This window comes from Eptatretus burgeri, chromosome 16 (genome assembly GCF_056783735.1).
Source record: "Eptatretus burgeri isolate ZD-2024b chromosome 16, Ebu_testis_v1, whole genome shotgun sequence".
Taxonomy (NCBI): Eukaryota; Metazoa; Chordata; class Myxini; order Myxiniformes; family Myxinidae; genus Eptatretus; species Eptatretus burgeri.
In genome coordinates this window covers 58,994,742-59,237,241 of record NC_140976.1, presented here as the reverse complement: position 1 = coordinate 59,237,241, position 242,500 = coordinate 58,994,742, and the positions used below count along the sequence as shown (strand labels likewise).

Sequence of the window (242,500 nt, the reverse complement as noted above, 5' to 3'; positions counted from 1 at the left end):
GGGGCTCCGAGAGGCCGGGGCAGGTTACCTGGCCGCTCCTGGCGGCTCGATGGGCTCTTGCTCGGCGACCCTCGGTGTCTTTGCCCGGACCCCCGAGCTCCGACTGGCTCCCTTGGTCGTCCGGCCTCCACTGCGGCCTGGTCTAGCCGATGACGCGCTGGAGGAGTGAACGGGTCTCGACTCTGGCTTCCTGGTTGCGCCGGCGAACCTTCCAGCGAACCAACTGCCCGAACTCCGAACTCTCCAGCTCTCAATGGGGCGTCTCTCCACTCCCAACTCCCACAGACTCCGAGCTCCCCACACCAACTCAACTCCGGCGCTCTCCACACGATTCAACTCTCTGACTCTGGACTCCAGGCTCCAGACTCTCTTCAATGGCCCAGCTCAACTCAACTGCCTTTTCGGCCAGCGAATGCGGCTTTTTAATCGCCGTCGGGGCGTTCGCCCCTCCCTTCCCGGCGCGCGCGCGCGGGGGGGGGGGGGGGGGGGGGGAATCCCAGGAGTGATCGGCTTGGCTCTTTAGTTGTAATAACCGTCATCCGTGTTTACGCCGTTCTGAGGGACCCGCCCCAACCATCATTTCTGTTTCCTTCTTCGGGTGTCTTTCTAGGAGTGGTGTTTTGTTTGTAGAGGAGGGTCGCTGTGTTTTAGAGATTGACGAGGTTGTTGAGTTGTTCTTTATTTGAAATCAAAGATAGAACAGAATAACGGGTAACTCAGAGATGCACAGCCCGGCACACGAATAATTCCCGTGATACATTGGTGGGGAAATCTAACCTGGAACACACACTTACCGAAATAACTGACCTCTGGGGAACCTGAATGGTGTTCTGTAAATTTCCTCAACCGTAACAATATCATGCTATACAGGATATTGTATTTGGCCCCATCTCTCAATGGTGAAGAATCACATTAAAAAAAAAAAAAAATTAAATTCTCGTATCCAGATATACTAGACGTATAGATGCTTATTATCATACTGGATGGGACTATCCTCACAATGCACATGAACATGTTGTGAGTGAGCGAGTGATGTACAAGTTTCATTGAAAATGATTGAACATACAATTGCTGGGGCAACAGTATTGTACGTACGTGCATAAATATACGTTGATGCCGAAAACAAATAGGAAAAACAAACAATGTTCAGTTATGAAATTTTTTACAAACTTCTGAAACTTTTTGAAGATGATACGTACAATCAATATGAAAATATCAAAATCAGTAAGTGAGGCTGTGGGGAACATTCAGATCACTAGTTTAGGGGTTGGGGCAAAGAATCAGGTACCCCAAGGGGTAGAGAGGTGCAGAAGCATTCACTGCAGCTAGTCTACATATAATATGGCCAACTTTGGAAAGGGGAGGAATGGGTTCAGGACTTTCGGTGGGAGGGGGACATGGGAAATTTGAAGGCTTGAGTGCAGGGAGGGGATCGATGCATTAGGGTTGGGAAGGGAAGGTGAGAACTTGGGGCTGATGGAGTGAGGGGGGAGAAGAGATGGGACAGAGTTTGGAGGGGAAGAGAGCGTGTGTGTGTGTGTGTGTGTGTGTGTGTGTGTGTGTGTGTGTGTGTGTGTGTGTGTGTGTGTGTGTGTGTGTGTGTGTGTGTGTGTGTGTGTGTGATTGTCATGGTGGGGGAAGGAGGGTAATGTGCAAATAAATCATGTGACAAAACTCAAAAGTAGAAGTAAGACAACAATTATGGTAGTTTCTAACTTGTAGACCCTTTCGACGTCGTATGTGTATCGTCATGCACCACGTGGTCTTTCTCTAGCCCTGAATGCCTGCATGCCCAGCCCGACAGAACATGAGTCCGCAAATAACAGGCATAAAAATGTAAAAGTTGTTTGTTGCATCAATGTATGCACCATTGTCACAGATATGAAATATAATTTCATAGTTTTCTCCAATTCTGTAGATTTAATTATCTATCTGCTTGGCACATGTATATTATTAGCCACATGTATATTGTTATTAGCTATGCTTATAGCTGTACGTATGTCTGATATGGCTGTACCTGTTAAAGTAGCGGCAATCATGGCTGATGCTAAATAGAAATGTGAAAAAACAAAAACGCCACTGACCCACAGTGTCTGGTGCTTTTCCGCAGCTGTTCTGTCATCTTTCTTCTTCTCTGGAGATTAGAATTATCTCGAATCTTCATGGGGATCGCGTCGGCTTTTAATTGCTTCAATTTACTCATCCCAAATTGGGAATACAGGCTGGTGTCGTACGAATCATCTTCAAAATGGGTGCTGCAAATTATGCTTGAAGCAGTTGAGCCATGCCTTCGAGTTCAGAGTGTATACAGGCCACGTGTAAACATAATTCCTGAAGCAAAACTATCCTCGAGATGACGTGCCAGGTCAGGTGATACATGACATAATCAAATCGCTGTTTTTGGGGGTCAGTGCCAATCGAGCAGAAAAGGACCCCCCCCCCCAAAAAAAAATAAAACATTCAAATCTTCCTTCCAAGATATTTATTGAAAAAACAAAGAACGATTATAGTGTTAAGTGAAGCCATATCTATTGATTAAACCAAACATGATTTTCTGATTCTGTGGACCTTTAAGCCTTTTAGCAAAATACGCAATCCATAATTTTCATTGGGATAAAATCACTAAAATACAAGGAACCAGTAAAGATCGAAAACAAATTGCAAACTACAACATTGAAGTCATTATCCCAGTTCTTCAGCAAATTCTCACCAGAGGTTCGGCCATGATGACTCCAATCTTTCTTTCCGCGTGTGCTGTGAATTCTGCGAAGAGGCTGCGCACCACAAATTCGCCCGGCTTTCCCTCGGTAGGCACGCGTAACGTTCTGGGCCCAGCCATCTTGCTCTCTGTACCAGAACTGTCCTCATGTGCTGGTGATGCACCTGCAAGGCAAGTGACGATGGAAATGCAGCAAGGAAATTGATGTGTGTATCCACAGAACAAAGTTGAGAGAACTACGTGCCAAAGGAGGAACGTGTCCATTCACCTTCCCTTTCATAATTTTCACTTATCTTTATCTTTTCCTACCCAGGTAATCCGCCTCTTTCCTGGCACAAAGCCAAAAAGCAAGCACCAAAAACCCATATCACAGACGCACCAAACTTGGATCTGCTATTTTCAGTTCCGAAGCAGCAGACTCATGCGGGCTGTCATCTCAGACCAAAGATTTTTAGACATGGTGAGAAGGTGCAAACCAAAATGAAATTCGCAAATTAAGTTTTTACGATTAAGTCGTGAAGACAGACATTTAAAGATATGTGACAAGTATAAACTTTAGTACTCACAACCTCTCACAAGAAGGGAGAAGTAGGGTTCAAGGGGATAAATGACATTATGCTAGATAGAAATAGGGGACGTGGTAGAGAAAAACCGTGCTGGCATAACATAACAGATTGGGGAATAACATAACCCGGTTTCATTCAACAACTTTAAAAATTTGACCTTTGCATCACCTTTAAAGGTCACAACACAATGTTGTGGACATTAAAATAAGGAAACAGGATACGCACTATAGCTTAATGGAGTTACTTCATCGAAGAAGGTCGAAAACCCGGTTCGATTCCCACAACTTTGAAAATTTGACCTTTGTGAACTTTAAAGGTCAAAGGTCAAGGATTATGATCTTTGGTGCAAAACTTCCTCTGAAACATTCCAGGAACAATATGACATCATATAGGCTATATGGTATTTCACACTCCTCGGATTATCCATACTTTTATGAAATCAGCGTAAAAAAAAAAAAAAACTTGAAGGGGGTGCCACGGGTGTTCAAGATAGAGCAAAATGGTTTCAAGACTTTATGTGGGGAATGACCTCAAGATTATGCATAAAAAATATTGTCAGCCGAGCTCTCAAAGTTTGGGCGGTCGTATGATTTTTATGTCAAAATTCGATTTTTTCTAAGTTTGTGACCTTGACCTTGGGACGAAAATGAAAAGTCGAGCTCTGTGGGGCTATGCACGTGCCATTGGGCAAACCAATACCGAAACCCCTGCCAGATTCGACAAACCCCCTAGAAGATGCAAATTGAAATTGGCTAACCCCTAAAAACACAATTCGCAATTTTCTAAGTTCGTGACCTTGTGGCCTTGACCTTGGGACGAAAATGAAAAATCGAGCTCCGTGGGGCTATGCAGGTGCCAGTGGGCTAACCAAATACCGAAACCCCTGCCAGATTCGACAAACCCCCTAGAAGATGCAAATTGAAATCGGCTACCCCCTAAAAACACAATTCGCAATTTTCTAAGTTCGTGACCTTGTGGCCTTGACCTTGGGACAAAAATGAAAAATCGAGCTCTGTGGGGCTATGCAGGTGCCATTGGGCTAACATAATACTGAAGCCCCTGCCAGATTTGACAAACCCCTCGGAGAAAATTTTTTTTAATGTCAAAATTCGCAATTTTCTAAGTTCGTGACCTTGTGACGAAAATGAAAAATCGAGCTCCGTGGGGCTATGCAGGTGCCATTGGGCTAACCAAATACCGAAACCACTGTCAGATTTGACAAACCCCCAAGGAGAAGATGCAAATTGAAATTGGCTACCCCCTAAAAACACCCACCAAAATATAAACCTCCCACCAAAATGATATAAACTTCCCACCAAAATTTTATCAGGATCGGATCAAAACCCACGGAGCTTTCCTCGGGACAGACAGACAGACAGACAGACAAGTCGGTAGGCGGACATGGGTAGTCGGCCGTTGCTAGGCAACGGAGGGGTCCATTGCAACGGTTCTTTCTCACACATAACTAGGACATACCATGAACCTACCATACCAGTTTCATGTATATCTGACTCATAGTCTCCGAGATATAACGAACTTCGTTTTTTTAATTGTTTTCGACCAGGGTTCATTCAAAGTCTATATTCTCCGACAGTTTTCATAGGATCCGGCTGGAAATTTTTAACAATATGGCTGAATGTACTGTCCACAGTCGGTCGTGGCCCGATTTTTGAAAAAATTAATTTTTTATGATTTTTCAAAAATTTCAAAGTCCCGTTGCTCGGCAACCAAAGGGGCGTGAGAAACCAGTCCCTACGTGGCATAATGAGGTCATAAACTGGTCCTACCACCCAAATTTCATCAAAACCGAACAACTGCAAGGGGGTCAAAAACCCCCGACAAACACAAACACGGACAGACCAACACCACGACCAACAAATAAGGGTAGAGAAGATAGATAGATCATAGATCATAGATGAAAATAGATCAAATAATTTTTTTTTAATCGAAAAAAGAATTTCTGAAGTTTTTTTTCAACTCGATCGACTACCCAACAGACAGACAGACAGACACCAATAACAAATATAGTGGTCACTTATTTTTTTCATGAACCAAAAAAAATGGATGTCATATAGCGGATAGAGAATTACCTTAAGATTATGCAAACCAAATCTCAATGAGTTCCATATACTGATAACTACTCGGTATCAATTTGAATGAAAAGTACCGAAAATGCGGTTTGATATCGGAAATCCCCAAAGTTCGAGGGGGTGCTGTGGGTGAACAAAGATATAAATCGAAAATCCGGCTCGATTGTTTGTGCACAATGTATTCCAGATGATTAGTGTGAATTTTCATGACAATCTGACCATAACCCTAGGAGGAGTAGCATTTGGCGCGAAGGCACCTCCAGCTCTCGCATATTATCGATTTTTGCCCTTTGACCCATGACCTAAGCAATATCGGTCAATATGTCCTGAGGCAAAGTTGTAGTTCTCATTGCGTGCTATGAACCTGCAAAGTTTCATTCGGATCGATGCACTCACTTGGTCGCTCGGGGCCTTCAATTGTCGCCAATTTTCAGGCATACCGAAATGCGGTATGCAACAAACAAACATCCAAACAAACAGACAGAATTACTGACAAGCTGGTAGGCCGACATGGGTAGTCGACTACCCAATAGAACCTGACGCGATGGGCCCATTCGATGGGGAATGACCTGAGGATTAAGCACAAGAAAATTCATGATTCTAGCTTCAAGGGTTAATCCTGCAGATTGTTTTTTCCTGAAAATACCCCCACATTTAGAGGTTTTTCGGCCGTTGCTAGGCAGCGAAGGAGTCCATAGCAACAGTTCTTTCTCACACATAACGAGGACATACCATGAACCTACCATACCAGTTTCATGTATATCTGACTCAGTCTAATATAACGAACTTCGTTTTTTTATTGTTTTCGACCAGGGTTCATTCAAAGTCTATCTTCTCCGACGGTTTTCATAGGATCCGGCTGGAAATTTTTGACAATATGGCTGAACGTACTGCCCACATTCGTTCATGGCCGGATTTTTGATTTTCGAAAAAATTAATTTTTAATGATTTTTCAAAAATTTCAAAGTCCCGTTGCGAGGCAACGGTGGTGTCCATAGCAACGGTTCTCATTTGCACACAACTAGGTCATGGTATGAACCTACCAACCAAGTTTCATCGAAATCGCCATTGTATTAACGGAGCACTGGACCAAACAGAGGGACAGACAGACAGAGACAGACAAACATATCGACGGAAAAACTGATAATAAGGGTAGATCAAATTTCAAAAAAAAAATTGAAATTTTTTATTTTTTTCGACTGGATCGACTACTACCCGACAGACAGACAGACAGACAGACAGCAATAACGAATATTGTGGTCACTTACTTTTTTCGTGAACCAATACTGTTGTTGTTGTTCGTCTTTCGGCTGCTCCCGTAAGGGGTCGCCACAGCGGATCATTCCTTATGATCCGCATACCGATTTGGCATCGGTTTTACGCCGGATGCCCTTCCTGACGCAACACTGGTCGCCTCTTACGACACAGGGATAAGGATTGGGTTTCGCCATGATTCCGGGCTGCCCTATACCCTCTCATAGCACGGCCCAACACAGAGCTCCTGTCCTCAAGCGATCCTCCAACCGAAGCCTCCGAGTAGCCGGATTACAGGCGCACGCCACTACGCCCGGTCCGTGAACCAATACTGATTTCAATTAAAAACAATATTAAAACTAGAGGAGGAGCACTCGGTAGAGTGCAAAACCTCTGCCGCCAATACTGCTGGGTCACTCAAGTGAACCTGATATCCTATTCATTCAATTTGACGTCAACAGTGCTCACAGAGTTATAGTTTGCAACTTTCCCTTTTACTTTTAACTTTTAGATACTCAATTAATTCGTCATAACTCGATTCCTTGAGACAGAAATTGATTTTATGTGGGTATATCCACCTGAAGTTCCAAAATCAGCCGCAATTATAATTTTGGCATGTTTTTTTTGTTGGAAATCACTTATAACATGTAGAAATGCAAAAAAAAGAATCAAAATTTTTTTGAAAAAAAAAGTTGCAAAATTGTTTTTTTTTCCTCCAACAATTTTTTTTTGGGGGGGGGGTTGGAAATCACTTAAAACATGTAGAAATGCAAAAACAAAAATTCAAATATTTTTTCAAAATGGCCGCCATAGCGGCCATATTGGACTTTGGACAAAGTCCAAAATCCAATGGCATGATCCTTGGACCATACCGAATCCCCCCACCAAGTTTCGTCGAAATCCGTCGAGGAGTTTTCCCGTAATACTGTTCACAAATAAACAAACAAGCAAACAAACAAAGACGGGTGAAAACTGCAACCTCCGTCCATCTTCGATGGCGGAGGTTAATTAAATCATTCATTATAAAAACAAAATTCATTGCAAACTCTTGAAAGGATGTCACATGGTCAATGGTTTTTCCCTAATTAGTTTTCAATATCAATTAAATTACCATTTTTTGTAAATAAACATAAACAAATGTTTTGAGGGGGTAACCTGAAATCGTAGGGGGTATGATGAAATCGATTTCAAGCTACCCCCGGGGGTAACTTGAAATCGATTTCAGATTACCGGGAGGTAACTTGAAAGGGGGGGCGGGGGGGGAGCTTGAAATCTTTTCACCAGCACTCCGGGTACAATAGACCCATGATCGAAGTTAGTCCTCCCGCGCCGGCACTCTCGGCTAAACGTCGTTCGTGACCGTCTCAGACGAGCCATTTGTTGACACTTTCTCTCCATTTATCCCATCTTACAAACGTAAAACATTTGACTTCTTCATTCGCTACATTGTCCTGGTGAATAATACAGGGGGGATCATCCTCACTGGCCATATTCATCAAAAATCGCCGATCAGCTGCCGGTGATTTCCTCCCTGCAGGAAGCTGCCATCTTGGACAACTTAGCTGGTCACATGACAGTCTGACGTAATTTGCATACGATGTCAGCCGATCTATTGGCTGTCGAGGCATCACATGGCCCACACGTGATCCGAGTGGAGAAAATTCAAATGAGAGAGCGTGGGGAATGGATCTATTTTCAAGATGAAAATACACAATAGTTGCAGCTATTTGAGTGGAGAAATTTTGGATTCATATGTATTTGGATATAAACTATCATATTATCAAGGTTTTGTTTACCCCCCCCCCCCGCCCCCGAATGAGTAGAACGAAACTGCACGATACAGCTTACGGCTGATGGCCTATAAGTCTTGCCTTTGTCTTTTTATTGTCAATAAAACTTGTTAAAAATGTCCCCAGTTCGTTTCCGTCCTGTCTTGCATTGGTCCAGCATGGTTAGGATCTGAGTTTAGCCAGGTTTTTATACCCGATAATTAATCCATTCATTCCTGCCGGCACGGCTTTGGCAGTTTCTGCTCGGCTGCACCCGAACCGGAGTTGGTATTCGGTAGTTGGAACTCTACCGCAGTCAGTAGAGTGACCCGGTTCGAGCAAGATGGGCCAAGGGCGTGGTATCCCCGGAAGTCGAAATCACGTAGTTAATTAGGTAAATTGGTTATAGACAAATAGACCCTACGCTACGCGGTTGAAATATTGGTGACCACGGTCGGTTCAGCGACCCGCCGCGTCACTAAATTATCCGGAGCGACGGCCTACAATTCCAGGGAGTCAAGTGTAGACGACGTAGCTTTCCCCACCTCGTGGTCGTTCTCGCCACTGGCCTGCAACAATATATATATATATATATATATATATATATATATATATACACATATACATATACATATACATATACATATACATACATACATACATACATACATACATACATATATATATATATATATATAGTTACAGACTGGGGGTCGGCCACCAACCAACCGCTCTGAACGGAGCCGCAAGTCGAGTCGGCCCGACCGATCGCCCGGAATATAGATCACTGCCCGGATAACTCCGAGCGACGGGTCCTTGTACAAGAATCGAAATACGCCAATCTGCAGATCACGTGGGGTAGGGTCGATTGCCAATCTTCAATGTACCGAAATACCCACGTGATTCAACTACCGGGATATTCCACCCTCGACGGAACTCGTACTGAACAAACCGCCGAGGCGAGCTTGTCCGTGCGCGATTCCGAGCGGCGTAATCGCCGAGAACCGTCGGTCCAAATGTCCCCCTATTACAGCAAACCAACGGCTTTCTAACTCCCAACACACGAAATGTTCAGTCAATGAGGGAATGGACGCAACGAGCAGGTTTACATTCACACAAGGACATTTATTATAATGAAACACGTATGCAATTTAATAAGGCAAAACACGTATGCAATTATTCAAGCAACAAAAGCACGACAAAAGAACGACAACCGTCTACTTATTATATACAGTCATTTACACTTATCAGCAGTTCCTACTTATTAGACGGGCCCACGGACACACGTACGCACACACACACAAGAAACGGTGGCTGAGGCCCTTAATCACAAGCTCCAGCTCGGAGGACAGGTGAGCTGAAACTCAGAGCTTGACTCGAACCTTTCCACCTTGTGTGGTCTTCAACTTGTCCGGACCCAGGCTCCAGCGAGAGTGAGCTGGATCCAAATCGCCGTGTCCTTCCCGAGCTCCCGCGAATCCTCCCGCGCTTCTCAACACGTACCGGTGAGATGAGGCGCCGATCCTTCCTGTCGATCGTCGCTTCCCCGAGGAACCAACTCCAAGAAGAGGCCGACGCGTCACACCAAGCCGGGAAACAAAATGGAGAACGACAAGCTCCACGAACCAAGAGGAAGAGGAAGAAGAGGAAGAAGCCTCCACTCGCAGCTCGAGCCGAACATCCAGCTCAAGTTCCTTCCAAAACAAAGCAGCAGCCGAAGCTCACTGAGCCAGCCGAAGCAAAAAGCTTCCGAAGGCCTCAAGCCAAGCAAGCCAAGCAGGACCCGATGGCCTGATGAACGACTGCTCTCTCCGAAGCAAAAAAGCTTACTCCTCCCACAGGACTCAGCACACGAACTCTGCCCACGGGACTCAGAACGGGACTCCCACAAACTCAGCCCTACCACGGGACTCCCACGAACTCAGCCCTACCACAGGACTCTCTCAAACTCAGCCCTACCATGGGACTCTCTCAAACTCAGCCCTACCATGGGACTCTCTCAAACTCAGCCCTACCATGGGACTCTCTCAAACTCAGCCCTACCATGGGACTCTCTCAAACTCAGCCCTACCATGGGACTCTCTCAAACTCAGCCCTACCATGGGACTCTCTCAAACTCAGCCCTACCATGGGACTCTCTCAAACTCAGCCCTACCATGGGACTCTCTCAAACTCAGCCCTACCATGGGACTCTCTCAAACTCAGCCCTACCATGGGACTCTCTCAAACTCAGCCCTACCATGGGACTCTCTCAAACTCAGCCCTACCATGGGACTCTCTCAAACTCAGCCCTACCATGGGACTCTCTCAAACTCAGCCCTACCATGGGACTCTCTCAAACTCAGCCCTACCATGGGACTCTCTCAAACTCAGCCCTACCACAGGACTCCCCCGAACTCAGCCCACGAACTCAGCCCTACCACGGGACTCCCACACGAACAAAGAAAGGATCTCCCCTTTATCCTTCCCATCCCCTCCCCCGCACCCGGCGTGACTCATGCCCTCGTGATCTACCCCCCGCTCAACCACAGGTGGAAGGGAGTTGTTGACGTCACGGGATGGCAGGGTTCTTCTTCCTCTTCGCAGAAGAGGGGGAGGGACGTCTCCATTGTTCGCTCCCTAACCATTAAATCGATCCGCAGCGCATCTTATTGATTTCAAAACATTTAAACAATGGAAGGTGAGCTATCTAGGGAACATGCACTTATCGACATAGCTGACTAAGGGAACCTCTATGTTGTGTGCAATTGAATTCCAAATTCGTAACAAAATATGAATATATTGTGACGTCCACGGGACTTGAACAGTCCCGCCAACGTAGAATGAGCCGAAACGATGGAGGCGGTTTATTTGTTTATAACCCAAACATGGCGGTTCTAATCGCTCTATCGCAAACAGGACGAGGAAGGTGGCACGAGTCGCTTTTCACTGAGTTGATGATGTTTATTTGTTTTTATTATAAACCAGAAATAACAAGACTCGGCAAGAAGAGGGATCCGGGGCGATTTGACGGGATGGTGTGGGATCGGGCGTGGGGAAAAACACAGACAATTCTAATGAATATACAGTTCCCAATCCCTCTAAGGCGCCAAACACACACACACACACACACACACACACACACACACACACACACACACACACACACACACACACACACACACACACACACACACACACACACACACACACACACACACACACACACACACACACACACACACACACACACACACACACACACACACACACAAACACCGTAGCTATCTCTGGTGGTCAGGCTGAACCGTGGTGTGGACGCAACTGTCCCTGGATCGGTGCCGGACGAGCCGGCCTTGCTCTCGCCAGGGGGGGGGGCAGGAGAAACCGCGGTGCTGTCGACCTCCTGGTACTGGCCCAAGTCCGCCCACAGCCGCCAGGGAACCAGCTCCGGCGCCAAGCCGCGAGCAGGAGAGGGAGGCAGGTCCGCCCGCCGCCCGACCCCACACTCCGAGTCAGCAGAACCCCAGAGCCAACCAAAGCGAGGCACGAGGCTCGGCAAGGCTCCCAGACACGATCAAGAACACGATCGATTCAGCACAACAACCAGGACGCTCTCTGCCGCCACAGCTTCCACACCAAAAAAACCACGATCTTTTGGTTGTAATCTTCTTCCTCTTCCTTTTCGACCCCGAACAGAACCTTTTTATCCTTCTGTCCTCGTCACTTCAATCGAGCTGTTTATTGGCCCACCGCCATCGCCTTCCACCAATCGTGATCACGGGGCGGAGCCATCCGCTGCACTGTCCTGTGACGTCACGGCCAGTCTCCAGAGAATACCAAAAAGGGGTTTACGCAGACACACTTACCCTATCCCGTGTCCCTATCTAATTACGTGACAATTATCATCTCCCCCCTTGAAGAAATGAACATTTACTAGACAACTTATCACCACTGAATTGCTACTTATTACATCGAGATCCTGGTAAACTCGAACAGCATGGCATACCTAATTAAACATCCTAATTACCCTTTGAATGCATACCCCCCCTCAAACGTAACAATATATATATATATATATATATATATATATATATATATATATATATATATATATATATATTTACACTACATGGCCAAAGGTATGTGGACATCTGCTCGTCCAACATCTCATTCCAAAATCATGGGCATTAATATTGAATTGGTCCCCCCTTTGCTGCTATAACAGCCTCCACTCTTCTGGGAAGGCTTTCCACTTGATGTGGGAACATTGCTGCCGGGATTTGCTTCCATTAGCCACAGGAGCATTAGTGAGGTCGGGCACTGATGTTCGTCAATTAGGTCTGCCTCGCAGTCGGCGTCCCTATTCAGACTGAAGGTGTTCAATGGGGTTGAGGTCAAGGCTCTGTGGAGGAGAGTCAAGTTCTTCCACACCGATCTTGACAAACCATTTCTGTTTGGACCTCGCTTTGTTCACGGGGCATTGTTATGCTGAAACAGGAAAGGGCTCTCCACCAAACTGTTGCCACAAAGTTGGAAACAGAATCGTCTCGAATGTCATTGTATGCTGTACCGTGAAGATTTCCCTTCATTGGAACTAAGGGGCCTCGCCTGAACCATGAAAAACAGCCCCAGACCATTATTCCTCCTCCACCAAACTTTACAGTTGGCACTATGCCTTCAAGCAGGTTATGTTCTCCTGGCATCCGCCAAACCAAGATTCGTCTGTCAGACTGCCAGATGGTGAAGTGCGATTCATCACTCCAGATAATGCGTTTCCATTGCTGCGTAGTCCAATGTCGGTGAGCTTTACACCACTCCAGCCGATGCTTGGCATTGCACATGGTGATCTTTGGCTTGTGTGCAGCTGCTCGGCCATGGAAACCCATTACATGAAGTTCTCGACGAACAGTGCTTGTGCTGACGTTGCTTCCAGAGTCAGTTTGGAACTCGGTGAGTGTTGCAACCGATGACGGATGATTTTTCCACACTACACCCTTCAACACTCGGCAGTCCCGTTCTGTGAGCTTGTGCGGCCTTCCACTTTGCGGATGAGCTGTTGTTGCTCCGAGACATTTCCACTTCACAATAACAGCACTTACAGTTGACCGGGACAGCTCTATCAGGGCAGAAATTTGCTGAACTGACTTGTTGGAAAAGTGGCATCCCATGACAATGCCACGTTGAAAGTCACTGAGCTCTTCAGTACGGCCTATTCTCCTGCCATTGTTTGTCTCTGGAGATTGCATGGTTGTGTGCTTGATTTTATACACCTGCCAGCAATGGGTGTGGCTGAAATAGCCAAATCCACTCATTAGAAGGGGTATCCACATACCTTTGACCATTTAGTGTATACATACACACTGCCTGGTGTTTGGGTTAACGGTTAAGGTGGCTGGCTTAGGATCTTCGGGTCTTGAGTTTGAGCCCCTGTCGCACCGGTCAAATAACAGCAGGTGGGTTGACTCAGCCTGTCATCCTTCCAAGGTTGGCAAAATGAGTACCAGCTTACTGGTGTAATAATCCATTTGAGTATCCTTCGTTGGAGTGGCGACCCATCCTGGATTGTACTCTTTAACCAAATACAACTACCTTGGCAGCCCTATGCGCCTCACTGCATGAAAGTAATGGTTATTACCTCCACCACCGAAGGTGAAGGAGGTTATGTCCTCACCCCTTTCTGTCTGTTTGCCTGTCTGTTACTTGCAAAATCGAAGATTTTTCAAGTTCATTGGTTTGTCGATTTTGTTATTCGGTCTGTCTGTCTGTCTGTTTGACAGTTTGTCACCAACAGGTCACAATTTTAAACCGATCTTCATAAAACTACACCACTTGGTAGAGTTTGTCATAAGGAAGAAGCCAATTGTTTTTGAGGTCAAAAGGTCAACATAGGCCAAAGGTCAACAACTAAGGTGGTATTTCTAAAATCCTCAATTTTCATCCGACTGACTTGAAATTTGAAGAGGATTTATATTTCAGATCACCAAATTCAACCACCAACTATTTTGGAGGATCATATCGGCCAAAAGGTAAACATAGGCCGAATTTCTAAAATTGTCAATTTTCATCTGATTCAATAGAAATTTGAAGAGGCATTGCATATTTGGTCGTTGAATTCAACCACCAATTATTTTTGAGGTCAAATTTGTTTTATGGATTTTGCAAGTATCGTGCTCTTCATGAAGTCTTCTTCTTCTTGTTTGCTTGTGTGCAGGATATCTCAAAAAGTTGTGGACGGATCCAGATGAAATTTTGTGGACAGGTTGGGAGTGTCACAAGGATGAAATGATTAGATTTTGTTGAAGATCTGGATCCGGCGACGAGAATTTTTTAAGTGATTCTTCACCATTGAGAGATATGGCCAAAAACGAAAAATAGCACGATATCTCAAAATATGGCAGACGGATTTGAACGAAACTTAGTGGACATGTTGGGTGTGTGACAAGGAAAAATTGATTCAATTTTGTTGAAGATCCGAATCCCGATCTGGATACGATAATCATTTAATTTTCAAAGTGATTCTTCACCATTGAGAGATAGGGCCAAAAAACGATATAGTACTGTTTTGCATGATATTTCAAAAATGTATTGGACCCGATATGTTTTCGTGGATGAGGCATTACGTGGTAGAGGTATGCGCTCGACCAAGTGCCCTTTAATTTATTTATATATACACACGAGTAAAAGTACCCTTTGCTTTCCTGACCGAGTTAATCAAAAGATAACATGTTGTACTTGACAAACATTCTGCTCCATTAACCCTATAATTTACCCGAGGTCATATTCCATCTGCTTGGAAGTCAGCGAACACCACATTCAAAATCACTTCCACTTCACTGCAAAGCTCAGTGTTGGATGCTTTGGTTTGAACCTCCACTTAAAATGAGTGAATCGACACATTTTCAAAATTTAAAAATTCTCATTCAGATTTCAACATCACTGTCATGTATATTATCAAGCTGTGAAGACCTTTATAAAAGATTATTTGTAATTACGGCTCTCACCAGGTGGCAAGATTTGATACGCATTTACATGCAGAGAATATTGCGGTCTTCCTCCCACCCTGAACCCCTCACCCAGATATTCGCCCATGACAGAAACCATACTTGGGATACCCTTTAGCAACATACAAAATTTGGTGGGATTTGGTTCAGTCGTTTTAATTTTTCAAACAGAGATAAACAAATATACAAATTCACTTTCAGAGTAGCAAATACCAGCCGTCGCTTCAGTGACGGGAATACTAAAACAGGGAAGAAAAAGAGGGGGAAGAGAGGGGGGGAGAGATTGGGGAGGTGGAGGGGGAAAGAGAGAGAAAGGAGGGAGCGGAAGGCAGCATGAGGTGAGAGGAAGGGAAAGCAGACGTGTGGAGGAAGGGAAGGCAGACGTGTGGTGGAGCGTTAATTACGATTCATACTGTCTCGTAAAAATGATTCTGCATGTAATAACAGTGAAGATGGAAAACAAAAAAATGTCTGAAATCCATTTTCGACTGTCATACCATAAATACCGACCAGAGACAAACACCACCCGGACAAGCCCAGAGCCAAGCACCACCTATAGATAAACGAGAGAGAGAGAGAGAGAGAGAGAGAGAGAGAGAGAGAGAGAGAGAGAGAGAGAGAGAGAGAGAGAGAGAGAGAGAGAGAGAGAGAGAGAGAGAGAGAGAGAGAGAGAGAGAGAGAGAGAGAGAGAGAGAGAGAGAGAGAGAGAGAGAGAGAGAGAGAGAGAGAGAGAGAGAGAGAGAGAGAGAGAGAGAGAGAGAGAGAGAGAGAGAGAGAGAGAGAGAGAGAGAGAGAGAGAGAGAGAGAGAGAGAGAGAGAGAGAGAGAGAGAGAGAGAGAGAGAGAGAGAGAGGGGGAGAGAGAGTGAGAAAGACAGAGACAGAGAGAGAGATACAGAGAGAGAGAAACAGAGAGAGAGAGAGAGAGAGAGAGAGAGAGAGAGAGAGAGAGAGAGAGAGAGAGAGAGATAGATAGATATATATATATAGATATATATATATATAGATATATATATATATATATATATATACATATATATATACATACATATATATATATATACATATATATATACATACATATATATATATATACATATATATATACATACATATATACATACATATATATATATATATACATATATATATATATATATATATATGTATATATGTATATATATATATATATATATATATATATAGAGATATATATATATATATATATATATATATATATATATATATATAGATATATATATATATATATATATATATATATATATATATATATATATATATATATATATATATATACATATATATATATATATATATATATATATATATATATATATATATATATACATATATATATATATATATATATATATATATATATATATATATATATATATATATATATATATATATATATATATATATATATATATATATATATATATATATATATATATATATATATATATATATATATATATATATATATGGCAGGGGAGTTGGAGAGAAAATGTTATACTTTATGAACAACAAAACAAACAGTCATAGACTGGTACTTACAAAATCGTCAACTTGACCTCTGAGCTTGTCCAATAAAAGCTGTCTCTCGAGAAGGTAGCGACGCAAACCAGAAGTTTCTACGATGATTCTGTACCAAACCATCAAAAATCGTATTTGACCTCACCATGACCTTGACCTTTGACCGATTTTGACCAAAATCTAACCAGCACCAGCCATCACCCTCCTAAATCACGTGGTGTAATTTGACATTGGTAGCTTCTTCCCTTCTCGAGTTATCGTGCCTACAAACAAACAAACAAACAAACAGAAACGGAAGGCATCAACATACTTACGAAATCTTTACATTTCGTAAGTAACAAGCAGTCATAGACTGGGACTTACGAAATCGTCAACTTGACCTCAGACTTGTCTAATAAAAGCTGTCTCTCGAGAAGGTAGCGACGCAAACCAGAAGTTTCTACGATGATTCTGCACCAAACCATCAAAAATCGTAACATCGACCGAAGCAAAAATCTCCATTTCTCCACGCAATTATTTAATATTATTTTATCAAAGTCACAAAACCGTAATATTCGGCCATCCACCAACAATCTTTACATAATCCGACAGCTTAGCGAGTCAGGCATGCGACAATAACCTTTATTGGGATAAAAAATGACTTTTAAACACCATTTTATCGAAAACACCGTCAGCGCGCACACGCAAAACCTTTACGTGACTCAACGACGCGTCTGCTCGAGCGCGCTGCACCACGTGATGAGCCGTGACGCGGCGAGTGAAATATTTTTTATACAATCTTAAAACGTCTCCAAAACATCCGATTTTTTACCAGAATTTCGACAACCGAGTGTTAAGCGTATAAGCGATCGCAAAAACCGAAAACAAAATTAAAATCGAAGTTAAAACGAACTCGTAACGTCGACCGAAGCAAAAATACTCCATTTCTCCACATGAATTTACGGCATTATATTTGACGTCACTGTGACCTTGACCTTTGACCGATTTTGACCAAAATCTAATCAGCACTAGCCATCACCCTCCTGAATCACGTGGTGTAATTTAGCATTGGTAGCTTCTTCCGTTCTCGAGTTATCGCGCTTACAAACAAACACACACACAAACAAACACAAACAGAGGATGGAAGTCATCAATATACTTATGAAATCTAGTTACATACACACACACAAACACACTATGGTGAATTATAGGGAGTATTACTTGGAGTCCTTATATATTGTTAATCACTTAACTTTCATATTTTCTTTCCACGGCAATGGTTTCTGGCTTTGTATCATTTTACGTACCCAATGACAATGCGACTTGCGAGGAGACAGCCCAAGAAGAAGGCGTTAATTGTTCAAATTAATGCGCAGTGTCTAACTTTGCCAAGAGAATTGAAAGATCAGGTTTTATTCCGTCATACTGAGTGTTGGGAAATTGGAATATGGCCACTGTGTCGGCAACAATTCCCAACTCTTTGTGAGAAAACACCGAGGAATCTTTCACTTCCAGCAACAACTAATGCTGGCAGAATGGTCCCCAGCTTAACATCCCATCTGACTGACGTCTGATGTCACACGCATTGATAGAACGCTCTGCCTGCGAAACACCAGGGTGGCAGTTTGTAATCTGGTTGGGGAATATAACCCAGACTCCATAGATAGCTCATTGGCGAGTGCGCTACCTCTGATATGTCTTTCCAAAGCATTTATTGTGTCAAAATGTGGCTCGTCATGAAACAATCATTAAAAAAAATTGTTAAAACAAACAAACAAAAAAACAAGCAGTCATAGACTGGTACTTACGAAATCGACAACTTGACCTCTGACCTTGTCTAATAAAAGCTGTCTCTAGAGAAGGTAGCGATGCAAACGAGAAGTTTCTATGATGATTCTGGACCAAACCATCAAAAATCGCATGTTTTGGATGTTTGACCTCACTGTGACCTTGACCTTTGAGCGATTTTGACCAAAATCTAATCAGCGCTAGCCACCACCGTCCTAAATCACCTGGTGTAATTTGACATTGGTAGCTTCTTCCGTTCTCGAGTTATCGTTCCTACAAACAAACAAACAAACAAACACACAAACAAACAAACAAACACACAAACAAACAAACAAACACACAAACAAACAAACAAACAGAAACGGAAGTCATCAATATACTTACGAAATCTTTAGATTTCGTAAGTAACAAACAGAAACGGAAGTCATCAATACACTGACGAAATCTTTATATTTCGTAAGTAACAAGCAGTCATAGACTGGTACTTGCGAAATAGTCAACTTGACCTCTGACCTTGTCTAATAAAAGCTGTCTCTCGAGAAGGTAGCGACGCAAACCATACCAGAAGTTTATACGATGATTCTGTACCAAACAATCAAAAATTGAATGTTTTGGATGTTTGACCTCACTGTGACCTTGACCTTTGACCAAAATCTAATCAGCGCTAGCCACCACCCTCCTGAATCGCATGGTGTAATTTGACATTGGTAGCTTCTTCCGTTCTCGAGTTATCATTTTTTGCATGTTTGACCTTACTGTGACCTCAACCTTTGACCGATTTTGACCAAAATCTAATCAGCACTAGCCATCACCCTCCTGAATCACGTGGTGTAATTTGACATCGGTAGCTTCAGTTCTCGAGTTATCATTTTTTGGATGTTTGACCTCACTGTGACCGATTTTGACCAAAATCTAATCAGTACCAGCCATCACCCTCCTGAATCACGTGGTGTAATTTGACATTAGTAGCTTCTTCCGTTCGAGTTATCTGTACCAAACCATCAAAAATCGAATATTTGACCTCACTGTGACCTTGACCTTTGACCGATTTTGACCAAAATCTAATCAGTACCAGCCATCAGCCTCCTGAATCACATGGTGTAATTTTGCATTGGTAGCTTCTTCCGTTCTCGAGTTATCGTGCCTACAAACAAACAAACATACAAACAAACAAGCAGTCATAGACTGGTACTTACGAAATCGTCAACTTGACCTCTGACCTTGTCTAATAAAAGCTGTCTCTAGAGAAGGTAGCGAAGCAAACCAGAAGTTTCTACGTTGTTTCTGTACCAAACCATCAAAAATCGAATGTTTTGGATGTTTGACCTCACTGTGACCTTGACCTTTGACCGATTTTGACCAAAATATAATCAGCACTAGCCATCACCCTCCTGAATCACGTGGTGTAATTTGACATTGGTAGCTTCTTCCGTTCTCGAGTTATCTGTACCAAACCATCAAAAATCGAATATTTGACCTCACTGTGACCTTGACCTTTGACCGATTTCGACCAAAATCTAATCAGCACTTGCCATCACCCTCCTGAATCACGTGGTGTAATTTGACATTGGTGGCTTCTTCCGTTCTCGAGTTATCGTGCCTACAAACAAACAAACAAACAAAAACGGAAACGGAAGTCATCAATATACTGACGAAATCTTTAGATTTCGTAAGTAACAAGCAGTCATAGACTGGTACTTGCGAAAGAGTCAACTTGACCTCTGACCTTGTCTAATAAAAGCTGTCTCTCGAGAAGGTAGCGACGCAAACCATACCAGAAGTTTATACGATGATTCTGTACCAAACAATCAAAAATTGAATGTTTTGGATGTTTGACCTCACTGTGACCTTGACCTTTGACCAAAATCTAATCAGCGCTGGCCACCACCCTCCTGAATCACGTGGTGTAATTTGACATTGGTAGCTTCTTCCGTTCTCGAGTTATCATTTTTTGCATGTTTAACCTGACTGTGAGCTCGACCTTTGACCGATTTTGACCAAAATCTAATCAGCGTTAGCCACCACCCTCCTGAATCACGTGGTGTAATATGACATTGGTAGCTTCTTCCGTTCTCGAGTTATCATTTTTTACATGTTTGACCTTACTGTGACCTTAACCTTTGACCGATTTTGACCAAAATCTAATCAGCGCTAGCCATCACCCTCCTGAATCACGTGGTGTAATTTGACATTGGTAGCTTCAGTTCTCGAGTTATCATTTTTTGGATGTTTGACCTCACTGTGACCGATTTTGACCAAAATCTAATCAGTACCAGCCATCACCCTCCTGAATCACGTGGTGTAATTTGACATTAGTAGCTTCTTCCGTTCGAGTTATCTGTACCAAACCATCAAAAATCGAATATTTGACCTCACTGTGACCTTGACCTTTGACCGATTTTGACCAAAATCTAATCAGTACTAGCCATGACCCTCCTGAATCACGTGGTGTAATTTGACATTGGAAGCTCCTTCCATTCGAGTTATCGTGCCTACAAACAAACAAACAAGCAGTCATAGACTGGTACTTACGAAATCGTCAACTTGACCTCTGACCTTGTCTAATAAAAGCTGTCTCGAGAGAAGGTAGCGACGCAAACCAGAAGTTTCTACGATGATTCCGTACCAAACCATGAAAAAAAAAATCGAATGTTTTGGATGTTTGACTTCACTGTGACCTTAACCTTTGACCTATTTTGACCAAAATCTAATCAGTGCTAGCCATCACCCTCCTGAATCACGTGGTGTAATTTGACATTGGTAGCTTCTTCCGTTCTCGAGTTATCTGTACCAAACCATCAAAAATCGAATATTTGACCTCACTGTGACCTTGACCTTTGACCGATTTTGACCAAAATCTAATCAGCACTAGCCATCGCCCTCCTGAATCACGTGGTGTAATTTGACATTGGTAGCTTCTTCCGTTCTCGAGTTATCGTGCCTATAAACAAACAAACAAACAAAAAAACAGAAACGGAAGTCATCAATATACTTACGAAATCTTTAGATTTCGTAAGTAACAATGGCAGCATGAAAGACACCAGTTTTTAGAACCACTGTGACCACAAAAAGAGAGGGAGGTAAAATATGAGCGTACGAGAAAGCCACGCGGTAGAGCACGTAATGCCTGATCCACGAGAACGTATCAGGCCCAATTCATTATTGAAATATCATGCTATACAGGACTATATCATTCTTAGCCCTATCTCTCAATGGTGAAGAATCACTTTAAAAATTATCAGATCCAGATCTTCACCAAAATTGAACCAATTCGTCCTGGTCACACACCCAACATATCCACCAAGTTTCATCCGAATCCGTGCACAGCTTTTTGAGCTATCATGCTATATATCGTTTTTATATACGCATGGAAAGCAGACGCTTGAACTTTCCAAGAACACCCACACAGATGGATTGCCACCTTCTCCATACCCATGGCTCAATCATCCTCAGTTTCTGTTGTGCCACAGAAACGACTGGGGAAGAAAGATGCTGATTTGGAGGAAAACTTAAAAAAAAAAAATTAGAGGTCGTTCAAAGTAAAACCCATATATATATATTGCTCATTATCCGTGGCATTCAGGTAAGCCGGCGGCGTTTGCACGAATGTGGACGAGCCGAACTCCATTTTAAAATATTGTTGCAAACATACCACATGCACTCAGGAATGTTCTCAAAATCATGGGGCCTTCTACTATACACAACAAAGCTCATTGCTCTCGCAGGAAAGAACAAAGCCATGCAGAAGCTTGCTGCCCAACTTTCAAACAGGACGGATTGGTTCGACGTCGGAAGAAAAACGAAACACGAAATAAATAAAAACCTTAAGGATTACATTCTATGGTTTCCTAGCACCAACATTCGGTCGATTTTGTTTCACCAAAGGCCTTTTCATTACTATTTTGAGAACTCTTGAAAAACTTCAATAATGTATTGCCATGACCTCAAGGTGTCTGGGTCTTTTCTTTTTCAGCTCGAATTATACTACATGTTGTTTTTGGCATTCGTGTTTAATGTGAAGTCATTTTTGGCACATAAAGCTGACATTGGTGTGCATTAGTAAAAGCAACGGTTGACTCGAATTCGGCAGAGGCTTTGTTGAGCAACACGTGTGCCATTTTCATGATGTTTATCTGTGTCTTTGTCGGACTGATCTTTTTCCCACATTTTGTTCACAATGGTATCATGTGAGAGCCATTTTAAAACATTCCATTGATTGTAAACATCAATTGTTCAGAAGAGCAGCAAAATGAGACTGCCACTTCCATATACATATATACATACATACATATATATATATATATATATATATATATATATATATATATATATATATATATATATACATATACATATACATACATATATATATATACATACATATATACATATATACATATACATACATACATATACATACATACATATATATACATACATATATACATATATATACATATATATATATACATACATATATATACATATATATACATATGACACATACACACAAATGAAAGGGTGTCTGTGTGCGTGTGTGCGTGTGTGCGTGTGCGTCAGTGTGTCTCCTCCGTAACTCCAAAATCAGAAAACCTAGCAGCCTGAAACATGCATACCAAGAAAACTCCAAGGAAGTGCAAGAGTGAAAAGTGTTTGGGTTAATTAAAATACCCCTTAAAATAATTAACGGCCTTACTTAATTATATCCTTCATCAGGCGATACTCAGCCACCTCGCTGTCTGGGGTCTTAAGGCATTCCTTGGGTAACCTTGCTGGGGTCTGAAGCCATGTTTTTTGGCCTGCTCAACCCAACCTTGATTTGCAACAAGCTATAACTTGGAACAAGCTGTTCATCATAGCTCCAAATCGCTGGGTACATGCAATGCTTATAAATGCCTAGAGACGTCAGCATTTATTGCTTTATTTCATTTCCACACATGCGATCGCCATGAGTATCTCTTAAACGAAGAAGAATTGCAAAATTTAAGCTCCAGAATCAAACTTACAAGCAGTTCCGACTCCTAAAAAAAAAAAGTGTTAATCTGTCCAATTCGGAGATATGTGACATTTTGGGCGTCTCCGGGAGGTGTATGTTTAATATGACGGTTCAGTGATTGCCAATTACGTGCCAAGGGAGCCATTTCATAATCGACCGTTTCGTTGGAGTGTTTGCTTGAATGGTTAAGCCACTTGGCGAGCAGTATCCAAGTTGCTTGGTTGTTCGTTTCAGGAAAAAGTACACGTGCTTTCAATCTCACATCGATTAGACGTATGTTTCCGCCTTTGTTGGGTCCCACGGTGCCATGCGATGGGTGCCTCGGGAGGTGTCTCATCCACTGAAAATGTGCAATTTTATTTTTACAGGACTTTGCTTTGTGCGATCTCCAATTATAATCCAACTCTCACTTCGACATCGATACGTATTTTTTTTTTTAAAAACAATAAGGTCCATCCGACCAGGTGTTCGCCATGTTTGTTCTGGCTGTGAAGGCATAGAGTATAGATCGATATATTGTGTTCTCTGCCTTGATGCATTTTTTTATTGAATTTTGCTAATTACCCACTTTAAATCCTCTTTCAAAGAAGGCGGTTTCAAGGTAAATCTTTTGTGTTTACCATTTTTTTTTTTTTACTTTATGCGTGTGTACATTTGCACGTGTGTGTGTGTGTGTGTGTGTGTGTGTGTGTGTGTGTGTGTGTCTGTGTGTGTGTGTGTGTGTGTGTGTGTGTGTGTGTGTGTGTGTGTGTGTGTGTGTGTGTGTATGAACTGCATTACCACAATGGCATTTGGCGTCGGTGTGTGTTATTGGTTATTGGTCGTTAGTTGATATCTCCACGTAGGGGGCTCAGACAGTGGAACGGAGCCCTCCCAGGTCTGTATCCGTGTGTGTGTCACACTACTACTCATACAGTTCTGGGAAGATTACATCCAGACTTGCTTCATAGGATCAGCATGACCACAATTAATGTATCGGGCTGATTTTATCTTTGCCGTAGGTCGTGGGGGGGGGGGGCGGGGGGCAAGCGAGTGGGCGGAGGAGTAGGAAAGGAGGGGACGCAAATTCTCTATGAAAATGTTTTGTGTCGTGCTGCCTCCAGGTGGGGAATGGTATTCCTGTCCCCAGGCTTTCCAGTACAGTGAGGTGTTTTGAATTATAAGCAGAATATATGTTATTGCTTCATGCACGTAACCCGGGTTTTTTCTTTTTCTTTTTTGCCCATACAGAGCTGTGAGTTGCGTACACCGCCAAAATAAAGGTATGATGCATCAGAAGAACGTGTTGCATGCTTGGAACAAGATCACCCGTAGGGTGGGTACTCTGCTCGCAATAACAAGTATCATAATAATAATACGAACAATATTAACTTGTTGAGGCCCGGGACATTGCAAATTTGGCATCGAGGTCGGATATCACTCACAAATAATCCAAACCAATGAGTGAGCCCATCAGTCTTGCAAGCCCCAAAAGTCCATGTAGAGGAAATGTATTATTATTTTTATTGCCTTCTTCCCATCAGAACCACAAAAACCGACCAATCTCAATAACAACTTAGCATCTTTCTCTACTCCAATTAATATCCGTAAAGCAAACCGACTCGCTTTAGCCAGCATCCAACATCACGGATGTAGGACACGTGTGTGGGTGCCTTGGCAGTGGGAATGGTGGCTGTGAAAAATGCGGAGGAGTTGGAAAATAAAAACAAAGAGAGATAATCCAAACGTGTCCCATTTTGCTTTTTTGTGAAAAAATTTACGAAATGGTCCCTTTCTTCGCTTCCCACATGCACATATCGAGTATTAAACGCATTGTGTTCCAAAGGTGACTTCAAAAATCACAAAGAAGCACGTTCTTATGTGGACTTTGCATCTGGCCATTGTTGCGATTAGCCAAACCAAACACAGTTATTGGGATTCAAAAACAGACAAAAGTGAACACTCAACATGCGAGCATTTTGACATCTATGACATCCTTTTGTCTGCTCAGATTCTATCCATCTGTATGTCTGCCACCTAACACGTGTCATACGATGGTGTCGCCAACTCAAACTCAACAATTCCTTCTATTCATCCAAGAATGCACAAAACAATAGAAACCCAAATGAAGAAACTGCAGAACCCCAGAAACTCTTGAAGTCGACGTTGCAAAGGCAAATTGCAAAGTAAAGGTGACAGATCAAACATGCATATTTCACACCAAGCTATTGGAAGGAAAACGGCACTATCGTACAGGGCTCTGCTTTCTCCAGCACAGTGTGGGATATTTGGAAACTAAGATCAAAATTTCTCAACCCAGCATGCATTCCAGAGATAACCCCCGCACACAACAACGCCATTGTCCTGGCTTTCACAAAGGATGCCGGGCCGAACGTTCGGCTGATGAGGCTGCAACGTGAGCTAGGTGTACACTGGATGGTTATTGAGCTACATGGGGAAGGAAAGTCATTACAATAATATTCTCCAAGGTTTTGAACACTTGCTGTAATTTGAACGGATTGCAAACCACAATGCTTTGCCTCGAGCGAATCCATAAGCAGCAGCATATATAGAAACAGCGAGGCAAGTTTTTTGTTGTTGCTTAAACTCACCCTAAACCTATAGTAGCTTTGATTGTGGATGTTTAATAATAATAATAATAATAATAATAATAATAACAACAATAGAAATAATAAAAGGTCTTAACCAGGAAAGGGAAGTTTGGATTAGACTTGCTCTTGGCTCAAAGTAAAGGAACATCGCATTTGTTTTGCCCTATTGACATATAGTTAAGACATGTGTATATGTGTGTGTATGTACAAGTGCATGTATGTATGCATGAATGTGTGTGCGTGTGCTTTCTTTCACAACAAACCGACCTCATGAACATCAATTTAAAAGAGACGTGAGAAACCATCAACTTCACAAACGTTTTCAAATATCCAATGGTTCTGCATGACAGTCATCATTTCCACTGCAGAGGATTATCTGTCGCCATGAAAAACTCTTCTTGACATTGAACGGGTAACCCTAGAGAACGCGTGACAAATAGCTTTCAATTCCTCGTTGCCTTAGTGCTGGCGCTTGCAAGATGTGGGGATCAACCTGCGCAGTCGGGTCCAAGGTGTCCCCAGCAATTACATACACTGTACCGAGAGAATCACTCCCAAGATCCAGAACACATTACTTGTTGCCAATGAGACTCAAAGATAATGGGAAGTTGTTGATGAGATTTTAACGCATGAAAGAGCAAGACGCCATTATGATAGGCAAATCGGAAGAAGAAAAATTTGAAGGTACGTGTAATGTATAGTTTTCGCGCTCCCACTCACCCTTCTGTCACCTTGAATTGAACTTTTGAAAGTCTTATTTATTTATTTATTTGATTATTTTTAACCAGGCCTGATTTTTAATTTTTTTTGTCAGCATGAATGACTGAGCAAACTTCATGCTTCAGAGGCATAAACAAACAATGAGACATTATTGTCACACAAACTTCAATGAAGTCACATTTCCTCCATGCGGGTTCGCCAATCTACTTGCCAGAGGTTATACATTCTGCGTTTGACATTTGGTATTGGTGGTAGTGGTGGTGGTGCTCCCAGAACCTTATTAATGTCGTTGAAGCACCACAGCACGTCTACAGGCAAATAACCCAAGTGGCGTCCATCTTCTGTCTGGGGCAGTTTTCCAAGTGGCCATGGGATTTGAACCCACATAATTTAGGGCAGTGTTTTTTTTTTTTACTATCTGAGGCTCGTCAACACGCATGCACAGTTTGGGGAAAGTACCGTAGCACTTCCTGGGGCACTCTGGGTACCACCGACATCACAATAATGGCACCGCCTTTCTCACCGCACTCAGCGGGGCACTTCCTGAGGAATTTCCTCCTCCCAATGGATGCCAACCTACAGGGATTGTTCTTGCCCTTATCCTTTTAAAAGCTGAACAGCAAAAAGCAAGGAAGCAGCAACGTACCATTTTAAAAGTCTTTGGTACGACCCGGCCAGGGTTCGAACCACCGACCTCCTAGACTCTGAGCAGACGCTCTAACCATTACACCACTGAGTCTGGGTTAGGGTTCGGGCTTTACCCACACCACCAAGCTCCGCTTTGCAGCATAAGCCAACACGATTGCTTCATTTTGTTTACAGTTTGATAAACAACAGAAATATTTGTGCAAAGTCGATTGCATGTTTGCACATGTTAAAAAGCAGCACAAGTTAAGGTTTTCAGGATCCAAGATATTTTTGAAACTGTTGGTGCAGATATAAAATAATAAAATAAATGAAGCTCGTTTATTTATAAAATACTGCATCTCGAAACAAAATAACTCACAAAAACGCTTCTCCCCTCCCACTTCCGATAATAGAAATGATTTGATCATCAATTATTTTAAAAGTGAGACCTTTTCAAAGAACAGCAGATCAAGGAATGTGCTCATTAAATAGCATCTCATTTGCTTGTACACCTCTTGCGTAGAATGATGGGAGAGTTTGAAGTGACCAACAGATTTAGTGTTTTTGAACATCATGTTCGTTAACAACAGATCGGATAAAGTCTATTATTTGTAGACCAGCCCCCCACCCCCCAACCCCAACCATGCACTGCCCACCCTCCCCCATAACAACCACTACCTCCTTGTAAGTTCTCACAATTTCTCCTCTCCTGTTCTTCCCAATGTCTTCAGTTTTGCCTTTTCCTGATTAATCCATGCTATCTTATCCTCCTTTTATTTATCCTGTTCAGTTCCTGACGCCTTTCGCATGACTCTGACCTGGCAACACGGTCCGATTTGGAGCATTGCGGGTTGTCAAGCTAAACATACGGGGCCAATTCCCTCGATTCGGGTTTTCCCCCTATCTTAGCCTTCAGGGTCAGCAATATTGTTGTTCATTTCCTTACCTATGTTTTCTTTCCTTCTTCTATTTCAATTTCTTACACTTGCTTTACAAAATTTGCTTTATTATTTTCTTCAACTTAAAAAAAATAAAGAAAAAACAAAAGCACAGCAGATTTTCAAGAATAAGCATTCTTACATTTTTACAACATTGGACATGTGATGAGAAGAAAAGAAGAGGAATCGATCAAGGAAGTATGGAATGAGCCAAATGGAGAGAAAAGATCAAGAGGAAGATCGAAATTAGAGTGGAGGGATGTCGTGGAAAAAAATTTCAAGAAAAAGGGATTGAGAGAGAAGATAGGGATGACAGGAGATTGGAGAAGGTGGATACGAGGAGCTGACCCATAACTGTTGGGATTAAGGCTTAAGGAAGAAGAAAGAATAAAAAAAAGAAAAAGAAAAAGAAGAAGAAGAAGTGGAAGACCATGTTATGCCAGTTATTTTGAATCCTTTGTGGCTTGCAGTTCATTCAATTCACCAGTTTTATGAATCACTCGATTGTTTCACCAATTGCATTTCATCAATCTTTCATCATTTGCAAAAGCTGCCGGCTCTTCTTCTTCATAAATGACCTGCAGCTTCACGATGCATCACTTTGTGTCAAACAATTCCCAAGCAAACTGCGACGCTTTGCAAACCCACTCAGCCCATGTAAAACAACGCCATTTATTGGCGCCTTATTTTAGCAACATAACTCATGTCAGTGCGAGGGCCCCGAGCCGAGATACTCATTTGCTCGTCCTTTGCTCTGATGCATAAGCGATGAAATGGGACAAAATTTTATTCGGCGTTAACCTTTTCGCTGGTAAATTTGTCAAGTCACCAAGGATAGAGTCTGAGCAAGGATGTCGAGAATTCAAGTCGACTCACTCGCTCAAAGTCGAAACGCAGCGCGCAGCGGCCTTTTGTATCCTTTGTACCTGCACCCTGCAATTAGGGTTAATGCATTTGTAAAGTAGAAGCCCGGGAAAGCAGAGGACAAAAATAAATAAATAAATAAATAAAAGGACCGTTTTCTTTATGACTTTGCAGACAAACAAAATAAATGCCAAAACTGAAGACACACGGTTTCCATAAATGAAAATAAAAATGGTGATAAGACCGTTCGTCAGGAGAGAATGTGCTTTCTGACAGCTGTTTCCATGACATGAAGCAACACACACACACACACACACACACACACACACACACACACACACACACACACACACACACACACACACACACACACACACACACACACACACACACACACACACACACACACACACACACACTTTCATACCCAGGAAACGTAGTTGCCTTGTTAGGTGATGACTCCCCACAGAACTGCGGGTACAGTGAGCTGGCCGAGAGACCGTGGGAGCAGTCGGACAGCTTTCCCTCCTTTGCTCAGCATGATGAGCTTTAGGGATTTCATCGTCGGTGGATGACCCCTTTGAGAAAAACATCTTCCGAACTGATGCCATAGTCACCGGTCGTCGGAAATCTCTCTCAAAATAGACGGACTGTGTAAAGTTGTCGCACACGAACAGAAACCACGGAGCACAAACAGGGCTTGTGACAGCATTGGAAGACGGCAGCAGGATTATGGGAGGGCCGACATTAAATTACTTTCCAGGCAGTGAAGAATGACCAGGTGGTTCAACAGGTGAGGCAACAAGAGGTCCACGGTGGAATAGTCGTGTAGCGGGAACGCAAATGAAGCATTGTGGGTTTGGCTGGGGGGGGGGGGGAGGAGAGGGGGGCGGAGATGTCAAACAGTACGATGGAGTGGGCGGAGGGAGGTACAAAACATGAGAAGTGTCGATTGGGGATATTTTTTGGGCCCCGACAGAGAAAGACGAGAAGGGTGGGACAGGAAAAGTGCGCAGAGCGTTCCAAGCAAGTTTCGTTATGGGGGTCGTGAGCGTGTGAAACACAGAAATAGAGACTGCGGCAATAAGGAGGTGAACACCCGGCCTCTAGGACTTCAAATGCCTGGAATTTCACTGGAAATTGCTGCAACAATGAAACGCCAAACATTCGCAGGTATTGTGACACATTTAGGGCTGGAGAGAAAAAAAAAAGTTGTTGTTGAGAATGGCAATGGATGGTCCAAGTTTCCAAGATGAAGGTTTATGTCACAATCCATTTCACGGCCAAACTTTACATCGTTTTGGTTGTGTTTTATTCAGGTGATAATACAAGTTCAAATCGACCCTCGTTGTTGGCGAATGCATGTTGGACTGGGAATCCGTTCCGAATCCACCCCCCAGGTTGCATTGTCGTGCCTCTGTGCATTGGGACAGGAATTTGTATTTTTTTCAGGGTGCTGGAGATAACTCGCCTCCTCTTCATGAAGGACACCGTGTGGGATCTTTAACATCCACAGACTAATGCTGGCAGATGGAAGTGAGCTCTTGTTTGGAAAAACAGTCTGAGACCAATTTTGACAAAATAATAGCAAAATGAATCAATCAAAATTATTCTCAAAGACTATGTTTTTTTTTTTTACTATTTGGTTTTGAACATTTTTGAAAACAAATTTACTTTAAAATAAACATTTGAGCATTTTATAGGGAGAAGACACACGACAACTTTAAAAAAAATGTTAATTTTGTACAAATGTATGAGTCTCACATGCTTCCCAAGGAATGGGAGAGGGGGAACGAGAGGAGTCCTCAATTCAGATATGGAGAAATTTCCTTGCAGGTTGTGTGACGTTCATGTGTTTTAAGGATTGACTGAACGGCAGACGATTCCCAGTTTGCGGCTGGTTTTGGAAGCCAGAGTTGCAACGTGGTCAATCCAGGACGAGTCATGGCTGATGGTGTGGCCTGGAAGTATAAGAGACTAAATCTCTTCCAACGGTTGACCATGGAAATAATTAGGAGAGCTTGTTCGACGATGTTTTTGAAATGACTTTCCAGGATTAAAGGACATGTTCCATTTAACAGAGTCGAAATAATTTAGAGAGTGAGGAGTGAGGAGTGAGAGTGAGATGCAGCTGTTGTCTGCCTGGCAGAAGGATGGGCTACAGTATGACACTTATAAAAAAAGAGAAGAGAAGCAGCGGAAAGATAATTTACATAAATGAGGAACAAGACTGGGCCGAAGACTGCCTCGGGTCATAAAATCCTTGGGAGAGAGGAGAGGGTTCCACTAATAGTAATGTGTTCACTGTGCAGGTGAAGGAAGGCAGAAAGCCAGGTATGGAAGTGGCCTGATATGCCAGTCAACAAGCTTAGCAAACAGAGCAGAATGCCAGATTGGCAAATGCCCGATTATGTCCAGAGATGGTCCTCCTGACCTCTCGTTTTGAGATTTCGGAACTCCAACCATGAATAACAAATAAGCATGTTAATAGTTGAGTGACGGGCAGAATCCAAACTGATGGTGTGAAATTATATTTTTTGGATCTTCAATTTCACCTTTTGCTGCCACGGGTTCATTAGTTACCAAAAACGTTGTTGCACATGGAAAATTAACAGCTGCGGTTTTGGCTTTTGTCCTGATTTAGTTATTTAGGGGGGAAGGGTTCCTTAATTACCAATCTCTCCATGAGAACAACATTCTGTAAAAAGATAGATAACTGGAAAGACTTTCATAAGAGAGAAGGGGGGAAAAAAAACCCCCACAAAAAACAAAAACAACTTGAGGTCGCAAGGTTATATATAGACTGGAAGCAAGCAGCGTGCATGCACGCACGCACGCACGCCTGAATGAATGATAAAATTAATGTACATGTCAAATTATTGTTCTGCGCACAAATCTAAACTAAAGCAATGTCATTCAAAGGAATAATAGGGTTAGACCGATGGATATGGATGACATTATTATCTAGACTCCAGAATCACCCCATGGGTAATGTTCTAGTATTTACAAAAGTACCAAAGACAAGGCAATGAAAGTGTCTCTCTGTCTCTGTCTCTGTCTCTGTCTCTCTCTCTGTCACAGCTAAAACATAAAGCTGAAAAGTGCTGGAGAAAGTACCACCACCATCAACTGTATAACATAAAAGTTGCATCATTCATAGATATTTATGGGAAGCAAAAGTTAACTTTAACATATTCTTTGAAAGTTATTCTGAAAAAGGGAACATTTGAAACAAAACTGAGCATTTAACAATGCAGACCCTCACCAGGGCGTGTCGATCATAGGATATCGAAGAATGAACGATAAATATGCATATCTATATATATATATATATATATATATATATATATATATATATATATATATATATATATATATATATATATATATATATATATATATATATAGAAAATGGTGTTGCGGTTCTGGGAGCAGCATCCCTCCAAAGCAATAGCAACCATCATACAGTGGTCCCGAGACAGTTATTCCATTAATAGACGTTCAGACAGACCCTTCCCTTTGGTCTAGCAGGACAACGGGACAGTGCGTTGTATAAACTTCATAGCAAGGTCTGAGTAAATCTCTGCACTCATTCCTATTCTTTTTCTACTCTTATTCCTGAGGTAAATCCCAACCACGTGCGCCCTTCGCACTGAGATGGATCCTGAGCGAAGGCCAAGCAGGCATTACACTGGACACTCCTCTGCAGAAATAACAGCCTGCCAAACACACGTGCAGCGGTAATTTCCGCCCACTGGACAGAAAGCGCACCCAACACGACACCAACACTGCACGAAACACGTACCGAGGAGATGGAAGAAACGTCACCCTAAATGTTTATAACTTGCAAAGCGCACGTGGCCGTACCCTTTCCAACCCATTTCCAAATCCCCATATAATAATTATATCTATCTCCTTCCAATGTGAATCCCCATTTAATACTTGTGTCTATCCTCTCTTCCAATCTTTTCCCTGAATTCATGACACGGATCAGGGCGGTGGACACACGCACGCCCTGGGGTGGTTTATCATCGCACTGTATGGGGCATGCTTGATGGCGGGCGGACCCATACGCTCACCATGTGTATAATGGCGGAGTCGCGCGCAGCCTATGATACTTTATCATTGTCCAGAATGGGGCACAAATAACCCACATCTTTGGTTGGGTCTGCGCATGGGTTACAATAACATCTTACCATCGGTCTTCACTCACCACGATGGCAACAAATGTCTCCCGCAGAGGGCAGACATCCTCCCGCACCTCCGCCATGATGCAGCTGCTACCAGGCAGAGGCATGTTGTGCGGCCAGATCACTCAGGCCGCGTGGTGCACCATGGAGCAGGCAGATTGAGCAGCGCCAACCGCAGGTCGCCAGGGCACAGCACAGGGTTTGGAGCGAGACGATTCCGCAGCTTGGAACCATCTGGCCAGAAGTGAAGTGGAGTCACTTCAGGTCATGGTGGCTGGCTCGTGTGCTGGCCGGGGCCCAACCAGAGCGCCTGATTCGGGTGACGACCGCTTCGGGTCGTCGCCCCCGCCCCGCACCACTGGATCTATAAAAGGACGGGTCGCGGGGCAGTGGGAGAGTAGTCGTCATGTTTCCAGAGTAGTCATCGTTGTCGTTCGAGTCGTCTGTGTGTCATCATTCCTGCTCACTCAGTTCTGTCGATTAATCTTGCTCGTCTTGGCCTGGAATTCATCTTCAACCATTCGCCTGCTGGCTCCGCCTTCTTCACCAACTCGTTGCTGGCTCAGCCTTCTTCATCACTTCTCCGCCTACTTGCTTTGGACTCTGCCTCTCTCTCCACACATTGGCTTTTGACTCCACCCAAGTCCCTCCCTGCATGCCCAGCGGTCGCATCTCATGCTCTGGACCGACGCTTGCTGCATGAAGCAAGACATGATGCGCCAGCTGTCAGGGAGGTATCGCCCAGAGGAGCACTCCCCCCTCCCACCACCCCCCCCCATCCCCAAAACGTATTGATGGCACGATCGGGCAAGGTATTGAGAGACCGTTAGCCTCATCTCCTCTCCTTTTTCTCTTCATCGAGATGTGTGTGTGTGTGTGTGTGTGTGTGTGTGTGTGTGTGTGTGTGTGTGTGTGTGTGTGTGTGTGTGTGTGTGTGTGTGTGTGTGTGTGTGTGTGTGTGTGTGTGTGTGTGTGTGTGTGTGTGTCTTGGTGCCTGTCCTCGGTAAGTTAAGAGTGTACAATAATTATATCGGGATAACTCTGCTCTGCGTCTGCTTTTATAAGTTGCTTGTATATTGCCACACCTTTCACTTTTCTTGCTATTCCTGCTACAGACAACAACATTAACTGTGCCACATACCTTTCCTCACCTGCCTGTAATAAACCTTTGTGGAAATGTTCCCAGCTCCTTTTTGTCTATTCTTTCATCGATTCAGCATGGTCCTTATCCTAACTTAGCCGGGACTTTATTCCCAACAATTCGTTCCTTTGAGCCCGTACGTCCTTTGCAGTGTCGCTCGGCTGCATCTGATCCGGTAAAGTGATCCGGTTCGGACAAGGTGAACCGAGGGCGTGTTCCCTGGTAATTAGACCACATGGATATTTTTAGGTAACCGAATCAACAAGACGGAGGACTCCAAGTCACTTGGTTAAGTTATTGGCGTTCACGGTCGGTTAGCGACCCACCGCGTCATCCGTGTGTGACGGCCTGCAATTCTGGGAAGTCTGGTGGGAACCCGAGATAGCCCCCCCCCCAACTCAATATGTGTAGATAGATATATATATATATATTTTTTTTTTTGTTATGGTTCTTGGAACCGTATGCATACAAACATACAGTTGTCCCAAAGTCAGTTATTCCGTTAAGTATATGTGCAGATAGAACCTCTCCTTGTGTGTAGTGGGAAGACACTGGAGTGCGTTGCGATGTTTTTTTAGTTAGATTAATAAATCATTATATCCCATCCACGACGACCCACGGTACCCTCTGCCCGCTCGCATCTTCATCTCGCTTGAAACTCTCGCATGGGCTGAACAAGCGCGCGTTTGTCTATTCACCTAACCGGCGACTCGCTTCCGAGGCAGAATCTTTGTGTTGTACCTTTTTGGCGAGTCCGAACACACGCGGAGTGGGCGGGCTTCCCGGTATGGCCGAAACACCGCCCAGAAAGGGCAGCCCCATGGAAGCCCCGTCCAATCAGGGCAAACAGTGACGTCGGCTTCACCAAGGCCCCTCCTGCTGAGGGAGATCCACGAATTACGACACCACTTGTTCAAAGGAGTCGGGTGAGCTGGAAAGTGAGTCGTCTTGAGAGAGAAAGTGAGTCGGCTGCATCCGATCCGGAAAGGTGGTTGGTAGTGCGATCCGGATCGGGCAAGGAGTACCGAGGGCATGATTCCCGGTATATGACACCGCGTGGTTAATTAGGTAAATTGGTTCCAGACAAAAAGACCCTACGCTACGCGGTTGAGGTATTGGCGTCCACAGTCGGTTAAGCGACCCGCCGCCTCACGGAATTATCCATGAGCGACGGCCTACAATTCCAGGAGTCTGGTGGGAGACGACGTAACTTCCCCCACCTAGCGGTCACTCTCGCCACCGGTCCCCTGTCCACAATATATTTTGTTGATCTCGAGTCCTCCCGTCTATGGGTTAACCGGATTACCTAATTAAATCAGGTGATTTAATTACCGGGGAACATGCCCTCGGTACGCCTTGGCCGAACCGGATCACTTTACTAGATTGAATGCAGCCGAGTAACACTGCCAAGGACGTAACGGCAAAAAGGAACGGATCATTGGGAATAAAGTCCCAGCTAATTAGGATACAGACCATGCTGGATCAATGAAAGAAAAGATGAAAATGAGCAGGGAACATTTCCACAAAGGGATTTATTAACAGGTAGGCAAGGAAAGATATGTGGCACTGTGAATATAGCTTTTATTGTTGTCTGTAGCAGGAATAGGAAGAAATGAGAGGTGCAGCAATATACAAGCAACTTACAGAAGAAAACACAGTTATCCCAATATAATTGTTGTACAATCTTAACATAAAGGAGGACAGGCGCCAGGGCACGCACGCACACACGCACACACGCACGCACAAACACACACACCTTGATGAAGAGAAAAAGGAGAGGAGATGAGGCTATCTTTCAATACCTTGCACGATTGCCTGAGGGGGCCACAAATACGTTTTTTGGGGGATGCTCTGCTGGGCGATACCTCCCTGACAGCTTGCACGTCGTCTCTTGCTTTGTGGCACTTCGTGCAGCTAGCATCGGTCCAGAGAATGAGACGCTATCGTCAGGCATGAAGGGAAGGACTTGGGTGTTTCCAAAAGTCAATGGGTGGAGAGAGAGGCGGAGGCAGCAGGTAAATTGGTAAAGAAGGGCGGAGCCAGCAGGAGAATGGGTCCGTTGTCGATCCCAAGCCAGACAGAACGAGCCGTCAGGAATGAAGAAAGGAACGATGGGCAGGAACGATACACCAAGAACGACGAGTAGAAACAACACACCAGGAACGACGACGACTACTCCCCCCGCTGCCCCGCGACCCGTCCTTTTATACATGCGGTGGTGCGGGGCGGGGACGATGACCCGAAGCGATGTGTCATCACCCGAATCGCGAGCTCTGGTTGGGCCCTGGTCAGCACACAGGCCGGCCGCCATGACCGGAAGTGGCTCCACTTCACTTCCATCCAGATGTTTCCAAGCTGCGGAATCATCTCGCCCCGAGCACCGCGACATGAATCGCTTTGCACCGAAACCCGTGCCGTGTCCCGGCGACCCGCGGTTGGCACTGGTCAATGTGCCTGCTCCATGGTGCACCACGTGGCCTGAACGATCCGGCCGCACAGCATGCCTCTGCCTGGTAGCAGCTGCATCGAGGCAGAGGTGCGGGAGGATGTCTGCCGTCCGCGGGAGACATTTGTTGCCGTTGTGGTTAGCAAAGACCGATGGCAAGAAGTTATTGTAACCCTATGCGCAGACCTGACCAAAGATGTGTGTTACTCATGCCCCGTTCTGTACGACGATAAAGTATCACAGGATGCGCACGACTCCGCCATTGTACGCGTGGTCAGCACGCAGGTGCACCCGCCATCGAGCATTGCTCGTAGAGTGCACGCGGATCCGCCATTAAGCACGTGGCCAGCGCGCAGGTCCGCCCGCCATCGAGTATAGTGTTCATAGTTCTCAAAGGCGGTGGGATGCACGATGCCAACCCTGATGTGTGTCAGGGAATTGAGGGAAAAGTTTGGATATAATTATGTATGTAGAGTTGAGATGAAGAAGAAGATAGATATAATTATTAAATGCAGAAATGGGTTGAAAAGAACACACCTCGTGCGCCCTGTACAGTGGGGGGAGGTTGTTTATTGTTTGCTTCTATGGTTGGCCTTTGCGAAGACGCATACGTTGAGTGTGTGGCTGCAGTTTTTGCAGGCGGCTGTCTGAGTGCAGTGCCTGTTTTGATTTATTTCAGGAAGAAGAGGAAAAGAGTAGGAATGAAGATGGAGATATAAAATCAGACCTAACTACAAGATCCACACAACGCACTGTCCCGTTGTCCCGCTAGACAAAAGGGAAGGGACTATCTGAACGTATATGAATGGAATAACTGTCTATGGATCGCTGAATGATGGTTGCTATTGCTTTGGAGGGATGGGGTTCCCAGAAGCGCGCGCGCACACACACACACGCACACACGCGCGCACACACACGCACACACGCACACACGCACGCACGCACGCACGCACGCACGCACGCACGCACACACACACACACACACACACACACACACACACACACACACACACACACACACACACACACACACACACACACACACACACACACACACACACACACACCAAAAAACCCAGCAGCTGGATTCACGCAAGTACAAGTCTTTCTGGTAGAGCAGAGTCAGGCCATACGTTAGAATCTTTCTTTTGTCTGCCAAAGTTCCACTGAGCTCCTGTGATGCTTCTCAAAGCAGCAACAGATTGAACATTTCTGTACAAATCAAGAGCCATAAGCATGAAACGTTTTCATATTAATCTATTTTTGTAACTAAACGTTAAACACTCATACAGCATTGGTGGGGACATTTGACCGACAGCCCAGAGGTTGTTGTTTAAAATCCAGCTGAAGGAAGCAGCATCATGGATTTGGATGCTAATCTTCAGGGAGTCGAGTTAGTTTCACAACTATAGATGGAATAAACACAACGTTGATACAGGTATTCTAACCACCGTGTGAAACAAGCTTTGATTCAGGCATTCTCCTTAAATGGAAGTAAAAGCAGGCTGTTGAGGGTGTTGCTCTTTTGCTCAGACAAAGGGTTAATGCCAGAAACATCAGCTTCTCCTTGATTCCCACGGTGGTCAGCATACCTCAATAAACGTTGTCGATTCCATCCATTGTGCTTCCTGTTTGCTGCTGAACAACCAATGCTGGACTTCATGATCAAGACTAGTTCTCCATTCTAGTTTCAGCACTACTGTGCCAGTACTATATTTTCAGGAAAAACTCAGCTGGCTCACTAATGACTTTCAGTGGGATAATCTGCCTGCCCCACCTGGAGTCATCTATATCTGATGCTAGCCCACTCACTGTGGTCAATTCGTATTCTCTTCCCTTGTTACAGAAGGTAATTCTGAATGACTCAAGGTTCAACCTCTCTCCTGGACTTGCAACTTAAACTGAATGAAGAAAGGGCAGCAGGAAGGAAAACCTACTCGGGGATACCTCACCCCCTGCTGGAAGGACACCAACATTACAGTTTCGAATTACAGTGACAGTGTGGATTGAAAAATTCAACTCGCAACAAGACAGCTCGGTGGTGACTCGACCAACAACAAGGTTATATTGCAAGTCTTCAGTTTGATTACGAGATCTTCATGAAAGACTGCTTCGTTTAAGTACGCTCTATGAATGGCAGCTGTTGTCACTCTTGCTTTTTATTTGAACCACACTTAAGAGTTTAATGTGGGTGTTGAACAGCATTTTGAGTTGATGAAACATCAGCACAATCCTCCTCATATTGGACCTATTAGTAATATATATGCAGCAGTTAAAGCTGTTCAGGAACAAAGTTTAAAAACCTCAACTGTGTGAACTCCAGGAAATACAACACAGCAATCCAAAGAACATAAAATGAGGTATGAGACGAAGAATGTTCAAAGTTGAATAATCGTATATATAATATATATGAATGTATATCCACGAGCAGGGGTACCCGGCATTGCCCGGTGCTGTTCCAATCCTGTTGGCATTTTGAAGAAATCAAATTTTGTTTTAAAAATTTTTTTGGTGGGGGCAGAAAACACTTCCTTACACCCACTAAAGAATGGGGTCTTGGAGATCATTTAATATTACCTTTTACAAAGATACAAAAGCTTCGGCACAAAAGAGATTTTTTTTTAATCCCAAAAGTTTTTTTTTAATTTTCAAAAGTTCCCCCCACCCCCTAAAACAATCCCTGGCACTCACTGATGAACCCTTGAGAGCGACGAAGATCCATTTGGCCATCTGAGAGAACAATGGCGAGAAAGACAGAGATAGGCAGACAAACAGACAAACACCGCTCTTATCGTATCGATGATAATAATAATAGTTCATTAATTCAATTATAATTAATTAATCAATTGAAAGGAAATACCCATGAAGAAGGGAATGATGAGACTGTCGTTTCTACACAGTTTGCTGTGTTCGGTGAAAAAAACAACCAAACAAAAAATACATTTTCATTTTGATAATTATTTATGATGCATACTCATATCCATATGCTTACAATGTTTGTTAGGAAGTTAACAACAGTGCTATCAAATATATAATTCCCAGTGGTGGCCATGTCCGTGTTGTTCAATGCCAATACAAACCAGTGGCGTTGGAAAGGCATCACGCTGTCGAGTAAAATAACCGTTTTGTTGTTCAAAAGTGCTTTTGCATCTTTTCCCCTCAACCAGAGCCAACTGCAAATCATTATTATTATTTATTTGTATATTTATTTTTAACACCAGATAATACTTCTATTTTTTTAGGTAAACACTAGCAAAGTACCCGCCCATGGGCGGGTACAGTTATCTGTTGAATGGCGTTGGTCCCGTCTCGATCGGAAGAAATTGACGTTATCCGGTGACCTTGATCCCGTGACCTTTGACCTTGACCTTGACCCCCTTATGTCCGTTCCCAAGGATCACATATGCCAAGTTTCATCTCATTCCATCCAACGGTTTGGCCATCTATAAAGGACAAACAAACATGAAAAATTGACGTTTTAGTCAATTTATGACGTCATAACTCGAAAACCGGAAGTCGGAAGTGAATGTCGTCAATCAACTGTGTCATTTAATTTTGATTATCTGTCGAATGGCGTTGGTCCCGTCTCGATAGGATGAAATTGAGAAATTGAAGTTACCCGGTGACCTTGACCCCGTGACCTTTGACCTTGAACTTGACCGCCCCCCCCCCCCTCCATGTCCGTTCTCATGTCCCAAGGATCACTCATGCCAAGTTTCATCTCGTTCCATCCAACGGTTCGGCCGCCTATAAAGGATGAACAAACACACAAACAAACACACATACAAACAAACATATTCTATTTTTTTAGTATAGCAGATGAAACATGAAAACGCTCACCTGTTTTGAGGTATCTTAACGGATAACATGGTAAATCGGATTACCGCATGAGCTTGTTTACTGGACATGATTATGGTGGACATCAAAACAATCATATTACAACATGCTAAGGGGTTGACTTTGTATGACTCTCTACTTTGGCGCAGTGCTGTCTTATGTGGTCTCATCAGTTTACTGGCAACTTTTGTCTTTTGCAATCAATGGTTTTGAATTTCCTCAACTCGATTTAGGTGAGTTTTTAAGGGGGGGACCTTTCACTTTCACCTTGAAAACACCGCCGTAAGCTATAGTTTGTTGTTCATTCCATATCGTTGTCCTGACATAAAAATCAGGCTTTCCAAATGTACATCAAACACACACACACACACACACACACACACACACACACACACACACACACACACACACACACACACACACACACACACACACACACACACACACACACACACAATAACTGTGCAATGTACAGGAATGATCCATACCTCATCTTGGATAAGGAAGTGACATGGGCATATTTCCAAACTTTTTCTGCTTTTTAAAAAATATATATATATTACCTTTAAACAAAACCAATTTTTTTTTTCTTTTTAACAGATCCAACAAATATGGACCAAAAAAATTCTTACAAATCGGATTTCTCTCCAAAAAAAAAACCAAAAGAAGTTGCACAAAAACAAATTGCTGGTGGACCCAACAGATCTCTTTTTTTAAAATGCAGTTGCAGCTAAACATCTTAATTGCTTCTACAAAGTATCTTCCAGGACAACAAACAAGATAGGCCATGGTGTTGGCGTAAGATCTTAGGATCTTGGGTTCAAGCCCCTGTTTTTTTCATTGAATAAACACCAGATGGGTTAACTCAGTCAGTCATCCTTCGGAGGTTGACAAAATGAGTACAAGCTTATTGGCAACAGGGGGCATTGCATCAGTAGCATTGTCACACCCGCAGAGAAAAATGATGCAGCCGAAGGCTGCATACGAATAAATAAAAATATAACAAAGAAGCTGGTGAAGAAACAAATAAATAAATAAACTATCCAGCAGTCCAAAAAGGAAAGCTAAAAATTTATGTGAAAGATGATCACACGTTTCCCATGGGCAAAAAGAGCAAAAGGGCATGAGAATGTAATTAATGGGAGGATGATTAATAAGAGAACTTTGCATGCTTAGTCACCAAGGAAGCAGAAAAATTTACTCAGTGCTTGAAAAAAAAACCTCAAATGGGTCACAGTTCAGCACCAAAAATGAAAACCACAATCAACTTACTGAGTGGAAAGGTCACAACACCGACTGTGAATGCTCAAGCAGGATTGTGAGCAACGAATAAAACTTTCCTAAAAGTTGTCCACAAAACACTGACAAATAGAAACACCAATTCAAATTTAGATTGGCCATATTCCACAAGAGAAACACTAATCCCAGCCGGAGGCAAATTCCATTTTTATCCCACTTAAAAATAATAACAATTATGAAAAAAACCACAACCACAACCATATCATGTGCACTTTTCAGTGGGTTATTCAGTGGGTGTTTCAGACAATAGAATTGTTCAAACAGAATGCACACAATTTCCGACATGAAAACCAGTCACAGCTTCCATTTATAATTACAGAATTAATCTTTGCAAATGCCTCGAAATTCTGATTTAGTTATTATAAATACAAATAGCCTTATTGAAGAGCAGACAGAGTGGTACATGGATGTTAGCAGGACTGGAAGCTTGGGTATGGAAGGATGATTTGTATGCGTGTTGTAATTGTGATGTCTACGAGAGGGTATAGTCCTCATCCTTAGAAGTAATAAAAAAAATAAAAACATCGTGGTGATGTCCCTATATACGAAAGCATGGTGAAAAGTAATGTCTCCTTCTTTTTCTCCAAACTAGGTAAAGATATTCGAATGAAACAAAGCGGAGTGCTGCAAATTAGTTCTTCCCACCACTGGGTGCGAAGTTTCACGATTCTGATACTAGATGTCTCAGTTCTACGTTGGTCAAGATGGCAGAGGACAGCACGACAATTTCAGTGCAGTGAAGATTGAAGCGCTGGAGATGAGTCAGGATGACTGGCTGGAAATGATTGGAGATGAGAATTGGGTACACCATTACAATCCAGAGTAAGAGACGGTCAATGGAGTACCGACACAAAGGATCACCAGCCCTGAAGTGGCTCAATCAGATTTCCATCTCTTCCCCAAACTTAACACCTTCGTTGAGAACATTTTTTCTTCCGATGATGATGTCAAGGCCACTGTGATGTGCTGGTTATGGCCTAAGTCACATTTGGCACGGCAGCCGTAGGGTCTACAAAATCTACAGCCACTAGCAAATATAAGGCGGCCACAGTATTTCCATGGTCACACAATGTAGCAGTCACATAAGTTTTTTTATTTTTCGGGGAGCCACACGGGGTATTTCGAAATTGTGGAGACCGAAAACTTGGGGGTGCCGTACGGTCTTTGATTTGATGTCGCACGGTGACCTTTGGGCGTTTCTGCGACGGCCATATAATTTTCAAGGCAGACGCAAGGTGCCCGCAAGGCGACCGCAGGGGGGCCCTAAGGCGAAAGTGCGGCTAGACCGACAGTAACGAGTGGGTTATCTATTTATTTATTTTTTTACCAGTTCTTTTGTTTCGGCTTGTCGAATTGCGACGGCGAACGTAGAAATGAAAAAAGTTATAACTCCGTGCTACAATTCCACGGCCACCCGACGGCCTGTAAAATATAGCCATACGGCGTAGGGCCACCGAGGCCACCTCAGAAACTCTGCGGCCGCCGCACGTTTGTCAATTCAGAGGGCGTACAGCCGCCGTATCCTCGCCGTAGAGCAAATGTGACTTTGGCCTAAGTTAGCAGGACACATTTCTATCAGGAATGGCATCACAAACCCACTCAAATGTTGGTGGAAATGTTTGGACCACCAGTGGTGATTATGTTGAGAAATAAATATGCACCACATTAGAATAAAGATTGATGTTGATATGTGTCTGTTTCATGCAAATATCTTTACCTGTTTTGCAGGAAAAAGAAGAGGTATTACTCATCAACACACACTCATGTATATATATATATATATATATATATATATATATATATATATATATATATATATATATATATATATATATATATATATATATATATATATATATATATATATATATATATATATATATATATATATATATATCTTTCTTCTTCTTCTTCTTCTTCTTCTTTAGGCTGCTCCCGTTAGGGGTTGCCACAGCGGATCATCCGTATGATCCGCATAGTGATTTGGCACATGTTTTACGCCGGATGCCCTTCCTGACGCAACCCTGGTCGGCTCTTACGACACAGGGATATGGTACACCTATTTTAACCGGGGTATATACCGGCCCAGTATACTGGTACTCATTTCGCCGACCTCGGAAGGATGACAGGCTGAGTCAACCCCCTGGTGTATTAATTCAGTGGCCCAACGGGGCTTGAACTCAGGACCTTTTGGATCCCAAGCCGCTGCCCTAACCACTGTGCCAACACCAGGCTCATATATATATATATATATATATATATATATATATATATATATATATATATATATATATATATATATATATATATATATATATATATATATATATATATATATATATATATATATATATATATATATATATATATATATGAAACCCTCCAATATCGCAGGGGTTAGGTTCTTGGAAAATTCCACAATAGTTAAAACAGCGATCCTGGAAACCAAAGCCAAATAGGAAAAGGGGGGGATCGGTTCCTGGACTTCAAGAAAATATCGAGGAAGGTCAATGGAAGCCAGAAATAAACACAAAAATACAATAAATACGGTGTAAATTAAACAAAAACACAAGAGTTTTACCTTTTTAATCTATTCCAAAACAGCGAGGTGGGTGAGTGTAAACATATTACGTACTCTGTCGTACTGTACTGAGCCTTAATCGAAAACACAAGACTAAGCTTGTAGATAATGATGCTGCAAGAGCGAGGATGGTGTAGGTTAGAAAGATGTGGACGTACAACTTGCGATGGTCGTTGGATCATTGGGCGCATGACGATGTCAACTGCTGCATTGCCGCATCGAAGAAGGGTAAAATGATCCTTAGCCACCTTGATAAACAGCAGATCTTCCCTGCTTGGAGAGGAAGGTACAACATGGCATCCTCTTCCAAAATAATCCTGTCTCTTCAGCATTAAAAACCTGCTCCGGCATAAATCCCTTCACCTCGATCAGTTCCATGAGCAATGGTTGAACTGGAGTCTTCGGCCCCGGGTGCCTTGTGAAAATGTTGGTAAATCTGCATTTGTATTTGTATTTGGACACCATTAACTTGGTTTCTACTCGATAGGGTCCGGCGATATACGACATACCGGTATAATTTTCACATCGATGTACCGGCATTGGAATTCTGAATATACTGATAGACTGAAGGAAAAAAAAAAAGAAGAAACAAACAAGCAAAAAAACGGAACATCACCAGCAAATCGAAGAAAGATGTTCACAATCTTTAAATATCGTACGTGGACGACATGATTTTAAAAGCTTTGATGGACTTGGCTACATCTGGAACATTGAAAGATATGACGTCAAGACATACCAAGAAGCAAGTACAGTAGGCTTTAACTTTTAATCCTCAGCATCAGAGCTCTGTACAAGCAATTGTGTTTTTCTTTGCCCTCGTGGCGGTTTTTAGATCCTCGTGGAGGATCTCCAAGTCTTATCCACATTGTTGTTCTTCATCTTCTTCTTGTGGACATTTTTGTTTCACAGCCTACAGTTTTCATCGAAACTTCCTGAAACTTGGCATATATATGTAAAAATACCCTGCGCAGACAGTAACCATCTCCGATTTTGAAAATTCCTCCGAGAAAAAAGTTATGAGGTCAAAATATCTCCGCTAATGGAAATCGCCTAAAAAATTATCTCCGAAACTAGGCAAGTTTTTAAAATTCTGTTTGCGGGAATCGAACAGGGCATTAGCAGAGATGAATTGCCGCACATATGATACATCACTATGACGTCGTATCAATTTTTATGACGTCATTCCTATTTTTTGACATTTTTTGTTTCACAACCAAGAATTTATCGGATCTTCGTGAATCTTGCCATGTATATGCAGAAAGCCCATGCGCAGGCAGTAACCATCTCCGATTTTGGAAATTCTTCCGAGAAAAAAAGTTGACATCATAATATCACCGCTAATGGAAATCACCTATACCATTATCTCTGAAACTAGGCAAGCTGTTTGAATTTTGTTTGCGGGAATCAAGCCGGGCATTAGCACAGATAATTTATCGCAAACCTGATACATCACAATGACGTCATATTCGTTTTTATGACATCATCATTCAGAGGACGAGGATCTTAGCTCATTTGAGCCTGTTAAAGCAATTGCCAATTGGTTATATTTATATGAATTGGAAGCGCTTTAGAAAGCCTGAGCAGATTACTGACATGGCAATCTGCATCAGTCATACCGGTGGGATGTGATTACCAGTATAGTGATCCTTTATAGTCGTACCGACATGGCGATCCACGATAGTGATGGATACCGGCCTGTGTAGATTACCAATACTGATCTCGCTTTTAAACAAAATGATTTTAAATACAATTTGAAGTTGGAAGTAAAATAACCTTTGTGATGATGAAGGAAAAAAAAAACCCATGTAGAAATACTTCGCAAAATTGGTTATCTATATGGCTCCTCTCTCATTCCTAAAAGGTTTGTGATATCCTCGACTCTCGATAGGCTTTGCACACCAACTTGGAAGTAAAATAACCGTTCTGATGATGAAAGAAAAAAGCCCCATGTGGAAATACTTTGAAAAACTACGTGTGTCAATGATGTGTATGTCGTATTTGAATATGTAATAGACCATTGAACCATGACGTAGTTTTGGAACCACATATAAAAAACACAAATGTTTATTTTAATACCAGTTTATACCAGTATGAGCCCCCCGGTATATTGATACAAGAAAAAAAAATATTGATACCAACGGAGCCTACCACTAGATCTTCTAGATCGAGTACTACACAATCTCCATGTCAATTCCTCTTCGATGAGGAATCATTATTAAATTCAGTTTCGGTCCCACATGCTGGTCTGATTACTGCAATTAACAGTGCGCAAAAAAAAACAACAAAAGGTTCGTAATGAGAGGTAATTGTACAGGCGGACGCAAACAATGACTCATCTCAGCTCAAAAACCGTGATTGACCAAAATTAAATATCGCGGCACAAATCGTACAAAATGTCAGTTCTCAATGAAAACCAGGAAACGTCACCCCGAGGATCTTCCAACTCTTCACATCAATGCTTTTTCTTGTAATGGAATGTAGCTCCTGCTCCGAACCCCATCCATTTGAACTCCTGGAATGTGGAACAGGCAAACCCCAGGGCAACGGTGGCAGGCACAGGACCTGCTCCTCTCTCATTCCTAAAAGGTTTGTGATATCCTCAACTCGAGATAGACTTTGCACCTCAAGCTCTCTTTCCATAGGCCCATCCTAATGATCCAGGCCCATCGGTTCACATGTATTCCATGAAAGAAGCGCTTTTATGTCTGTTCAGACCAAACTCAAAGTACAACTACACCATTTCCATTTATATTTCTCTCATCTCTGCAATCCCCATCTATTTTGTCCCTCGACCCTGCTGTTTGTGTTTCCCCCTCTCTTTCTGCTGTTCATTTTGTTATGTTACGGTCTGATCCATTCTATGTTCTCGCTAATCCACACACCTTGACACTGTGTACAACATGAAATATAATAAAAATTCCTCATGTCAGCTAAATACATCTTTTTTGTCATATCCATCTCATCAGTGTTCTTTTTTCCCCCCACTTCCTTCCTTCCCTTCTGCCCTCCCCCTCCTCTCTGTCCTCCCCCCTTTCTTTCCTTCCTTCCCTTCTGCCCTCCCCCTCCTCTCTCTCCTCCCACCCCCCCTCCTCAACTCCCCTACCACCTCCTCTCCTTCCTTCTTACTGTTCTTTTTTCACATTTTCCCGTTTCTTGCCACTCCACTGCAAGTACGCAAACAAATCTTACACCTTACATGTTTACTTTTCTGGATAATAACATTGAGACTCATGGGAGAGCAGGATTGACTTAACAGAAGTGTTTCTCAAAATGCCTCAACACCTGTATCTGGAACAGAACATGGAACAATAAAAAAGGGCCAGTTTACACAGGACGAATAGATTAGACAGAAAATGCTGTCAGACACCAAACGTGCTCGCTTTGCCCTCGCTCGAGCAAGTTGTGGCTTGAATGGCATGCAGCAGCAAAGTGAACCCCGTGGAATCTCAACAACTCAAAACCTCCCAGTCTGCTCATTAGAAATATCACTCGGCACGTTTTAATTCCATTATTGAAAAAAATTAAATTGAATTAAAACATCAAACAGGGTGCACAGGAAAATTAAAGCATTCCAATAATTAAATCAATGAGAAAAGAAATAAATAAATGAGCACAACAAGGATTTTTTTTTTTTTACTTTTACAGAACAGTGATGGTGTGAGATGCCAGACAAGACAACACAAACAGAGATAGTTTAAACATCAGGAATAAGTGGGCATCGCGTCAACATTCCAGCACACTGGCACAATATTCTCCGCACTGCATCAGATCCCAGCATCTACTCAAGGTTGAACGGATTCAAAGAATGGGCAACAATCAAAACGGAGGGCTTTCTTATCACAAGTAACATATTGCACACTTTCTTCTGTGATGCAATCTATAAATAAACCAATGCTTGTCAGAGAAGGAAGGAATAGTAATAACAGTAAAAGGACAGTGATGGAGGTGTTGGCACCACACGGCAGTGCAGGAGAGGGTTATCGCAAAATGAAAAGATGGAAGGATGAGTTTTTTTTTTATAAAACCTAACAAATTACTATCATCTCTTGAACCTGGAATTTTTATATCTGGGTGGACAGCCATGATAATATCCGCCAACAAAGACGGCGGATAATGAGGAGTCTGAACCGCTGGGATTACGGATTTCCTGGGTCAAAACGAAAATCGAGGCTTTCAATGACATCTTGGATGCGCTGTCCTGTCTGTGCCTGTTTGTAGTGAGCATGTTGAGGTCATGGAGAGATTCACTTACCTTGGCAGTGATATTCATGTCTCTGCTGGCTGTGAGTCAAAGGTCAATAGACGTCTGGGTCGGGCCTGAGGAATAATGGGTTCATTGGATAATGGGGTGTGACGCTGCCGGTACCTGCGCGGGAGGACGAAAGTCTAAGTCTTCAGGTCCTTGGTGCTTCCAGTCTTGCTCTATGGATGTGAGACTTGGCCTCTGACCAAGGATCTGAGATGGAGACTTAATTCCTTTGGTACCAGGTCTCTTCGGAGAATCCTTGACTATCGCTGGTCGGACTTTGTGTCCAACGAGCGATTGCTGAGAGAGACTCAAATGAGATTTGTTACCTGCATAGTCCGTGAGCGTCAGCTGCGGCTGTATGGACATGTGGCTTGTTTTCCTGATGCTGATCCTGCTCACCAGATTCTCTCAGCGAGGGAGTCTCCTGAGTGGAGGAGGCCAATGGGCCGACCACGTGCCTCGTGGTTGCAGCAGGTTGATAGTCATCTCAGGGAGATGGGGATGGGCCAGGCATCTGCCTGGGGGATGGTCAGACGGAGGCACCTGGAGTCCCGGCGGAAAGTGGACGCAGCGACGCGCTGCTCTGGCGCATGCTCCCATACCTGACCTGACCTGACCTGAACAAAGACTGCTAGGGATTTCATTTCAGTGTTCCACATCCTCACCATCTGTTGAGCAAGACTGAGGCATGGGACTGTCCTGGTTTTGTTTGGTTGTACATCAGAATTTTATTCTCCTCGATCGGCCAAACATCTTAGTAGCAGGCTCACAACACAGTTGAGTGCACAGTATTGGTCAGTGGATACAGGGAACAATCTTTTTGTTTCACTTCATGAAAAGTGCTCCCCCTATAAACCCTTGAAAAATGTATATACATACAAATGCCATTCATCACTTCCTCCTTCAGGTCGTCCCCCATCCAAACGCATATCTTCTACTCCAAATGACCCTATTCCCAAGAACTCCCTTTTCCAGGTTCTTGTGATTTTCCCCCTCTCCCTCAGCTCTTTCTTTTCATTTGTTAGTTTTTGAGTGTTTTGTTCCTTTCTTGTTTCATCCCCACTTTCCCCTTCTTATTATTTCTGTTTCATTCAACTTGTGTGCAGCTTGTTGACCCCCACATGTTCCCCCCATCCCCTTCATCTCACCCTCATTCTGCTGTTGGTGTTTCTCCATTTTCATTTTGCTCTACCTCTTCCACGAGCATCAATCACGTATACAAATAAATAAATAAATATGGTGATATATTTCATGAGTCCCCCAATGTTGATTGCATATACGAGAGCAAAGTCGATGACACACCATCGCAAGTTCTGACACTTGCCACCTAAAGCAAAGTTGAAAAAAAAGTTCCTGTTTTGAACCCTGTGAGCCTAAATCCTCATCCCCTGGGGCATGAACCCAAGGGTCAAATCCAAAAAAATTTACATATTTAATGTGTCCCCGAATATTGATTGCATTTCCAAAGTTTCATTTAAAAATGTTTTAAAATGTGCTCGAACTTGCATTTTTCAGAATTTGAACTTTTGATCTCGCCCCAGGGGGCACGGCCAATATGATGTATACTGCTCTTGTACCTCTTGCATTTTTCGGTATTTGAACTTTTGACCCCACAGCAAGGGGCGGGGGAAAAATGATACTGCTCTTGCACCTTCTTGCCATGTGTTGATCATAACTACCAAGTTTGGTGAATTTCTGCTAAAACGTTTAGGAGGAGATAGCGTGACAGACAGACCCGATTACAGTATCTCCCGTTAATAATTTTATTCAAAAAGCGTGGGGATAAATATATGTATTATTATAGTAAGACCCACCCACGTCTCTCACCTGTGAATGGAGGGAATAACCAATCAGCTCTCACCTAATCAATTAAACCCAGGTGGCTCGGATTTTATATTTTAAAAAAAATATATTCACACACACACAAATACAGAAAAAATATATATGTATGTATATATATATATATATATATACATATACATATACATATATATATACATATACATATACATATACATATACATATATATATATATATATACATATATATATATATATATATATATATATATATATATATATACATATATACATATATACACACACAAAAATACATACACATACAGAAAACACACACACACACACACACACACACACACACACACACACACACACACACACACACACACACACACACACACACACACACGTTTTAGAACACCCCAATTTTTCCAGTTTTTACTGAAATTTAAGCAGTGTAATGTTTCAATGTACTCTGAAATTAAAGCATAGAACAAATAAACAATTGCTGATAAAAAAAGAAATGGAATCATTTTGTTGAACTAAATTTAATCTAAATGTTTGACTCATCAAAGTAGCCACCTTTTGCAGATACAACAGCTGAACATACTAGTGGCATTCTTTCTACAATGGAAATCAAATATTGTTTGGAAAGTTTTTCCCAACACTGTTGCAGAAGTTCCCACAAATGTGTTGCATTTGCAGGTTGCTTTGCTTTCATCCTTCTGTCCAGTTCATCCCAAAACAGCTCGATGGGGTTTAAGTCTGGAGACTGTGCTGGCCATTCCATTATTTGAAGCCTACAGTCTTGTTCTTTTCCTCTCAGGTAGTTCTGACATAGACTGGAGGTATGTTTTGGGTCATTATTTTGCTTTAGGATGAACCCCTGACCAACTCGGCATAGACCAGAGGTTATTGCATGGCGCTGCAAAATGCTGTGGTTGCCCTTTTGGTTCAGGGTGATGGTCACTCTGTGCAGGTCACCGACTATGGATCCAGCAAAAGAGCCCCAGATCATCAGGCTTCGTCCTCCATGTTTGACAGTTGGTGTCACACAATGATGAACCATCCTTTCGCCTACTCGACGGCGTAGAAAAACCCTGCGTGATGAACCGAAGATTTAAAATTTTGATTCATCGGTTCATAAGACCTGCTTCCAGTTTTCAGTAGTCCACTGGCGGTGCTTCATGGCCCAGGCAAGCCCCTTTTTCATATTTTGCTATCTTCGAAATGGCTTTCTTACTGCCACTCGACCTGTCAAACCTGCAGCTCGAAGTCTTCTCTTCACAGTTGAAACTGAGACTTCCTTACTTTGACCAGTGTTAAGCTGTGCTTGAGGTTGCTGTCCTGCGAGTCACTTATCACATAAGCTGTTCACTCTCAGAAACTTGTCTTCTGATTGTGTTGTGGCTTTGGGTCTGCCAGACCTGTGAACCCCATTTTTATCACCAATTCCCCTAAACACTGCCAATACGCCATTATACGGTAGCTGTAAGTTAAAAACACGTTCAGTAAGTTCTGTGGTCATCCGGAAGACATCAAATACGTCTACATACGTCAATATGCGTTGCAGATACATTACTCATAGGTTCAAAGCACGTTACTCATAGGTTAGAAATAAGTTTCGGGTACACTAAACATTACCTTGACGCGTTTCGACTGATGAGTAACTTACAAGTAACGTGTGTCGACGTGCGACAACGATCGCATAACGTGCCAACAACTTATGGCCAGCGTATGTGGAACGTGTGAATCATACGCTGGCATACGTCGAAAAATTTTGAGCATGCTTAAAATTTATCGACGAGCTTGGCGTACTACTACGTATGCCAGCGTGCCACAGTGTGCTTCAACGTGCTCTTAATGTATACAAAACTTACCCATAACGTATTCAACATGTGCCAGCGTTTTAGACAATTTTTTCATACGTCGGCATATGCTGGCTAAAACGTCAAGGTGTGACAGGGCTTTTAAATATTGAGCGGCAGCCTATTAATAGGCTACGCCACTGATCGTCGGCGATGTGCTGCCGCGCTATGCACAAGTTAGACTATCGTTGGGCATAGGTTGTGAACGCCGACAACACGCGAAGCATTCGTTGGTACAAGTTATCTATAAGTTATCGAAACGTTCTGTGTACATTACTAATACGTTATGCATACGTCCAACTCGTTATGAATACGCCCAAAACTGAAAAAAAACATCAATAGTTTAGCGTACGCCAGCGTTTTACATACATTTTGATACGTTGCCATACGCTGGCTAAAACGTCAAGGTGTGACAGGGCCCTAGAAGGCTGCTGCTCGACGATTCAAATCATAACAGCACTAGGCATCGAAGTGTCAACATCACCGTCATGCCGAAGAAAACTTCGAAGAATGCTGCCAAGAAGTCCCCTGGCTGTGGCCGTGGCCGTGGACGCGGACGCGGACGCAATGAGGATCCATCATCACCCACACCCTCCCCATCAAGCTCACCACTGACGGAGAGGTCACCCAGTTCCTTCTCCTCCGTTCACCTCTATTGGCATGCAACTGGTACAGTGTCAAATCGATGAGGTCAAGTTAATGTTGGAGGACAGTTAGTAGGTATTCTCATCTTAGCCTTGCCGGATCCTCCATCTCTCGGATAACATGGACATCTGCTCACCATGGAGTCTGGAACACTGACGCGTTCCTCCTGTGAACCCCATTTTTATCTACCAATTCCCCTAAACACTGCCAATACACCATTATACGGTAGCTGTAAGTTAGAAACACATTCAGCAAGTTCTTTGGTCGTCCGGAAGACGTCAAATATGTCTACATACGTCGATATGCGTTGGAGATACATTACACATAGGTTCAAAGCACGTTACTCATAGGTTAGAAATAAGTTTTGGGTACGCTAGACATTACCTCGACTTATGAGTAACTTACAAGTAACGTGTGTCGACGTGTGTCAACGATCGCATAACGTGCCTACAACTTATGGCCAGCGTATGCGGAACGTGAGAGTCATACGCTGGCATACGTCGAAAAATTTTGAGCATGCTTAAAATTTGTCGACGAGCTCGGCGTACTACGATGTATGCCAGCGTGCTTCAGCATGCTCTTAACGTATACAAAACTTACCCATAACGTATTCGACGTGTTCCAGCGTATTCGCCAAATTTTTCATACGTCGGCATACGTTGGCTAAAACGTCAAGGTGTGACGGCGCCTTTATCAACAAAAGTTGCGACACCTGTCGGAATTGTTTGCATCAACTTTCAAGGCTTAATTTATTTCCATTGTTGCAGCACAGCGGCAGTTGCTAACTTGTTCCCTGAAAAGGGCATTTATTAACAACTCTGAAATTTACATTATTTTTCAGTTTTTGGTAACCTAAACTTTTTTTTTTAACCTCTGGCAGTTTACCCCTTCGCTTTGTACCATTTCAGGTTATTCACTCGACTTGAACTGCTTAAATTTGAGTAAAAAACTGGAAAATAGGTGTGTTTGAAAACTTTTGACCAGTAATGTATACAGTATGTATCGAAACATGAGGAGTGTGACGAGCACTCCGTTGATCTCCATTGGATACAGTCCACAACAAAGCGTTGCCTCCAACACAGAGGCCTTGGCCTGGTGACTCTGTCAAACAGACAAAGATTACATTGTCAACATGAGTTAAACATCAAACGGGGCCACTGATCTGGATTTTAGGCTTATTTGCCCTCATCAGGATGGCACCAATAAATATCTAACCAATGATGACCACATTCATCAGACGCACCTCCTGACTGTTATGGTGAGCATCGCCACGGACTACGTCTCACGGTAAAACCGTATAATCCGCACATCATTGGTGAGATATTTATCAGTATGCCACATATTTTATATATATATATATATATATATATATATATATATATATATATATATATATATATATATATATATATATATATATATCTTCTTCCTCTTCTTCTTTCGGCTGCTCCCGTTAGGGGTCGCCACAGCGGATCATCCATATGATCTGCAGAGTGATTTGGCACATGTTTTACGCCGGATGCCCTTCCTGACGCAACCCTGGTCGCCTCTTGCGACACAGGGATATGGTACACCTATTTTTAACCGGGGTATACACCGGCCCAGTACGCTGGTACTCATTTCGCCGACCTCGGAAGGATGACAGGCTGACTCAACCCCCTGGTGTATTAATTCAGTGGCTCAACTGGGCTTGAACTCAGGACCTTTTGGATGCTAAGCCGCTGCCCTCACCACTGCGCCAACACCAGGATATATATATATATATATATATATATATATATATATATATATATATATATATATATATATATATATATATATATATATATATATATATATATATATATATATATAGGAAAGTTACATGCCCAGACCAGGAATCAAACCCAAGTCATCTGGTGTTTTCCCTGTTTATTTATATTTATTGTTCGCCTGTTCATTTTCATTGTATTACTATGCACCCTGTGGTGAATAATAGCCGCCATGGAATTGTTCCCCCAAGGGGGAAGACCCTCTCGTGGACAAGTTGTGGCTGCTCCTGTGGTTGGCAGTGTGTGTCCCGGAAGCAGCAGGGGGGGGGGGGAGATTGGCATCTCTCTACATGGGGGGAATTGTGCGCTTCGCCTGGAGGTCACCCAGATTGCTCAGGTGGCAGAGCACATGTTCGGTTCACCAGTGGACCTGGGTTCGTAATGTTTCTACATACATAATTTTACAACACACACACACACACACACACACACACACACACACACACACACACACACACACACACACACACACACACACACACACACACACACACACACACACACACACACACACACACACACACACACACACACACACACACACACAGTATTTGCAAGACTGGTAGAGAGCTTAGCTTAGGTTTGGATTGGATGGGATGGGTGACGACTGTCTGTCTATATACATGTTGAGACTGTGATATCTGTCCAACCATTTCCATGATACAGAATATCAATAAATAAATAAAATTAACACACATGCACACGTGCTTCCTTCCTCAAAGGCGAACACATTCATCACGAGTGCATGACTCGAGCCAACAATTTATGTGGGGTGTCTGCAATGGAGTTGGTCGAGGTCTGGGTTCAATAGCTAACAGTACCGGACTAACCTAAAGACAAATGACATTTTGCTTCAGTGGCAGCAATGAGCGATGTATTTCCTGGAGCGTGGTCTTTAAGATGGGGGAGGCAAAGCCAACTGTCATACATGCAATTAGGTTGTGGATATTAAAGCAGTTGTCAAATTTATCAAAATGAATAGGCCATTGGGTACCAGTACTATGGCGAGGGTCTCTGTTTGTGGTTGCTGTTGTACAATTTGTATTAGTTGCAGGACCGAGGAATGCTGGGATAGTGACATAGTACAAGCATCAATGAGCTCCTGTGTCCAGGTTTCTTTACTCCCTTGTACTAAAGCATCAACCATGGAAACTATGGCTTCAAGCAACCAACTTACCAAGTAATAACGAAAATATTATTCTTCTATTTTTTTTCTTCTCTTTTTTTCTTCTTCATCAAAAGCCAAGAAGGTTTGTACCAAGCAAAAGAAGATTCATCACGTATGTTTTCACAACTCAAACTGGTCATTTTTTCACTCAATGTATTTATCGTCCCTACGCTTCAAAAATAAATGGAGGGATTTTAGAATCGGCTCTGTCCAGCCAAGCTGTCCGTCACGCTATATCCTCCGAAACAGTTGGGCAGAAATTCACCACACATAGTAGTTATGATTACCACATAGCACAAAGGTGCAAGAACAGTGTCATTTTGGCCTCTGCCCCCTGAGAAGGGGTCAAAAGGTCAAATATGAAAAAAAATTAATTGCGGGCACATTTTAAACGAAATTTTGTATGTGCAACCAACATTGGGAGGACACATGAAATATGAAACAATTTTTTGGGGATTTGACCCCCAGTTCATGTCCCAGTTGGACTTGGGAGTCACAGGGGTCAAAATAGAAGATGATTTTTTTTTTTAACTCAAAATTTGATATTGGGTCATTCCTGGTGGAAATTTTGGGAACTTTCAACTTTGCTTTAGATGGGAAGCATGGGGATTTGCGATGGCGAACAGTCAACTTCAATCTAGTTTTGCAGTTATAAATACGTCAAACTAGTCGAATATCTAAACTCTAAAGTGTAAGGAAACGGGACGACATTTTCTGACGAGACAACTTCTACATCAAGTGGTAAAGTCAACCACCATAATTACCGCATTTGGTTCCCAAACTACGATGATTGAATCTTTCACACATCATCGTGCACCAGTATGACGAGGCTCCCCGCCACTATGCTTTGAATGCGTGACGGTTCTTGAATGAGGTCTTCCGAGACAAGTGGATCAATTGACGTGGACCAATTGCTCAGCCCCCTCATTCACCCCATTGGACTACACTCTATGTGGTTATGTAAAACGGTTGATGACTCATCAAAACCACATTATTGGGATGAACCTAGGGCTATGATCACAAACACAATTCATGAAATTACTCAGCAGTAACTGGAGAATGTTTTCAACAGGTTGGAATATCAGATTCAGAGATATATTACGAATGATGGCGGTTATGTTAAAGCCTAAAATTTTGAACTGTATCGAATAAAATAAAAATAAGCCGGGAGGCGACGATGGTTCGTGGGCATTATTGAGGAAGCCCTATCGTAAAAACCTATCTCTTCCGTCAAAATTGACCAAATCAAATCGGATTTTTTTAATATATTGTACTTATGGACATTCGCACAGCTTCTAGGAAATGAAATTGCGAGAAAAAAACTCAAGAAAAAAAAAGAAAAAAATAACAAGAAGCGAATACTTCGATATCACACCGCTGGGGGCAGTAAAAGTCTAGGTTAAGAATGATGAAACAATTTTGCAGTTATAAAATTTAAATGTAGACACGGTGAATTAGCATGCATGATGGGAAGAGTTGTGACGTTGGACAAATTTCTATTTATAGCCCTCAGATCAAAGGGACGTACTCAGCCATAAGTGACAGAAGACACAGGACAGAATAGCCAATTATATAACAGCGCGATGTCGCCGCGCTATAATAAATAAAAAGTTCAAGTGGGCGTGGGACGCCCCTCATACAAAAAGATACAACTAGACCATGATATCTAGCTTGTGTCCAAGTTTCATCAAGATCGCATCAAACGTCACGGAGCTATGCTCTGGAGAGAGTCACAAATAGACAGACAGACACAACGAAAATAGTGGTCACTGCTGGCACCCGCAAACCAAAAATTAAAAAAAAAAAAAAAAAAAAATTTATGAATTACACTTTCAAGCACCATTTATATCAGTTGCACAAGGACTTTATGAACAGTGTGTGTGTGTGTGTGTGTGTGTGTGTGTGTGTGTGTGTGTGTGTGTGTGTGTGTGTGTGTGTGTGTGTGTGTGTGTGTGTGTGTGTGTGTGTGTGTGTGTGTGTGTGTGTGTGTGAGTGTGTGTGAGTGTGTGTGAGTGTGTGTGAGTGTGTGTGAGTGTGTGTGTGTGTGTGTGTGTGTGTGTGTGTGTAATGTAAATAAATATATAATTTAATTCAACAAATAATATAAAGCCATAACGATTAATCAAAACAGAAAAAGCGAACAAATAAATAAATAACAAGTGGTGTTTGGGCACAACAATTCCCACCCATTTAAGGCATAAAGTTATTTTGGGGATAGAATTTAAATTTGATACATCCTTAACCTGAATGTTGATTATAAGGAATAGAATAAGGAATATTTTAGTCTTAGTTTGAAGTCAATCAAACCATTTTTGACGAAGTTATGACCGTAAAATGATTTTGACCTTTCAAGGCAACATAAGGTCAAAGGTCATGGTGTCAAATGAAAGCCAATAAAGGACTTTATATATATCTTCCACAGTGAACACGCATATTCCTAACATTTTTTGATTTATAATGGATGCCCATGACCCCCAAAACTTCGGACCCTGTCACCGATCTTCACTATAGGAATGGGTAGGATTATAAGTGACAAATAGAATAATGTTCACTATAAGTTTAGTTTGAAGTAAATCATATCATTTTTGACAAAGTTATGAACGAAAAACTATTTTGATCTTTTCGTGACCTTGACCTTGACCGAATTGAACCCAAAAGTTAATGGGGTCGTCCAAGGTTCATTGCCCACCTGTGGATTAAATTTGATAGTGTTTGCGAAAGCCGTTTTGCCGTAAAGTTGCTCACAGACAGACAGACAGACAGACAAATAAATAAAAACAATGTCACCCGCTGGGTGACCCGTATCTTGCCAAAAGGTGACCACGTGTGACTTCTTTAAGGTCACACTGAGGTGAACAGAGCTGTTATTCACCAGGAGCGACTCCTTGAGGAATATCTGCCTATGAGAGATTCTGATGAGAATCGTTCTACAGAGTAACCATGAAAAATATGCGTTTGCCTCATAACGTCACCAAATGACATCATAATGTCTCAAGCTTGACATATCTAGAAAGCACTCATCGAGATGTTCAATTTGAGGTACTACATGATATGGTTCCTAAAACTTGAAAATTTGACCTTGGGGTCAAATATGTTTGACCTCAGGCGCTAACCATGAGGGTCAAGGCCAATCGCCACCAAAACTTAATCAGCTGAGCGCCAGACCATGAACTATATTCTCATGAAGTTTGAAGACGATCCGATCAAAATTACTCAAAAAATAAGGGTTTCGTCGATTCCCCTGATTTGCGACAGTGACCTTGACCTTTGACCTTGACCTTCAAAATTGTGCACTGAAAGGGACCTCTATAGGCCTCTGATATGCGAAGTTACAAAAATTTCCAATGATAACTGTGCTCTGCAGAATTTTTCATACGTGATTACAGACAAACAAACAAACAAACAAACAATTGGTAAGATAACAAGCAGACAAACAAACCGGACGATTACAATATCCCACTCCCTCCCTCCGGGGGGGGGGGGGTAATAATAAACAAACACAAATAATAATCAAACTATGACGTAAGCAAACACTAAACGGCCCATGCCACGCGATGCGAGCCAACTGGGCACTTGTCGTTTCGTCCAATCATCAGCCTGGAAGTGGGTGGGGCTCGGCTCGACTATGTCGACCGTTGATTGGACGAAACTGCACAGCACACTGTGTGTGAGCGTTATCAGTGGAAATGTGCAGGTTATAACCAGAGAAACATACTTTGCAGATTCGGTCGATGAGGGAATGTCGTGTTGGTGGTGAAAAGGGAGGAAGGAGGGAGGAGGATAGAGAGAAATTATCAGGAAGATCCCCAGATAATCAAGGTGTATAAATATAGGATCATTACCGGTCAACCTTCATAATCAAGATGCAAATCGTCCCATGAACATCGCAAAGGCCGGAGGTCGGCTCTGCCTGCCCGGAACACCACAGGGAAAAAAAGCTCAAATGGATCCGACTGTGAAAGAAACGCGAGAACAGTCAGTAAATGGAGGAAATCAGGGGGTTCGAGAGCAGGCAACGCGCCATTGAGTGAAGATTATCATGTGTGGAGCTCACCTCGCTTTTCGAGAACAGGAGGTACCACACGATCGCCCTGATTTCTTTACACACTTCCTTTCTGCTGCCTGGCCACACACGGGAATCGCCCGCACTGCGCATGCGCCAAATGCACTCTCCGCTAAACAATCTTACTGCGCGTCGAGCGCTCCTCAGCCGGACGGGAAACGTCTGCTGCAGCGTCGGATTAATTTTAACAACTTTTACACTCTTGGCCATGAAACGAGTCAAAACGTCCAATTTAAAGAGCGGCCTCAGGTAACTTTAACAAAAATAATATTAAACGCCTTGTCGGGGTTGCGGCCGCTACACCGCTTGATCCCCTCACATCGTGCGGAAACAAGAAAGAACAACCGCATTCAATGTCTTTAGCATTTCCTGCAGAATGTGAAATGTACGCATTGATTTACGTGAAAAATAATAAAATAAAATAAAAATAATTAATTAAATGAAAATGAGATATTACAATTATTTGTTGTAATTGTATATTAATTTTTTTTGTAATTATTTGTTGTAATTATTTGTAGGAGGGAGATCGGTTGGTTTGGTCTACCGAGGGTATGTGCCATAATACGAATCAGCTTATTGTGGTATTAAAATTTGTCAAATAAACTGGGCAAACTATTTAAGGTAGGCCTGAACTTGATGGCTCCCTTTCACTGACGACTGTATGGGTTAGTGGCATATATAGAGCCGCGCGGCTCTCAAAACGCCAGTCAAACACAATAGATGAAGAAGAAGAAGAAGAAGAAGAAGAAGAAGAAGAAGAAGAAGAAGAAGAAGAAGAAGAAGAAGTAGAAGAAGAAGAGGCAGTAGAGGAGGAAGAAGAGGAATAAGGTTAAGGATTCCTCAATCATGGTCATTCCATCGCACAATCGAAGAAGAAGAAGAAGAACGTTAAGGATTAATCAATCACGGTCATCCCGTCGTGCTGCCTCATCCCGCATTTTCTTAAAGGTTGCGAAGACCATCGACGTATTCCACATTTAATGAGGAATAACAAAGAAATGACAAATACAGTGGGAAATCGACACAAAACAGTGAATTCGTTTATTCGTTTAAAAATATCTGTTTGTTTATTTGTTTATACAAAATATTTGTTTATCTTCAAAAAAAATGAAGAACGACTGAATCAAATACAACAAAACTTTGCATGTTGCTTCAGGGTACCGCAAGTATGGTTTGTGTGTGGGTCACGTATCTGGGGGGAGACCAATTCTCTCTGTGGAAATGTTTATGGTATAGCGCCACCTGGTGGTGGCCAGTCCGGTATTAAAGCGCCACCTGGTGGTAGCTAGTCCGGTATTACAGCTCCACCTGGTGGTAGCCATTCCGGTATTAAAGCGCCACCTGGTGGTAGCCAATCCGGTATTAAAGCGCCACCTGGTGGTAGCCAGTCCGGTATTACAGCTCCACCTGGTGGTAGCCAATCCGGTATTAAAGCGCCACCTGGTGGTAGCCAGTCCGGTATTACAGCTCCACCTGGTGGTAGCCAGTCCGGTATTACAGCTCCACCTGGTGGTAGCCAGTCCGGTATTAAAGCGCCACCTGGTGGTAGCCAGTCCGGTATTACAGCGCCAGCTGGTGGTAGCCAGTCCGGTATTACAGCTCCACCTAGTGGCAGCCAGTCCGGTATTACAGCGCCACCTGGTGGTAGCCAGTCCGGTATTACAGCGCCACCTGGTGGTAGCCAGTCCGGTATTACAGCTCCACCTGGTGGCAGCCAGTCCGGTATTACAGCGCCAGCTGGTGGTAGCCAGTCCGGTATTACAGCTCCACCCGGTGGTAGCCAGTCCGGTATTACAGCTCCACCTGGTGGTAGCCAGTCCGGTATTACAGCTCCACCCGGTGGTAGCCAGTCCGGTATTACAGCTCCACCTGGTGGTAGCCAGTCCGGTATTAAAGCGCCACCCGGTGGTAGCCAGTCCAGTATTACAGCTCCACCCGGTGGTAGCGAGTCCGGTATTACAGCGCCAGCTGGTGGTAGCCAGTCCGGTATTACAGCTCCACCCGGTGGTAGCCAGTCCGGTATTACAGCTCCACCTGGTGGTAGCCAGTCCGGTATTACAGCTCCACCCGGTGGTAGCCAGTCCGGTATTACAGCTCCACCTGGTGGTAGCCAGTCCGGTATTAAAGCGCCACCTGGTGGTAGCCAGTCCAGTATTACAGCTCCACCCGGTGGTAGCTCGTCCGGTATTACAGCCCCACCTGGTGGTAGCCAGTCCGGTATTACAGCTCCACCCGGTGGTAGGTAGTCCGGTATTACAGCCCCACCTGGTGGTAGCCAGTCCGGTATTACAGCTCCACCCGGTGGTAGCCAGTCCGGTATTACAGCTCCACCTGGTGGTAGCCAGTCCGGTATTAAAGCGCTACCTGGTGGTAGCCAGTCCGGTATTACAGCGCCACCTGGTGGTAGCTAGTCCGGTTTACAGCGCCACCTGGTGGTAGCCAGTCTGGTATTAAAGCGCCACCTGGTGGTAGCCAGTCTGGTATTAAAGCGCCACCTGGTGGTAGCCAGTCCGGTATTACAGCGCCAGCTGGTGGTAGCCAGTCCGGTATTACAAATCATATTCTATAACAACAAGCTCAAATGAGCGAAGATCCTCGTCCTCTTAATGATGACGTCATATAAACGAATATGACGTCATTGTGATGTATCAGGTTTGCGGTAAATTATCTGTGCTAATGCCCGGCTTGATTCCCGCAAACAAAATTCAAACAGCTTGCCTAGTTTCGGACATAATGGTATAGGCGATTTCCATTAGTGGCGATATTATGACGTCAACTTTTTTTCTAGGAAGAATTTCCAAAATCGGAGATGGTTACTGTCTGCTCGTGGGCTTTCTGCATATACATGGCAAGTTTCACGAAGATCCGATGAAAACTCTGGGTTGTGAAACAAAAAAATGTCAAAAAATAGGAATGACGTCATAAAAATTGATATGACGTCATAGTGATGTATCATATGTGCGGTAATTCATCTCTGCGAATGCCCTGTTCGATTCCCGCAAACAGAATTCAAAAAGCTTTCCTCGTTTCGGAGATAATTTTTTTAGGCGATTTCCATTAGCGGATATATTTTGACGTCATAACTTTTTTTGTCGGAGGAATTTTCAAAATCGGAGATCGTTACTGTCTGCGCAGGGAATTTGTACATATATATGCCAAGTTTCAGGAAGTTCGATGAAAACTGTAGGATGTGAAATAAAAAAGTCCACAAGAAGATGAAGAACAACAACATGAGTCAGAGTGAGAGATCCTCCTCGAGGATCTAAAAATGAGGATGAATGATTGAACAGAGGAGACAGTGATGGGACCAGGGGCCACAGGTTGAGGGTGACGAGGAGGAGAGTTCAGACTGGAGTAAGTAAGGCAGGGGACTTTCACTCAGAGAGTCGTTAATGGATGGAATGGTCTCCCTGGAAAGGTAGTGGCAGCAGAAAAAGTAGATAAGTTTAAATTAGAATGAGTTAAGTACCTGGAAGTATTGGGGATAGAGGGGTAGAGGGATGTTGGCAGGACCTTGAGGTAGTTTGAGTATTGATGGATAATTGTGTGGTGCATCTGTGTTGAGTGTGATATTTGTGAGAGGGTCTCCTCAAGGGGTGGTGTGTGGTCGTTGTTGCCCATTCCTCACCTGAAAACTACCTTCACCCCTCCCCCCCCTACTACCCCAAAAAGAGATATAAAGAACAATTTCTTCCCCATATTTAATTTTTAACACCCTCTCCCTGTAAACCTGTTACACTGTTTTCATCCCCACTCCCCCAACCCCCCCCCCCCCCATGACATGAAGTCATTTTGACGGATTTATTTAATTTGGTGTTCATGGTGTGTCATCCAATGTCCTCTCCCTCTGTCAGATTTCCTTGATCAAAAGTTTTTGGCCCAATTCTTTCATTAACCCACCGGCCCGTCGTTCGACTAAATCAGTTAAAGCATGAAATTAGCAATTTGTTGAGGATGCCGGCAATAGCTCGCCTGCTCTTCACAAAAGACACCGTGGCACCTTTAATGTCCACCAATGAAAAAGTGTGGCAGGCTCAGGGAAATCAAAAAATTGGTGAAAACATCAATGGGGGGGGGGGGGATTTTTTTTTGTTATAATTATTTTTAGGGACAAATTTAAAATCCCTCCCACTCCCCAAGTTCGACGTCAAGATTGAAAAAGAAACACAAGGCTTCGAGTACACCCATTTAAGACGGCCTGCTTAATAAGAAACCAACTCACCTGCCGTTGCACCGTGCCATGTCAGACCCACGGGTACCCTCGGCAGGTTTTACACCAACGGTTCTCGGGTGTCAGACAATGGAAATGCAGATCGTCCTGATTTCCCAGTCCAGCCCCGACCAGGCAGCTGTATCCAGGACCCGGAGCCAAAGATGGATGACCTTAAAGCAAACACGTCCCGCCTCGAAGGGGGCCACAGGGTCGCCATCCAGTGACGACACAGTTCCTTCCTCCAAGTTCTCCACCCTGACTGTTCACGTGCTTTTCCTGCTCACGACCCCCTTAAACCCCCTCTCCTTCTCCTCCTCCTCCTCCTCCCCCCCTCCCCACCGAGTCATAGTTCCCCCTTCCAGGATTAAAACCAACAAAACGTCCTGGGGGTTGGACTCGTCTGGAGGAACCCCGAACACACCGCGCAGTTGTTCAAGTCTGAACTCGAACCCTCCTGCTCACGAGGTAAGATGCTGCTCTTTTCTCAAGGAACTGATGAGTTGAAATGACAAAACAAATAATCCAAATCGGAATAATTTATTTATTCGGTTACCGCAGCGCTGTCGTGAAAGCGAAGAGAATGTTAGAACACGCAAGTTGGTTCCATCTTGAAACTTTGTGGCCCAGTGGGTCCGATGCCAGTATGATGTCAATTGATTATTTTCTGATAATTATCTGAAACTAGTGCGTGCCCATACGTGCGTGGCCGTACGTGCAAAAAAAAAGAAAGAAAAAAAGAGGCATTGTGACGTCAATTGTGATGTCATAGCACCGTGTCCTTCCATCGGTTTGGTAAATAAATGGCCATAACTTGGGAACCACTTGTCCGATTGATATCAAACCTTGAAAAGGCACTTCCTCAGGTCCCCAGCAATATATCTGGCAAGTTTCAATTAGATCGGACCAGTGGTTGTCAAGAAACAGTGGTCACAGACAGACAGACAGACAGAGATTGCTGGAATTATAGATAGATAACATCTCCTGATAATGGCTTGCAATGGGCTCCTCATCTATCGGCTGCAGACTTGTCCTGGGAAGGGATGAATTGTGAGAATTTAAAATTCCTCCAAAGTGAACACGTAAGGAGGGTTGATGGAAGGTCAAGAAGTGTGGCAAAGTGCGTCAGAATGAAAGAAGAGAAAGGTTTCGAAGAGTAAGGAGCTCGGCCGAAGCGTTTAATATCGTGCACGTCATACATAGATGGCCCCGAATTAAAGAAATGTGAAAGCTGTTCCACAGTTCCACGAATATTTGGGGAGAAAGTAGTCGTCGAACAGCTTGCGCATCTCGTTCCATCAACTGATGCACATTTGTCCGTCTCTTTTTGTATTTCGTCCTCAGAGCGAACGCCTCGAGCCATGTGGCAAGCATGGCTGATGGTGGCATCCTTGGTCAGCTCCTCCAGCCTCGCCGCTGCACCTACTTCCCTGTCGGTGGTCGAGGAGTCTCCTGCAGGCACGGTCATTGGGAGTCTGTCCAAAGCACTGGGCCTCTCCGTTCGCGAAATGCACCGCAGGCACTTCCAGCTCCTACCGGGACCTCACACCGACCTTGTCAAGGTGGACCTCGCGAAAGGAGTTCTGAAGGTACTCAAGCACCTGACCCTCATAATGTAGGTGGAACAACCAAGTTTAGAACCATCGATTTGAACAAAACGGCTTTTCCCTTTCCGATATTTTGATTTCTGCTTGGCCCTCCGATTGCAAACGGATTCAACTTGAAGAATATTTTCAAATTTGTGAATAACTCGTCGCTACAATTACAGAATCGCAGTCGCTCCCCCATTCTCTCCACGTTAATCTCATCTCGGACAATCTCAGTCGACCGACCATCTTTTAATCGACTGGGTCTCGTATTCCAGGCCGGAGCTGTTGAGTGACATCGCACGCTGCCCCAAGCACACACATGATAACGGCACACCGACAACAGTCGAAGCAATAATTGTCCACCATCGGTCAATGTTTCTGTTTTCGGAGACCTTGCAGACAGCCCATCGTATCATGAGAAATTAAATATTTAAACTTGCCGACACGATGGAACCAAATGGAGTGGTGACATAACTTGCCCTCGCATCAACTCGGTTGGTAGGAGTTGGCTGACGACGTGTGCGACACGGGTGGTTTCCTCACCAAACCCTGCTGGTACAGACGGTGGCAACCAGAACGCGCGATATGGAGAAAACGTTTCGTGACGGTAGCATCCCAACGATGTGCCCTTCTTCAGCTGAGGTTGTTGGTCCCCTACCGGTTTCACCGGAGGGGACTGCAGGTTTGCTCTCCGTCTGTCCATCAGTCAAACCTGTGGTTTTTCAGACTTTTTCCCCCAAACCCCTGAACATATTCGACTGAAACTTGGTAAATGGCTTTATTATGATAGTGACGGATCAAGTTCGAGTTTCAGGACGTTGTGTCAATTTTTCACCATTACGCCCTTTTTGGACTTAGAAAATATCACTTCGGAAGGGGACGTGCATTACCAAGCAATTCTCACTGTTGTTCTTTATTGAAACTTGCTGGCTTCGTAACTGAGCAAAACCATAACAATCCGGTAACTGGAAATTCAAATCCTCAACCTGCTGCGAGAGCAATGGCAAAGCACCCTGTGCATGCTCTATATATATACATATATATTACTAGAGACCAGTGTGACCACTCCTTGGCTTTTTCACAAGATCTTGGCTATTCGTTGTTCACCTTGGCGTCTTGGTTTTCTTTAGGTTTTCTTGGCGTATGGGTTTTCTTTTATCATCGCTTTTCCGAAACCTTGTGAATTCTTGGCTTTTTTCATTGGCTCACCTTGGCATTCATGAAAATGACGAGTGGTCACACTGCCGGTGAGGTCTGCTTACACATTGTAGGCAATAACGAACTGTGCTTCGTACGTAGCTCCGTAATAAATAGCAGCAGTTGCAGCATGACCTCCCTTTGTACGGTGTCTTGGGTCGCTTACCCGCAATGAGCGCAGCAAGGCTGCACTTCTTTTCGGATATTTTCATTTCCGGACGCTTTCCCACGGTTCTGTGATTTTCCCCCGTCGTATGGGCTGCGATGTCCGCCGCCACGCCAAATTTCAGCTTTCCACGTCACCCTGAAGGTACCGAACATCAATATCGATAATAAGTGAGTCAGTGTGTGTTGTTCGAATGAGATAGAAATATAATTTACAGGCTAAAGTACTTGCAAGTGAGTTATGATGATCTGTAAGCTTCTTTTCAACACCGATTGTCAAAAAGAGTTCCAAGAGATAGCCGTGTGGCACGAGCTTACCATCTGCGGACGAGACGTGTATGAAATCGAGGAGGAATTCAGGTCCACTGCAACCTTTCCAAATTGCCTTGATTGAATGTTCACACGAGGAACTTCAATGCAGAAGTTCAGTAGGCCCATCAAACCTGTGTAGCGGTGCAAACACTAATATAACCCCTCTAACCCAAATGCGCCGAGATACATATTCAGGCTTGCAACTCTTTACGGCGCGTCTGACCCACAGGTTAATTCCAGGATCGACCGAGAGCTGCTGTGTTCGTCACGCACCTCGTCGCCATGTGTGCTTCCACTGGAAGCTGTACTCGCTCAGCCTGTACGCTCCCCAGCGCGCCTTTCCCTCTACATCGTGGACATCAACGACCACAGCCCAACGTTCCGATCACCTCATGTCACCCTGAGTATCAGCGAAGGAGCATCGGAAAGCTCTCGATTCCCTCTGCAGGTAGTTAAACGCCAGTTTAAGTATTCGATGTTAACTAATCATGGAAACTGGGTGGCCAGGACATCTCATCTCCCACGGCTAACAATGTCAAGCAATAATAGATGATGAGTATTTCATGGCCGCAATTATTCACACCTCGTGGGAATGGCCGGGGAAAGTTTTTGGCCCAATTCTTTCATGAACCAGGCTGCCCCGGACCTGTCGTTCGACTAAGTCGGTTAGAGCATGAAATTCGTAATTTGTTTCAGGTGCCGGCGATATCTCGTCTGTTCTTCACAAAGGACACCGTGGGATCTTTAATGTCCACCAACCTATGCCGGCAGATGGGCCACCCAGTTTAAAGTCCATCCGAGGGACGGCACACACATTATTGATGGCTTGCCCTGCCTGTGAAACACCAGGACGATAGTTAATAGCTAGGCTGAGATTTGAACACAGGCAAGATGGCTCAGAACAGTGCACACACCTCTATGCCACTCCCCCAAGCCAAGCAGTAATACATTGGCACATAAAATCATTGGCAAACAATAGCTATGTGAGGGGGTGTCCCCCTATACCCCATGCCCCAATGCACCCTCGGTGCCCCAAATGCTGTCTCGGCAAGTCTTTGAGCACACAAAATTTCACATAACATTACACTTTCATTTGCTGACTGCCATTCGGTAAGCAGGAGACCATTTGTTCAAAACCACTCTGGTCATTCATCTGAATTATCCTACTGTTGATTGCAATTGGTCACTGGTTCCTACGCCAAGACAATTATTTTATTATGGACCCGAGGCATCAAAAAGCTACACGTATCGAATAAACGGTTTCAAATGGAGCACCCCGGCACCATAGAGCATTTAAATTGCATCAGACGTGGCAATGAATGTGAATTGGTGCTCCCAGCTTGCCGGCTCAATGATAGAAGATGCCACGTCATCCCTACCCCGGTTAGAATCTCATGCGGGTGTGGGCAACTTGCTAGTTTTAGAAATGTACAATTTTATCATGAAAACTTAAAGATGTCTGTACCTAACGTGCTCCACACTTCTCGTTACCAAGGGTGCAGTGGACCTTGACGCCGGTCGCAATGGGCAGCTCAGCTACACACTCACAGGAGCTCCAGCATTCAAGTTGGACGTCCGTCATGATGGTGGCTCCAGAGATGGTGCCTTTGGTGGGGGATCTTTAGAACTCGTGCTCCAGCAACCGCTTGATCGTGAAAGAGAACCTCAGGTTCTTTTAACGCTGACTGCTTATGACCATGGGGACCGTCCACGATCATCCAGTTGCAAAATAGTAATTTCCGTCGCTGACATCAATGACAACGTGCCTACCTTCGAGCAGACTGTCTATAAAGCCAACAGCTCCGAAGGAACGAAACCGGGCTCCACGTTGATACGTGTTACTGCCACAGACGAGGACGATGGAGTCAACGGAATTGTTAAGTACACCTTCGCTTCGCTAACTGAATTGCATGAGCGTCGCATGTTTGCCATACATCCACAGACAGGTGAATTGACCTTGCGCACACCACTGGACTATGAGAAAAAGACCTCGCATGAGCTCTATATTGAAGCCAGCGATGGTGGACTTGGTGGAGTACCTGCCTACTGCAAAGTAACCATCACTGTCGAGGATGAAAATGACAACACCCCACAAATTACATTTCCATCTGAAGACAACAACAAGCCTGGCTCGATGTCCATAAGTGAAGCTGAGCCAGCCGGTTCTTTTGTGACGTTCGTACGGGTCGAAGATCAAGATTCTGGAAACAATGGACGTACCTCACTCCGCTTTGAAAGCCACGTTCCCTTTCGGCTCCGGCAGCTCCGGCGGGGCGATTTTATTATTGTGACAGAAGGACAACTGGATCGAGAAAAGACAAGGATGTACAATTTGACACTGGTAGCTGAGGACGAGGGAACTCCTCCACTGCAAACACGAACCAGCTTACAATTGCACATCACAGATGGAAATGACAACGCACCACGATTCGACGAACCCTTCTACGAGGTTTCCGTTGAAGAGAACAACGTACCCAATGCTCTCTTGCTGATAGTCGCTGCTCGAGATCACGATGAAGGGGACAACGGACGGATTTCCTACGAGATTGTCGAGTTTGGTGACCAAAGTCCACCTGCGTCCGAGTTAGTGGCTGTGGATGGAGAAAGTGGTGCTGTGCGTGCGATTCGCTCGTTTGATCGTGAGAGCATCCGTGCCATTTACTTTATGATAAAGGCGGAGGACCGAGGCGAGCCTCATCGCAGTGCCTCTGTTCAGGTCACCGTTGTGATCAATGACGTCAACGACAATGCTCCGAAGGTGAAATCTCCCCAACTTCGAGCTGGAAATGCTACAGTTTATGCCCTCAAAGGATTGCCAGCAGGACAAGCAGTCACAGTTGTGTCTGCAACGGACCCAGACTTTGGTGACAATAGCCGCCTGGTTTTTCGACTTTTGCGTGGAAAAGGCAACCTCTTCCAACTCGACAGAGACTCTGGTCAAATTACAAACGAGGAGGACTTAAGTGGACCCGAGGGGGAGAAATACGAGCTTCTGATAGAAATCTCTGACAAGGGTGTTCCCCCTCGCTCCACTCTTGCCTCTCTTTGCATTGTACTTGTAAACTCACTGCCACAACCTCAAGTTCATGACAATGAAGATGATGCAACCACACATTTACTGGGCTTGCCACTGATTCTGATCGTTTCACTGGGCTCCGTTTGCATGCTGCTGCTTATAATCATGGTCACGGTAGCCTTGGTGTGTCGCCGAGAGAACAAAGAGATGCGGACGTACAACTGCCGCACAGCCGAGACATTTTACAGCAAACCACCTTCGGAACTGGCAACCAATGAGGCTAACGTGAAAAACGGTGCCGTTGGCAACATTTCCGACACAGCAGTTGACAACGAGCCGCACGGTGACAAACTCTGCTCCTGCGTACACACTTCAGTGGAACAATCCAACTTGCTCCCGACCCGAAATTGGATCAACGAATGCCTACAATCCTACGGGGCCAATTCACCCCAGAGGTGCTCCCCATACCAGCTATACCCCAACAGCTTACACCATTCCAGGAACAACTGCTGTGACAGCAAAGTCAATGATGTAAGTGACTGATAGTTCGCCAGTTAGGAGAATATTGGGCCATGCTCGAATATACGACGTCACCTGTAGATCAACATACGTCATTCCATCCCACTCACCACCTTTTCACCCAACTCCACAAACAAAATCTTCATGCATCTCATAAGGTTTTCATAAAATGATGAGAAATTTTCTTCTTTTTTGGCAAAGGCCTTGTTGAAGCTAATGCCATATTATGTTCACAGGTGAAACGTGATGGGCACTTCCAGAGACCATATGAAGGCACCAGGTGAGTAGATTGAAAACAGCAACAAAAAAAGTATATAAACGTCTCTTTATACCAATGAGGAATACCTTCTGAACTTTTTCACAACTGTTAATATCCTCAACAAGACACCCACCCGATGAGAACCCACGGAAAGCCAACATTTGGGAGACACAACGAGAAAGGCCCACCTCGTGAGATAATTATTGGCACCAGAAAAGCGAACGTGCAACAAGGCAATCGTGATGCTATTATTTAATAAATAAGCAAGCATCATTAATGTCCGCCTAACTGCTGCTGGCAGACAGAAATCCCGTTTAACGTCCATCCAAGGGCGACACACATTGATGAATCGCCGTGTCCGCGAAACACTAGGGTGAGAGTTTATAGCTCGGCCGGGATTCGAACCCAGGTAAGCCAACTCAGAGGAGAGTGTGCATACCTCCAAACCATCCTGCCAGCCCTCTCAAAAGACCTAATGTGCGTGCATTTAGACTCTCGGGTTATTCTTACCACTCACAAAAACACAGTGCAATGTCACTGCAGATAGTCCACCACAAAGGGCTGTGGCAAACCTCTCTTGCGCGGTCTCTCTGCGGCAAACCACAATTGGCGATGACAGGTATAACAGCTTGTGGACCTGCGGTGATATTAATTGGAAATTTGTTATATTTTAAAGTATGGCAAATCTATATCATAAGAACATCGTTTCAATGATAGAAGCCGAATGAGTTGCTCCTTAAATTCTCAATATCTGGAAAGAAACTTACAAATCTTGAATCAGATGTTCAAAACACCCAATTTCTGGAACTGAAACACCAATTTCACCTCCATAGGGCTGCAATGCAATTTGTTTTGGACTTCGTTCTTGGTAACCCACTTTCTTTTATATTTAACAGGCGTTTGAAAGGGAGAGAGATAGATGGTTTGAGCACCAAAGACAGTGGGAGAGGAGAAAGCGACCCACGGGACAGTGAAGGAGGAGAGAGTGACCAGGATCAAAATACCTCGCTGTGTGTGGGATACCACTGCCAGGCACACAACGGTCCTTCAAGACTCTACGGTATGGTTTGCTTGATTTCAACAATTCTGCATCCTCTGGACACTTCATGGTAGATTTGCGTCGAGTAATCACGTTGTGTTTCTCTGCAGTTCCCAAAAGTCTGACGCCAACCTGGGAGCTGCTGGGTCATGCGGCTGAAGCCCGCCGAATAGCCACGCCGTCGCCAGCTACCTTGAGTTCCCCTGCTTCACCAACAGCAGTACGCAGACCAAAACACAGGCTCCATCTGTTACCTCTTACTGTGCCACCTGCAACATTGTGCAGTCTCTCTGCAACGTCTCAACCACAGCAACCACGTCCAGCACCCCTTGGGACTTTCATTGACGAGTGCATGGCTGCGTACGGTGCCAACGACTCGTCGTCCATCATCGACAGGAAATGTGGAAACTCGGCAAGGCTCAAAACGATGAATAAGTTTGAGGACCTTTCTTCCTCAGACGATGGGGACTCTGAAAAGTCCGTGATGGGTCGGACAAGAGGCCGGGGCTCACGACCTCGTCCTCAAAAGCCTGCTCGCACGTCAAGAACGAACAGCAATGGCGAGGCAAAATACAGGATGTCCGAGGTGAATGGTATTCTTCGTCATCTCGGAGACAGGGGATGTAGCAGTCATGCAAGCATGCCATGTCCTCCTCATGGCAATGCGGATGTCGAACAATATCCCTAACATACCTCTCTCCACAAAGCTCGTAACAGCCACAGTATGGTTTTCCCCCCAAGGAAGATGGACACAATCTTGGAAAGGCCTTTCCCTTGTTCATTTGTTCGTACGTATGCAGAACAAGGCTGAGGGTTTGGCTGTGCCGCTGATGCAATGCCCTCTGCTGGTTAGGGCAGGAATTCGGAATTTGTTCATGGTGCTAGCGATAGCTCACCTACTCTTCGCGAAGGACGCCGTGGGATATTCAATGCCCACCAATGAATGCTGGTAGATGGGGAGCCTGTTTCACGTCTATCCGAGGGATGACGCACATTGATGAAACACCAGCATAACAGATGTATAGCTGGGTCAGAATTCAAACCCATGCTCGACACCTTAGAGGCGAGTGTGTGTACCTCTAGGCCATCCTGTCAGCCCCTTCCCTTGTACATATTGTATTTAAAGTTTGTTGTACAACTCAATAGCTCGAGTACCAGCGATGGACAGATACTTTGAGCTTTCATTGAAGGTTCTGATGATAGTTACTCTTAAAGGTTCCTTTTATGCTCCTTACGCGGAGAATAGCTGCTATGATCGGAGAAGAGGCTTCAAGGGCAAATCTGGGCCGATACCTGAAAAACCACAAAGTAATAATCGAGATTTGCCCTTCAAAGCTCGACCGAGAGCTCGTTCACAAAACCATCTTGAGTTTGGAATTGATGACTCGTGTATGTACAATTCATTCCTGCAGGTGTACAAAGATAAAGCAACATTAATTATTGTTGGATTGTGGGGATATTTATTGATGATTGATATGGTTCTGTGTATTGATGGTTCAATTTGGCGAAACGGTTTATTTAAAGTTCATGATATTCTGCTTGAAGTACAACAGAATATTTTCAGGACACGCAATAGTACAATAAAAGAACTCTTTTGTGTTTGCAAATATTGTGACAATACTGTGCAACAGTTTTTTTAAAACTTGTGTGTGTATATATATATATATATATATATATATATATATATATATATATATATATATATATATATATATATATATATATATATATATATGTACACAAATCTTAAAAGGGTAGCAGGGCAGGATTCTTGGAACAAAAAGATACGCACAGAACAATCTATACATTCCATAGCAAAACCAGCGGGAAAATTGTCTCGATTTTGACTTCTTTGCGAATGTATATACTCTCACGCTTCCGAAGGAGCATGGAATGATCTCATGATAAAAGGAAAGCAAAACGTTCAAGATTTGCACACCTTGGTGCCTGCGAGGTTCCGCCGTGAAACGGGACGAGCGGGGTTTTCAAAACGCTGAAAGAAATATAAATATACAAAGACTTGTAATTGGGCAACTAAGCAGTTAGCCTTTGACCAACCAGTGTTACCAACCTGAAGTTAAGGTCAAATGGTCGACGCATCGTAAGTAAACATAAATCTTAGTTCTTAGTCGTTTAAGTACCATAAATCCATAAAGTTTCTAAGTATCCATAATTTAATCCTGAGACGTTGGCACAATTACATTCCTTTATGGCCAATTTCAAAAAATTGATATTAAGAAATTATTAAGACTCCGACACCTTGAGAAAAAAAAAAAAGCTCGCAAAAACAAAGGCGACTTGGCTACGATTCCAGTTTTTTTCCCTTTGTGATGTGCTTGGTCAAAGTCTATTATAGTGGAGGAGGAGGGAGAGGAGAATGCACCGGCAAGTTGGTGAAACTTTAGGAAGTGCACAAGGACAGAGACTGGCAGCAGGAAGAGTACTTTACATACCGAGATAAGGATAATGTTTACGAGAGCTCTGATCAGTCTTTAACAACCACGACGACACCTTATACTGGACACAGCGAGAGAAGACACGATCGTAGTCCTCCCGTAGTATCGGACGGAAACTATGTATACAAGTCGATCTGTCCTGGAATGTTGCACAGACGCTGGGTGCCATTTTAATCTTGGGCAGTCTCTCCTTGTACCCCCGTTTGTCGTACTTTAGGATTCACATTCATGTGCAATCACATGGACAAGTAAACAAAAGATAAAATGTAAACAGCAGGGAGGAATGAATACAATGTAGAACATGAAAGTACTTCGGCCACATCAGCTCCACAAGCTTAGATAAGGAACAAGGCACTCTTTTTACGATATGGACATCTTTTTGAACATTAGTCCTAATGTTTAAATTCATCTTCATCAAAAGTAAACTGATACACGATGACATTACAATCTGTCAATTTTTTTTTTTTTTTTTTTTTTAACAGTCATCAGTGGTGATCAAAACATCACCAAGGCTAGTTCCTTATCCCTACTACTCACCTCCCCAACTACAACGCATTGTTCTTGCCTCGATGGTCAACAAGGGATCATCAACATCCCACAGGCAGGGGATTCCGGGATAAGAAAAACAAAAACACAACATCCATCATTTTGCAGATGTAAGATGGAGTTGACCCATATAATTAACTGCAACACTGTCCCAAACGAATACCAGCACCACCACCACCATGTCATAACCTTCGCAACCGTGCAAGCAATGACTCCGTTTCCGTCGAGCCTTCTGCATTCTGACCCTTGGTCCGAGTCTTCCCCTGTTTCTTTGCTTTCTTGCCAGGGTTCTGATGTTCTGAGGACTTGGTGGCAGAAGGCACGGGTTCAAAGGTTCGGGAGCGAGAGCGTTCCAACATCACTCCGGCCTTTCGATCTGCTGCTGTGAGCAAAGAGAAGGGACAAAAGAGAAAGGAGTCTTCAACTTGAAATGAAAAATCAAGCACCAAGAATGATTGTATAACACAAAGAACAGGAGAGGACGAAAGAGGTAATTGCAACAATCACAGTGACAGAAACAGGTTGCTCGCTCACGTGCACACGTACACATATGGAAGGTTTTGGCAATAGGGAGCAGAAAGACAATGGAGACAGAGACAACAGACGCAGTAAGTGACAGAGACTTCGGCTGTAAGGAAGATAGAGACGATGACATTGAAGACCAAGACAAATGCAAGACTGGAGCAAAGGATGAATGACAGCATGCAGTCAAATCAAACCTCAGAACGATTTTAAAATACTTGGTAGTTCCAAAGCATCGGCCATACACGCACGTAGGAATATGATGAAAGCTTTAGCTAAAATAAATAAATAAATAAATAAAGTTTGTACTTCTGCATTCTTGGCCAAGTTTCTATAAAATGGAATACCTGAACTCCAAAAAACAGAAGAAAGCATTCGTCACCCGATGACTGGCAGGGACAATTTGTCAGCTCCTTTGATGCGTGAGAAAAAGATTGATCATCCAAATATGAGGTGAGCAGATCGAAATTTGCGGGGAATCAAATAAATCATGTGTGGGGTAATAATGCAGCTCGAGTGGAATGAAATTCGACGAGTCCTTTGCGTGAAGAATACATAGGTCTGCATCAGCGGATGGATAGAACAATGGATGAAATCAACAGGACGTTGATCGAGGTAAGCAGACGTTTCAGGCATTAACCCTTCGTCGGAGCAAAAGTACCCTTTTGCTCCGACGAAGGGTTAACGCTTGAAACGTCGGCTTCTCCTTAGCATGCCTCGATCAACATTCTGCTGATTTCATCTGTTAGACTTAGGTGGCCTATCTTAAGTACAACTACCGCCGACTCGCATTTAATAACTTGAAATTAATATCTTTGGGGAGGTGTCAGTGCAACCTGCCATATAGTGGTCTAATCCCCTCCATACTACCGCTCCCCTCACCCCCTCTTTCAATTACAAAGTTGCCCCTGAATTGGTGACATCTTTGGAGTAATAGACACAAGCAAAGTAAGAAGCAGTGTATATTTCGCCGGCATTTGACCAGTTTTGATGAATGGTAGTAATACATGAGGCATGAGGGTAGAAGATAGGAGAAGAATGGAGAGGACGGAGCTAAGGATTAGGAGATGGATGTGTGGGGTAACATGAAAGGATAAGCAGAGTAATGTGGACATAAGAAAGAGATTCAAAGCTCATACATAGTACTGAGGAAGAGTTGAGAAAGAAAGACTAAGGTGGTTTGTGTACATGGTGAGAATGAGAGATGAGTCTGTCAATAAAGTTATTAGTTTAGTAGTAGCCTGGTGTTGGCTCAGGGGTTAGGGTGGTGGCTTGGGATCCTAGGGTCCTGAGTTCAAGTCCCGTTGGCCACTGAATTAATACACCAGGGGGTTGACTCAGCCTGTCATCCTTCTGAGGTTGGCGAAATGAGTACCAGTGTGTACTGGTAGAGGGGAACTGCATCAACGACACAGCCGCGCTTGCAAGAAATGATAGCTACCCCGGCAGCTAAGCTGCCATATGCAAGAAGAAGAAGAAGTTTCGTAGTTTTGGGGAAAAGACTAAGAGGTTGACCAAGATAAAAAAAAAAACAGCAGGAAGGATGCGGTCAGTAAAGACATGCAGTTGTTGGAGTTAATGCAGGAGGATGCTTTTGACAGGATTAACTGGAGAGGGGCCATCAGCCGACTCACCTCTTAATACGGGAAACTGGTCATTAAACGAGTGGTAGTGGTGGTAGTAGTAGACTGGTAGTGGTGGCCTCTGCTCTAGAGAGTGTTTCATGTCGGTGCATCTGAACAATCCCACACATTTGAATTTCAGCAAATCATGGCTTCGGAGTTTGTGAGCACTTTAACCACCCCTTTCCGAATAAAGGATGAAATATCTTCACATTGGACTATTTCATGCCAAAGTAGCTGAAAACTACTTTATTACTCCGATCCTCATTGGCCTCCGTTTGCAACTACACTCCATAATTTTAATGCTACTTCGTGATCAATATCATTTCACTTTGTGGTCATATCAGCAGTGGAAGTGAAAACCCATTATCTGCATGCCACCCCTCATAGGTTCATCTATATTTGCTTGTTTCTACTCTTACTGTGAATCACCTTGATATTTGTATTATAAAAACAAACTATAACTAGAACTAGGTAGTGCATATATCTCCGTCAGGCTGAACAGCTGACGTTTTAAGTCTCACTGATAGGACGACTCTGCATTGGGGCCTTAAGCAAAATCGAATCGGCTTGTTTTTATCACCTGCCCGACTCATCCACCAAGTTTTGTAATAATCCATCAACGACTTTTTAAGACATTGTGCAATCTATTGTTTTTGGCCCAATCTCTCAATGGTGAAGAATCACTCAAAAAATGCTGGTATCAGGATCCTTATCTTCACCGAAATCCAACCAATTTGTCCTTATCACACACCCAACTTGTCTCCCAAATTTTGTCTCAATCCGTCCATAACTTTGCGAGATATTCTGGTCACAGACAAACAGACAGACAGGGGGTGAAAACATAACCACCGTCCACCATCAGTGGCGGAGGTAAAAAGCATCTTGTCGAGTGCAAGTACAATGCCGGTTAAAGGAACACAATGGATGGCTTTGGAGGAAGCATTACACTAAGGAGTAAGACATTATAAGAATGTTGCACAGTTTTCCATTTTCAATCAAGTCTCATGGAAGGGTCATCAGCATTGAGAAGTTAATTTGCCTTCTTCGTTTGAAAATGTTCGTTTGCGGCGTTCTCGGAATGCTTCTCCGGTCTGTAGGGCTTCCATCAGGTTGTCCATGACGCCCGTGGTGTCATGCTCTGCAAAGTTGAGAAAGAGAGAGAGAGAGAGAGAGAGAAAAGAGGATGCTGAATATTCTGGAACATGACTCAAGCAAAAGCAAGTTGGACAAGTTTTGTAAACATCACCTCCCAACTTTGTGTAGTTCAGAGGTGATGTTCAGGCAGACAGCTGGGCTGTCAAAAAGTCAGATGACGTCATTATTATTTGTGTTATCACATAATAATTGTGACATTAGAAAACCCCCGCTTCACCTCACATAAAACTAACTTGGTAACATCGGCATCCTTAAACCTTTAAACCATCATTGTACATAAACTACCCACAAATTACTGGAGCAAGTTTCACTAACGAGGTTCAATTACTCTAGCAAGTTTACACAAGGAAATACAAGGACATCTAACACAGGTGGAGGCCATTCAGCCCATCATGCCTGTGTGAACACCACACCGACCCATCTACACAAGATACAAGGACGAAAATGCAAATTAAAAATTTTTTTTTTTTAAGTTTTTGTATTTCTTTTTCTTTTTCTTCTTCCCCTCAGGGAAGGGGGCATGGGCATAGTTAAAAACATGCAACATCAACCACACAACCCCCCCATGACAAGACCCCACCAACAGCACTCCGTACACAATCACCGATCAATGCTCAAACTACCGAAAAGTCTTATCAACATCTCCATAACTTCCAGGTACCTATCAAATTCTAATTTAAACTGATCTACTTTTTCTGCTCCCACTACCTTTCCAGGAAGACCATTCCATGCATTAACTACTCTCTGAGTGAAAGTTCCCTACCTTACTACGGTCTTAACTCTCCTCTTCTTTACTCTCAGGTTATAGCCCCTGGTCCAATCACTGTCTACTCTGTTGAATAATTCATTTTCACTTATTTTATCTCTACCTTTCATTATCTTAAACATCTCCATCATATCTCCTCGTAACCGCCTCCATTCTAGTGTATAAAGCCCTATCTCCTTTAGCCGCTCCTCATAGCTGAGTCTACCTCGGCCTGGAATCAATCTAGTAGCCCTACGCTGAATCCTCTCTATGGCATCTATGTCCTTCCTGAATTGTGGTGGCCAAAACTGTACACAATATTCTAGATGTGACCCTCACTAAATTCCTGTACAATGTTAACACCACCTCTTTTGATTTATAATTAATCCCCCTCCGAATACAACCTAAAACCCTCTTTGCTTTACCTATAACTGCCTGGCACTGTGCTGCCTGCTTACCTCCCGTGTCTATTACCACCCCCAGATCCTTCTCCTGTGTGACACGCTCCAAAATTACCCCTTACATCTTGTAATCTCTATTTACATTGTTCTTTCCTATCCCCAACACCTTACACCTGCTCAGGTTAAATTACATCTGCCAATATTTTGCCCAATCGATACAAGTATCAACACTTTCCTGAATCTGTTCACCACCTCCTCTAGTACCCACCTCGCCTCCAAGCTTTGTGTCATTGCAAATTTGGAAAGCTTCCTCTTCACCCCATTATCCAAATCGTTGATGTAAATAATGAATAGTAATGATCTGAGTACTGATCCCTGAGGGACCCCGCAACTTTCATCCTCCCAGCAAGACATCTTCCTACTCACAGCCACTCTTTGCTTCCTACCACTAAACCAGTTTCCAATCCAATTAGCTACATGACCACCACTCCACAAGCCCTCACTTTGGCTAACAAACTCCGATGTGATACCTTATCAAATGCCTTCTTAAAGTCTCGATATACCATGTCCACTGCCTTTCCCTCGTCCACCCAATCAGACACTGCTTCATAGAACTCTAAAAGATTTGTTAAACAGGAACTAACTTTGGTAAACCCATGCTGACAAGCTTGAATTAGTTTGTATGTATTTAAATGGTTCCTCATATCATCCTTAATTAATGTCTCCAACACCTTCCCCACAACTGAAGTCAAACTAACTGGTCGAGAGTTTCCCAATTCTTCTCTGGATCCTTTCTTAAATAATGGTGTTACATTTGCTATTCTCCAATCCTCTGATACCTGTCCTGACTCCAGGGAACTATTGAAAATATCCGTTAACATCTCGCTTACCTGCTCAGCCACTTCCCTCAATACTCTCGGGTGCATATTATCTGGACCCGGAGCCTTATCTACTCTTAGACTACCGAACTGTTCCTTTCCTTCCTCCACTCCAACCAGGATTTTCTGTAAAAGCCCTTCCTCACCTCCTTGATAGACACTCTCAGCTATTGGCGATTCTCCTGACTGTTCTTGTGTAAAAGTTTAAGCAAAATACCTGTTTAATAAGCCTGCCATCTCACTTTCATCACTAACCAGTCTTCCGGTGCTATTCCTCAATGGGCACACACTGGTCCGAACCTGTTCTTTTCCCCTGATATACTTAATGAAAGCCTTGCTATGTTTAATATTCTTAGCCACGTCCTTCTCCTACTCTCTTTTGGCTTGCCGAGTTATTTTCTTAACTTGCCTCTTTTTACTTCGATAGCGATATAAATCTAACTCCAGTCCTGTTATTTTAAACCTAATAAATGCCTTTTGTTCTCCTTAAAAACGTTCCTTATCTCACCACTCAACCACCCTGGTCTCTTTCTGTTTCTAGTTTTCCACCTCATTGGAATGTACTGACTCTGCACTCCACACATTTGGCCCTTGAAAGTTTCACATTTTTCTGATGCTGATTGTCCTGGTGTTAGAGTCTCCCAATTTACATCACCGAATTCTCTCCTCATTCCCCAAAATTTTGCCTTCCTGAAATCTAATAGCCTTACCCTATCCTGAACTCTAACCCTTAACAGAATCTTTGTACACACAATGTTATGGTCACTTACTCCTAAATGCTCCCCTACCTCCACCTCCTCCACCATATTGGGATCGTTAAATAAAAGGAGGTCTAACAGTGCACTCCCCCCCCCCCCCCCCGTGGGCTTATTTACAATCTGTGTTCAAAATAAATCCTGGACTAAAACGAGGAAATCCTTGTCTGTTCTGCCCTTTCCCTGATCCTGGACCCAATCTATCCCTGGCAAGTTAAAATCCCCTATAATCAATACTCTTGCCTTAATACATGCCCTTTTGAACTCTTCTCTAACAAGGATGAATTACTCCAGCAAGTTTCACTAAAGAGATTTAATTACTCAAGCAGGTTTCACTAACAAGGTTTAATTAATCTAGCAAGTTTCATTCACAAGATTTATTTAATCGCGCAAGTTTCACTTACAAGGTTTATTTAATCTAGCAAGTTTCATTCACAAGGTTGATTTAATCCAGCAAGTTTCACATACAAGGTTTAATTAATCGAGCAAGTTTCATTCACAAGGTTGATTTAATCCAGCAAGTTTCACATACAAGGTTTATTTAATCTAGCAAGTTTCATTCACAAGGTTTATTTAATCTAGCAAGTTTCACTCACAAGGTTTAATTAATCGAGAAAGTTTCACTTACAAGGTTTATTTAATCTAGCAAGTTTCATTCACAAGGTTTATTTAATCTAGCAAGTTTCACTCACAAGGTTTAATTAATCGAGAAAGTTTCACTTACAAGGTTTATTTAATCAAGCAAGTTCCATTCACAAGGTTTAATTAATCTCGCAAGTTTCACTTACAAGGTTTATTTAATCAAGCAAGTTCCATTCACAAGGTTTAATTAATCTCGCAAGTTTCGTTTAATCTCGCAAGTTTCATTGACAAGGTTTATTTAATCTCGCAAGTTTCACTCACAAGGTTAATTTGGTCTAGCAAGTTTCATTCACAAGGTTTATTTAATCGAGCAAGTTTCATTCACAAGGTTTATTTAATCGAGCAAATTTCACTCACAAGGTTTAAGCAATCTCGCCAGTTTCATTCACAAGGTTTATTTGATCTAGCAAGTGTCACTCACAAGGTTTATTTAATCGAGCAAGTTTCACTCACAAGGTTTATTTAATCGAGCAAGTTTCACTCACAAGGTTTAAGCAATCTCGCCAGTTTCATTCACAAGGTTTATTTGATCTAGCAAGTGTCACTCACAAGGTTTATTTGATCTAGCAAGTGTCACTCACAAGGTTTATTTAGTCTCGCAAGTTTCATTCACAAGGTTTATTTGATCTAGCAAGTGTCACTCACAAGGTTTATTTAATCTCGCCAGTTTCATTCACAAGGTTTATTTGAACTAGCAAGTGTCACTCACAAGGTTTATTTAATCTCGCCAGTTTCATTCACAAGGTTTATTTGAACTAGCAAGTGTCACTCACAAGATTTATTTAGTCTCGCAAGTTTCACTCACAAGGTTTATCTAATCTTGCATGTTTCACTCACAAGGTTTAGCTAATCTGGCAAGTTTCACTCACAAGGTTTATTTAATCTAGCAAGTTTCACTTTCAAGGTTTATTTAATCTAGCAAGTTTCATTCACAAGGTTTATCTAATCTTGCATGTTTCACTCACAAGGTTTATTTAATCTAGCAAGTTTCACTTTCAAGGTTTATTTAATCTAGCAAGTTTCATTCACAAGGTTTATCTAATCTTGCATGTTTCACTCACAAGGTTTATTTAATCTAGCAAGTTTCACTTTCAAGGTTTATTTAATCTAGCAAGTTTCATTCACAAGGTTTATCTAATCTTGCATGTTTCACTCACAAGGTTTATTTAATCTAGCACGTTTCATTCACAAGGTTTATTTAATCTAGCAAGTTTCACTCACAAGGTTTAATTAATCGAGAAAGTTTCACTTACAAGGTTTATTTAATCAAGCAAGTTCCATTCACAAGGTTTAATTAATCTCGCAAGTTTCACTTACAAGGTTTATTTAATCAAGCAAGTTCCATTCACAAGGTTTAATTAATCTCGCAAGTTTCGTTTAATCTCGCAAGTTTCATTGACAAGGTTTATTTAATCGAGCAAGTTTCACTCACAAGGTTAATTTGGTCTAGCAAGTTTCATTCACAAGGTTTATTTAATCGAGCAAGTTTCATTCACAAGGTTTATTTAATCGAGCAAGTTTCACTCACAAGGTTTAAGCAATCTCGCCAGTTTCATTCACAAGGTTTATTTGATCTAGCAAGTGTCACTCACAAGGTTTATTTAATCGAGCAAGTTTCACTCACAAGGTTTATTTAATCGAGCAAGTTTCACTCACAAGGTTTAAGCAATCTCGCCAGTTTCATTCACAAGGTTTATTTGATCTAGCAAGTGTCACTCACAAGGTTTATTTGATCTAGCAAGTGTCACTCACAAGGTTTATTTAGTCTCGCAAGTTTCATTCACAAGGTTTATTTGATCTAGCAAGTGTCACTCACAAGGTTTATTTAATCTCGCCAGTTTCATTCACAAGGTTTATTTGAACTAACAAGTGTCACTCACAAGATTTATTTAGTCTCGCAAGTTTCATTCACAATGTTTATCTAATCTTGCATGTTTCACTCACAAGGTTTAGCTAATCTGGCAAGTTTCACTCACAAGGTTTATTTAATCTAGCAAGTTTCACTTTCAAGGTTTATTTAATCTAGCAAGTTTCATTCACAAGGTTTATCTAATCTTGCATGTTTCACTCACAAGGTTTATTTAATCTAGCACGTTTCATTGACAAGGTTTATTTAATCTCGCAAGTTTCACTCACAAGGTTTATCTAATCTTGCATGTTTCACTCACAAGGTTTAGCTAATCTAGCATGTTTCACTCACAAGGTTTAGCTAATCTAGCATGTTTCACTCACAAGGTTTAGCTAATCTAGCAAGTTTCATTCACAAGGTTTATCTAATCTTGCATGTTTCACTCACAAGGTTTATTTAATCTAGCACGTTTCATTGACAAGGTTTATTTAATCTCGCAAGTTTCACTCACAAGGTTTATCTAATCTTGCATGTTTCACTCACAAGGTTTAGCTAATCTAGCATGTTTCACTCACAAGGTTTAGCTAATCTAGCAAGTTTCACTCACAAGGTTTATTTAATCTAGCAAGTTTCACTCACAAGGTTTATTTAATCTAGCAAGTTTCACTTACAAGGTTTATTTAATCTAGCAAGTTTCACTTTCAAGGTTTATTTAATCTAGCAAGTTTCACTTACAAGGTTTATTTAATCTAGCATGTTTCACTCACAAGGTTTAGCTAATCTAGCAAGTTTCACTCACAAGGTTTAGCTAATCTAGCAAGTTTCACTCACAAGGTTTATTTAATCTAGCAAGTTTCACTTACAAGGTTTATTTAATCTAGCAAGTTTCACTTTCAAGGTTTATTTAATCTAGCAAGTTTCACTTACAAGGTTTATTTAATCTAGCAAGTTTCACTTACAAGGTTTATTTAATCTAGCAAGTTTCACTCACAAGGTTTATTTAATCTAGCAAGTTTCACTTTCAAGGTTTATTTAATCGAGCAAGTTTCATTGACAAGGTTTATTTAATCTAGCAAGTTTCTTCCACTAAGGAAAACATTTCACATCAGCTAATTAAGTCATCATAGCCATATCGTACTGGGTACTGAGTGGACAGAACATAAACACTCAGGACTCCATAAAAAATGATTTAATTAGCAAAATTGGGAGAAGTCCTTGACCCTTGGACCCCATTATCATGGGTACTCACCTGCCTGGTCGATCCCCTGCAGGTTTTTACGCCTGTGTTGTTTTTCTCGACGTTCCTTCTCAACACGTTCACGAACCTGCTGTGCCCGTTTTATCTTCTCCTCAGTCTCACGTCGTTTTGCGTTCTCGTCGATGGCTTGCTGGAAGCCCAGGGTCACCAAAGGCAAGGTTACGATTCATCCCAAAATCCATGCTCCCCACTCAATTCTACCTTTCCCTCACCTCCTCTTTGTTACTCTTCTCACCTGGAAAGAAGAACGAAACTCGCTCAAGCTTCCAAAGAACTCTTCCATTTCCACTTTTGAGGGATCGACTGTGAAATAAGTCGTAAGTTCTTTGTATTTATGTACAAGGTTCTTCTGCAAGATGTCAAGGCGAGAATATGTATCACATGCGGTCTTCAGGAAATCGTGACAATGTGGCTTCTCGCTCCACAACCCTTCAGTGCCGCCAGCCTCCTTATAGGAGGAAGGCAGCATGAGGACCGATGAGAAGCCAGGGTCAAGGAAATATCAGAAATAGCATCTTGAGTTCGTCATGTTAATCAAGCCAAAAGGTCTAAAGTCTTAATCACATTTTATAATTGGAATGATACTCGGTAGAGCGCGTATCTCCACTCGGCGAAACAGTTTTGGTTTTTCAGCCCATTGATAGGCCGGATCCGGATTCAGACCTGAACCAAAATCTAATCGCCTTGTTCTTGTTCATCCACCAACCTACCCAACTCATCTACCAAGTTTTGTCATAACCCATCCACAACGTTTTGAAATGTCATGCTAGATATCATTTTCAGCCCTTTCTATAAATGGTGAAGAATCACTTTAAACATTTTTAAATTCTCGTATCTGGATCCAGATCTTCAATAAAATCTGATCAATTTATCCTTGTCACACACCCAAACTCCCCACCAAACTTCGTCCAAATCCGTCCATAACTTTATGAGATATGCTCACAGACAAACAGTTAAACAGGGGTGAAAACATATCCTCCATCCACCTTTGGTGCGGAAGTAATTTTGCTTGTGCAGGCTTCTGGATAATCATAGTTACAACGATGTGTGTGTGTACATATATATATATATATATATATATATATATATATATATATATATATATATATATATATATATATATATATATATATAAAAAAAGATTGGGGCGGTTGGGGTTGCACATTTTTAAAGAAGAAGGCGCTTCCAACCAAAAGTAAAAAACTAGATCGACTGCCAATTTGAGCAAAAAAGGGAGAGCAGACCCAGTCTCAGGCAATGTTTCACCAGCTTTGCAGCCGGCTTAATCAGGCACAATAGACTATATCTATTGTTTTCCCAAACATATATCTTCAAATACAAAAAAATATATATCTTCTCATGTCTTCCCACTTATGACCTTCCCCTTTTCAAAAATCTGATTTTTTACTTTCTCAAAAACTCTTAGACTATTCTCTCTTTCCTTACTTATCAATCAATGCAGTTCTTCTATTTAAGGCTTGGCCTCGATGAGGACTATTTTGTCCATGACTGAATATATACATTTATATTTATATACATACACACAAACACACACACACAAAGCAAATGGCTTACCTTGGGTAGCTTTTCATGGTTGCTTTATGCAGCTTCTTCGGCTGGAAGAGCATGGGAGGAGTGGATTTATTTATATAATCCTAGCCACCTGGGTATAATTGATTAGGTGATTGCTGATATGTTATTCCCTCCATTCACAGGTGAGATATGTTCCTCTGTTTTTCGCAGAGGATACATTCCTAGAAAATGCTGCGAATGTCGAATTTGTGAATGGCGGGTAACTGTTTGGATGGAAAAAGGGGGGATAGGTTCCTGGTGGCTCATGATTCATGAGGGGGAAAAAAATAAAAACAAAAATTCCGTGAAAAATCCCGAATAACGCGAAAAAAAAACCCCGTGAATACGCCCGAGAAAAACCAAGCAAATGCCAAAAAAGCCTGCAAAAAAACCACGAATATGCGAACAAAAAAAACAGTGAAAAATGTTCTCTCTCCAGAGGCACTGCAGTAGTCATTATCATGTAGTACTGTATTGCCTTATTGTATCGTATTATTGCCTGTTTTTCCTGTTATTTTGAATTGAGCATTGTATACATTGTATTAATCATTAAGACCTATGTTGTTATTATTATTGTATGCTAAATTATACGTGATTAATTAATTGGAATTATACATCGTACTTGGCTCCCTTTTTGTAAACTGTAAATTTCTTCCGCATAAGGTGCAGGCTGTTTTATTTTCTTCTTGCATTGAAAAAAATATCTTCTGGCTAAACATTTGCACAGATTCCGCGCCTATTTGGCATGAGCTTAGCAGAGTCATGCCTTCTCCCAGCAGATATTACATATATATATATATATATATATATATATATATATATATATATATATATATATATATATATATATTATATACACCACACACACACATACATACATACACACAGACATACACACACACACAGACACACACACACACACACACACACACACACACACACACACACACACACACACACACACACACACACACACACACACACACACACACACACACACACACAATTGATTTTTACATTGTATACCAATTCCCTTGTAATTCATGTAAAGGTACAATGATGTCTCCAAATGTCTTCCCACGTATGCGATTTATGTACAAGCAAGCTCCTACACGAGTATTAAAAAGATGTTAACAAACAATATAAGTTTCTAAAAATTAAAAAGGGCCAACCACCTTAGTTCATGGTCGACTTCAAGAACATTTCTCCAAACATCGAGGAAATGTCCACGTCTACGTCTTTGTGGTGTCATGCTAAACATCATTGATCGAATTCCAGTTCCACATTGCCATCGTTTTAACTGATAACTAAGAAATAAACTGTGATGTAATCACTATATTATACCCATCAACCAAAACCTGAAATTTCAGATGACAACTACCAACCAAATGAACCACGTGATAGTTCTGCTCTTCTACACACCTATCAGGAGCAAAATATTTGAAGGAATTTATTGGTCACATGCCATATCCCAAGAATGCTCAAACATCATACTCGGTGAGCTACAAGATTACATTTTCGACTTTTCATTGTGGATGAAGGTGACAATGTGGCCGAAACTTTGGCCTTATGTTTGTCATTGATGAGGGACGGGGTGAATGAAGAGAGGCGGTACGAGTGGGGGTGGGGGTTCGGATTTGGTTGATTTTGTTTTGAGCTTCCAATTCAATTACTAAATACCATTTAAGTATCTTTCTATGAAAGGTGGAATTGATTACCATTGGAACATGGATCCATTAAATGTTAGGCCCCAATGCTGTTCAAAATCATGCAGATTATTCAACTAGAAAGCGAAGAAGGTGAATTGGCCCTGACTATTGCCTGCTCAGGAATACGCGGAGATATCTAACAAAAGCAACGTGGTTTCCGGGTTGCCATCGCAGCAGTGAAAGCACATCTCAGCACCAATGGTAGGGAGTGGCCATTAAGAGCTAAGTATACACGCCGTGAATGAGCGCATTTCCTTGACTTAGGCGTAGCCAGCACAACGCGGTGCATTTCATCTGAGCTAGCAGGGAAAGGTGAGCCCTTCCCTGGCTACTCAGACAGGCGGGAACACATTGGATCAGTGAAAATAGATTAGTATTTCTTCGGCTTTATATTTTCCTTTCTGGGTCACCAACCAAAATTGGTGCCTTCATTAGCAATTTACCATTTGGAAGCTTTCAATGTATTTTCTCAACATATTGTGTGCTTTCCTCGAAGCCATCCTCTAACTCATCCAATGACAGAAAAAGCAACTCAGAATGAAAAGTTTAAATAGGAACCAGGCATAGGTTAACTTTTCATCCGTTTCAAAGGTCATAAAGGATGCCACAATGGTATTGGCATCAGTGATGATGCAAGAATAGCTCTAAAGTATTCCCCTTCCTCCTCTCCCCCAGCATAGAAAACAAAGCAATGACTTTCCCCCAAAAAAGGATATTGTCATCTTTCCCACAAACTTGTCATCGCTGTCATCGGGTGCTGGCGAGACTTTAATTTCATTCTCCACTTGCTGGATTTGACGCTGCATGACGGCCAAACTTTTCTTGAGGTTTTCCGCTGAAACTGCGTGCCCGCACACAGAAAGGAACAACGGGGAAATTGGAGGAAGACATTGTGACATCACAGTACTCCGTTAACGCAAGTTTTTCAAACAAGAATAAGACTGCAATTGTGACAGATATGTTTAGCTCTTGACGGGTCGAGTTTAACCTCCGACGACTTCGTTGCACAAAAGCAAAATGTTGCATGAAAGGTTTTGGAAAAGAAAGATACTCTTAAATTCCAATGCATGCAGCAATCCAATGAAGCTATCTTGAAACCAAAAGATAAAATAAATATAAAGGACAATGAGCCATGTACCTCAATTTCACATGGCCAACTGACAATGCCTATTGCGTTTCAATCCATACACCACTACAATGTTTAATCATAATAGGTCAAACGTTGAGTGAAATACCTACAGGAAAGATATAATTCTGCTTGTTAAAAAAAAAATAAATCTTATTCTCATTTCCCAACTCTCAGCTCCTTTCCTCCTTGCCTTCTACCTCCAGGACTCTCCTCCTCCCACAAACTTCCCCGTCCTTCGAACAATCGACAGGATACCAAGGCATCCGGAAAAACGAATTCTCCCTTCACACGGCAACTCGCACATTTCTGAAACCGAACAAAGCCCATCTCTCTCAGCTCCTTTACAAGCTTCCTCCTCACTCTCACCTCACCACCCACAAAATCTCGCCCTCCAAGTTATGACAAGTCCCCAAATACCCACCTCCTTCAATCCTCCATCACTCACCTTACAAGGCTGGACTGAACAATGAGTTGCGGAGAAATTTCCCACGATAAGATCAAGTGTAGGAGAAAAAAAAAACAAAGAAGAAGAAAGACAGAGGACGAGGACGAAGATGAAGAGCTGTAAGGCCATTAGTGTGTAAGAGCAGGGCACTCTGTTTGTCCAGGGCAATCTGTGACCAAATAATGACGTCATGGCAGTTACATGAAAATATCGAGTTGCATTTGCTGTCACAGCAGTTTCGCCTAACCATCTGGAGCAAGGAACTGTGAAATCTTCTGTCCTTTAGCTGTCCTACTGTCACTTATAACCTCTGAACAAACTGTTAATCCAACCTGTTACATTCTGATCCGTACAAAAGCAGCTTCGTCGGTGAAATATTTACATTTGTGAGAAAGCACAACAAATTGAGAAACGAAATACAATTTTCAAACTATGTATACGTGTTCGCATTATTAGTCCCACCCAGGAGGAGTTGTGAGACTATAGTAATGCCCCTGTCCGTCTGTCTGCGTGTCTGTGTCCATGTCTGTATATTTTCACTTTCAATTGCTTTTTTTACTCTGCAACCACTTGTTTGATCGATGCAAAACTTTAAAACATAGAAGAGATAGGTCACATGGTATGGCAGCCATATTGGATTAAAGGGAAAAAAAAAATTGGACATAGTCTTCTCTGAAACCGCTCCAAGAAAAAAAAAATGAAACTTGGCATGCGTCAAAAACTACCCATGGGGTATAAAATATTGACTGATAATGATGACGTAATGAGAGAAGTGGTACTCTAGCCATATTTGGTCGACACAAAATCCTCATCTGTAAAATTTGAAACTTCAAATATCTGATCTACGGCCCGATGTAAGTGGACAATTAAATTTATGGCGTCGTCGGTCACATGTTCTGGCGGCCACATTGGATTGAAAATAAAAACATAAAAAATATTTTCAGCTGGAACCGCTTAACAGATCGATGCGAAACTTCATTCACATAATCCACTCGCCATGGGGAATATCGTTTGAAATTTTTAGCCGCGTCTCGTGTAGCGAACGTGGCTCGAAGAGAGCTCCGCGTTGTTCTTCTTCTTCTTGTTCTTGTTCTTCTGGTGAAGACAAAACCTTGAGGACTCAGCTCTTTTTCTATACAGGATCCGGATCTCCTTAAATACTAAACACCTGCACACATCCTCGCATTGAGGATGCCATTTGAGAGCGTCTATCATCAACTTTTAAACACATCCGGAGATTTGCTTTAAAGTTTCGAAAAGTTCATGTTACTATTTAAAGATCATTCCATTTAATGTGTTGTAATTTCGTAAATACACGATTTTCTCGTCATGAACAAGAGCCTCCATGACGGGTCTCGATATTGGCTCCATCAAGTCACGTGATGAAACATCGGAAGTTGTTGTTATTGCCTTTAGGACGCGGCTCTTGGACACATTTTTCCTTGTTTTTTTATACCCCTCTTCATTGATGAAATTAATCCTTAATGTGCACAAAAGTGATTGTTAAATACCCTAATAATCAATAAAGCTCCAGATAATGACAAGGTATGTGACATAATAGGGTGCGTGGATGTTATGGGCATGTGGGCCATAACAGCAGTATTTTAATGGCACGACAGGGGCTCAAACTCTGGCCCCTAAGATCTTAAGCAGCTCCCGAACCATGAAGCCAACACCGGGATTGCTCTCAGAAAGACCCGACTATCAAATGATGTCCTCATCCATTCCTTTCGCATTTCCAACGACAACCTTCACTCACGATTCCACATAAAGGAGACTGTGTCTATTCCAATACCAACACTCCTGTTGTATGCCTTGTGAACCTTGAACCTCCAAAATTTGATGTCTTTTGGGTTATGATTTTTCTCAAAAATCACTATTTATGTTTTCTCTCTGTTGTTCTTCACTTCTGATCTGTTGCATTGCTGTTACCCAATTTCACCCCAGATTGGTTTCGATGTCCACACCCTTGGAGTTACTACTCCTCTTCCTCCTCCAACTGCTCTCTCTCTAAACCCCAGTATTGGTACTTTAATAGTGCTCACTCGACTGGATTACAGAAATTCTATTTTGACTTTCCTTCGGAAGATTACTGCCTCTCCTCGGGTCATGTCTCCGTCTCCGCAGAGTGTGTAGCTGAAGTTATTGTTTCAGGAATCGAGGCTTATAACCCCCTCTCTTTCAAGACTATCCTTTCTTCGAATTCCTGGTTCAACCGTTCCTGCTCTGCGGCCAATCGTGCAAGGGACGCGGCATATCGGACCTGGAAAAACTCTTCTTCCGATGATTCACATTCAGCCTTCATCTCCACTCGACATCATTGCAAACATGTTATTCGTGAGGTGAAGCATTCCTTTATTCAAAAGAAATGTGACAACCTCTCATCTTCTTCCACCAATAGATCTTTCTGGTCCTGAGCTAAAAGTATCTCCAACAACGTCTGTCACTCTACCTTTCCTTCACTTTTCCGTTCCGATGACACTATCTCTGTCTCTCTGACCGATAAAGCAACTCTTTTTGGTTCTCTTTTCTCCTCTAACTCTGCACTGGATGACTCCATCATTCCATCACCCCCAATAATCTCTTTTCATGCAGTCAAAAAAAAATACTCCTCTCTCTCTCTAGACATACGCAAGGCCTACGGGCAAGATGGCATTCCTCCCCATGTGTTGAAGGAATGTGCTTCAGAACTTGCACCTGTACTTGCTCGTTTGTTTCATTTTTGTTTGAAAACCCAAACTTTTCCTCCTTCCTGGAAACATGCCTTAATACAGCCTATTTTTAAGAAGGGTGATCGTTCAAACCCTTCTAACTACCGTCCTATTGATCTGACCTCTACTGTTTCCAAAGTCTTTGAATGAATTCTCAATTCCCATTTGCGGAAGCATCTTGAATCTCACCGTCTTCTCTCAGACCATCAGTATGGCTTTCAGAACGTGAGATCCATCAGTGATATAGTTTCTTATATCACGAATGTCTGGTCCCCTTCTCTGAGAGACTTTGGGGAATCCTTTGTTGAAGGCCTTGATATCTCAATCGCTTGTGACAGAGTTTGGCATCGGGGTCTCGTCGACGCTCCCCCACCTTCGGCTTTCCTCTGCTCTCTCAAATACAGATTTCTCCCCGACCGTTCTACCTCCATAAATGTTGATGGTTCAACCTCTCCCTCCATCCCTATCAACAGCGGTGTCCCTCAGGGGTTCTGTCCTGTCTCCGACACTCTTCCTTATTTCGACCAATGACCTTTCTTCGACAAATAACCAAATGCATTTGTATGCTGATGACTCAACATTACATCCCTCTACGTTGTCCACATCCACTCCATCTTCTCTTGCTCGATCTACATCTCGTTTTGTCATGACTGCCTCGATAAATTCGGATTTGGACAGGATTTCTCAGTGGAGCAAATGTAATCAAGTGAAGTTTAATGTTTCCAAAACTCAATTTCTTCTGACTTCTCTGTCTTGTAACTCTTCTCAACTCTCCCATTTCCTTTGAAGGCTCAACAATGTTAACACTCAACACAGTAAACATACTTGGCATAACTGTAACATCAAATATATCATGGAAACCACAGATTGCACAAATAGCTAAGTGTGCCTCGAAGAAACTAGAAGTCCTGTTCAGATGTCGAAGATTCTTCATCTCTGAACATTTGCTCAGATTATATGAAGGATTGATTCATCCTTGTATGGAGTACTGCTCTCACATCTGGGGAGGTGGTAACTCAAGGGTGGACCGTTATGATGTTAGCTTCTTTCCCTTCAACGCAAAGCTCAGGAACTTTTTGCCTTCTCATGTCTTTCCTAACAGCTATAACCTTCCCCTTTTCAAAAGGCAGGTTTTTCCACTTCCTGAAAAACTCGGACATTATTCTTTCCTTTCTTCACTTCTCCATCTCTTCGGTCCTTTTTTTTTGCTTCATTTGAGGCCTGGCTATAACCAGGCCTATACAGTCCATGAATGGAGCCTTTAAATATATATATATATATATATATATATATATATATATATATATATATATATATATATATATATACATATATACATATATATATATATATATATATATATATATATATTGTTATGGTTGTGGAAATTCACAGATCACCATTCAGGTTCCCCAGAGGTCAGTTATGTCGATAAGTGTGTGTCCAGATTAGATTTCCCCACCAATGTATAACGGGATTTGTTCATGTGCCAGGCTGTGCACCTTTGAGGTAGCGTTATTCTTTTCTATCTTTATTTTAAAACAAAAACATCGTCACAACAACGACAACCCACGGCCGCGTTTGACGGTGATCTCCGACACGGCCGCGTTCAACGGTGATCTCCAACACGGCTGCGGCCGCGTTTGACGGCAAGATCGGATCAAAACGGCGTCACCCTCAGAAAGAGCTGGCCAATCGGAAGTGAGAGGGGCGGATCCAGCTTGGGTGAAGGTTCAAAGGAGAAAAGGGGGAGGGTGCTGATTTCGGGTGGTGAAGCTCAGAGCAACCCCTCCCCTTGGGGCTATAAAAAGCCGCATTCACTGGCAGACAAGCAGTTGCAGTTGAGCTGGCGGTGGGAGTGGAGAGACGTCTGGTTGGGGAGAGCGCTTGGAGAGAGCGCTTGAGAAGCGCAGTTGGGGAGAGCGCTTGGAGAGAGCGCTTGAGAAGCGCAGTTGGGGAGAGCGCTTGGAGAGAGCGCTTGAGTTGAGTGGAGTTGGGAGCTCGGAGGCAGTGGAGAGCTGGTTACTTCGAGTTCGTGCTGCGCTGGAGTTCGTGACTTGCGGTTGGCAGTGGGAGTGGAGAGACGCCCCGTTGAGAGCTGGAGAGTTCAGAGTTTGGACAGTTGGTTCGCTGGGGGTTCGCCGGCACGACCAGGAGGCCTGAGTCGAGACCCATTCACTCCTCCAGCGCGTCGTCGGCTAAGCCAGGCCGCAGTGGAGGCCGGTCGACCAAGGGAGCCAGTCGGGGTTGGGGGTCCGGGCAAAGACACCGAGGGTCACCGAACCAGGACCCAGCGAGTCACCATGAGGGTGGCCAGGTAGCCCACTCGGTCTCTCGGAGCCCCTTCGGTCATCCCGGCTCTGAGCAATTATAAAGGCTCACGAGCCCGGTTCTTTCTTTCTGGGGTATTGGATGAAAGTCTGTGGTGCCTTGTCTACCTAAGTAGAACTGATTAAGTGCATGCTTGTGTACATGACAATAGACATCGGCAGTAGGTTTTTGCTCGTGTCTTGTTCCCACCCCCTCCCCCCCCCCCATTCATTGCATATGTGCATTTAAAATAAATACCCCGATTGTTTGAATGTTAACCTGCTCGTTGTGTCACTTTCTGCCATTGACTGCCATGATGCATTCGGAATATTAGCTGGCTGATTATAAGCCGATAAAACGTACATCTGGTCCGACGGGACTTGGCGATATAAAATCACTCGGCAAACGCATATGGAACGAGCTGCTTAAGCGGCTCATTTTCGTGCAGGCTCCGTCGAGGTATAAACTCCCGGCATTTCTGTCCACGCGAACAGTTAAGTATATCGACAATCCGGAGATTGACCCTGTAGCGCGTGGACAGAACAGTTGGCTAGTTTATGGTGTGTTAAAAACACCTGTAGCTGGGTTTCAGCGTTGATCCGGAGGCTGCGACTAGATTGCCACGTTCGGTGGGCGCGCGCGGCCACAATTGGGCTAAAGGCGGTCGTCTGCACGCCGGACGGGCAGAAATCTACAACAATATATATTTTAAACCATACTGAACAAGGGCCAGCCATTTTGACATGCGTGCGGGAGAATTGTTTAATGCAAATCTTAGATGTCTATTTCTCAATGTTGGGCATTATTGGTCAAGCTCAATGAGCAAGTAAGTAAGTAAATAAATAGAAGTCCATTTAACTCACTTGTCCGTAATCATAAATCCCCCATTCACACACACACACACACACACACACACACACACACACACACACACACACACACACACACACACACACACACACACACACACACACACACACACACACACACACACACACACACACACACATACACACACACACACACACACACACACACACACTCTCTATTCAAGCTCATGGGGGTACTTGCATTAACACAACCTTTTACTTGGATTAATTAAAACACGACAACAGGCGACGATGTACAGATTAGCACAGCAAGAAGGAATGAACCTGGAATGCCAGCATCATGAGCTGTGAAGTTTCACGACATCTCAAAATACAATTACTTCTTTGGCTACATCATTATTTCTTCCACAGACTATTAAAAGAAACCTCATCTGTTCACGTCCGACATATTAACCATTTCGCCAGAAACAGCAAATTGAGCTCAATAACAATCCATCATCTCCTCTTCAAACCAACCACCCCTCCAGGATTCAGCTTGGAGCAAAACAAAAGAAAAGTCCAAAACGTCACTCCGTTCTTTGTCGTGAAGGCCACGCTCGCCGTATTACCGGCAGTCCCCACAGCTCCCCTTGCACGGAGTTTTTATTGACCAGTTTGCCGTGCCAGGTGCAAGGCCAGATGGCTTTTACAGCACAATGGGCTACTCGCTTCCAAAACAACATCAGCACGGCCAAAAAGCTCCACTCCGACGTCAAGGGGTCACCTGGGGTCCGGCGTAGCACCCGCACGCACGTAAGATTGTATCCAGTGCATGACTAGGCATATTGACAATCCCATCTAATAACTGTTTTCCAAACAATCCAAAAAAAATACAACAGCACGTGGCTCAACAGGTATGTCGGCAGTGAACAGAAGAGGGGAGATAAAATTGCAGAATAAAAAGGATCTCAGCAAAACAAAATTGGCAAGACAAAGGTCAGACCGCACGAGGAAGAGATGACGTAGATGGGAAGAAAAAAACAGAAAAGGAAATGGAAAAACGAGATAACCTGAAAGCCCGATGCAAGAAAACTGACCTTTTGCGGCACTCTCAACATGAGCGATCTCCTCGGGCATCCGGAGGCAATCCGTGTAGTGCTTCTCGCACATGCTCACCAACATGTGCAGCAGCGTGAAGCTTTGGTCGATGGACTTTGTTTCCCGGAGCTGTACGGACATATTCTCCATCACTTATGGATGTGACGGCACATGGTGTCAAGCTGTTTCTATTCACATTGGCAAGAAGTAGAGCAAAGTTTGCTTATCGGCTTCTGGTGTTAATGTAATTCAATGGCTCAACCAACAATGTGAAGGGGCTGACAAATTGTGTGGAATGTGGATCATTATAATGAAGTGAATGAGGCATCAGTGATGCTCAGCGTTAGCAAGCACATTTCTAACCTGTCCCATCGAGTTATATGTTTACTATAGTGGTGACAGCAGGGGTAGCTGCATCGCAGAGCATGCCAGCTATTCTGTTTGGCATTAACTGGACATGAAGGATCTCACAGGATCTTCACAATACCCTACAGTGTTGCAAACCTGTTAGGGATAGGGTTTGTTGCATTATGCCACCGAGTCTGGTATGTGGTTTGCCATTGCCTACCCAGATATATATATATATATATATATATATATATATATATATATATATATATATATATATATATATACATATCTGGGAAGGCAATGGCAAACCTCCAGGATAACCCCTACCAAGAAACTGCTTCAGCAGCACCGACGCTTTGTACCCGAGTATGGTACATCTGAATCAGAAGAATGTGAAGATGGCCCCCTTAAACATCTTTTTCCTGAAACATCAAACATCCTTCCCCCCCCCCCCCCAAAGCTGTTTAAATGTTTGGTTTTTTTTTTTTTAACTTTTTTCCATAAAAAGCCATCCTTCATGAGGATGGGGTCCAACTTCTATTGAGGAGTGGTCCAACCATATCACCATGCATTCTGACCGTTCGGGCTTAGGATGTGTGTTTGATTGACCATGTACTTCAGCCTTCGGGCTGAGGAGCATGTGTATGTAGGTGCACGTCCCAAGTTTAACCTGGTCTATGATGTGGAGCCTATACAACTCTTTTGCCAGAAGAGCCAATATATATATATATATATATATATATATATATATATATATATATATATATATATATATATATATATATATATATATATATATATATATATATATATATATATATATATATATATATATTGTTGTGGTTACCAAATTCGCAAACCACCATTCAGGTCCCTTAGGTGAGATATCTCGGTAAGTATATGTGTAGTTAGGCCCAAACCCGTTGTCTAGTGGGAATACATGTCATTTATGCGTGCTGCGACTCTTCAGGATAGCCGTTTTTCTTTTACTATCTTTATTTTGGACCAACCGCCATGATTACCACCGCCAACCGCGTCTCAACAGTCGTCACAACATCAACCACCCACAACGCCGCTTCACCACAACAGCCACGACCTTTCCCGTCACACCTCGCAACCGTCGCATCGCCACCGTTCTTGCGCCGCTTGTGGGTACCGGTATTGGACTCGTGCAGGGCGCGCGCCGAACAGCGTGTACAAAACCACGGATTTTCCGCTCCAAAAACGGATCAAAAACGACACACGCCCACTTTTGTTCCGTCCAATCGGTGAGCGAGGGGCGATTTGGCCCCGCCTCCAGGGCGTTGGAGGGCGGTCGCTATATGCAAATTCATGGATCAAAATGCATTCACGCCCACTTTTTCTCGGGCCAATGGGGAGCAAGGTGAAAGGTCGAAGGCAGGGGGTCAAAGGCGAAGCCACGGGGCTTATATAAGCGGCTGCGTTCGTCAGAAAAGAGGTTGGTTGGTCGTCGTAGTCGTCGTGTGCGTTGGAGTCGGAGCGAAGAGGACGGAGCTGTGGAGAGGCGGCGAAGGCAGACGAGGGGGTGCTCGCGTCGTGCCGGGAGCTGCACACCAGGGAGGCCGACGGCGCGACCTGGTCGAGGTGGAGACGCTCGTCGCGGGACTCGAGACAGAGTAAAAATCCTCCTTTCCCCGAGCATCAGCAACCCCCTCCTGTTTCCCCCCCCGCGCTGAGATAGTGCGACCACGGGGGCCCCTTTTCCCACCCCCTACCAGACACTGTCCGCGAGGCCCGCGGAGTTGAGGCACCATCGCCGCTCCGCGTCTCATCACCAGACGGGTAGGCCCGACCCGGTCTCGGCCTCCGGCCCGCCTCATCCTTGAGGGTGTTCTTTTTCTTTGCTTTGGGTATGTGTTGTCGGCGCCGTCTGTGAAGTAGAATTGTATAAGTGTTGCCGTGTGCTCGGTAGTCGGTATTAGCTCTGCATTGTGTCTTCGCTTTTACATTTGCTTTTTGTGTAAAATTGCATTGTGTTTCTCTTCTTTTCTATGTGCTTTTGGTGGAATTGTATATGTGTGCTTTCCCTTCATCGCGAAAAAATGTGCTTTATGTTGAACTGCTTTCCCGCTTCGCTTCGTCATTTCTCTCATTGAATCCTCATCTTGCTTCACGTAAAGGGTTGGTAGTGGGCTGAATACGCCCGATAATTAATCGAACCGTCGAGGCCGACGATAACACCGCTCGGTTATCCCGATAATACGGAACGGGTCGCTTAAGTGGCCCGTGTCCGAAGTCGACCTGCGGCGAGGTGCGATCGCCCGGTCTACCCTCCGTGTGGGTACTTAGGTAGGTCGAATTTGGCGAGCAACCCTATCCCACGCGGGGGGCCGATTGGCTCGATCGCGGTGAGACCGAAAGGTCCACCCGTGACTGGTTCCCGGCGTTAGTCCGAGAGGGTCACGACTGGATTGTCCATCCGGTGGGCGACGTGCCGCGATTCGAGTTACGTGGCCGTCGGCACGCTGGCGGGCGCGAATCCGTAACACTGGTGTCAGGTCGTGCGATACAAATCCATCGCCCTCCTCGCGGCACTGGTATCGGAGAACAGGAAAACGGGCTCTCCTGTCTCCAGCTAAATTCACGGGAATCGGTCCAGGGGTGAGAAAAGCGACCCCCGATCCCCTCCAAATTACGAGCGAGCTAAATTAACCCTTTACGAGAAGCAAGATGGCGTCTCAAGGCGAGCGGGAGCCGGGGGTATTAGAAATGGATGTAGAATGTGTAGGATCCATGGTCCAGGATGGAATCCCCGTGCAGGAAATGTTGGTTGTACAGGAAAACGAACTCGCCCAACTGAACCCAGAGCCCGAAATGGGTGCGGCAGCGGCCGCGGTGTATGACACCCTCCCCTCCCCCTCTCCACCAAAACCCCCCGACCCTTGCCGAAACGGCTCACCCAAGCGCACCCGACATGGCCCAGCGATGCGCCATGCTGGCGGCAATGACAAATGAAATGAAAAACGAAATGAAAGGCATGAACGAAAAGATAAATGCGAACATGAACGAAAAGATGGATGCGAATACACAACAAATAAACGAAAAGATGGATACAAACACAAACAAAATGAACAAGCAAATGAGGGAAGAAATGAAAAAGCTGCGGGGTGAGACGCAGAACATGGGCCGATGCCTGCAGGCGGGCATGAAGGCCGTGACAAAGGAAATAATAATAGTTGAGACAAGGGAAGTAAAGGGTGAAGAGGTGACCGAGTTGGCAGAGACACGGGAGACAGAAAAAATAGAGGAGAGACTGCACGATGAAGACGGGGTAAGTGACGCACACACACACACACGGAGGTAGTGGAGGATAATGGGGGTGAGCTCGCGGAGCGTGGAGGGACCCAGTGCGAGCACCTGGATGGCCTCCTCCAGGAACGAGGGGAGGAAGTATGCCCCCTTGAGGCGAGTCACGACCAGGTGAGTTCGGTCGTGCTTTGCGAGGTTGAGAGGACGGGTGCTGTGGACAGGTGCACGCCGAGCTTGGGGGGGTATAGAGGCCCCGGAGACCCTTGTGGGGACACAAATCCCCAGTGTGGTTGTCCCTGTGTGTGTGGTGCAAGGTGTGAGTGCGTCCCCGTGTGTGGAAGCGACCCCGTGTGTGAGTGGTGTGGTGGCGATGGTGCCAGAGTACGTGCTTCCCAGCACGCCGTGTGTGGATGAAACGGCCAGTGTGGATGAGGCACCGCGGTTGAGTGCCCCCGCGTGTGTGAGTGAGGCACGAGTGAATGGAGCACCACGTGTGAGTGGTATGGGTTATGCAAGGGAGACCGTGTGTGTGAGAGAGCGGTATGTGAGGGAGATGTCGGTTGGCATGCGGGAGCACGCAGCCGCGTCTCCCGGTGTGAATGTAATGGAATGGAGTGTGAGTGTCGTAACACGCAGGTGTGCGTGGGTCGAATGGCGACGACGGCGACATGTGAGGAAAGAAAGCCGAGTAGCGGCTGTAGCTACTTCGGGGACCGTGCCGGGTTCACCCAGCAGTGAGCACGAGGTTCGTGCTGTGCAACGCACGAGACCGCCACGTGCTCGCTTGCGAGAGTGAAGTCCCGGTCCGGAAACGCACGCGGTGGATTTGCCGATCCCGCGGACGGACAAAGTTTCGGCAGGTAAACGGATTTGGACCGGACGGGTTCTCCACGCGATCGTGTGTGTTAAGCTCCAACGGGCAAAGCACATGTGTTCGCGTGGGGAACCCCTCGAGACGTGGGGCTTGTGTTTTTTTTATGCGCACGGTGACGCCATGGCTGCACGTGGGGTTGGAATCCGGCAGGAGGGGTATCCCTGCCGGATGGCACCGTCCAAGGAGGGACGAGGAACACGTGCAGCTGCATGACGTCACAGGCAGGTGTAAAGTGCGCGAGCTCTGAGTTGCCGCACTGGTGTTGGGCATGAAAAAAAAAAAAAACAAGCCTCACTTTCGGGTGCACAGGATTCCTGGGCAAGGGGTGGAAGACCCCCTTGACCTGGGCACAGGATGGAAACTAGTTAGGGGGAAGGGTTAGCTTAGTTAGACCGACTTCATGGGGCAGGGGTAAGTCCTCATGGAGTCCGTGGAATGGATTAGGTAGAGGGATTTAGTGAGCTTTAGGTTGGGAAATAAAATGGGAAATGATTTTTGAGTTAGGAGACAGTGACAGACTTGTGAATGTGTAGCGGGGACGTAGCTTAGCTACGTAGTGTTAAAAGGAACGTGCTGTAGTTTAAGGGACGACGTGGGAGCACGAGTTAGTTAGGGGAGGTAGTTCGAAGGATGGCAGAGTTCAGCGGTGTGTGTGTTAAAGGGTTGGTGAGGTGAGTACCTGTTGGGTGAGTGAGGCCAGCGGGTCTGTGTGAGTGGAGCGAATGGGGAATGCATGGTGCGATGAGTGATTGGGGGGAGGAGTGACTCCCGCCCAAGGGACCCCGGGGTCAGTATAAAGTGAGTAGGGGGTTAGTCAAATTTGAAAAATGGAGGTCGTTTTGTTGTTGGTGGGTGTGTAGGCTCGAAACCCGTTTGGAGGGGTGCAGGAGCCCTGTTGACGGGCTTGGGAGCGTGGCTGCGAAAGGTGAGTATCGCTGAGTGGGTACCCCAGGCACCAGGCTAGTCGGCCGCGGTAGGCCATGGGCCCATGGGGGGCCGGGATAGCGTAGTGGGCACGGGTGCGCCTGCTTGGTGCGGGGGCCCGGGGCGCCATTAGCCGCGTGGGCAGTGTTGTGGGCAAGGGTGACCCTCGGAAAGGGGCCCGGGAAGCCAGCCTGCCACGTGTGCGTTTCAGGGGAGGTGCCATGGGGGGCACTCCCCGGTGTTAGGGAGCTGGTAGGCTCGGAGGCAGTGTAGTGCCCGGGGGTGCCATAGCGGGAGATTCGGCAGAGGGTCGTGCCTGCCAAAGGGAGCCACGTGTCCCAGCCATGAGACCGTGTGAGGGCACGGAGAGAAAATTGGGGGGCGAGGCCCGAAATTGTGAGGACACCAACACAGGCGACGGGAATCTGGGTTGTTAGAACCAATAGTTTAAGCGAGAGGCGCTTGTTGAAAGCCCCGGGGTAGTTTAACAGTTAAATGGTTAGGGTAGATTAGGAAGTGTACCCCTCCGCACCATCCATCCCCTCGCTGTCGTTGTGGGCCGCTGGACCCACTTGGTGTTAAGATCGCCGAACTCTGGGGAGGCCATTCTGAGGCTTCGTTGGGCCTCGGCACAGGACGTTAGCTCTCCCTTATTCCCCTCCGGGAAGGGAACGTAGGGGTTGGGAGTAGGCTAGGTGACAGAATAGGTTAGCCGAACAAAGACGATAAAGGGGGTTAGGGGACGATTTATAGTGGGGGAGTAAAAATAAAAACAACAAAAAAATAAGTTGGGGCTAAATTGGGGTTTGACAAATTAAGGGAGTGGGTATGTACAGTGACAGGCAAAGGCGATAGGTTGGGAGGGAGACAGGTAGGTAGGTCCGAGCCCGCCTTCCAAGTGGCCAGCACCACCGCACTCCCTCCACCAACCTCCACGGAACGGCAAAGGCTGGCCAACTTCATCGGCAGCTGTTGTTTTGCTGCAAGGCCTGTGCCGGCTGGATCGTCTGCAGCTGCTGTGCTGCAAGGCCTGTGCCGGCCGGATCATCTGCAGCTGTGGTACTTCAAGGCCTGTGCCGGCCAGTTCATCTGCCGGCTGTGTTTGCCTGCAGCGGCCTTCTTCTGCGGGCTGTGTTTGCCTGCTGCCTCTGCCTTTGCCATGTCCACTGCCCACGTTCACCAGCCCCGTTCAATTTTTGCTTTGCCCCCCCCCCCCCTGTTCATTGCCATGTGCGCCAGGATCCGCAAGGCAACAGTTTGCAAGCTGCGAGAACTGCCCTGTTGGCAGCGACAACACGGGCCTGCAGTGGCGGCCCGTGCACCGTGTTTGTGTCCATCCATCCATTCGTTGTGCTCATTGCGTGTGCCACTTGAGCTGGCACGGAGACTGCGTTTGTGCAGCCCATGCACCGTTGTGGTTCATGCATGTACACAGCATGTACAAAACCACGGATTTTCCGCTCCAAAAACGGATCAAAAACGACACACGCCCACTTTTGTTCCGTCCAATCGGTGAGCGAGGGGCGATTTGGCCCCGCCTCCAGGGCGTTGGAGGGCGGTCGCTATATGCAAATTCATGGATCAAAATGCATTCACGCCCACTTTTTCTCGGGCCAATGGGGAGCGAGGTGAAAGGTCAAAGGCAGGGGGTCAAAGGCGAAGCCACGGGGCTTATATAAGCGGCTGCGTTCGTCAGAAAAGAGGTTGGTTGGTCGTCGTCGTCGTCGTGTGCGTTGGAGTCGGAGCGAAGAGGACGGAGCTGTGGAGAGGTGGCGAAGGCAGACGAGGGGGTGCTCGCGTCGTGCCGGGAGCTGCACACCAGGGAGGCCGACGGCGCGACCTGGTCGAGGTGGAGACGCTCGTCGCGGGACTTGAGACAGAGTAAAAATCCTCCTTTCCCCGAGCATCAGCAACCCCCTCCTGTTTCCCCCCCCCGCGCTGAGATAGTGCGACCACGGGGGCCCCTTTTCCCACCCCCTACCAGACACTGTCCGCGAGGCCCGCGGAGTTGAGGCACCATCGCCGCTCCGCGTCTCATCACCAGACGGGTAGGCCTGACCCGGTCTCGGCCTCCGGCCCGCCTCGTCCTTGAGGGTGTTCTTTTTCTTTGCTTTGGGTATGTGTTGTCGGCGCCGTCTGTGAAGTAGAATTCTATAAGTGTTGCCGTGTGCTCGGTAGTCGGATAGCTCTGCATTGTGTCTTCGCTTTTACATTTGCTTTTTGTGTAAAATTGCATTGTGTTTATCTTCTTTTCTATGTGCTTTTGGTGGAATTGTATATGTGTGCTTTCCGTTCATCGCGAATAAATGTGCTTTATGTTGAACTGCTTTCCCGTTTCGCTTCGTCATTTCTCTCATTGAATCCTCATCTTGCTTCACGTAAAGGGTTGGTAGTGGGCTGAATACGCCCGATAATTAATCGAACCGTCGAGGCCGACGATAACACCGCTCGGTTATCCCGATAGTACGGAACGGGTCGCTTAAGTGGCCCGTGTCCGAAGTCGACCTGCGGCGAGGTGCGATCGCCCGGTCTACCCTCCGTGTGGGTACTTAGGTAGGTCGAATTTGGCGAGCAACCCTATCCCACGCGGGGGCCGATTGGCTCGATCGCGGTGAGACCGAAAGGTCCACCCGTGACTGGTTCCCGGCGTTAGTCCGAGAGGGTCACGACTGGATTGTCCGTCCGGTGGGCGACGTGCCGCGATTCGAGTTACGTGGCCGTCGGCACGCCGGCGGGCGCGAATCCGTAACAATATATATATATATATATATATATATATATATATACCTTCCTTACATTTGATTTTGAATTGCTAGATAGCTTGAGACCATTTGTAAAAACAACTGCATGCCTTTAACATTACAGCTACTTACAAACCATTTTGGGGTTCGAGGGAACAAATTTAAAGTTGCATCGCACTTCATCCGAGCTTATTACTTCGCAGCCATTCCCAAGTTGCAAAACCTGACTCGCCTGATATTCAAGTATTCATTTCAGGAAAAGAGCAGAAAATTTTCCAACTGAACGGTGGGGACAAAATACTAAGTCAAGTGGAGGTATCAGCCAAACACTGGCATATTATATCACAACTGCCATGTTTTTTTTTCGCTACATTTTTTGCAGGTACGCCATATTAACGGCTGACATGACAGCCCCGAAGCAGCAGCAACAGCAACCTAATCTGGGGGCAATTCTTGCCTGGCCTGACTATAAGCTGCAATCCTGGTGCTATGCAAGGACGCCGTTGCATAAATGACGATGCCATCCTTCCGAAAGGGTCTGTCCTACCTACCGGCATTCATTGGTGGATGTTAAAGATCCCACAGTGTATTTCAGAGAGAGTAGGCCATTGTGTGGCAGTACTTTGGCCAAATTCCTCTCCTACCCCTAACAAGAGCACCTTATGACAAAATGATGACCTAAGTGAAGTCAGCCACAGAAGAGTCGACTTGTCATGGTTGCCTCGCTGCTCCGTCATGCGTTTGGGGGAAATAGGTGATGGAGATGACACAACTTTTATCTGAGGAACTTGGGCACAACTTGCTCAAAGTCAAACTTCCACTGCGGTTTCCCACAGTTTCCCACTGCACAAAATTCACTGCAGCCTCCAAACTTAAAATAGATTTGATTATATTCAAGATTCACTTGAAATTCATGTCAACATTTGTTTTGTTTTGCGCTGGAATATCAAGGAGAATTCTGTACAAATGTTTGACTGGTGAATGAAAATTGCTTCCAATTCATCAAATCGACTCGTGGCAAAGTGGTGCCTGCTACATCATAGGGATTGGTGCTTTAAAGGTCATGTGTGTTCAAAAGAAAGTGTTTCTGAGCACTTTTTACCTTGCTCAGGAATCCAAGCTGGAAACCGAATGCTTGTCCGTGGCGCGAACCGGAGTTCATGAAATTTCCAATGAGCAGCGCGAGCATGAGGACCTGGTGGAGAGACTTGCTTCGCCGCACCTCATCGCAAGCAGTCGTTGCCGTGGCAATGGCCGGCCGCAACGCCCCGGCCTGCTCCTGAAACTGCAACTTGAACAGGATGCACGAGAGCCGAGGCCGTAGCCGACGTATGGAGCTCAGCTGCGGGAGAACGAGAAGAAAGATGTTGAATTAAGAGCTGAACGAGTATGGGGATCACGAGTAAGAGCAGGATCAGTCGCAAATCAATACTGACCACGACACCAAACTGCTCTGGCTCCGAAAGGTTATTGTAGTCCGAACGGAGTTGTGCCAAACTATCCATCTGCTCTTGCTCGGGCAATTGCTGCAACAGGCTCTGGAACGAGATCAAAAGCATTACAATACACCCACTGTCTTCGGTTGTCTTCGTAACCAAGTGGGAAATTAACTTTTCAAAAACTTTATCTCATAAACTTACCAAAAAAAAATCAAACAATATCTACTTTTAATCACACAGCTGTTAAAACCACTAATTCTGCACAAAACCACAACAGCCACACATCTATGACATTCATGACTTGTGCGTTGGCACAAAAATGTGTCCATTGGCAAAAGGTACTCAATAAATAAAAACTTATTATTATTAGCGTTTTAAAAAATATTTACAAAAACAATTCAGAGTTATTCATATTCCTTGTAAACATGCAAATCCAACAATGCCGGAATTTGGAGGATATGCACGAGGAAGTGGCTCAAAAACACAGCGACACACCGAACGCTCCGCAACACGTGTGGAAGGATGCATTGTTCTGCAGCATGGGAACTCAGCGGCAAAACTTCCTGTGTTTTTCCCCTCTCGATAGCATCTTTTCGTTGAGAAAAGCAATTTGGCAAAAATATTATATGTATGTCAAAGAAACACCATCTGCATCTCACAAAGCCAATTACATAAACAGGATTGTCGATGCCTCGGGTCCTGAACCGTGAACCTCATAAGGGACATGCGTGCGTTTCAGATTCTCAGCAGCTTATTCCTGCGTACCTGGTCCTATTTTTCCACGTACCCTTCAAACCACACAGTGATGGCCTTTTCTAATGCATGTTCTGAACTCCGGAGATCGTGGCAAAAGAACAACAGAGGCAATTCTCATTCCAAGCTGATGATCTCTTTCCTTTGGAAGGGTGCCTCGACATTCCAGATTAATAAGCAAATTCTACTGTGGAATTGTAGCATATTCTGACAACTTTCAAGAAAATATAACCAAAATTACTGCAATCCCACACCGTTATTCGAGTTCAGAAGATACGGCACTCATGAAGGGTAAACATCCTGAATTATGAAATTCAATCATGATAGGTGATCAAACAAATGATACCATCCATCCATCCATTGGGACCATACTCTGTGCAGAGCGTTGGTGCTGCCTAAGCAGTCTCCTTGCCTATTGGGCACAATCTTGGACGGGTCGCCACTCCGACACAGGATAATAGCAAGCTGGCACTCATTTTCGCAACCTCGAAAGGATGACAGGCACAGTCAACCCCACCTGGTATTAATTCAACAGCTGAGTGGGATTTAAACTCAGGATCTTAGAATCCCAAGCCCACCACCCTAACCATTAAGCCAACACCAGACATAAATGATACCAAGACAAGAAAAACAATCGGTTATCAAGAAAAAGAGCAATCAGGTATTGCAGACTCTGACCAGGCCTTGTTTTGTGTGGTGTTTGTGTGGTGCGTAGTGCAGACGTAAGGTTATATTCAAACAGACTTTTTTGGTTTTATTGTTTCATTTCATGTTCCAATCGTATCTATTTTATAGATGTGGTCACGTTCATTACTTTATAGATGTATTCACATTCTAACAGTACTTACTTTAGAGACGTGCTCGCTTTGTAATAGTACATACTTTATAGACAATCGGATCAAAAAAAAAAAAAAAAGATAACGTGTATTGCTGGCTACCACCAGGTGGCATTGTGGCCTACGTTAGCACATTATGTGTGGACAAACAGACAGACAGACAAAAACAAACAAACAAACAAACAAACACTGAACTGATGGCTCAAAGCAGTTCCAGCCGAAAAGGGCTCCTGATGACTACACAAGGTGTTCAAGCGTACCAGCTGAAGGATGTCGAACATCCCCAGATGAGTACAACTAGATGAGACATCCTGCTTAATTCCCCATCTGAAGAATTAATCTTCATCGTGCAACACCCTGCTCAGAGGGCCAGCGCAACCACGAGGCAAACTAAGTGGTTGCCTAGAGTGAGAAAAAAAAAATAATGAATGAACTAATCAACAAACTAACAAACAACCCAAATGTAATACCCTCTGGTGAAGGTAATAAAACAAATGCGATTCAAATTATTTACAAACAGAAAAACCAAAACAAACTAAAAATGACACTCGGTGGAGAGCATCCCTCCGCCAGGCTGAACAGTTTACGTGTTGCATCCCACCGAGAGGTTGGATCTGAATCCGGACCTAAACCACAATCGAATCGGCTTGTTCTCGTCACATATCCAACTCATCCACATCGTTTCGTTTGAATCCGTCCACAACGTTTTCAGATATCGTGCTACATATCGTTTTTGGCCCCATCTCTGAATGGTGAAGAATCATTTACAGAAATTATCGGATCTGAATCAAGATCTTCACGAGAATCGAATCAATCTGTCCTCGTCACACACCCAACCTGCCCACCGAGTTTCATCCAAATACGTCCACAACTTTTTGACACGTCCTGCTCACAGAAAAACAAACAAGCAAGAAAGATTTCATGCATAGCACGACACTTGCGAAATCCATAAAACAAATTTGACCAGAAAAATAATTGGTGCTTCAATTCAATGACCAAACACGCAAATCCTGTTCAAATTTCTCGTCAATCGGAGGAAAATTAACGATTTTAGAAATGAGGCCTGTGTTGACTTTTTGACCTTTCGATCTCAAAAATAAATTAGACAATTCGTCATATAAACAGACATAATAACACACGCGACCAACCAATATACTTAAAAAAATCTTCGATTGTCGCAAGTAACAAACAGACGAACAGGGGTGACGACATAACATATGCCTGGTGTTGGCTTAATGGTTCGGGTGGTGGACTTGGGATCCGAGGATCCCGAGTTCAAATCCCCCTCTGCTGTTGAATTAATACCAGATGGGGTTGACTCTGCCCGTCATCCTTCAGAGGTCGGCAAAATGAGTGCCAGCTTGCTGGTATCCTGCGTCGGAGTGGCGACCCATCCAGGATTGTACCCAATCACCAAGGAGACTGCTTAGGCAGCACCAACGCTCTGCACAGAGTATGGTCCCAAGGATGGATGGATGGATGGACATTACATCGGTCCACCTTCGGTGGCAGAGATAACAAGCTTTTTGCTTTCATTGATGCAAATAAAGTCCGAGTCTTACCTGCACCATAGCCTCGGAAATCCTCTCCTCATCCAAGGACACAATGATTTCTTTAATCTCATCGTAACTAATCCGGAATGATCCCAGAAAGATAGCTGCGTGCAAAATTGAACGTTGTTACGTTAAATCCAAAGCAATTTGGACATCCATCACGAAGCAGCTCAAATGCTAAGTGACATTTAAGCTACTTACAAAGGTTTTGTGCAGTCTTCCCATCCAGAATTTTTAATTCCTTCACTTTCCTCTTCTGCACAGCAGCCTTCTTCCCATCAACTTCATCGTCTCTCTTGCCTTGGAAACAAAGACAAACATTCCACTGATGCGCAATCATTCACTTCAATGCTCCTTGCTCTACCCTCCTTCAACATACAAAACTCACCACCTTTGATCGACGACGATATTTCGTAAAAGTTTATTTTTATTTTTTATTTCTTAGTCGGATATGCACAAACACACACGTAGAAAATGAGTTTTCGCAGACTTGTTCTCGATTCTCATTTCGATTGTTATTGAAAGCTCGAGTTCATGGAACACCTGACCCTGTGCAGTCGAGAAAAAAAAAAAAGGACATGGGCAGGGTCAGAGAGCGGCAAATTTGATCGGTCGTGATGATGTAAAATGCCGTAATGTTTTATCCAAGCATTGCAAAAGGGAAGGGTTTTGAAAAGTGCTAAAAGACAATTTGTGTTCTATCGTATTCAAGTATATAAATAAATTGAAATAAAGCTATGGTTTTAAAGGCTATAGAATATTTTTTCAGAAGTTTACCGTTGTTTATGCAGTGTCTTTTACACCACCGTATTTCACAAGTTACATGAGTTATTCATGATTGTTGTTTGTGTCCTTTATGACGTCACTACATACAGTAAGTTTCCTGTTTGGAATGATTTTCAATTTTGATTGAGTGCCAGACAGGCAGGCAAAGTTAAAAGAAATTAATAAATACAACAAGCCGGTAGGCGGCGATGGGTCGCCGAGCATGGAAACTATAAGATATAGAGCAAAATGGATGTCATACAGCGGATGGGGAATCACCTTAAGATTATGCATATCAAATCTCATCCAGTTCCATCTACTGATAACTACTCGGTCTCCATTTGAATGAAAAGTACCGAAAATGCGGTTTGAAATCGGAAATCCCCAAAGTTTGAGGGGGTGCTGTGGGTGAACAAAGATCAAAATCGAAGATCCGGCTTGATCGTTTGTGCACAATGTATTCCAGACGATTAGTGTGAATTTTCATGACCATCCGACCATAACCCGAGGAGGAGTAGCATTTGGCGCGAAGGCACCTCTAGCTCTCGCATATTATCGATTTTTGCACTAATTGACCTTTGACCCCTGACCGAAGCGAAATCGGTCAATATCTCCTGAGGCAAAGTTGTAGTACTCATTGAGTACCATGAACCTGCAAAGTTTCATTCGTATCGATGCACTCACCTGGTCGCTAGGGGACCTTCAATTTTCGCGCATACCCTAATTGTAGGGGGCGCTGCAGGTAAAGTATTCCATTTATAACAAAAACCGGAATATATTTGATAGAGCATCACATATAGATCATTCGTGCCAAATTTTGTAACCCTATGTGGGATAATGGCTTTCGGAATTGATTTCTCGTGAACGGTACCGATTTTGAAGGTTTTTTGGTTGTTGCGAGGGAACCAAAGCATTCCGAGCAACCATCACAATTTCCGAAGCACTAGGTCATAAGATATACCTACCACCCGAGTTTGGTCAAAATCCGTACACGTTTACTACCAATTATGCTGCTGACAAACGAACAAACATCCAAACAAACAGACAGAATTACTGACAATAAGGGTCACCTATTTCGGCGACCCCAAAAAACTCACTCCTCTGCACATGCACAATCAGGATGAGATTCCGTACAATTTTCCAAATTCAGAACTTCTCAACTGCAGGTAGGTGTTCCGATTCGTGTTCAAAATACAACATTGAATTGAAATCAAGTTGTTCCTTCAATCATAAACTGACATCTGTAGACAGACAGACAGACAGACAGACACGAACCAATTGCTTAACCCCACTTTTCACTTCGCATACACGGGGTAATGATGCTGAGAAACTTGTATGCTATATTTCCTTACCCTCTTTAGATTAAGAAATAATTGAAACTTTAAAAATATAATCCAACACATGCCCCCTCCTCCCTACCTCCCGAACCCAACCTCACTCCACAACCACCATTAGCTTTTGTATTTGCTTTTCATCTTAATAGCAACAACCACATGCAAAGGAAGGATATCCGCATGGACAACCAGGATGCAAAAAAGTCATTTCCACAGGATGGAGAGAGTTAATGTGGGAGAGGTTGGAGGGGCGGGGGGGGGGTGTAGGGGAGAGAAGCACAAAAGAGGAGGGGAGTACGGAGGGGAGCACAAGTGCAATGTGGGTTTGGGGAAACAGGTGCTGAAAGGACGCACACTTCAGCAGTAATGACGTCTGCACCATTTGAAGTGTACATTTCAAAGGCATCCTTTGGCAACATCAAGGATATTACATCATTTTAAGGATTGCGATTTTTCCAATCAAATTTTTTCATTCAATCCAAATTCTCGAATGATTCTTGAGATTTGAAGAACCTTTGGTTCGGATGGCCTTAATGACGTTTGTTTTAGATCAAAGCAACCTTCAAGAAAAACTTATCGTGAGATCTGATGAAAGGCATCCTCAGATTTCATGTTAAAAAAATAAAATGATCCAACACGATTGGCAATACAGGTCATAAAGGAAGGTGAGTTAAGGAGGTGGGAAAATGAGGTGAGTCCAGAAAGGGAATTACCACCGCTGATTTTGCTCTTCCATGAGCCTGGGTCACGTCAGACATCTGATGTTCACCTGATTAGCGATCGTTTTTAGTGTCTGCATGTAACCTCTCACCAAATCTAATCTTTCACACGACATGCTGCCATTTTTTGGAGGAAAGAACAGGATCCTTCTGTTTGCATAGGACATCAGCAGGTATCATACATGATGAAGCTAGGTTCTAAACAAGCATATGACCTCTGATGAAACCGTTCTTTCTCCTCACTTACTCATTTTATTTTCACTGACAAAACAGTGGCGACTACTTGCCATACATACAGTGTGTACTCAGCCATATGTGCAGCGAGTACTCTCCCAGATGTGTAGTGTGCGCTTGTCAATATGTGTAGCAAGTAGTCTTCCATACGTGCAGCGAGTGGACTCCCATACATGCAGTGAGCAGTCTTCCATACGTGCAGTGTGCAATGCCCATACGTATAGCGAGTAGTCTTCCATACGTGTGTTGAGTAATGCCCATACATGCAGCGAGTAGTCTTCCATACGTGCAGCGAGTGGACTCCCATACATGCAGTGAGCAGTCTTCCATACGTGCAGCAAGTAGTCTTCCATACGTGCAGCGAGTGGACTCTCATACATGCAGCGAGCAGTCTTCCATACGTGCAGCAAGTAGTCTCCCATACGTGCAGTGTGCAATGCCCATACGTATAGCGAGTAGTCTTCCATACGTGTGTCGAGTAATGCCCATACATGCAGCGAATAGTGCCCACATGTGCGATGAGTAGTCTTCCATATGTGCAGCGAGCAGTCTTCCATACGTGCAGCGAGTAGTCTCCCATACATGCAGTGTGCAATGCCCATATGTATAGCGAGTAGTCTTCCATACGTGTGTCGAGGAATGCCCATACATGCAGCGAGTAGTCTTCCATACATGCAGCGAGTGGACTCTCATACATGCAGCGAGCAGTCTTCCATACGTGCAGCAAGTAGTCTCCCATACGTGCAGTGTGCAATGCCCATACGTATAGCGAGTAGTTTCCCATACGTGCGTTGAGTAATGCCCATACATACAGCGAATAGTGCCCACATGTGCGATGAGTAGTCTTCCATATGTGCAGCGAGCAGTCTTCCATACATGCAGCAAGTAGTCTCCCATACGTGCGTTGAGTAATGCCCATATGGGTAGCGAGTAGTCTCCCATACGTGCATTGAGTAATGCCCATACATACAGCGAATAGTGCCCACATGTGCGATGAGTAGTCTTCCATATGTGCAGCGAGCAGTCTTCCATACATGCAGCAAGTAGTCTCCCATACGTGCAGTGTGCAATGCCCATTTGTGTAGTGAGTAGTCTTCCATACGTGCGTTGAGTAATGCCCATACATACAGCGAGTAGTGTCCACATGTGCGATGAGTAGTCTCCCATACGTGCAGTGAGTAGTTGCCCATCTGTGAGGTGAGTGGTCTTCCATACATGTGATGAGAAATGCCCATATGTGAGGCGAGTATTGTCCCATACATATGATGAGTAATGTCCATTGGTATAGCGAGTATTGTCCCATATGTACGGCGAGTAATACCAATACGTGAGGTGAGTACTTGCCCATGCATGGGGAGAGTATTGTCCCATACGTGCGGCGAATAATGCCCATATATGCGGCGGGTAGTCTCCAATACGTGCAGGGTTGTACTTTCCCATTTGTGGTGAGTACTCCCTCATACCTGTGGTGAATATTTTCCCATACATGTGGCGAGTACTCTCTCATATGTGCAAGTACTTGTCGATATGTGTGGTGGGTAGTGCCCACACGTGAGGTGGGTAGTGCCCACAAGTAAGGTGAGTTCTCTCCCATACCCGCAGTGAGTACTTGCCCATACATGTGGTGAGTACTCTCACATATGTGCAAGTACTTGTCCATTTGCGTGGTGGGTAGTGCCCACACGTGAGGTGGGTAGTGCCCACAAGTAAGGTGAGTTCTCTCCAATACCCGCAGTGAGTACTTGCCCATACATGTGGTGAGTACTCTCCCATACATGCGACGACCTGCCCGTACATGTGGTGAGTACTCTCCCATATGTGCAAGTACTTGTCGATATGTGTGGTGGGTAGTGCCCACACGTGAGGTGGGTAGTGCCCACAAGTAAGGCGAGTTCTCTCCCATACCCGCAGTGAGTACTTGCCCATACATGTGGTGAGTACTCTCCCATATGTGCAAGTACTTGTCGATATGTGTGGTAGGTAGTGCCCACACGTGAGGTGGGTAGTGCCTACAAGTAAGGCGAGTTCTCTCCCATACCCGCAGTGAGTACTTGCCCATACATGTGGCGAGTTCTCTCCCATACATGCGACGACCTGCCCGTACATGTGGTGAGTACTTCCCTAAGGGTAAAGGCTTTTTATTCAACATATAGTGAACAAACAAAGGTTGCTTGTGATGAGATTGTTGACACTTTTTGAATCTCAGCTCCCTCCTCCCCTCCCCCCTCCCTTTTAATGGAGTTTATGCCAAAATTAAAGAGAGCAAGCATGCTGTTTATGCGCACGGAGGAAGTCACTCAATAATATTTGGAGGAAGACCTGGATGTGACTGGCTGAGAGCTTGGTAAACATGTCTGCATGCCACTTAAAACCAAGAGGAGAAAAAAAAATCATAAAACCCACTCCAACCTTCTTTATAAAGTTCTCCACAATGACCATTTAGCTTCTTCTTGAGGTTCATGACATCACTCCATAGGAAGGTCAGCAGCGGGAAGTGGATCCAAAATGGAACGGTTGGGAAGAAACCAGTGATGGTCAGCGATTAGCTGAGAATAATCATGTTTGCAGAGACTCATATTTATACATGTGGGTTTTTTTTGCCATTGTTACCTCCGCCAACCGAAGGTGGACGGAAGTTTTGTTTTCACCCCTGTTTGTCTGTTGTTTGTTTGTCTTCGAGCAGGATATCTCAAAATGTTTTGGATGGATTCGGACAAAACTTGATGGACAGGTTGGGTGTGTGACAAGGACAAGCCGAGTAGATTTCGGTTCGGCTCCGTATGCAATCCGGCCGATCAGAGGGATGCAAAACGTAAATTATTCAGCCTGGCGGAGGTGTTCGCTCGACTGAGTGCCGAGTGCTGTTCTAGTTCACTGATGTTTTGTGGATCGTATGATATTGATTGCTTTTTATTGGGATAGCATGATGTCAACCATTTTCTCCAGGTTCATGTGATAACGGCATTTTGCAGTCCGGTGTGATGTCAACCACGACGTCAACCAAGCGTTGTGAGGATTGAATGGATTTTTTCTTCTCGTTTCAAAGGAAATTCTATTGAGGATTAAAATAAATAAATAAAAACAGCAACATGAAGGCACATCAAAACATGAAAGACCTTCTGGTTCGTGATGAAGGGAACAAGAAAATGATTGCCTTCCTCCTCCAAAATGGCTCATAATTTTGCACAAACAAAATACATTGCAATAAATTTACAGAAACTAATAACTTTACCACCAAGCAGGTATTAACTTTTCTCATGAAGGTGAGTCAGACTTAAAGATTGCCAAGTGAAGTTATAAAATTTTGTGGTGGTGGGCTGGGAATCCTGGTGCTGGCTTTGTGGTTCGGGTGGCCGGCTTGGGATCCTCGGGTCCTGAATTTGAGTCCGATTGGCTGATGAATTAACACCAGGTGGGGTTGACTCAGCCTGTCATCCTCCTGACGTTGGTGAAATGAGTACCAGCGTACTGTTCGAGGGGCACAGCATCAGTGGCACAGCTGTGCTCCAAGAAATGTTCGGAGTGGCGACCCGTCCAAGATTGCGCCAAATAGCCAAGGAAAAACAGATTTGGCAGTTCCAATGCTCTGATCAAGAGTATGGGTCCAAGAAGAAGAATAGGAAGGTGGGGTGGGACTTTGGTTTTAGATGAGGAACTATTTTTTTATCCATCACCCAACACACTGTTGACACAACTGTGAAAGTCACATGTTCAATAACCTAGGTTCAACTGGCTCGTGAGCACGATTTCAAGCTCGCGAGGAGAAAACTGGTTACCGAGGAAGGCGGCTGCAGTTACACGATCACTTTACGTGGCAGGAAGTCCCCAATTGGTCTTTCCGCCGATTCTTCGTGCCGAACGGAAGTCGCTTCCTTCCACACGTCCTTTCCAAAGCAAAGATCAATGGCTCCTCAATCCCAGAGACTCCTCGTCCCGACTGCTTCCCCACCTCGCTTTTCTTGTCCATTCCGGCTCTAAGGTTCCTGCCTCTCCGTCTTCCTTTCCAATTCAACAGACACAGCCGCACTGGTCACAGGATCAACGTGACGAAAGTTGCACACGGAATCTTATCGTGCCGTGCTTGGAAATTGAAGATCACGTGACCGCAATGCTTTCCCCCATCCTTCTTTTTTCCTTCCTTACTCACTCTGATGGTTACAACACCGGATGCTTTCCGGTTTCCACGACAAACGTGATTCTGAAAGCCAAGAGAGGAATCATTAAATCAACAGACAATTCACTATTTAAAGCCAAATCTTACCCTTAGCCTGTGCAAAGTTGAGGGTGAGAGTTGCGAACAGCTCAGGCTTTTCCAGCTGCTCTTCTTTGACTCCAACCCAGAAACAATTGGCAGCCATGTTGTTTGGAGGGATCTGTTGATGAAACAAAAGCAAGGAAAGAATTTTTTATTATTTATATTTTATTTTATTCCAAATTCGCCAAATCAGTTCACTCGTAGCAATCAGACTTGGATTTAGAGCAATACTCAATCGATGTTCATCAAGTTTTAAAATAAAGGATGTGGTGCAAGTCGAGCTCGAGAGGGGTTGAACATTGACATTTTAGCCTTTTACACCTTTAAAGTGAAAATTACAACACATGGTCAAACTGTACCCAGGTTTTACAAAGGCCTCTCGCGTACAGGGCGATGGCTTTACCAATGAGCCATCAAGGCATCGGGATGGAGGTCAGGAGGCTCGACACACCTGGTGAGACTGTTTACATTGATGTACTTCCCCAGAATCCATTTAATGCAGGATGTTTAAACATCGATCATGGTACACTCAGATCGGATTTACTCCTTCAGTTCCTCGACGGTTCTAGGATGGTCGACACGGACAATACTTCAGATATCCACACAGAGGGTATTCAAGAGGTGTGGGGTCCGGTGACCGAATGGTCTTCGCCATAATTACCACTATGTCCAACTTTTGCCACACCCTGTATAAGGAATCCAAGCAGCTCTCCACTCACCCCAAAAGATAATTATATTGTGGCAAATTTCCAAAAAGAATCTCGATCAAAGACGTTTTGTATAAATCTATGTACATACGACAACAGGGTTCTGGAGGAGTTGTAAGGTAGTATCATACATGGACAGCATGTACGTGGACGGTCAGCTATGCTTGGTACGATTACATCACCATGACCGGGTCACTAGACGAGTAAAATAGCGTTAAAAAGGTACAGGCTGCTAACAATGACAGACAGCAAGTGGAATTTGCTAGGAAATGTTTCATATTAAGATTTCTCAATGTTCAATGAAACAGCAACACAAGTCAATCAACAAGAACCGTACTGCATATCCTGATGGCTAAATAGTGTCGGTGTCTTCTGTTTATCGCCGTTCTGAAGCAGAGCGAACCGGGACGACGCACAAGTTTTCATCAACAAGCAAAGTGTTAGTCCTTAAGTATAGCGAAACAACCTCAATTGAGAACGATATTTATCAAAGACTTTAAAATGTAATTTGAACCATGACAAAGCAGCCTGTGGTGGGGTGGATGGGGTGAGACAAATAGATTTTGTGCCGTGGCTTATAATCCCCCATGTTTGTAGCAGGGCTCAGCAAACCATGTGAACTGTGGGATGTTGTAAGGATGAAAATCGTAAGGAGGGATAACATTCACATACAGTACCTTGTTAACATCAACATATATGGTTGGAATTTGACATGGTTTAAAATCATACACCTGGAGAATTGGAAGGATTTCTAACTGTCTGGAGACCACAAAAAATAACCAACTTCTTACATATTAGTATTCTTGGTCCAATTTGTTTCTTACCTGGTGTACTTTTTGTGACACCTCTCAATCATCCCTACTCAGGGTGGCAACACGCGTCAGAGTTCGTCACATAATGGCGTATCACGAGAGGCACTGCACATGTGAAAGCTGCACCAAGAGGAGGTGCTTGCTGTATGAGGTCCAATGAAAGGGTGATTAAGCCGGCTTCCCCATTTTCTTGCACAAGCATTGAGATTATTTGTTTTTGAGAAAAAAATTGAGAAAAAAATCGTTGAGATGTACAGACCCCACGGTTTTTATTTTTATTTTGGCACGCATTGTTGTTGACCACTTCTTTGAGGAGGAGGAGGAGGAGGAGGAGGAGAAGGAGAAGAAGAATACGATCGATGTGGATGTGACTCATTACTGTTGTTCCAAACCGGATAAAACCTGCTTATATTGGCCTAATAAAAGACAATAAGGAAAGTTCAATGCCGAATCAGATTTAACAATGTTGCCTAGGATAAAAGAAAGACGAGGAGTAAATATCATTGTGGTAAAGTCAACCTTTTGGTGAGCGAAGCTTGCTATTGATAAAACCAAATACAGTTTGGGTATGTTACCCATAAAATTGTCTACCCAACACAACAAGTTGCACCGTTCACAGCAGACGTCAGCAGTTTCCTACACAGACATATTAAATGGAGAGCGAGGAAAGAGCAGCCCATGCCTTGTACAAATTTTGGTGGGGACCTTGGTTGGTTATTGGTGAAACTAACAAACAAGTGAAGCTTCCTAAATCACCATGTTCTATAAGAAACGAAAATAACAATTAATGAACAAAATTATTATCAACATCGATCAACACTTGCCTTAATCCAGTTGATACGTTTCATCGGTAAATCCAATTTGTATTCTTTCTTGGGCTTGAGTCCATGTGGAAGGGTTTCTTTAACTGCAACTTTGGCAAGACCACCAAACAAAGGTGGTGGAGGAGGAGGAGGACAACCACTAGGTGGGAGCGGAGGAGGCGGAGGAATCCCAGAAGCTGGTGGCAATGGTGGTGGTGGTGGTGGTGGTGGTGGAGGTGAAATAATGGCGAGGCTTGGGTCAAGAGGAGGTTGTGCTGGTGGACCATTGGTGGTGCTTACAATACCTGCAGCCTGCAAGAAGTTGAAGAGGTATATCGGTCATGCACGTTAACCCATACAGTAATGTTTCCACTGACAACAAAGGAATGATGAGAGTTTCCTAAAGTTGACCAATTAGCATCTTCAGGAGGGACCCACAGTTCTCATCACAGAAATGTCAAAACACCTTTAACAGTGTTCCATTGTTTTGCACCAACGTCATGAAGTTATCATCACCACCATATTTAAGACATCCGACCACATCGACTGCTTTTCAAAATGGCATTTGGTCAAAATAAAATAAACCCCATGTTTCCACTACTTTGTGTTGTAAAATTTACACAGATCACATGACTGGCCACCTGATGCCTGTTTTGCATGATAATTAGGTGAAGATCACTGCTAATGTGTATCAAGTGCAGTTGTGCCTGGGCTTTTCAAAAAATACATAAAGCTACTTTCCTTTCCATTATTTTGAGTAGGATAGAAATCGATAGACATTAGCAGAAAATAATTGATATCTACAATTATAAAGCGATGGCCAAGGGTAAGCCTCCCCCGGTGCCTGCGGTCCAATGATGGCCATATTTTTTTGAACCGCCGCATGAACTTCACCTTAAACATTTTTGGGATAGAGTACAAATTTTAAAAATGTGTCCCCATTTATAATCTATCCATAAAAAAAACACACTGTGTATTTGTATATTTTTCTGTCTCCCTTCTTAAGAATGATTTGAGAAGGGTTTTAAAGGCCAATCTTTTAACACGATTGTGTATTCACTGTGGTCAATTTTTCAGGGTTAAAAGAAAAAAACTAAAAAAAAAATTTTCCATCAAAGAGTAATTACATCTTTTCTTGGAATTGTCGACAGTGGCATGCAAACCGAGCCTCAAAGGCGATGTACAAAAACATTAAAAAACAAAAAAAACATCTTGCCAAAAGGTGACCACGTGTGGCTTCTTTAAGGTCACACTGAGGTGAACAGAGCTGCTATCCACCAGGAGCGACTCCTTGAGGAATATCTGCCCACGAGAGATTCCGATGAGAATCGTTCTACAGAGTAACCATGAAAAATATGAGTTTTCCTCATAACGTCACCAAATGACGTCATAATGTCTCAAGCTTGATATATCTAGAACGCACTCATCGAGGTGTTCAATTTGAGGTACTACACGATATGGTTCCTAAAACTTGAAAATTTGACCTTGGGGTCAAATATGTTTGACCTCAGGTGCTAACCATGAAGGTCAAGGTCAATCCCCACCAAAAACTAATCAGCTGAGCGCCAGACCATGAACTATATTCCCATTAGGTTTGGAGATGATTCGATTAAAATTACTCTAAAAAATAAGGGTTTCGGCGACCTCCATGATTTACCGCAAAGTGACCTTGACCTTTGACCTTGACCTTTATGTGTGCTGAAGGGTATTGTAATAATACTACGATATGTGTATCCACAAGAGTTTTCGATGAGAATTGTGCTCTACAGAGTGATATAAAGGTGAATAAAGGTGAAAAATCCAATGATTACAGACAAACAAACAAAAAAATAAAATAAAACTTACCAAGTAACAGATCTTGCAAAAACGAAGTTTTGGCAAGATAATAACAATAAATACGAGGCGCAGGGAGGTGAAATTCGCTGCACATCATGTGTAATGTGTGTTCATTTACGTCAGTAGGATGTCTTATAAATAAAGAAGATTGAAGCCTCGGCCTCGTGTCAGGTTTGCTTCTGACTTTGGGATGCTCACAAGACTGTGGCGTGGAAATGAAATGTCCCAGAGGATGAAGAAAATAGGGTCACATTTGTACATGTAATGTTTTAAAATAACGCTTCTTGCTATGAAACATCATATCTTCCAGTCTCTGAATATTTCGAATAAAATAACGGGCTTTTATAGTAGTCAATCCATAAAACTCAACATCATGAAAAATAGGAGAAAAATGATTCAAGTTATGATCAAAATGAAACGGAACACCGAGAAGGAACCTGAAGAAGTAAAGAGCAAAGATGGAGTCATCAGGAGGAACATGAATCAGATTCGGTGTTTTTTGTTAAGTAGGTCACAATCCAAAAAAAGATCCGTCAAAGATATGAATCAAATATCAGGTGCAAAACTTTAGTGCAGGTACACTATGATGCAAGAACATTTTGAAAGGCCAAGCGGTCTTTAAGATTCCGCTTTGGCAAAATGGAGCACTGACAAAAATAAGTTAATAAATTAATGGGTTTTTTTTCAGAGCACCATTTGACCTTGATCTTGACCTTTAACCTGAAGGGTTATGATGTAAATTAATCATAAATGCACTTTGCTCCAGGCCATCTATGGAGGGAAATTTTGTTCTGATCAGAAAAATCTTAGTCGAGTTGTGGTGAAAAATGGAAAAATGTCTATAATTGGGCCATGGTCATGAAAATTAGGACAAGGTCAAAATTATGTCAAGCCAGCATATTTTGTATTCCCATTATTGATGTAAAATTTCATTCTGAAAGTTTCAGCTGGCTCCGAGCTACAGCTCGGAAATTGGGAGTTCAGAAATAAATAAATAAATAAATAACCCCCCCCCTAAATGGTGGTTTAGTACTCCTTGGGGTCTAAGAAACTCTGGGGACACTGACTATAGAAACAAGCCCTACAACAGCAATATGCCTCTACTTATCCTATTGGAGTAGAGGGTTGTAGGAGGAGGCTAAAATTTATATCCGAGCTTGCTTGCTTTCTTCATGCAGCTCCGGCCCTCTCCTCAGCACGAAGGCATGGAAAGCTCCAGCCCTCTCCTCAGCAAGAGGGTGTGGGGCATGAGGAAATTTCAGGCAACTGAGCATGCACAGCCCAAGCTCCACCCTCTCCTCAGCAAGACGCGAGTCCGTCTATAACGTAGTTTATTAAAAGTATCATCCACATATTCTTTCAGCAAAGAAGAAAGAAGTTGAACTCCATTTCAAATTCACATTCTATACTCACCCTCCGGGTGGGTAAACAGCGAGTAAAATCATAATAAAAACTATCACCTTTGGAGGAATAGTGTCTATCGTTTTCACTTCAATATAAACAGCAATATTGAGCTTAATGGCTAAAAAAAACAAGAAAGTCCTTCAAAATCCTAAAACAAATAAATAAATAAAAATCATTGGGAGTAAAAGCCCAATGGGAATCTGAACACTTGAGCAGGGCCCCATCTGGTGGTGGTCGGCTTGCAGTCATTGTGCAAACAGGAATGTACTGTACACTTCAATCACATTAAAATGTAGTACCCTACTACTACCCCTACACCCAAAAAAATGAGTATAGAATTGTACTGTTGAAATTGTCATAATTTTTTTTCTTTTTAAACAGTACTAATTTTACTTTTTCACAGATCGACAACGATCAATGAACCACACAATTTTACTCATTTGTTGCCTATTTTGTACAAAATGTGCAAACAATATTTAAATGCTCTCGGCACTCATGCACTGATGCAGAGACCTCTTAAGTTCAAAAGTGAAATGGGATCTTTCGCACCCCCAAGGGAATGTAGAGGAGATAGCTGACATTTTAATCCCCCACCCACCAAAAGTATTGCTATGTTTTGACTTAAACCATGGATGGTGAGACGTATGCCTGGTATTCTAGGGTGGTCGTCATAAAGCGGTAGAAAGGTGTCACCTCATTACATTTAGAAAAAATAGATGCAAAACCTGCCGGAGTGATGGAAAATGAAAGGGAGTCAATGAACTGCATTGTGTACAGACAACAGATGAGATGATACCAGTCAAGCCCTGCAAAAGCACCTTGGCCAGCGGGTACCACCCACTTTCATCACCAATGAGAAGCAGCAAATTTAGTTAGGAAATCGACCAAGAAGCTAACTTGGGACAACATTTTAGCAACCAAGACGTTGTTCTTGGGACAACAAGAGCAACCAAGACTATAAGAAACATATAAGCAACGTTGTTCTTGGGACAACGACCAAGAAGCCAACTTGGGACAACATATAAGACAACTTGTGCAAGCCATAACTACAAAGGGTTAAGTTTGATGTGTTGGGACTTATGAGCAAGTGGCAATGAGGATGAAAGGAAGCGTGGGGTTGCCCTGTGGAGGGTGGGAGGGGGAACTAATTATGGGAAAGAAAACGATTGCATCACCTTTTGGTTCAGCAATGCCTCCAACTCTCGTTCCTTCGTCTCCTTCCGAGCTAGTTCTGCTTGTAGCTCCAGCCGAGATGCCACCTCTGCATCCAGCTGGACAAATGAAAGCAAACCAGATTCAACGTGGACAGAAAATAGAAGTACACCTTATTAAAAAGCCATGTATTATTTTTAAAATCTCAACATTTTTTATTTTTCTGAAAATTATGTGGTTGCCATGCATGCTTCGCAAGACACAGGGCCTCATGAAGGCCACGTAGAATGGTCACATTCAATCCTCGGAAAAAATTCACAATGAACCTCAGGGAACCAATAAAGTATTTATTTTTATACCAGCAAAGGTATCTGGCATTGCCTGGCAACGCTGAGTCCCTCCTCCCATCTCTTCCCCTCCCTCATTCCACCCCCCCCTGGCTCCTTCCACCCCGCACCCTCCCTCCGGACTCCCACCGTACCCTTTTTCCTCCCTATAGGATTAATGATTGGGCTTTCATCTTGGTGGTTTCATGGTTGCAAAAAATTTTTTTGCCAATGGTCAATATTTTCCACAGACAAGCATGTCAGTGATTGAACAAAGTCATTGCTGCTGCATATTTCTATCTTGAACTGCAAAGTCATACAGTACCTTTTGTGAAAGTTCTTCAGCTCGTTTTTCACTCTCTTCCAATTTCGCCCGATCCACCATGCATTCTGACAACGGTAAATACAGCAAGTAAATAACTAAGTCTGTAAGTAAGCAAGTAAGCCAATGAGTGATTACTCAAAATAAAGACCAATTACTGCACAGCAGTCCCAATGAGGAAGCCAGACATGAAAACACACACACACACACACACACACACACACACACACACACACACACACACACACACACACACACACACACACACACACACACAGTACCGGTAAGTATTTACAAAGGCTATTTTATTTGAAGTTATAACCTTAACTTATAAGAAATTGAATGATTTCCCAACTGCCTGGATCATCAGCTGGGAACCATTTTTCATCAAGGTTTCGATCCTTTCAGCCCATAACCTCTCCAAACGGTGGATCCACAACACTTGTCGCAGGACCATGTATTGTGTGTATATATATATATATATATATATATATATATATATATATATATATATATATATATATATATATATATATATATATATATATATATATATATTTGCGAATTCGTGCCCGCCGGCGTGCGATCGGCCACGCGACTCGAATCGCGGCACGTCGCCCACCGGACGGACAATTCTGTCGTGACCCTCCGAGATCTATCGCCCGGAGCCAGTCACGGGTGGGCCTTTCGACCTCACCACAATCGTGCCAATCGGCCACCCGCGTAGGATAGGGTTGTTCGCCAAACTCGACCTACCTAAGTACCCACGCAGATGGTAAACCGGGCGATCGTACCTCGCCGCAGGTCGACTCCGGACACGAGCCGATTGGGCGGCCCGTTCCGTACTATCGGGATAACCGAGCGGTGTTATCGTTGGCCTCGACGGTTCCGATTAATTACCGGGCGTATTAAGCCCACTACGAACCCTTTACGTGGAGCAAGATAGAGATTCAAACGAAGGAAAGGACGCAGCGAAACGGGGAACAATTCAACATAATGCACATTTATTACCCAGCCCACGAAAAGCACACATATACAGTCAAACAGTCAGAATGCACGTATATCAATTTAAAACAAAAACAACAATGAAGAGCTACAACCGAATACGCGAACACACGGCATCACTTATACAGTTTTACTTCACAGACGGTGCCGACACACATTTACTCAAAAGCAAAGGAAAGAAGCCACCCTCATAGGCAAGGGGGCAGACGGGCCTGTAGGCCAATATTTGCGCGGGACCTGCAGGAGCGGCCAGGTCTGCGAGACCGGGGGGGTCCTACCCGCGTCCTCGTGATGAGCCGCAAATGTGGCTGCCCGGCGGTGCCCCGACTTCGTGCTCCTTCGCGGGTTTCGTTGGCACCGCTTGGAGTGGGGTGGGGACGGGGCCCCCTTTTTGCACCATCTCAGCGCGGGGGAAAGGAGGAAATTGTTGATGCCCTGGGGGAGGAGAATGGCTGGCTGGCTTGGGTCCCGCCACGAGTGATCCCACCGCGACCTCGTCGCCGACCGCGGTCTTCCCTGCCTCGGACCCGAGCTCCTTGGCCTCCTCCCACAATTCTCCTCAGCCGACTGCAGAAACAACCTCGACGCCTTCACCTCCCAACTTCACTCCGCTCTCCAACCCGACTTGACTGCCAAAACTCTTTGCTCTTCCAAACTGACTCTGCTCCAAAACTCTCCACTACGATTCAACTTGCACTCGGCGCTTTATAGGCCGGCAGGAGAACCCATATGCAAATTTCCGGATCAGGATGAGCTCGGGGCGGAGCTACGCTCACCCATTGGACAGAGGAAAAGTGGGCGTGAACCTCCCCTGACCCTAGAATTTGCATATTTCAATTTCACACGGAAGTGCCTGGAGGCGAGGCCAAGCCGCTCCATGCTTGCTGATTGGACGGATCAGAAGTGGGCGTGTAGCATTCCTGATCCGAATTTTCCCTCAGAAAGGCCGCTACTTGCACTCGCGGCTCGGTGCGCATCGCTTGAACGAGCCCAAGACAGCCCGACGCTCAGTGTTCACATGTGATGCGGCAATGGCCGTAGAAGGAGAGAGGTGAGGGTGGTCGAGGGTCATTGGTGGTGGTTTGATGGTTATGGCGGTTGATTCAAAATAAAGATAGAACAGAAAAACGCCTAACTCAAAGCATCGCAGCCCGAATGAATCACATAAATTCCCTCTAAACAACGGGTTTGGGGCTAACTACACATGTACTTACAGTTATCTCACCTACGGGACCTGAATGGTGGTTTGCAAATTTCCACAGCCATAACAATATATATATATATATATATATATATATATATATATATATATATATATATATATATATATATATATATATATATATATATATACATATATTATATATATACACATCAGTAGATTACTCAACATCAATGGACCCACAACCTCAAAGTTGTGTCCAGACAATCAGTCAACACAGCAATACCTTATTCGAACTTATTTAATTATTACTTTTATTTATAGTATCACTACATATGAATAACTTGAATCATACATCACTTCATATGATAATATATTAAGTGATAAACACTTTACTTTGTCGAGATGTCCATTACACAGCACCTTCATCTAACCATAGACTCAAACTGTCATTCAAACTGTCATTAACAATCCATTTTTACATGCTGCACTGCATATCCCAGAAACCAACAAATTATATTAATGCTTACTTATAATGTATTTGTTTAATTAATTTTTTTATTATTTATATTATTATTATATGATTATTACCATCTAAATATCTCCTGTATTTAATGTATATGTAATATGTGTGTGTGTATATATATATATATATATATATATATATATATATATATATATATATATATATATATATATATATATATATATATATATATATATATATATATATATATATATATATATATATATATAGTTACGGTTGTGGAAATTCGCATAACATAAAGAGTCCTCAGGTGAGATATATCGGTAAGTTCATGTGTAGTTAGCCCAAACCCGTTGTATAGAGGGAATATGTGTGATTCATCCGGGCTGCGACGCTTTGAGTTAGCCATTTTTCTTTCTCTATTGTTATTTTCGACCATTAAGCCGCCAACAACGCAAACAGCCACTACCTTTACAACTCCATCCCGCAAACAACGCTTCACCGCCATTCCCAAAAGACACCCGCCAACCACCAAACCACCACAGCAAACCCCCCCACCACCTTCGCCTTTCTCCTTCCACAACCATCGACCCCACACCACCAGTCAACACCAAATGTCGTGCTGTCCAGGGCCCGTTCAGTTATTGATGCCGAACGCGTCGAGCCGCGGGTATGAATGCGTTCCTCTCAGGGAGAAATTCGGATCAAAAAGGCTTCATGCCCCCTTTTTCTCCGTCCAATGGGCGAGCGTTGGGCGGTATGGCCCCGCCTCCAAGCGCGATGAACGTGGATTCTTTACGAGAGGAATTCGGATCAAAAGAGGTTCACGCCCCCTTTTTGCCGCACCAATGGCTGAACAGAGGGTGGCATGGCCCCGCCTCCAATCGCGTTTACACCAAACTTTTGCCAACCAAACTGCTTGCGCAGAGCACGCCGGAGAGGGCTCGCCGACCACGCCAGGGGCACGGAGTCGGGGCACAGCGGCGCGGACATTGCGGCTTGCCCGCCATCGCGTCACGAGGACGCGGGTAAGACCTTCTCGGTCTCGTGGACCTGGCCGCTCCTCCAGGTTCCACGCACATTTGGTCCATGGACCTGTCTGCCTCCTTGCCTGTGAGGGTGGCTTTCTTTTCTTTGCTTTTAGAATGAGTGATGTGGCGCCAAGTCCCGACAAGTAGAACTGTATAAGTGTTGTAAATAATTGCCCTTTTAGTCGGTCGTATTGCTTTCATCTTGACTGTTATTTGTTGCATTTTGTCTTGACTGTAATATACGTGCCTTCCGTGTTTCCGTAATAAATGTGCATTGCTTGTTGAACTGTTTCCCGCTTTGCTTCGTCTCCTTCCTTTTATTGAATCTCCATCTTGCATCACGTAAGGGATTGATAGTGGGTTTAAAATGCCCGGTAAATATATAATCTGAACCGTCGAGGTCGACGATAACTCCGCTCGGTTATCTCTGCAGCACGGAACGAGCCGCTTAAGCGGTTCGTGTCCGGAGTCGACCTGTGGCGTGGTACAACTCCTCGGTACGCTACTCGCGCGAGTACTTAGGTAAATCGACCATTCGGCGATTGGACCCTATTTCGCGCGGGTAGAATGCGGACTGAGTTGTGGTGAGGTTAAACCCCCACCCATGACTGGCTCCGGGCGGTAGTTCCCGGAGGGTCACGACTGAATTGTCCGTTCCAGTGGGCGAGGCGGCCACTTTTGGCTACACACGGTCGTTCGCATGCTGGTGGGCGCGAATTCGCAACAATGTTTAATCAATAATATTATTTGAAGAATTTACCTCACCAAAATAATTAATTATTATTCTATCAAATGCAATGCAATAGGAACTTGTTCACATGAAAACCAACCAAACTTAAATAAAAGGTGACAATGGAGTCAAATATCCTCTGTTTAACTTCATGGGAAAAAAACCTTCTCGGCACGTTCCACAAAATCATCCTTTACTGAACAAATTCTTTCAAATCTAAGTATCTGAGATGAAAAGACATTGTAACCCATTTTAATTGGTACATTGCACCATGGAAAGGTGAACAAGACTACAGGGAAACTGTAATCATCAACTTTATGATATACACTTGTACTAAAACCATTCTGTCCAATTCTAACCAACAGGTCAGGTCAGATCTGTGACCTGCTACAGAATCAGAATAGCACTAAGTTCCTTGACTTTGCAAGAAGTCATGGACTTAGAGTGGCTGGTTCATGGTTTCAGCACCCACAAGCTCATCGCTGGACTTGGTATTCCAACGCTGGCGGTGTGGCAAAGGAGATTGATCATGTCCTCGTTGACGGTCGCTGGAGGATTATCCAGAACTGCAGGGTCTACCAGAGTGCTCAGTTCCTCAATACTGACCACCGGCTTGTTGTAGCAACTCTAAAGCTGCACCTGAAATCCTGGAGAATGGTACCATCCAGCCTAGGCTGGATGTTGGCAAGCTCAAGGATGAGAGAGTAGCTGAGGAGTTTGCGAACAGGCTGAGTGGACATTTGGGGTGTCTGGGTGCTTTGGGGGGTCCTGAAGAGTTATGGATTACCTTCAAGACCACCGTCCTTGATGTTGCCGGTGGATGTCTTGGAACTCACCGCAGGGCAAAGAAGAATTTTGTCTCTCAAAGGACACTGGATACCATTGACCAGAGTCGCAGGGCCAGGCTGAATGGCAGAGCTGAGCTGTTCAGGGAGCTGAGGCGTAAAACTGTACGTGCACTGAGGGTGGACAAGGAGGCCTATGTGCGAGGAATCTGTGAGGGGGTAGAGCATCACCTTTGGAGAGATGATTCTCGTCCCGCTTACAGGGGAATTCGCGCATTACGTTTTTTTTTTTTTTTTTTTTTTTTTAAAGAAAAGAATGCTCTATCAAATCTGACACATAAAAACTTATTAAAAGAGTTTAAAACCTTGTCAATTACTTTACATAGTGAATCCCTTACTTGTACTAAATCCACATTTGTATATAAAGTTGTAAAATCAAAACTTCATAAAACTTGATATTGAGGCATCTAATTCTATCTAAGAACTCGAAAGAAGAATGAATGTTCCAGAAAGTGTTAATACCAGAATTCTTCTCAATTGCTAAACAATATTTCCTGAACTGATCCTGGAGAATTTGTAATCCTGAGTTCACAATAACCGATACCTGTTTGGTGGAACATTGCCTGGCACCCACTATAAACCTATACTTGTACGGGTTCTTATGAATAGAAGCTGAGGGATCCAGAAAAGCTGAGGAATACAAAGATTTACCTCTTTACATTTAATACCGAAATTATAACTAAAACCTCCTGATGCTCAGAGATAATATGTTGGACTGACTTATGACAAGGAACATACTTCATGTGCTATTTCCTATACTCGTGAATGTAACCGTGTGAATGCCTAACTCTCTTAATAAAACCTCTACGTAAAACTTTTTACAAACCACAACACTAATTTCCCTAAAAATAGAATGAAGCCGAAGCCGATCTACATGCTTGCTAGAATAATCACAAATTAAGAACTTGCTGATCCCATCAACTTTGGGAGTAGATTTCTTCACCAGAACCCTACTATAAAAAGCTTTGATCAAAAACGAACACGTCATATGAACCTGCTCAACTCCGGACATGTTCGTCTTCCCCCAAACAAGCTAATACTTGTTTGGAACATGACCTCAGAAGAACATAGAAATCATAAAAAAAAAACTTTCCTTCATAAAAACCTTTAAGTTTATCAATTATCTCTGAAATTTCCATTTTTGGAGTCGTACGACACCAACTATGATGCCCATGACCTCTGGGTCTCCTTCTGATTGGATTAGCAAAATACTCGTGACCAAAAACATTACCTTGAGAAACTGACCCAGTACTTTGTACCCTGTCATTCAGGCCCAAAGGAGAGAGCACACATAGTGCCCCGATCCAAAAATCCTCTTTGCGTCCTAACTCAACATTGCACTCCTCTATATTATCAAAATCATTAACATTAACCGAGTCCATAATTTGAATCGAACAATGACTAAAAACATGCTCAACTTCCTTGAAATGATTATATAAATATGTCTCAATACCAGACGATACAGCAGACCGACATACGTCCATTAAAACGTTGATGTAAACATTGAGAAGTTTTACTAACATAAGTGAGTGAATACGTCAATGAGTGGGTGAATAAGTAAGCCAGCGAGTGAGTGAATGTGCAAGCCAGCGAGTGAGTGAATGTGCAAGCCAATGAGTGAGTGAAAGTGCAAGCCAACGGGTGAGTGAAAGTGCAAGCCAACGGGTGAGTGAATGTGCAAGCCAACGGGTGAGTGAATGTGCAAGCCAACGGGTGAGTGAAAGTGCAAGCCAACGAGTGAGTGAAAGTGCAAGCCAACGGGTGAGTGAAAGTGCAAGCCAACGAGTGAGTGAAAGTGCAAGCCAACGGGTGAGTGAAAGTGCAAGCCAACGGGTGAGTGAATGTGCAAGCCAACGGGTGAGTGAATGTGCAAGCCAACAGGTGAGTGAAAGTGCAAGCCAACGGGTGAGTGAAAGTGCAAGCCAACAGGTGAGTGAAAGTGCAAGCCAACGGGTCAGTGAAAGTGCAAGCCAACGAGTGAGTGAAAGTGCAAGCCAATGGGTGAGTGAAAGTGCAAGCCAACGGGTCAGTGAAAGTGCAAGCCAACGAGTGAGTGAAAGTGCAAGCCAACGGGTGAGTGAAAGTGCAAGCCAACGAGTGAGTGAAAGTGCAAGCCAACGAGTGAGTGAAAGTGCAAGCCAACAGGTGAGTGAAAGTGCAAGCCAACGGGTCAGTGAAAGTGCAAGCCAACGAGTGAGTGAAAGTGCAAGCCAACGGGTGAGTGAAAGTGCAAGCCAATGGGTGAGTGAAAGTGCAAGCCAACGGGTCAGTGAAAGTGCAAGCCAACGAGTGAGTGAAAGTGCAAGCCAACGGGTGAGTGAAAGTGCAAGCCAACGAGTGAGTGAAAGTGCAAGCCAACGGGTGAGTGAAAGTGCAAGCCAACGAGTGAGTGAAAGTGCAAGCCAACGGGTGAGTGAAAGTGCAAGCCAACGAGTGAGTGAAAGTGCAAGCCAACGGGTGAGTGAAAGTGCAAGCCAATGAGTGAGTGAAAGTGCAAGCCAACGGGTGAGTGAATGTGCAAGCCAACGAGTGAGTGAAAGTGCAAGCCAACGAGTGAGTGAAAGTGCAAGCCAATGAGTGAGTGAATGTGCAAGCCAATGAGTGAGTGAATGTGCAAGCCAATGAGTGAGTGAAAGTTCAAGCCAGTGAATGACTGAATAAGTAAGCCAGCAAGCAAATGTATCTGTATGCCAGCAAATGGGTAAAGAAGCCAGTGGTAAGTGAATGTGTGAGCCAGCAAGTGGATGAATGAGTAAGCCAGTGAATTGATGCATGTATAAGCCAGCGAGTGAGTGGATAAGTAAGCCAGTAAGTTCATAAATGAGTGAGTGAATGAGTGAGTGAACTAATCAGCGAGTGGGTGAACAAGTAAATACTATAAGTGAATGAGTAAGTGATAAAGTGAGTGAATAAATAGGTACATAAACAAATAAATAAAACTGAATGAACAAACACATAAACAAGTGAAATTAAATATAAACCAAAACTAAAAACAGACTAAATAGAATGCAATTCTATGCAGGGGGGGGTGGGTGGGGGAAGGAGGTTGGAGGAGGAGGGGGTGGGGGGATGGGGTTGAAAAGGTGAAAAGATATTCTTATTAAAGCGCCAAAAGCATTAAAAGTCCCCAAAAAGGAAAGGGAAACATCAAGTTTACAAAGTGACTTCATTTTTGAAATGGGATAAATGCCAGCCGACCAATGAGTTCCAAATCACCAATGAGATGGTCAACATCGAGATGGAAGTGTTTCCCGTGTCGGAAATCCGGATCTGAACCTCCGCGGTGCAGCACGATTTGCGAGATGCATTCATCCACGAGCCGGTAGTACTGAGTCCTGGAACAGGCCACGTGACGGCATGCGTACAATTCAAATTGGGTCATGACCCAGCAGCCAGTTGTTGATTACAAAGTTAAACTAGAGGGCACTCGGTGAAGTGCATACCCCTGTCATGCAAAAGAACATATCTGTCCCAATACATTTTTGAAATATTATGCTAAATATAGTTATTGGTCCTATCTCTCAATGGTGAAGAAGTACTTAAAAAATTAAATAATTCCCGCATCCAGATCCAGATGCGGATCTTCACCAAAATTGAAACAATTTGTCCATGTCACACATCTTTAGAACTTGCCCACAAAATTTCATTCGGATCCGTCCACAACCTGAGATATCCTGCACACAAACAGACAGACAAAGCAAACAGACAGACAGACAGGGGTGAAAACATAACGTCCATCCACCTTCTATGGTGGAGGTAATAATGAGACCTTTTTTTTCTTTTCCTCACATGCCTTCCTTGTCTCCACTGCACAGGCTGACCAGGCTCAGTGGATGCTGAAAAATTTGCATCAAATAATACGATGACAACATCCAAATGTTCAATGGAGGAAAACACTTAGTATTTCGAGTCAACTCAATCAACCTCATCAACCCTGTCAGCTCGGAAGTGGGAATGCATCACAAGGAAGGTACGCTCATTTTCAAACGGTCCAAAGTGTTCTTCGTGACGAGACAGTGTTACATTTTGAACATTACACCAACTGGATGCTTCACCAAGTTTGATCAATAGTTCATAAATATAATTCAAGGAGACATTTCAAGAAAAGACACCTCAAACTCCTGAGCAAAGGAAGTTTCATAGTTAGGGAATTTTAGCAAATTGTATTGACCATCTGTGAAAAAATTGCTTACCAAAAATTTTCTTCACCAATGTATTCATCTCGGTGTCTACTAACACCTATCAATTAGTGCAAACCCAAATCCTTGCGGAAAATTCTGGGGAGCCAATCAAAGTTCGGGTGCTCAGAGGGCCTGCGCGAAAAAAAAAAAAAAAATCAGAAAATTAACTTTTGCCAATATTGCCTTGTGGGATGTCTAACTAGGGGTTTATTGGGGTGCTGCATGATTCCAACCGTTATTTTTGAGAAAAAAACACTCCTTGATCATATAAAATGTATTTTATTGACATTTTTAACAGAACTGTGCTCAATGGAAATGTTGCTTCGTCAACTTTTACAACCTTATTCATCAAACTCCCCAGTATCTTCCTCACTCCTCTTGTCATCCAGCTGGTTTATGTTCAGGCAAGAGTTACCATGACAGATGCCGCAAGCAGAAATACACTTGACTCCTTGCTTTTTACAGCAGCACCTGAGTGAGCTGCAGTCCCCCGCACAGTTGCAGCTGGCAAACGTCAGGAAGTAGTCTGGTGCAATGGGGTCTGTAGAAGGGTCTGGTGCATATCCTTGCTCAGTGAGTTGCCATCCATAGTCCCGGGCATCCAACGATGGACTTTGCAGCATCAGCCAGTCTCTAGTCTGGAGGTAAGCTCGGAGAGAGTGCTGTGCTGCAGCTCCTGTTGTCGGGGGGAGTTTCTCAGGTTTTATGCTCCCAGTAGCAGCTCGCTTGCTGAAGATGTCGAATCTCAAGTCTTCCAAGTCTTTGGAGGATTTCCCATGGAACATGAGCATGAAAAGATCACAGCCTGCTTTAATGATATCACCTTTCTCAGCTCGGATGTCCATAAACACGTCCATTGCCCTCTCTGCTTCATCAGTCTTGCAGAGCTTGCTTAGCAAAGTTGGTTTGCTAAACCCAAAAATTGCAGACACTGTATCGCAGCCAGAGAAGCTGTGTAAGTAGATGAGATACCTCGGGTATATCTCTGGGGGGGCCTCACGGATCTTTCCGACATCGTAAGATGTTTCTTTGGCTGTCGTGAGGAAGATTGGATGGTCTGCAACAAGATGAATCAGCATAATCAGGACGTCTGTGTCCTCAGCCCTCACCTCTACAGGGGACTCTCTTGCCTCATCTAGAGCTGCGCGGACGATGGAGGTGTCGGCATCATCGGAGCATTGCTGTACACTAATTCCATTCCTACTAAATGTCTCAGCAAGGAGCAGAACGAGCTGGGCTTTGTTGTTCTTGTTATCGAGGAACTTTTCTCTTGCAATGATGATTTTGAGATCCAGACGAATCTGAATGTCACAGCATGCATTCTTTGTTCGTCTCAAGTGGTCATGGTCCTTGGTGGAGCTGCCATATCCGTCAAAGACCACCGTTATCCGGAGGCGATGGCTCCCCATGGACTTCACAAACTGGAGGTAGCTCTCGGCAACATCCTTCCAAGTAAGGTTAGCCTCCCATTTGACATTGTGCAGGAGCCACCCACCATCAACCACAAGGCTTGTGCAGGGGGGTTGTTCGACAGGTGCCACACATACCTTCAGGGACCTTGCTAGGGCAGCCTTGTCTGGCTTTCGCAACCTTTGATTTTTGTCAAACACAGACATCGGTTTTGGCGTCAACTCAAAGCGCGGAGCTTCTTTGGTCTTGACGTCACGCTCACTGATGACAATGAGGCGGTTGAATAGCTTCAGCGAGTCAATGACCAGCTTCTCGCCATTGACTTTGGGTCCAGATCTGAGGCTTGCAAGTGATTTGACCTTGTTTTTGGTTACCATTGCATCCACAACAGTTTTCCCATCCATCTTGGACTGCATGGCTCTGCCAACTTTTTCTGCTTGATCAGTGTTGACTTGGTCTTCGGGTGTGCTGCTGAACCCAGTTGAGAAGGACACCAGAGTCTTCTTGTCCCGTGTGGCATCGAAAGGGTTAACTTCCTCCAACCACCCAACTATGGTGTTGACAGCATCGTTATCTCTCTTCATTTGGGCTCTTTTAACGTCGGTGTGGACAGGTACCCTGCATTTGACCATGCTTCTTTCTAGCTCTTGGTGAATGAACGAGAAGTGGTTCAGACTCTGAACCCAAGACTTATGAGAAGACTCATTCCGAAAGCGGCCTCTGTTTAGACCACTGGAGGATTTTGCCTCACGCATGAGTGTGGTTTCTATCGTGACGTCGATCCATGTGCCGGACCATTCATGGTCTGAGAACCTGACTACATGGTTGCCGTACAAAGTGAACTTGGATAGAGTTTCCTGGAACATGGGACTCTCCTGTCGCTGATGCATCAGCTGTACATACAGCCTTGCTCCCTTTGCGTACTGATGGTGGCCCGCTGCTGCGAAGGTATTGAGCAGCATTCCAATGATGCAGCTTAGATGACCTGTGTGGTCTGGGCATGCTCACTCCTGATGAATACCTTGATGAGGTCGATTCTGCCATAGTACCAGACCCAGAGTGCTGGTGTCCTTCCTCCTTCAGCTAAGATTTTCAATCTCTCTGCCATCCTCTCCTTGAAGACAGTGACTATCCTTGGTGCATATGTTAGATTAGAGGAATTTTGATGAACTGTTGCCTCATCATTTGAATATATTCAACTTCTATTGAGTCCGGTACACAATTATTTTATAGCTAAAAGCTCTTAGCTAATGTCAGCTAACACAGAGAATTCTACTGAGCATGAGCACAAGTATAACCAACAATATAGCAGTGGTTTCAAAAATGTTGTATGCTGGTTTCAGCACAATTTTAATAATCTGAATCAATTGAGCCAAGTTAACGCAAAAACAGTCTGAGATATCTAAAAATGTATCATATCAATATTTTACGGCCAGGGATTCATTTTTCCTCAAATCTAATGGTTGGAATCAATTCAGCACCGCAAAAAACCCCTAGTTAGACATCCCACAAGTCAATATTGGCAAAAGTTAATTTTCCCGATTTTTTCGCGCAGGCCCTCTGAGCACCCGGACTTTGATTGGCTCCCCAGAATTTTCCACAAGGATTTGGGTTTGCACTAATTGATAGGTGCTAGTAGACACCTAGATGAATACGTAAGTGAAGAATTTTTTTGGTAAGCATTTTTTTCACAGATGGTCAATACAATTTGCTAAAATTCCCTAACTATCAGAAAGGGCACACACGTTATCCATTTGCGTCCCCGACGGCTCGATTTCTGTCTGTTGGCAGCCTGCCCTCTGTTGGACGAATGGAAGAATGGACGGGTTCAATCCATACCTGGCAAAGAAATCACTGCGAATGAGCAGGAGGTGTTGCAGTAACGAAAGCAGGTATCCCGCAGCAGGCGAACCCTTCACCAGGTTCGTGATCACGGTGAAAACCTCCTGCACGTCAGTGTCTCTTCCGTTAAGGAAATAACCATCATCTTTCATATTTATTTTGAAAAACGAATTTCAATACACTGTACTTTTTTGTTAATTCCTTACGCTTCCGTGGCGACACAAAATTCCCTTACAATTTTATGCACCTTGTGAAGATAACCAGGCAACTGCACAACCGCCGACGCAGAACGCTCACTCAGGATTAAAATACACAATTGTGTCGAAGCACGATTCTGAATTGCATTCCAACACATGCCATCCTACAAGTACATTGCAAGGTATGCACGGTGCGATTTGATAAAACGTATTATACATCAGAGCGATGGTCACTCCCAAGATGGCTGGACCAATAGCATATATCATATATATTCTCTCACACACACACACACACACACACACACACACACACACACACACACACACACACACACACACACACACACACACACACACACACACACACACACACACACGCCCATAATCCAAATTGTGTATGTTTGTTTATTTGTCTGTTTGTTTGCCTTGCATGCAATTCTAAACCGCTGGACAGAAGAGATCAAATTTGGAGGATGTACTTGAGTTGTGCCGAGGAAGGTTTTAGGCATTAAAACAAATCATAGTCACGGCGATTCGGGAGGGGGACGATGACGCCAGTTGTCTATGTTAATGTGCACCATATAGCGCCAACCAGTGGTGGTGGGAGAGGTCATTACAAGTCAGCTGTGGAGATGACTTGTAATTTTGTCTGATACACGTGTATGGCATCGTGCAAGTGCTTTACCTGCCAGTGCCAGAGGGAGGGGGTATTATGCTCTGTCAAGAAGCAAGTGCTTCTAGCAAAACAAAGATCTGCCGAACAGAAACTTTCCTCCCCCAAGACATCTCTGACTCCCAAGTATCTCTCCCTGATTACTCCCTCCTCCGGTATGACAGACCTGAGCCTTATCCTGTGGGAGGAGTTGCTCTCTTCATTAAAGACTCTTTTTCCCTACTCTCCATGCACTGTCCTCACTCCTCCACACCCCCAAGAATACCTCTGGCTACGGCTTCCCCTCCACTCCCACCTCATGTTTATATGTGTACTGTACCGTTCACCAAACAGTGATGACTCCATTTACACTTCACTATCCGAAAACATGGACCAACTTCTCTCCTCTCATCCAAACTCTCTCTTCCTCATATGTGGTGACTTCAATTGTCATCATGCCAGTTGGCTAGGTGTAGGTACCTCTCTCACCTGTCATGACACTTCAGCAAAAGACTTCTGCGACTCATTGAGACTGAAACAATCTGTCAATGTCCCGATCCGGATCTCAACCAAAGGTACTCCATCTCTTCTGGATCTGATTTTGACAAATTTCCGTGAAAATATCTGCTGTTCTTCCTCCGCTCCAATCGGTTCTTCTCACCACGTCCTTGTCAAAGTGGACATTTCTCTGGCTATTATCAGAGAACCACCTCACTGCCGTCGAGTAGGCATTTCACTCAAGCCAACTGGCAGGGTCTCCAAGCAGCCATCAAACTTCTAGACTGGTCTCGCATCGCAACTTTCTCCAACATCAACTCATCCTGGGAATTCTTTCAAAGAAATTTGCTCTCTCTCATGCACAGATTTATCCCCTGTCATCTTCAGTTGTCCTACACTTCCTCCCGCCCTTGGTTCATGGAAGCTTGTGGCGAGGCAGTTGTCCTGAAACAACTTTCCTTTGCCTCATGGAAAGTAAACCCAACTGAGGATAATCTCAGTTCCTTCAATAAAGCTCAGAACAAGTGTGTATCTACCCTCAGGAGAGCCAGAAAAGAACATCTTTCTAAGCTTAAGTCTGAACTCTCAAACCTCTCTCCCTTCTCCAAATCCTGGTTGCGTCAAATCAAATCTGTTTCTCATGTATGTTCCCCCTCCATCCCCTCCCTTACCTCAAATGGCCGCACTGCTGATACCACAGGTGAAAAGGCTGAATGCCTAAACTCGGTGTTTGCAGCTAAATCTTGAGTCCGAAACCCATGGCTTTCTATACCCACCTTACCCAGTCACACCCAAATGTCCCTGGACTCTGTGTCCTTTTCTCCTGACAAGGTGGAGAGCTTGCTGTCAAACCTTGACTCAGATTCTGCAACCGGTCCAGACGGCATCAGCCCACGTGTCCTAAAAACCTGCTCCTCTGCACTTGTTCACCCTCTTTCTGTTCTATTCACCCTCTCATTTGCTCAAGGTCATCTGCCATCTGCTTAAAAATCAGCAAACATTACTCTCCTGCATAAAAAAAGGTGCAAAAACAGATCCCTGCAACTACAGACCAATCAGCCTTCTCCCAATCATCAGCAAGGCTATGGAATCCATCATTGCTTCAGACATTAAATCCTTCATCTTCTCGAATGACTTGGTTTCCAATCATCAATTTGGTTTCAGACCAGGTCACTCTACCCTGGATATGTTGCTTCTGCTCTCCCAACAATGGATGGAGGTCCTCAATGCCAGACGTGAAATCCGAGCCGTATCCCTGGACATATCGCGTGCTTTTGACACAGTCTGGCACCCTGCCATACTCACCAAACTCACTTCCTATGATATCCAAGGCCGTCTTCACTCATGGCTCGCAGACTTCCTCTCTTGTCGCAGTCACCGTGTCACCCTAAATGGAGTTCTTTCATCCCCCCTTCCTGTCCAGGCTGGAGTTCCTCAAGGTAGCGTTCTGGGCCCCGTTCTTTTTCTGATTTTCATCAATGATCTCTCCGACTCTCTGGAAAATCCTCTTCATCTCTTTGCTGATGACTCCGCTCTCTGCCGTACCATCTGTCATCCCTCAGACCGGTAAGCAGCAGCTTCTACGCTCTCTGTAGATCTGGATAAAATCACAAACTGGTCCAACACGTGGAACATGTCTTTCAATCCTGACAAATGTCACACTCTCACTTTGTCTCTCTGAAAGGACCGTCTGGAACCCCCCCCCCTGCCAATCTACTTTTTCAACAACCCTTTAGGTCCTTTCTTTCAAACTTCTGCGTCTCACTATCTGCCATGATATTTCCTGGGAAAGCCACATTTCCAACCTCGCCTCCAAAGCCAGGCGCCGACTGGGAATCCTCCGGCGTGCAAAATCCTTCCTCGGCCCACTTGAGATCCTGACCACACACAAAGCTTTCGTCCACAGCCTTATGGAGTACTGCTCTCCCCTGTGGGGAGGTGCTCCTGCCTCTCACCTTTTTCGGCTTCACGCTGTGGAAACCAAGGCATTTCGGATCATTGGTATCTCACGCGATGAGGCCGAGTCTTTGGGCCTCTCACTCTTTCATCGCAGGCAGGTCGGTGGTCTTTCTGTCTTCTGCAGTCTCCTCTCCGGTCTCACCCCCCCCGCCTCTGCTCTGCCCCCCCCACCCCAGCCCCAGCCCATATTCCCGCAGGGCGCTCAAGGTCCGCCAACAACCCCCTTCTAGTGAAACTACCATAAATCACGAATCACTGCTCACCTTCACTCTTTCATTCCTCTTTTTTCCCGCCTTTGGAAGAAACTCCTTCACTCTGTTCAATCCGATGCGTCCCTCCAGGCCTTAAAAACAGCTGTTCACCACCACGTCTTATCTTCCATCCAAAACCTCAATCTTTTATACCCCCGTTAATCCACCCTCAATCCACCTCCTTCAAATTCCCTGCTTTCCTTCCTGAAAGTCCTTGTAGTGTCCATCATGTATTCCCCAAGTTCCCCGCCACATCTCTATCCCTTCCACAGATCTCCTAATGTCTCTGTTCCACACTGTTTTGTCCTTCTCTCTCCCGCCCCTCTTGTATCACGCCCCCTTGCTATGTGTTGTGTGTTCGCTCTCATACGAGCCTCGACAAGGTATACAAAAAAAAAATCCCATACTGTGTGAAATTAAATTGAGATGTCAGGTCTCACGGTTTTTCCCTTCAAAATGTTTCAGATGACTTATTTTCCAATGGCATCAAGCAACTCACCCACTGCTGGGGGGAAATACAACACCGGCTAGAAACTACAAAGAAAAGAACAAACACCTGTGCAGAGCTTTGCTGCTACAGGAACATTCTTTCAAGGCTGAGAGAAAACTTTTTGACCTGCCTCCCCTCGTATTTAACCCTCAATATAATAAACATGTCTCATGTGTCTCGTTTAACTATAAAAGCGTCACGGATGAATTGCCTTCAATACCATGAACATCATCCATGTCAAGAGGAAAATCGTTCTCAGATTTTAAAGCGTGAAGGATATTACAACTCAATTCTGACGTCTTGAAAATGATGCGACAACTCAAGCCGGTCGTCCTCACCAGCGTCCTCAAAAACCCTGAGCTGCACCTCCAGTTCCTCATTGGCGGCCTCCTGCAGGGACTACACGTGCATGGCAAACCAAAAAAAAAAAAAATGAAAAACCCTGTATGATGAAGTATACACAGGAAATAATGGTGAAGTCCTTCTCTGATACTCTTATGGACCAAAGAAGCAGCGAATGAATGTACCGGGAGCAGGTCTCGAAGGCCACATCGTAGAAATTCGCTTCGTAGATGTACCCGGAACTCCAACTCATCCGGGGACGTCACGAGGGCATTGATAAACTGCATGCAAGCTACCTGTGGTGGTCACAGAGAAACATTTGTGATAAGCACCCCATGGCAAAGTTTGAGGTGAACATGTATTACTCTGTGCGGTAAAGTAAAAAAAAGTAAGTGAAATTGTGTCTGCAACGTGAAAAAGAAAGGTAGGGAAGGGTTAGTGTTATCACCTTTAGAGACAAGCTTTGGGGTTCTGCAAGACCCTCAATAATTCTACCAAAGCGCTCCCGCTGCTCTTGCTCAGAGCAATCCGTCAATGCAGCCAGGACACGTTGATATCTGTGTAGAGCACAACAGCAACAGAAGATACAACTAAATCAAATGTCACAACCCGAACTCAGGATGGAACACGTTTCTGGATTCTCAACTCTGAGGTTTACGTGTAGGACATCGAGACCTCATTTTGTAAACCGTCCCTCCATTTAATTTACTAATAGTTAATCAAAAGGACAAACCAGGAAAAACAAAGATGAAGACCTATACTCCAACTTTTATAGTTTTTGAGTCAACATCAAAGATTTCTGTGCAAAGAGAAAAAAAACAATTATATCTTGTAATATTTCAGTGGTAACAGGATGGCCTAGATGTATGCACACTCATCTTTAAGCTGTCTAGCCTGGGTTCAATTCCTGAACCAACCATAAACTGTCATCCTGGTGTTTCATCAACGGGTGTGCCTTCCCTCGGACGGACGCTAAACGGGAATCCCTTCTGCCAGCATAAGTTGGTAGATGTTAAAGATCCCACGGTGTCTTTCAGGAGGAATAGGTGGGATATTGCCTGAACCACAAACAAATTACAAACTCCCGCCATAGCGTCCTACGTTGGAGCGGAAACCCATCCAGGATTGCAACCTGAGCCAAGAGACTGCTTCGGCAGAATCGACACTCTGTCCGGAACATGGTATATGGATGATTGTAATATTTAATTTTGAAAATTATTTCAACCAGACTCGGCGGCATCATGGTTAGAGCGGAGCGTACGCTCTGAGTCTGGAAGGTCACCGGTTCGAACCTTGGCCGAGTCAAACCAAAGACATTTAAAATGGTACGTACTACTTCCTTGCTTGATGCTAGGTATTTAAAAGGGATAGAGAACAGTCGAATAACCATAGGTTGGCAATCATAGCACATAGCTTTGATTAGTATAATGGCCTCCTTCAACATTGAAGGTCCTTGTAAGGGAACTATTTTGATTATTACAAGCAGAAAAGCCTGCCAAAAATGACGGGTGACCCATTTGTATTTTCACGCCATTCAGCCTTTAAAACTCGTGCTAAAACCGATATTACAAACAAAAACCTTCAGTTATCACACAAATTGCTCATCCCCTTTATTTGGGCAATGTATAGACAATCCACCGCTGAAACCCAGATTACATACGTGAAGCAAAAACATGCATAATACTTATGATGGGCGACCCTTCTGTATTTTCACACTAATATGCCTTGAAAACGTGGGCTAAAACTGAAATTATGTACAAACACCTTAATTTATGACAAAATTACTCATACCTTTATTTGGACGGTGTATAGGGCACACGCAGCTGCTGCAATCGCTCCCGAAAATAATTTTAAAAAAATAACCCGGGTTACATACATGAACCAAAAACATGCGTACTGCTTATGTGCATGTAGAATACATTGTGGTTATATAGCTCGGATAATTCCAATTGCACTGGGCCATGGGCTGACACCAAAGGCTTGAGGTCTAAGGCTTGTGAGACCGGTGTGTCTTCACAAAATGGCAGATGTATGTTTTGTTATTTTCAGGCCACAATTGTGGGTGTAGTGAAGCCAGGTCTCAGTGGTTAGGGTGGTGGCTTGATATCCTAGGGTCCTGAGTTCAAACCTCGTTTCCCGCTGAATTAATTCACCAGGGGGTTGACTCAGCCTGCCATCCTTCCGAGGTCGGCAAAATGAGTACCAGCTTGCTGGGATGACTGAGTCATTCGAGTATCCTGCGTCGGAGTGGCGAACCGTCCAGGATTGTACCCAATAGCCAAGGAGACTGCTTCGGCAGCACCGACGCTCTGTACAGAGTATGGTCCCAATGGGATGGGGGGGGGGAAGCCGGGTGTCCAACCAATGGGTTCAGAGCAAACATACATACCCACATATGCCATAGCTACATTATAGTATGATGATTGCAGTAATTTGCCAGCAATTGCCAGGGTAGGCCCTTCTTGAAGAACATTAGTGTGACAAGAATATTACTGCCACCCTGAAGAGCATTCATAGCCAGCTGGGTATTGAGTCGACAACCAGAGAGGAAGTCGCTCGGTTTCGAGAAGCGATTACTCCAATACTGCTTAATACTGCTGCCTTCTACAGCTTTTGAACGTACAGTACCAACCCTGGTGCCAGTTCAGTGTCCTGACCACCTCGTTCGCAAGGAACACGTCACAGCTGAAATAAGCCAATTCCATTTTGGAGTCAAATACATCACAAAGATTAGAAATATAAAACATTTGAAAAGTTATCTCAAAGACGGTGCAAGCTTGTGGGTAAAAACCGAGTAGTCCGAAATAGATGACTCGGTCTAACCAGCTGTATAGAAATACCAAAGATGGAATACCAAAGTCTAACCAGCATGGAACAATATTGTTACGGCTGTGGAAATTCGCAGAACACCATAAAGGTCCGTAGTTCAGTTTGATCGATAAGTCTGTGTTCAGTTAGATTTCCCCACCGTTGTTTAATGGGCTTTATTCGTGTCACGGGGCTGTGATCCTTTGAGTTAGTGTTTTTCTTTTCCTATCGTTATTTTGGACCAACATCCACGATCGCCTCAAACCACAACAACCACGATCAACACCAACCACGATCGCCTCAAACCACAACAACCACGATCAACACCAACCACAACAATCACATTTCAACCACAAACCACAACAACCACGATCACCTAACCACCTTCCACGCTTCACCAACTGCTGATCCCCTTCTCCACACACCACATCACAACTCTCTCCGCTCATGTAAAACATCTCTACGAAGCGAAGGAAAAACAAAGAAACATCGATGGTGCGCGGATTTTCCCGCCTGATTCTCCCGCCTGTTTTCCCTGCAACGGTCTTGTGGGGCCCGTTCGGTCATCCAGGCTCCACACCATAAAGGTCTACGGACCCTGTCTGGCACCCTTGTCTTTGGGGTAGCCTTTTCTTTTCTTTTGAATGAATGTTGGTGGCGCCGTGTCCTGTAAGTAAAAACTGTGTAAGTTCTGTACATAAATTGCTTGTAGTCGGTTGTAGTGCTTTTACCTTGCTCGTGTCTTGTCCCCTTCCCCCATTGATTGCATGGCTGTACATACGTGCATGTGAGTAAAATAAATGTGCTTGTGTGAATGTAAACCCGTTCGTTGTGTCCTCCTTTCTCCCCATTGGAACGCCATATTGCATCTAGGAATATTAGTTGGGTTTTAAATACCCGTTAAATAGAATCGGATCAGGCGAGGTCGGGCGATAACACCCGCTCGGTTATCACTGCAGAACGGAACGGACCGCTTGAGCGGTTCGAGTCCAAGCCGACCTGCGCCGAGGTACGGTCTCCCGGTAGGCTATCCGCGCAGGTACTTAGGTACATCGATATTCGGCGATTGACCCTATTTTGCACGGGTAGAAAATTGGCTAGGCCGTGGTGGGGTTGAAGACCCACCCGTGACAGGGTTCCGGCGTTGTTCCGGAAGGTCACGACTGAATTGTCCGTCCGGTGGGCGAGCGGCTACTATTAGTGGAAAGCAGCCGTTCGCACACCGGTGAGCACGAATTCGTAACAATATAAACCAGAGAGTTGGTGTCAAAGCCATCCAATGCTCGCCTGTTTATACATTTATCGTTTTTAAAAGACTAGTCTAATAATATTTTTTTATAAAGCATTGTAATGAAGTCTGATCCAAATAATTTTAAAGCAATATATGTATTTGTATATTGTAATCAGTAAAAAATAGTGTGGTAGATAAAAACATTAGAAAGGAAATATTAACTTGCACCAAAAACTATAACAAAGTCAAGCTCACGCTCACGCTGACCCTCATGCTCACGCCGGGGGGTATCGCTATAGCTCTCTGTTCTTCGAGCAGGTGAGCTATAAAGGATAATGCACTCACGTCTTCTCATACTCAATAATGCAGAGCGCAGACAGCAGCTTCACGGCATCCACCATCATCGGAGTGTACGATGGGTTCACGGCCCTCGTCAACGTTCGGATACCTTCCTCCGATTCCAGCATGCACATGATGCCAAACTATGGACGCATGTAAACCAAGGATTAAGAGACAGAATCCCCTCCAGAAAGAATGAGTGAGAAATTGGAGCAATGTTGAACAATAATTCAAAATCTCTTGACAGTCCCAACAATTCGATCATGTTAGGCTTTTGAGAAAATGCTAGGCCACGTATAATGCACGCGTTCTAAGAGCCTGGCCTACCTACAGGCCTACAATTTCTACAACTCGCCTTGTTGTTCATGAAGGCTTTCAGACAACGGATTATTTCATGCTGGCTTTTCCAGATCACCAAATCTGGCCTGCGCAAAGCGTGCACATCAAATGAGAGTCAACAGGTTTGGGGTTAACAATAAAGGAAAGATGATCCATGTTCAGATATCTTTTAAAGCCCAATAGCAATCTTACCTTTTCGAATGTTGTAGATCGTTTAGTTTCTTGAGGAGGAGCTGAAAACCTTCTTTTCCAAAGTTTTCCACCCAACTACACAAAGGACACACAAACCAACACTGTTAAAATATTTGTGTTCATTTTTCATTTTGATTAATCGCCAGAGTGGGTACGAAGACATTGCACCTGTTTTGAACAAGACGGTGTAAACGTTGATGCGTGCAGATCAAAATACCTAACGGGGTTGCTGTTGAGAGATACACGGAGTGAGCCGAGGCAAGATAAAAGTCTGTCGTTGGTGTGAACAGAACGCAAGTCATGCAGGTAGCCTTGGGAAGAGAGAGCTCCCTCGTGCCCATCACCCTTGGGGGGGGGGGGGGTCACACAACACAATGAAAGGGCAAAGTTAAAAAGACGGAATTATTTTGAGCTGAAGACATCGGTGAAAAACGAAGAAAGGATTTCCTGATATCAGGTAATGCGAGGAATATTTATCCAAAAGTAGCACAGAGTTGAATCAACAAGAGGTTTAGGGAATAGGGATTTAGAAGAAACCTATTTTTCTCGAGGAATTCGATTTGGAAAGCTCATTGAGCAAAGACCAGCCTGAAGAAACAAGGTAAAATTGCCCAGGAAAGTGACAAATTTTTTTTTTTTTAAAACACAACATTATAACAAAAACCAACATCCAAAAGTAAACAAAAAATCAAATGCACTTCCCAGGTGTACGTACAGTAAACCTTAAAATACAAATCATTGGAAGAAAACTAAAGATGACCAATCGAGCTTTTAACAGCACACAGCAGACAGAGCACGTGCATTCTGTAAACATTCCAAAAAAACAACTCACCAAAAACTGCCAAGGAGAGGGAAAGAATGCAAAAGGGTAAGATGGATGAGCAGCACGTCAATATTTCTGCAAGTTTTAACAAACTGGACAATGTGAAAGACCCACATGCAACAGTACGAGAAATGAGATCGCATGGCCCGCAACAAAGAACGTACCGAGTTCGACGAGGTGCTGATGTAGCGGACAACGATCTCGCGTTTGATGGCGAGCTCCTTCTCCCGTAATGGTCCTTTCTTCTCCTCCGTTAAGTTGAGGTCTTCCTGTTCGACCGAAAGCACTTGCAGTCATGCTAGAGCAGTGCAGTTTCTCAAAATGATGTGCATAATGGTAAAGCCGGTGTGGGATGGGAGCAATTCGTTCCGACGACAAAGGTACGTCTTCCTGCGGAATCTAGAAGGGCGACCCCCATCTCCAAGTGATATCGTCCTAACTTTCTTTTGACTAAACCGTCTGAGCGTGATAAAGACAAATAGTATACTAACACAATCGGCAAAGCTGGTCAGCAAATATGGAATAGACACTATTTGCTCGTGCTGACATATTTATCATAGGATACACAAGTTGAGCTTGTCCAACAAAGAACTGTTTCTTGGCTTGTGTTGATGAAAAATATCCTTAATGGAGGCATCTTCCTATTCTTCCAATTCTGATGTACCATACTCTGTTGCAGAGCGTTGGTGTTTGCCATTGCCTTTCCAGCAGCAATTCGGGCAAGAATTTGTAATTTAGTTCATGGTTCCGGCGATAGCTCGTCTCCTCTTCACCGAGTACACTGTGGGATTGTAAATGTCAACTAAATAATGCTGGCAGAAGGGACGCCCATTTTAACGTCCGTCCTAGGGATGGCACACACATTGATGAATCACCCTACCTGTGAAATACCGAGGTGATACTTCATAGCTGGGTTGGGATTCAAATGCGAGACGGCTTTGAGGACAGTGTCTGTACCTCTAGGCCACCCGGCCAGTCCTCCAGATTCATATTGGTGAAACAAAAAGATGGAATAGTTCACCCTTCTCGCTATGCCTCTTCCATTCATCCTTCCTTCCTTCCTTCCTCACATTCTTCCTATATCCTCCAACATTCCCTACCCAATTCCCTCCACTGTATTAACTACCTTTTCAAAATTGGTGTTTCCTAAGCAGTTTCCTTGGCTATTGGACACAATCCTGGATGGGTCGCCACTCTGACGCAGGATACCAGCGTGCTGGTACTCATTTTTCTGACCTCAGAAGGAGGACAGGCAGAGTCAACCCCACCTGGTATTAATTCAACAGTGGAGTGGGATTTGAACTCAGGATCCCAGGATCCCAAGCCCACCACCTTCACCATTAAGCCAACACCAAGCATAAATGGCCTCCTCCTACACTAAAGTTCCTTATCTTTACAACTCCTGTCGACCAATTCTAATGTCAATGGAAACATATGTGTATCAGATCACCTTGTGACTACTGATCCCATCGGCAGAGCATTTAAAATCGTATCAACCAGTCCAAGTAGTCGTTCTGAGTGTCAACAAAGCTCTACTGAAAGTTCACGATCATTCTTGTTTAAAATTTGTCGGCCGAGAATATCAAACAGCATCAGCCCTCTTACCATCATCTTCTCAAACAGTGATAGGACCTCCTTCTCAGAGAGCTCTTTGCCAGTGAGAAATGGCGAGGACGAAGCCGGCACTGGCTCCGAAGGCTCCCTGAGACCTGGACGTTCTTTCCGGCTGCCCTGACGCACACTTAGTTTCTCCATCTATGAACAGTTTGGGGAATAGAATTATCATTAACCAACAACAAACGACAAATGTCCCATTAGCAGGTGTAAATCAAATCAGTTAAAGTGTAAAACAAGAGTTAGGGGTCTTTGAAGTTGTCGGATTCAAATGTTTCATCATTTCTTACAAGTGAATATCATTTGATGAGACACATGATCCACTCCCTCCTCAATAATGATGATTGGGACATTATCAATGCCTCACCCACAAAATTGTTGCAATTCGCATGGTGACTACCTTCACCAGAAAAAAAAAAACCCCGAAACATGACCACCTTCACTATCTTCTCCCTCTTTCGTATGCAGTACAAGTCTGCGGGGTAGCATCATTAACTGAGGGTGTGGCTTTGCTGCTGATGTAGTGCTCTATGTAAGTTAGAACAGGAATTTGCAATTTGTTCAGGGTGCTGGCGATCGCTCGCCTACTCATCGCGAAGAACACCGTGGGATCTTAAACGTACACCAACAAATGCTGGCAGATGGGACGTCCAGTTTAACGTCCACCCGAGGGATGGCACGCATGTTGATGAATTACCCTGCCTGTGAAACACCGAGATTTACAAGGATTTACAAGGAATTAAGGTGCAGGAGGAGGCCATTCGGCCCATCATGCCTGCACCACACCAATACCAGATTTAATCAATCCGTTGATACCCCTTCCCATCATGTGCAGCCTTTTTGGCTGCTACACTGGTACTCATTTCGCCAAGGGATGACAGGCTGAGTCAACCGACTGGTGTTCATTCAGCAAAAAACTGGGTTTGAACTCAGGACCCTAGGATCCCAAGAGAGAGAAGAGATCGGGACCATACTCTGTGCAGAGTGTTGGTGCTGCTTAAGCAGTCTCCTTGGCTATTGGGCACAATCCTGGATGGGTCGCCACTCCGACACAGGATACCAGCATGCTGGCACTCATTTTGCCGACCTCGGAAGGATGACAGGTAGAGTCAACCCCACCTGGTATTAATTCAACAGCTGAGCGAGATTTGAACTCAGGACCCTAGGATCCCAAGCCACCACCCTAACCGCTAAGCCAACACCAGGATGACAAGATAATGAGATGAGATAATAGTTTATAGCTGAGTTGAGATTCGAACCCAGGCTAGACAGCTCAGAGGAGAGCACCTGTACCTCAAGGCCACCATGCCAGCCCACAATACACCGAAACGGGAAGTATAAAAAGAAGAAAAAAAATTGCTGTACAGTACTTTGTGATTTTGAAAGGAAAACAAGTCTGAAGATGACGATGGTTCACGAACGGTATTTGACGATGTAGATCGTTTCAGAAGTTAAGGATGAGACAATGTGATAATGTTTGACCAAGTTATAAAAATGATCAACATGATGTGGTACGAGTGACAGGTTATTAGCTGCAAAATGTCGAAAACCCGGTTTCGTTCAACAACTTTAAAAATTTGACCTTTGCATAACCTTTAAAGGTCACAAAACAATGTTGTGGATATTAAAATAAGGAAACAGGATATGTGCTATAGCTTAATGGAGTTAGTTCATCGAAGAAGGTTGAAAACCCGGTTCGATTCCCACAACTTTGAAAATTTGACCTTTGTGAACTTTAAAGGTCACAAAACAATGTTGTGGACATTAAAATAAGGAAACAGGATACGTGCTACAGCTTAATGTAGTTAGTTCGTCGAAGGTCGAAAACCCGGTTTGATTCCCACAACTTTGAAAATTTGACCTTTGTGGCCTTTAAAGGTCAAAGGTCAAGGATTATGACCTCTGGTGCAAAACTTCCTCTGGAACATTCCAGGAACAATACAACGTCATATAGGTTATATGGCATTTCGCACTCCTCGGATTATCCATACTTTGATGAAATTGGCGTAAAAACAAACTTGAAGGGGGCACCACGGGCAAGGTGTTCGAGGTAGAGCAAAATGGTTTCAAGACTTTATGTGGGAATGACCTCAAGATTATGCATAAAAAATATTGTCATCCTCGCTCTCAAAGTTTGGGCGGTCATATGATTTTTATGTCAAAATTTGCAATTTTCTAAGTTTTTGACCTTGTGACCCTGACCTTGGGATGAAAATGAAATATACCATCAGAGATGGGGAATCCCCCACCATTGAATGAAAAAGGTCATACATATTCCAGATAATGAGGGAGGTGAATTGGAAACAAGACATCATTTGGTCATCATCTCGAAAAAGTTCCCCAGGGGTGAGGAACGTAGTCACCAAAAATAATTGAAATCAGATAAGCGGTTTTCCATTTTTACAAAAAACATTTTTTTCAAGATGGCCGCCCCAGTCGGCCATCTTGGATCCGGCCACGTCCAATATCAATGGGGTTCTTCTTTTTCAGGTGGTAAATGTGTGACCCAAATTTCAAATCGATATGGCGAACAGTTTACGAGTTATCACACTCACAGCAATAAATGTTGACGCCCGGACGGACGGACGGACGGACAGCCAGACGGACGACCTGGGTGACAACAATATCCCCCTTCCGCCACGCGGCGGGGGATAAAAATCGGACAATGACAAGTTTTTGATAATTCATTTTGCTATTCAAATACCGAAGAACTCATTGCATTCAGTCAATTCCCGAGGAGAAGATAGATTTTTAATCCGACTACCCCCTAAAAATGGCTATTTTTGGGGCGTGGCTAGGCCCACAATGGGCGTAGCACGCCCTCAACCAGGAAAACACAACTAGACATTGATATCGAACACATAACCAAGTTTCATCAAGACCAGATCAAAGTTCACAGAGTTTTGCTCTGGACAGACAGACACACAGACACACAGACATAACGAATATAGTGGTCACTCTGGCTGGCGCTCGTGAACCAAAAAGCCGATATCAATTACAATGAACACTAATTTATCAATGTTTACTCAAGTGCCCACGTACAGCATGTTACATGGCCACTTTATCCCTTCACACCACTATCTGCGTGTCCGTCCTTCACCCTGCTCTTTTATCTCAATAGAAATTGCTCCAAACAACATCCCAAAACGAGACTGCGCGCAGGCGACGGGTATGCCTCCGCTCTCCCGCACAAACACTTGAGTATTGACATATTTGACCCTTGACCTTTATCACATCTAACCCAAAATCGAATCAGTTAATTGCCCTGTCCAACTTTACCTTTGTACCAAGTTTGATGAAATTCTACAATTTGCTTCTTGAGTAATCGCTTAAACGAAAATCCGGACGGACGGACGGACGGACAGACGGACAACCCGGAAACATAAACAGTTCTGTAGAATTTGTACTATTGTGTTTTGTAGAATAGAATTTCTCCAGAACATCTTTTACAGGGAAAGCCATCGAGGGAAGTCGCGACAAGAATTTGACAAAGTTAAAGCAAAATATATATATATATATATATATATATATATATATATATATATATATATATATATATATATTTTTTAAATATCGGGTTCATTGAACACCTTACCCCGCGCTGTCTTGAGAAAAAATAAAAAATAAAAAACAGGAAGGATCTGGGCGGGGTCTATGAGCAGCAAATTTGATTTGTTGCGACGACATAAAACTCTGGAATATTTTGTCCAAGTACTGCTGAACGGAAGTTTTTTGAAAGTGCCAAGACGGCGTTTTGTGTTCTTCAGTGAGTGTTCAAGTAAATGATTAAATTGAAATAAAACAAAGATTTTAAAGATTGTAGAAAAAAAACAAAAATTCTGGAAGTTTACCGCCGATGATGCAGCGTCTTTTACACTGCCCAAGTTAACACGTTGCATTAGTGACTTGTGCCTGTTGTTTGCATCCTTTATGACTTCCCGATAAACATGATTTTCAATATTTTTTCACTGCCAGATAGGCAGACAGACTAAATTACTAAAACAATTACCTTACTCCTCCGTGCGCACGCGCGATCGGGATGGTTTCCGTACATGTTGCCAAATTCAGAGCCAAAGTACTGCGAAACTGCAGCCTTGTTTTCTGATTCGTCCACTAAAACACACAACATGGTGTTTGTCTGTCTGACTGCCATACATTTGGTTGTTTGCCACAGAGATTTACCTCCACTCCAGGGGGGTTTTCTGCCTTGGGCGAAATCCATGTGTAAGTCTTTCAATAGCTTATCGTGGCTTTTCATGGGGCACACATTCAGGAAGTTAAAATTATTGAAAGATTTGGAGGAAACCTGGTGTCCTTGAAGCATTCTCTGCTTATCGCACCCCCCGCAGACTAACGTAGAAACACCCCCCCCTCTCTTTCACCCCCTCACCAGCAGCCGCTGTGGGGAGAGGATGGTTCTGGTATTCTAAATATAGCATTGAATTCAAATTAAGTAGTTCCTCAAACATAAAATGACGTTTGTAGACAGACAGACAGACAAAGTGAACAAAATCACTTAACCCTGGTTTTTGCTTTGCACGCGCTAGGTCAAAAAAAATAAAGAGGAAGAGAAGAAGAAAACAGCCAAGACAGACACAAAAGTCATAAAATGCATTCATGAGAGAGGTGGTGGCATTGCAAGGTCTCACCAAGGTGAGCAACCACCTCAAATACAAGACAAACTTGAAGTGCACTCGGCAGAGCACATTTATTTAATTCACAATACCCGATCCAGTCGAACATATCGGGGAAATTCATGTTTTTTTTAAATGTCAAGCTATATATCGTTTATGGCCACATCTCTCAATGGTGAAGAATCACTGGATCTGGATTCGGATCTTCACCAAAATCCAATCAATTTGTCCTTGTCCCACACCCAACTGTCCACAACTTTTTGAGATATCCTGCACACAAACAGACAAATGGGGGTGAAAAACGTAACTTCGACCTTTGGTGGTGGAGGTTAAGAAAAAAAAAAGACAGTGCAACTCCAAAATTCTGGTGAAATAGGATGACTCCATTTAATCTTTGCTTGTGTTTTTTTTTTTAATTTTAAAAAGGATAAAAAAAAGGTGTTAACATATGTTTCCCACCAAAAAGATCCAAGTCGAGGAAACTTAAAACTGCAGGGCAGTGTTTATATCCCTCAAAATAACAGAAACTCATAATGCAATTGTGGAGTGATGATGTTGTGAAGTAATGTACCTCCATTTCCTCTTGGCACCACTCCCAGATGAACAACGAAACCAAATGGTGGTGTAAATCGCTAATTACATTGAAACACGTCCAAATATGGCTTGAGCTGTGAAGGCTTTTTACAAACCGCACTTTGATTGCAATAACGGTATTCCCTTCCTTCAGTCATTCCAAGTCCGCTTACTCAACAGTAAATGGGTCAAGTAGAACTGATGACAAAACTTGCATCACTTGGTCGATGATTCTGCCTGGCAAAAGTGATTGCGTGACACAGGTAGATAAATGATCAAGAATACATTTATTGTTGTTATTGCAGACTCACGGAGGCTCGTTACGTCTGGGCACTTATTATTTAATGCATCTTCGAAATTCAAATGGTGGGGCAGCACAGTCGCAGCCAGTGTGACCACTCCTCATTTTCATAAATGCCAAGGTGAGCCAATGAAAAAAGCCAAGAATTCAAAAGGTTTCGGAAAAGCGATGATAATAGAAAACCCATACGCCAAGAAAACCTACAGAAAACCAAGACGCCAAGGTGAACAACGAATAGCCAAGATCTTGTGAAAAAAGCCAAGGACTGGTCACACTGGTCGCAGCAAGGAGAGTCCGATTCCGAAAGAGTCGAATCCTGAGTCCAAAGTCTGGAAGACGAGTTCTTTTATTTCCTGACAATTACACAAATCAATTCAACTTGCAGTTGCTCATTTCAAAGTTGGATAGACGACTGAAGCTAAATGCGCAACAATACCGCAAAGCTTTCAGTGGGGGGCGGGGGGGGGATTCAGGGATCCCGACTTCTCGATATTCAGTGAAAATACCACAGGTGGGATCACATTGCTTGCGAATTGGGCAGGTGTGTGCACAATGCACACATTCTGTGCACAGAATTAAAGAATTTTTAAACACCATGATTATGAAAAAAAGAAAAAAAAAGTTATTTAAGGAGTAAGAAACATTCAGCAAAGAAGAAGCAACACATTCCTTTTTCAAGAATGAGTGTGGGGAAGAATGAACAGCATTGGAACACAAGGCCTGAAGTACCGGACAGTTAAAGAACAAACTCGAATGAGCTAAGATCCTCGTCCTCTTAATGATGACGTCATAAAAACGAATATGACGTCATTGTGATGTATCCAGTTTGCAATAAATTATATGTGCTAATGCCCGGCTTGATTCCTGTAAACAAAATTCAAACAGCTTGCCCAGTTTCGGAGATAATGGTATAGGCGATTTCCATTAGCGGCGATATTATGACGTCAACTTTTTTTCGAGGAAGAATTTCCAAAATCGGAGATGGTTGCTGCCTGCGCGTGGGCTTTCTGCATATACATGGCAAGTTTCACGAAGATCCGATGAAAACTCTGGGTTGTGAAACAAAAAATGTCAAAAAATAGGAATGACGTCATAAAAATTGATATGACGTCATAGTGATGTATCATATGTGCGGTAAGTCATCTCTGCTAATGCCCCGTTCGATTCCCGCAAACGGAATTCAAAAATCTTGCCTCGTTTCGGAGATAATTTTTTAGGCAATTTCTATTAGCGGAGATATTTTGACGTCATAACTTTTTTTTCCTCGGAGGAATTTTCTAAATCGGAGATGGTTACTGTCTGCGCAGGGAATTTTTACACATATATGCCAAGTTTCAGGAAGTTTCGATGAAAACTATAGGATGTGAAACAAAACTGTCCACAAGAACAACAACATGAGTAAGACTTAGAGATCCTCCATGAGGATCTAAAAACAAATTGAGAAATGAAAATTTGTTTGTGTGGACTTCAAGGATCGCACCCACATGGCACACTCAAACAAAACAGCTCTCATCTCTGACATGAACAAAATTAGACCACAGAATGGATCAGGCTGCAAGAAAACGAAAATAACAACAAAAATTGAGGGGAGGAGCAGAGGAGAACACACCAACAGTGGGGGTGAAGGAGCAAGAGAAATAAGGGACATGGGGAGCAATGCGGGCTCGGGGAGGACACGGGGTGAACAAGATGGATCCATCCAAAAATGCTAAAGCCACAGAAGAAGAAGGAAAAACTGAAAACACTGAAAGAGATGGGCTTGGGGAGAGTTAACGGGAGCAGAAAAGATCACGGTTGTGGATTGGGGGATGATCTGAAATGGTGGTGAACAGCTGTCTTGAAGAACTGGAGGGAAGAATGAGATTGGCGATGCTGAGGATATTAGTTTCAAGGAGGGGGAGTAATAAATAAATAAAAGACAGTTCAATGACAAAAGTCTGGGGGGATTTGAATCCCACTGATAGGCCAGATCTGCAACCAGACCATTCGTTCTTGTCACACACCAAAATCTAATTGGCTTGTTCTTGTTACCGAAGCAACTCATCCATAACCTTTTGACATACCTTGCTATATATCGTTTTTTTGCACAATCTCTCAATGGTAAAGAAATATGGAATCTGGATGTACGCCAAAATCGGATCAATTCGTCTTCGTCACATGCACAAACTGTACTTAACCACATTCTTAACAGTGCGACGGGGCGTTCACAACAAGTCGAGTAACTTTTCAACGGATTTAACTGTTGCGTCCTGATCGGTTGTGTGTTCTAGCTCTTCCACGAGACTTGACCTCATATGCACAAAAACCCCAATAAACATACGGTGTAATCCCTCGTCTTGAGCAAATCGTTGATGTTACAATTTTACCGATTTATCACATGGCTTGCAAATTGATCAGATAAATCCTGGACTTTACGCTTGACTCAAATCGCAAACCGTAAAATGCATAGAGAAGGATACTGTACCGATGAGGATAAAAAGAATAAGGAGCCGATACTCCAGGTCCCGCACCTTTTGGGTGGTATGAGGAAGAGATAGATCTGCGTCATACGAAAGCCAAATGTTGAACGGTTTTTGAAATATCCCATACACAAGCCAAGTTACCGAGATGGTTGCCATGGCCACATAATTCTGCCAATCACAACCATAATCTAACGAGGTCGAAATACTGTCATGAGGATTATATATCTGCAACATGAAAGCGAAATGTTCAACGGGTTTTTTTTTTAAATATCATGGACACAAAAATACATGCACGGAAAATTGGTCAGTTGCTCATTTTAGTGTCCTTTGTCTCCGACCTGGTCAGAGGGGCGGAGAACCACTGGAACGGCACATACCTCTGCCAGGTTTAACAGTTTATGTTTTGTATCTCATGGATAGGCCAGATCTAGATCTGGACCTGAATGAAACTCAAATCGGCTTGTTCTTGTCACCGAATCAACTCATCCACCAAGTTTTGTCCATCCATCAACGGTGAATAATCACTTTTTAAATCTTGGATTCGGATCCGTGTCCGGATTTTCACCAAAATTAAATAAATTCGTCCTTGTTACACACCCAACATGTCCACCAAATTTCGTCCAAATCCGTCTTTAACATTTTGAGATATCCCGCTGCTCACAGATAAACAGACAGACACGGACAGAGGTGGAAACATAACGGCCGTCCACCTTTGGTGGCGGAAGTAACGAGGATTAATCACGACATTGTGGTGCACACATGTTGAGAAACCGATAATTCAGCGTGCAAAGGAAATTTTATCCAAATCGTCCATCAGTTAAGTTACTGCAGTATTTGCAGCCAAACTTTCTTCTTCTTCATTCGAAGCTCACGCCATTACTCAATCGGCATTTCACTTCAACCTTCTCCAGACTCGAACCACAATGCTACAACATTCCTCTGACCATGCACTTTAGACAGCCTTAGTTTTGCTCCCCTTCTCCCCCTCCTAAGCGACTGGGAAGCACGGACCCGTCCGCCACACCAGGTATAAAAGAGGTCGCAAACACCTCAAACTTTCTCTCTCTCTTTCTTGCTCTCTAACCTTCCTCGAGAATGATTCTGACGGCGCCTGTCACGTTAGTACAAGACTAGCAAAGTACCCACCCATGGGCGGGTACAGTTATCTGTTGAATGGCGTTGGTCCCGTCTTGATCAGATGAAATTGAGAAATTGGCATTATCCGGTGACCTTGACCCCATGAACTTTGACCTTGATCCCCTTATGTCCGTTCCCAAGGATCACACATGCCAAGTTTCATCTCATTATATCCAATGGTTTGGCCGTCTATAAAGGACAAACATGAAAAATTGACGTTTTAGTCAATTTATGACGTCACAACTCGAAAACCGGAAGTCGGAAGTGAATGTCGTCAATCAACTATGTCATTTAATTTTGATAATATCTGTCGAATGGCGTTGGTCAAATCTCAATCGGATGAAATTGAGAAATTGAAGTTACCCGGTGACCTTGACCCCGTGACCTTTGACCTTGAACTTGACCCCCCCCTCCCCAATGTCCGTTCTCATGTCCCAAGGATCACACATGCCATCTCATTCCATCCAACGGTTCGGTCACCTATAAAGGACGAACAAACAAACAAACAAACACACACACATACAAACATATTCTATTTTTTTAGTATAGTAGAAGATAAGATCGTAGAAGTTTTAGGATCGGGTTAGGTCTGCACTGTATCCTCTTTTGTATGTACATGTATTTTTTTTTTTGCCGCACCTCACCAATCCTTGCTTTTACCTGCCCTATATATTACTTTTGTTATAATAACATTTGATTGTTGTTCCACATGCTTTTCCTCAGCCCTGCTGGAAATAAATTGCTATTATTGTGAATGTACCCAGTTCGTCGTGTCTTTTCCTCCATTGGTCCAACATAGTCTGCACGTAGTGTGTCCTGGGAAGTTTAATCCCACCAATTTCTTATTATTAGCTGGCGCATACTCGGCAGCTCCGCTCGGCTGCACCTGATCTTGAAAGCAAATACAAACATGTATCGAGGGCACGAGACCCCACATTGGTGAGGCCACGTGAAATGGTTAAACCCTGCCTGGATTGGCGGTACCAATCGGCACTCGTGGTCGATTCGCAACCCGCCGGCGCGCGGAGTCATCCGTGCCCAGTGGCCTCAGGACCGGGAGTTCGGGAGGAACTCGAGTGCTTCCCCTCTTGGTGAGCCTCGAACCCCGGATCCACAACAATATCAAACCTGAATATTTCCATTTATGCGGTGTTTTTTGAATGAATTTTGTTTTTAACCTCCGCCATCTTCGAAGATGGATGGAGGTTACTGTTTTCACCCCTTTCTGTGTTTGTTTGTTTGTGAACAGTATTACAGAAAAACTCCGACAGATTTCGACGAAACTTGGTGGGGGGGTTAGGTATGGTCCAAGGATTATGCCATTAAATTTTGGACCCCCCCCAAAAAAAATTAGAGAAATTTTTTTTTTTTTTTTTGCATTTCTACGTTTTAAGTGATTTCCAACCCCCCAAAAAAATTGTTACCCCCCAACAAAAATGTTTTTTTTGCATTTCTACATATTTTAAGTGATTTCCAACCCCCCCCCCAAAAAAAATAGTTTGAGAAAAAATTTTTTTTTTGCATTTTTTCATGTTTTAAGTGATTTCCACCCCCCCCCCCAAAAAAATTGTTACCCCCTCACAAATTTTTTTTTTTGCATTTCTACATGTTTTAAGTGATTTCCAACCCCCCCAAAAAAAATTGTTAGAGAAAAAAAATTTTTGCAACTTTTTTTTTTTCAACAAAAGTTCGATTTTTTCTTTTGCATTTTTACATGTTTTAAGTGATTTCCAACCCCCCCCAAAAAAAAAATTGTTAGAGAAAACAAATTTTTGCAACTTTTTTTTTTCAACAAAATTTCGATTTCTTTTTTTTGCATTTCTACATGTTTTAAGTGATTTCTAACCCCCCCTTCCCCCCCAAAAAAAATGGAGAAAAGAACTATAACTCTGTCATCACTGTTGACATCATATTTAATGAATAAGATATAAGGTTCACTTGAGTGACCCAGCAGTATTGGCAGCGGAGGTTTTGCACTCTCCCGAGTGGTCCCCCTCTAGTTAGGGTACCCTGTGAGTACAGGGTACCCTATTGTTTTTCTTCTGTTTATTATTACGCATTATTAGGGTACCCTGTGAGTACAGGGTACCCTATTGTTTTTCTTCTGTTTATTAGGGTACCCTGTCAGTACAGGGTACCCTATTGTTTTTCTTCTGTTTATTATTAGGGTACCCTGTCAGTACAGAATTGTACCCTATTGTTTTCTTCTGTTTATTATTATTATTATTTTTCTTTTTCCGCCGGCATTTTGCACCCTTTTTCGCTTTAAAAACCATTTTCTCTGGGATACTAAGTCCGATCGACACAAAATTTTCACCACAGTATGTATCTTTTTGATAGCACAATCACGTTATAATTATGACGTCATTGGTCACGTGGTACGGTCACATCTTGAAAAAAGCGATAAACTTTGGACATCTGTATCTGAAACCGTGCAATGGAAAATTTTTTTCGCTTGATACATTTTACTAAGCTCCCTATGGGGAACACGTGTGATTTTTCGTGACGTCATAGGTGAAGCGATATTCCAGTGAAAATTCGTCAGAGTAGAACGCCATATAGGAAAAATCTGAAAAATTCTGAGCATCATCTACGCCTAAAATTGCTGCGGAAAATGTTTTCTTGACGTCATCGATGACGTAATTCGGCCGCCATCTTGTTTTTAGTGTTTTTAAAAAATCTTCTTCTCCAGAAGGGCTGGACAGATTAGGCGAAACTTTACAAGTACATTCCCCTGATGTCCTCTTTCAAGTTTGTTAATTTGTTGTTGATACGTCACATGGTTTGGCGGCCATCTTGAAAAAACCCTAAAACCTTCAAACATCTTCTTCTCCAGAAGCGCTGGTCCCATGAAGGCGAGATTTCACAACTATATTCGGGACATGTATGCGATGCAAGTTTGTTAATTTCAAAGTGATAGGTCACATGGTTTGGCCGCCATGTTGGATTTAAGAAAAATATTAAATAATGTTTTCTCTGGTATTTCATAAGCCATCAAAGCGAAAATTTGCAAGTGCCTTCCTCCCTCAAGTCTGCATACATGGTAAAAAATTTTACCTCAGAAGTCACATGGTTTGGCGGCCATCTTGGATAGAAAAATAGACTTTATCCGATTTACACGAAACTTCACACACTTGTTCGGGTCGACGATGGAAAGCAGAATTTAAATTTATGATATCATAGGTCACAAGGTTCGGCAGCCATCTTGGATTGAAAATGAATAAATTTTAAAATCTTCTTCTCCAGAAGGGCAAGACAGATGAAGGCAAACTTCACACATATATTCCCCATGAGGTCCTTTCTCAAGTTTGTTAATTTGTTCTTGATCGGTCACATGGTTCGGCGGCCATCTTGAAAAACCCTAAAACCTTCAAACATCTTCTTCTCCAGAAGCGCTGGTCGGATGAAGGGAGATTTCAGAACTATATTCGGGACACGTGAGCGATATAAGTTTGTTAATTTCGAATTGATACGTTAGACGGTTTGGCCGCCATCTTGGATTTAAGAAAAATATTAAATAATGTTTTCTCTGAACCGCTGAACCAAACGAATCGAAAATTTGTAATTATCATCTACCATCGTGTATGCACGCATGGTAAAAATTATGACATCACACGTCACATGGTTTGGCGGCCATCTTGGATAGAAAAACGCACCTTTACCGATTAACACGAAACTTTACAAAACGTGTTCCAATACCCAGTTGGAAGCAGAATATAAATTTCTGATGTCATAGGTCACATGGTTCGTCAGCCATCTTGGATTGAAAATGAATAAATTTTAAAAATCTTCTTCTCCAGAAAGGCAAGACAGATTAAGCCGAAACTTCACATATATTCCCCATGAGGTCCTTTCTCAAGTTTGTTAATTTGTTCTTGATTGGTCACATGGTTTGGCGGCCATCTTGAATTTACCTTAAAACCTTCAAACATCTTCTTCTCCAGAACACCTGATCTGATCAAGGGAAACTTCACACCCCTATTGCACATGAGTAGGGAATACAAGCTTGTTAATTTCTAATTGATAGGTCACATGGTTTGGCAGCCATGTTGCATTTAAGAAAAATATTAAATAATGTTTTCTCTGGAACTGCTTAACCTATCGAAGCGAAAATTTGCGTCTGTCATCCTCCATGATATCTGCATACATGGTAAAAATTATGAGGTCACAAGTCACATGGTTTGGCCGCCATCTTAGATTGAAGGATAAATATTAATTCATGTTTACTCTGGAACCACTACTTCTATATATGCGAAACTTCATATTTATAATTTAGGCTACATGTGAAACAAAAGTTTAAAATTTCAACCTGATCGGTCATGTGGTTTGGCAGCCAGAATTATTTAATTATTTGAATCTGGTCGCCAGTAATAACGAAATTGAACGCTTTGTGCTTCCCGGTTCGTAACTCGTCTGTTCCGCGCCGTCTCGAAGCAGGCCTGTGTTTGTATCACCATTAAATAATGTTTTCTCTGGCAACGCTTATCCTATCAATGCAAAACTTTGCGACTGTCATCTGCAGAAAGTCCCATGTTGTATCAAAGGCGGACGGACTGGGTACCCGGTCATCACTGCCAGCAGTTATAAAGTGGCAGTTCTAGTTATTATTATTATTCTTCCGCCGGCATTTTGCACCCTTTTTCGCTTTAAAAATCATTTTCTCTGGAACACTAAGTCCGATCGACAGGAAATTTTCACCATAGTATGTATCTTTTTTGATAGCACAATGACGTTATAATTATGACGTCATTGGTCACGTGGTACCGTCGCCATCTTGAAAAAAGCGATAAACTTTGGACATCTGTATCTCGGAAACCGTGCAATGGAAAATTTTTTCGTTTGATACATTTTACTAAGCTCCCTATGGGGAACACGTGTGATTTTTCGTGACGTCATAGGTGAAGCGATATACCGGTGAAAATTCGTCAAGTAGAACGCCATATAGGAAAAATCTGAAAAATTCTGAGCGTAATCTACACCAAAATTCATCGTCAAAAATGTTTTTTTTGACGTCATCGATGACGTAATTCGGCCGCCATCTTGTTTTTTAGTGTTTTTTAAAAAAAAATCTTCTTCTCCAGAAGGGCTAGGCAGATTAAGGCGAAACTTTACAGGTACATTCCCCCTGAGGTCCTCTTTCAAGTTTGTTAATTTGTTGTTGATACGTCACATGATTTGGCGGCCATCTTGAAAAAACCCTAAAACCTTCAAACATCTTCTTCTCCAGAAGCGCTGGTCCAATGAAGTCGAGATTTCAGAACTATATTCGTGACATGTATGCGATGCAAGTTTGTTCATTTTGAAGTGATAGGTCACATGGTTTGGCCGCCATGTTGGATTTAAGAAAAATATTAAATAATGTTTTCTTTGGAATTTCATAAGCCATCGAAGCAAAAATTTGCAAGTGCCTTCCTCCCTCAAGTCTGCATACATGGTAAAAAAATTTTACCTCAGAAGTCACATGGTTTGGCGGCCATCTTGGATAGAAAAATAGACCTTATCCGATTTACACAGAAACTTCACAAACTTGTTGGTCGATGATGGAAAGCAGAATTTAAATTTATGATATCCTCGGTCACAAGGTTCGGCAGCCATCTTGGATTGAAAATGAATAAATTTTAAAAATCTTCTTCTCCAGAAGGGCAAGACAGATTAAGACGAAACTTCACAAATATATTCCCCATGAAGTCCTTTCTCAAGTTTGTTAATTTCTTCTTGATCGGTCACATGGTTTAGTGACCATCTTGAAAAAACCCTAAAACCTTCAAACATCTTCTTCTCCAGAAGCGCTGATCCAATGAAGTCGAGATTTCAGAACTATATTCGTGACATGTATGCGATGCAAGTTTGTTAATTTCGAAGTGATAGGTCACATGGTTTGGCCGCCATATTGGATTTAAGAAAAATATTAAATAATGTTTTCTCTGGTATTTCATAAGCCATCGAAGCGAAAATTTGCAAGTGCCTTCCTCGCTCAAGTCTGCATTCATGGTAAAAAATTTTTACATCAGAAGTCACATGGTTTGGCGGCCATCTTGGATAGAAAAATAGACTTGATCCGATTTACACGAAACTTCACACACTTGTTCGTGTCGACGATGGAAAGCAGAATTTAAATTTATGATATCATAGGTCACAAGGTTCGGCAGCCATCTTGGATTGAAAATGAATAAATTTTAAAAATCTTCTTCTCCAGAAGGGCAAGACAGATCAAGACGAAACTTAACACATATATTCCCCATGAGGTCCTTTCTCAAGTTTGTTAATTTCTTCTTGATCGGTCACATGGTTTTGGCGGCCATCTTGAAAAAACCCTAAAACCTTCAAACATCTTCTTCTCCAGAAGCGCTGGTCGGATGAAGGGCAGATTTCAGAAGTATATTCGGGACACGTAGGCGATATAAGTTTGTTAATTTCGAATTGATAAGTCACACGGTTTGGCCGCCATCTTGGATTTAAGAAAAATATTAAATAATGTTTTCTCTGGAACCGCTTAACCAAACGAATCAGTTTGCAATTATCATCTACCATCGTGTGTGCACACGTGGTAAAAATTATGATGTCACACGTCACATGGTTTGGCGGCCATCTTGGATAGAAAAACGCACCTTTACCGATTAACACGAAACTTCACATACGTATTCTAATACCCAGTTGGAAGCAGAATTTAAACTTGTGATGTCATAGGTCACATGGTTCGTCAGCCATCTTGGATTGAAAAATAATATCTTAAAACGTCTTTTTCTCTGAAACGACTGAACAGATCCAGGCAAAACTCCACCACTATGACCGCCTCTCCATGACGAATAAAAAGTTCTCATCCCCTTTTGAGGTACGAGCGCAACGTTTGGCAGCCATATTGGATTGAAGGAAAAATATTAATTAATGTTTACTCTGGAACTACTGCATCAATAAATGTGAAACATCAAGTTTACGGTGGAACGCTCATGCGGAATGAGGCTTTGAAATTTCAACGGGATCGGGCCCAGGGTTTGGCAGCCATGTTGGTTTTAAGAAAAATATTAAATAATGTTTTCTCTGGAACTGCTCAACCTGGAGAAAGCATTTGCAGTTATCATCCACCATCGTGTTTGCACACGTGGTGCAAATTATGACATCACAAGTCACATGGTTTGGCCGCCATCTTGGATTGAAGGATAAATATTAATTAATGTTTACTCTGGAACCGCTGCCTCTATATATGCGAAACTTCACATTTATAATTCAGGTGACGTGCGAAACAAAAGTTTAAAATTTCAATCTGATCGGTCATGCGGTTTGGGAGCCAGAATTATTTAATTATTTGAATCTGGAAGCCAGTAATAACGAAATTGAATGCTTTGTGCTGCCCGGTTCGTAACTCGTCTGTTCCGCGCCCTCTCGAAGCAGGCCTGTGTTTGTATCACTATTAAATAATGTTTTCTCTGGCACCGCTTATCCTTTCAATGCGGAACTTTGCGACTGTCATCTGCAGAAAGTCCCATGTTGTATCAAAGGCGGACGGACTGGGTACCCGGTCATCACTGCCAGCAGTTATAAAGTGGCAGTTCTAGTTGTATATTGTAATCAGTAAAAAATAGTGTGGTGAATAAAAACATTAGAAAGGAAAAAACTTTAATGTTGATGTGCTTCAAAAAAGTTAAGTTCAAAACAGGTCAAGAATTAAAAAAAAAAAATTGAAATTACTTTTTTAATTTCAAATTCACTACACCAATAATATACCCCAAAGGAACCTCCATGCCAAATATCAGCATCCTAGTACACATATTAAATGAATGGCAAGCTTCTAAATAACTTACACCAAAAACTTTAACATTTTCACACTGACGCTGACGCTGACACTCACGCTCACGCCGGGGGAATCGCTATAGCTCTCTGTTCTTCGAACAGACGAGCTAAAAATCAAAAGGAATAGTGATGAGGTGGAGAATGAGCCTCTCTATCTTGATAAAAAGCCCCATATAGTCGACCACAATACGAATTGCCTCTCCTATTTAAACCCCCTACTGTCTTGCCTTTTGTGATTATTCTGATATAAACTGAAGACAGAGGTGTGAATAGTGAATTGCCAGCACCTTAAAACTAGATTACTCACCCGCTGTACAGTGCAGGATTTTTTTTTTAACTGAAGGCTAACGGAACGTTCCCTGAAAAAAAAAACCCGTTAATGTCAAGAAGGGCATCCGGCCGTCGAAACCTCAACTCCAAAACTCGTTGTGGTATTTCAAAAGCGTGGGCATGGAACAGCCCTCAGTGCAATGTGGGAAAGTTCACCTGCTTACGACAAGAAAGAGGGACGGTGGACACTCAGGAGGAAATGAACTAGCAATGCAGCCAAAATGACTGTGTCCATGACTTAATGGCTACACCAAAGAAAGACATAAATTCTTCTGGTGTCGATAACAAAACAGCATAAAGGTGGTGTTGTTCTTGTCGTAGAAAGGTTGGTTTATCGAAAAAGTGGTCACCGTCAAGAGATTCCGTCCAGGAAATATGATAACGAAAATTATTATAAGAAAATAAATTTTTGAATATTGTAAGCGTGTATGTGTCTCCCAAGCAAGTCTCGGTGAAGAAGAACGAACACCTCGTTTTGACGAAGAAGGCAATAAAGTGCAAATGAGTGATCTTGGGTGGAAATCTGAACGGAAATATCGGTGAGAAACAAAATGGATCAAACGTGGTTCTTGGTGAATTCAGACATGATGAGAGGAATGAGGCAGGAGATGTGATAGTAGAAATGGTGGAAACCTTCAATAACTACTTCAAGAAAAGAAAAGAAAACAACAAGTCGTCACTTATTCAAGCGGAATTTCAAAGAGCCAGATTGATTGATTATATCAATTAGTGTGAAGGAGTTTGAAAAAGAAGGGTGAGCAATGTGAAAGTTATAACTGGGGAAGAATGTTTGACTCAGCATCGATTGGTAGGAGGAGATTTTATAAATCACAAATTGCAATGAAAGTAACGGTCTCAAGCAAATTGCATGCATGAAAGTTTGGAAGGTAAAAGAAGTGAAAACAAGAGAATAATTTGAAGATGTGACAAATGAGATGACGTTTGCAACTTCTAAAGATGTAGATGGAGAGGAGAGGAGATTGGGACCATACTCTGTGCAGAGCGTTGGTGCTGCCTAAGCAGTCTCCTTGGCTAATGGACACAATCCTGGACGGGTCGCCACTCCGCCACTGGATCCCATCAAGCTGGCACTCATTTTGCCGACCTGAGAAGGATGGCAAGCCAAGTTAACCACACCTGGTATTAATTCAACAGCTGAGCGGGATTTTAACTCAGGACACTTGGATCCAAAGCCTGCCACCCTAACCATGAAGCCAATACCAGGCATGATGTCGATGGGATATGCTAAGAACAAGCTTAGAACAAGCAGCAAAAGTATAAAGATCAAGATAAAGGTTATAAACGTTTGAGGAAGGAAATATAGAAGGAAATAGTGATAGCAAAGAATAAAGTGTATGAAGAATGTGGAAAAGGCTCAACTACACCAGATGGGAAGAATAACATTTTCAAAATATCCAGGCAGATGGTAACGGATAGAAGAGATGCAGATGGAGTTAATCTGAAAAACGAAAACGAACATCTCCTTGTTAAAAAAAAAGATGATATTGTATTGACAGGGAATGAAAAATCACGATTTGAAAAACTCTTGATTGAAGAAAATGAATTGGATAATGACCTGGACTGTAATAAAGTTGAAGGCCCAGAAGAAGAGTTGTGAACAAGAATTTGAATCATCTATTGAAAGTTTAAACAAAGGAGAGGTGGCGGCCGGTGGGTCCAACTGGATTGTTCATCGAAATGGTCGAGGTCGCTTGAGTGATAAGAATCAAGTCGATGATCAAGTTGCGTAAAAAGTAATAAGTTTTGAATCTGTACATGGAGAGCTTAAATAGTTCCAAGATTATTTTTTTATTACTTCGTTTTTTTTTGTGTGCTAAATATATTAATTATATATTTAGGTTATTTCTCTGAAATAAGCCTAGAGATTGGGTCCCGGTGTCCGGCCGTATGCAGGTCCGTTAACATTTGACTAAAACATCTTCTCCTCGCAAACTCCTCGACCGAAACGGACCAAATTTGATATGATGCATCAGAATAGCAAGATCTCATGGGGTTGTGCTCCCCATCCAGATGCGCCCCTACGAAGGAGGTCAAAGGGGGGTTTTGCACCAAATATTGGTATTTTATTCAAAAATCTTCTCAGAACCACCAAACAGGTCCAGACCAAACTCGCGACAAGGCATCAGCACCATGCCCTTACCTTGAGTTGTGCTCCTCACGGCTGTATCTCCCCCGGAAAGGAGGCCATGAAAGGAGGCCCCCTTTCCAAATCGCTCATTTTCACGAAAACATCTTCTCAACAATTACCTGAGCGATATGGACAACATTTGGTATGATACATCAGAACAGTAAGAGCTCATGTGGTTGTGTTCCCCATCGACCACCCGCTATAAGGAGGTTAAAAAGGTAGGTTTCAAATTAAATTCAGGTAATTTGGGTACCCTGTCATTCTGACAGGGAACCCTATTGTTTTTCTTCTCTTTATTTCCTTATTAGGGTACCCTGTCATCCTGACAGGGAACCCTATTGTTTTACTTCTGTTTATTTCATTATTATTTCTTATTATTTATTATTCTTTTTCCGCCGGCAATTTTGCGGGTTTTCGCTTTAAAAAATCATTTTCTCAAGAACGGTAAGTCCGATCAACACAAAATTTTCACCATAGTATGTATCTTTTTTGATAGCAAACTTACTTGCTAATTGTGACGTCATAGGTCACGTGGTACGGGTGCCATCTTGAAAAAAAACGAAAAACTTTGGACCTCTATCTCTGAAACGGTGCATTGGAAAAATTTTTCGCTTCATACATTTGAATAAGCTCCTCAAGGGGAACAGGGGTGATTTTCCGTGAGGTCATCGGTCTAGAGGTGTGCCGGTCAAAATTTGTTAGGTACAACGCTGCATCGGAAAAATCTGAAATTTCTTGAGCCTCATCCGCACAACAATTCACCGCAGAAAAAAAATATTATGACGTCATAGGTCACTCGGTTCGGCAGCCATCTTGTTTTGGAATTTTTTTTTTTTTAATCTTCTTCTCCAGAACGGCCAAACAGATCGAGGCGAAACTTTACACACACACATTCCTCATGAGGTCCTTTATCAAGTTTGTTAATTTCTTGTCGATCGGTCATACGGTTTGGCGGCCATCTTCAATTTACCCTAAACCTTCAAACATCTTCTTCTCCAGAACGGCTCATCAGATCAAGGGGAAACTTCACATACGTATTGCACATGAGTAGGGAATATAAGTTTGTTAATTTCTAATCGATAGGTCACATGGTTTGGCAGCCATGTTTGATTCAAGAACAATATTAAATATCGTTTTCTCTGGAACCACTTATCCTATCGACGCAAAACTTTGCGACCATCATTTAAGTCTCACGTCGTATCAAAAGCGGAGGTCTGGGTACCCGGTCATCACTGCCAGCAGTTGTAAAGTGGCAGTTCTAGTTTGTATTAAAATCTTTTCAGAAACCGATGGCCAGATGCAAACCAAAACTCTTCATCAAACATAAGGACCATGCCGTTAATTTAAGTTGTGTGCCCCATGACTGGACCACTTGAGGAAGGGGGGCCATGGCCCTTTTCCCATAGTCCCTCATTTTAACCCTGTCTATTTGGGAATTAACCGTCAGTCCCCCACGGGGCTGCATTTCAATTGTAATGTAACTTTTCAGCTTTATGTCGTTATTGTTACGTACAGCTTTGTATATTGTAAAAAAAATCACAACAACAAAAAAAACTCAAGATGTCTGTCAAATTTATCCCCCCCCCCCAACTGGAAATTTTACAAATAACACCGTGCTGGTATTGATGTATGGAAGCGAAGTGTCAGCAATGCGGATCAAAGTAGTAAAAAAAAAATGAAAAGAACAAAGGTGAGAATGATGCGATAAATGAATGGAGTATCTCTAAAAAGAAAGAATTCTGAGCTCAGAAATCAAGAAGATAATAAAAATCTATTCTAGTGAAGAATAACCGAGGAAGAGAAAACTTGGTTGATACGGTCATGTTGGAAGGATTCATACGATGTGAAGGCTGATAAATGGTGGGATTCAAACAGGACGTAGCTGCATTTATCAGTCTTGGGATAAAATTAATATTTAATTTATTGAGATAAAAAAAAACAATGTGATGACGAGCTGAAAAGAGAGGGCAATTTGCAGACGCAACCATTTCCCAAGATGGCAGACATTTTCACTTCTCATCACGTCAACGTATATACATATTTTCAAGTGTTTGTTTGTTTGTTTGTGTGTTTATACGTTATTCTTTCATGGCCAAACCATAGCACCGAGAGGCCCCAAGTTTGGATGGAGGTACTTCAGAATCTGGGCAAGGTTTTAAGTGACAGCACATTGGCCTTGAAGGCCGTTTTGAGGCCACCAAAGGCCGCCGCAAAGTGTATGTTGTAATGTGGGGTCAGGCAGTGCTGCTGCCAGCCCGCAGGCAAAAGGTAACCACAATGAAGCCAACAACTCCAAAGCTTTTCAATGTCCAACATGTCCCCAAACCACCGCTGAGAAAGCTCACCCGGCCGGGCAGTGCCCGGTAGCCCTTGTGAGCCGTCAATAAAGTGGGCCAATTGGAATTCATTCCTCTAGATAACTCGAAAACTACATGTCGTCTTGATTCAATGTCAGACTTGCTGTTATGTAGTGCAGCATGTGGCAGAGGATTTCTACGTGCAGTAGATCATCATTCTGTTGCGTCAACTGGGCTCAGGCTTTCACAGTTACGTGCTGCCGTACAAGGATGGTCGGCTTCAAGGCACATGCATTGAGAACCACAGGAGTCTGGTGGGCAAAGTTGTCTCCAATCCTAAACCATCATCTTTTCTACCCTTGTTCACCATCCCTCCCTCACCCCATCCCAAGCCTTCCTCCTTCCAAATTTCCAGGTTTCCCTTCTGAAAGTTTCCTGCTGTATCCATCTTGTCCACCCCATGCATCCTCCATGCACACATTCTTTATCCAATCCTCCCTCTATCTTGGCCTTCAACTTTTCTATTGGTGTTTCTTCCCTCTTTCTGCTGTTCCTTTAGTCCCGATCCATTCAGTGTACTAGTACTAGCTCTTCCATGAGCCTAGACTATGCATACAAAAAATTTCACACTAGGTCCTTTAATAGCTCTGGGCGGCAGTAAGCTGGTTCATCAACTTTGGCAATGTAGATGTCTCATCCACCGTCTTTTCGTGGCCAAGCTCGGTAGGGTCCAATGACTGTTGCATGTCAATGATAGCCTCTCACCACATTCTTACCTGGTAGATCCACCTTTGAAAGTGCAGGTATAAGCTGTCATCTGTCAGAGGTAGCGGCTTTGTAATCATGATTTTTTAAACTTGCTTCGTCACACCTGAGGGACTTCAAAGACTCACAATCTGCTTTGCCATAAAGAGCCCCAACAAATATTATGGCTGCTGCCTTTTTGCCTTTTGCAGTGTCAAACCTTTCCCTAAACTGGACAGAGCCTGGAATTTCTCAGGTTTCTCAATTTCCATGCAGCTCTCCTTTGTGATCTGCACAGTCTTGTTCCCCTGTCCACTGTCCACCACTGATGTATAGTGTCTGTCACTCAATAAAGCGACTGCATTTTTGATCATGCACCCTGTGTAAAACTGAGGAAGGTTGGCCTTGTTTTCCCCTCTGGAAAGGAACTGTTTCCAGTTTGCAGGTGTGGAAATTTCTGGCTGGATGCGGCAAACAAATTAACCCCATCACCCCCTCCACGTTTTGCTCTGGTTCGGTTGTTTAAACAGTAGCTGTCAGAAATGATGTGAATCTGAATAAGATCTGTGGACATCTGTGGTAGTGTCCGTATTGTGAGCGGAAAAACCAGACAGCCATTTCTCGGAATGTAACCTTGCAGGACTTAGCTGGAGGTGGTGGCATTTGAACGACTCAGGTCATCAAAAATGATGGCATCAGATGCATCTATCCATGTAACATCTCACCCGGGACCAGCTCTTCAAGCTTGTGCATGAAATCTGACTTGACGCAGGACACCACGAGTCCACCTTCTGTGAACAGACCGAGTGGTACTGCAGAATTTTCATAGAAGAGGACATGCAAGAGGGGACCTTTTTCGTACTGTTCACTGCCAGCAGTTTTCACTATTGATTTTGGAAATGTGTCGTAGAATCTAATTTTCTGTCTTCATTTTTTAGGTCGATCTTCCACAAACTTATGAGCTAAGTTAGAACCATTGTCCAAAGCATTTAATGAGCTGTTTTGTACGGTAAAAGTTGCAGCTGCTCCAGGATCAAAATTTACAAGCTGAGAAGATGGATCTGATGTGTCTAACAGACCAATGTACAACCCTTTGTTCATCAGCTTTCTGACATTAGTCATACAAGATTTTGCTGCAGCTACACCAAGGTAGTTGGATCATTCTTTGTCTACACTCTCAGCAACATTTTTCTGAATTTGTTGTGAGTATTGTGCTGTGAATTGTCATCATGCCAGTAGGCTAGGTGTGGGTACCTCTCTCACCTGTCATGGCACTTCAGCAAAAGCTTTCTGCGACTCATTGGGACTGACTCAATCAGTCAACTTCGCGACCCGGATCTCAACCAATGGTACTCTTTCTCTTCTGGATCTGATTTTGACAAATTTCCCTGACAATATCTGCTGCTCTTCCTCCATTCCAATCAGTTCTTCTGACCATGTCCTTGTCAAAGTGGACATCTCTCTGGCTGTTATCAGAGAACCACCTCACCGCCGTCGAGTCTGGCATTTCACTCAAGCCGACTGGCAGGGTCTCCAAGCAGCCATAAAACTTCTAGACTGGTCTCCTATCGCTACTTTCTCCAACATCAACTCATCCTGGGAATTCTTTCAAAGAAACTTGCTCTCTCTCATTCACAGATTTATCCCCTCTCATCTTCAGTTGTCTTACCCATCCTCCTGCCGATGGTACACTGAAGCTTGTGACGAGGCAGTTGTCCTGAAACAACTTGCCTTTGCCTCATGGAAAGCAAATCCAACTGAGAGAAATCTCAGTTCCTTCTATAAAGCTCAGAACAAGCATGTGTCTACCCTCAGGAGAGCCAGAAAACAACATCTTTCGAAGCTCAAGTCTGAACTTTCAAACCTCCCTTCCTCCTCAAAATCCTGGTGGCATCTAATCAAATCTGTTTCTGGTGTATGTTCCCCCTCCATCCTCTCCCTTACCTCAAATGTCCGCACTGCTGATACCGCACGTGAAAAGGCTGAATGCCTAAACTCGGTGTTTGCAGCTAAATATTGTGTCCAAAATCCGCCGCTTTCTCTACCCACCTTACCCAGTCACACCCAACTGTCCCTGAGTCTCTGTCCTTTTCTCCTGACAAGGTGGAGAGCTTGCTGTCAAACCTCGACTCAGATTCTGTAACCAGTCCAGATGTTATCAGCCCACGTGTCCTCAAAGCCTGCTCTTCTGCTCTTGCTCACCCTCTCTCTGTTCTATTCTCCCTCTCATTTGCTCAAGGTCATTTGCCATCTGCTTAGAAATCTGCTAACATCACTGCCCTGCACAAAAAATGTGCAAAAACAGATCCCTGCAACGACAGACCAATCAGCCTTCTCCCAATCATCAGCAAGGTTATGGAATCCATCATCGCTTCAGACATTAAATCCTTCCTCTTCTCCAATGGCTTGATTTCCAATCATCAATTTGGTTTCAGACCAGGTCACTCTACCCTGGATATGCTGCTTCTGCTCTCCCAACAATGGATGGAGGTCCTCAATGCCAGACAGGAAATCCGAGCCGTATCCCTGGACATATCATGTGCTTTTGACACAGTCTGGCACCCTGCCCTACTCACCAAACTCTCTTCCCATGGTATTCAAGGCCATCTCCACTCATGGCTCGCAGACTTCCTCTCCTGTCACAGTCAACGTGTGGCCCTAAATGGAGTTCTTTCATCCCCTCTTCCTGTCCAGGCTGGAGTTCCTCAAGGTAGCGTTCTGGGCCCTGTTCTTTTTCTGGTTTTCATCAATGATCTCTCCGACTCTCTGGAAAATCCTCTATATCTCTTTGCTGATGACTCCACCCACTGCCGTATCATATGTCATCCCTCAGACCGGCAAGCAGCAGCTTCTTCGCTCTCTGCAGATCTGGCTAAAATCACAAACTGGTCCAACACGTGGAACATGTCTCAATCTGGACAAATCTCACACTCACTGTGTCTCTCCGAAAGGAAAGTTTAGAAAAACCCCCCATCCACTTTCTCAACAACCCTCTGGAAGAAGTCCTTTCTTTCAAGCTTCTGGGTCTCACTATCTGCCATGATCTTTCCTGACACGTCACTCACCCAAGCGATGCCGTGACAATCTGTGAAGTCAAGGAATTCCAGGGAGTGCACCGTCCGTTTCCAGGAGTTGGCCAGAAATGCAAACCGAGGGATATGAAAGCCAATCTTTTCAAAAGGAGAGTGAGAGCCTGAGATTTTCCTGCATTCAGACATGTTCCAGGTTGCCGACCAATGATCTCCTTTTCATTCACATCTGCAGGGATGGATGCTGCAGAGCTGCCTGCCTCTCAGAAGTGTGATGACCTCTTCTACACAAGGTGGAGTCATCAGCAATATAAGACGGAGGATTTTCCAAAGAAGAGAGGTCAGAGATATCAATGAAGAATGAGGTCAGTCCTAAAATATTACCTTGTGCAACACCAGCCTCAAGAGGGAGAACACAAAAGACACAATTTGCCTCAAGGATAACCCATCAGCAGATAGCTTAAAAAGTAAGGCTGAGTGCCGGATGGTATCAAAATCTTGAGAGATTGCCCTGATCTCTTGTGTATTTTCATGTACAATTCAGAATTGCTGGGTGAGAAGAAGCAACACATCCATGGTGGAATAGTTGGGGTGGAAGCTGAACTGGTAATCACAGATTAGTTGGAGAAGAGATTATGCCTGAGCTTTGCAGGAATGATAGATTCGAATAGCTTGCTTATGATGGTGAGAAGGCCGATCAGTCTGAAGTTAAGTGGATGAGACTCGGAATCATTTTTCTGAATGCGAGTGACGTTTGCAACTTTCCATGATAAGGAAGAAAACCATACGAGTAAGACCTTGAGAAGAGTGCGGGAAGAGTGAGAGATAGGACCAAAACACAGCTCTTGAGGATTACAGTGTCAAAGCCGTTGGGTCCAGTCGCAAAGGTGTCACGATTGATGAGAAACTTATCACCCTTAGAGATGTCTATGTGCTGCACAGAGTAGGGGAAGGGAGGAAGCGGGAACCTTGGCCTTTTTCAGTAAATATAGTGCAGGAGTCCTCGCTATATGTTGTTTCACATATACGTCCAAAACGACCAACAATTCCCCGTACTAACGTCCATGGGACGGAAGACCAGCTACCAGGCATCCCACCCCACAATGCACTGCATCCTGTCATTCTCAGACTCTATCTCACACTGTGCATGGTCACACTTAATGCCGCCACGTATTTTTATGTTTGTGTAATCGGTAATTGTTGAACAATGAGTGGTAAATGAAGTGGTAATGAAAATGGTGAACCTGCACGTCAGCGGCAATGCAGTAGTGTGACTCCGGACGTGAAATTGGACATCGTGAAATGAAATACGAATGGTGAACGACCAACTGATATCGCTCGCTATCTTGGTTTGCTGCCGCCGACTGTTCAAACTATTTTAAAGAACACCAACGAAAGCCGTGCAGACGGCATGGCGTGCCGTTCGGGTAACGCGGCCCACGATGCAGGCACAGCCAAAGTTGGCGTGGTGACCACGGGAGTTCTTCATGAGGTCCCGTGTGGACACTGCAATGGGTCACAACACGAGTATCGGGTTCCACGGCACAAGTGTGTGTGCTAGAACAAAGGCTTCTGGAGTCTGGCTCAGTGGGGGGAAACCACATGGCCCAGTGGGGAGGATAATTTCAAGGCCATTATTTTGGAGTGAAAGTAAACAAGGGGAATGTGTACCAAAGACAGACTTGACCAGCTTTCACCAGGCCTCAGAGGATGGTGAAAGACTTAAGGTAAGCTCGATGTTCATTGTGCTTTGGCTCGTTGAAGAATAGATACACCTATGTTTCAGGCTATGTGGACTACAGGCTGCAATCAGTTGGAGTTTGCCTTCCACATGGTCAATGCAAGCTGCTTTTTCATGATTTGCCTTGCCACATGACTCAGCGTACCAGGGTTGGAATATTGAATAGGAAAGTTTGAGGCGTGAAGGGATGAACTTGTGTACATAGGAGATAAAGCAGTCTGGTGATGAAGAAGTTCAAGGAACTACCGACGTCAGGAGCCGACGACACAACGGATCGGAGAGAAAGAGAGAAAGAGAGAAAGAGAGAAAGAGAGAAAGAGAGAAAGAGAGAAAGAGAGAAAGAGAGAAAGAGAGAAAGAGAGAAAGAGAGAAAGAGAGAAAGAGAGAAAGAGAGAAAGAGAGAAAGAGAGAAAGAGAGAAAGAGAGAAAGAAAGAGAGAAAGAGAGAAAGAGAGAAAGAGAGAAAGAGAGAAAGAGAGAAAGAGAGAAAGAGAGAAAGAGAGAAAGAGAGAAAGAGAGAGATAGTGGGTTTCAGATCAGATCAATTTGCCTTGCAGGAATTCACGTGGGCACCTTGGTGGCTCTGTGAATAACTGGCAAGGAGACACAAACCTTCACAACTAAACGATCAGACGAGCCAAGAGGAGCATAGGAGGACGGGTTTGATGGGAAGGTTGAGATAACGAAATGTAACTGAAACGGCAATCGGTCGAGTGCACACCTCCGTCAGGCTGAACAGTTTACATTTTAGATCCCACTGATAGGCCAGATCTGCATCCGAACCTCAACCAAAACCTAAATGGCTTGTTCTCGTCACCGACACAACTCATCCACCAAGTGTTGTTATAATACATCCACAACTCTTTGAGATATCATGCTCACAGACAAACAGACAAACAGGGGTGAAAACATAACCACCGTCCACCTTCGGTAGCGGAGGTAACGAAGAAAGATCAATTGACATTTGGGGAGATGTGACGAGGAAATAAAGAGAAACGGACAGACTGAGTAAGAACAACTATTTTGGTGCAGCAACACAGACTGTAGTTTGAGGCCTAACTCCCAGGCAAAGTTTTCCAAACTTTCACTTGCATATAAAAGTTTGGAAACAGTGAGCCACAGTTTTCATAGTTTGTACATGTTACATTCCAGACAGACTACATTTTTGGAATTCCCACCATTTTTGTAATAAGAACATAGTGCCTTCAATCAAAAGGAGTAACCTTTAAATTGAAGTGCACGAGATCAGAGAAATCAAAATATGACTTAGATAAAATAGGATTTGACAAGTGCACACATAAAACAGGAAGGTAGCATTTTTAGTAGTTTAAGAGCTGAAGTGAAGTCAATGTTTTGGGCACGAGTGGAGAGAAAGTGGTTTTAAAAGTCATCCGTGACATGGTTGGCGTGATGTTGCTGAGGAATGTGACATATATATTAAAAAAAACAAATATATATATAAATAACCAACAAAAATGGTTCGCTTAATTATAAAAACATCAAAGCACAATGTCACCACAACAAGAAAAATTGCTGATAATAGACAATGACGTACTCATGATCCAAGCCTGGAGGCATGTTCAGAATATGGACCCAGGTACAGTACCTCAAGCAAGTATTCACACCCCTTCACTTTTGTCACATTTTGTTGTGTTACAGCCCGAATTTAAAATGGGTTGAATTATAAATTTTTTTGTCACCGACCTACACAAAATACCCCATGATGGCAAAGTGAAAACATGTTTTATGAAATTCTTGTAAACTAATTAAAAGTGAAAATCTGAAATGTCATGCGTTAATAAGTATTCAACCCCTCTGTTATGACACTTCAAATTGAGCTCAGGTGCATCCAGTTTCCTTCGATCATCCTTGAAATGTCTGTCCACCTTGATTGGAGTCCACCTGTGGCCAATTCAATTGATTGGACATGATTTAGAAAGAAACACACCTTTCTATATGAGGTCCCGCAGTCGACCGTGCATGTCAGAGCAGAAATTCTCCCATGAAGTCCAAGGAACTGTCCGTAGAACTCCGAGATATAATTGAGATGAGGCATAGATCTGGGTCAGGGTATAAAATAATTTCTAGAGTGTTGAAAGTTCCCAAGAGCACAGTGAGCTCCATCATTAGGAAATGGAAAGAATATGGAACTACCCAGACTCTTCCTCGAGCTGGCCGTCTGACGAACTGAGCAACCAGGCAAGGAGGACCTTGGTCAGGGAAGTGACCAAGAATGCAATGACCACTCTTACAGAAGTAGAGTTCCTTGGCTGAGATGGGAGAACCTGCCGGAAGGATAACAATCTCTGCAGCACTTCACAAAACTAGGCTTTATGGGAGAGTGGCCAGACAGAAGCCACTCCTGAGAAAAAAAAAAGCACATGACAGCACACCTGGAGTTTGCAAAAAGGCACGAGAAAGACTCAGGGGATAAAGAAAAAGGATTCTGTGGTCTGATGAGATGAAAATGGAACTTTTTGGCCTGAATGTAAAGTGCTACATCTGGCAGAAACCGAGCACAGCTCATCACCCATCTAACACCATCCCTACCATGAAGCATGGTGGTGGTACCATCATGCTATGGGGATTCTTCTCAGCGGCAGGGACTGGGAGGGAGACTTGCAAGGATAGAAGGAACAATGAATGGAGCCAAATACAGGAAAATCATTGAGGAGAACCTGCTTCAGAGTGTAAAAGACGTTGGACTGGGGTGAAGATGTACGTTCCAACAGGACAAATGACCCTCAGCAGACAGCCAAAGCAACGCCGGAATGGCTTCAGAATAAGAACGTGAAAGTCCTTGAGTGGCCCAGCCAAAGCCCAGACTTGAATCCCATTGAGAGTCTGTGGAAAGACTTGAAGATTGCTGTTCACCGACACTCCCCATCCACCTTGACCGAGCTTGAACAAATCTGCAAGGAAGAATGGGAGAAAATCCCTAAATCCAGATGTGTAAAGCTGATACAGACGTACCCAAGAAGACTCAAATCTGTAATCGCTGCCAAAGGCGCTTCTACAAAATAGTCTCAGAGGGTGAATACTTATTCATGCAACACATTTCAGCTTTTCATGATTAATAAATTTGTAGAAATTTCTAAAAACATGTTTTCACATTGTCATTATGGAGTAGTTTGTGAAGATCGGTGGCAAAAAAATTTAAATTGAATCCATTTTAAATTAAGGCTGAAACACAAAATGCAACAAAAGTTGAGAGGTGCGAAAACTTGCTGAAGGGACTGTACAATCATCATCATCCCGGTGCTTCGTAGGCCGAGTGATTCATCGATGTGTGTGCCGTTCCATCGATCGGATGGACGTTAAACGGGGCATCCCATCTGCCAGCATTAGTTGCTATCTCTGTTGTAAGTTGACGAAAGAAGATAAAGCTTTGGGGTTGAATAAACATCCAAGAGTATTGAAGGAGATGCAGAGCAAATAGGCAAGATGTTGACATATATAACGTCATGGTTATCTCTTCTGCCAACGAGTCTGCGTCATTGATGTGCTATTGGCCTACCATTGCTCATACAACGTGATAGTCATTCTTCACAAAAACAGCCACATCACTGATCCTCGCAGACTTCAACTCGCTGTTGGCATCCAAAGTTTTGTATTCCTGAACATCTTCCATGGTGTAAATAGTTTTTGTAAACATAAGATAATTCACTAAATCTGGTTATAAAATGGTTGAAAGTATGTCTAACTTCTGGCCCTTGCTCTATTTGACAATTCATACGGGTCTGCGTGTTGTTACCTTTAACCTGTATTGTTATAATATCACTCCCAAGATAACGTGTCCAATGTTTACTCTAACGCAAGAAAGATGTCTGTCTGTCTGTCTGTCTGTCTCTCTCTCATATAATGCAGAAACGAATATACAACTCTACAAAACAAATGCCATCGATTTTCCATGACCGCATCATTTACGGAAGAAACAGTTTTAAAATCAAATCTACAAAATCCTATCAAACTCCCAAATTCCATCATGCTGGAAAGGGAATTGGAAAGTCAAAACATCGGAACCAAAAACGAAAAGGTCTCATGTGGTGAGATCAAGCAAGCGTGCAAGCTGGGTAACAAACTGGCAGAGATGGAAATATGGGGGCAGGATGCCAAGAGGCCACAACAGCCTGTTGCTCTGTGATTAACGCTATCACCAGAACTCGACTGCCGTGCTTCCAGGGACGGGGAAAAGGGAAGTTGGTGGCAAGCGTTTCGGCCAACGACTCAACTCGAGAAAATGTCCAACACTTGCTACACAAACTGCCCTCACCCCATTTGAAGATTCCTGATAATTTCACTCAATTATTCTAAAACCAAAAAAAATGTAATAAAAACATTTAGTTTTTTAAAACTGGGGTTTTCAAAAACTAGATATGGCCCAAAAGGAAAAAACAAGCAAACAAACAAACAAACAAAAAAACAATCAACGACTGCATATTGTGCAAAAGGAAACAGCTTGGGTTATTTTCCAGATGACCATCAAACCACAGTCCAGTAGATTCCCTTAAAGGAAGTGGCTGGAACTGTATGGTATTCATATCCATGGCATTTCCTCATCACTCATCGGAGATCATTTCGCCGTTATGCATTCATCCTTCCAACTGCCGAATACATTTCACCTCCTCCGCCATGCACGGACTGGTCTTGGTTGCCTGCGATTCAAATGCCTTTTCACTTGTGCAGTCACGGTCGACTTTAGTACAGCGTTGGGTTTTCTTTTTTTTCGTTCTTTCTTTCTTTTAAGGCATTGCCAATGGAAACACAAAGGAATAAAACGTGGGAAGATTTAATTATCAGCTGTGTATGTAAACGCAAAGGGAAGCGGAACAAGCCGATCAGTTCCAAGAATACATGTGAAAGCTGGACGAGCGCCGGAAGGCAGACACGGACCGACGGACAGCAGCATTGAAAGTGGGAGAAATATGGCCACGCCAGGCCAAACACTTAAGTCAAGTACGTTTATGCTCCTACAAATTGATAAAACGTTCAGGAGAAACAGGCAGAGAGCACTTTTGGCCTGAGTAGTCATGTTGGTATCACAAAAAAAGGATGCTCAAGAAGAAAGTCAAATTCAGGCCAAGTTTGCAGTTTGAGATCCACAAGTTTTATGCAGTGCACAGAGACGCACAGGTGGGGCTAGGAGTTCGCCTGTTTAGCATTCCCATCCGAGCCCATGTATCCTGAATGCTGTGATCGCAGGTTCAAATCCTTTGTACCATTTTGGTTCGTCCATTGTATACCTTACAATTCATGCAAAAGTACAATGCTGCGTCACAGAATCTTTGCCCTGCATGTGATCATATATATGCATATATATATATATATATATATATATATATATATATATATATATATATATATATATATATATATATATATATATATATATATATATATATATATATATATATATATATATATATGTTTTCTTTTCAAGTTCCTCCACAAGCTTCAAATAACTGTTTCATAATCTATAAACGAGAGCGAAGTCGATGGCATGCCATTGCAAATCCCCACACTTCCCAACCCAAAGCAAAGTTCGATCCCATCATCGGTCGATCCCACCAGGAATGAACCAATAACAAATTATGAGTCAAAAGCAATTTTCCGTTATGACCCTGTGACACTAAGTCCCCACCCTCTGAGGCATGAACCGGGGGTCAAATTAAAGAAATGGTTACATATTTCATGCGCTCCCCCATGTCGATTACATATACAAGGTTTCATTTTATTTAAAAAGAAGTTTTAAATGTGCCTGTAATTACATTTTTTGGTATTTGACTTTTTGGCCTCGCTGCAGGGGGTGGGGCCAAAAATGATACCACTCTCACACCATCGTGCGTGTTGTGATCGTAACTACCAAGTTTGGTGAATTTCTGTAAAAGCGTTTACGAGGAGATAGCGTGACGGACAGAGCTGATTACAATATCCCCCCAGAATTATTTTTCTTCATAAAGCATGGGGATCATAATGGAACAAATGTATGTCCGACTGTCCGTATGTATGTATGTATGTATGTATGTATGTATGTATGTATGTATGCTCCATACCCATTGGTTAGACAGCTGGCCCATTCCCAACTGTAACCTGAAAAAAACTACTTCATACATCCACCACTTTAATAAGCCTAAGACATCTTCAGAAGTGTGATATTCACAGTCGACATGCCCTACCTATAAGTTTTCCTTTCAGTGTAAAAACAACCGAAGTGACTGTTAAAAGGATCATCAAACATCGAAAGATTGGAGCCGATAGGCGTAACGGGCCTTGTGAAGGCGACAATATGTATCGGCACCAGGCTTCAGGTCTCTGGTGTTACCCTATGAGGCATTACAATTGGAATTATGTGAGCTATACAGTATAACCACCATGTATTTAATATACTAGCAGAGTACCCGCCCTGCAGGCGATCTTGTTCCAAACATGCAACACATTATTTGAACGCATACCATTATTTGGATGGTGTATAGGCAACTGACAGCTCTGCATACGCAAAAAAAACATAACCTGGGTGATGTGCATGAAGGGAAAACATACCTACTGCTTATAATTCAAAACACCTCGCGGCACTGGAAAACGTGGGGACTTGTAATACCTTCCCCCACCTGGAGGCAGCGCAACATGATGCACATTTATATGGAGAATCTGTGTCCCTCCCTCCTCATCTCCTCTTCCTCTCTCCCCCCGCCCCTCCCCCTCCCCCCAAGCCAATGAGTAAAGATAAAAACACCCTCCACATTAATTGGGGTCATGCTGATCCTCTGTAGCGAGTCTGGATGTAATTGGCCCGGAACTGTAGGAGCACGACAAACAAACAGACAAACCAACAAATGAAATTGCTCGTCGAGCAAGGAATTTCCGGAAAAAAACTTTGTCATATCTCCATGATGTCTGAAAAAACAAAAACCTGGAAATCAATTTGGTTCTTACAAGTCGATAGTGCTTCTGTTTAATGAGTTATAGCACTTAGTTTGGTCATGAACATAACTTGGAAGTTAATCAGACTTGAAATGGCGCAATTTGGTTTTTATCGCAATTTGAGAGTTTTGACCCGACCCCCCCACTCTTTTGACCCCCGACCGCCAAGGAGGGTGTTGGTGTGACACCCCCAATGAGACGTATGGTTGGATGCACATTTTAGATTTGGTTTGAAGTCGATACGACCATTTTAGCGGGCCTTATTGCAAAAATAAGAATTTTGGTTCTTCCGTGTCCTTGACCTTGACCTTTGACCTAGATTCACCAAAAAACGACAAGTGTCTAAGTTGGACCATGGCCGACGTCTGTACCCAGTTTGGTCATGATCGCTGAAATGGTGTGGCTGCTACAGGGTAAAAAAACACACAAACAAACACAGACAGACAGACAGACACACCCGACCAACATAATTGTCAAAATCCGAAGGATTCAGACAATTAACAAACAAACACAGAAACAAGGGTCCATGAATTATAGAAAGGATCCACATAAGCTGTAGCAATGCTTTTGCTTCATAACTCGGGTTATTCTTTATTTTTGGGAATGATTGAGACAGCGGACTGTTGTCTATACACTGCCTAAATAAAGGGATGCGTCAGAAGAACATGTTTGTTGCACGCTTGGAACAAGATCACCCAAATGGTGGGTACGCTATTAGTACAAATATACAGGGGCGCCGAGAGGTGGGGGTCGATGCCTCAGGACCCAGGGTCCGTTGAAGGGCCCGAGCTTCTCCTCAAACTGTAACTTTTCATACAAATGCAAGAGAGAAAGGGTGGGGGTGGGGGTGGCGGCCCCGAGGTCCGTGCATATATATATATATATATATATATATATATATATATATATATATATATATATATATATATATACATATATACATATATACATATATACATATATACATATATACATATATACATATATATATATATATATATATACATATATACATATATACATATATACATATATACATATATACATATATACATATATATATATATATATATATATATACATATATACATATATACATATATACATATATATATATATATATATACAGACATCACACAGATAACAAACAGGAAACATGCAAACTTTCACATGATAACATGAGATGTGATCACTCAAGTCACAAACATCAACAGGTAGGCAAGCAGGCAGAACTCAGCGTGTGGAGAATCAGTCAGTCAAACAGAAAGATATCAGCATATTGAAGGTAAGTAAACATACAGGCAGACAGCATGTCAGCAGGTAAGCATACAGGCAGACAGCATGTCAGCAGGTAAGGATACAGGCAGACAGCATGTCGGCAGGTAAGCATGCAGGCAGACAGCATGTCGGCAGGTAAGCATGCAGGCAGACAGCATGTCGGCAGGTAAGCATGCAGGCAGACAGCATGTCGGCAGGTAAGCATGCAGGCAGACAGTATGTCGGCAGGTAAGCATGCAGGCAGACAGCATGTCAGCAGGTAAGCATGCAGGCAGGTAAGCAAGCAGGCAGACAGCATGTCAGCAGGTAAGCATACAGGCAGACAGCATGTCAGCATGCAGGCAGACAGCATGTCAGCAGGTAAGCAAGCAGGCAGACAGCATGTCAGCAGGTAAGCATACAGGCAGACCGCATGTTGGCAGGTAAGCATGTAGGCAGACAGCATGTCGGCAGGTAAGCAAGCAGGCAGACAGCATGTCAGCAGGTAAGCATACAGGCAGACTGCATGTTGGCAGGTAAGCATGCAGGCAGACAGTATGTCGGCAGGTAAGCATGCAGGCAGACAGCATGTCAGCAGGTAAGCATGCAGGCAGACAGCATGTCGGCAGGTAAGCAAGCAGGCAGACAGCATGTCAGCAGGTAAGCATACAGGCAGACAGCATGTCAGCATGCAGGCAGACAGCATGTCAGCAGGTAAGCAAGCAGGCAGACAGCATGTCAGCAGGTAAGCATGTAGGCAGACAGCATGTCGGCAGGTAAGCAAGCAGGCAGACAGCATGTCAGCAGGTAAGCATACAGGCAGACTGCATGTTGGCAGGTAAGCAAGCAGGCAGACAGCATGTCGGCAGACAGAATATCGGTAGGTAAGCATGCAGGCAGATAGAATATCGTTAGGTAAGCAGGCAGGCAGACAGAATATCGGTGGGTAAGCAGGCAGGCAGACAGACAGAATATCGGCAGGTAAGCATGCAGACAGACAGAATATCTGTAGATAAGCATGCAGGAAGACAGAATATCGGCAGTTAAGCATGCAGACAGACAGAATATCGGCAGTTAAGCATGCAGACAGACAGAATATCGGCAGTTAAGCATGCAGACAGACAGAATATCGGCAGTTAAGCATGCAGACAGACAGAATATCGGCAGTTAAGCATGCAGACAGACAGAATATCGGTAGGTAAGCACGCAGGCAGACAGAATGTCGGCAGGTAAGCATGCAGGCAGACAGAATATCGGTAGGTAAGCAGGCAGGCAGACAGAATGTCGGCAGGTAAGCAGGCAGGCAGACAGAATGTCGGCAGGTAAGCAGGCAGGCAGACAGAATGTCGGCAGGTAAGCATGGAGGCAGACAGAATATCGGTAGCTAAGCATGCAGACAGAATATTGGTAGGTAAGCAGGCAGGCATACAGAATGTCGGCAGGTAAGCATGCAGACAGACAGAATATCAGTAGGTAAGCAGGCAGACAGAATATTGGTAGGTAAGCAGGCAGGCAGACAGAATGTCGGCAGGTAAGCATGTAGGCAGACAGAATATCGGTAGGTAAGCAGGCAGGCAGACAGAATGTCGGCAGGTAAGCATGCAGGCAGACAGAATATCGGTAGGTAAGCAGGCAGACAGAATATTGGTAGGTAAGCAGGCAGGCAGACAGAATGTCAGCAGGTAAGCATGCAGGCAGACAGAATATCGGTAGCTAAGCAGGCAGACAGAATATTGTTAGGTAAGCAGGCAGGCAGACAGAATGTCGGTAGGTAAGCAGGCAGACAGAATATTGGTAGGTAAGCAGGCAGGCAGACAGAATGTCGGCAGGTAAGCATGCAGGCAGACAGAATATCGGTAGGTAAGCAGGCAGGCAGACAGAATGTCGGCAGGTAAGCAGGCAGACAGACAGAATATCGGCAGGTAAGCATGCAGGCAGACAGAATATCGGTAGCTAAGCAGGCAGACAGAATATTGGTAGGTAAGCAGGCAGACAGAATATTGGTAGGTAAGCAGGCAGACAGACAGAATATTGGTAGGTAAGCAGGCAGGCAGACAGAATATTGGTAGGTAAGCAGGCAGGCAGACAGAATGTCGGCAGGTAAGCATGCAGGCAGAATATCGGTAGGTAAGCTGGCAGACAGAATATCGGTAGGTAAGCATGCAGGCAGACAGAATATCGGTAGGTAAGCATGCAGGCAGACAGAATATCGGTAGGTAAGCAAGCAGGCAGACAGAATATCGGTAGGTAAGCAAGCAGGCAGAGAGAATATCGGTAGGTAAGCAAGCAGGCAGACAGACAGAATGTCGGCAGGTAAGCAAGCAGACAGAATATCGGTAGGTAAGCAAGCAGGCAGAGAGAATATCGGTAGGTAAGCAAGCAGGCAGACAGACAGAATGTCGGCAGGTAAGCAAGCAGACAGAATATCGGTAGGTAAGCATGCAGACAGACAGAATATCGGTAGGTTGAACTCTGAATGTTGGGACGATGACTGGCAAAGGGCGAGAGTTGGCTGGTATGATGGAGAGAAGAAAGGTGGACATACTGTGTGTACAAGAGACCAAGTGGATGGGGAGTAAGGCGAGGAGCATTGGAGGTGGTTTCAAACTGTTCTACCATGCTGTGGATGGGAGGAGAAATGGTGTCGGGGTAATCCTAAAGGAAGATTATGTCAAGAGGGTATTGGAGGTGAGGAGAGTGTCTGACCGAGTGATGAGTGTGAAGTTGGAAATTGAAGGGGTGATGATGAATGTCATCAGTGCATATGCCCCACATATGGGGTGTGAGATGGAATATAAAGAAGATTTCTGGAGTGAGTTAGATGAAGTGGTGGAGAGTGTATCCAAGGATGAAAGAGTGGTGATTGGAGCAGATTTCAATGGACATGTTGGGGAAGGGAATAAAGAGGATGAGGAGGTGATGGGGAGGTACGGTCTCAACAAGAGAAATGTGGAAGGGCAAATGGTGGTAGAGTTTGCAAAAAGAATGGAAATGGCAGTGGTAAACACGTATTTCAAGAAGAAGGAGGAACACAGGGTGACATACATGAGTGGAGGAAAGTGCACACAGGTGGATTACATCTTAAGTAGGAGATGCAACCTGAAAGAGATTAGTGACTGTAAGGTTGTGGCAGGGGAGAGTGTAGCTCGACAGCATCGATTGGTGGTCTGTAGGATGACTTTAGAGGTGAGGTTGAGGAAGAGAGTGAGGGCTGAACCAAGGACCAGATGGTGGAAGCTGAAGGAGGAAGACTGTTGCGTGAAATTTAGGGAGGAGGTGAGACAGGCGTTGGATGGTGGTAAAGATGGATGGGATGATTGGGCAACGACAACAGAAGTTGTGAGGGAGATAGCTCGGAAGGTACTTGGTGTGACATCTGGACAGAGGAAGGAAGATAAGGAGACTTGGTGGTGGAATGAGGAAGTACAGGAAAGTATAAGGAAGAAGGGGTTGGCGAAAAAGAAGTGGGATAGTCAGAGAGATGAAGAAAGTAGGCAGGAGTACAAGGAGTGGCGTCGAAAAGCAAAAAGAGAGGTGGCAAAGGCCAAGGAAAAGGCATACGACGAGCTGTATGAGAAGTTGGATACAAAAGAAGGGGAAAAGGATTTACACCGATTGGCAAGACAGAGGGACCGAGCTGGGAAGGATGTGCTACAGGTTCGGGTGATAAAGGACGCAAATGGGAATGTGCTGACGAGCGAGGAGAGTGTGTTGAGAAGGTGGATGGAGTACTTCGAGGAGCTGATGAATGAAGAAAATGAGAGAGAGAGAAGGTTGGAAGAGGTGGAGATAGTGAATCTGGAAGTGGGGTGGATCAGTAAGGATGAAGTGAGGACTGCTATGAAGAAGATGAAAAGTGGAAAGGCGGTTGGCCCAGATGGTATACCAGTGGAGGCATGGAAGTGCTTAGGAGAGATGGCAGTGGGGTTGTTAACCAGATTGTTTAATAAAGTCTTGGAAAGTGAGAGGATGCCGGAGGAGTGGAGATTAAGTGTACTGATTCCGATTTTCAAGAATAAGGGTGATGTGCAGAGCTGTGGAAATTACAGAGGGATAAAGTTGTTAAGCCACACCATGAAGTTGTGGGAAAGAGTAGTGGAAGCTCGGTTGAGAGGAGAGGTGACGATCTGTGAGCAGCAATATGGGTTTATGCCAGGAAAGAGCACCACTGATGCGATGTTTTCTTTGAGAATGTTGATGGAGAAGTATAGGGAAGGCCAGAACGAGTTACATTGTGTGTTTGTGGATTTAGAGAAAGCTTATGATAGGGTGCCAAGAGAGGAGTTGTGGTATTGTATGAGGAAGTCGGGAGTGGTGGAGAAGTATGTGAGGATCGTGCAGGATATGTATGAGGACAGTGTGACAGCGGTGAGGTGTGCGGTAGGAATGACGGACCGGTTTAAGGTTAAAGTGGGATTGCACCAAGGATCCACTCTGAGCCCTTTCCTGTTTGCAATGGTGATGGACAGGTTGACGGACGAGATCAGACTGGAGTCTCCATGGACTATGATGTTCGCGGATGACATCATGATCTGTAGGGAGAGTAGGGAGCAGGCTGAATCGAGCCTTGAGAGGTGGAGGTACGCACTGGAGAGAAGGGGAATGTTAGTCAGTAGGAGTAAGACTGAGTACATGTGCGTAAATGAGAGGGAGGGTGGTGGTATGGTGCAGTTGCAAGGAGTTGAGGTGGGGAAGGTGGATTGGTTTAAATACTTGGGATCAACTGTCCAAAGTAACGGAGAGTGTGGGAGAGAAGTGAAAAAGAGAGTGCAGGCAGGATGGAGTGGGTGGAGAAGAGTTGCAGGAGTGATTTGTGACAGAAGGGTAGCTGCAAGAGTGAAGGGGAAAGTATACAAGACGGTAGTGAGACCAGCTATGTTGTATGGTTTGGAGGCGGTGGCGCTAACAAAAAGACAGGAAGCAGAGCTGGAGGTGGCAGAGTTAAAGATGCTGCGATTCTCGTTGGGAGTGACGAGGATGGACAGGACAAGGAATGAGTATATTAGAGGGACAGCGCAGGTAGGACAGTTTGGAGACAAAGTGAGAGAGGCGAGATTGAGATGGTTTGGACATGTGCACAGGAGGGAAATGGAGTATATCGGGAGAAGGATGTTGAAGATGGAGCCGCAAGGCAGGAGGAGAAGAGGAAGGCCAAAGAAGAGGTTCATGGATGCGGTGAGGGCGGACATGCGGGTGGTTGGAGTGTCAATGGAAGATGTGGAGGATAGAGCGAAATGGAGACAGTTGGTCCGCTGTGGCGACCCCTAACGGGAGCAAGCCGAAAGAGGAAGAAGAAGAAGAAGAGCAAGCAGGCAGACAGCATGTCGGTAGGTAAGCAGGTAGACAGCATGTCGGCAGGTAAGCAGGTAGACAGCATGTCGGTAGGTAAGCAGGTAGACAGCATGTCGGTAGGTAAGCAGGTAGACAGCATGTCGGTAGGTATTTATGCAAACAACCAACATGTCAGAAGACAAGCAGGCAGGTAAGTGCACAACATATCGGCAGACAAACAGGAAGACAGGCTCGCAGACAGCATGTCAGCAGGGAAAGTCGGTGGGCAAACAACATGTCGGAAGAGAAGCACGCAGGTAGACAGATCACAGCATGTCGGCAGGTAAACAAGAACACAAGTAACATGTGGACAGGCAGCCAGAAGGCAGACAGCACGTAGACAGGCAGCCAGAAGGCAGACAGCACGTAGAAAAACAAACAGCAGACATGAGCATTTCGACAGAAGTGGATAGACTAGCGATAAACATCGACACGAGTGGAAATGCCAGATTTAAAACTAAAATCTCTTACGAATTTCGATTTCCTATAATCTCCGGTGTCGACGTTGCCCTTTCGGAGCGAAGGTTTGTCCCTGCGCCGCTGCACGGGGGTGATCGACTCGCCCTGCATGGTGGACAGTCGTGTAATTGACCGACTGCCCCAAAAAACCCATCAACACTGTACTGAATGTGCCAAGATGAGGCGGGCCGGGGCGGGGCGGACTGAAGAGAGGAGGGGCGGGGCGATGCGGGGCGGGGCGATACAGGGCGGGGCGGAGCGGAGCGATGCGGAGCGGGGCGATACAGGGCGGGGCGAGGCGATGCGGAGCGGGGCGGGGCGATGCGGGGCGGGGCGGGGCGATACAGGGCGGGGCGGAGCGGAGCGATGCGGAGCGGGGCGATACAGGGCGGGGCGAGGCGATGCGGAGCGGGGCGGGGCGATGCGGGGCGGGGCGGGGCGATGCGGGGCGGGGCGATGCGGGGCGGGGCGGGGCGATGCGGGGCGGGGCGGAATGAAGAGAGGAGGGGCGATGCGGAGCGGGGCGACACAGGGCGGGGCGATACAGGGCGGGGCGATGCGGGGCGGGGCGATACGGGGCGGGGCAATACGGGGCGGGGCGATGCGGGGCGGGGCGATACAGGGCGCTGCGGGGCGATACAGGGTGGGGCGGGGCGATGCGGAGCGGGGCGGGGCGATGCGGAGCGGGGCGGGGCGATACAGGGCGGGGCGATGCGGAGCGGGGTTGCCTGAAGCGAGGGGCGTGGCGGTGTTACCTGAGCCGCACCTGACGAAATTGAAGTGTCGGAAGTGATTTCCAGATTTTAAATATTGTATTATAACATGGTAAGACTGGATCAGTGACTGCACTAAAATAACCATCCATGACAGAACCCTCATGTTTGTGTTCACCAGCCCCGGTGTAAAGACTTCAAGCTACCCCCCCCCCCTTCAAGTTACCTCCCGGTAATCTGAAATCGATTTCAAGTTACCCCCGCACTTTGACATTACCCCCCTCCCTGATTTATCTGAAATGATAAATTCTTATGCCCACAACTCATGATACGTTTATGGAATAGAACACGTAAAACATACAAGATTGAAAGCTCGTCTCAAAGTCTGGAAACATAAAAAATGTAACAAAAATGTTCATTGTCGTGGTGGTGGTGGTGGTGGTGGTGGTCGTATGGCAGCTCAGCTATCATTTCTTGAAGCGCGACTGTGTCGCTGATGCAGTGCCCCTCTACCAGTACACACACTGGAACTGGTACTCATTTTGCCGACCTCGGAACAATGACAGGCTGAGTCAAACCCCTGGTGTATTAATTCAGCGGGTACGGAGCTTGAACTCAGGACCCTGGGATCCCAAGCCGCCACCCTAACCACCACTCAGGACCCTGGGATCCCAAGCCGCCACCCTAACCACTACTCAGGACCCTGGGATCCCAAGCCGCCACCCTAACCACCACTCAGGACCCTGGGATCCCAAGCCGCCACCCTAACCACTACTCAGGACCCTGGGATCCCAAGCCGCCACCCTAACCACTACTCAGGACCCTGGGATCCCAAGCCGCCACCCTAACCACTACTCAGGACCCTGGGATCCCAAGCCGCCACCCTAACCACCACTCAGGATCATGGGATCCCAAGCCGCCACCCTAACCACCACTCAGGACCCTGGGATCCCAAGCCGCCACCCTAACCACTACTCAGGACCCTGGGATCCCAAGCCGCCACCCTAACCACTACTCAGGACCCTGGGATCCCAAGCCGCCACCCTAACCACCACTCAGGACCCTGGGATCCCAAGCCGCCACCCTAACCACTACTCAGGACCCTGGGATCCCAAGCCGCCACCCTAACCACTACTCAGGACCCTGGGATCCCAAGCCGCCACCCTAACCACCACTCAGGACCCTGGGATCCCAAGCCGCCACCCTAACCACTACTCAGGACCCTGGGATCCCAAGCCGCCACCCTAACCACCACTCAGGACCCTGGGATCCCAAGCCGCCACCCTAACCACTACTCAGGACCCTGGGATCCCAAGCCGCCACCCTAACCACTACTCAGGACCCTGGGATCCCAAGCCGCCACCCTAACCACTACTCAGGACCCTGGGATCCCAAGCCGCCACCCTAACCACCACTCAGGATCATGGGATCCCAAGCCGCCACCCTAACCACCACTCAGGACCCTGGGATCCCAAGCCGCCACCCTAACCACTACTCAGGACCCTGGGATCCCAAGCCGCCACCCTAACCACTACTCAGGACCCTGGGATCCCAAGCCGCCACCCTAACCACCACTCAGGACCCTGGGATCCCAAGCCGCCACCCTAACCACTACTCAGGACCCTGGGATCCCAAGCCGCCACCCTAACCACTACTCAGGACCCTGGGATCCCAAGCCGCCACCCTAACCACCACTCAGGACCCTGGGATCCCAAGCCGCCACCCTAACCACTACTCAGGACCCTGGGATCCCAAGCCGCCACCCTAACCACCACTCAGGATCCTGGGATCCTAAGCCGCCACCCAAACCACTGACCCAACACCAGGGGGTTGACTCAGCCTGTCATCCTTCCGCGGTCGGCCAAACGAGTACCAGTTCCAGTGTGTGTACTGGTAGAGGGGCACTGCATCAGCGACACAGTCGCGCTTCAAGAAATGAGAGCGACCCCGGCAGCTAAGCTGCCATACGACCACCACCACCACCACAACGAAATTGTGAATTAAAAATAAGTTGTTTTCATTGCCTTTCTTACACATTGATTTTATTACGTTGTTTCCATAATTGTAAATATAGTCCGAGTTGGTTAAAAAGATAAACCAGTTTGTCTATTTGTATCAACCATATCGAAGAAGGATTTCATAAAAATATGGCAAAAAATATAACTGGATGAGAAATACTGATTTCAATTAATAACAATATTAAAATAAAATAATTCATTATAAGATCAAAATTCATTGCAAACTCTTTGAAGGATGTCACGTGGTCAATGGTTTTCCCCTAATTCGTTTTCAATATCAATTAAATTATATTTTTTTGGAAATAAACAAACATAAATAAATGGTTTGAGGTGGGTCATCTGAAATCGTAGGATGTCGGATGAAATCGATTTCAGATTACCGTGAGGTAACTTGAAAGGGGGGGGGGGGTGGGGGGTAGCCTGAAGTCTTTACACCGGGGTGTTTTATTTTATATGGGGAGGTGGTAGGGCACACAATGAAATATCAAATCCTTGAAACCTCACCGAGTCACCTGGACGTGTTGAAATTATGAATGAGTCCTTGCGTAGATCGATCCGAGTCACCTGGACGTGTTGAATTTATGAATGAGTCCTTGCGGAGATCGATCCGAGTCACCGCGACGTGTTGAAATTATGAATGAGTCCTTGCGGAGATCGATCCGAGTCACCAAGACGTGTTGAATTTATGAATGAGTCCTTGCGGAGATCGATCCGAGTCACCGAGACGTGTTGAATTATGAATGAGTCCTTGCGGAGATCGATCCGAGTCACCAAGACGTGTTGAATTATGAATGAGTCCTTGCGGAAATCGATCCGAGTCACCTGGACGTGTTGAATTATGAATGAGTCCTTGCGGAGATCGATCCGAGTCACCTGAACGTGTTGAATTTATGAATGAGTCCTTGCGGAGATCGATCCGAGTCACCTGGACGTGTTGAATTTATGAATGAGTACTTGCGGAGATCGATCCGAGTCACCTGGACGTGTTGAATTTATGAATGAGTCCTTGCGGAGATCGATCCGAGTCACCTGGACGTGTTGAATTTATGAATGAGTACTTGTAGAAATCGATCCGAGTCACCTAGACGTGTTGAATTTATGAATGAGTCCTTGCGGAGATCGATCCGAGTCACCTGGACGTGTTGAATTTATGAATGAGTCCTTGCGGAGATCGATCCGAGTCACCTGGACGTGTTGAATTTATGAATGAGTCCTTGCGGAGATCGATCCGAGTCACCTGGACGTGTTGAATTTATGAATGAGTACTTGCGGAGATCAATGTTACCATAAGTGTGGGAGTGGTGCGCAATGTGCATTGTCGTGGAATGCGACCTTCCACCATTGTTTTTTATTTTTTTCTTATTATGATTGATTGTTCTTGTTCCTCTTCCTCTTCCATGTAATATCATTTGATTGGCACCACCAAGCCCCAACATGAGGGTGCGTCGGAGAGCTCATCCCAAACGTTTACCACCTTCCACCTGCTGATTCTAACAGGTAGAGGGAATGTTAAATTTAATAAAAAATTCCACAAACGGGTGGTTCATGTCACCTTGTGGGACTTTACAAACAGTTTGTAATGTACTCAACAGACAGGGATGAAGGTTCCAAAGTGAGAACAACAGGTTTAATCCGGACACGGGCATACCACAGCATCGGAACATGGGCGGGTCACGTGACTCTGCTTTACCACGCCCTGCTGCACCAATGTATACATAAATTAGCATAAACTACTCATACATATCACGGTTCAACACTTCATTCACACACACCTGTACATCCTCCACAAGAGCTTGGTCACGCCCTCTTCCACAACGTCACACCTTTATATGCTCCACGAGCACACCTTTCCACCTCTTCCTCCGTTCATCGTATTTAATATCTCATCGTGGTAGTGTACACCTGTCATGAAACATGATTTTCTGAGTCATCACTTTTGAAGGACAATTATTTTTACCTCCACTACCGACGGTGGGTGGAGGTTATGTTTTCACCTCTTTCTGTCTGTCTGTCTGTCTGTGAGCAGGAATGTCTCAAAACGTTGTGGACGGATTCAGACGAAACTTGGTGGATGAGTTGGGTAGGTGATACGAACAAGCTGATTCGATTTTTGGTTCAGGTCCGGATCCAGATCCGACCTATCAATGGGATACAACACGTAAACTGTTCAACCTGGCAGAGCTATGCGCTCTACAGAGTGCCATTCGAGTTATTATCCCAAGGCTTTTTCAAAAATACCGGGTTATTGAAATCGGTCCATCCGTCCGTCTGTCCATCGGTCGATCCATCCATCCGTCCATCGGTCGATCCTTCTTGCAGTCTGTCCATCAGTCGATCTATCCGTCCGTCTGTCCATTGGTCGATCCATCCGTCCATCTGTCCATCGGTCGATACTTCCAGCAGCCTGTCCATTGGTCGATCCATCCGTCCATCTGTCCATTGGTCGATCCATCTGTCCAAATGTCCATCTGTCGATCCTTCCAGCAGCCTGTCCATTGATCAATCCATCCGTCCATCTGTCCATTGGTCGATCTTTCTAGCAGTCTGTCCATCGGTCGATCCATCCGTCCGTCTGTCCATCGGTCGATCCATCTGTCCATTGGTTGATCCATCTGTCCATCTGTCCATCGGTCGATCCTTCCAGCAGTCTGCCCATTGGTCGATCCATCCGTCCATCTGTCCATTTTTCCGTCAGTCTGTCCATTGGTCGACCCTTCCGTCAGTCTGTCCATCCGTCTCGGTCTCACTAAACTTGGTAGTGTTGATCACCACATGCAAGAAGGTGTGAGAGCAGGATCATCTTTGGCTCTGTCCCCCGGAACAGTGTCAAAAGGTCAAGTTCCGAACAATGCAATTACGGACACATTTCAAACATTTTTCTGCCTCACAAGGAATCACAAGGAAACCATGTCATGCCTGGACCACATGAACACCGCAACTATTTAACAACAGTCTTCTTCTTCGTCTTCATCTTCTTTTGGCTGCTCTCGTTAGGGGTCACCACAGCAGATCATCCGCCTCCATTTCGCTCTATCCTCTACATCTTCCATTGTCAATTTAACAACAGTAGTAGACCAACATAAAAACAGCAAAACGTTTATTTTTTATGTTAAGTTGTTTTTTTTTTGCTTTCCAGTGAAGGGGGAATGTGAGCTTGGGTAAAAACCACACAACATCAACCCCACAACACCCCTTGATGAGACCCCCACCTACAGCACTCCGTACTCATGCACACAATCAGCCATCAATGCTTAAGCTACCTAAAAGTCTTATCAACATCCCGATACCCCTCTATCTCCATAACTTCCAGGTACCTATCTAATTCTAATTTAAACTTATCTACTTTTTCTGCTGCCACTACCTTTCCAGGGAGACCATTCCATGTATTAACTACTCTCTGAATGAAAGTCCCCTGACTTGCTTCCATCTTAACTCTCCTCTTTACTCTCAAGCTAAGGCCCCTGGTCCTATCACTGTCTACTCTGTTGACTAATTCATGTACACTTATTTTATCTCTACCTTTCATTATCTTAAACATCTCCATCATATCTACTCATAAGCCCCAATATGAGGAAGCGGCGGAGTCGCCGGTAACAATATGTTTTCGGGTTGTCCGTACGTCCGTTTTCTCTGCAACCGCTTATCCGAGTGACACGAAATTTTCACCACAGTGCGACTACTCATGTGGCAGGTTGTAATTATAATTATGACGTCATAGGTGACACGGTGTGCAGCCATGTTGGAAAAAAGGAAAACTTTGGACTAGATCTCTGAAGCTCTGAAACCACTCCATGGAAAAAAATTGAAACTTGGCATATGTGAAGTACCATCTTGTTTACCCCGTGTACCCCGCCACATCCCTCTCCCTTCCACAGACATCCTGTTGTCTTTGTTCCCCACTATTTTGTGCTTCCTTCCCTCATCCCTCTTGTGTCCTGCTTTGTTATATGTTTCTGCGTATTTGCTCTTGCATGAATCTCAACTTGGTACACAAAAACAAAAACAAAACAAAAATTACTATTGAGCACAAATTGAGCAATTACAAAAGAGGCAGCAGGGAAAAAGGGGGGAAAAAAGAGGCAGAGGCAGGGATAAAAAAAAGAGGCAGCAATTGAGCACTAATCAGTTTGCATTTGAAAATTTGAAAAATCAGTTTGCAAAAAAATAATTTGCTCCGATTCGCCTCTTTAACCATTAATCGCAGTGAGGCTGAGTTGTGGTGAAGCCATTTTTGGGCAGCAACGGCCCACGGTATTGGTTAGGCCCACGGTATCGATGACAGGGTATCGATGATATCGATGACGGCCCACGGTATCGATGACATCAGGCCATCGGGGACGTTTCTCCCTGCCATGATGTCCGTTCAGTATTGAAGATTATTTTACATTTGAAGGAAAGATTATTTTTGTTGTTAACTTTAAAAAGAATTCGCATTGGTATGTCGTGACACCAGGAGTCGAGCTAACGACTTCTTCATGCCTCTCATTCCTTTGTAATTTCCCTGTCATTTATATCTGATTATTTATTTGTTTTTATTCTCCTCCTTTGAAGTCATTCAAGAATGCACAACATGTGCTGCAGGCCTCTGTGACGTCACAAGCTTCAGGTCACATCTTGATCAAACGTCATAGATGCTCGAGCGTGGCTTATCATCAAGGGGCGTGGTGTGGTTCCGAAACAACTGGAAAAGGGGAATATAAACCCCCATGTCTGAACTTGGCCAATGGCTTCAAAGTCTCCAGATTGCCTCCTCATCATCTGATGTTGGAACCCAAGCGGTGTTGTTGCAGGAGTACGAGGACGGAGTCTTTCCAGCAAGAAACTTCTGCCCAAGGAAAGGAATTACTCCGCAATGGAATGTGAATGTCTCGACATCGTGTTTGCTGTTAAGAAATTCCAGAACTACATATACGGACGAGAGTTCATCATTCAGACTGATCATCAGCCCCTGTATAATGTGGTGGGAGTTGTTCCAACAGATCTATCGGTTCTGTTTTCAAGCCATTAAGAGGTCTGAGAATGTGGGAGCTGATTGTTTGAATCGAATGTGATTGTTTCCTTTTGGTTTGTTTTGCATGAATTATTTATTTATTAATTACAATGTCGAGGTTTGTATGAGAGCTAACACACAGAACGTACAAGGAGAGCAGGAGACAAGATGGGTGGGAGAGGGAAGGAAAAAAAGGGTGTGGAACAGAGACATGAGGAGCTCTGTGGAAGGGAGAGGGATGTGCTGGGGTACATGGGGTATACAAGATGGACACCACAGGGTATACAAGATGGACACCACAGGGACTTTCAGGTCCTGACACGACTGGGACTTTCAGGAATGAAAGTCCTAAAGCAGAAAATCTGAAGGAGGTGGGTTTGGGGTGATCGTCGTATGGCAGCTTAGCTGCCCCCCCGGCATTTCTTGAAGCGAGACTGTGTCGCTGATGCAGTGCCCCTCTACTAGTACACACACTGGAACTGGTACTCGTTTCGCCGACCTCGGAAGGATGACAGGCTGAGTCAACCTCCTGGTGTATTAATTCAGCAGCCGCCGGGGCTTGAACTCAGGACCCTAGGATCCCAAGCCGCCACCCTAACCACTGAGCCAACACCAGCCTTGGTTTGGGGTGGAGTAGCGGAGGGAGAAAAGATTGTGATTTTGGATGGGGGAAGAAAAGAAATGGCGGTGAACAGGTGTTTTGAAGACCTGGAGGGAAGAGTGGGATTGAACAGAGTGAGGGAGTTTGTTCCAAAGGTGGGGAAAAAAGAGGAATGAAAGCGTGAAGGTGAGCAGTGATTCTTGATTTTGGTAGTTTTACCAGAAGAGGGTTGTTGGTGGACCTTGAGCGCCCTGTGGAAATATGGGGGGGGGGGGAAAGATAGCTGAGAGAGCAGGGGAGGCAGGCCAGAAAGGAGACGGTAGAAGACAGAAAGACCAACGACCTGCCTGCGGTGAGTGTGAGAGACCGAAAGACTGAGCTTCATCACGGAAGATAGCAATGATCCTAAATGCCTTGGTTTCCACAGCAGGAAGCCGAGAAAGGTGAGAAGTGGGAGCACCAGCCGAGAGGGGAGCAGTACTCCATCAGACTGCAGATGAAAGCTTTGTGTGTGGTAAGGAGTTCAGGAGTGCCAAGGAAGGACTTTGCACGATGGAGGATGCCCAGTCGGCGATTGGCTTTGGAGTCAGCATTAGTCGGTGACTGCTTTCCTCGGAAAGATCATGGCAGAGAGTGAGACCAAGAATCTTGACTGAAAGAGCTTCCTCAAGAGGGTTGCTGAGAAAGTAGATGGGGGAAGGGGGGGTGGTTTCCAGACAGTCCTTCCGGAGAGACATAGTGAGAGTGTGAGATTTGTCAGGATTGAAGGACATGTTCCACATGTTGGACCAGCTTGTGATTTTATCCAGATCTGCAGAGAGTGAAGAGGCTGCTGCTTGCTGATCTGAGGGATGACAGACGGAACGGCAGAGGGTGGAGTCATCAGCAAAGAGATAAAGAGGACTTTCCAGAGAGTCAGAGGCTCATATAAGAACTGACTCTTGTATAAAAAAAAAATTGCAATCATATTTTTTCTCAAGGTGGGGCATATTTCTCAGTTAAAAGCTAGATGTTGTAAATTTAAGCAGGAGTAAAAGCTTGTAAATGATCTATTAAAATGATGGTTACACGTTATGTTACAAGTTTCTTTTAGCACGGATCGGTAAATTATCATATAAACTGCTTGAAGTAATAAGCTAATTTTGATTATAGATGGCAGTATTGTATTTTAAACTGCCTGGTGAGATTCGTGTAGATGCTGGAACGTTCTCAGATGAAACTTCTAGGATGAACTAGAATCACATTTGCTGGAAAGCACGGGATTGTTCTGTGATACTATATAAACGCGCGAGAGGGAGATGTAGAGAGACAGGTGATATGTGACAAGTGAGTTTCCATCGTCCCCGTGCTTCATTTAACTCTGATGAGTAAACGAAGTGTTAATGTCCAGAGTGGTTGTTAATGCGTGGAGCTGATTGTAATCAGGTTGATTGAAACTCATTAAGATTGTGTATCGGGAGAGAATTCCTTTGAGCTTTTAAAATCATCCTGGAAGGTCCACCGTTTGAGAGAGGACACTGCGACGGGTATCAAAGGTTCGACAGCCCCAAAGGATGAGGTGAACATGCATGAGTTGTGCCGACAGGACTGGGACACTGGGTGGTTGAAATAACTCAATGCGGGAATCGGAGTTGGATGTTGTATGTAATGGTGAACTTTCTCATTTGACTTTGTATCTCCTCCCAAGTACACCACACTCATTCTTGAGACAGACCAGTTGCTTGTGTGTGCAATATGTCCTCCATGTGCAATATCTCCTCCATGACCATGCTACTATGACCCAACATCAGCTTATATGGCCATGAAAACAAGCTGATCTTACCATTGACAACACTTAAAAGACTTTAAGACCAAGAAAACACATTTGCTTTTTGACTTTTACAGATTCCACAGATGCATTGGTGAGGGGAACTCTACCATTTGTCAGGACCAAATGAAAATGGACTGCCCAGGAGGAGGTGGAGGAGATGGAGAGGCGATTAAGACCAAGACCAATGGGACCAGTTGAAACAAGCTGAGCTGGGCTTCCACAAAGCTGGGGCGCAGGAAAAGAGGATGGTCATGGAGGAGATATGGCAAAAGGAGGAGGAAATATGAGTGGCTAAGGATACAAGTCTGTCTCAATAATAAGTGTGGTGTATTTGGAAGGAGATTTAGCCAATAAGGTGGGTCATGGTTAAACATCTGGAGCATGGAGCCGCTCACATTGAGATTTCTAGTCAGAGCAACATACGATGTCTTGCCAACACCCCACAACAAGAAGAAATGGAGGAAAGCTGATGAAATCCAGAAGTGTGACAGAAAAGGATCACACTGAAACGTATGCTGTAAAATTTCCAGGTATCTCAAGGAAAGGATCTCTACGCCTAGAGAAACAACCAAGTGCTGAAGTAAGTCCACCAAATATTAGAAGAGGAGGTCCAAAAGGCAATGCCAATTACGAGAAGGCCAACTTTGATTTCCTTTGTGAGAGTGTGCATCCAAGGGGAAGAAAACCAAACCAAAGTCAGTTGGAGTCCATAGCAAATTCAGGGTCGAGCAGATAGCTGTGGACCTTGGAAAGTAGTTGGTGTTCCTGCAGCAGAGAGCAGCAGCAGACCTGGGACCAGACATTGTCCTGTACTAAAAGGAACCAAAGCTGTTTATGCTTATTGAGCTGATCATCCCATGGAAAGACATTATCCAAGTAGCCCATGAATACAAGATGGAGAAATACTCAGAACCCATAACCCACTGGAAGGAAAGAGGCTGGAAGGTCAGTTGCTGGGGGTTCACACAGATGTCATTGATCACCTTCCTGACCAAGCTAAATGTGGCCAGTAAAGATCAGAAGGGAAAAGTCAAGAGAGCATGTAAACATCTGGAGAGCAACAGCCTCAACTTGGATATAGCAGAAATACAGAACTGGACGAGCCAAGATGGTCCACCTATAACTCAAGCAGCAACAGGTGGTGTTTGTCTTGGCAGATGCTGCTGGCTCGACCTCTGCCACTCGAGTCATATCGAGGTTAAAAGGACAAAATCCTGGCACTGGGACCACGACTGGGGATCTGTCTGCGAAGATTTGCGCAGGGTGTATTTTGAATCTCCCGACATTGTGATATTTTCTCAAGGAAAAGCAAGCATGGACTGCAAGCCAAGTCCGGCTAAGCCACACGAGCCACTCGGCCCAGCCTATTTTTCTTCAGTGGATAATAGGCAATACACCCGTTCTTAATACATTTGAACACTTTATTTCAGGAAACATTTGTTTAACATATGATGGATTGTCTGCATAAAAAAGGAAGGAGCCACTATTATTGAAAAAGTTCTGTCATTCTCACCAAAATCCACCAGAAAGTGCCACTCACAACACCACCTAGTGGTGGGGAATTGTATTACCCACGACTCTCTTCAGACTCATTGGGGGTTTATGGCAGCTTCTGCTTTTCCATAGTGAAGGTAGGGCTGACAGGATGACCTGGAGGTATGCACACTCACCTCATAGCTGCCTAGCTTTGGTTTGAATCTCAGCCCAGCTATAAACTGTCATCCTGGTGTTTCACAGACAAGGTGATTAATCAATAGGTGTGCTGTCTCTTAGATGGATGTTAAACTGGGCTTCCCATCAGTCGGTGACTGTTCGAGATCCCACGGTGTCCTTCGCGAAGAGTAGGTGAGCTATCGCCGACACTCTGAACAAATTAGAAATTCCTGTTCTAACCTACAGAGTGCTGAATCAGCGGCACAGCCACACCCTCAGTCAATGATGCTACCCCGCAGCCTTGTACCGCATACGAAAGAAGAAGATAGTGAAGGTGGTCATGTTGTTTTTTTTTGTAGCAAATTAATGGCACTGCATACCTGATGACATTTTACTGGTGCATTGTGGGTATAGTTGCATGAAACAATTGGATTTTCTTTTAACAGGGTTGAACACACACACAATGGACTTGACTTCAGACAAACAGTCACAAGCTTGAGTGAAGTGATTTAACTTCGGCTATATTGGCAATGCAATCTTTATGACGTCACTTTTCTTTCCACACTCAGCTGGGCAATTAAGGAGAAATTTCCTCCTCCCTGTGGATAAACCTATAGGGTTGGTCTGTGCTTTATCCTTTTAATGCTGAGCAAGGAAGCACTGCAATGAAACCTCTTTGGGATGACATTTTAAGTCTTCGGTGTGACTCGGCAAGGGTCGGACTGAAACCACCGACCTCCCAGACTCATGGCGGCACTCGAAGCATTATTCCGCCGAATCTGGTGAAACCTGTTTCCTCTGTTTTCAGAAAATTATGAATTATATGAAATAATTGGACCACCGCTGGCCCAAATGACAGCAGAAACTTGAAGTGACGCCAGTTATACAAGGAAGTAAATAACACGTAAAAATTTGGTATTATTCCTCCAGGAGGACTGTAGTTTAATCGTTAGATTGAAAAGGATGGCAGCTACAAACGGACTATGAAAAAAGGCTTTTGGCCAAAAACGCAAATGGGTTACGACTAACGAGGTTGATAGAACATCCCAAAAGGCCCGATGCGATTGATTGCAGGAGACTGTTTCAGGAACTACAGGGGTGTGTATAAAGGAGGAATACCCATCCTGAAACTTCTCCATGCCCAAGCAATAAAATCAAAATAAAAATCATGATTTTTGGTTCTTAACCTCCATACGTCTTTGGGGTGTGACGCTTGTTTTGCAATATTTTAGTGAACCCAACAAAGGATACTCATGTGTCATTGTGTCGTGGACTTGCACGATATGAAATGTCATCCAGTGGGTATTTATACGTACGAGCACATTGTACAACCTGGCCGTCCTCAACACGGGACTTCTGCGAGGCCCATGGCAACTGGAGCCCCCCTTCTCACAAAATGGGCCCCTGCATCAGCCTCCAATCTTTTCAAAGCATCTTGAAAGTCCAGTCGTACAGTACAGACACAGTTCCAATTAGAACGGCACTCGGTATGGAGTGCGTACTTCCGCCAAGTTGAACAGTTTAGGTTTGTATTCCCACTGAGAGGCCGGATCTGAAACAGGACCTCCAAAAATATAATCGGCTTATTCTTGTCACCTACCCAACTCATCCACCAAGTTTTGTCCGAATCTGGAGATAACTTTGAAATATCTTGCTTTTTGTATAGTTTTTGGCCCGATCTCTCAATTGGTGAAGAATCACTAAAAAAAAAAACTTCTCGTATCCGAATCCGGATCTTCATCAAAATCGAATCATTTCATCCTTATCACATACCCAACCTCTCCACCAAGTTTCATCTGAATCCATCCACAGCTTCTTTGAGATATCCTGCTCATAGACAGACAAACAAACAGACAGGGGTGAAAACATAACCTCTGCCCACCTTTGGTAGCGGAGGTAAGAACATGGCCGAATCTGAGTTTAAGCCCGTGAGTATCTCCGCTAGCCATTGAAAGTGATGTAAATTTGAGTGAATTCACGTGCGTTGCAGAAAAACCATACTTTTTTATACAACTCTATGGATCAACTGTTTTCAGATCCACAGGAAATGGTCAAAGTTGAATTTCTGTACAGGGTTATTGACGTTTGTCTGACTGCACTGGAGAGGAGACTTGAGCAGGAACGCTGGGTCCTACAGCCATTCAACATCACAATCAGGAAAGCTTTGCCCGACAGTGATCTGAGTAAAAGCTGCAACTACCTATATGTCCTGCTAACTCATTCAAAGTCAAGTAATCTGGAACTTAAGGAGCTGCTGGAAGAACTCAAACTTCTGCGCAACTCGGTACTGGAAAGATTTACTCTGCTGGATACACTGAGCCACATAACCAGCCCAGTCCTCCATCAAACTACATACGAAGGCCGTGTAGGTGGATCGGTCATTGACTGGGCATGCTTTGTCACACAAAGTCCTTCCTTGGCACACCTGAACTCCGATTCACCTTCAAGGTCTTCATCCATAGCTTGATGGAGTATTGCTCTCCTCTCTGGGCTAGCTAACCTGACTTGCACCTTGCTCAGCTTGATGGCGTGGAAACCAAGGCCTTCAACATCATTGGAAACTCCCATAATGAAGTCTTTGGGCCGATCATTTTCCCATCGTAGACAGGTCAGTGGTCTCTCTGTCTTCTACCCACCTCCTTTCCGGTCTTGCACCCACTGTCCTCTCCGTGCTTTGCCCCCCCCTCCCCACAATCCCAGGATTCTGCAGGGTGCATGCAATCCACAATCAACCCCCTTCTGTTTAAACTACCTAAATCCAGGATCACTGCTTGCCTCCACTCATTCGTTTCCTCCCCCCCCCCCCCACCAGTGGAATAAACTTTCACATTCTCTTCAATCTCATTCTTCCCTCCAGGTCTTTAAGACAGCTGTTTACCACCATCTAGATCATCCCCCCAGACGAAACCAAGATCTTTTTAACCCTCATTAATACTGCCCTCTGACCCCCCAAGCAAAGCTTCTTCCAAATTTCCAGTTTTTCTCCCTCCTGAGAATTTGCTTTTGTATTCACCTTGTCCACACCGTGTGTCCTCCCCTACCATCATTCTTCCCCACATCCCTTATTTGTACAAGTCTCCCTCTATTTTGTCCTTCAACCCTGCTGTTGCTGTCCCCCCCCAATATATTCTTCCTTTCGTTATATTCCATCCTGATCCATTCAGTGTTCTATCTTTTTTCATAAGCCTTGACTCTATGTACAAAAAGCTCACTCATCGACACTTACCCAAATGTACATGTGGCAGGTCAGGTCAGGTCAGGAACGTGAGTATGCGCCAGAGCAGCGCGTCGCTGCGTCCACTTTCTGCCGGTACTCCAGGGGCCTCCATCTGGCCATCCCCCAGGCAGATGCCTGGCCTATCCCAATCTCCTTGAGATGCCGATCAATCTGCTGCAACCACGAGGCACGTGGTCGGCCCATTGGCCTCCTCCACTCAGGAGACTCCCTTGCTGAGAGAACCTGGTGAGCAGGATCAGCGTCAGGAAAACAGCCGCAGCTGACGCTCACGGACCATGCAGGTAACAAATCTCATTTGAGTCTCTCTCAAGAACCGCTCATTGGACACAAAGTCCGACCAGCGATAGCCAAGGATTCTCCGAAAAGACCTGGTACCAAAGGATTAAGTCTCCGTCTCAGATCCTTGGTCAGGGTCCAAGTCTCGCATCCATAGAGCAAGACTGGAAGCACCAAGGACCTGAAGACTCGGACTTTCGTCCACCCGCACAGGTACCGACAGCGCCACACCCCATGATCCAGTGAATCCATGACTCCCCAGGCCTGACCCAGACGTCTATTGACCTCTGACTCACAGCCAGCAGAGACATGAATATCACTGCCAAGGTAAGTGAATCTCTCCACGACCTCAACATGCGACCATGAGGGTGTTACTAACGATTCCGGTAACCCATACATCGCCACGCCACTCTTTCTCAAAGTTGAAGCTCCTAAAGAGCTCCTGACGCTCTACAATGTCACAGGGCAGGCTCTGTCACATCTGGCTGTCGTCTCAAACTGAGAATTTAGGACAAAACCTTCAGTATTTTAAAATATAATTCCAACCACCACAAAGTCAAAGGCCACTTAAAGGAGAGTGTAGATATTAAAGAGAAAAAAATAAATCGATTTAGATTCCTCTTGAACTGAGGAAGGTTGGGATTGAGGGATGGGAGGGGGGTGGGGGAAGCAGGATACAGGTCAAATGACATAATTGTCAAAATAATGCAGGTCAAAGAACCATGACATCATGAACTAGTTTGGGCCCAGGAACACTAAAAAGGTGAAATTGCAAGCATCGTTGATTGGTGTGTGTGTGTGTGTGTGTGTGTGTGTGTGTGTGTGTGTGTGTGTGTGTGTGTGTGTGTGTGTGTGTGTGTGTGTGTGTGTGTGTGTGTGTGTGTGTGTGTGTGTAATCGATTCTTCACCTGAAGATCTGTCATTTGATTTGTCCTCTGATAAAAGGCCCCACCCGCATGAAATTTTGCAGGAAGGTGGGGGGGAGGGCGAGGGGAGGGGGTGCAGCCACATACCTAGCAGAAACCCTGCCTCAATCAAGTTGAATGCAATACCTTTCATGAACGTTCTCAACGTTTGAGGAACAACATTTACCTTTTGTGCTGTGCCATCTAAAGTTTGAGAAACTTTCCTTTTGGACAATGAGATTGCACAGCACAGAAAAAGGGATCACCAACAGCTCAACTGCGATTAGTTAACTGAACTAAAGTAAGGAGGATACTTCATGTTATACCTCATGTTGGCTTAATGGTTATATTAGGGTGGTGGGCTTGGGATCCTAGGATCCTGAGTTCAAATCCCTCTCGGCTGTTGAATTAACACCAGGTGGGGTTGACTTTGCCTGTCTTCCTTCTGAGGTCGGCAAAATGAGTTCCAGCTTGCTGGTATCCTGTATTGGAGCGGCGACCCGTCCAGCATTGTGCCCAATAGCCAAGGAGATTGCTTAGGCAGCACCAATGCTCAGCACAGAGTATGGTCCTGATGGATACTTTATTACTTTAATAATTGAGGAATAGTTGATCGTGCATTTTTGATATCATGCATTCTAGGAATCCGATTCATTGAAATGGAAGACAATAGATTACATTCTAAATGATGACACACATGGAACAACAATTGTTTTTAGCCATTAAAAAAAATATATATATATATATATATATATATATATATATATATATTGTCATGTTAATAATGACAATGGTGGACTTGTTCACTCATACGTCCCAGCCAAGTACGGTGTAAGCTACAAGTAGGTAGATCATCGCAGTCGTCGTGGAAACCAGCAACATTGGGAACCCCAACCTGCAAAGCAGAGGGTTATTTCACATTCCATACATGAACTACACCAACAAACAATTCTTTAACCTGCCATAAATTTTGGACATAAATCAAAATAAATTATTTAACAAAAAATCACCTGCTTGATGCAATCAGATGGCACACTACGAGCATGATATATCATGTGCATGTGGCGCCAACATGACTTCCCTCGCATCGTATGTCGGCATGACGTCATTTTACAGCGCACCAGCATGACAGCATCTACCATGGGGACGTTAACGTGTGTTCCCCTTTTAGGGAATGATTTAATAATAAAAAATTCTGGTTATGGGCATAAAGTGCTTCCTCTTTCCATTCCCTGAAGTTACACTGATGAGCCAAAACATTATGACCACTGACAGGTGAAGTGAATAACATTGATTATCTTGTTACAATGGCACCAGTCAAGGGGTGGGATATATTAGGCAGCAAGTGAACAGTCAGTTCTTGAAGCTGATGTGTTGGATGCAGGAGAAATGGGCAGGAGTAAAGACCTGAGCGACTTTGACAAGGGCCAAATTGTTATGGCCAGACAACTGGGTCAGAGCATCTCTGAAACTGCAAGGCATGTGGGGTGCTCCCGGTCAGCAGTGGTGAGTACCTACCGACAGTGGTCCGAGGAGGGACAAACCACAAACCGGCGACAGGGTGTTGGGCACACATGGGTCATCGATGCACGAGGGAAACGAAGGCTATCCTGTCTGGTCCGAACCGACAGAAGGTCTACTGTGACACAAGTCACAGAAAATGTTAATGGTTGTCACGGGAGGAATGTGTCACAATCCACAGTGCATCGCACCCTGCTGCGTCTGGGGCTGCGTAGCTGCAGACCGGTCAGAGTGCCCATGATGACCCCTGTCCACCGTCGAAAGCGCCTCCAATGGTCACGTGAGCGTCGGAACTGGGCCTTGGAGCAATGGAAGAAGGTCATCTGGTCGAATGAGTTTCGTTTTCTTTTAGATCACGTGGGTGGCCATGTACGTGTGCACCATTTACCTTGGGAAGTGATGGGACTAGGATGCACTGTGGGAAGACGACAAGCCAGTGGAGGGAGTGTGATGCTCTGGGCAATGTTCTGCAGGGAAACCCTGGGTCCGGCCATTCATGTGGACGTCAATTTGACACGTGTCACCTACCTAAACATCGTTGCAGACCAGGTACACCCCTTCATGGCAATGGTGTTCCCTGATGGCAGTGGTCTCTTTCAGCAGGATAATGCACCCTGCCACACTGCACACATTGTTTGGGAATGGTTTGAGGAACATGATGAAGTGTTCACGGTGTTGCCCTGGCCTCCATATTCTCCAGATGTCAATCTGATTGAGCATCTGTGGGATGTGCTGGACCGACAAGTCCGATACACGGTGGCTCCACCTCGCAACTTACAGGACTTGAAGGATCTGCTGCTAATGTTTTGGTGCCAGATACCACAGGCCCCCTTTAGGGGTCTTGTAGAGTCCACGCCTCGGCGGGTCGGCACTGTTTTGGCGGCACACGGAGGACCAACAGCATATTAGGCAGGTGGTCATAATGTTTTGGCTCATCAGTGTATTACCTGTTGACACAGCAACGCCATAAGCGGAAAGTGTTGAATCACACGCAGTTTGGGATTGGCAAGGATGATGCAGTGACTGGGAGGGGAGGTGAAGAGTGTGTTCCACAGTAAACTAGAACGGCACTCGGTAGAGCGCGTGCCTCCACCAGGTATGAACAGTTTACGTTTTGTATCCCACTGATAGGCCAGATCTGGATTCGGACCTGAACCAAAATCGAATCGGCTTGTTCTCATCACCGAACTAACTCATCCACCTGGTTTTGTCATCGTGAAATATCGTGCTACATATAGTTTTTGTCCCCGTCTCTCAATGGTGAAGAATCCCTTAAAATCCGTCCATAACGTTTTGAGATGTCCTGCTCACAGACAGACAACCACATAGACAAACGGAGGTGAAAACATAACCTCCAACCACCTCCACCTGAACAGTGTCTGATGAAACAACAATATGAACCACAGCCATGATGACAGTTGCTACAGCATCAAGAACAACAACTACGTATAATAAAAGATCCTTTTTTTTGCGTTTTACTTAATTCTCGACATACAATATGTTTATGGAGTGAAATATGCTGTCTTTTGATTAAATTAGTCAGGGAAGTGACGGGTAGGCACGGCTCGTAATACACGAAAGTGGAACCTTAAGCGGTGTCTAGACTGCAGCAAGAGGGCCAAAGTGAGGCCATTACTACGTCATTTAGAGGCCAACATGGCAGCATGTTGTGATGATAGAAAGATGAGCAGCATGGTGTCATTTTTCAGCAAAGATAATTAATCAGCCAATGATCATGGGTCTTGATAGACTGTGCTGATTGAGTGTTTTTGAGAGTTTGCTAAGTCTGGCATTCACACAGTACAAGACTACCGTGATCCAGGTCGGTAAGGCCGACATGATTCAGTGGCATTTCTTGAGAGTGTTTACCGACTGATCTTCCAGTCGAGTGCTTTCGGTGAGAATGATAAAAACACAAGGTAGTTGTGATGAAATCACAGAGGGGTTGTTTAGCTGAAGCTGGAAACACTCGTAGCACCGTAGCAGGGATTTTCACTGGCCAAGCTTTCAGTGTATTTGTGGAAGTGGGTAGTGCCCTATAATTTTCAAATATTTTAAAGTGCCCCTGGTATGAAGGTTGAGAGGGGTGTTCACCACTTTGGGTAGTAGTCTATCCATCCATCCATCGATCTATCCATCCATCGGGACCATACTCTGTGCAGAGCATTGGTGCTGCCTAAGCAGTCTCCTTGGCTATTGGACACAATCCTGGACGGGTGGCCACTCCGAAACAGGAAACAAGCAAGCTGGTACTCATTTCACCGACCTCTGAAGGATGACAGGCAGAGTCAACCCCACCTGGTATTAATTCAACAGCTGGGTGGGATTTGAACCCAGGATTCTCAGATCCCAAGCTCACCACCCTAACCATTAAGCCAACATCAGGCATACGTCGTGTGTCGGAGAACAGGTTTTCAAGTTGGCCGCCCTGCTTCCAGTTTACAAACACCATAAAAGAGACGAGGATATAGAATGAAGGCTTACTTAAAGAACTGCAAGAATGAGAATCCGTATCCATGCCTCTCGGCGATGCCGGCACACACGACGTTTGCCGACGCTCCGATCAACGTCCCGTTACCTACAGAAAGAGGGGCAGCACATTCCAAGTCACAATGTTGGTCAGTATACACAGGTTTGCCACAAGGCAGAGTGAATAAACCACTGATCAATGTCAACAAAAATTGAACGGGAAGAAAATAATCTTTTGTTCATTAACCTCCGAGACAAGCTCCCAATGCCAGCGCCCAGACAAGTGGCTGCAAAGGTAAGCTCAAGTCCTTGTCTTCGCTTAAGCTCAAAATGACTGGAATCTGCAGAAAAACAAACAAACAAGCAAAAATGATCCAAATGACCCGCAGGAAAAGACTTCAAGGTGACGTCACAATGATTCAAATCTTCCCTGATTATTTCAATGTTTGGAAGGTATGAAACCTGAATCTGACCTCCAGGTGTTGATAAGCAGCACTTGAAAGATTGTATTCTTACCTCATTGTTGGACAACAGTAGGCTGGAATCATCATGGTGTTTTGCATGTTGAAAAAAAAAATTAATTATTTAACGTACCTGTGCAAATGTATCAAGTTTTCAAGATGAGATACATCTCTGTTTCTCTACTTAGTAACTGTGAAGGCATTTCGTGTTTGGTACAACACAGGACGTCCAGTGCCTTCGGCAAGTATTCGTGCCACTCGACTTTTGTCACATTTTGTTGTGTTGCAGCCTGAATATAAAATTAAATTAAAAATTTTTGTCACTGATGTTCCCCCTGAATGTCAAGGTGTAAACCTGTTTTTAGAGATTACAAACAATGTATTTAAAATGAAAACCTGAAATGTCTTGCGTCAACAACTATTTAACCCCCACCCTCTGAGACAATACTTCGTAGAAGCACCTTTGGCAGCGATTACAGCTTCGAGTCTTCTTGGTGATGTCTGCATCAGCTTTACACATTTGGATTTGGGGATTTTCTCCCATTGTTCCTTACAGATTTGCTCAAAGTCCGTCAAGGTGGGTGGGAAGTGTTGGTGAACAGCAACCTTCAAGTCTTTCCACAGATTTTCAATGGGTTCGAGTCTGGGCTTTGTCTGGGCCACTCAAAGACTTTCACCTTCTTGTTCTGAAGCCATTCCAGTGTTGCTTCGACTGTATGTTTGGGGTCATTGTCCTGTTGTTGGAATGTAAATCTTCACCGCGGTCGAAGGTCTTTTGCACTCTGAATCAGGTTCTCCTCAAGGATTTGTTTGTGTTTGGCTCCATTCATTGTTCCCTCTATCCTTCCCATTGCATGATGCTGCCACCACCATGCTTCACGGTAGGGATGGTGTTAGATGGGTGATGAGCTGTGCTCGGTTTCCGCCAGATGTAGCACTTTGTATTCGGGTCAAAGAGTTCAATTCTCATCTCATCAGACCACACAATCTTTTGCTCATGTTCTCAGAATCTTTCCCATTCCTTTTAACAAACTTCAGGTGTGCTGTCAGGTGCCTTTTTCTCAGGAGTGGCTTCCGTCTGGCCACTCTCCCATAAAGTCTGGATTTCTGAAGTGCTGCAGAGATTGTTTCCTTCCGGCAGGTTCTCACATCTCAGACAAAAACTTTTTAGTTCTGTCAGAATGGTCATTGGGTTCTTGGTCACCTCCCTCCCTGACCAAGGTCCTTCTTGCCCGGTTGCTCAGTTTGGTCGGCCGGCCAGCTCCAGGAAGAGTCTGGGTAGTTCATGTTCTTTCTATTTCCCAATGATGGAGCTCACTGTGCTCTTGGGAACTTTCAACACTCGAGAAATTGTTTTATACCCTTCCCAAGATTGAGGCCTCCTCATAATTCTATCTCAGAGTTCTACGGACAGTTCCTTGGACTTCATGGTGGAGTTTCTGTTCTGACGTGCACTGTCAATTGTGGGACCTCATATAGAAAGGTGTGTTTCCTTCTAAATCGTGTCCAATCAATTGAATTGGCCACAGGTGGACTCCAATCAAGTTGTCGACACATCTCGAGGATGATCAAAGGAAACTGGATGCATCTGAAGTCAAATTGAAATGTCACAGCAAAGAGGTTGAATACTTATTGATGCAAGACATTTCAGATTTTGATTTTTATTCAATTGTAAAAATTTCTCAAAACATGTTTTCACTTTGTCATTGTGGGGTATTTTGTATAAATTGATGACAAAATTTTTTTAATTTAATCGATTTTAGATTCAGCCTGGAATAACAACAAAATGTAACAAAAGTCAAGGGGTGTGAATACTTGCTGAAGGCACAGACAGTATATATATATATATATATATATATATATATATATATATATATATATATATATATATATATATATATATATATATATATATATATATATATATATATAGTCGATGATAATATCACCAGCCCGGTGCATTCTCTCATGGTCCTTCGCAGAGACATCTTGGTACTTGTCAAAGACCACGATCTTCTCAGTGGCAGCTGGGTAGTGACTCAAACGACCCTGGATCGATGCAATTAGATCTGAGGGACTGCCGCCGTGTGGCCACACAATATGGTAAAACAGCTGTGAAACATCCACATTGAAAGTTGGAGCATCCTTGACACCCTTTCTTTCACACTGTACCACTCTGTCCCATCTATCGGGATGTTTAGGATTTACAGGCTCACAAGATGCGGCACAAAACAAACATTGTTTCTTAAAATGAAACTCTTTTACTTGTGATCGTCTGATTCTGGCAGTTGGTGGTTCTTCACTGTCTATAGAACCCTCCTTCCTCTTCTTATCCACAACTTTTTTGACATGATACTTGGAGGCGAATGAGCAGTAGCAGCCTCGATAAACTTCTACTAATGCCTCATCGCCTTGCGAATCCAAAACATACTGCATTCTAGTAAGGGTTTCATCGTCATGCCGCTCTGTTGCACATTCAATAAGTCTTTTTACTGCTTGTAGCTTTAATGTTCTTACTCGTCCAGACTTGCTGCAGGTCGGGAGAAAGCACTTCCCAGCATCAGGCGCTGTATCGGTCATCTCGAATCATGCGAAATAAACACTAAAATTAGGTTAGAAAATTGCACAAATTCATGCAAACTTTCAACTATAACATTAAATATATATAATATTATATAATATTATAATATTTTTTGTTGCCATTTCGTTGAAGCATCCAATGGTTGTCCACACAGAGGTCAAATGCAACCTTGACCTGAACTTTTGCACGTGAGATTGACATGCAATCGAAAAAAATAATATCAGAAATGGATTCTACACACATGAAAACCCTAAAAAAGATGTATTACACACCATTCTAGGATGAGTGAGTCAGATGCTAAATTATCGAGCTGGCGTTTGGTGGCCATCTTGGATTATGCAAATTACCAGAGTTGCCCAATGTTGCCATTTGGGCAACCGAGCTCAAATTGTTCTAGGTACCCATATGAATATAAATAGACAAAAAAAAAAAAACTTAATAGGAAAGAGCATTTCTAGGTTTAGGAAATGACAAATCAACTACAGGCTGTACACGAAACGAACGAACGAGCCATAAATTAATATTCCCGACAATCCTCATAACGCCATCAAGGTGTTGTGGATCGAATCTGCATATGATGTTCCTGGACACAAATCAATAAATTCTGATTTTTATTTCCTCCTATTTCTCACCATGGTCGTTGTGAATGGAATGTTATCAACCAGAGAGGACACCAGAGAAGCAACCCAAAGTACAAGTATCAGAGCCACGGTGAAACGATGCTCTGGCGGAACCACCTGGAATAAGATAATTGATAATTATTAGTCGTTTAATTGGAATAAATATTTCATTGATTAACAGAACAATATAGAGTGAAAGCATCCATGTTATACCTTGATTAAAGCAGCTGTTTGCTCCACAATATAGTTGATGAGTTCAAGGTGGGCAAGAGCCTGAGAACAGCATTAACAGAGGCATGAAAAGTTAACACCCAACCACAAAGTGTTCCTCTCTTTACTGTAAAACATGACACGTGACCTCAATTGCCAAAGTACCACTCGAGATGTATTAAAGGCAACCGACGTATTCAAAACAAAATTCCTTATTGGAAGGTCTCACGTGAAGTTTCATGGGTTTTGAACAATGGTGTCGAATGGAGAGCCTCAACAGAGCACCATATTGTTTCATGAAGTGCTCCGTGCGAATTTTTCACAACGAACAAAGGTGTCCCACGCAAGCGCATTGTGTCGATCCCATGTTTTCATACACAGACATCATGGGAATTCGTCGAGACATATCCATAAGGGATAGTGTTTGACCAGCCACTCCCTTTTTGTATTCCACATACTGTATAATCTCCTCCCCCTCCCTTCATCCAAGCCCCCCCCCCAACCCTCATCCCTCTCTGCACTCATCCATAACTCATAAATATTACTCGTTCACCCCATACTCTCCCCTTCACTTTATTTTGTCAAATAGTCCTCTTCGAGTACATCCTTGTGGAACCAGCGACGAAAACAATGCCCTTCTTCGAACACAAAAAAGATATGCAGACAAGAAAAGTCAGACAGAATGAGGAGGCTATTTGGACCCTTCATGCCTACTCCTATCCGCACCATAACATACGAACATTATTTATCAATTTACACATATTTCGCCCCTCCTGGTTTTTTTCAATTTTAAATTATTTAATTTTCAATTTTTATTTTTTTATTTTTTTAAAACAATTTTCAATTATTTTAAATATCTCAATTTTCACATTAAAATTTTCCATTATTTAATTATCTAATCTTTCCCTGATTATTTTTTTTTTTAATTATTATCGTTCCCAGAGGGAGATATTAAGTGTTTTCAGTTTTGGTGTCTCACTTTTTCGAAAAAGAAAATCAACAAAAAACAAACCGCTTGTTTTGTTTACGACGAATAATTTCAAGTGCTATCAGTTCGTTATTATTATGAGTTGGCTATATTTTATGAACTATCAGCAATCTCCAATCATATCCCTCCAGATTGTTTCTTCAGCTAAAGTCATGAAAATGATGCATAAGTCACAAGGAACATAATATCAATCATTTCAGGTCATTCTTACGAAGCCAAGCTGCTAATATCCAGCAAATACCTCCATGAGAACGAATAGCGAAGCAAAGAAGAGCAAAGTTGACCACTCGATGCGGTGGAGAATAACTTCAAAATCTTGTACATCGGCAAGAACGAGCAACCAAATGGCTCCAATGATGGCCGTCCAACCTGGACAACAGCAGAACCTGTCAGCCATGGTTTGAGAGATCTCCATGGGGCATGATCATGGACCACAACCCAAAAGGCACAGAATTAAGTGGTAACATACAGGTTTGCAAAAGTATTTATCGACGCTGCTCTTGGACAGCACTGTTTCTTCTTCATCTAAAAAAAAATTAAATCAGAGTAAAATAAATAAAAATATCAAAAGTGTTGACAAAGTCAAACATGCACCGCAGCCCAAAGACCACAGCGCCTGATCATTCAAGGTAAATTATTGTGCACAGAAACCACGAAAAGCTCTTGCTGGCAGAGATAGAAAGAAGCAAAGACAGAAATAAAACTAGGAAAAAAAGGAAAGTCCTTAAAAAGCACTAAAACCTGAAGAAGAAAGAGTGGGGGGGGGAGCAGAAGAAGGACCGACAAACAATGGCGGAGGAACATTGGATTTCAAACCAGGTCTCTGTTGCTAATCAACAACCTGGAGTCATATCTCACAATAATTTCTCTCTATTCAGTCTTTGTGAATCAATTTGTGTGATTCCCTCTCTGAATCTTTTGGTCAGGACAGGTGAAACATCAATGTAATAATTGTTGTTGATTTAAGTGACAAATGCACATGACCACTTCACAGTATGTTTGTGAAACAGCTCCTCCTCCCCCTTCGTATGTAACACATGGCTGTGGGTAGCATCATTGGTTGAGGGCACGGCTGTGCTGCTGATGCAGTGCCCCCTGTTACCAGTATACTGGTACTCATTTAGCTGACCTCAGAAGGATGACAGGCTGAGTCAACCACACCTGGTGTTAATTGAATAGCCGACAGGGACTCGAACTCAGGACCCTAGGATCCCAAGCCAGCCACCCTAACTGCAAAGCCAACACCAGGCTTCATGTGAAACAGCTAACAGATCAAATACTCCAAAAGTGGGGTTTTTTTCATAGAAAGTCGAGGCTCGTGGAAGAGCTGGAAGAACAGAATGGACCAGCACAACAAAAACAAACATAATGGAAAGTGGGGGGGGGGCGACAGCAGGGTAGAAGAAGCTAAGTACTGTATATACCTCGATTTATGTTCACATGAATGAACTTGTGACCATCCATCTCAACTCTATGTTCTTCATCTGTGGTGACGAACTGTCATCATGACAGCTGGATGGGGCGAGCTCTGCAGAAATCAGTCTCCAACGACTAGAATATCTTCAGTCTCTTGAACTTCGAGGCCTCACCATCAGCTACGACCTCTCATAGGCTGACCATGTAGCAAATCTGGCCTCCAAAGGCAGATTCAGACTGGGAATCCTCATTTGTTCCAAGTCATGTCTTGGAAAATTACAACGATTCCAACCTAAAAGCCTTTTGTCTGTTGTGCAATGAAGTACTGCTCTTCCTTAAGGGCTGGAGAACCAGAATCTGTGTCTCTGTCTCTGTCTCTGTCTCTGTCTCTGTCTCTCTGTCTCTGTCTCTGTCTCTGTCTCTGTCTCTGTCTCTGTCTCTGTCTCTCTCTCTCTCTCTCTCTCTCTCTCTCTCTCTCTCTCTCTCTCTCTCTCTCTGTCTCTGTCTCTCTCTCTCTCTCTCGTTCTCTCATTTTGTGGCACTTAATGTTCTCAACAATATCGACATCTCTTTCGATGAGGTCAAAACACAAGGTCTGTTGCTCTCACATCGCAAACAAGTTGGAAGCATCTCCGTTTTTTAACCATTGTTTAAGCCTCTGTATACATATGTTGAATTAACACCAGGTGGGTTGACTTGACTCAGCTTGTCATCCTTCTGAGGTTGGCAAAATGAGTACCAGCTTCCAGGAAACAGGGGGAACTGCATCAGCGGCACAGCTGCATCCCCAGAAAATTATGCAGCCATAGGCGACATATGAATAAATAAATAAATAATTTCCAGCCTCATTAACCCCACCAAACCCAACCCTCGAACTTGCATGTTCGTGGGTTTCCTCCCCCTCTCTCCCTTTTCATTCTTTCCTGTGTCTGTTGTTAGCCCTACTGTCATTATGCTGCCACCTGTCTCCTCACTCTTTCATGAACCTTGATTTTGTAGACCCCCCCCCAAAAAAACCCCTTCACTCTGTTTCAACGTCTGCAATAAATAAATGATTGCCAAAAAAATGAGGTAAGCCAGGTGAGTAGTTACCCAAATCGAGGTGCACTCCGGGAAAGAAGGGACTCAGAAAAAAGACAGCGATGACGGAGGCTATGATGAAGAAACATTTGGCCAGCAGAAACTTGTCGGTGATTTGATGCTGAAAGAAAAGTACAAATTGATGAAGAACCTCATTTTCACATCAAAAAAAAGTCAACGAATCACGTCGAGTTTCCAAGGATGCAACAACACTGTAGACGTGGACATAAAGCAGAACCAGCTCCGTCTATTTACAAAGCAAAAGCTCAGATTGTAATCCGAGGATGTAACTTCATTGCATAAATTGTAACTAAACTAAAATTTCAAAAAGTGAGAATTACTCCACAAGATATTTGTTGAGTTTTCACTTCACATCCGAAATGGAGAGCTGTTGGAAAAGTCCTGAGCCTCACAGTGAAGCAATGAATCCGTTATCTGTGGCGTCACACAATGCTAACATTTTTCATCGCAACCCCTTCGTCAATAAAAATGCACAATGAGGCAGCAAAACGGAACCGAGTGAATTTCACAGCAATCTTCTTGGTCAAGAATCCACAGGACTCTTGTCACAAAACCCAAAGTTATTTCATCGATGGATGTCGAGCGGGCAGCCGACGGTGCAAACCTGCGTTTATTTAAATGATAAGCCGCAAGCGATGCACGAAGCGAACAGGCCCGGCACTCGACACAGCAAAGTAAGGTTCCTGATCAGCTGTAAAATGCATCCTCACAACAATTCACAGATTGGTGTGTGTTTGTTTGCTTGTTACTTACGAAATCTTTAGATTTCGTAAATATATTGATGACTTCCATCCTCTGCTTGTTTGTTTGTTACTTAGGAAATCTAAAGATTTCGTAAGTATATTGATGACTTCTGTTTCTGTTTGTTTGTTTGTATGTTTGTTTGTTTGTTTGTTTGTAGTATAGGCACGATAACTCGAGAACGGAAGAAGCTACCAATGTCAAATTACACCACGTGATTCAGGAGGGTGATGGCTAGTGCTGATTAGATTTTGGTCAAAATCGGTCAAAGGTCAAGTTCACAGTGAGGTCAAACATCCAAAAAATGATAACTCGAGAACGGAAGAAGCTTCCAATGTCAAATTACACCACGTGATTCAGGAGGGTAGTCGAAGCACTGGTTTGATTTTGGTCAAAATCGGTCAAAGGTCAAGGTCAAAGTGAGGTCAAACATCCAAAACATTCAATTTTTGATGGTTTGGTACAGAATCATCATAGAAACTTCTGGTTTGCTTCGCTACCTTCTCTAGAGACAGCTTTTATTAGGCAACGTCAGAGGTCAAGTTGACGGTTTCGTATGTACCAGTCCTTGACTGCTTGTTTGTTTGTTTGTTTGTTTGTAGGCACGATAACTCTAGAACGGAAGAAGCTACCAATGCCAAATTACACCACGTGATTCAGGAGGGTGATGGCTAGTGCTGATTAGATTTTGGTCAAAATCGGTCAAAGGTCAAGGTCACAGTGAGGTCAAACATAATTCCGTAAATTCATGTGGAGAAATGGAGTATTTTTGCTTCGCTCGACGTTACGAGTTCATTTTAACTTCGATTTTAATTTTGTCTTCGGTTTTTGCGATCGCTTAGGACGCTTAAAACTCGGTTGTCGAAATTCTAGTAAAAATCGGATGTTTTGGAGACGTTTTAAGATTGTATAAAAAATATTTCACTCACCGCGTCACGGCTCATCACGTGGTGCAGCGCGCTCGAGCAGACGCGTCGTTGAGTGACGTTAAGGTTTTGCGTGGAGAAATGGAGTAATTTTGCTTCGCTCGATGTAACGAGTTCGTTTTAACTTCGATTTTAATTTTGTCTTCGGTTTTTGCGATCGCTTAGGACGCTTAAAACTCGGTTGTCGAAATTCTGGAACAGCGATGAATAACTGATATATATATATATATATATATATATATATATATATATATATATATATATATATATATATATATATATATATATATATGTATATATATATATATATATATGTATATATATATATATATGTATATATATATATATATATATGTGGTGAATTAACGTGAATCGAGGGACATGACGCGGGATCACATGTTGTGCGTCTCGCGTATAAGGGGAGGTCTCTCTGCGGCACGAGTGATTGTCCCCGGGGCATTGCTATTGACATCGGCTGTCCACTTGATGCTCGTTAACTGAAGGTGCTCATTGACTGGTGAGAATGGAGATTATATCGAACTCCGTGCTTACGCGGATTTAGTCTGCAATGGTTAACTGCACATGTATACGTTTCTGCTTATGTACTCCTAGCTGAACCTGTATTTCCTGGTGTGCCCACAGAAGCGGCTCCAATCAAATGGAATAAAGCCTAAACTCTGAAGGTTCTTCTCTCGCTCTCATTTCAATTTATTCCATTTGATTTTCTCGGCTCTCTCAACCAAAGATGGACAAGATCTACAAACCAGAGAGGTTCGACGCAGACCCGAACGCGACTGACGCAGAAATGAAATGGTCACATTGGTTCTGCTCCTTCTCACACTATCTGACCATCATCGCGGAGGGAGCTGACAAATTTGCCGCTCTCGTGAATCATGTCTCGCCCGGCGTGTACAGGCTCTTCTCGGGGTGCGACACTTACGAAGCAGCGATCGACGTGCTGCAGGCGCTCTACGTGAAGCCCAAGAACGAGGTATACATACGACATCTTCTCAACACACGCAAGCAAGCAGCCGGGGAGACAATCGATCAGTTCCTGCAAGCTCTGAATCAGCTGGGAAAAGACTGCAACTTCCGGGCGGTAAGCGCCGAGGAACACCGAAAGGAAGCGACCCGGGAGGCATTCATCCAAGGACTCAGATCAGCCCACATACGGCAACGCTTACTAGAGAAAGCGCAACCCACTCTTGACAAGGTAGTCGATCAGGCTCGAGCGATGGATACGGCTCAGCAGCAATCTGAGTCATTTGGGACACCGATGCTGCTCATGAACGCTGCTACGATGGGAACCCAAGGAACCCCACTGGCACAGACACAGCCAGACATGAGGGATGGAGAAACACCCGAGGAGCCGGATACCCAGACCTCGTCAAACTCCTCAGCAACTGCTCCGGTCGGTAAATGCTTCTTTTGTGGGTACAAAAGACATCCTCGTCAAAAATGTCCCGCCAGAGATGCCACATGCATGAATTGCGACAAGAAAGGGCATTATGCCAGGGTATGTAAATCTACTCTAAGGAGGAATAAACCCACTTCTGCGGCTCTCTACTCGCAAAATAAATTGACTGCAGCCTCCCGGGGAATCTATCCAAGGCTATCATCAACGTGCGAATTAACGGGCATATGGCTGAGGCACTGATTGATACCGGTAGCTCTGAAAGTTTCGTCAACAGCTCGCTAGTGAAGGGCAGGAAATGGGTAATCCACCCGACTGACAATACGGTATGCATGGCCGCCACCTCACTACAATCCCGCGTACGAGGGTACTGCAATGTTGAATTGGACGTAAAAGGGTACACGCATCGGGATGTAAAGGTGCTGGTGCTTCGTGATTTGTGCGCAGACGTAATTCTGGGTCATAATGTCCTCAAGCAGCACACGAGCGTCGAAATACCCTTTGGAGGAAGCAAGCCTCGTCTAATTTTAAATGCGCTGACCACCGCGGAGGTGACGTCCCCCCAGCTGTTCGCTAACTTGTCGCCGGTCTGCAAACCGATAGCGATCAAATCGCGGCGATATACCACTGCTGACATGAATTTAATCACTTCGGAAACCAAGCGATTACTGGAGGAGGGAATTATAGAACCGAGCGATTCGCCATGGCGCGCACAGGTGTTAGTAACCAGCAGTCAGAACCATAAGAAACGGATGGTTGTCGATTATTCCCAAACGGTCAATCGCTTCACCCAACTCGACGCCTACCCCCTGCCGCGCATAGATGAGATGGTCGAACGCGTGGCCAATTATAAGGTATTCAGTACCATCGACTTGCGAAGCGCCTATCATCAAATTCCCATCCGAGAGGAAGACAAACCGTACACTGCATTCCAGGCAGGGCGGCGCCTCTACCAGTTCAGAAGGATACCATTCGGTGTCACGAATGGAGTAGCTTGCTTCCAACGGGTTATGGACGACATCATCTCAGATGAAAACCTCGAAGACACTTTTGTTTACGTGGATAATGTCACAGTGTGCGGTAGGGATCAGAGGGAACATGATAGGAATCTGGACAGATTCTTGAGCATTGCTGGAAAATATAATCTGACTCTCAACTACGAGAAATGCGTATTCTCGGCAAGGTCAATTGACCTTCTCGACTACACAATAGCCGACGGCACAATTAAGCCTGATCCTGAGCGATTGCGCCCGCTCCGTGAGCTTCCACCACCTCAGGACTTGCAAACAATGCGCCGGGTGATCGGGATGTTCGCTTACTATGCAAGATGGATTTCGCAATACTCCGAGAAAATACATCCCCTAGTGCATTGCAAAAACTTTCCACCAGATGCTGCTGTCGTAAAAGCTTTCCACGATCTCAAGGATGATATCAGTAAGTCCGTGGTTTTATCGATCGACAGCTCGGTGCCCTTCGTGGTGGAGACCGACGCTTCAAATCACGCCATAGCTGCAACACTTAATCAGTCTGGGCGGCCGGTCGCTTTCTTCTCGAGAACTCTCTCTAGAAGCGAGCAGAGACACTCGGCAATAGAGAAGGAGGCGTACGCCATCGTCGAAGCGCTGCGTAAATGGAGACATTATTTACTGGGAAACCACTTCACGCTCGTTACGGACCAACGATCCGTGGCTTTCATGTTTGATGGGAAAAATAACGGGAAAATTAAGAATGAAAAAATTATGAGATGGCGGATAGACCGAGCCTGCTACAGGTACGACATTGTTTACCGGCCCGGGAAGGAAAACCCTGCTGCAGATACCTTCTCCCGGGTCTACAGTTCGGCAACAATCAGTCAGGCTTTGCAAGACCTCCATGTGTCTCTGTGCCACCCAGGGGTAACCAGGATGGCACATTTCGTACGCAGACTGATCAAGGCTACTTCCCCCTTCGAGAGACTAAACATCGACTTCAAAGGGCCCCTACCGACCGAAACAGACAACAGATACATATTCACCGTTGTTGATGAATATTCAAGGTTCCCTTTCGCGTTTCCGTGCTCGGATATGACCTCGGGCACTGTCGTAAAATGTCTCTCTGACCTCTTCGCTATGTTTGGGAGACCTTCGTACATACATTCAGACAGAGGGCCGTGTTTCATGTCGGCCGGGCTAAAACAATTCCTATTAGAGCACGGCATAGCAACTAGTCGAACGACGGGTTACAACCCACAGGGAAACGGGCAGGTGGAACGGTATAATGGAGTAATTTGGAAAGCCGTAACTCTGGCGCTGAAATCGAGAGGACTAGGCCCCGAGCGATGGGAGGTTACTCTTCCTGACGCTCTGAATTCCATACGCTCTTTGCTCTGCACGTCCACAAATGCCACTCCTCACGAACGTATGTTTACTCACCAACGACGTTATGTTGACGGTCAAACGGTGCCCAACTGGCTGACCCACCCCGGTACAGTGTTCATGAAACGCCCGGTACGACAAAGCAAGTATGAACCGCTGGTGGAGGGGGTCGAACTCATTGACACTAATCCAGAGTATGCTCATGTCAGGCTCCCGGATGGCAGGGAGACCACTGTGTCGGTTCGCCATCTGGCTCCCTCAGGTACTCCTCCCGCCGGTACACCACCTCCTGGCACTCCTCCTTCTGACATTTCCCCCCAGGAACTCCGCCAGGCGACGGGGCTGCCGCGTTCCACCCGAGAGCGATCGAGGAGTCATCCCCGGCACAAGTCGAGGCTCACCAAGAGGATCGGGAGTCTCCCTCAAGTGAAACTGCCGTTTACTCCCGGAGAGGTCGACGAATAAGGCCCCCTCGACGACTCAATCTGTAAAGGGGATTATCGGCATTCTCGCTGCTCATGCTCCTATATGCCCATTATATCATATATCGATGCTCATTTCCATGCTCCTACAACTCAAAATAATCACTGCTTGGCATGTATGCTTCTGTAGATCAATTAGTCCGCGTTGCTTGAAATGTATACTCCTATAGTGCTAAAGCAATCATGGTGTGTAAGATGGGCCCCTAGTTACATTTTAAAGGTGGGGAGAATGTGGTGAATTAACGTGAATCGAGGGACATGACGCGGGATCACATGTTGTGCGTCTCGCGTATAAGGGGAGGTCTCTCTGCGGCACGAGTGATTGTCCCCGGGGCATTGCTATTGACATCGGCTGTCCACTTGATGCTCGTTAACTGAAGGTGCTCATTGACTGGTGAGAATGGAGATTATATCGAACTCCGTGCTTACGCGGATTTAGTCTGCAATGGTTAACTGCACATGTATACGTTTCTGCTTATGTACTCCTAGCTGAACCTGTATTTCCTGGTGTGCCCACAGAAGCGGCTCCAATCAAATGGAATAAAGCCTAAACTCTGAAGGTTCTTCTCTCGCTCTCATTTCAATATATATATATATATATATATATATATATATATATATATATATATATGTATATATATATATATATATATATATATATATCTATATATATATATATATATATATATATATATATATATATATATATATATATATATATATATATATATATATATATATATATATATATATATATATATATATATATATATATATATATAATAAATCATAAGTCTTTTATCAGATTCTTCTGAAAACTAATACACCTATTATCTGGCATATCCTGCTGGTACTGAATCACTTTTTAAAAAATAAAAACAAAAAAATGAAATTTTTATAAGAAATCTCGTTTTTGTCTGGGACTCATGATCTGCAAACCACAGTGTAAAATCGTAGACCACAATGAATTCAGAATTCAAGCTCCCCTTAGCCTTCTGACTGATTCATGCTTTTATTAGACAAGGTCAGAGGTCAAGTTGACGATTTTGTAAGTACCAGTCTATGACTGCTTGTTTGTTTGTTTGTTTGTTTGTAGGCACGATAACTCGAGAACGGAAGAAGCTACCAATGTCAAATTACACCACATGATTCAGGAGGGTGGGGGCTAGTGCTGATTAGATTTTGGTCAAAATCGGTCAAAGGTCAAGGTCACGGTGAAGTCAAATATTCGATTTTTGATGGTTTGGTACAGATAACTCGAGAACGTAAAAGCTACCAATGTCAAATTACACCATGTGATTCAGGAGGCTGATGGCTAGTGCTGATTAGATTTTGGTCCAAATCGGTCAAAGGTCAAGGTCACAGTGAGGTCAAACATCCAAAAAACGATAACTCGAGAATGGAAGAAGCTTCCAATGTCAAATTACACCACGTGATTCAGGAGGGTGGTGGCTAGCGCTGATTAGATTTTGGTCAAAATCGGTCAAAGGTCAAACATCCAAAACATTCGATTTTTGATGGTTTGGTACAGAATCATCGTAGAAACTTCTGGTTTGCGTCGCTACCTTCTCAAGAGACAGCTTTTATTGGACAAGTTCAGAGGTGAAGTTGACGATTTCGTAAGTACCAGTCTTTGACTGCTTGTTACTTACGAAATCTAAAGATTTCCTAAGTATATTGATGCCTTCCGTCGTTTGTTTGTTTGTTTGTTTGTAGGCACGATAACTCGAGAACGGAAGAAGCTACCAATGTCAAATGACACCACGTGATTTAGGAGGGTGATGGCTGGTGCTGGTTAGATTTTGGTCAAAATCGGTCAAAGGTCAAGGTCATGGTGAGGTCAAATATTCGATTTTTGATGGTTTGGTACAGATAACTCGAGAACGGAAGAAGCTACCAATGTCAAATTACACCACGTAATTCAGGAGGGTCATGGCTAGCGCTGATTAGATTTTGGTCAAAATCGTTCAAAGGTCAAGGTCACAGTGAAGTCAAACATCCAAAAAAAAGTTATAACTCGAGAACGGAAGAAGCTACCAATGTCAAATTACACCACGTGATTCATGAAGGGTGATGGCTGGCGCTGATTAGATTTTGCTCAAAATCGGTCAAAGGTCAAAGTGAGGTCAAACATTCAATTTTTGATGGCTTGGTACAGAGTCATCGTAGAAACTTCTGGTTTGCGTCGCTACCTTCTCTTCAGACAGCTTTTATTAGACAAAGTCAGAGATTAAGTTGACGATTTCGTAAGTACCAGTCTATGACTGCTTGTTTGTTTGTTTGTAGGCACGATAACTCGAGAACGGAAGAAGCTACCAATGTCAAATTACACCACCTGATTCAGGAGGCTGATGGCAAGTACTGATTAGATTTTGGTCAAAATCGGTCAAAGATCAAGGTCACAGTGAGGTCAAACATCCCAAAAATAATAACTCGAGAATTGAAGAAGCTTCCAATGTCAAATTACACCACGTGATTCAGGAGGGTGATGGCTAGCGCTGAGTAGATTTTGGTCAAAATCGGTCAAAGGTCAAGGTCACAGTGAGGTCAAACATCCAAAACATTCGATTTTTGATGGTTTGGTGCAGAATCATCGGAGAAACTTCTGGTTTGTGTTGCTACCTTCTCGAGAGACAGCTTTTATTAGACTAGGTCAGAGGTCAAGTTGACGATTTCGTAAGTACCAGTCTATGACTGTTTGTTTGTTACTAACGGAATCTAAAGATTTCGTAAGTATATTGATGCCTTCCGTTTCTGTTTGTTTGTTTGTTTGTTTGTTTGCTTGTTAGTTTGTTTGTAGGCATGATAACTCGAGAACGGAAGAAGCTACCAATGTCAAATTACACCACCTGATTCAGGAGGGTGATGGCTAGTGCTGATTAGATTTTGCTCAAAATCGGTCAAAGGTCAAGGTCACAGTGAGGTCAAATATTCGATTTTTGATGGTTTGGTACAGATAACTCGAGAACGGAAGAAGCTACCAATGTCAAATTACACCACCTGATTCAGGAGGGTGATGGCTAGTGCTGATTAGATTTTGCTCAAAATCGGTCAAAGGTCAAGGTCACAGTGAGGTCAAATATTCGATTTTTGATGGTTTGGTACAGATAACTCGAGAACGGAAGAAGCTACCAATGTCAAATTACACCACCTGATTCAGGAGGGTGATGGCTAGTGCTGATTAGATTTTGCTCAAAATCGGTCAAAGGTCAAGGTCACAGTGAGGTCAAATATTCGATTTTTGATGGTTTGGTACAGATAACTCGAGAACGGACGAAGCTACCAATGTCAAATTACACCACGTGATTTAGGAGCGTGCTGACTAGCGCTGATTAGATTTTGGTCAAAATCGGTCAAAGGTCAAGGTCACAGTGAGGTCAAGCATCCAAAACATTCGATTTTTGATGGTTTGGTACAGAATCATCGGAGAAACTTCTGCTTTGCTTCGCTACCTTCTTGAGAGACAGCTTTAATTAGACAAGGTCAGAGGTCAAGTTGACGATTTTGTAAGTACCAGTCCATGACTGCTTGTTTGTTTGTTTGTTTGTAGGCACGATAACTCGAGAACGGAAGAATCTACCAATGTCAAATTACACCACGTGATTCAGGACGGTGATGACTAGTGCTGATTAGATTTTGGTCAAAATCAGTCAAAGGTCAAGGACACAGTGAGGTCAAACATCCAAAACATTCGATTTTTGATGGTTTGACACAGAATCCTCGTAGAAACTTCTGGTTTGCGTCGTGACCTTCTCAAGAGACAGCTTTTATTAGACAAGGTCAGAGGTCAAGTTGACGATTTCGTAAGTCCCAGTCTATGACTGCTTGTTACTTACGAAATGTAAAGATTTCGTAAGTATGTTGATGCCTTCCGTTTCTGTTTGTTTGTTTGTTTGTTTGTAGGCACGATAACTCGAGAACGGAAGAAGCTACCAATGTCAAATTACACCACGTGATTCAGGAGCGTGGGGGCTAGTGCTGATTAGATTTTGGTCAAAATCAGTCAAAGGTCAAGGTCACGGTGAAGTCAAATATTTGATTTTTGATGGTTTGGTACAGATAACTCGAGAACGGAAGAAGCTACCAATGTCAAATTACACCATGTGATTCAGGAGGCTGATGGCTAGTGCTGATCAGATTTTGGTCCAAATCGGTCAAAGGTCAAGGTCACAGTGAGGTCAAACATCCAAAAAATGATAACTCGAGAACGGAAGAAGCTTCCAATGTCAAATTACACCACGTGATTCAGGAGGGTGGTGGCTAGCGCTGATTAGATTTTGGTCAAAATCGGTCAAAGGTCAAACATCCAAAAGATTCGATTTTTGATGGTTTGGTACAGAATCATCGTAGAAACTTCTGGTTTGCGTCGCTACCTTCTCAAGAGACAGCTTTTATTGGACAAGTTCAGAGGTGAAGTTGACGATTTCGTAAGTACCAGTCTATGACTGCTTGTTACTTACGAAATCTAAAGATTTCCTAAGTATATTGATGCCTTCCGTTTCTGTTTGTTTGTTTGTTTGTTTGTAGGCACGATAACTCGAGAACGGAAGAAGCTACCAATGTCAAATTACACCACGTGATTCAGGAGGATGATGGCTGGTGCTGGTTAGATTTTGGTCAAAATCGGTCAAAGGTCAAGGTCATGGTGAAGTCAAATATTCAATTTTTGATGGTTTGGTACAGATAACTCGAGAACGGAAGAAGCTGCCAATGTCAAATTACACCACGTAATTCAGGAGGGTCATGGCTAGCGCTGATTAGATTTTGGTCAAAATCGTTCAAAGGTCAAGGTCACAGTGAAGTCAAACATCCAAAAAAAAGTTATAACTCGAGAACGGAAGAAGCTACCAATGTCAAATTACACCACGTGATTCGTGAGGGTGATGGCTGGCGCTGATTAGATTTTGCTCAAAATCGGTCAAAGGTCAAAGTGAGGTCAAACATTCAATTTTTGATAGCTTGGTACAGAGTCATCGTAGAAACTTCTGGTTTGCGTCGCTACCTTCTCTTCAGACAGCTTTTATTAGACAAAGTCAGAGATCAAGTTGACGATTTCGAAAGTACCAGTCTATGACTGCTTGTTTGTTTGTTTGTAGGCACGATAACTCGAGAAGGGAAGAAGCTACCAATGTCAAATTACCCCACGTGATTCAGGAGCGTGATGGCTAGTGCTGATTATATTTTGGTCAAAATCAGTCAAAGGTCAAGGTCACAGTGAGGTCAAACATCCAAAACATTCGATTTTTGATGGTTTGGTACAGAATCATCGTAGAAACTTCTGGTTTGCGTCGCTCCCTTCTCTCGAGATAGCTTTTATTAGACAAGGTCAGAGGTCAAGTTGACGATTTCGTAAGTGCCAGTCTCTGACTGCTTGTTTGTGTGTTCCTTTGGGTGTTTGCTTGTTTGTTTGTAGGCACGATAACTCGAGAACGGAAGAAGCTACCAATGTCAAATTACACGACGTGATTCAGGAGGGTGATGGCTAGTGCTGATTAGATTTTGGTCAAAATCGGTCAAAGGTCAAGGTCACAGTGAGGTCAAACATAATTCCGTAAATTCATGTGGAGAAATGGAGTATTTTTGCTTTGGTCGACGTCACGAATTCGTTTTAACTTCGATTTTAATTTTGTCTTCGGTTTTTGCGATCACTTAGGACGCTGAAAACTCTCTTGTCGAAATTCTGGTAAAAATCGGATGTTTTGGAGACGTTTTAAGATTGTATAAAAAATATTTCACTCGCCGCGTCACAGCTCGTCACGTGGTGCAGCGCGCTCGAGCAGAGGCGTCGTTGATCACGTAAAGGTTTTCTGTGTGCGCGCTGACGGTGTTTTCGATAAAGATGGTGTTTAAAAGTCATTTTTTATCCCAATAAAGGTTATCGTCACATGCCTGACTCACCAAGCCGTCAGATTATGTAAAGATTGTTGGTGGATGGCCGAATATTACGGTTTTGTGTCTTAGATAAAATAATATTGAATAATTGAGTGGAGAAATGGAGATTTTTGCTTCGGTCGACGTTACGATTTTTGATGGTTTGGTACAGAATCATCGTAGAAACTTCTGGTTTGCGTCGCTACCTTCTCTCGAGACAGCTTTTCTTAGACAAGGTCAGAGGTCAAGTTGACAATTTCATAAGTACCAGTCTATGACTGCTTGTTTGTGTGTTTGTCACGCTACTCCTACAGTTTTGGGCCGATGACATCCAGACTTGCTCTGTTGGAACAACATGGCTCCAATTAGTGCGTCGGGGTGTTTCTGTCAATGTTGATAGTCTTGGGTGGGGAGGGGGGGGAGAGAAGGGTGGGAAACACAAATTCTCTATGTAAATGTGTATCGTGTAGCGCCACTCCAGGTGGGAGAGAGTATTACAAGTCCACATCCTTTACAGTGCTATCTATATCCCTGCTCCCATGTTTTTTTTTAAGTGCAGCAAGAAGTATTTGGGATTTCACATTTGAATAAGGATAAGAACACAACCGCCCTGGCCGCTCCCTTCGGGAGCAGGTGCTTCTCGTATGATATACCAGAGTTGGTGTCAAAGTCACCCAATGCTCGCCTGTTTTTACATTTATCGTTTTTAAAAGACGAGTCTAATAATTAATATTTTTTATAATTCTCTAACAATTTTTTTGGGGAGGGGTGGGGGGGTTGGAAATCACTTAAAACATGTAGAAATGAAAAAAAAATTTCTCTCAATTTTTTTTGGGGGGGGGGGGGATTGGAAATCACTTAAAACATATAGAAATGCAAAAAAAAAAAGAATTTTTTTTCTCTAACAATTTTTTTTGGGGGGGACCAAGTCCAAAATCTAATGGCATGATCCTTGGACGATACCTCACCCCCCCCCACCAAGTTTCGTCGAAATCCTAATCACTTAAAACATGTAGAAATGCAAAAAAAAAATTGAAATTTTGTTGAAAAAAAAGTTGCAAAAATTTTTTTTTCTCTAACAATTTCTTTTTTGGGGGGGGGGGGGTTGGAAATCACTTAAAACATGTAGAAATGCAAAAAAAAAAAAAGAAATCGAAATTTTGTCGAAAAAAAAGTTGCAAAAATTTTTTTTTCTCTAACAATTTTTTTTGGGGGGGGGTGGAAATCACTTAAGAAATGTAGAAATGCAAAAATAAATTCTCTTACAATTTTTTTTTGGGGGGGGACAAGTCAAAAATCTTATGGCCTGATCCTTGGACCATACCTAACCCCCCACCAAGTTTCGTCGAAATCCGTCGAGGAGTTTTTCCGTAATATAAAAAATTTAACATTTTCACGCTCACGCTGACGCTCACGCCGGGGGTATCACTAGAGCTCTCTGTTCTTTGAACAGGGGAAGTAAAAATGTGTTTCCTGGCCAATTAGGGACCCACAAATGTTCTGAGCAATTAATATTACGAGCATAACCCGCGCTCTGCGCGACATGTTGGGGTAGGTGTGTTTGAGAAAGGAACTGATGCAGAGTATCAGTAGTAATTTTACTTTAATGCAGTAAGTGGAATACAATGTTCAAAGTACTTCTTGATACACAATGTTTTGGGTTATAGCATTACAAATGCAGTAACCGTTTTTGGCACGATTTCACTGTTTCAGAACCATTTTATTTACTTTTTTTGTACCATGTACCTCATATGGTCTTTGAGATAATGTAAGCCGAATATTACGTTACTCGAGCGCAGAACAAAGTCGAAGATAGCGCGACACGAAACCACAAACTCGGAAATAATATATAAGATAATTACCTTACCTAACAGGTGCAATCAGTTTTGATAGAGATGTAGAAGTATGACATGATGAAGTATGCCTGACAGGATAGTGAAGAGGCAGTGCACTCCCATTTGAGCTGTTGAGTCTGTGTTTGATTTTAGACCCGACTATAAACTGTCAGATTGGTGCTTTGCAGGCAAGGTGTTGTATCAAAAGGTGTGTCAAGCCTCAGATGGTCGTTAAAGTTTGGGTCCCGCGTCGGCTAGCATCGATCACTGGTGGACGATGAAGATCCCTGCACAGTGTCTTTCGAAGCGGACAAATTCCAAATGACTGCACTCACCAGTTCTCATGAAAGACCAAGCTTGCAAAGCCGGTACATTCATGACTTGGACTAATCTTACACATGTATTACCTACTAAAAATAGGACATGCCCTTAGAAGAAGTACGACGTTAAGAAATGCCTGGATGATGAGCAAAGAGTCAACGCAGTCGAACTTTTCTGAATGAATAAACGTTTATTTAATAATCCACACACGTCTGCACAGAGAGGTCAACGTGATGCTGAATGTGTGCAAAGATTACCCTCTTTTGCAGCTCCTGGATACTTGCTTGCCAGTCGGGTGCTTCCTGTGACAATTGCCTGTTTGTGGGGAAAAACAATGCATTGCTTACCAGGTACATTCGAGAAGCACAAAGAGTGCTGGCAGAAGTAGGACTCGTCAGCAGGTATTTTGAATTAACAATTAATTTGCTGCGTCGTTTCCAGGAGAAGAAATCCCAGAACCTTCCAATTAACCCTTGGTGATTACTGGAGATTGAAGAAATCTCATGTTGTTGGTGGAATAGCTCCAGAATGGACCAATGAATGGCTCTCGTGGAAGTGGAAACAATGGCTTTCCCATGTGCCAACTGCTCCATTTGGTTTTTCAGACACCAAACCAACATCCTAAGGCAACATCTTTTGCTACATTATCAAATATTTTCAATGCATTCCTCGCTTGAGGGTATTAAACAATAAGGAGTTTTACAGGTATGAACCTCAGCATACCTGTTCAACTCATCAATGTTGACTCTTTCATGCAAACACACACGTACAATTTATTTCCTTGACATTATATTGAACTGACAATGCCTTTGGACTTATTCTTCATTTGTACGCAGCACAAGGCTGCAGGGTAGCATCGTTGGCTATGGGTGTGGCTGAGAATGAAACTGAACTTTTCAACATGAGAGTGAAGATTTCGTGTACGACACAAATAATATGCTGCACGACCATCCTTTGACGTAACTTCACACGATACTGATAGATATGACAAAGCAATGTGATGTGATTACACGACCTTTCGTACAACTTGAGGCTGTTCTTAAGCAGGTGTTCCAGGCTCAGGACCTTCTGGATGAGCAAACATTTCACGGTCGTTTCCTCGCGACTGGCCGGACTAATTTTCTGAGCCGCCATCTTCCAAACCTGAATTTCGTGCCTCAGTTCTGGAAATTTACAATGAGCAAGGATAAGCAAAAACAAAACAGTGTGCTGAATAAAGGACTCACATTAAATGGAAATTGTGTGATTTAACCATTGGACATTGTTTTTCTTGAAACATTTTCATCACAGCTATCCTTTCTTGTTGTACGAAACTCAGAGGGAGCGTCTTTTCAGAACCAAACTGGCGCTCAACTCAACACATAATCAAAATCTAAATGACAACCATAATAATGATTGAAGCAATCCAGCTCTGTTGTTTGTATTGAGTTGAGGCTCATGTAAGACCTGGAACACTCAACGGATCAAGATGTAACAGAACAAACGGAACAGTAGAAAGAGAGAGGGGGAGGGGAGGAAACCAGCAAAGTTGAAGGCCAAGATCGTGGCAAACTTGGACAAACAATAGGAGGAATGAGGGGTCAGGAGAGATACATAGGGTCGACAAGATGGATACAGAAGCATACTCTCAGGAAGGAAAAACTGTAATTTTGAAGGAGGTGTGGGAGGAAGGATTCTGTGAAACAGATGATATCAGCTTGGGAAGGAGGATGGTTAACAAGGGTAGAAAAGGTCATGATTTTGGATGGGGGATGATCTGAGATGGTGGTAAACAGCTGTCTTGAAGATTTGGAGGGAATAATGATAATGAAGAGGATGTGGAAGTTGTTTCCAGAGGTGGCGGGGGGGGGGGGGAGGGACGAATTAGTGAAGGCAAGCAGTGATTCTGGATTTAGATATTTTCACCAGAAAGGGGTTGATGATGGCCGGGTGTGCCCTGTAGACAAAGCAAGGAAAGAGCAGAGGGTGCAGTACCAGAAAGGAGGTGGGAGAATACGGAGACCACCAACCTGTCTGTGATTGAAAAGTAAGTAATAGACCCATGGAATCAGCTTCATCATGGGACATTCCAATGATGTTGAAGGCCTTGATTTTCACGGCATCAAGTTGAGCAAGATGTGAGGTGGAAGTGATAGCACAGAGGGGAGAGCAGTACTCAATCAAGCTGCGGATGAAGACCTTGTGGGTGGATAGGAGTTCAGGTGCGCCAAGGAAGGACTTTGTACGAGGGAGGATGCCCAATTTACAAAGAAACAGAAACCTCAGGAACGTGAACCAAACATTTCTTGAAAGCTTATGACATGGTATTTTCACTGATTACTGTTGTAGTAAGTCACTGCTAGAGTTCGTGAGAGCCCAGGGTCTGAAATTGGAATTTACACAAAATCCTTCTTATTGATGTTCTCGATGTGTGCCCTTCTGTGGTTCAGACAGGCATTGATTCTGACTCCAAAATTCTCTCCAACTTTTCTGTTGGCCTCATGTGGCACTGCCTGGAGGTAGTCTGACACCTCCTGCTTCAGATCATCCAGTGTGGCAGGGCGGTTGGCATAGACAGAGCCCTTGACAGCCCCCTCAGAACCAGTAGCCCAGAGGGTTCAAGTCTGGTTTATGGGGTGCCCAGTCATGAGTGGTACCCAGGGCAAAGAGGGGATTTCTGAAGAGCTGCCACAGGAAAGTGATGGTGTCATCAGCTGTATGTGGGGGTGCACCATCCTGCAAAACCAGGTCATGCTGAGCTGGTCTGGGGTGACCTTTTGGGCTGGACATTATGGAACTTCTGCAGCATAGCCCGGTAGTGCTCACTGTTAATCATCACCGTCCTGCTGTTGTCATTCTCAAACCAGTAAGGCCTTAGCATTCACCATCTGGCATTGAAGGTGCAGAAGCATGTGACCTTAGAACCTTTCAGGCACCTCTCAGTGATCTACTCAGGTAGTTATGCCCCCCCCCCCCCAGAAAATGTTGTTGTGGTTGTTGATGGCACCATTCCAGTGGAAATCGGCTTCATCACTGAACCAGATCAGGTTGATCCAGTTTGGGCACCGCTCTGTCCTGTCACTGAGCCAATTGCATATATGAAGTCTCCTTCTCATGTCATCTTGACTCAGTTTATGCCGAATAGAGATGATGTGTGGGAAAAGCTTCAGTTCCTTAGTGAGGAGATGCCAGACTGATGTTGGTTTGATGTCTAGCTCCCAGGAGCACCGGTGGTGGGACTTCTTGGGACTGTCCACTGTAGAATCCCACATGGCGTTGATGTTGGGTGGCTCTTGGTTTCTGATGCTGGCCTACTGCTGTTGCCCTTGCTCTGGTTGTGCACTGTACCCTTCTGTTCAAAATGTTTCACAATACATTGAATGGCAGAATTTGTGGGTCTATCAAGTTTTCTGAGGTCATATTCCCGGCAGAACCTCCGGCGGGTGTCCACATATGATTTCCTCTCATACCACAAAGCCACCACTTTTGTCTTCTGCTTCATTGTCAATGGCATAGTTTAGCTGTGGAGCGAGAAATCCCAGGGAACAAATAACATGATAACAACGTCAAACCCTGAAAAGGAAAGGTCAAAAAACAGAGAAATGGCAGGAAGTCAAAGTTGTATCAATCGTTTTGAAACACCCTCTCTATGGGAGGGGGTGGGAAGGGGGGTGGGGGTATCCACATTGTCCTTTCAGAAAGAGATAGTGAGAGTGTGAGATTTGTCAGTATTGAAAGCCATATTTTAAGTGTTTGACTAACTTGTGATTTTGTCAAGGTTGGAAGAGAGGGAAGAGGCTGCTGCTTGTCAGAAGGATGATGGATGTCATGGCAGAGGGTGATGTAATCAGCAAAAAGATAGAGGCAATTTTCCAGAGGATCAGAGAGATCATTGATAAAGATTAGGAATAGGATTTGGCCCAGAACCCACCTTGGTGCACTCCAGCCTTGACGGGGAGAGGAGTGAAAGTATTCCATTGAGAGCCACATGTTGGCTATGAGAGTAGAGGAAGTCAGAAGGCATGTGTGGAGTTGACCTTGGATGCTACAGGCAGAGAGTTTGGAGGGCAAGGCAGGATGCCAGACTGTATGAGATTTGTTGAGAGAGATGGCCCTGATCTCATGCTTGCAATTGAAGGCTTCTGTCCATTGGGGGGGGGGGTGGGGTGAGTATAAGCAGCATTTCCAAGGTGGAGTGACCAGGTCTGAATCCAAATTGGTGATCTGAGTTGAGGCCATTGGAGAAAAGGAAAGATTTCGTATCAACTGTGATGATGGATTCCAAAAGCTTGCTGATGATTGGAAGTAAGCTGATAAGTCTGTAGTTGAAGGGATCCCTTTTTTATCTAATGCATTTATGTTGGATGATTTTCAAGCAGATGAAAGATGACCAAGAGCAAATGATAGGGTGAAAAGAGCAGAAAGAGGATGTGCAGGAGCAGTAGGGCAGGTTTTTACGACATGTGATGCGTTGCTGTGTTTTTCAAATAATCATATACAGTGCCTATAGAAAGTCTACCCCCGTTTCAAAATGTTCACCTTTTGTTGCCTTATAGCCTGGAATTAAATTGCATGAACTCAGACTTTTTACACATTTATTTACACATCAAAACCCATAACTTCCAAGTGAAAAACAAATTCTACAAATTTCAGAAAATGTATTAAAAATACAAAACTACAATATTTTGGTTGAATAAGTGTCCATCCCCCTGAGTTAATACTTGGTGGAAGCCCCTTTGACAGCAATTACAGCTGTGAGTCTGTTGGGATAGGTCTCTACGAACTTTACACACCTTGATTGGGAAATATTTTCCTATTCTTCTGGACAAACTGTTCAAGCTCAATCAAGTTGCGTGAGAAGCATTGATGGACAGTAATCTTCAAGTCATGCCACAGATTTTCAATTGCATTTAGGTCCGGGATCTGACTTGGCCACTCAAGGACATTTATCTTTTTGTTCCTCACCCACTCCAGTGAAGCTTTGGCTGTGTGCTTGGGTCATTATCATGCTGAAAGGGGAACTTCCGTCCCAATTTCAGGTTTCTTGTAGAGGGCAGCATGTTTTTGTCTAGGATTTTTCTGTATTTTGCTCCATCCATTTTCCCTTCTATCCTGACAAGTGCCCCAGACCATGCTGATGAGAAACATCCCCATAACTTGATGCCACCACCACCATGATTCACAGTAGGGATGGTGTTCTTTGGGTGTGGGGTTTGTGCCAAATGCAACGTTTTGCATTTAGGCCAAAAGGTTCCATCTTGGAGTCGTCAAACCACAAAACCTTTTGCCACATAACTTCAGAATCTCCAGAGTGGTTTTTTTTCAGACCTCAAACGGGACTCAAGGTGGGCTTTCTTGAGTAATGGCTTCCTTCTTGTCACCATACCGCACAAGCCAGACTTGTGAAGTACTTGGGATATTGTCACATGCACACAGTGACCAATGTTTGTGACAAAGGCCTGAAGTTCTTTCAAACTTGCCATTGGCCTCTTGGTGGCCTCTCTGATCAGTCTCCTCCTTGCTTGGTCATCCAGTTTGGAGGGATGGCCTGATCGAAGCAGGGTCTTGGTGGTACTATACGCCTTCCACTTCTTAGTGATTGTCTTGACTGTCCTTCAAGGGATATTTAAGGCCTTTGAAATATTTTTATACTCATCCCCTGATCTGTGACTTTCCATAACTTTATCCCAGAGGTCTTTTGAAAGCTCCTTGGTGCTCATGGTTGAGTCTTTGCTGTGAAATGCATTACTCAGCAGAGGAAACCTACAGGAACAGCTGATTTTATTCTGAAATAATCAGAATCACTACAATTTAACACAGGTGGAGGCCATTTACCTTGTTGTGTGATTTTGCAGGTAATTAGTTACACCTGAGGTAATTATCCTTGCCGAAGGATTCGGAGAGGGTATTGCATTTGGGTCCGTTTGTTTGTCTGTTTGTCTGTCTGTTTGTCCGTACAGAACTTTCGTGTTTTTCTCCACAACTGCTTGTCGGATTGAGACAAAATTTTCACCATTGGTGCGACGACTCATGTAGAATGTTTCAATGATAATTGTGACATCATAAGTCATGTGGTGTGGCAGCCATATTGGAAAAACGGAAAAACTTTGAACCTCTATATCTCTGAAACTGCACGAAGGAAAAAAATCGAAACTTGCCACATAGCAAGTACTCCTCCTGGGGAATGAGTTTCATTACTTCATGAAATCATATGTGCCATCGTTATGATGTCATAATTACATGTGTAGAATGCTACATCCGATCAGTATAAACATTTTTGAGGGTCATCCAGGGATAAAATGGTCCACATAAAAGTTTTTGATGGCATCATCGGTCATGTGATTCAGCAGCCATATTGTTTTTATTTATTTTTTTAACTTCAAAAAATCTTCTTTTCTGAAAAGGCTGAAAAGATCAAGGTGAAACTTTACACAAATGACTGCCTATCCATGAGGAACAAAAGGGTCACACATTTGATGTCACAGGTCACTTGGTTTGGCAGCCATATTGGATTTACCCTAAAAGCGATAAAAATACACCACTTACAGCAAAAGAAGTCCTGGTGAGGGTTTGCAATCTCTGATTGCTCTTTTTCTTGTTTACAATTGCTATTATAAGGGGGGTGGACACTTATCCAACGAAAATATTCTAGTTTTGTATTTTTAATGAATTTTCTGAAATTTATAGAATTTTTTTTCACTTGGAAGTTGTGGGTTACGAAGTGTAAATAAAGATGTAAAAAGTCTGATATCTGATGCAATTTAATTCCGGGCTATAAGGCAACAAATGGTGAAAAATTTGAAAGGGGGTGTACACTTTCTTTTGGCACTGTAGCAAAGTCAATTTTATTGTCAAGCAACGTTCGAGTCAAAGATGCTAATTAAGCTCTGAGGTGTTGTTCTCACTCCAAACTTACCGACAATGGAAGAAGGTTCTCTATTGTGGACATTTGTTTTTTGAAGAAGAAGACGCAGGAAGGGAATGGCTACCAGCAAGACGGCCGCCACCCCGACTGACATGTGCAGCGTGAACCCAGCGAAGTCTATTCCCTGTTTCACAATGACGACAACAACAAGAACGACCAAATGAAAACACAAGACTTAAGTGGCAGAAAATAAATAAACATTCTCAAAGTCCAAATATTTATTGATTGAAAACAATGGAAACGTAATTGAAAATCCTTCCTGCAAATGTATGTGGTCATGTGACAAACTCATTTTGCATACAGGTCAGACAGACCTGCAAGCAATACTCAAATTAAACGATATACCTTTTATGCTATAAAATACTTAAAAAAAAACAATGAATCTCAGCTGAATTTGTGGCAGTTTATCTGAAGATAAACAGCACAGATAGTACAAACAATCATTCTTGCAGGCACCTGTTAACTGTGTTGTTGGGCTTTCAATACCTGTCGTTTGAGACGCCTGTTTGACACGATGATGACATTCGGAGGATCTCCCACGGCAGTGGCAGCTCCACCAATGTTTGTGAATAGAACTTCCGCAATTAGGATGTATCTGGCCTTGAGGTTGAGCACTTCACAAAGTCTAGCAGAACACAATATGCATTCGTAAAGTAAAACTTCAATCTCTCTTGGGTATCTTCCCTTACCAGTGGACTGACTGCTTACTGGGAAGGCGAAGTGTTCTCGTCCAAAAAATGCTTCATTTATTATGCAAGAAAATGAAAATGAAAATGAAAGAAAATGAAATCATTTATTATGCAAGAAAGAAAATGCAAGGACATTAAACTGCATGTCCCATCTGCCAGCGTTAGTTGGTAGATGTTAAAGATCACATGGTGTCCTTAGTGAAGAGTAGGGGAGTTATAACCAGCACCCTGTACAAATTACAACTTCCTGCCCTAACCTACAGGTGACGGTACATCAGCGCAAAACCCTGCCCAAGCCAATGGTGCTACTCGCAATCTTGTGCCACGTACTAAGGAAGAAGAAGAAGAAGAGTGTAATTTCATTAATTCCCTCACTGCCCCTGACTCCCCATGCATGTTTCTTTCCTTACCTGCACCTACATTCCATAGCCTGGTGTTGCCTTAGCGGTTAGGGTGGTGGCTTGGGCTCCGAGAGTCCTGAATTCGATCCCCATTGGCCACCGAATTTACACCAGGGGGTTGACTCAGCCTGTCATCCTTCTGAGGTCAGTGAAATGAGCACCAGTATAGTGGTAATTGGGGCACTGCATCAACGGCATAACTGCGCCCCTAATCAATGATGCAGCAAGCAGCCAAAAAGGCAGCACATGATGGGAACCGACATTCCAATCTCCCCCCGACTTCCTGAACCCTGCTATTATATCAGGTATTCTCTTCATTCTCTCTTCTTTTTTTATTTCCTCCATTTAGCCGAACTTTTCCTTCCCACCCACACATCTATCCAATAAATAGCTAGTTCCCAATAAAGAATGCATGTAGCTGCTTACAAAGGTTTTTTTTTCATATCTCCTGATTGGTGGGAAATGCTCAACTTACCAGTGAAAAAATTCAGTCTGGTGTTTCAGAAACAGACAAAACTACCCCCAAATTGATTATACGGTGAGACAATAACAATCTTTGAATATGGATGACATTTGCAACCATCATACAAAAATTTGATTTCAGAGAATACTTGGAGCGTACTGCCAGCAGAGAGTATACATACTGTAACATATATATATATATATATATATATATATATATATATATATATATGTATATATATATATATATATATATATATATATATATATATATATATATATATATATATATATCTTCTTCTTCCTCTTTCGACTTGCTCCTGTTAGGGGTCGCCACAGCGGATCAACCGTCTCCATTTCGCTCTGTCCTCCACATCTTCCATTGACACTCCAACCACCCACATATCCGCCCTCACCGCATCCATGAACCTCTTCTTTGGCCTTCCTCTTCTCCTCCTGCCTGGCGGCTCCATCTTCAACATCCTTCTCCTGATATACTCCGTTTCCCTCCTGTGCACATGTCCAAACCATCTCAATCTCGCCTCTCTCACTTTGTCTCCAAACTGTCCTACCTGCGCTGTCCCTCTAATATACTCATTTCTTATCCTATCCATCCTCATCACTCCCAACGAGAATTGCAGCATCCTTAACTCTGCCACCTCCAGCTCCGCTTCCTGTCTTATTGTTAGTGCCACCGCCTCCAAACCATACAACATAGCTGGTCTCACTACCGTCTTGTATACTTTCCCCTTCACTCTTGCAGCTACCCTTCTCTCACAAATCACTCCTGCAATTCTTCTCCACCCACTCCATCCTGCCTGCACTCTCTTTTTCACTTCTCTCCCACACTCTCCGTTACTTTGGACAGTTGATCCCAAGTATTTAAACCAATCCACCTTCCCCACCTCAACTCCTTGCAACCGCACCATACCACCACCCTCCCTCTCATTTACGCACATGTACTCCGTCTTACTCCGACTGACTATCATTTCCCTTCTCTCCAGTGTGTACCTCCACCTCTCAAGGCTCGCTTCAGCCTGCTCCCTACTCTCCCTACAGATCATGATGTCATCCGCGAACATCATAGTCCATGGAGACTCCAGTCTGATCTCATCCGTCAACCTGTCCATCACCATTGCAAACAGGAAAGGGCTCAGAGTGGATCCTTGGTGCAATCCCACTTTAACCTTAAACCGGTCCGTTATTCCTACCGCACACCTCACCGCTGTCACACTGTCCTCATACATATCCTGCACGATCCTCACATACTTCTCCACCACTCCCGACTTCCTCATACAATACCACAACTCCTCTCTTGGCACCCTATCATAAGCTTTCTCTAAATCCACAAACACACAATGTAACTCCTTCTGGCCTTCCCTATACTTCTCGATCAACATTCTCAAAGCAAACATCACATCAGTGGTGCTCTTTCCTGGCATAAACCCATATTGCTGCTCACAGATCGTCACCTCTCCTCTCAACCGAGCTTCCACTACTCTTTCCCACAACTTCATGGTGTGGCTTAACAACTTTATCCCTCTGTAATTTCAACAGCTCTGCACATCACCCTTATTCTTGAAAATCGGAACCAGTATACTTAATCTCCACTCCTCCGGCATCCTCTCACTTTCCAAGACTTTATTAAACAATCTGGTTAACAACCCCACTGCCATCTCTACTAAGCACTTCCATGCCTCCACTGGTATACCATCTGGGCCAACCACCTTTCCACTTTTCATCCTCTTCATAGCAGTCCTCACTTCATCCTTACTGATCCATCCCACTTTCAGATTCACTATCTCCACCTCTTCCAGTCTTCTCTCTCTCTCATTTTCTTCATTCATCAGCTCCTCAAAGTACTCCATCCACCTTCTCAACACAGTCTCCTTGCTCGTCAGCACATTCCCATTTGCGTCCTTTATCACCCGAACCTGCAGCACATCCTTCCCAGCTCGGTCCCTCTGTCTTGCCAATCGGTATAAATCTTTTTCCCCTTCTTTTGCATCCAACTTCTCATACAGCTCGTCATATGCCTTTTCCTTGGCCTTTGCCACGTCTCTTTCTGCCTTTCGACG

At 43.9% G+C, this 242,500-nt stretch overlaps 5 protein-coding genes across 15 annotated transcripts in view; 1 reads left to right on the top strand and 4 right to left on the bottom strand.

Annotated features, from left to right (window-relative positions):
- Window positions 1–60,679, bottom strand: part of LOC147011136 (protein furry homolog-like) — a 173,507-nt gene extending 112,828 nt beyond the window's left edge. For 5 of the 7 annotated variants that reach the window (XM_085859037.1, XM_085859039.1, XM_085859040.1 and 2 more), the window contains exons 1-2: window positions 29,870–30,289; window positions 2,711–2,883 (exon numbers count right to left, since the gene is read on the bottom strand). In XM_085859037.1, the coding sequence (XP_085715163.1) occupies window positions 2,711–2,883; window positions 29,870–30,053 (357 nt within the window). In that variant the 5' untranslated portion in view covers window positions 30,054–30,289. Of the gene's footprint in view, window positions 1–2,710; window positions 2,884–29,869; window positions 30,290–60,319; window positions 60,431–60,531 lie in introns of those variants that run through there. The other 2 variants (XM_085859042.1, XM_085859043.1) reach the window with 2 other exon arrangements.
- Window positions 60,680–65,090: 4,411 nt separating this feature from the next.
- LOC147011135 (protocadherin beta-16-like) lies at window positions 65,091–74,453 on the top strand. 2 transcript variants are annotated; one of them, XM_085859921.1, is made up of 7 exons: window positions 65,091–65,218; window positions 66,095–66,339; window positions 68,243–68,461; window positions 69,509–71,560; window positions 71,785–71,828; window positions 72,704–72,867; window positions 72,957–74,453. In XM_085859921.1, the coding sequence occupies exons 2-7, from the start codon at window positions 66,112–66,114 to the stop codon at window positions 73,532–73,534; spliced, it is 3,285 nt and encodes a 1,094-aa protein (XP_085716047.1). In that variant the 5' UTR covers window positions 65,091–65,218; window positions 66,095–66,111; the 3' UTR covers window positions 73,535–74,453. The 2 variants fall into 2 exon arrangements, with proteins under 2 accessions (XP_085716047.1, XP_085716048.1); XM_085859922.1 differs by lacking the exon at window positions 68,243–68,461.
- A 48-nt stretch (window positions 74,454–74,501) lies between these two features.
- On the bottom strand, window positions 74,502–193,705 carry LOC147011133 (protein diaphanous homolog 2-like). Of its 4 annotated transcripts, none has more exons than XM_085859920.1 (26): window positions 193,687–193,705; window positions 149,291–149,440; window positions 147,850–147,954; window positions 147,080–147,207; window positions 146,863–146,937; window positions 146,687–146,756; window positions 146,338–146,474; window positions 142,402–142,510; window positions 142,139–142,249; window positions 141,892–142,010; window positions 137,562–137,678; window positions 133,348–133,466; window positions 124,875–124,939; window positions 124,247–124,342; window positions 119,853–120,143; window positions 117,516–117,627; window positions 110,404–110,502; window positions 110,212–110,306; window positions 107,058–107,159; window positions 106,724–106,963; window positions 97,461–97,590; window positions 89,676–89,800; window positions 85,914–86,078; window positions 85,670–85,808; window positions 79,035–79,133; window positions 74,502–76,230 (listed from the first exon to the last, which is right to left on the bottom strand). In XM_085859920.1, exons 2-26 carry the CDS (start codon window positions 149,438–149,440, stop codon window positions 76,031–76,033), a joined length of 3,198 nt encoding a protein of 1,065 aa, XP_085716046.1. In that variant the 5' UTR covers window positions 193,687–193,705; the 3' UTR covers window positions 74,502–76,030. The 4 variants fall into 4 exon arrangements, with proteins under 4 accessions (XP_085716046.1, XP_085716043.1, XP_085716044.1 ...); XM_085859917.1 differs by lacking the exon at window positions 193,687–193,705 and adding an exon at window positions 190,464–190,640; XM_085859918.1 differs by lacking the exon at window positions 193,687–193,705 and adding an exon at window positions 190,464–190,640 and having other exon boundaries at window positions 74,502–76,227.
- On the bottom strand, window positions 133,473–137,554 carry LOC147011134 (uncharacterized). Its single transcript, XM_085859924.1, has one exon. It carries the CDS (start codon window positions 136,682–136,684, stop codon window positions 134,654–134,656), a length of 2,031 nt encoding a protein of 676 aa, XP_085716050.1. The 5' UTR covers window positions 136,685–137,554; the 3' UTR covers window positions 133,473–134,653.
- Window positions 193,706–207,232: 13,527 nt separating the features above from the next.
- Window positions 207,233–242,500, bottom strand: part of OCA2 (OCA2 melanosomal transmembrane protein) — a 105,756-nt gene continuing 70,488 nt past the window's right edge. The window contains exons 15-25 of the mRNA XM_085859923.1: window positions 239,357–239,495; window positions 238,862–238,994; window positions 232,982–233,129; window positions 232,224–232,281; window positions 218,014–218,122; window positions 215,747–215,874; window positions 214,521–214,580; window positions 214,320–214,424; window positions 210,893–210,986; window positions 210,661–210,754; window positions 207,233–207,550 (exon numbers count right to left, since the gene is read on the bottom strand). Of these exons, the coding sequence (XP_085716049.1) occupies window positions 207,463–207,550; window positions 210,661–210,754; window positions 210,893–210,986; window positions 214,320–214,424; window positions 214,521–214,580; window positions 215,747–215,874; window positions 218,014–218,122; window positions 232,224–232,281; window positions 232,982–233,129; window positions 238,862–238,994; window positions 239,357–239,495 (1,156 nt within the window). The 3' untranslated portion in view covers window positions 207,233–207,462. The remainder of the gene's footprint in view (window positions 207,551–210,660; window positions 210,755–210,892; window positions 210,987–214,319; window positions 214,425–214,520; window positions 214,581–215,746; window positions 215,875–218,013; window positions 218,123–232,223; window positions 232,282–232,981; window positions 233,130–238,861; window positions 238,995–239,356; window positions 239,496–242,500) is intronic.

Bases quoted from the DNA above. Each gene is read 5' to 3' on its own strand.
- LOC147011133 (XM_085859917.1), bottom strand. From the start codon at position 190,562: ATGCAGGGCGAGTCGATCACCCCCGTGCAGCGGCGCAGGGACAAACCT. The intron at 124,343-124,874 runs GTACTGTATGAC...TCATTTGTCCAG, and splicing joins CTGAAGAACTTTCACAAAAG to CTGGATGCAGAGGTGGCATC. The intron at 85,809-85,913 runs GTGAGAAGAGTA...CTGGGCTTCCAG, and splicing joins AGTTTCGTTCTTCTTTCCAG to CAAGCCATCGACGAGAACGC.
- LOC147011134 (XM_085859924.1), bottom strand. From the start codon at position 136,684: ATGCTGCTCAATACCTTCGCAGCAGCGGGCCACCATCAGTACGCAAAG.
- LOC147011135 (XM_085859921.1), top strand. From the start codon at position 66,112: ATGTGGCAAGCATGGCTGATGGTGGCATCCTTGGTCAGCTCCTCCAGC. The intron at 68,462-69,508 runs GTAGTTAAACGC...CTCGTTACCAAG, and splicing joins GCTCTCGATTCCCTCTGCAG to GGTGCAGTGGACCTTGACGC. The intron at 71,829-72,703 runs GTGAGTAGATTG...TATATTTAACAG, and splicing joins AGACCATATGAAGGCACCAG to GCGTTTGAAAGGGAGAGAGA.